The sequence below is a fragment of the Mesoplodon bidens genome, assembly GCF_964165515.1.
Source record: "Mesoplodon bidens genome assembly, chromosome: 17".
Taxonomy (NCBI): domain Eukaryota; kingdom Metazoa; phylum Chordata; class Mammalia; order Artiodactyla; family Ziphiidae; genus Mesoplodon; species Mesoplodon bidens.
Window position 1 is genome coordinate 13,760,626 of NC_138174.1, and position 288,358 is coordinate 14,048,983.

Genomic DNA, 288,358 nt, shown 5'->3' on the forward strand with positions numbered 1-288,358 from the left:
CAAGGGGCAAATGTTTCCACTGTCCTTTCTTCTAAGCACTCTCTGTTTTATCTGCCAACCACGCTTAGCAAAGAAAGGGGGCTGATTACAAAATCAGTTCCAAACGCTCTTCTTAGGATGAGAGGCTATATGAATCATTGAATTGAAGACCTGGGCAAGACCCCAGCTGCTTACAGGCAGTAACTCTTACAGTCGAGATAAAAAGAAAACTGACACAGAAAAACTTAGACGAAAGCAAATTTAAACTTTTCTTCTCTGGAAGTAATAACTGAGCCAATTTTGTCTTCACGTTAAAGCTGGGTGGGAAGTTTTTCTCCCAAAGAGAACAAATGGAAATATTTTTTTCATTGCAAGTATTAACTCTAGGTTTAAATTCTCACCTTCATAGGCAACTTATCTTTCTGGAAGGCTCTCAGAAAGAGCCTTCATCATTTGCTGGTGATTTTATATAAGAAACATTAAAGGGGATGCACTAACCGCCACCCCCATCCTTGCTCAAGGGGGCAGGGACTACAGGATGCGATGTTTTCATTCACAAAAATTCAGAGAACTAACTGTGTGTCCCACATATTTTAGGTTCTAGGGACAGAAAGATGAACAAGAGGGTCAAGAGAAACGGTTCTTCCCTTATTATCTGTAGGACTTTCAGGTCATCTCTCTCTATTTAAAAGTTTAGTTCCCACGCTGTGAGCCTTAAGAGGTACTTTCCCTACTCTGAAGATGTCTTTATTCTTCCAAAGAAATCCAGAATATACATTTTCCCACAGGGCACTGAGACAGAATCAACACTGTCGACAACAGGGGTGTTCCAGCCCTAAATGTGTGTGGAAGGTCGGGCTAGGAGTCAGGAGGAGGTGGGTGGGCATCCGTTTAGCTTTGGAAAAAATGCAAAACCTTTCCAATCACCAAAATAAAATATATTTCTGAGACACTATTGCCCTCCTGCCCAGATGAGTGCATGGTCTAAAGACGGGATAGAGGAGTAGGCCCGAATTCATCTCTTCTTCTCACACTTACCCCACACCCTTGGGTGTGACTGCCTTTCTAACACGTATTATTTCCCCTTATGTACCACACGTGCATATACTTGTTTGTTCTCATCTTATATTCCTTCTCTCTCTGAAAGAAATGCTGACATTCCTTACAACCCTGTAACACCCAGAAGACATAAATAGGAATAGGTTCTATTTTGGTACTATTCTGTTAAGGATGCTGTTTAGCTTCCCCCAAATATTAGAGTGTGATGGAATTATATTGGCCTTTCTCATTAACAATACCAATAAGGTTTTATTTTGTTTGTTAGTTTTATTAATTTGAGACATTAGAAAGTCAATAAAAGAATTTGTAGATAAAACTAAACCTAGTTTTTTAAATCAATACATATTTATTGAGCACCTATTATGTGCCAGCCACTTTCCTGGCACAAAGACAGACAAAAAATCTTCTCTCAGGGAGTTTAAATCTATGAATTGTATGAAATGTATTCAGTGCACACACACACACACACACACACACTAACATAACAGGTAGTGTGTGTCTTATGTAAACTAAATAGTATCTTAGAGAAGTCTTTAGCAAGAAAGTGGGAAAGACAAGTGATGATTAGCTAGTTTACATTCCATGTCAGATGCTATACTCATTACTTATTTAATTCTCCAAATCACCTAAGAGATCAATATTATGAGGAAATTGGGAATTTAAGAGAATACACTGTTCAGTGGTAGAATAGCAAAATTCTTTTATATCCACAGCTCCCTAATGCCTTCTATAAAAGAACATTGCTTGAAACGATCAAATTAGCCTTTGACATGTTAACTCTGGAAAAAAAACAGGAACATCATAGGAAAACTAAATGAATGTTGCTCAGTAAACGGAAGGGCCTTCCCTATCCTGCCACTCTCTGCTGTCTGTTCCTCTTTTCCTGTCAATGAAAATAGTACTGCCCTGTCCCCCAAAACCAAGCAAGAAACAGAATGATTGCTCACTTTTCTCAGTTCTTTAAATCGCACTATAATTCAGCTGCCCTATTACTCTCAAATCTTTTCACACAAATGCCTTTTCCTGAAATCTTTCTCTCATTTTTACCCTTACTTGACTCACCTGCAATTTTCCCCTAAAATATTGAAATCTCCTCACTGCATCCTTCTAGATCTTGCACAACACCCTCTAGCCACCAGTGTCAGAGTGGCTGCTCTATGTAGAGACTCCACTCCTTCTACAACGTTAGATACCAAATCAGCAGCAAATACAGCCCTATCTTTATTAATCAGATTAAAAATACATCGTGCAAAAAATGTTTCTTCTTCGTGCTTGGATTATGGAATCTGTCGTTAAATCTCTACGTCATTGCATTTCCACAGTATAACTGGGAAAATTTTTAGTAAATTCGTAAACATCATATGACTGGGGGTATCTTGAGTTTTTCTTTCATAATACTGATAAAACTTGCAATTTGCTTGTTTACCATTTGTCTTGTGCTAAGTTGTAAGGGCTCCTTACATTTGTTTAGCTTCCTTTGGTTTGGTTTGGTTTTAATTCAACAGTATAAGCTCAGAGCCTCACACACCTGAGTGAATGAATAACACAAAGTCAAGACTGGTGCCTGGAACCAAGGAGTGGCTTTGCAACCCAGCTAACTGGCTGCAAACTCACAGTTAATCAGTACAATTACTGCATTGTACACACTGTGCGTCCGGCGGTCTGCGTTTTGTCTGCCTCTAGAAACATGTATCTGCTTTTCAAGCTGTCATCACTGCTTTTCGTCAGCCTAACTAAGGTAGAAAGAGACATGCAGGGGTGGAGAGAAAATAACTGTGCTCTACATGTTCAAACTTGATGGTGTGTCGTTTTGTTGTTTGCATAATAAAAATATGCCTAAGACTGAATTATGTCAAATATGTACGAATGGTATTTTGCCTGCAGTAGTACCAGAAATCCTAGAGCCTTCAAACCTCTGCAAATCAAAGACAGACACACAGTGCCAGCTACCAGGTGATGTAAAGAAAAGGTTTTCCCATTTTGTGGGAAAGGCGACGGATCTCAAGTTAAGTAATTTGCCCACAGTCGTGAAGTAAATCAATGAAAACACCAAGGTTAACACAAGGTGGGCAACAAAAGGTAACACATTCCCTGTTAAAAAAGCTCATGTTGGGGCTTCCCTGGTGGCGCAGTGGTTGAGAGTCCGCCTGCCAATGCAGGGGATGTGGGTTCGTGCCCCGGTCTGGGAAGATCCCACGTGCCGTGGAGCGGCTGGGCCCGTGAGCCATGGCCGGTGAGCCTGCGCATCTGGAGCCTGTGCTCCGAAAATAAAAGCTCATGTTATTTCCACACAATATTTTTCTATTTTTCATTTCTACTTGAATGTCTGCATCAGTCACACTGAAGCTGAGTGACGGGGCAAACAGACATTGTGTGGAGTACACTTATAAAGAATCAAAGGTTATTTAGTAGGAATGTTCTGGTATCAGTCAACCTTAGTTTAAAATTCAGAAGCTTCTGGGAAGGAAAGGAAGGAGAGAGAATCAGAGGAAACCAACACACTGTGGGATGAATTTTATGATTCAACAGAGGGGTTAAATCTGAAAAGATTCTATGACTGGCCCCCCTATCATACCTCTCTATTTCCAGGCTCTATTCCATTTTAATGCCTATGTTGAAATTTTAGTCTTTAGCCTTCTGTCTGCTTCTTCTGTTGGTTTCCATAGAGCAGATGTTTTAAATCTAATATCCATGAACCCCTGGACTCCACGGATGAATTGGAGGCCCGGGAAGTTCCTGTTCATGAACTCCTTGAAACTGCAGGCAAACCTTTGTGTAAATGTGCAGATGTGCCTCTCACAGGCAAGGGATCAATAACCTCGATAAAATTGCCATGAGAGCTAATACTATGCAAAAATGAGTCGATTACTGCCATGAAAAATAAATAACAAGATCCACACAGCAAGTCCTATTCAGAAATCAAAAAATTGTTTTGTTTAGAAATACAAGGAAAGTATTAGCTGAAAAAAGTGTTGATAAGAAACATAGAACCCAATCCAAAAATGGGCAGAAGACTTAAATAGGCATTTCTCCAAAGAAGATATACAGACTGCCAACAAACACATGAAAGAATGCTCAACATCATTAATCATTAGAGAAATGCAAATCAAAACTACAATGAGATATCATCTCACACCAGTCAGAATGGCCATCATCAAGAAATCTAGAAACAATAAATGCTGGAGAGGGTGTGGAGAAAAGGGAACACTCTTGCACTGCTGGTGGGAATGTGAATTGGTACAGCCACTATGGAGAACGGTATGGAGGTTCCTTAAAAAACTACAAATAGAACTACCATATGACCCAGCAATCCCACTACTGGGCATATACCCTGAGAAAACCATAATTCAAAAAGAGACATGTACCAAAATGTTCATTGCAGCTCTATTCACAATAGCCCGGAGCTGGAAACAACCTAAGTGTCCATCATCGGATGAATGGATAAAGAAGATGTGGCACATATATACAATGGAATATTACTCAGCCATAAAAAGAAACGAAACTGAGCTATTTGTAATGAGCTGGATAGACCTAGAGTCTGTCATACAGAGTGAAGTTAGTCAGAAAGAGAAAGACAAATACCGTATGCTAACACATATATACGGAATTTAAAAAAAAAAATGTCATGAAGAACCTAGGGGCAAAACGGGAATAAAGACACAGACCTACTTGAGAATGGACTTGAGGATATGGGGAGGGGGAAGGGTAAGCTGTGACAAAGCGAAAGAGAGGCATGGACGTGTATACACTACCAAACGTAAGGTAGATAGATAGTGGGAAGCAGCCGCATAGCACAGGGAGATCAGCTCGGTGCTTTGTGACCGCCTGGAGGGGTGGGATGGGGAGGGTGGGAGGGAGGGAGATGCATGAGGGAAGGGATGTGGGAACAGATGTATATGTATGACTGATTCACTTTGTTATAAAGCAGAAACTAATTAAAAAAATAAATTAAAAAAATAAAAAAAAGAAACATAGAACTCTTAATTGTGCTACTGCTATGCTAGCTGATGAGGGTAAAGCAGAAGTACAGTAACAGTAACTTCTTCCCCCTACAAAGGGTCACCTTCCTAAACCTGCAGGAATCCTTCACTCAGCCCTGGCTTGTTATGACTCAGAGTGAGTCCCCTCTCAACAGTGATGGATGTTCTGATGCCCGCTGACCACTGATGTCTGTTCCTTCCCTTTTATCTCCAGATCTTTGGTTTTACTGAAGTTAAAGCTTCACTTCCAATCATTTCTAGAGTGCTTTTCTCTCAAAATATATTTATTTGTTTGTTTGTTTCTCTTTCTCCTGTAGTGCATCAAACAGTACATGATGTGACTTTCTGTGTGCTGTGACATCACAGATGTAGTCAAGTTTCTAGTATACATCTCACCTTCCATCCTGAATGGCAATAGTTAGTATTCAATGACGGGTTTAATATCTTAAGAGATGCCCAATTTTAGAAAAGATATTCATCTACAATCTACCTAAAATGTAACATTTTCAGATTGCTACATCCTTGTGCTAAAAATGGATGACTCTAGTCTAACAACTGACTTCTTGGGCTGATCATGGAAAGAGATTTTACAGTTAAGCAATCAAAAGGAAGTCCTGTTCTCAACTTTTTATGGTAATTCAACTTTACACTGTAACCAAGATATAGGAAACAGAAAAGCAAAGGGTTCAGTCCTCCTTGTTTTTCTAAATACTTAACTCACAAATGTACCGAAGACTGAAGCAATTTAGCAAAGATGTTTTTTTAATGTAAATATAAAAATAAAAGCACAGGATGTGTCCAGGCTAAGTTAAAAATATTCTGATGAAAGGGTGTCCTTAGTAATTCTAAAAGTTTTTCTGTCTCTACCTAGCACAAAACAAGTGTTTCCCAACAACTGAATTAAGAAATGTCTCTTCGTTCAATGGGACTATTTAAAGACAGTTAACTTTTATCCTTGATTGGTAAGACTTTTTAGCTGTAATTAATGGAAAGTCAACTCAAAATAGCCCAAGAAAAAAATGGGAGAGGGGGATTTATTGCCTTACATAATACACAAATATTCCTATTTCTCCTTCAGTTCTGAGTTCTAAGTATCACCTCCTCTGGAAAGTTTTCCTGAACCCCTGCAAATCCCAACTAGGTGATACCATCGGATGCTTTATAGATCCCATCTTGGGGTGAGTTTCATTTGAGACTTTTTTTTTCAATTCTATATTCCTAGGAAAAGACTAATAGTTTTATAGCCATGGTAATAAGTAGCCACCAGAACTTTAAAATCGGTTTCTTCCGTGACAACTTGCCTCAGGAAACATACTTTTGTAAGCCAGCCAATCAGTAGCAACTCCTTATCAATCAGGAATCAGCCAATCAGAAATAGACTCAGACTCAGTCCTCTAAACGCTCCTTTAAATGCCAAACAATCCACAGCAGTCTCATCAAAACATATTTCTACAGATGATGTTCAATTCATTTACATGCTTGAAATTTTGCCAAACTCTGAACTGCATTCTTTTTCTAAACCTTGTGTGAGATCAACAGCCTCCTCTGCTCAGAGAGACTGTGCCTGGCCAATGTAGTTTCCCCTTACTACATTAAACAATCCACTCATCTTTGTGTTTTTTTTTTTTTATATTGAGTAGTCATCTCATAATTCTTTGACAATCTATATTGCACTAGTCTGTTTTCTGATCAGTATCCACCACTGGACACTCTCATTAGGGCAAAGGCTGAATCTGTGTTTGTTGCAGTTGTACTTCCCTTGTCTGGCAAGGAAATATACACATGGCATTTGTTGATTAAATATGGGGATGTGTGTGAGGATGGATGGGTAGGTGGGTCAATGGATAGATGGATGAATGGATGCATCGGTAGATGGATGGTGATAGAGAGGCAAAATCATATTGTTACCTGGAAGGTTCTGGGAGATGGCCCTCTGGGCAAAAAACATCAGAGTCTCAGAGGGGACTCCAATAGTAAAGGTAATGAAAAGATCCTTCATAAAGAGATTGTGATTTTATGTGAGATACTGGCAGAAATTCTCAAAATAGGTAGGGGTAAATTTTAATGGGGTCCTTTTCTGGTTTTCTAGAGCAGGAGAAGGGGGTCCATGAGAGAGAAAATGATTCAGAGACAATAGTGTCTCAATGAATATATAATCTAACATTTATTCATCACCAGGTGGAATCAGAAGAAACTCAGATTACTAAATTACTCACCAAGCCACTTAGAGAGTTGAAAGTTTAGAACCCATACCTTAGCATTTGATTTTATCCAAATCACATTACCTTCGGTTGGGTTCTGTGGGGATGGAGCCTAAGATCGAGATTCTTGTTCAAGTGATTTTTGGAGGAAGAACTGTTGTGCAATTGGGAGCGACAGAAGCAGGACCATGCAGGGGAAACATCCAAGCAAGAATGTAACCTCAACTACAACCTGGCTTTGGTGTGATTCCTCAGGAAAGCTCTGAAGTATGAATTAGTCCACAGAGGTGGTCGCACTTGAGGCAACGGGGCTAGCCTTGTGAGCCACTGGCCTTGGTCTGATGCTGTCTGGGTAGAATAGAGCCTTAGTTTGTCCAGTGAAGTGGTTCCTGTTTGGCCAAGGGCAGTTCTCAGAGCAGGGAGAGGGCATGAGGAGTTATCAGCGGACCCCAAAGCAGCTGGCAGACAGATGCACCTTGGGGATCTGGGCAAAGTACCAACAGCATCCTGTACACAAGGCTAAAACAGGACTTCTCAATGGTGGTAGTATTGCCAATTGGGGCCAGAAAATTCTTTGTTGTACAAGGGATATCTTGTGCACTGTAGGATGCTTAGCAATATCTCCAGCCTGTACCCACTAGATACCAATAGCACTGCACCACTTTTTTCCCCAATTGTGAAAACCAAAAATGTCTCCCAACGTTGCCATACGTCCCCTGGGGGCAAAAATCACCCTGGTTGAGAATGCCTGTGTTAGCACAAGAAGTGAACGTGAAGGTTATTTAAGTAATTTTATCTTTTTTTGTTTTTTTAACCAGGGCCTGGGACTTTATTTATTTATTTTTAACATTTTTATTGGAGTACAATTGCTTTACAATGGTGTGTTAGTTTCTGCTTTATAACAAAGTGAATCAGCTATACATATACATATATCCCCATATCTCTTCCCTCTTGTGTCTCCCTCCCTCCCATCCTCCCTATCCCAGCCCTCTAGCTGGTCACAAAGCACCGAGCTGACCTACCTGTGCTATGCAGCTGCTTCCCACTAGCTATCTATTTTACATTTGGTAGTGTATATATGTCCATGCCACTTTGTTCCAGCTTACCCTTCCCCCTCCCCGTATCCTCAAGTCCATTCTCTAGTAGGTCTGTGTCTTTATTCCCGTCTTGCTCCTAGGTTCTTCATGACATTTTTTTTTTTAGATTCCATATATAAGGGTTAGTATATGGTATTTGTTTTTCTGACTTACTTCACTCTGTATGATAGACTCTAGGTCCATCCACCTCACTGCAAATAACTCAATTTCGTTTCTTTTTATGGCTGAGTAATATTCCATTGTATATATGTGCCACATCTTCTTTAACCATTCATCTGTCGATGGAGACTTAGTTTGCTTCCACGTCCTGGCTATTGTAAATAGAGCTGCAGTGAACATTGTGGTACATGACTCATTTTGAATTATGGTTTTCTCAGGATATATGCCCAGTAGTAGGATTGTTGGGTCATATGGTACTTCTATTTTTAGTTTTATAAGGAACCTCCATACTGTTCTCCATAGTGGCTGTATCAACTTACATTCCCACCAACAGTGCAAGAGCGTCCCCTTTTCTCCACACCCTCTCCAACATTTATTGTTTGTAGATTTTTTGATGATGGCCATTCTGACTGGTGTGAGGTGATACCTCATTGTAGTTTTGATTTTCAGTTCTCTGATTAATGATGTTGAGCATTCTTTCATGTGTTTGTTGGCAATCTGTATATCTTCTTTGGAGAAATGTCTATTTAGGTCTTCTGCCCATTTTTGGATTGGGTTGTTTGTTTCTTTGATATTGAGCTGCACGAGCTGCTTGTAAATTTGGGAGATTAATCCTTTGTCAGTAGTAGCTTTATCTTTTGTGGCACAACGCAGAAGAGGCTGTGACACAGAAGAATCACTAATCAGATATTTTGAACAATATTCCAAATTGTGAGGTAAGGAAAAGGGACTCTGAAAGAATTCACAATTGACTCTCCAGCAAAAATTATCTCAACAGTTTTGCTCTTTCCATGTACAGAAGTATGCACCTATTAATTGTTTTGAATGCATAGATAAATGCTTCTAACACAATGTAACACATTGCTCCCTAAGTAATGTGTTTTCTCAAGTCATGAGGCACCTGTCACCATGGGGTTTTCTGACAATGACAATTATCATACTCTCTCATTCTTAGAACCGGGCAAGTAAAACAAAATCCATTGTCAAAAATACGGCTCAGAGCAGGTGATCAAGCCAGACAGGATATGAGGAGGGTTAAGCAGAAACTTAGGGTACAGCAAATGAAGCTTAAAGCAAAACATCAGTACATGAGAAATGGAAAGAAGGCACCAGTTGTATAGACTCAAGTGGAAACTGAGAATGTAATCTAATGTATTTCTGCAATTGGTGGCTCAGCAGGACAGGTGTCAATAGTTCCAGCAGCAAGTACCTGAATCAGTCATGGAGGCATCAAATTCAGTGATGAGATGCCTCCCAGCTTGTCTATTTGATGGACGTGTACAAATCCCTTCCTGAAGACTCAGTTGAGTTTTCGTCTTCGCTGTGAAAACTTCCCACCCTGCTCTCCCCACAAACAGAGGTGAGGTTTCCCTCTACTCTTTTTCTATTCTATCCAGGGCATAGATCTATTAAAATATATACCCATTGTTTCATCACTGTTGGACTATTTGTCATTCCAACTTAAAAAAATTTTTTATTTTATATTGGACTATAGTTGATTTACAATGTTGTGTTAGTTTCAGGTGTACAGCAGAGTGATTCAGTTATACATATACATACATCTATTCTTTTTCAAATTATTTTCCCATTTAGGTTATTATAGAATATTGAGCAGAGTTCCCTGTGCTACACAGTAGGTCCTTGTTGGTTATCTGAGTTTGGGATTGACCTATACCTTCTCTCCAATTAAATGGTGAGCTTTCTAGAACAGGGTTTTGTTTTTATCTTCATGACTTAAACATCTAGAACATTTAAGCAATATTCATTCAACAGGCCTTCACTGAGTACTTGCTATGAACCAGCCACAGTCTGCCTCAACCCTATTCTGTCCTACAGATTCCCTATAATAAGGGAAGAACACCTCAACACCAAAAAAAGGAAGTATTATTTCTCATTGTCTTGAGAATGACATCACCCTGTTACCCTAAGAGTCTCTGTGCTTCTGTGATGGGCTTTGATTGCCATTCTCCATCCCAGGGAGAGCTGCACTGTGATGGATTCAGTGTCTCATGAAGTCCATGTGCGCTGGGCACTCCCTGTAATTTAACCTGTCCTATGAAGAGATAAACTGAGAACTCAGAACATTTGCCGCAGATGATTAGCATTATAATATGTGTAATATACGACTGTTGATGATGAATGCCCCTAGCAAAGTGGAATATTTGATATACCTCTCCGATTGCCTGATTTTTATTGCTACTTTTAAAGAACTCATATAAATCAGAGCCACCTCTTCTCATAAAATTGTTGAGATTTTTCTAATATTATTAAAATCTAATACGTCATTTCAATGATATTGGGAAAGAAATAAATTATATTGGAGAAGTCAAGTGGATTCTGATGTTCCAATAGTTGTTTTCCTTTATTCACATCACCAGCACTAGGGACATGCAACATATTCCAAAAAGAAGAAACCATTTTTAGAAGCTACTTTCATTTGGAGACATTAATGGGTTCTTTTAATAGCCTGATTTTCCCCTATCTAAGATTATCCAGAACACTTGTGAAATATTTTGATATTTATAGTTGTAATACACCAGTAATTTCAATCACTTAAACTCCCAGATGACATCATAGTAGTACTATCTCAAAATTAGGAATGTTTTACAAACTTTTTTTTTTTTTTTGCGGTACGCGGGGCCTCTCATTGTTGTGGCCTCTCCCGTTGCAGAGCACAGGCTCCGGACGCGCAGGCTCAGCGGCCATGGCTCACGGGCCCAGCCACTCCGCGGCACGTGGGATCCTCCCGGGCCGGGGCACGAACCCGCGTCCCCTGCATCGGCAGGCGGACTCTCAACCACTGTGCCACCAGGGAAGCCCTACAGACATTTTCTATTTCTATTATATATGTTTTTATCATATACATGTATGTATTTCTATTATTCCTTTAACAGCTGTTCCACAGTCGGGGCTAGCATAGCAAAATCAACACCTAAGGTGTTATTTTTAAGCACACACAGTAGCCTATCTGGAAACAACAGTATTATGAGTATTGTGAGTTACATTCTCTGGGGAACAAAGGCAATAAACAGAGTCAGAATTTCATCATGGCCTAACGTAAAAAAGATAATCTTCTGCTGTATCATATACCCATATCAACATGCCTATAAAAGCAACATGTTTCTAGATAAAACACAGAACCCAAAGATAAACATATATATTTTTCTGAGTTAAGACTCATCTAGCTTAGCTGCATATTTTTACAAAAACCATCCTCGCAACCTGGAAGGCTGTACTTAGGTACACAGTCAGACAGATATCAACATGCAGGGATCTTGAGGCATTAGGAAGAAAAAGTATGAAAATGCCAAAAAATATTATTTTGGCTACATAATTAAAAGAAGAAGATAGCTTCTAGAATTTAAGTGGCAAGTTACACATTTTAAAATATTGTAATTATATTATTTCAAAGTCTAAAATAATAGTGCAAGGAGCTGGAAGAAAAATGCTCACTGGAGTTTGAGACATTACAACTCTCCATAAGCAGAGCCCATTATGACTATCTTTGAGCGTAACAGTTTTACACCAGGAATAGATCAAAGTAATGTAACAGCCTTGTGTATATAATTACAACCTTCCATCCTTTGAAGACAGTATAGTAGATGTGGGTGTGTACATGTACATGGATGTAAAAAGGCATGCTCTTTTGGAAAAAAAATGGGGCCAAAATTCTCTTGCTTAGGTTGTGTTGAGTTCCAGTTCTTTGGGTCCATTTTCTCCCCACATGTTAGAGGTCTAACACTTCCATTCCTGCTCCTTGTGAAGTCAGTTCTCCACTCTTCCAGTTAGAAACCGTAAAGCTGTCTTTAATTCTTCCCTCTTCTTCACTCTCTATACTTCTATCCATTCTTAGCATAGTCCTTTGCATGCAGTAAGCATTCGACAATTATGTCTTCAAATTACTTGCTATGGACATATTTTTACTTCCAAGTGTTCTAGCCTTTCCTTTTGCTCCTTATTTCTGCAGCGACCCTACTCATTCCACCCTAGGCATTCCACTGTAGTCCTAGGCACTCTATTCTTATTTACCATACAGGGGACTAGCTGCCAGATTAATCTTCCTAAAGTATTCCTCTATTGATCACCTTGAAAATCTCCAATAACCACTGCTACTTTAGTTTTCAAATCCTAATGCTATTTCCTTTTTTAAAGTGACTTTCTAACCTGAATGACCACAGAGTACTCATCAATACTTTCATTTTATACCACTAAAAAACCTATTTTCACCATCATTATCCACTACTAAGGTGCAGGGTTTTGGGGGGTTTTGGAGGGTTTTTATGGGGGGGGGGGCGGTTTTGGCTGCGCAGCATGTCTTGTGGGATCTTAGTTCTCCGACCAGGGATTGAACCCAGGCTGTGAGAGCACAGAGTCCTAACCACTGGACGGCCAGGGAATTTCCTAAGGTGCAGTTTTAACCACACCCTTTGATGTCCTCCCTGATTTAGACTCTCCTCTCTTTATTCAGTTATTCAAATGCATCCTTCAATTTCCAACCCACACCTACATCCTTCATTAAACATTCCTAGTTTCTACTTCAAGTACTCCATTTTTTTCTGAACAATTGCAGTCTTTAGTCTACCTTGCAACGTTCATTATTTAATTATATATTATTCTTAATTCCCTTCTAATTTTCCCTTAATTTCCTTCTGATTATTCTGGTCTGGTCTATCCAATTTGGTGGTTCAATTTTTAAAGGTAGGACAGGTTTTAACCACCATCTCTGAGCTCAAAAATCATGAATAACAGGCATAGAACATATAGCTACTTATTTTATCAATGCTATATACTGATTTTGATGCACTAAGTCAGAAAACATCAGACAAAATAATTGAAAGGAAAGTAAAAACTACTTTTTCTTTCCAAGAAACCAGTGTCAATGATAAGCATCATATGTAAGCTATGGAAAACAGCAGGTGCATTAAGTTCAAATTCATCAATATGAATTTGAAAGCTCTTTAAGAAAATTCAGGAATTGCTTCAGGAGACTTTACTTTTCTTGTTCTTCCCGTCACCAATTATTCTAGTAAGCTTTCTTAAGATGTAAATCAAGGAAGGTGAGAAACCTGTATATTCCTATTAGTGGAAAATAATATGATTACATTTACAAGAAGACAAGCTAACAATTAGGAAAATTTGTTTCAATTAAGTTAGCTTTTTAAATGTATTCGATTTAGTATCAGGTTAAAATATCTCCATTTATTTAAAGTGAGATGGACACATTTTGTTTTCTGTAACTGACAATTTCATTATTGAGAAATGACCTCCTTCCTTTATCCACCCAAATCCCAACTGCTTAACCTTAGACATAGTAAGCACTCAAAAATTATCTCTTCAAATGATTTGCAATGAACACATTCTTACTCCCAAGTGTCTTTTCTCCTTATTCCTACAGCCACCCTAGTCATCCAGCCCTAGGACCCTTATTTAAAATATTATAAATAATAATAAGCACTTGTTAAGTAAACGTATTGATCTACAGTGATTTTCTGGTGTTGTTTTGTTTGCTTAGGACAAGGTAATAGGTACAGACAGAGCCATAGTCTGTGACTCAACAGCAACAGCTCATATATAAAATGGCAACATTTGCCAACCCTATTGTGTAATGTGACTCCTCAAGTGACTTCCCTGTTAATTTGCTAAATTTTCAATTTGCTAAATTTTAATTTATCTACCTATTTTCTTTTAGACAGTTTTTCTTTGTAACTTTTTTAAAGTCCATAATATTACCATCTTTGTTTGTATAGAACTCATTAGTTCCTAGGATAAATTCTTAAAATGGCAATAACTGTTTCAAAGGAATAAAACTATCATCTCCTCACTGGGGGCTAACTAATATACTACCCATAAACTAATTCCTTTCTGAAAGTGTGGTAACCGTGTATACATTTTCTATAACTTAGCATTCCTATTTTTTCCTTTTCCGTTTTAATGTCTGTTGCTGTTGGGTTAGGGTTAGGGCTTTGTTTCTCTGAGAATTTAAGAGGTTAAAATGGAGCTCGGGAACTTTTCAGCTAATTTATTTCTGCTGTTTCAAATTATGTTTAGCAGGGTAATGTAGCTTATTTTACTTTGAAATATCCTTGAACCACAAATAATGGAGGCACTGTGTTGGCAGACAAGATTGTCTGGAATAGAAGAACCCAGTCACCGGATCTATATTACCTGGGTTCAAAGCCCAGCTCAGCCACTTATCAGTCCTGCAATCCCAAGAAAGCTATTGTGCTTAGGTCTTGGTGCTACCTTTTAAAACAGACACTGCTAAACAGAGCAAACACAATGGCAAGGGGTCTGGAAAACGTGTCGCAGAAAACAGTGGAGCAAATCAGCAATATTTAGTCTGGAGAAAAGATAACATGGTGGGGACACGATTGCTGACCTCAAATACCTGGAGAGCTGTCATGTGGAAGAAGGAGTAGATAGAATCCATTTCATGCCAGAAAAGAGAATAAATGGAAACGACAAGGAGGCAGTGTTCAGCTTTATGGAAAGGTGGACTTTCTAATAATTACAGCTTTTCAGTGATAAACCCAACTGCCACCTGGAGCAGCAAGCTTTCTGTCATTGGAGGATTTGTAGCTGCAGCCAAATGACCATCCTAGATGGTGAAAGTTAAATGATGAAGTCTGGACAGGAAGGAAGGAGATGGGGAATGGAATTTGGGGGACCTGGCAAAAGATAACAGGGCTGGGCCAGGAGGGAGCAAATCAGGAACACTGCTTGAGATGCTAGGAGGTCACTGGCAGAAGCAAGGCTGGCATCTTTCTTGGTCGGGGCTAGAAAATTGTTGGAAAATGGGGTCTAGAGATTGATTCATAAACAAAAAACGAAAGAGAATATTTTTTGAAATATGTTAGTGACCTACCAATGAAATCAGTCTCGAGGACTAAGTCACCTTAAAAATAATTTCTGAAAATAAATCTGTAATTGTTTCCCTCTTATAACCTTATAATTCTGCTTTGAAGCTATCAAAATAAACGTGTTTTTTCCCCCTCTAGGAATGTGTGCACTGTTCATTTCATATTAAAGTTAGATTTTTTAATTTAATTTTTTATTTAAATTTATTTTTTTAATTTAACTTTTTACTTTTTTACTTAAATTTATCCCTTAGATTCCTCTGTCTCACAGAACTTAATTCGTGTGAGTAGATGGGAGAAAGCACTCTATTTCAAAGGGGCTTTTGTAAAACTTCACATGGTATATTTTTTAAGACACAGTGAGAACTTCATTGGAAGCCTACTAATAGGAGTTGAAAATAGAATTGCTGTAAGAAACCTACAGAAGTCATCCCATAAGATTTTGTTTTTAATTTAAATCCCAGTAAGGGAAGAGTTTTTCCCTTATTTGTTCTTTGTTTAATTCTGGGTTCAGCTGAATGGTGGCCTCTTGTTTCAACTGTGCTTAAATTCCACTTCGTTCTGAGTTTTGTTTGAAAACGTATGGGTGGAAAATCCACAGCTATTCATGCCCTAGGATCATTGGCTTTAAAAAAAGATCTTAACATGACGCAGCCAATTATTGGGGAAAACTGTTTTTAAGGGCGTCGAGTCAAGTCTTTTACACTGAACCTCAGGCCACACTGAGTTCTGATTGCTGGCTCAGCTCAGGCCCCTGCAAATCACGGTGACCTGGCCTCTCCTCTCTTCTCCCTCCTCCATCAGTTACTTTTCTCAACAAGAAGGATTTTCACAACTGTGTGGATTGAATACGTTTCCAAGTATGTAATCCAGTTATCCCCATTAGGAAAGCCCGTCAAAAGATAACGCTGTCATGGACCACTTTCCCCTCTCTGCGGTGCTCAGTAAGCCTTTCACTGAAGAAGAAAAACATACACGGGTTTTGCCAAATGTGCTTAAAAATTTTTTTAATGGCATACTTCAGAATGTAAAAGAAAGAACAAACTAGCAGTAGTCAGATGACTTGAATTGTAATTCATGGAATTTATTTTTCATTTCATCAAATTTATTCAATTCTAATGTCATTAATTGTGTGAACTTGAAAAAAAAAAAAAACCTCACTGAACCCAGCTATGTCTCAATTTTCTCAGTTACAAAATGGTACTATTGATACTTAACCTGCTACAATGTGCGGTGGTTGCTTCGCTCCCTGGAATTGGAGCTCCTTTCTTCTAAGTGAGAAATTCCCACAGTGTGAATCTTAGTGGTAACTAGAGCTACTCGACACCAGAGGCCAAAAAGCGCAGACACACGCTTTCCCCTTGCGCTTGGCAGCTAGAATGTGGGCCCGAGACTTAAGCTGGAAAACTCCATGCCTGCCTGGATGTTTGAATTTAAAGTGACAGAGAGAGAGAATTCATTTGGTCCGTGGCTGCCATGACCTCAAGTCCAAGAGCGGCAGAGGTGATGTTTACAGAGCTGCTGCCTAACACCCAGTGTTGGCCGTAGTGGGGGAGTCGCCTGCAGGGTCCACTGTCCAGCGGTGGCTGCAGTGCCATCCCCACAAGACCCTTGCCAAGCAGGACTTTGCTTCTGGTTGCCTAGGCTTTTCGGTTCACGTTCACTTTTCTGAGCCTTCTGCTATTGCCTTCCCAGGAATTATGAGAGCAATCCAATATCTTTTCATTTCTTTTTTGCTTACTTCTCTTTTGCTTGCTACTAAGAAAACTGAATGATATACCTGGCTACCTCCCAAAGGTGTTGTGAAATCTGGCTGAGTGGTTTCAAGTGAGATTGCTTGGAAAAGAATAAAATGTGATGTAAGTTCATGTAATAGGTATTTATTAATGTCTTTATGGAGGTAAAGGATGAGCAAGCACACATCAGGCTGTGGGCTCACGATGCTTTCAGAAATAGTGATGGGCACAAGAACACAATGACCATACCACAACTTACAGTAAAAGTGGCTTCAGGTGAGAAACACAAGCAAAGGCCTATGATGCAGGGGGAAGAGGATGGAGAAAGAGTCGAAGTTGCGGAGCATGTACTAAGTTGAGTAGATGGGCAAAGATTCCATGGGAGAGTGAATATTTGACATCAGCCTTAAAGGTTGCATTGGAGCTTCAAAAAGGATACAGACACTGGCTTTGCAGTTGGAGCTAGCACTCTTTTTCCTCTCCAGCTCTACACCCAGATCTCAACCTCCTTGGCTCAGTTTCCTCACCTACGACAGGAGGAAGTTATGGTATTATAAATGGTCTATAAGGTTCTTGTAGTTCTTAAATTTCTGATAGACTCCCATGGGCAGAGAAGGAGAACATTGCAGGTAGAAGGAGTATGGTGGGCTAAAAATTGAAGGTTAAAAAGGTGAGATGAGCAAAGATCTAGAAGGAAGACGGCAAGTTCAATCCCCAGACAATGTATAGTTTAGCATAAAATATAAAGATGAAGACAATGTGCTTTACTTGACAGGCAATGGGAAGCCAGAAGAGATTATAGCAAAATGCTACGATCAAAGACGAACTTCTGTTTTTTTCTGGAGCGATGCATAGAATGGCAGATGCAACAGTAAGGAGACTGGGATTTGAAGAAAGTTAAAAGAAAAATAATGTTGAACTGAACTAGGATGATGACAGACAGGATTGGGAAGAGAGGACGGTTGTGAATGACATTGTGGAGATAGATTCTCTTCAGCTTAATGTCTCCAGAGAATGAGGGAAGTCATGGTCAAGATAACTTGCAGGGCGAACGTCACCCGATAGAAGGTTTATAAATCTGTTTGGTAAGAAAGTTGAAATAGTAGATTCAGAAGATTCAAAAGATTCAGAAAGAGCGAGATGTGTGCATAGTTGGAGGGTGTATTGCTACTGAGGGAGATTGTTTTCTGCAAAATAGGAAAAATTAAGCAAGATTTTAACCAAAGATGAAACAGCTAGAAAGATTGGAAATCCAAGCAAGAGAGGAAAACTGATAGAACAATTAATAGATATAATTAGGATATATTATTTGTTATAATCACAATCAAATGTTTCACTTTCACTAATAAGAAACTAAGAAATAAATTCAGAAAATGAGATAAGAAGAACCAAAGAGAAGCTAAGAGTTTACCACCTTTACTTCATAAAAATCTGGAATATATCTCTGTCTATCTATCTATACCTACATATTTTTAGATATAGAAAGGTATTTGAAAACAAAGATCATTTTTCTTTATTTCAACTTTGCATATATGCATATACATAAATACATATATATTTTGTTATTTCATCTTTCCAATAGCTTCATGAGGAAAGTCAAGGCAGTATTTTCACCTTCCTTCTCTCCTCTCCAATCACATTTTTAGAAACGGAGACAGTGACTTGTCCACAGCTCCAAGCAAGTAAGTGGAAAAGCCAACTTCAAAGCAGGGTTTTCTGACTTCTAGTCCAGTGTTCTTTCTTTTTCCACATAGTAGACCCCCATCTGAACACAGCTTCGTCTGGAAAATCTGGGTATTTATGACACTATGTGTATCACCTTATGATAGATCCATCTTGAAAATTTACCTATCCTCATAATGAATTTTAATTTAGTTTTGTATTGCCAGATTTTAATTTTGATTTTCTTGTTGATTAAAAGATATAGCTACTTAATGATGTTTTTCTTGTTGATTAAAAGATATAGCTACTTAATGATGTTGTATGTAAACTGCCCATGTCAATGAACACAAACATTGTCACACAATCGAAAAAGGAACAATCAATTCATTGGCAAAGCGCACAAGCTATGAGTTCCAAGTTTTGTAACCTAGTAGTAGTGACTTATTTTTTATTAACAGAGTCAGTCTTTCTGGCAAGAATGAAAACTATTGCGTCTGAGCACAGAACATAAGGAAGGAAAATGGTGGGTCATCCATAAATTTGGTCTTATGGCACCAAATACCAAAACCCAAAGGGTTACCAAAGGGGAGTTTGTCCACAAAGACTGAGTCCCTTGTTTTATAGTTGAGGAGACTGTGGCTGCAAAACAAAGGGAACTGCTGCAAGTCACATAGTGGGTGTCAGAGCCAAGGCTGGAACCCAGCTCTTGGTCAATCAGTGCAGGGCTGTTTACCCCTTCAGCACTGCTCTGAAATCAGTTAAGTTTGGATTTATAGGAAGCCATGGTTTTGAAGCTATCAAAGAATAAAATTCTATTGAGAAAGATGACAGATTTTTGACATAAAGCTTCAATCACTCATCTGTAAGTACTTTTAAGGCGCCTGAGGCAATCTCTATTGGAGTCTTTTGAGCCAGTAGAGAAACATAACAGATGTGTAATAAACCCTGAAGTGACACTGTAACAATCAAAATGTAACCAGGTGTATCTTTAGCTCCAGTCTTACTTTAGAGTACCAAACCTGTTGTCCAGTTTCTACATGAATATCTTGCCTGCATCTTAAATTCATCGCATTACCTCTTTTATTTTAGGGCACAAATTCTCTGGTGCTTAACCTTAAGTCAGAACTCATTTGAGTTTTAACGATCAATAAATTTAGCTTTAAGTTGATTTGAGGAGACATTCTGGTGTGTTTTTCATAGAGTAAACAAATTTAAGAATTTATCATAGAGGATATTTTCCCCAGAATATATACAGCAATTGTCTAAAAGCTTAAAAAGGTAAGAACTGAAGAATTAAGCTCAGATTTTTAAAAATTACAAGTTTGTCAACTTATTTTATCTCTTGTAATATTGTGAATGTTGGCCATAAAATATCCTTGCTAATTTAAATATAGAAATAGTTTAACACTGAGCTCTTTATCTTAATGCGAGATCATTATCACCAATAATATTTGCTTTCAGACGAGAATTTAATATTTCACTATTATATCAACGATCATCAATGCAAAATATATTTAAGCAAATGACAGTATGTGTTACCTTCGATGTAATTTTAAAAACCCAAATAACTAAGACATTTACCAAAAAATAATAATAATTCCTAAGAATCATTCCATCACTTCAGTCAAGGCAGGCTAAATTAAAAAGTCAAAAAAGATTATAATTTACTGATTTCCTTAGGCTACTTGAAAATAAATGTGGACCTCTATTCTTCTTCCCATGAAACAAAATATTGAACTCTGCCCTTTGGGCATACTGCCATACCTCAGATGCTGATCTTATCATTGCTTGCAAGTCAAACAGAGTTGGACTTTAAAAGGAAGAAAGGAAATGCCTGGAGCCATTGGGAAGCATCAGGGGTCAGGATGATGGTCTCATTCTGGTCAGAACATACCCAGAGTCACAATGCCTGAATAAGGGTGACTTGGCTTCCAGCTGACATTTTTCAATCAAGACACATAACCAGAATTTGAAATACAATATATAAAGAACCATATTCTGAAATTGATGTCCTATTTCACTTGGCATCTTCCCATTTGTTTTATTTGTGAACAAGACATAATAGATGTTTTCCCTGTCACTACAATTTGAATTCTGTATGTCATAATAAATAAGCGTACTAAATTAGAAAATAATAATGTCCAAAGCAGATTGGAAATTGATGAAGAGTTGGTTGGGGATTTTCTCATACATTTAAAAGATTGGTCACATCCCTTCTGTGTTCCTGGATATTCGTTTTGTACTAAATTGTGAAATGTATGTATCAATTGTAAGCGGGAGTTCAAAGTTCCCTAAAAGTACAATTTGTATAGAATAAGCTGAAATATATTCAATTAACTAAATGCTATTTGTTCGGATAAGTGGCTCACTTAAAATTAGTCTCTCTCTCCCTCTCGACTCCCCGGGTCAGACACTGCCCAGCGGGCTTCCTGGAGCTGTCTCTGATTATCACTCAGCAATACTTATACACAGAGGTGATGCTGTGGCCTTGAAAATAGCTCTCAGTGCTTCAGGCAGGGATCAAAACCCTAAACTGGAGGAGCTCAGGAGAAAGACACAAAAGATTTGAAGGGATAAATGCTTCTCACTGCAATGTACCCGCATATGCATCTTATATCTTCAATTTGGACTGAAATGTAAAAGGGAATAACACTGTCTTACACTCCTTTTTTCCCCCCAAATCTAAAATACCTTTAAGCAGGAAAAGGGCAGGATGACCATTATTTCAATTTTATATTCCAATTAATTATCTGATTTGTATTATTGGAGAGAAAAGAACATGACCCAAAATAAAATTTTGCTCAGGATAACCAAGACTGCTTAAAGAACTAATCTAAAATGGTAGAGTTTTCATTGTGAGGGTTTGGGGGTGGGGGGAAGCAGTTAGAAAACCTTTCGGGAAGGGAATCTACACACTTCTGAAACCCGACAAACACAAGGGGGCAGGCAGAGCTCAAGTCTGACTTGGAAACCTGCTGACTGAGGGTTGCTGACCTGTTTTAGTTCGCCCTCCGGATATTTATCAATTCTCCTGGCAGGCCAAGAAATGTGATTCTGACACGCGGGTCTAGTTAATACTTGGTGTAATTACTGCGAAGAGAACAGGAACGTCTCTAATGACCACTACCTCAACAGCGACGGCTTTGGAAGAGCCAGGGGGCTACATACCCTGGAACGTATCCTCTGCTGCGACTCTCTCGATTCCGCTCTGATGGCATTTCTCACACATTCCAAGTGCCCCTTTTTCCTTTTACTCTGAAATCTGGTTGCAAAGGAGGGGCTTGTTAAAAATCTCACCAATCCGAGAACTGTAGTCATTGTAATTTACGAGGAGACGGCGGGGGGCGGGGGCGAGGGGAGGCGCACACTCCTCTAGAAGGTCTTTTAATTCCAGCTTTCCTTCTTATGAGCAAAGGCCCCAGAGTTTCTCCCTAAACTGTTCTGGGTTTTGATTCACACTCAAGCCACGTTGCGTCTAACTTTCCTCTCGGATTTGTTTGCAAGTTACAGTGAGAAATAAGCATTCCCTGCGCGGGATCCCATTGAATTGGGGGGATGGGAGCTAAAACGGGGGTATTGCTGGATCGCAGGCAGCTGGAAAAGGGAATCTAGCTCGGCGGCGTGTGCCGGCTCTGGGGCTGGAGAGCCGCAACCCTAGCAGCGCCGAGCGGAGCTAGCGCCCTCACTTCCAGGACAACGCGTCGGGCGTTCTATCTCCTCCCCTCCGCGCGGTTTCCCGGCCTCGGCCCCTAGGAGCTGATTGGCAGAAGTCGCTACCCAACCCTCGACTCGGGGCCTCCTCCCGGGACCGACGATTGGCCTCCTGGGAGGACTGGAGTAAGGGGGTGCGAGGGGAGGGATTTCCCTCAAAGCTCAGGGTCCCGGGACCCGGGAGGGAGGAGTGCAGGGACTCAGTTCTCCGCTCGACTGATCCGCGAGCCGCGGAGCTGGACCGGCCGGGACGGTTTAGCCTCCCCGGCAGCTCCGGGGACCGTGCCGAGCCTCTTTCCCATCCTTCTGGTCCAGCCTCGGCTACAGCAGGAACCTCCGGGCGCCGTGCGGAATTCCTGGCGCTTCCCGGAGGGCTCTCTTACCACCTGCCCCGGACTGGGACTGGCTGCGCTCTCAGGGCGACCCGTCCGAGCCCTAACATCCGGACCATGCACGCAGCCCGGACCCCCGGGATCACCGCCCGCGCGCGCCACGCAGCGAACCCCACCACCTCTCAGCTGTTGCCTCCGCCGCCGCCCCGGCGGGTGCTGCTGTTTTTGCTTCTCCTGTCACTGGTAAGCCGCGTCCGGGCACAGCCCCCTGACCCCGGCCGGGCGTTGCTGTCCCCGGATCTCGCGGGCGTTGCAGGGGTCCCCTCCGAAGAGGCCATAGTGCCGGCGAACCGCGGGCTCCGGGTGCCCTTCGGCCGTGAGGTCTGGCTGGATCCGTTGCAGGACCTGGTGCTGCAGGTGCAGCCGGGGGATCGCTGCGTGGTGACCGTGCTAGACAACGATGCGCTGGCCCAGCGGCCCGGCCGTCTGAGTCCCAAGCGCTTCCCGTGCGACTTCGGCCCTGGCGAGGTGCGCTACTCGCACCTGGGCGCGCGCAGCCCGTCGCGGGATCGGGTCCGGCTGCAGCTCCGCTACGACGCGCCGGGAGGGGCGGCAGTGCTACCCTTGGTGCTGGAGGTGGAGGTGGTCTTCACCCAACTGGAGGTTGTAACTCGGAACCTGCCCCTGGTCGTGGAGGAGCTGCTGGGCACCAGCAATGCCCTGGACGCTCGGACCTTGGAATTCGCCTACCAGCCCGAGGCTGAGGAGTGTCGCGTAGGCATCCTGTCTGGCTTGGGCGCGCTGCCTCGCTACGGGGAACTCCTTCACTACCCGCCAGTCCCGGGACGTGCCAGCGAGGCGGGCACCCAGGAGCCGCTCCTGATGGACTGCAAAGCTTTCCAGGAACTAGGCGTGCGCTACCGCCACACGGCCCCCAGTCGTTCTCCAAACAGGGACTGGGTGCCCATGGTGGTGGAGCTGCGCTCACGAGGGTCTCCTGTGGGCAGCCCTGCTTTGAAACGCGAGCACTTCCAAGTATTGGTGAGAATCCGAGGAGGGGCTGAGAACACTGCCCCCAAGCCCAGTTTTGTGGCCATGATGATGATGGAGGTGGACCAGTTTGTACTGACCGCCCTGACGCCAGACATGTTGGCAGCCGAGGATGCTGAGTCTACTCCCGACCTGTTGATCTTCAATCTCACCTCTCCTTTCCAGCCTGGCCAGGGCTACCTGGTGAGCACTGATGATCGCAGTCTGCCTCTCTCCTCCTTCACTCAGAGGGATTTGCACCTCCTCAAGATTGCCTATCAGCCCCCCTCTGAGGACTCCGACCAGGAGCGTCTCTTTGAACTGGAGCTGGAGGTAGTGGACCCAGAAGGAGCAGCTTCAGAGCCTTTTGCCTTCATGGTGGTGGTGAAGCCCATGAACACACTGGCTCCAGTGGTCACCCGGAACACTGGGCTCATTCTCTATGAGGGCCAGTCTCGGCCCCTCACTGGCCCTGCAGGCAGTGGACCACAGAACCTGGTCGTCAGTGATGAGGATGACCTAGAGGCGGTACAGTTGGAGGTGGTGGCTGGCCTCCGACATGGTCACCTTGTCCTTCTGGGTGCCTCAAGTGGCAACTCTGCCCCTAAGACATTTACGGTAGCCGAGCTGGCAGCCGGCCACGTGGTCTACCACCACGATGACAAAGATGGCTCCCTAAGTGACAACCTCGTGCTTCGAATGGCGGATGGAGGACGCAGACACCAGGTGCAATTCCTGTTCCCTATCACCTTAGTGCCCGTGGATGACCAGCCACCAGTCCTCAATGCCAACACGGGGCTGACACTGGCAGAGGGTGAAACCGTGCCCATCCTGCCCCAAGCTCTAAGTGCAGCTGACATGGACTCAGATGACTCTCTGCTTCTTTTTGTGCTAGAGTCGCCCTCCTCAACTACAGGGCATCTGCTTCTCCGTCAAACCCATCCTCCCCAGGAGGAAGAGATGCTGATCAGGGGCCCTTGGAGAAAACAGGGAGCATTCTATGAGAAAACAGTGACAGAGTGGAGGCAGCGAGACATAACGGAGGGGAGGCTTTTCTACAGGCACTCTGGGCCTCACAGTCCCGGGCCAGTAATGGACCAGTTCACATTTCAAGTCCAGGATAACCATGACCCCCCTAACAGGTCTGGGCTACAGAGGTTTGTGATACGCATTCATCCAGTGGATCGCCTCCCTCCGGAGTTGGGCAGCGGCTGTCCGCTTCGGATGGTGGTACAGGAATCCCAGCTCACGCCGCTGAGGAAGAAGTGGCTGCACTACACTGACCTGGACACAGACGACCGAGAACTGCGCTACACGGTGACACAGCCCCCAATGGACACAGATAAAAACCACTCACCAGCCCCACTGGGCACCTTGGTCCTGACTGACAACCCTTCAGTGGTGGTGGCCCATTTTACACAAGCCCAGGTCAACCACCATAAAATTGCTTACAGACCTCCAGATCAAGAACTGGGAGTGGCTGCCCGAGTGGCCCAGTTCCAATTCCAGGTGGAGGACCGAGCTGGGAATGTGGCTCCAGGCACTTTCACCCTTTACTTGCAGCCAGTGGACAACCAGCCACCTGAGATCCTCAACACTGGCTTCACTATTCAGGAAAAGGGCCACCACATCCTGAGTGAGTCTGAGTTGAGTGTGAATGATATAGACACTGATGTGGCCCACATCACTTTCACTCTCACACAGGCACCCAAACATGGCCACATGAGGATGTCCGGACAGATACTGAGTGTAGATGGGATTTTCCACTTAGAGGACATAAAACAGGGTCGGATTTCCTATGCGCATAATGGGGATGAATCTCTGACTGATAGTTGCTCCTTGGAGGTCAGCGACAGACACCATGTGGTGCCCATCACTCTCAGAGTGAATGTCCGGCCAGTGGATGATGAGGTGCCCATGCTGAGCCTTCCTGCGGGCACTCTGGGGTCCTATCTAGATGTTTTAGAAAATGGGGCTACTGAAATCACTGCCAGTGTTATCAAGGGGACCGATGAGGACACTGATGATTTGATGTTGACTTTCCTCTTGGAAGATCCACCCTTATGTGGAGAAATCCTGGTCAATGGAGTTCCAGCAGAGCAGTTTACCCAAAGGGACATCTTGGAGGGCTCAGTCGTTTACGCCCACACTAGCGGGGAGATAGGTCTATTGCCCAAGGAGGACTCTTTCAATCTGAGTCTGTCAGATATGTCTCAAGAATGGAGAATAGGTGGTAATACTATCCAAGGAGTTACCGTGTGGGTGACCATCCTCCCTGTTGACAGCCAGGCCCCAGAAATTTCTGTAGGTGAACGGTTTATAGTGATGGAAGGTGATAAAAGTGTTATAACCTCAATGCACATAAGTGCTGAAGATACTGATTCCCTCACTGATGACATCTTGTGCACCATAGTTATTCAGCCTACCTCAGGTTACGTGGAGAATATCTCTCCAGCCCCAGGCTCTGAAAAATCCAGAGCAGGAATTGCCATAAGTGCTTTCACTCTGAAAGATCTCAGGCAGGGTCATATAAACTACGTCCAGAGTGTCCACAAAGGAGTGGAACCGGTGGAAGACAGATTTATATTTCGTTGTTCTGATGGCATTAACTTTTCAGAGAGACATTTTTTCCCCATCATAATCATTCCCACCAATGATGAACAGCCAGAAATATTTATGAGAGAATTTATGGTGATGGAAGGCATGAGTCTGGTGGTCGATACGCCCATCCTCAATGCTGCTGATGCTGATCTTCCCCCAGATGATTTAACTTTCATTATTACCAGGTTTCCTACCCACGGTCACATCATGAACCAGCTGATAAATGGCACGGTTTTGGTTGAAAGCTTCACCTTGGACCAGATCATAGAGAGTTCCAGCATTATTTATGAGCATGATGACTCTGAGACTCAGGAAGACAGCTTCATGATTAAACTAACAGATGGTAAGCACTCTGTGGAAAAGATGGTCATCATTATGATTATCCCTGTTGATGATGAGACCCCCAGAATGGCCATCAATAATGGACTGGAAATAGAAATTGGGGAAACCAAAATTATCAACAACAAAATATTAATGGCAACTGATTTAGATTCTGAAGACGAATCCTTGGTTTATATTATTCGTTATGGGCCAGGACATGGCTTATTACAGAGACAAAAACCTACAGGTGTCTTTGAAAATATCACACTGGGCATGAATTTTACCCAGGATGAAGTGGACAGGAACTTAATTCAGTACGTCCATTTTGGGCAAGAGGGCATTCGGGATCTAATTAAATTTGATGTGACTGATGGAATAAATGCCCTTATAGATCGCTACTTTTATGTGTCTATTGGGAGTCTTGACATTGTCTTCCCTGATGTGATAAGTAAGGGAGTGTCTTTGAAAGAAGGTGGTAAGGTCACCCTCACAACAGACCTACTAAGCACTAGTGACTTGAACAGTCCTGATGAAAACTTAGTTTTTACCATCACCAGGGCTCCCATGAGAGGTCACTTAGAATGCACAGACCAACCTGGAGTATCCATCACATCTTTCACTCAGCTCCAACTGGCTGGCAACAAAATCTACTACATCCACACAGCTGATGATGAGGTGAAGATGGACAGCTTTGAGTTTCAAGTCACTGACGGACGTAACCCCGTCTTCCGGACATTCCGTATCTCCATCAGTGATGTGGACAACAAAAAGCCAGTGGTCACCATCCATAACCTGGTTGTCAGCGAAGGAGAAAACAAGCTGATTACTCCCTTTGAACTCACTGTGGAAGATAGAGATACTCCAGACAAACTCTTGAAATTCACTATCACCCAGGTGCCTGTTCATGGTCAACTCCTATTCAACAATACCAGACCCGCCATGATTTTTACCAAGCAAGACTTGAATGAAAACTTAATCAGCTACAGACATGATGGCACCGAGTCAAGTGAAGACAGCTTCTCCTTCATGGTGACTGATGGTTCCCATACAGAGTTCTACGTTTTCCCTGATACAGTATTTGAAACAAGAAGACCCCAAGTGATGAAGATCCAGGTCTTAGCTGTTGACAATAGTGTCCCCCAAATTGCAGTGAACAAAGGGGCTTCTACACTTCGCCCTCTGGCCACAGGCCACTTGGGGTTCATGATCACAAGTAAAGTATTGAAAGTGGAGGACAGAGACAGCTTACGTTTTTCTCTTAGGTTTATTGTGACGGAGGCCCCGCGACATGGATATCTCCTCAACCTGGGCCAAGGCAACCACAGTGTGACTCAGTTTACACAAGGTATGGTTCACTTTTCTTTCTTTAGGATCAAAGGGCACTCCAAGTCTTATTTCCTGAGATATGGCTGTCACTGAAAACTTCATAAATAGAGCATCAAATTAGACTCCAAGGGAAGGGGAGGGAAGAGGAGGGAAATGAAAGGGAGGTGAAAATACAGGGACTCTCTTTCCTGGGAGAACAGCTCCCTTCTTGCTATATGTCCTACTGCAGTGACTTTTATTAGAAGGAGTATCGTATTTTGAAAATACAAGCTAAATTGTCAAAGGAGGAGCTCGACTTTGGTGAATTAAATTTAAAGCAGGCGGGGCTTCCCTGGTGGCGCAGTGGTTGGGAGTCCGCCTGCCGATGCAAGGCACACAGGTTCGTGCCCTGGTGCGGGAGGATCCCACATGCCGCGGAGCGGCTGGGCCCCGTGAGCCATGGCCGCTGAGCCTGCGTGTCCGGAGCCTGTGCTACACAACGGGAGAGGCCACAACAGTGAGAGGCCCGCGTACCGCAAAAAAAAAAAAAAAAAAAATTTAAAGCAGGCTTTCCAGTTCGGCTCTGTTAGCCACGCCCGTCCTCTGAGCAGCCTGTTTTATATGCTGCAGACAGTTCATGTTAGCATCTTAGAGAAAGATGTGCTTTCTAAATTCTATACATCCACATTATTATTTATTATCATCACCCACCATTCACATAGAACCTTCAAATTTATATTATTTTGATTGCTTTTTTAGAGGATTTGTTCTAAGTCTGGTATAGTTGTTAGAAAATTTGTAACGAAAATAAAAAGGTGTATTTATATTTACTTTGTAGATTTCATAGTTTTTATAAGATTTTATGACTTAGGCTAACACCAGCCCAAAGATGTAAGAGGTAAACACCTATCTAGATTTAGAATGATTATATGTACAAGGCATGCTACGACAATCCACACAAGAAAAGAAAGTATACTTAATGATGTATAAGAAGACAGTAAGTCCACCACCAAACCATACATCCACTTCATTGTTAAGAACCTGAAGATATGTTAACAAGATTAGTAGTCGAAGGAAGAAATTATTTTCTCATTTCCAACCTCCTCTCTACCCTGTTTCAAACACAGTAACCAACACCGTTGCCTGAAGCATCTGCATCCTTGAGACTAAAGCATTTTTGTAACCTCAGTTTTCTTTGTGTGGGGACAGAATCTGAGACAGGAAGGGCAGGTGACCTGCAGAGTTACTCGGTGACTAAAGGGAGAAGCCCATTCAATCTGCTGGCTTGGGAGTTAGAGCTCTGTTTTCTAGAACGTGCGACTTTCATTACAAAGAGCTTTGGGTTGCTTTCATGAAAATCTCACCCTTGTCAGAATGGAAACCAGATGGAGTTAAACCCCAGGACTTCCCAGGGGGAGTGTTCTTTTCCTGCAGCAGTGTTGTGCTCTTAGATAACAAATGCTTTACTAAACATGGATGTTGCAAAGTGTAGTGTTAAAGTAAACTGCTTCTCTGTTTTAGATGCTGGCAAATAGCCCTACACTCCAACCTCCTGATTCTTGGGTGAAAGCCTGACTATATCTTAGGGCCTGCAGGGACAGGAAAACTTCAGAGTGCCAAGTGTCAGGCCAGACCAGCAGGAAACTTGTGTGAAGGCTTTCTGAAGGTAGAGATGCATGCAATCTTAGACTGGTTTATTTTCATGGAAAGTAAAGAGGATGAAAGGAATATGGAAAGGATATTCTTTACAGGATTGAAAATGTTACTTCAAACGACTCCTCTGATAAGAAAATATAACCTGATTTTAGAGATTTTTTTTAAAAAGAAGGAAAATAAGCAAATTATTTAATTTAACTTCTATGGACCAAGTCCAACAGCTCAAAATATTGGAATATTATTTCCTAAATATTGAGCCATAAAATTCTGCTATTTCATCACAGGCTGTTGCTCTATCTGTCACTGACTTGATGCACCATGATTACTTTTTATAGTCATTTGTAAATATAGAGTAGTTATGAGTTCATTATAAAAAGTGAAGATAAATTTTTAAGATTACATTTTAAAAGAAATCATCACGTTCCAGTAAGAAACCAAATATTGACTAGGAAAGCTGTTGGTATTTAATCACACAGGACTCATTACAACAAGTTGAGGCTGGAGTTTGGTTCATAGGAGTTGTTTATGGAGATTAGGTAAGTGAGTAAAAATGGAGAAACCTCCATTATAGAGCTACCATGGCTGCTCTTGCAGTAGAGAAAGTAAAAGTAGTGACTAAATTGAGGACTGTATTGTCTTTTTCTTTGTTTTTGTTTTATCATGAAGGGATGAGATGAACTATATTTTGATGGATTTTCAATGCACTGAATTAAGTCCACTTAGCACACATGGCTTGGGAAGGCTATTGCCAAATAAATTGACCAAATGGTCCCTAGGAGAAAAAAAAAATTATTTCTAAGACTTATTAAATTTCACTATTAGGAAAAGTAAACAAGGTAGAATTAGACAAATTAAGGAAATTATTTAGTTAGTTCAAACTTTGCTCTTTCTCAAGGTGCCCTTCCCTGCTCTCTTCACCCCACATCTAAATCACTTGTCTCAGGTACCTGGATTTTTTTCTCTACAATAAATACATAATAATATCTTGTGGGAGATAGTTTAGAAATCAATTTCATAAATTTCCCAAAGGTAGCCAGGGTGTGACTACCAGGAATGTTCATGAACTTAGAATTTAAAAAAAAAATAAAACATGGAATGATTATGTAGATAAACTGAAATAAATTTGATGCATGTTTAACAATGAGAAGAAAATCTAGTTAATTGTTAGATGTTTACTGAAAGAAAATAACATTTTGGCTCAGGTTTTAATCTTTCTAATACTTCTGTGCCTTAAGAAGCAAGTGTTTATATGTATATTTATAGTGTGTTTTGTTATTTTTAGAGCTACCTGTAGAATAACAGTGTTATGATCAAAGTCTTTACTCACTTGAGATTTTTTAAAAGCCCCCCTTTTGAACAATGCATTATTAACAGAATTATGAAAAGGATTGTAGTTTGTTTCATCTAATCAATAGCCTGGGCCTAACTTGGAGAGAAAATTTGACACCTGAATGTCTTATAATTGAATTCATGTTCTCATTACTTCAAAAAAGAAAAGTTCTTAAAAATCAGTCTTGAAGAGGTATTTTATTTCAATGAAACTATCTCCCAAGTACTATAGTTTCTGCTTAGAAAACATTGATACAGGGATTGGGTATTGTTGTTGTTGTTTTTCCTATAGTGGAGCCTTTAGATTTTCTTATAGAATTAAAGAAGAAATGGGAACATTGGACAAAGGTCTTCCCCACATGACCAGAGGATGTTGTCTTTATGCTAAGGACCTGTAGTCAGAGCAGAGTTCACTTCATTCCTAAACCGATAATTTAAAGGTTGTAAAAGTTAGGAGTTGTAAGAGAAAACAGGTAAAGAGCAGTGCAGGAGGCTTCACTCCTTACCCCCGGAGAGACATCATCCATTCGAAGGGAGAGATGCAGGTGTGGACCACCAGACCTCCGGGCTCTTTCATTTTAGATTAACAAACATTTGAGCCTTTACTGAATGTAAGATCCTGAGCAAAGGACTGTGGAAACAAAAAACAGATTGAAAAAAGAAATTTTTAATCTTCTACAAAAGGCAGCCATGCAGAAAGAGGCAGAATTTGGGGAGATTACAGTAGAGTTAGAAAAGAAATGCTAAGGGAGAACAACACATCTTGAACTTGCTTCACCTTTAGGTATCTCTATTAACAAGAAGGTACTATTAACTATTAAATCAGATTTTTCCCCTCCTCAAATGTTTGATTGTAAGCAAGTCACCTTCCAAAACTGTGTGAGCCAAGGTAGGTCATATGTTTCACATCTGTAAAGTGGAGCTATAGAAATTCATGGAGTAATTTGTTGATTCTAATACTTTGCATCACTTGATACTATTCTTTCATAAAATCATTTTCTTATATGTAATGCCTTTAAACTCCATAGCATGAACTTATGAGAGATCTTAGGAGATGAATAAACCATAGAGCACACACGAGACAAATAAATACCACATACTATTGTTGAAGCAATTTTTAGCTATGATCTTGGTTTTATGTAACCTTGGAAATAACTACTTGCTGATTGGCCCAGATCCAATAGAGGTCTACTGTGAGTATCACAGAACAAAATGATGTTTGTTTTATTATGTTGTCTGTGTGGCATCATTAAGGAGAAAAACTGATAAAATGGATGAATACATTTTCAAATTGTATTTTAGTCAACACTGAAAACAAACTGTGCCAGTGAATTTGATAGCTAGAATAGAAAGCATTAGAAAAAGCATTTCCGAGGCAGAATAACTTTTCACTCTGAATAAAGGTTTCACCTTTTACTCGATGTTTTCTAAGTTCTCTTTGGCATTGGGTCATGATAGTAATTTCAATCTGTGGGATTTTTTTAAAAAAGATTTTCTTCATTTTTCCTTTCAAAAATTTGGAGAGCTTAAACAGCCTACTGTACCGCAAGAGGTAAGAAAAGTTAGCCTGAGGTAGAGCCAAGGAACCTCTTTCCTCTTAGGGCCAGTCCTACAGGGAGGCAAAGGGTGTGATTTCAGTAGTGCCAGGAAATCTGCCAGGCCTCAAAATATCTCCCTGTCCACCTGTCATGGAGTCTGACATCCCGTATTTAGATAGTCACTCCTTTGGTGCATGAACATGCGAATACCATTGGGAAGGGCAACACCTTGCTATTATTATAACCTAGCTCTTGCATTCTATCTGTGTAAGGGATCAGATTTCCAAGGGACAGCTGAAATCAAGGGGCTTAGAGATATGAGAAATAGGATAGCACTCTTTCCCTTAGGAGAAGAAGGAGATCTAAACATGACTCAGAAAAGTAATAGCCAATAGGATTTACCATAAATGATGAGTCACCAGTTTTGCCCTAGTAATTAATCATCTTCTTATTTGGTTATTTTCTAGCTGACATTGATGATATGAAAATATGCTACGTCTTGAGAGAAGGGGCTAATGCCACAAGTGACATATTCCACTTTACAGTTGAAGATGGTGGTAAGTAGTCACTCTCCTGTTAGTATAAACAAGGAGACTGACTTTTATTCATTGCTCTGTTGACTACTTGATTACAGGGAATCGGTATCAAGTATCAGTTTATGCTCACCTGCATTTGTACTGAGTGAAGTTGGTACTTGCTCATGAAAATCTTACATTCTCAGTCTGACACAATACTACTCTGCAATGATTGTAAATACATGTTCTAGTTATATTATTCTTGTCTTATGATTTGTAAAGCACTAAAGAGAAAGATCTACGTAAATAGGATCCCCATGTCCAGTTGTTCAGATTATACTCTGCATAAAGCTGCCTGCTTGAGGCCACCAGAGGATGTTGGGACCAGCCCAGCCCCACTTGCAAACCATGTGTTCTACCTAGGTGTGTCTGTCCAAAGGGGGGGCCTTTTTCTAATTTTCTTGGGTGCTGTGTGGACTAATGCTGGTAGATAATACGTCACCTTCACCAAGAAATCAGTGCTAAATAAAGGTGTATCAGGCTCAGTATGTCTAATGATTTTCTTAGTTTTCTTAGTTTGGGGCATATTGTGACTTGGTCTAGCTCAGCTTTTCCTTGGTGAAGTCTGAATACTGCAGAGACTAGACTATGACCTGGGATCTAAGTCACCTCAGTAATTTATTGTCATCGCTCCCCCAGAGCCCTGACTGCCTCTCACACTCTTCAGCTCCCTTCCTCACCCTGCAGCCTAGGAGGAAAGCTGGCCACTTCTAGATTGATCATAAGGATGTTTGTGTTCTCACTTGCTCTCAGGAGAAGGAAAAGAACCTCAGAAAGAATGTGTGAACAGGACACAGGAATGAGAGGACCTGTGTGCGAGAGAAGAGAGGGGGAGAAATGATTCAGTCACCTGTTTCCTTACGATCTTTATAAAAACGCACACTATTCTGTCATCTATCTCAAAAAGATTCCATGTTTACCCTTCCTATTTTTTTGAAGCATTAAATAGCACTTGTTTAAAATGTTGTTGGATGTAACAGGATCACAGCTCTGAAAAATGACATCTGCTGGGTGTGTGACAGAGAGGAAAAAAAAAAGTGAGTTCACTTGGGTTCAACTGAATTTAATAAGTTTAATGCCTTTATTTTTTTTAGCAACCAAATCATACTTTAGTATTCTACATATTGATAAATGAATCTTAGTATGAAACCAAGTTCTGAGAAGGAAATCAACTTAGCAGAAAATAATCTGCTTGTTGAATCTTGCTGCCCAAATGGGAAATACTACTGCAAGTAAACTTTAGAGTGAGACTCTGAAATAATTCAAATTTGCCTTATATATATACATATATATACATATATTTTATATATATGTATATATATACATATATATTTCATATATATATATATATATATATATATATATATATATAAGTGTAAGGACTAAATCGTTGGTTCCAAACACCATGTATAGCCTTCCGAGTGACTGAATAAACCTCAATAGCAAAAGTATGATTTTCTTTAAAATTCCCCAAAAATGTTTGAAATCCAATGACTACAATTCCAAGACATTATAGCCTATACTTTTTTATACATTTTGCTTTTTCTTTCTTTTTATACATATATATTCTCTATTATTATGCACTTTTCTTTCCTTAGCTGAATGGAATGGTAGCAATTACTTTAAAATTTTGGTCTGTATTCAAACTTCGGAAAACATTATACTGTATCATATTTCAAAATATTAAGTGAGGAGTGACTAGTTGAAGAGACTGGGTTTATTTTTGGATTTGCTGAAAAAGTGGCTGAGCGTCTAAAGATGTGTTTATGGAAATAGGAACAAAATCATTTTGGGAGTTTTTTCAGCGCTAGAGTTTCATGTGAGAGAGAAAAATTCCAGAGATATTGTCCTTTACTCTTCTCCTCCCACTGACTTAGCATTACTTACGGGGCTCAGGCAGATTCTGGCAACTATCTGTGGAACAGAATTTATCTTAATTTCCCTGATGCAAGAAAAGTTCCCTTTGACAGAATAAATACAGAGACCTGCAAGATTAAAAAATAAAAAGTCATATATGTATTTCAAAATAGTTTCAATCTGATACTTATTTTTTTTAGGATTTTTGCACTGTCTCTTGTAACATATTCTAATATATCAATGAGAAGTGCAATACTATTTAAACTTACAGAGTATCTTGAATGAAATTCTCCTCTCTGGGAAGTGTGAGGTATTTTGTTAAACAGAAGTAAAAAAAATGTTTGCAATATTTGTGATAAAAGAAGAAATAAAGATATTCTTCCTCTCTACAAAAATATTATACTAAGAACTATGAATTTTTTCTGACCTAGCTATTATATCTTCTAGTAGTACAGTCAGTAATTTCATCAAAATATACTCTAGAAAAGACCTATTTTATAGACTGTAATATTAACATTTATTTTCAAAATCTTCAAATGTAGCAATGTAAATTTCATGAACTAGATGACATGTTTGTGAAGACACATTGTGATGTCATTTGACACTTCTCCAAGATATGTATACCTCAGGAATTATGTCAGGTAATACAAGGATTGAATCTTATGAACAAGGATTCTCCTTGTTTCTCAGTTGGAAGGATCTAGGTCTCAGAGTAGCCAGGTCACTTCCCCAAACACATCCATCCACCCATCCAGGAAGTAACAGAGCTCCCTCAAGGGTACTTACCCTTCCCATCCATTTGATGACAGACTTTTTGGACCAGAGGGTTTAGTTACTGGATTCAGCTGTAGTCATTTATTATCATTTACTTTATACAATTATAGTAAGCATATCCATACACCATCTCCATGAAATATATGAAATGCCTCAGTATTTCAGATCTGAGAAACAAGTCAAGGCACCATGGCATAAAATCAATCAACTCTCTACTGCCAATTCTCTCTCCAATTCACTAAAAATCACTTTCTTCAAGTCAACCAGATTGATTTTAGGACAGTGACTATCTAAGGAAATTACTGGAGCAAATATAATCCTCAAATAACATTAAAAATAAAACATAGCTTTTAATTTCAGGAGTCAAGAATGGGAGAGGAGGCTGAGGAGAACAGAAAACTAAAATCCCTTGTTTTCGATTTAATTATATTATCATAAGAACCTGGGGCTTCCCTGGTTGCACAGTGGTTGGGAGTCCGCCTGCCGATGCAGGGGACACGGGTTCGTGCCCCGGTCCGGGAAGATCCCACATGCCACGGAGCAGCTGGGCCCGTGAGCCATGGCCGCTGGGCCCGCGCGTCCGGAGCCTGTGCTCCGCAACGGGAGAGGCCACAACAGTGAGAGGCCTGCGTACTGCAAAAAAAAAAAAAAAAGAACCTGGCTAGCCACAGAATTCTCCTGTTATAATGTGCTAACCAGTTAAGACCACCCATGACTAATGGATTGGTGCTTAGGACAGAGTTACTACTTTTTAGTGTTTGGAGGGCTTTGGGGCAATTACCAAAAGACTGGACTAAAGAATACACTAATTGTACAGTACCAAACGTAAGGTAGATAGCTAGTGGGAAGCAGCCGCATAGCACAGGGAGATCAGCTCGGTGCTTTGTGACCACCTGGAGGGGTGGGATAGGGAGGGTGGGAGGGAGGGAGACGCAAGAGGGAAGGGATGTGGGAACAGATGTATATGTATGACTGATTCACTTTGTTATAAAGCAGAAACTAATTTAAAAAATAATTAAAAAAATAAAGAATACACTAATTGAAGAATAGATAACGTCAGGATTTTCACCTCGGAGTTCTACTGTGTTTGGACTTAATGAATGTTGGTTAATATAGCACATGTATACACACACACACACACACACATGCACACAGATCCTCATATGTCAGGGTTCTTTCCATTAGCTCTTTTATTAGAACTATCATTTATGCAATTTTGCCTTCATAGCTCCGAGCACAGTTAAAAATACGTATATGTGGCAGATGAGTAAACTGAGTCACAGATATAGGTAACTCCTTCAAGTTGTATAACCAGGCAGCTAGAAGCCCATTTGAATCCCAGATTCTTTCCTCAAACAGTAACTTCGACACTTATTCAGGATTGACATAAGAGGGAGGAATACTTGAATTCTTCTGGGTTCTCTAGACTGAGTTTTTAGGCATGTTTGATAGATGAGAATGAAGTCAGAGTAGGATCTGCTGAGAGACAAAAAGTTCTGCATCCTCTGGGGTGTACAGTTTTATTTTAGAATACTTTAAAGGTCACTGCATCCTAACACTTATAGTATTCTTTCCTGGTATCACACTGTAATTTTTCTACCTACATGTGGAAAAAAATCTATTCTTTCTAAAGTTGAAATAAACACAAATCAAATCAACCTTAAGGTGCCATTTTTTTAACGTTTTTATTGGAGTATAATTGCTTTACAATGGTGTGTTAGTTTCTGCTTTATAACAAAGTGAATCAGTTATACGTATACATATGTCCCCATATCTCTTCCCTCCTGCATCTCCCTCCCTCCCACCCTCCCTATCCCACCCTTCTAGCTGGTCACAAAGGTACCATTTTATAATTATTTTATCAATTAAATTACAAAGAAAGTTTTTAAAAATTCACTTCCGGGATTATGGTGAAACAGGTACACTTCCAAACTATTTGTGAGGTTGTAAACTGAGAAAATAAAGTTGAAGAAACATCTGTGAATATGGAGATGAAGTCAAGAAGGCTATAATATTCCACTTGAGACATGGCTCAACAGAAGCAAAATTTGTAGGCACATGTATGTCACCATGCGAAGAGTAGCAATCTGGAAATGACTAATGCCAATAAAAATAGAGCTTTTTAGTAATGGTATCTACATCAGAAAATGTTATGCAGCCCTTAAAATTCATAATTATAAATTGTCATATTGTAATTCTTCAAATGATCATTTAGTAATGAAATACATTTATTGGAATATTAGTGAAGAACCTGAGGAAATTCCCCGGTAGTCCATTGGTTAGGCCACTGCGCTCTCACTGCTGAGGGCCAAGGTTCAGTCCCTGATCAGGAAACTAAAATCCCACAAGCCGCGTGGCGCAGCCCAGAAAAAAAACCCATGAAAATATTGCAGCAAAATAGGTCATCCATCCAGTTTTCTGGGGCCAATCAACACATGCATTTTCATAGTTACAGTCTAAAAAGTCAAACTCTGAAATTAGGAAGCGTATTCCTGTTATCTGTGGCTTCATCCAAAGAGCTTTTGTATATAAGTGTGGGTAGCAATCACCTATGGATTTATCTAAACCATCTTCCATCTCTTTTGCTTTTATCCTTATGTCTTCTCAAGGGTAATTCAATGTAATAATAATAATACAGACTTGGAAAACACATCCTCCTTTGATAATTGCCTCTTTGAATTAAAATTCCAGATCTAGTGCTTTGAATTTTGTGGGAAGAAAAACAGCATGTATTCTTGTTTTGTTTTGTTTTGTTTTTCCTAAGCTAATAGAGGGAAGAAATTAGAAAACTAAGAATAATAAAATAAATCCAAAAGATAACAAGAAATGAGAGAAAACAGAACATAGAACAGAAGAAACAAAAAGAAAGCAAATATTATGATGATAGATATAAAGCAAAATATATCGATAATTATATTAAATGTAAGTGAACTAAATGTTCTAATTAGAATATAAAAGTTGTCAAACTGGGTAAGCAAACAAAACCCAATTACATGTTGCTTACAAGAAGCACATCCTTGAAAAAAACATGTATTCTTTTATCCCCTTCATAATAGAGCATATTTTACCTGATTTCTTCTCAGCCTTTAACTCTGTAATTTTCCTCTTCTAACATTATAAGTATTCTAACATGAAAGCGCTCCTGTCCCTTTTTAGTTTTGTCTCCAAGGAAATCGTCTAGCTCTTTATTATGATGTGAAATCCAGTCTCACGTAACTATTCCAGGTATGTCCCACCCTCAGCCCTGACGACCGCTAATCACTCCTCAACTTTCAACTCAGATGTCATTCCCTCTCCAAAGTTGCTCCCAATATCTTGATAACAAAATTAGCCATGCCCTTTTTTTTGTGCTTCTATCCCTGCCTTTCTTTAGAACAAGAATGTTGTTTTCTGATTAGTTGCTAATGTGAAGACCTCCATTAGTAGAGAAGAAACTTTTTCAAGTCAAAAAAAAGGTGTCGGGCTTCCCTGGTGGCGCAGTGGTTGAGAGTCCGCTTGCCGATGCAGGGGACACGGGTTCATGCCCCGGTCCGGGAAGATCCCCTATGCCGCGGAGCGGCTGGGCCCATGAGCCATGGCCGCTGAGCCTGCGCGTCCGGAGCCTGTGCTCCGCAACGGGAGAGGCCACAAGAGTGAGAGGCCCGTGTACGGCAAAAAAAAAAAAAAAAAAGGTGTCATTAATCTTTATACCACAAGGCCTATCCAGGGGTGAACACACAGTAAATATTAAACAAATATTAAAATAAATAAATTGACAAATGGCCAAAAGAAGCTCTATTTTATATAAGGATCAATTAAATAGTATTCTACAAAAAGCTCCTATAAACAGTTCCCAGGGGACCCTTTGCATTCCTTTAGAACATTCTCTTATCCTAGCATTGATTTAAATCCTTATGGCAGCAAAAAAGATTTTTAGTAAAGCTTTCACATTTTTAAATACATGAAACTAACTGCTGTAAAAATGCTTTTGAAACCTTCAGTGAAATATACTTAAGATTGAAGAGATTCACAGTAACCACCAGTTTAGAGCTCATGTTATTCTTAAAGAATTCTTTTCAGGAAAAAATAAGTTGTCAGTATGTTATATAAACAATTATACAATTTTAAAATTTAAAAAGGAATCAACATTTTCTATAAATCACTGAAATTTTTAAGACAGCACCACTGCCTTAAGTATTTTTAGTCACCCCAATCTTTTTTTGCCTCATGTGAGACAACTTTATGACAGGGAGAGAAGTAGAAAGCTATATTAGCATAAAGTATCCTCAGTTCTTATTAAAAAGCCATTATGTACATTTTTATGTTTCTTGTTTGTTTGCTTGTTTCAAGTCTCAAAGCCCGAGCATCAGATTCAAGAGACTTCTTTTTTTTCTGCAATATTTCTCTCTTTTTTTAATTTATATTTTATGTTGGAGTATAGTTGATTAACAATGTTGTGTTAGTTTCAGGTGCACAGCAAAATGATTCAGTTATACATGTACATGTATCTATTCTTTGTCAAATTCTTTCCCCATTGAGGTTATTACAGAATATTGAGCAGAGTTCCCTGTGCTATACAGTAGGTCGTTGTTGGTTATCTCTTTTACATATAGCAGTGTGTACATGTCAATCCCAAACTCTGACATAAATCAGGGTACTTCTTGATGGGCAGAAGAAAGAATCAGGATACGTGATCATCTGGCCCAGTATACTTAGTAGGAGGAGCCCTACTTTTTTCTCCATTATGAGAACTGGTTTGCCGCTTCCTCATTTGAGCTCTCATATGACATGGGCACACCGTCTATGAGAGCCTCTCTCTGGTTTTGGCGCTGAAACTGGACGTCAGACATGATATGCGTGTTGGCCATTATAATGTATCTGGTCCGTAGCCAGACATGTGTTGCCACTGTCTTCGATTGTGCCTTACGGTGCCCAGTTTTTCATCCGCTAAGATCCCTAATTCATATGCTATTGAAAGATATAAATAGCTTCTTGACATAGTAGAAAAAGCTGCAAAGTCATTTCTGTATATGGAATGTCAGTTAAGGATGAGGCTTTCAGAATTTTATTCCATACCTGATGGTTGAATACACAAGACACCAGGAGACTGGAAGCTCTTCTTGCTGGTTTAGAAGAAGCACAAGTTTTTGCTGGAAGGTGACCAGTAACTTCAAGGTTTAAAGCAAAGTCATTATTGATAATTAGCTTGAATTTAAAGCAAGGGCTGGAAAAATATAAATAAGTGCAGTAAGTCGGAAAATGAGGTCTGAGTACAAGCATTAAAAGATTTTACAGACATTCAGCTGAGAGGAAAAAAAAGCAAGCATTCTTGGCAATAAAGTTAATTACTAGTGACATGAGAACCAGAGGAAAGACACTAGTGCCTCAGGGGGTTATAATAAGATGGTGAAGTAATGTCAGGCACTGATACAAGTATTTTTAATCTGTAAGAGAGCACAGATCCACTAGAATACAGATCCTGGGAGGAGGTATTGGCGACTATGGCATAATGTTTGTAAGCCTTTCCTTTCTCATTGAACAGTTCAGAACAGTTCAAGTCATCAGGATCTTTCTATGCCAGATCCCTGCCTTTAAAAGCATGAATCTATAAAATACCTGTACTGTACTGTCCATGAAAGAATTTGTACCTTTTAAATAGAAAAATATAAACTAAATTTTATTAGTTATTATTCTTTAGGTTCATTCCAAAATTATATGTCATATAGCTGTACTGTTTTCATTAGCTTTAGTTTAGAGGAAACTTTTCTTAAATCATTAAATCTTCCCGTGAATATGAATCCTTATTAGACACATTTTTAGAGGTTTAGCATGGTTCTATATTTACTCTCAAAACAAATGATAATCACCTTTTAAAAACTAAGCAAGTCTTTCATAAGTGACTAAAATACCATAATCTCAAATCAAATATTTATTTGTGGTATATATTACATTACTCAGTAATATCCCACTCTGTTTTTTTAAATTTGCTCTGCGTGGCTGGGAGAAATAGACCGTGGTGTTCAATGACAGTTGCCATTAGTATGATTCTATATTTGCTAGAACCTGTAAGAATACAACAGAGAACCAGAATGCAATGGAAGAGAAGGTTCCGAGTTTCTATGGTGAAACTTAAAGAGTTTCCCTATTCACTTATTTATTGAATTATTCAACAAGTATTTTTGGTGCCCCAACTATATTTCAGGTGTCTATTGGGATCTTGGAAAATAATGACGATCATGGCAGTTATGACCTCTGACCTGAGGTTCTGATAGCTATGGATGATAAAACAGTAGACAAATACAACACATATACATTGTTTAAAGTATTATGGGGGTTGTAATTAAATCCAAGATAGAGATGCAGATGTCAGGAAAGGCCTCTGAAAGGTGTACTATTTAAGCTTAGACCTAGGATGAGAGGAAGCTGCATCAGGAAGAAGGGAGGAAGAAATGTTCCAGGTGGAGGGAAAAGCACGTGCGATGGCACTGAGCTTGGTGTGTTCAAGTGACCGGGAGAACATCAATGGACCTGGAGCTCAACTAACAAACCAGAGAGTGGGACAAAATGATGCTCGGGAGACAGACTGGGGCGAGAGCTTTATAAACCCAGGGCAGTAACTTAGACTTTGTTCTGAGGGAAAGAGAATCCCCCAAATCATCTTCTTTAACTTTTTATTTTATTTTGGAGTACAGTTGATTAACAATGTTGTGTTAGTTTCAGGTGCCCAGCAAAATGATTCAGTTATACATGTACATGTATCTATTCTTTTTCAAATTCTTTTCCCATTTAGGTTGTTACAGAATATTGAACAGAGTTTGGGATTGACATATACACACTGCTATATTTTAATTGGATAACCGACAAGGACCTTCTGTATAGCACAGGGAACCCAAATCATTTTAAAACAAGGGAGTAACACGTTCCAGTTTATGTTTTCAGATGATGATTCTTGTAGCTGTGGAGAGTCAAGGGGACGTGTCAAGGAGAAAGCAGGGGCTGATGCAGGAAGACCTCTGATACAGAGAGAAGAAGACAGGCTTGCGTAATTTCAGATCTCAATCTATAGTACTTACTGATGGATTGGATTATGGGGTCAGGAAAAAAGAGAATTAAGCATGATTCTGGATTTCTTGGCCAGCGGAGAATGGGGCTGCCGTTTGTTGAGATGGAAAAGACTAGCGGGGCATGGAAAAGGTTGAAGGGAAATTAAGAGGTCCTTTCCAACATATTAATTATGAGATGTCTTACTTCTTTGAAATGTGTACACAGGAAGGTCAACCTCTTGACCCTGCTTATCTTGTTTCCATCCAAGTGAGGGGCGCAGCCTCTGGAGTTAGAACTGGGACAAATACCAATTGGTGTTGTGACCCTGAGACAAGAGACTGAACCTTTCCAAGCCTCAGTTTCATTTGTAAAGTGGGACAATAATAGTACCTAGCTAATAGGGTTCTTTTGAAGATTTAAGTAAGATTATTCGCGGAAATAAGATAATTCATGCAGCACAGTTCCGGCGGCATAGTAAGAACTGTGCAGGTAGCTACTACTATGAGGGTTTCCAGAGCTTCTCTTTCTGTTTGTCTCCCTTTTTTTTTTCTCGCTTATTTTCCCTCTCTCACTCCTCCTGTCCTTTTCTTTCTTCCTTTCTTCCTTGTGCTTGCCTTTCTCAACTGTGTATAAAGTTTGACTGTCTGACTCTTTGTTTTTGGTGGAAAGATGGGATATACAGGGACAAAAGTGGAAGAATAATGAACACTTCTTCAGTGCTGAATCTAAAAGCTAAGAATGCTTCCAAAGTTATTGGACCACTAGTAAGTAGCTAAACTAAGATTTCCATTAATCTAATAATAATGAGTTTTCACTTTGGCCAAAGCATAGAAATACAAAACACTGTACTTCTTTTCACTCTACATGTTTTATTTCTCTTTTTTACTGACTGGAAATATAAATTTTATAGACTTGAAGGTTAAATATAGTAACATGCTTTTACCAAAATGTAGTACTCCAAAACATCTTGATTTAGCAATTGTGAGGTTTAAGGGACAGTTTTGATCGCAAGTCTAATACGCTGGGACGCAACCAGCTGAAGACAGTGATAAAATACCATGTTTGTTCAGGTCTTAGAATCTCCTAAATATATTTAGTATAGAATGCTGTACTAAACTATACTGTAGTATAGTTATGCAGCTGACAGATGTTCCATTTAGTCATTATCATAAAGAAAAAAACAAATAAAAGCATCTTTGAGAAAATTAGTAAATCTAAGTAATAAGAGCATATGTTTTGAAATTCTCCATTTCTGTCACTGGAAAATAAGTGCCGTGGATTTGTATATTACTCTTAACATGTTCCTTAAAAGCTGAATATTGCTTATGTGACTTATTTTCAGTAAACAGATACTTCTTTCTTTTTAATTAATTAATTTATTTGGTTGCTCCGGGTCTTAGTTGCGGCATGCATGTGGGATCTAGTTCCCTGTCCGGAGATCGAACCCCGGGCCCCCTGCATTGGGAGCGCAGTCTTAACCACTGTGGCACCAGGCAAGTCCCCAGTAAACAGATACTTCTTGATTCTGTGTAATAAAAATGTAAAATCTTATTTTCCTGTGATTTTACAGGAAAACTGCTTTTTAAAATCTCATCCTTCTAATATTCTTAAAAATAATGATTGGGTAATATGTAGATTTTATTTAACAGCTTTATTTATCTGTTTCTACCTGGTAAGTTTTACAGCCATGGATCTTTCTGCAATATTCCAGTGAAGTCAAAGGGAGAAATGTCATACCTGATCCCAGTTGCAAATAAGGAAAAATATGGTTTTTTAACATTGTGATAAAGTGAGGAATGTGTGAACCACACACACACACACAAAATATAGATGTTTTGGTTCTTGCTTCACAAATGTAGATTGATTTCATAATGTACATTTCCTAGGAGCAATAAAGTTTGTGTAAATGAGGGGGAAAAAGTTTTCCTGAACCTTTTCTTTTAGAACAGTTGGTGTAAATTTACTAAAATCATTAATTTATTGATCTGTTTCTGCCCCTAGGATAAAAAATCAATTGCCAAGTAGTGGTATCATTAGCGATTTTTCATTAGGGAATAAATATAAGGTTAAGAAAACAGTGTACCTTTAGGTGGTCCACATTTAGAATTCTCATATTGTTGTTATGGTAGAAGATTCCAGAATAAATGATTCAGTTATGGCTAAGTACCATTTCACATAAGACTCACTTTTTGCAGAGGCTATTAATTCGTATTCTTGGTACTAAGAAATTAAAAGAAAAGATTAAGGGAACACAATTATCTTGCTATGTTTGGTTTTCAATTTAGAACTACGTTTTATTCTTCTTGTTGATTTTGATTTACGCTTGGAAAATAGCACCTTCATAGTATTTTGATGAAGGAAGCCAGGACACAATTCTCCTCTTTTTGTTTCAAGAGAGCTCTGACTACTTTCCTCCAAACTGAGAGAGCAGAAGTGCCTGCTCTCTATTTCTTTGCTGGTTTCCTCTGTGCAGAAACAGCTAATCATTTCATCTTGGTAATGCCCCACCTGTTACCTTTAACTCCACTTACATAGTTATTAGAGGCATGATTTGAGAACACTGAAAACAGTGTTTTTAAGCATAGCTCAAGAGAGCCACTTCAGAAATTGAAAATAAAGTGGTAAAACTGGTTAGTAGACTTCAGACATCCAAGAGACAGAGAAGAACCATTTTGTGTTCCCATAATCCTTCTCTTGCTTTACTGTATTTTTATGCAGAAACAGCCCCAAATTAAATGCACGGCATCATTGCTATAGAATTAAGAAAAGTAGGCTACACTTAACCATTTAAGAAATTGTTATTAACCATTTAAGAAAAAGTTATTCTTACTACCTAAACCTGAAGAACCATTTTTTTCACCATGCATAGCCATCCAGTTACTAAACCAGTCAATGTTACCTGCTTCCTGAATTTCTTTCGAATCAGATTCCTTCACTAACTCTATGGCTACTGATCCCATTAGAACCACATCAGAGTGGTTTATCTTAAATGATTTATTAAAAGTAAACTGCTTAAAATAATGATTGGCAAAGAATAAGTGCTATATGAATGTTAGTCGTTTTCCCCAGCTGTAATATAGTAAGCTATCCGTAAGAACTATCTCTGTTTTTTACCCTTGTTTTTCATTGATGTATCCTCAGTGCCTGGAGCATATATGAGTGAATGAAGGACTTTTTTCTAATGTAATTCTCCTAATGGATCTCTTCATCTCTTGTCACTTTCCCCTCTGACCCAGATACACACTGTTTCTATAGTTACCTAAAAAAACAACTGTGGGTTTTTTTTTTTTTTTTGCAGTACGCGGGCCTCTCATTGTTGTGGCCTCTCCCGTTGCGGAGCACAGGCTCCAGACGCGCAGGCTCAGCAGCCATGGCTCACGGGCCCAGCCGCTCCGCGGCATGTGGGATCTTCCCGGACCGGGGCACGAACCCGTGTCCCCTGCATCGGCAGGCGGACTCCCAACCACTGCGCCACCAGGGAAGCCCAACAGTTGTGATTTTTTAAATTATCTTTAAAAAAAAACCCTTCTGTCCTTCCCTCTGCTGCCACAGTTCATTTTTACAGTGCAGACCTGATACCATTATTACTTTCCAACTCACAATGGTCTTTTGTTATGCACAGGATAAAATTCAGACTCTTCTTGGGAATTCCCTGGTGGTCCAGTGGTTAGGACTCCACACTTTCATGGCTGAGGGCCCGGGTTTGATGCCTGGTCAGGGAACTAAAATCCCACAAGGTGCACAGTGCAGCCAAAAAAAAAAAAAAAAAAAAATTCAGACTCTTCTTGATGTACAAGCTAGCCAAGTCTACTCTTTCCAGCCACACAGCCTTTTCAGGATTCCTGCACATGCCACATGCCTTTCCTTTCTTCTTTGGTATCCTTCCATTGTCTCTGCATGAGATTCACTCCAATAGTGTTTTTTCTCCCTGATTTCTTCTACCACTGTTATTAAGGTCAGACATCACTTCCTCTGTGTCCCCATAACTACTAATATTTGTATACAGGAACAATATTCAAAGTATTGATTTGTATATCCATATATTGATATAAATAATAATTTAAACCATTGTCAATTATAAAATTATATATATATATACATATGAATGTGTATATATACACATTCATATATCTATAATTACTTAGCAAGTGATATAAGTGGCAGCACAAATAATAATAGCATAATATAAGAAGGCTGTTAATATACTATGCAGTATATGTTACACATATATATGTTTTATAAAAGTGCTTACAAATATAAGGTTACAGTACAAATCACTCATCAAATCACTGATAATTTTAAAATGTTGTTTTGATGTCATCTTTTATGAAAGCAGCTTTCCCAAGCTAAAGCATACCTTCCCTGGGCCATGATTTGACATAGGATCAAACTCTTCCCTCAAATTGGTCATTATTAAGTGACTTGTAACACTGAATTGGTAGAAAATTTCTCTCAGCATCAACGATATTGTTCATGGTGTCTTTGTTGAACTAAATCAATTACATCCAAATTATTTCTAAGCCCTACAAAATATATGAGGTTCATATATTCAATGTCAATATATATATATTCAATATACATATATTTATGTATAGATAAAGTCACAAAAATATTCACCGGAATGCAAGGTTTAATTAGGTGGAACTTCAGGACCAGTGAGAGGCTGGGTATTATCTTGGTTAACAGTGTGAGCTCTTCCAGGCATTTTGGGCTTGAATTCTGACTCTGCAAGGTTTTCAATAATCTTTCCGTCTATCTGTTAATCAGTACAGATGCATTCGCCATTTTAACAATCAGTATACAAGCTCAGAACATACCACTGTGTACTGGAACACTTTACGTACATCTGGGTTTGTAAAGCTTCCCCTCTGCAGGAGCTGCTTTCTTCATAGTCCTGTCTCCTTGTCCAGGGCTTAGTCTCCACATGGCACTTAGTTGGAGGTCAATAAATATTTATGGAATGAAGTCATGAATAAATGCTGAAGGTAAATAACTAATGGTTTCTATTTTCTCTTAAAGTTGTATGTGGACTATCTTCAGAAGTCAAGAGAGGAATCTAAAGGAAAATAGAAAAGTCTTACCCGTGTAAAAGAATGTGAAATAAACAAAAGCTTGTCTTGTCTTGTCCTTTAGCTGTCTTCCAAACACACAGAGGTGTATATGAACATATACTTTCCCAATATTCTTTGCATAGAATTTATGGTGACATCCAACTCTTTGTCTTGCTTATTTTATAATGGAGTTCCTCTTCTTATGTGTATGCCTGAATATGTTTCCAGTTTAGAGACTTAGCTTTTAGACATTTAAGATTTTGTAAGTGCTGCAATTTCTTTGACTTAGTTATTATAATAAACGTGCTGAATCTTATTGATTTATGTTCTAGACACCACTGAGAATGGAATGAGTTTATACTCTTAATAAACTCACTTCACTCCCCTTTTCCTGCATCATTTTGACAAAGCTGAGAAAACTGCTAAGCCCTTCCCCTCCCCGTTCCCACCTCCACCTCCTGTACGTATGTGGTAAAAGTCAACATCCATAAGAAAAGGTACAGAGTCAATTAAATGTGACCTGATAATCGTTTCATTTAATTTGAGAGAACAGTAACACTGTAAGAGATAAAGTGAATTAGCAAAGCACTGGAGATTCTTCCAAATAAATGGTGTTGCTAAGTGATTTGATAAAGTAAATGTGTTTAGAAATAAGTCAGTCTTTACTTTTACCTGCCTGATTAAATATTCACTGTATGAATTTTTTAATAGATCTTTATGGGGAAAAACAATGTATGAATTTATATAGTGAAGGTGGTGAAGACCATGTTTACAGAGTCTTTAGAATTATAGATACAATATAGCATTTGATTTTGAGATTTCAAAGAAAGCCTTGTCTTTTAAAAAGAAGATTCCTAAAGTTTTACTGTGTTGATCAAGTCACTAGCTTACTTTATTCATGTAGAGGTGGTTTTTGGGTGTTGGTTGGTTGGTTTGTTTGGGCATGCCATGCGGCTTGTGGGATCTTAGTTCCCTGACCAGGGACTGAACCCAGGCCACCACAATGAAAGCGCCAAATCCTAACCACTGGACCACCAGGGAATTCCCTAGAGATGGTTTTTAAAAGTCTTATTACTTATTTAAAAGTTAAAAATAATTTTAGGATTTTAAAGCAATTTTTCCATTAAAACTACTGAAGAGAACTGAATCCATGTAATTATAAAAACATCAATTAAAAAGAGCATTTGGGGGTCTCCCTGGTGGCGCAGTGGTTGAGAGTCCGCCTGCCGATGCAGGGGATACGGGTTCGTGCCCCGGTCCGGGAGGATCCCATATGCTGCGGAGCGGCTGGGCCCGTGGGCCATGGCCGCTGAGCCTGCGCATCTGGAGCCTGTGCTCCGCAACGGGAGAGGCCACAACAGTGAGAGGCCCGCATACCGCAAAAAAAAAAAAAAAAAAAGAGCATTTGGGCTTCCCTGGTGGCGCAGTGGTTGAGAGTCCGCCTGCCGATGCAGGGGACACGGGTTCGTGCCCCGGTCCGGGAGGATCCCACATGCCGCGGAGCAGCTGGGCCTGTGAGCCATGGCCGCTGAGCCTGTGTGTCCGGAGCCTGTGCTCCACAACGGGAGAGGCCACAGCAGTGAGAGGCCCAGCGTACCGCAAAAAAAAAAAGAGCATTTGACACTTCGTTATTACTATCTTCAAATACCCACAGTGCACAAACAGTTTTAAATACAGTGGCTTATCTTGTAGATTCCAAGAGTTAAGGAATTAGATGCAAATAGGACAGACCGGAAACATAGGTGTGTAGACTGGTTGTGGTTAAGGGCTCTTCTGCAATTCTCTAGAAAAACATGATCCTGCTTTATTAGGTAGTTGCTTAATCCATGGTGATTGAGTTACTTGACCCAAGGTTTTTTTTATTGTTAATAATAGATACAACTGATTTCATGATTAAGGGTCATTTGAATCTACCAAGATAGCTTAATACAGGTTCTGCCATATTCTTATTTCTTCCTTAGGGATAATACATCCATATGGACCCCTTCTCGTATTTTAATAATCATTCAGTATCTTTATTAAGTAGAATTCAGAAAGCATTTTATACACATTTTCTGTTTTTATCTCATCAGTTACTTTGAGTCAGGACAGCACACACACACACAGATTTCTCCTGTGGGATCCTAGTATATCACCATTTGGCAAGCAGTTTTACACTTTAATGAGTTAATAACATTTTCCTGCTACCAGTTCCAAAACTGGCCTCTTAAGCAATAATATGAACAAAGACTGAAAAATATTTTTTTTTACATTCTGAGTTACTCCTGGATGGTAATTTGATTTGGCATTTAATTCTCACAGTTAGGTGGCTGTTATCAGACACGAGTCTTCTATCATCCCCATTTCTCTTAATGGTATGTCTATTCTCTCAACCATCTAAACATCTTTATAAAATATTTTTGGACCCATCTATATTCTCTCTTCCATGCTAAAGGTGGAATCAAGCTGTATTCTTGTTGCTTTTAAGAGTTGATGAGACCAAGACCCCCCCACCTCAGCATTCCTTTTCCCTTTTTAGTATTAATGGAAAGAAAGTATGGTTTATAATGATCTTTTGAACTTTGAATTCCTGGCATGCTTATTCAGAGCATCTACTAGCTCAGAAGTCATTTTACATCCCCAGCGATAAGCTATACATAAACAGAGTTTTTTTAGTATTTGCTAATAGCTCTTGTTCTACCAGTTTCTCTCTCTCTCTGTTCTTCACTATAGAAAGTTACACTAATATTGATACATTTAAGAGATAATTCTATTAAATCTATTAGACAATTATCTGTTAATTACATGCCCTCAGTTTTGAATGTAGCCATCATTGCAAGGTTTATGGTTGGTAGTGGGTCTGAAGATAGAAGAGATAGGAAACAGTGTGTACTGAATACTTCCTATGGAACCAGCCATTTACTCAAGTCAATTTATTGGATTATCAAAAGAGCAGTCAGTGATTTCTCTTATTGCCATTTTACCTAGGAAGAAAGTGAGGCTTAAATAATTAAAATAAATTTCTCAGAGTTACTGTATAATGTCCTCTCACTGCTGTAACAAATTATCACAAGCTCAGTGACTTAAAACAACACAGATTTTCTTATCTTACAGTGTGGAAATCCAAATTTTAAAATGAGTCTGACTGGGTTAAGATCAAGGCGTTGACAAGGCTGTGTTCCTCTGGAAGCTTTGGAGGGGAATCTGTTTCCCTGCCTTTTCCAGCTCTTAGAGGTTTGCCTGCATTCTTTGGCTAGTGGTCCCTTCTTCCATCTTCAAAGATGGCAGTGTAGCATCTTCAAATATCTCTCTGATGCTGACCTTCTGCTTCACTCTTCCACTTAAAAGACTCCTTGTGATTACATTTTGCTCATCCAGATAATCTAGGACAAACTCTCCATCTCACAGTCAGCTCATTAGCAACCTGAATTCAACAGACAATCTTAATTCCCCTTCGCCACGTAGACTAACAGACACACAGATTCCCCTGGGGGTTAGGGGGAGGACGTCTTTGGGGAGCCATTATTCTGCCTCCCAAAGTAATCCTGTTTGTAGGAAATAAACCAACTGATACGTCAAGCCCAGGTTTGTCCACATGTTGGTGGAATTCAAGGGGCACGAGACAGGTCCTCCTGTGCAAAAATATCTCACCCACTGCCTGCCATAATACCTGAAAATCCATCGTTAGAGTTAGTTTCTTTGATGTTCATATGTAAAAGTCACCAAGAATCCCCCAAGTAAAATTCAGATGTTACAGGTCCTCAGGAGGAGATTTGTCAACAGCTTATTGAATACAAGGGACATTTCAGGAGCAGGAAGTAAGGGAAAAGGGTAGCAAAGAAAGTCACTACAAGGGGAAGTGTAATGATACCAGTTTTCTTCCCAGCCTATTACATCATTTGGCCCAGAGCTAGTCTTAGTGGTAGGATTTCCCCCTTACTTAGGGATATGAGGCATGTACAAACAGGGTTGTAACTTTTCTTTGATGTATTTTCTGTATTCTTAATCCTTATTTACTACTCTCTTGTTGATACTTGACAATTTAACTCTAAAGAAAATCAATTGGCCCACTCTCAACTAGAATGGAGATGCACGTTTGTCTAGAGAGATTGACACTAAATGGACAAAATTTCATTGCCTTCTTGGTGTGTGCAAGCCACATTGCTTAAACATGTAAGGATTACATGCACTCTAGCAGATACTAATTGTGTCTCAATTTTGGGTAGATACTGACATACAAAAGCCTGGGTTTATAAATTCAGACCAGAATGATCTATGTGGATTAAAGAAAGCTACCTGAATCATACCCTATAAAATTAGGTATCTGCCATGTCCCATGTACCCAGGCAGGGGTTCTGAGCCTGAGCTGGATGAGGGTAAGGGTAGGTTCCCAGCGCATAGCCTAAGGGGCAGAAAGCTAAAGTTCTCAGTGCAAATGCATTGAATTGAATTGAAGATGCTGCATAGTGCTTTGCAAATACTTTATGAGGCACATGACAGACGCTGAAGAAACTGGGATCAAGCAACCCAGTTCAGAAGGGAGGGAGAAAGACTGAATCTAGACAGCATGGGGCCCCTTGACCTCCCTGGGGTGAGGAGGGAGATGCTGGGATGCCCAGAGGGCTGGGATCCAAAAGAAGGTGTCCTGTTTCTAAGATGTATGTATTATTACTCTCCTCAATATGGATCCTGTACTACCTAGGTATCCTCAAATGTGGAGGTAAACCAAGATATTTCTGACCATGACTTTAATGAAAAGCAGCACTGTAACTATTCCAGTAATTGTGTGTTTGGTAGGTGCAGAAGGAAAAAAAAAATCTTGTTGGCTGGCAGTGCATTGAAATGAACTCCAGATGTCTCTAAAACTTGAGGAAAATGAGATTAACTGACAAGACATCATAGGGAAGAGACTAATGGAGAACATAGGTAGGGACCAGGGAAGGTGAGCAAGAGCAATCCCAAAGAAAGGAGCAGCCTTGGATGAAGACAGCAGACCAGAAGGAGAGCAGGGATGGCAGAGGCAGCCATCTGGGGCAGGGAAGTAAAGCCAGCCACATAGCTTTATAGTCAGTGGGTACATTTCCTATGTACCCACAGTGGCAAATTGTCCCATCACCTGCACCAGAGCAAGGATGGAGGTATCAAAGATGACATCCACTGATGCTGATCCAAAAGACAACTTAATACCACATTTTATGAGAATAAGTAGTTGGCCAGGCTATGCATATTCAAGCAACAAAATTTCAACACACTGTGAAGCTGCAGGGGGGAAAAGTATTAAAATTTCATAACTCTTATTTCTGAGACTAGTCTAGCTCTTGATAACATTTTAGCACTGATGAAGCCATTTTGATGAAATCTGTCAAACTTTATTCCAAGGAACAGTAAATTGAGTAATAGTTACCCTTGCATTTTAGTGGAATAACTATAGGCTTGTTATCTCCTTGTGGTACCCAAAGCTACTAGTGCCAGAAAATAAAACCCTGAAAATACAAAGTTTAAAGATGATGATAGTTTCCATCCTTCCTGAATGAGAGAATGATTTCTCAACCATGGTCAGGCATCAAAATCACCTGAGGAGTTTTTAAAAATCTTGACGCCCAAGCCAGCCCCTGAAATTTGAATCTCTGGAGATGGGACACAAGCATTTGGTATATTTTTTAACTCCTCAAGTAATTTTAATATGCAGCCAAGATTGAGAAACACTGACTTAGAATAAGTTCTAAATCCTGCCTGGAATTCTGACCTCTTTTTTTAATTTAACACTGATTTAACTGACTAAGCTAAGTCTACATTGCTTGAGAAATGGCTCTCAAATTTTAGCATGTAGGACTTGTTAAAACACAGATGAAAAGGCCCTGCCCCTTGAGGATCTGATTCAGTAGGTCTGGGGTGGGGCTCCGGCACACTGGAAGCACATTTTGAGAACCTCTGTTCTAGCAAGATGATGTAAAGATAATCAAGCAGAGTTTGTATCTGGTAATATTTTTTCCATCCTACTGCCTATCCACTTGACCTCAGATTCAATCTATGACCCAGAGTTAATATCAAACATGAGATTTCAGATACTTTATATTACTCATCTCTGCCAGTTGAAGAAGTTTGCAAAAAGTTTTGCTGAATGTTGAAAATTTAAGCTTGGAGGTATTTAAAACCCAGCTGGAGGTGATCATGAGGGTGTGCTGCGGTCAATGTGTTTATTCATCTTAAATCTGTTAATATCTGTGTCTGGCACATAGTAAGCAAGTAGAGCTTGTTAACACATGCATGCATTTTTCATTTTGTCAAATATAAGAAGAAATTTTTGACAATATACTACTTATTTAGAGAAAATTTCCTTTGTATTTACCTATCCTCTGTTTGTTTTTCCCATGCTTATCAATGTTGCTGGGAGAAAAAGAAATATGTCCTGAAATAGACAAATTTTAAAAGTAAATTACACTTTTTTTTGAAATACACTTTGTAGGGAAGAAAAGAAAGAGATGAAGTCATAACTAGGACTTATGGGGAATTATACATAACCCCCGGCGTATTTTATATAAGCCACAACCAGTAATCTGGGTGTGTAAATGGAAGTGCAGACACACACATTCATTTATTATTCATTTATTCATTCATTAAGTGTTCCTTATCTAGCAATTTTGTGTCAAGTACAATACTAGGTGCAGGATTTAGAACAATGAAGAAAACATAAGGAATCCTTGCCTTTATAGTTCCTACAAGGAGGGGAAAAAGAAACAGTGGACAGGTAAACAGGGAAAATTTTTAAATGGTTATAGATCATGATGAGTGGTCTACAAATAAAAGGAAACAAATAGTGGGTGAGATGGAGAATAACGGAAAGATGGGGAAATGTAGGAGGTATTTAAACTTTCCTAGGTAAAGCCAAAGAAGGCCCTCAGTAAGCTGTATTCAAGTTGAGCCCTAATAGGTGAGAAAGATTTCGCCCAGGGAAGACTTGGGAGAAAGTGAGGCACTCAGTAGGAACAACGCAGGCCATTTCTGCAAAGGTCTGAGGTAGGAAAGAGCCTCGCTTCTTCAGAACTGAAAGAAGACCGGGGTAGCTGAAAGCACAGTGAAATAGAGGGAACGTGAGCAGAAGACAAATCATTCAGAGCTGTTTAAGGTCCATGGATTCCATCTAAAATACGGTGGGCGTCATGGAAGATGTCTAAGTAACTGTTAGAATTAATCTAATTCTATTCGTTAGAATTAATCTAGATCTAATTTTTGCAGATCTATAGAGAACTGATTTGGGGGGTTTTCAAGCTCAAGTAATTGGATAAGTAGCAAGGCTTTTTGCTGGTGTGGGGGGCTGTGATGTGGGGAAGATGAAAAGTTCTGCTTTAAGCACGTCAAGATTGAGAAGTCTCTGAATGAGGCAGCAAGCGTGCAATTTCACGTGGGACCAACAAATCACTGAAGTCCGGGCCTGTTTTGAAATGTAGGTTTCGTTAGTATTCAAATATGGTGAGGCCAACAGATTAGGATTCAATGCTATTGAAAAGATAGTTTGTTACTCACAGTTCCCAAGAGGAGGGGGTACATCATGTCACACGGGGCCACACAGGGAAGCACCGGGGTTGGTCAGGAGTCACAAGGGGCAAGGGGAAAGCATGGGTAGCAGCCTTTGCTGTGGTTCCCGTGGGCAAGGCAAGGAGGGTAAGCAGGCTTTAGGACTGGCTGGTTTGAAAAATGTCAGCAGTCTCTGGGGTATAGGCGCCGCCTCCAGTTGTCTGGTACCTGACCCGGGGTGGTTAGGGTAGAAGAGTGTTGCCTCCTGAAGGGTAAGAACCTGACACAGGAGTTGGCTCAGGGTACGGAGCTCTGGATTGGTTGGTTTGCATATGAGAAGCATGTTACTGGGAGCAAGACCCCAGACTCCAGAACATCAAGAATACAGAAAATAGGGCTTCCCTGGTGGCGCAGTGGTTGAGAGTCCGCCTGCCGATGCAGGGGACACGGGTTCGCGCCCCGGTCCGGGAAGATGCCACGTGCCATGGAGCGGCTGGGCCTGTGAGCCATGGCCGCTGAGCCTGCGCGTCCGGAATCTGTGCTCCGCAACGGGAGAGGCCACAACAGTGAGAGGCCCGCGTAACGCAAAAAAAAAGAATACAGAAAATAATAAATTGAGAGATCGGGATTGACATATACCTACTACTATATATAAAATAGATAAGGACCTACTGTACAGCACAGGGAACTCGTCTCAATACTCTGTAATGACCTATATGGGAAAAGAATCTAAAAAAGAGTGGCTATATGTACATGTATAACTGATTCACTTTGCTGTACAGCAGAAACGTAACACAACATTGTAAATCAACTATACTCCAATAATAATTTTTTTTATAAAAGGGCTACAGAGCAGCATCAAAAAAATACAGACAATAAGAAAATATAGTTAATACGGGATTGGAGGTATGAATTTGTAAATGGCATCTATTGCATGTATATGGAGGACAGGATGGTAAATAAAATCTGAGAACTACCCACCATTCCAGATACCTTTGGTAAATGCTGAAAAGTGTATCCAAAAGAGAGGTGGAAAAATATTCTTTAAAAAAAATTTTTTTCCCTCCACTAGTAAAGATTATGGCCATAGGGGGCCTAGACAAAGAAATTGCAGCTGCTTCCCCTACCCTAACCTGTTGCCCATGCTATTCTTACGTGATGTTTTAGCATAGATGTGTGATTGTGGGTGGAGGAAGTAAAAATATTTACCCAGCACGCATATAATGAACTTACAGCTGTTGCTGCACCTTAATTTGGAATCTGATAGCTGCTTCTAAAAGAGTTAAGTGGTGGTTCAGTTAATCGGTAAAACTTCTGCCAAGTTTCTAGGTATTTTAATTAAAATAGTTGAAATGAAAGGTGGTGATTGTCAGGCCTGACAAAGTAAGATTCTTTCCTGACTTTAATTAAGGTGCAAAGGAAGTATTGTTTTAATTCCCCAAAGCTTACTGGAGGTTGTTTTTATGCTTTGGGTACAATTTCAGCCATACTCAACAAGCAATTTTCCTCCATTGCACCAAAACCCCTCTAAATCGTGGGTATTTAAGTTTTAGATTTAAGTCTAAAGGATAGAAATCTTTACCATATCATTGATATAAGTAATTTTAAAAGAATCCCTCTGGGTAGTGTACTATTTTATTCATTTATGTAAAATGCTGTAAAAAATACAGATCAAACTTCTGCTCTTCAAATGCATTTGAAAACTTCTTTTATGGATAAAATGTTGTGGGCTGCCTGAAGGCAGGGACCACGTTTGTTCCCCATCTTATCTATCACCTAACAGCCCCTGGCACAGAGTAATTCATCAATAAAATCTAGTAAATAAATGCATGCACGGACACCAAGTAAATTACAACGGCAGCAATTATCATCTATGTAATAAGTGTTGCCATGTCCCTCATGCTTCTTACACTGCATAGCCTCTCAATATCTTTCTTTCTTCAGCCCTGTTTTGCTTCTGCCATAATATTTCATAATTTTATTATATAATTTTAGTGATGGGAAAAGTGGAACAATTCAGAACTATAAAATTAACTATATTTCTCTTTAATTATAATAACAAGTTAATCCAAGCTTGTTACATGAGCATGGCTTATGTGCAGATGGTTATACAACAGCAACATTGCCAAAAGGGTCAGCCGACTCAAGATTAACCTTATAAATGCTTATCGGACCTGGGGTTGGCCCATTTCTCAGATGAAGAAAATTAGGCAAGTAGAGGTTTAGGATATACTTAGATTCACACGGAGAGTTAATGGTACATTCAAGACTAGAATCCTCAGATAAACTTTGCTCTGGTGAGCACATGATATCATAAATAATGCAGAACATGGCATATTCTTTTCCTTTCTTTTTCTACCTGGTGGTTTTCTGAGTCTCTGATAAGGACCAGCTTACCTGTTATCATTGGCAGGGCTGCCAGTGTTAGCATTTTTCACCAAGCCAGATTAATACTACAGGAGTAAATATACAATAAGCGTGAGCTTTGGTTTTCTCCATTTGGGCTATTGAGAAGGTCAAATATCAAAGGCTTTGTGTTTGAGATGGAATGTTCACTAAGACTCCCCACCCTATCATTTCCATGAATATGTTTTATAAGACACCAAACTCATGAGATATCCCATGAAAAAAGTTTCATAGTAAACTCTGTTTGGGAACTACTGCCTACTTTATCCTCCTCCTAGAGAGTCATAATAGTTTAAGAGCTCTGAAGAAAAGAAACCTTTAACTCAGCATTTCCCATACTCATTTGATCACAGACATTTTCTTTTTCAAGTAACACCCATGAGTATACTATAGGCTTTGTCTTCCAAGAAACACAGTTTATTATGCACACTATGAAGGAGAATGATGAATTTTTGTGCATATGATACTTTCCTTCTGCATTATTTTATTTATGAGATAACAGCAAGATATGAACTTGTGTGTCATTCTTGAAGTGTATTGCTACATAGCTGTCCAAAAAGATAATGTAATTTTGTCATAGCCTCAGGAACATCTTAGCAGATAATTTCCATTATTGTGACATCACCAAGATTGTGAGTTTTTTTAATGTTATTTTAATAATTATCACTAAATTCTAGACCAAAGAGGAATTTGAGCTAATTTTATTTCTGGCATCTTCAATGTTTCTAAAGGACTTGGATTTGATTCTCACTCAACTTCCTTTGCCCATGAATACTTCTTTAAAGACCCTATACCTATTTGTGAGTGATGCATTAGGACAAATACAGTATTGTGATATACGGACTGAGGCTTTCTTTAGACCTTTGCACAAGTGTTAAATGTGGGCTCTCTCATACCTAGCAGTTTAATGTTTGTGGTCAAACTGTGGTCAATATGTTTCTTTCAAAGGTACATAATTATAGAGTATTTAAACTGCAGTTTCCTATGCTGAATTAGTAACACTGGGAGAAATGATAGTCTTATCTGTGGTCTGGCAGTAAACATAAAGTATCTTATGTTGGCTAACTATGTTTTATCCAGATTTGTTAAATGATAAAACACAGAGATAGCTGTCAGAATAAAGCTAAAATTGTATGAAGTAGGTAAATGAAGAGATCAAAAACATGAGGAGCAATTTCTCTTTTTTTCTTTTTTTTGGTACAATTACAGCACAGTTGTTTAGGAGTGATGAGGGGAGTGAACCCTGATGGCCGAGAATTTAGAAACAGTGTTAGAACAGTGCCTTTGGCTAATGTTAAATAAACCAAGAGTCCATTGTCATGCACCTCTCACGGTAGTCCTGGGTCTAGTTGCAGTGTGAAGAGGTCTTTGTTGTAACTGGAATTTTCTTATTTTCCGTTGGACTGTCCCAGTATGCTTATGGTGCATCTGTTTAAAAGCAAAAGTATGGGAGGAGTGGATTTTTATACATTTAACGTCTTTATGAATGATTTTTCTTTTTGTTTACAAAGTGATTCTCTCAACCATTGTTCAGTGGTAAAAATGCAGATGGAATCTAAGAACTTCATATATGGAATATGCACAGGGGAGGTGAACTTAGCACCTTGGCAATTAGTAAAGGCACTTAGGTGCTTGCTAGAGGGATTTCTGTGAGCTTTTGCATTTCTATCAGTGTGAATCAGTATCCCGTTCTGGGAGAAAGGAATGCTGCATTGCTGGAGATTCTCATTAAGACTTGGCACTTTCTTGGAAAGAGTTGCAAGAAGAAAGTAAAAGAATTATATTTGACCTATTCCTCAGGCAGCTCACCCTCACTCCCCATCCGCCCCAGACCTATTATTTGCACCTATGTGATTTGAGATGTGTTCATGGCTTATGCTTACAAGTTTAAAACACTTTTATTCAACCATGATTTGTCATCTAGATAAGGCTCCTTGCCTTCACTTTATAGGTGCAGATAAGATGAGAAAAATAGCCAGAAATATTATTGTTTGTATATTTAAGGAGGGAAAGATCAAAGACCTATTTTTCTTCAAGTTTCAAAAGTGTAAAACCTAGCCAAATACACCGAAATGACTAAAAAAGTATTTTTATGCAACTTAATTTTTTTTTAAGATGTTGGGGGTAGGAGTTTATTAATTAATTTATTTATTTTGCTGTGTTGGGTCTTCGTTTCTGCATGAGGGCTTTCTCTAGTTGTGGCAAGTGGGGGCCACTCTTCATCGCGGTGCGCAGGCCTCTCACTATCGTGGCCTCTCTTGTTGCGGAGCACAGGCTCCAGACGCGCAGGATCAGTAGTTGTGGCTCACGGGCCTAGTTGCTCCACGGCGTGTGGGATCCTCCCAGACCAGGGCTCGAACCCATGTCCCCCTCATTAGCAGGCAGATTCTCAGCCACTGCGCCACCAGGGAAGCCCGCAACTTAAATAAGTTTTTCTTCTTCAAAGTCCTCATCTATGCCTTTGCTGAGAAATGCTAGTGCCACTATGAATATTGTTTAAACTAAAAGATCCATAATTTTCTTTTTAGACTTAAATTCAAATGCAAAGCTTAATGTTTAGTGTTCCATTTCTGCCTACCACTTTTTAAGTAACAGTGCTCCATTCAAAATTTTATATCGGAGAACTCTCCATAAACGTGGCAAGAAAAAAAAACTAAAAAAGACTGATAAATCTATGTTAACTTCCAGAAAATGTAGCCACTGAGGAAATAATTTCTGCTTCACTGACTTTATTTTACTTAGTAACTAATTTAGATTTAAATCAAGAAAATTGTAATGACTGAAACATAAAAATTAAATGATTAAAATTATTCTCACATAAATGTCCTGAAAAACAGCATATGGATGTTACTGGGGGATGGGGGACGGGGGTGGACAGAAATTATAAGATGTCAGTGAGAAATAGCCAAGCAGCAAGTCCTCTGTTAGACAGATTAGCTTATCAAATGGGTCTTTTATGTCATCATCTATCTGAGGGAGTCAGGTGGGTGATATAACGTATTATCTAGCCAGAATACTTTTGAGGGAGAAAGGGGACACTAACCATACAGGACACCAAGACAACTGATATAAACAGTAATCGTCCTGGACAGATAGAAAAGAATGCTCAGCCTATAGATTAGGGATTCTCACGAGGGGAATAGAAAACCCCTCAATAATCATGCTTCATCATTATTTACTGTGTTCAAGGCGCTGGAAACAGCTCTGAAATGAGCAGATAGGCCCATCTTCCTGGAGCTGACTACTTATGTGATCAGCTGAAAAAATAAAATATTTGCCCAGGATAGAGTGATTTACAAATAGATGGCCTTAGTCTATATATAACTTTAAGTGCACTGTAGAAACGAAGCAAATAATGACAGTGGACTTAAAAAGAGATCCCATGAATTAACAGTATTTGATACCTGGTATAAAGCAGGTGCTTCTGAATTTCATTTTTAGATGTGTCATGTAGAGCCTTAAAAGGTTACACTAGTTCATAACACCAGTTACTTCATATTCAAGTTAAACTGGTGACTGCAAAAGATACGGGAAATATGTGCGTATCCCTTTTCATTTTTTTCTTTGCGATACGCGGGCCTCTCACTGTTGTGGCCTCTTCCGTTGCGGAGCGCAGGCTCCGGACGCACAGGCTCAGCAGCCATGGCTCACGAGCCCAGCTGCTCCACGGCATGTGGGATCTTCCCAGACCAGGGCATGAACCCACGTCCCCTGCATCGGCAGGTGGACTCTCAACCACTGCGCACCAGGGAAGCCCCCTTTTCATTTTAAAGCATGTAATATTAAAGGTGCTTAAACTCTAAGCTTGACTAAAATCCTCTTAAAAGAATTTAGCTAAGTTGGAAAAAATGTCATGTCTTCATAGTCCTTTAGAGTGGAAAAGTTGAATATCATTTGCTCTAAGATTTTTAATATTAAGACCACATATATGTCAGAACTTATAGATTCATGCTCTCTGTCAGATCTTGCCAAGTTCCTTACTGGGCTTTGCTAATCCATGGACGTTGCCAATTGAACAGAAATGATTGCTAATAATAAAACATATAATCATTAAAATGTATGCTTTGTTTCCACTTAATAAACTAGTGAAAACCATTATTTTCAATAATAAACTAGTGAAAACCACTATTTTCAAAGTGTGCTGTCTGTAAATTCAGTAAGTGTCTATTGAATTTGTGTTGTGTGTAAAGCTTTGTGCTAGGCTTTATATGGTGATTCAGAGAATCACCAAGACACAGCCCCTGGCAGGAAGAGGTGTAACAAGGAGGAAAGAACTGACATTGGTGTCAGACAGACGGGGTTCAAAGTCCATAATTTAAGTGCAGTGTCTCTACGGTTCAGTCCTTCTAAAATAGCACTAAAGCTCGCTGGAACTGAAAGAACTGATGGACATTCTGAAAGGAAAAAATCATCCTAGCAGGTGTAATAATGGAAGTTAAGAAGAAATTAATAAAATAATTGCCAAATAGTGAAGATTCAGTATGGACGTAATGGTGAATCTGTCGAGAATGCAATCAGACACGGTTTGGGGAACTGCCAGAAGAGCTTAGAATGCTGATTGGGAGGGGTCCCACTGGCTTGGGAAACAGTGAGAAATGTTATTGCATTATTGGGGTATTGTTTCAGTAATTGACAATGGTTAAAGAACTGTTAAGGGTGAAAGTGATGCCAGAAGAAGATCTTTGACAAGGACAGTATGATAGAGACTTCATTATGGAGTATTTGAGTTACCTACACAGAGGATGGCAACAGATGACAGAGAGAGGAAAACGATCAGGCACTGCTAGAGTCATCAAGTAAAGAGGAAGGGTGTCTCAAAGGTCTAGGCTGAAATATGGGATCCAAAGAGGGAACTGGTTTTCAAGGAATGGCAGTAGAACCGCCATTTCTAAGAAACACTGAGGAGTAAGGAATAGACCAGTACCTCCTCCTGAGTAATGAGGAGTGGATAGTAGGAAACACGTTCTCTTCTGTTGGAGAGAACTTTGGAGGCAATAGTTTTTCCCGAGGATGGACAGGTACAATGAAGGCAAAACAGTGGCGCACGATAGATAACCTCAAATGTGTAGAAATGTTTGCCTCTAATAGAACAGGGATACAAAGGGCACAGCCATTGTCCAGAAGCCATACTTACCCTTGCTATCTACAGGAAATGGGCATTTTCTAGTCTACTCCTTTTATTAAAACATTGGTTGCAACCCACCCACGAAAAGGATTCCACTAACCCTTGATGAAATGTATTACAGTAGAAGGTTTTTCATGTAATTAAAAAAAAGTTTTTAGGGAATTTCCAGGCGGTCCAGTGGTTAAGACTCCACGCTTCCACTGCCAAGGGCCCGGGTTCAATCCCTGGCTGGGGAACTAAGATCCCACAAGCCATGAGGCACGGCCAAAAAAAAAAAAAAAAGTTTTTAAAAATCTTTAATCCATATATATCTATAGCAAGTGATTAAAAGAGAGGTATAATGTCATTCTTCAGTTCAAATCCCTTTCCTTTGTTTTATTGTTTTTAAAAATTATTGGACAAAATACCTCTGATATTTATCTTATGGAAACATAAGCTGCCTGCATTTGACAAATAGCTTACATAGAACTGTATTTACTACCTATTAATGATGAAAAAAAATCTTCTAGTCTCAAGCCAGAAAAAAATAGCTCACCCAAACAAATGTTTAGGAAGCCTAGTGAACAGGTTGTATAAAGTAATGTAAGGAAAGCAACGTTTACACTAAAAACTAGACTTTATGGCTACCTGTTTATGTTCTTATAAAAAGCCATTGTCAAGTGAACAAACCAAGTAAAATGAACCCATTCTTAAGAAGTGTCAATTTGTAAAAAAATAGCATGTATTGCCTTATTTTTTTTCTTTAATCGTGTTTTCTGAACTTTACATGTTCAACATACATTTCGGAGCCTGGCAAGAGGCATAGGACAATATGAGAAAAGAGAAGCTCAGGTGGATTTGTGGGGCAAAAAGTATTTCTTTCTTTTGCACCTATGAAGTATTCTATCTATATAAACAGTTAAAAGATTTTCCTTGACCTTAGAGCCTTTGTGATTAAATAATTGTTTATGCATATTGTATAGCAGCAGTGCTCATAATTTTTTGGACTGAGAACTTCCTTTTAATCTTAAATAATTCTTGAGGACCTCAAAGAGACTTTAGGGGGAGATATATCTGTTGATATATGACGTACTTTAAACAGAAAATTTTTTAGTATTCATTATTAATTCATTTAAATATCATAATAATAAACCCATAATATATTTTTAAAATATTTTTATTAATAATAACTATATGTCCCTAAATAAAAATCTTAGTGAGAAGAGTGGCATTGCTGTACAGTTCTAGAAATCTCTTTAATGTTTGGCTTAATAAAAAGACAGTCTGCTTTTCATATCTGATACTGCATTCAATCTGCAGTGATATGTCATTTTGGCCAAAGTATATTAAGAAAACTCAGCCTCACTACTTTCCCTTTTATGGAGAATTCTAATATCTTCATACTATATATAATTATTAGACATTGAGACTCACACTTATGTATAAGATGTTAAAGTCATCTCAATTTATAAGTATTATAATCCAAAATATAAATATGCCCCTTAGTTTAGAAATTATGTGGTCAAATTTTGATAAGCAGAGACCTCTGACTGCAACATATATATCCAATAATGGCTATGTTTGAAAGTGAAATTCGCTAAGGGCAGGAATTATCTGCTCTCTTTGATGGTTCTTTCTTGATTATATCTGTGAAGAAGATAACCGCTCCTTTGTCATTCTATTTTCAGTTTTTATTCTTGGTAAAAAAAAAAAATGTCCATTGATCAAAATAGTAATTACTTGTCACCACAGCAGGAAATCATAGCACGAACTTTTGACAATGCTTACTCAGAAACTACTTAGGACCATTTAACTAGTTGTCGCTGGACAGCTTAGCACACAGTAGTGCAGAGTCCAAAAATGCTCTGGTTGGCCAGAGGATGAATGGAGTGGCTTTTAGGGTGGCCCCAGAAACTGAGCTTTCTGTTGTCAGAAACCTTGCTCCAGGCAGGTGAGCGTTTGCGGAAGCTGTGAGCACCGGCACAGTCAGGTAACACTGACCGCTTCTCTCTACCTCCCCATTCCCCCCCACAACCCCGCATCTCTCTATCTCACCCATCTTTCCAGGTGATGAAGCTAGGAGAAAGAGATTTAGTTCTCCTGACCCCCTCCAAGTCTCAGAGACGCTGTTGGTGTGAAAGTTGGAGTCCCCATTTCGCCAGGGAGCAGAGGGAAGCAGTCAGTGTCAGAATGGAGGGTGCAGAACATGTTCCCTTTGGCTGCACGAAGCCTCTTCAATGTATTCTAACCGCCCCCTCCCAACAAGCGCTGAGAACTAGACTAGATTGCACTGTTTACTCGATCAAGCTTTTCTTTGCCTCAGAGGTTCACTTAATGATACAAGATATCTCAAACCTTGAAAGATAATTTTTAACTAGAAAGTAACCTATTTGTAAGAATGGTTTTGAGCAAGCGGTTCTAACTGGCTTGTGTTTTCTGGCCTTAGGGTGCTACAAAATTGTTTCAAAAGGAAACAAATAGGGCTAAAAGCAGACGCTGGAAATAGAGATGGAGAGACTGATTTGTGAAGGGAACTGGTTTAGAAGTATTATGATTTTATTAACAGATACATCATCAAAACTGCTCTCTGTAACCAGGGAGCGGGCATTGTTTTTGAAAAGCAAAAGAAAAGGTACTCATAATTGATTGTAATATTTTATGTCATTTCAACATGTGAAACCTTTTTGATGGTTTACATTGAAATGGCTGCATTTTTACACTCTCCTCCCAAATGTTTATTTATGTATTACAATATGTTCTCTCTGTCCATTATTTGGTGTGCAACATAATATATAGCAAGACAGTTTTGAGCATGTGGCTTATAGGAGAAGCAGGTCCATAGATTCACGGTTAAACCTCAACCATGAGGAAGACAAAGCAAATAATGACTGGTTATTCCTAATTTAAGTAAACAATGGAAAACCATTATGGAAAGAAATTTATACTGATGCTAAAAACCAACACATTTCCCTTTGATGAAAATTCCATTAACCAATAGATAGTGTTGACTTTTAGCAGAAGATACACAGTCAGGTGACTCACACATAAATGGTTTACTTTTGTTCCTGCTTCCATAATTATTTTTATTCATTTTCTCTCTTACAGCTTACTTTTAGTGGCCTCTGCATTTGGTAGTCTCTCTGGCTCCAATACCCTTATTCCCTTCTTTATTTAAACAAAGTGCTCTTTGTCTGTGAAGATTCAGCTTCAGCACGGTTTCCTCTTGGAAACCGTTAGTGACTAAGGTGAAGTAGCTCTGTGCACCTCACCCACAAGGGTCCTGTGCGTGTGTGCATCGTGTGTGGGCGTTTCCGTAGTTGGTACTCTTGTCCATCTCCCCTTGGGGGCTGTCTCTCCTTCATCTTGGGATCATCTACCCCTAAAACAGCCCCTTGCACGTCACACATTTTCAAGGTTTGTTGAATAAATAAATAAAATATTGAATTAGATTTAACTTTTGAACAATTAGGAATCCAAGGAGGTCCCATAAAAATGATTATTTTAATGCTAGGTGTGTGGAATGTACATGTTTTTGCTATTTAGATTTTTAAACTTAAAAACAGCATCCAAGACAAATCTGAAGAAAAAAAAAATACAACAGTGCTCACATTTCTTTTCAGTATCTATGGCAAAATGCAAGCTTAAAAGCTGCCCAATGGATTTGACTACTAAGATTTGGTTGGTGATCTTACTAAACACGGTTTTCCTGGGACCAGAAGACCTATTGCAATATAGATCAAGTGTTAATGGAAGGTGAAGAAACTGGTATTCATTATGATGAGTCCTCTTTAGACTTTTATGGGAAGGAGAAAAATAGGGCAGCTTTTAGGTGTAGCCCTGTCAGCATGGCACTCCTGACCTGTTCAACCTGGCCCTTCATAAAATCCAATGGTTCCACCTACAGCTGCCTTCCTTTTCTCATACTGTTTCCTTCCTGGAAACCAGAGCCTGCTCTCATCATCCTTCTCTGTAGGACTCAGCCAAGCCCCCGACTTCTCTACTCTCTACTCTCATCTCCCCTTTCACTGGCTCTCCTGTGTTCCCTGCTTTAGAACGTATCCCCTGCAGCAACCCCACAGCACCTAATATAGATCACCTTAATGCTATTGTCTATTTCCCAAAGAGATTCTACCCAGTGCCTCTAAGGACAGGGATTTGGAGTCTTATTTGGTTATGCAATGCCTAGCTGGAACTTGTTTTATTGATAATGATAACGTAACTGGAATATATTGAGATGTAATTTGAAGTGGCTTTCTAAAAATTAGCTGTGATATTGGTATCAGAACCTCAGAATCACATACACAGTTAAAGTCTGAGGGCATTCAGAGAAAGATATTATCGCCCGCTGATACCAGCATAATTTTATCCCTTTATTTATTTATTTTATCCCTTTATTTTATCCGTTTATTTATATATCAAATGAATCAAATTTATTTGATTCTTTATGGCAGTTCAAAGCCAAATAATATACTTACTTTTACCAAAACTCGTAATTGTGTTTTCATAAACTCTAAGAAAACTTTTGGTTGTGAGTTATAATAATCTATTTTAATACATCTTCAATATGTTTTTATATAAACAAGTAATTAATTGACACATAAGTTGGAGAATAAGTTTGCTCATTTAACAAGCCATAGAGAAAAAAAAAGATTTTAAAATGACATTTTTATTACATACTGCAGTTTTACATTATAGAAATATAGTCTTTGCATTTATAAACAGTACAGAATTATAGCAAAGTAAGAGATGAGAATGAGAGTAAACTGAGATTTTAAACATGCACAATTGGCAATAGGGCTTTACCAATATGTGCGCTATTAGGAGCTATGGCTTCTGAAATGAACCTGAAAATACATGAATTGTTGATCTGATTCATTGGCACCAATAGGTGAATCTAATGATCATGTTGCTCTGTGTGCTTTATTCTTTACAAAAGAAGCAAAGAAAATTACAGTACCCTATTTGCAAGCATTATTCGCCATAAGGAAACAAATCGATCATTCAGTATTTGGTCCTCCGATTTCGTTACAGCACCTGTCATGATGAAAAATTTAGTAGAGTGTTATTGGCTCTGTGGGTGTCAGTAAATATTGATGATAATTAAAATTTTAGTTGCAAAAAGAAATGCAGTTGTATGTGGTCAATAAAAAAAAATTGGGTTCTTGTATGTTACGGTTTTAGGAAACTTTTACACAAGGCATGCATTTAGAAGCTTGCCCCATTGTTAATGGTTAGTGTCAGAAGATAGAAATGAGACTGGACTTGCAATTCTTGACTGTTTCCTGCCTTAATAGTGATGAGAAGGACAGTTTCTCTAGAAAGTGAAATTAAGTTTTACTCTTCAACAATACAACCCTCTTATGTACCTACAGGTCACCCACACATACAAAAAAAAAATGCTTCCATAATAATATTAAAGACGGAGCTTCCCTGGTGGTCCAGTGGTAAAGAATCCGCCTTCCAATGCAGGGGACGCGGGTTCGATCCCTGGTCGGGGAAATAAGATCCCACATGCCGCGGGGCAACTAAGCCCGCGTGCTGCAACCACACAGCTCACGCACCCTTGGAGCCTGCGCGCCACGACTAGAGAGAGAAAAGCCACATGCCACAACTAGAAAGAAGCCCGTGTCACAACGAAGAGCCTGCGCTGCAATGAAACATCCCGCATGCCATAACTAAGACCTGACACAGCCAAAAATATATATATATATATTTTAAAAATAATAATATTAAAGAATATATACTTTTGCTTTATACTCATTGACTCCAGATCCTTCCCCTACAAGGCGTTTAGCCCATTGTTACAAGGTAGGAAACTGAGGCACAGAAAGATTAAATAAGAGATCTCAAGGCCCATGGAGTAATTGGAAAAGCTGGGATTCAGACCCTAGCTATCTATCTAAAAGAGGGCAGTTAGGCCACAAAAGAGACAAGCAGGACTCATGCCTGATGCAGGAGGGGCAAGTGGGTGAAGCCTTGCTAGACGTTAAGAAATAGAAAGATGAGTAAGTGACAGACGTATTTTGTGCTCTGTGAACACATTTTAAAACATAGAAGAAATATTATGGATACTGTTACAAATAAGCAGAATTTCTCCCTAATGAAGACCTTCTTTTGTGCCCTGAAATTAGCCACTAACTTACCACCAATTTGGAGCTCAGTAAATTTTTCTGAATAATCAATATACAAGCGCTATTGAAATCAGCTCTTGAGGACATAAAGTGAAGTATGTGGCAAACAAAAGCGTGGACCACTGTTATCCCAGGCGAGTCACTATCAGCAGTGCATTAAGGTATTAAGGATCCTGGCTTTTACTTTTTCCTAGGGAACATCACAAAGCTCAGAGAGTTATTACCTTAATAGCAGTTCACTGAATGGGTTCCCTGACTCTTAACCTTTAGAAAGGATTGTTTTCATTCCCTTACTTGAGTTGAAGCAACTGTCTTCATCGGTCATGGAGGGTGATTACATGGATGGTCATGCAGCCACTGCTCTCAGCATGCATTTTTCTGAGGATGTGAAATTGGGAATTATTTCATCAAAATACCGGGGTAAAAGTTTCCAAAGCCGACATGTGTAAATCTAGGGCTGAAGTCTGATATGTTTGTAAGGAGATAGAGGATATACTGAGGATTCTTTGATTTTTTTTTCTCTCTTGCTCATCTAATAAATACTCATAGTGAAAAAAAATGCATGTTGGTCAAAGGCTGGACATATTCTATGAATAAACTACTAAAAATATATTTTTGAATTATTGACCTAAAATCAGGCAAACTAGCACTTTATTTACAATAACAATTAGATAGGCATTTACCCATCTGTCATCATTTCTTCTGTACAGTGTTCTCAACTGTTCAGGTTTTAAGTGTCTCTACCAGTGATGGAGCCTACGTTTAGAGTTCTTACTCAGTGTAAGTGTTTTAAAGGCCCATTTAGGATAGATGAATAGAGATGGATGTAAGTATAAGAGTTCTACAAAAATATGCACGTGTGGGCTTCCCTGGTGGCGCAGTGGTTGAGAGTCCACCTGCCGATGCAGGGGACACGGGTTCGTGCCCCGGTCCAGGAAGATCCCACATGCCATGGAGTGGCTGGGCCCGTGAGCCATGGCCGCTGAGCCTGCGCGTCCAGAGCCTGTGCTCTGCAATGGGAGAGGCCACAACAGTGAGAGGCCCGCATACCGCAAAAAAAAAAAAAAAATATATATATATATATATATATATATATATATATATATATATATATATATATATATGCATGTGCATATCTAATAATGAGTATTTCCACTACGTTCCATGAGGCAGGATTCCCTAATTTATATAGCACAGAGATCATGAAAGTGAGAAATGGGATCAGATTCCTCATATAGAGAAATTATATGGACTAGGAAGGGTATCAGAACGTGAATCTAGCACAGGGGACAAAACAGAGGCTAGCTGTGAGGCGCTGCCTGGTACCATCAATTTCTGAACCTACTTTTTAGGTCCTTAGATACAAATTAAGTCTCTGGGCTTTTCCCAATACTGACTTCATTTTTCACTTTCTCTGATCTTCTAAGTCTGTTACACTTGTCCATCTGCTTTCCAGATTTCAACTGTTATTGCTTCTACATTCTTTCCTGTTCTCTTTGTTCTTGGGAAATTATGCCATTTTATCGTTTACTGGATGATAATTTTTGTGAGGCTTCCAAAGAGGGTAGAAATATATCTGTGTGGAATCTGTGTGGAATCTTCTAACCGTGAGCCTCCACCCTTGTTCTTTACTGCATGACAATAGTTCTTCCAATGAGTTTTGAGTTTAGGACTTCAATGAGGATTTAGCTTGGTCTCCATCTACTATATTGGCAAGAACCAACACTTGTAAATTACTGCAACTGTTAAATGGTCGTCAGGGCGATGGCGACCATATTGTTGGTGGAAATGGCCCAGTTGTAAAGTCTGAACTGGGTTTTGTAGGGTGACTTAGACATTGAACTAGGACCACAAATACTGGAACATTTCACATGTGTAACCCTCAACGTACTTGGCAAACTTATCTATATGGAGCACCGATCAAGAGGAACAAGTAGGGGCTTCCCTGGTGGTGCAGTGGTTGAGAGTCTGCCTGCCAATGCAGGGGACACAGGTTCAAGCCCTGGTCTGGGAAGATCCCACATGCTGCGGAGCAACTAGGCCCGTGAGCCACAACTACTGAGCCTGTGCGTCTGGAGCCTGTGCTCCGCAACAAGAGACGCCGTGATAGTGAGAGGCCCGCGCACCGCGATGAAGAGGGGCCCCCGCTCGCCGCAGCTAGAGAAAGCCCCAACACAGCCAAACATAAATAAATTAATTTTTTTAAAAAAAAGAAGTGCTGCCCAAACCACTGGGGCTCTTCTTCCTGTTATCAAAAAAAAAGAGGAGCAAGTAAAGCAACTGATGAACAAAATTGATGCCACTAAGTACATTCCCCATTTGATTCACCTTCTTCCCAGATATGTCTCTGTGCTGGGGCGTGGGGGGTTTCCTCTTGTCCAAATCTACACTTAAGATATATGATCCAGGGAGGCTGCAGCTAACTTTATATTTGGCATACTTGTGTCAGTTTTCCACCTAAGTTTCTGTCACTCTGGATAGTATGTTCTTTACCATTATGCTATTCCTCCCCCCTAAAACTTTGTGTGCCAAGGTTTCTCCTCTTTGGTTCACTCAGAGTCTGTGGAGTTCAGTTTGTCTCATTATTCCAGGCCCCCAGCAGATTTCAAGGATAATATTAGGATGGGTGCAGAGAATCTACTTAAAAGAGGGGAGCGTTAATAACATAAGTGATGGTGAACAATTTACAATAATGGAAGAAAGGGAAAATCTATTTTAAAACAAGCCCAGAAACTCGAAGGGCACAATGGGGGCTATTTAGTGTAAGTACAGAAAGTCTTGTGCTTCTCAATAAGCCATGAAGCATCGCTTTATCACAGGGTAGTGTAATAACAGCTGTTCATAACTGTGTTCCAGAGTCTCTAAGCCAACCATGATAACACCTTTTGCTTTCTAATATCTCAATACTTCACAAACAGAACAATAAAGATATCTTTCTATGTCTTTTCCCTTCTTACATCACAAGCTGACTTTTTACATCCATGGCCCTGGCACCTAGCACAGTGCCTAGTTCATGGTAGCCACTTGTAATTACTTGTACAGTAAATGGCTTAACAAAATGGTTAGCAATGTGGATAGATAGATAGATAGAAACAAAGATAAGTATTGCTGAAGACCAGTGAAATACTTTTGAAACAAAACATATAGAGACAAATTTTAATTCTTACAGAAATGGAAGGGGAGAGGTGGAAAAAAGATAAAGTGAAGAGAGTCAACAAAGATTTTTTGCATTTAAAGAGTGTCAGCTAATACTATAAACTACTAACATCTGTGAAGTCAGAAGAAAAGCATCTAAAACATTTTGTTGTTATAACTCTAGTTTACAGATTAGTGGCAAACCTTAGTTTTTCTTTGAATGACTCTAACTTGTTTCTGAACTTAAAATAATACCAAAAAAAAATCTATAGAAAAGAAGCCAACTCTTCAATTAAAAGGGATGCCGCCTTCCTTATCCAGATAACTAAGCAGATTTTCTTTCTTTCTTTTTTTAAAAAATTTTATTTTATTCATTTATCTTTGGCTGCTTTGGGTCTTCATTGCTGCAAGCAGGCTTTTCTCTAGTTACCTCAAGTGGGAGCTACTCTTCGTTCCGGAGCGCAGGCTTCTCATTGTGGTGGCTTCTCTTGTTACAGAGCACGGGCTCTAGGCACACGGGCTCAGTAGTTGTGGCACGCGGGCTTAGCTGCTCCACGGCATGTGGGACCTTCCCAGACCAGGTCTCGAAACCGTGTCCCCTGCGTTGGCAGGCGGACACTCAACCACTGCACCACCAGGGAAGCCCCCCAGATTTTTAACAGTACTTTTACTCATAGAGACCATGTGATAATAAATAATCACAGTCATTATTTATTTAATTTTATATAAACTAACATGACATGGGAGTTCACTGAATCATCTGTTTCTCATTAGAAGTCAAACTGTATACATTCGGATTATAACTTGTTTTTCTCTAAGGCAAACAACGTCATAGCCATTAAAATATTAGTTAGGATGAATGGCCCAATAATCCTCAAATATGAAGGTAATGCCTGCATGGAAAATAGAACTATCTTAGAAAATACAGAAAATAGAAATTGAGGAGCACATAAGTAGCATATAGAATCCAAATGATTGAGGGTAAATATTCATAAATTAAGCAGGCTTTAATCTGATTCAATTATTTTAAATTCTGTTGAAGTATGTTTTTAATAGTATAATAATAAAAAGAAAAACTTTGCTGAGTGTGCTATTCATCTTTTGTGATACATGTTAATAAGAAAAAGTTCCAATCTGGGCAACAAAACCAATCCTGAAACACACCTCATTTAAACAAAGTTATTTGAACTTCCATCCCATACTTGGTAAAAACTATGAGTATAGTCCCTGACATTTCATAATAGCATTCTTTATATTTCATTCTGGGTACAATTGCTTATAAAAGTCAACAGGTAGTGAGTGCTTAATCACCTCCCTGGAAACACCAAGCTGGCTGTCTTTCCTGTGTGGTTTTCACATATTTTGTCCCATCTTAAAAATATTTTGGGGGCTTCCCTGGTGGCGCAGTGGTTAAGAGTCCGCCTGCCGATGCAGGGGACACGGGTTCGTGCCCTGGTCCGGGAAGATACCACATGCCGCAGAGAGGCTGGGCCCGTGAGCCATGGCCGCTGAGCCTGCGCGTCCGGAGCCTGTGCTCCGCAACGGGAGAGGCCACAACGGTGAGAGGCCCGCGTACCGCAAAAAATATATATATATTTTTCTGAAGAAACAAAATGTAAATTTTAAAAATATTTCTCATATTTTGCTCCCTTCTTCTCCTCTATTGACCTAAGAAGTCTAGGTTGTCATGCTAACCCATTCACTTTTTTTTCCTCCAACATATTATGGGTGTAGATCAAAACCAGGAAGCTGACTAGGTCACTGCTAGGGGATTATCCATATTCTTAGAAGAGATGTGGGGGCAAAAATAGGGATTTTCTGCCTGCATGTGTTTGCCTACCTCATTTCTCCATCTTTCTTTGCCGACTCCTCACAAGCTGGCCTCTGTGTCAAATTCACATTCAGGGGTGATGTACCCTTTCTAGTCCTCATAATTCCTCTATATGAAGAATCTGATGCCATTTCTCACGTTCATGATTCCTGTACCACACAATCTAGGGAAGCTTGCCTCACAATACAGTTGAAATACTCATTATTAGATGGACAAGTGTATTTTTTGTAGAACCCTTATAACTGCATCCATCTCTACTCATCTGTCCTAACTTGGTCTTTAAACCACTTATGTTAACTAGAAGCTCTAACATAGGCTCAATAACTATGTACTCTTTTTTTCTTCATGTCAGCCTCTCAAGCCTATTTAATTTTTGGTAAGGCTTATAAACAAGTTCATAAGTAGAGAAACGTATGCACTTAGAAGCTACCATAAGTCTTCAGACTGTTCCCATTGGAAGATGTGTAATGCTGTCTAAGTGTGTTGAGCATGAAGGGTGATAAAGTTCTGATCCTGACTTTGCCATAGCACATAAAAATGTCCACATTCATATTCCCAATACCCAGATTACTTTTCTAACCAAAACTCTCTCCCTAGCAATGGTAGGGGTGAGGGATGTGGGCTGGCCAGTGGGTGGTGTCAGGAAAATGAAGTGAACCAACCACGTAATCTTATGAATTTACTCCCTGTCAGATTAGCTAAAAATAATGGTCTAGAGTAGGAAACAGTTATTAGAATACATGCTTTCAAATATCTCCACTACGAGAAAGATATTTGCTGTCAAGAAGGCCCTCATTTATAAAAAATTAAAAAAAAAATCTTGAAAAGTTAAAGTTATGCATATTTTAGGCTGAATTAATTAAGAGAAGTTTTCTAACCCCTGACAGTTTTTAGGTAAAGAGGATTAAAACTGAGGTTAGGAAGAAAGAAGGGAAATTGCAGAGCTGGAGGGCTGGCATGAAAGGAGTAAGAGCTTTAAATGACCAAAGGTGATTGATTCCTCCAGAGAACAAAGGTGCCGAAGAGATACACAGAGACAAACTTTGCCTACCTGGCAGCATTGCCTGGGTCCTTGATGGAGCCAGAGCAGCGTTCCAAACACTGGCTAGGTGTAGCCTTCCAAACTAGTCCAGACATCTTAATTCAGACCTTGATCACAAAGTAGGGCAGTTTGGTCCAGTTCCCTTTGTTCAAATTCACTTAGTCCAGCATCTAAAATTTCTATCATGTATTTCCTGGTTTGAGTCCTATCCCTCACCTCTCCTGAGCTTCTCATTTTGAGAAAAGAGAAACAAGATAGCCAAAAAGAAAAGAAATGTAAGTGTTCCTCACCACTTCACTCACTTTGTAATCAGTAAGGTACTAAAAGATACAAGATTTTCAACTCTTAAGAAAGCATCCTGAGAGTCTTCTATATTCCTAAAAGATAGTTTTCCCATTATTATTCTTTAAAAGGTACTCATGATCTGGTTTTCTGTTTGTGTGCATTTTCTCTTGTAAAGATTTTCAGTTTCAGTTTCTTGAATATATGTATGTATATGTTGGTGTATATACTCTTCTATACATATATACCCCAATAGTGGAGTTAATGAACAATTTGCATTTGCATTTGTTTCTTCAGTGGATAAAAGATATTTTCCAGTAGAGCTGGCTAATATCATTAACAGCAGTCAGTTGAGGTGTGAATCAGTGACTCAAAGATGTTTTTCTGCTTCCTTCTAAAATTAATGAGTACAGAGCTGCTGTATTTATTCATATTCTCATGGGAAGTAATTACTGATCAGGGTGAGGAAGAAGTACAGACTAGGGAACAATGTGCTTTCAGATTTTTTAAAATCTGTTTATCAGCCTTAAAGTCTTTGTTGCAGCATTATCCTCTTTCCAAAACCCAGCTAAGTCCATCCTTCCCGAGCCTGTTGTTTTAATAGCTTCAGAAGCATTCTTCTTAGTAAGCCTTTAAATCCCTTATCAGAGTTGGGCAGAGCATAGGGTTCAAATAGCCACAGGGAGTAAGATCCAACTGCAAATGGGAGGCTGACATGGCTCTTTGTACGCTGTTGGTGATTTTAGCTGTATGTTTTTGGAACTGGCCAAAATCCTAATCTTTGTCTCTTCTGACATCTGAGCCCGCATTTGACTAATTAAAAAACAGAGCTGAGGCACTATAGTGTTATGCCACAAAAATGGCAAAGCATGTGTCTCGAACAATAAATGTGACCTCTGGGGAACAAGTATACCAGTAATCAGTCGTATTTATTTGAACTTAGTTTATTTTTCTTGGCATTCTACAAGCTAACGCATTTACTTTTCCATTCGGATTAGGAAATGGAAGTGCCTTGAACCAGAATTTATATAGCTGATAGAAGGAAATCCCTTAATTTTGTTGGTTTTTGCTCCTCAAGATTATGAAGTACAATTCCAACTTTTGAAGATTATGAAGTACAATTCCAACTTTTGGTGTCAAATGTGAACAGTTGAAAATTATGTTACTTGGATGTGATCGACACTACACAAGGCTCTCTGCTCATATCTAGATTTTAAGTGCTTTATACTTGAAGCCAACTTATCCCAAAGTACATTCTATAGCACGGAGTCTCACAGGCTAGCTTCAGGAATGGGTTCCCTGGTGAAATGAGACTGAGAAATGTAACACACTTTATCCCTTCCTTGTACATGCTCAGTGACATTCGTATATTAAAGCCCCTAAGAATTGCAGCAGTGAAGAATTCTGTTTATATAGCTTAATCCCGGGATATTTCTCTCCTAGTTGACTCAGAGTGATTTTTTTAAACACAATACCTATTAACAGACAGGAAAAATAAGGTTTGAATAAACGATTTCAGGGAAATCCTTCTCTAATTTGTTCAGTGGAAGACCATTAAAGGACTGTGTATTCTATACTTTTGGAAAATGATTTGGACAGTGTTTTCATTCTTTGTAAAAGCAAAAGAAAGGGGGGTGTGTATGTGCGCACGTGTACATGCCAGCACACGTGCATTTGAATAGGTAGTATTTCTCCTTTCAACTACAAAAAAACATGGAAAGCTGGATGATCCGTGTCCAGTTTTGTCCTAAAATGACCAGCTCACACTCCTAAAATGACCTTAGGAAGCCCTTCTACTTCGTATTCTCAACTCTCAGGTGTTCTGGTGAAGCCTAATCTCCTGAAAACCTCTAGAAGGGAAATCATTGCCCACATGTTTGATTTCATACTAAAATCCAAGTCATGCATACACTGTCCCTTTGGCATAGTTTGTGCATTTCTCAATATCCTCACTCCTAACTTCCCTGAGGATTAGCCATAAATTTTGACTGTGTAGGAAAACTACTGGCTCAACTATTTCCGGCAACAAGAGAATAAACTCTTCGTACTGGAAACTTTCCACATCAATGATGGTTTTGAAAATCTCTGCATATTTATGTAAAAAGAGAAGGCAGGTTTATCATTTGACCACATGTATTATCAGTTCATAAGAAAACATGGAATTTATGGAGAAAAGGCAAATAATATGTTTATGTTAGGTTGTATATGTTGATATGTCAGAATATAGTAAGTTTTAAATGATTGACATTTGGGGTCAGATAATTCTAATTCTTTTTTTTTTTTTTTTTTGCGGTACGCGGGCCTCTCACTGTTGTGGCCTCTCCCATTGCGGAGCACAGGCTCCAGACGCGCAGGCTCAGCGGCCATGGCTCACGAACCCAACCGCTCCGCAGCATGTGGGATCTTCCCAGACCGGGGCACGAACCCGTGTCCCCTGCATCGGCAGGCGGACTCTCAACCACTGCGCCACCAGGGAAGCCCAATTCTAATTCTTTATGCACAGTCAAATCTTGACTGTCCTGTACATTGTAGGGTCCCTAGCCTCCCTGGCCTCTACCCGCTAGACACCAGTAACATTCCCCTCTCTCTCCCCCATTGTGACAACCAGCAATGTCTCCCAACATTGACAAGTGTCTCCACAAAGGCAAAATCATTAACCCTCTGCCCACCGCCGGGAACTACCCATTTAGACTAGGTTATGAGCTGCAAAGTCAATGTATGGCTTTCCAAGTGTGCCTCTGAAGAGTTTTCTGCAACCCATGAATTCTTTGCGGTAATCATTGTCTCAAATCTTCAGAATATTCAAATCATGCCACCAGCATTGCATATTAACCAAGTGAAGAAAAATGTGGTTTATCTTGGCCTGAAAGCGAATTTTGTCATACTGAGTCACATTTTATTTTAAGCTGAGAGAGATAGGAGTCAGAGAGAGAAACTTACCTGTGGCAGTTTCGGCAAAAGTTTGTTTTCAGTCTGCCGGTTCAAGTATTCATGATATTGACTGTTTATGGTGGGCATTTTGGTTAGCCATTTTATTTATTCTTGGGTAAATTTGAATATCCTAACTATTCCTATTTTATTGTGGACAAAACTTTTATTTTCTTACAGCAATATTCATAGACTCATTTGTCTATGAATATTGCTATATTCACAGCAGTATTCCATAGCCAGTGTAAGACTCATTTATCTTCCACTGGCAAAAACCTAATTTGGGGAATTCCCTGGCAGACCAGTGGTTAGGGCTCCTGGTCTCATAGCGAGGGCCCCCGGGTTCCATCCCTCGTCAGGGAACTAATGTTCCACAAGCCGGCAGCGGCCAAAAATAAATAATAAATAAATAACATTATTTTTAAAAAAAGAAAACTAATCTGGGGGGGTACTTGTGAATGATACCTTTGATTCCTAATCCAACTTTATTCTAATGAGTCCTTGAATAATTCTACCAAACTAATATTTCTTAAAGTAGAATTCAGATTCTTTCTCTACCCCAAATTTCCTCCATCCACCCCCTGACTACGCCCCAGCTTACCTCCTCCTTCTTCGCTGTGCTTCCGCAAACCCTGCAAAGCTTGACTATTCTACTGATGAGCACACCAAGCTGTCTTCCTGCACCTGTTTTCCTGTGATTTCTTCCCCTCCGAGTGGCACTGTCCTTCCTCCCCCGCCCTATGGCACCTCTTGTGTCAAGCTTCTGTGGTCCCAGTTGAATGTCCTCCCATCCCTCCTCTGAGCCCCACGTACTGTAGGTTCACCCTTTCACCTTACATGTTGCATTATAATTGACATATGAGTTTTGGTTTACCCTCCTTACTAGAGTCTGTCTTACAGAAGGGACTATACGTGAACCATTCTTATTCTTTATAACACGTGTGTTTGCACAGAGCTCTGTTTAAACAAACACGTTGCTGTATGTTGTCTAAATTATTTCCCTGCAAGGTCTGGTGCTCTAAGACCATACCAACTTGTCTTTATACTTATTGTGTCTTTTTTCTTTCTCTTTTGGCAGCTATATATGACAGTAAAATCACCAAGAGTGGCTGTATTTGTAGCTCTGGCATAATTTTAAGGGGATCAGAGCAGTCACCAAAGAGTCTGACTAATTAAATAATGCACAAGTTGAGCACAAAAGCTAGCTTTGAGAAACTAATCTGAAATAAATGAAAAGAAAATGTGAGAACAGGACATTGATGGTTTTCTACCCCGTTCTCTCTCTCTCTCCCCTCTCCCTCTCTCCCTTTCTCTTTCCTTCCCTCCTCCTTCCGTCCTTCCTTGCTTCCCTCTCTCCTACCTTTCTTGACAGACATCAATGACATGGCTTTTTTAGTTTGTCACAGGAGCGATAGCCAGGTAACCAGATGTGACATGATTCCATAAATTTCTTTTTAATTTTAAATCTAAAATTTCCAAATCTTGATTTTACTTCTGAGAACAAATACACCTAAGAACATGTTACTGACTCAGATTTGAAAACAGTGACAACAGATTAACCTAAAACTTGAATTTAGCACTAGCATCCTAGGACTCTAAGTCAAAATTCACTCACAGTATTTTAATTATAGAATGGCTTTTGTGCTGCCATACCACACTGATCCTTCCATCCTAGCCATCAAATTTAAATTGTGGTAAAAATGTAAACAAGTTAGGTTAAAGAAGGTTTCTTTGTTTAACAGCCAGATTAAGGCACTTCTGGATGTCCCCCCCCCTTTTATATATTTGTCTCAAGGTGAATATAACACATTTTCAAAAAACAATCCAAAATAGAGCTCAAACTATAAACCTTGTTAGTTGTAATGGTTGTGTCTTCTAGTAATGTGCATGGTGCTCTTATACAAATAGGAAGCAACCTCCCTTCTCAGGGAATTAACTAAATGGTGCTAAACTGGTTACTCAGAGAGGTACAGGAGAAGGAACCATTGCTTTCATTTCCCTGCAGAGTCTCCTTGGGGTGAGGGGAGATGTCTGGCGCCACAAAAGGAATTAGGCTCTGGTTTGAACAGAAACCTGAAGGCTATTAAGTTTATTTTAAGAATGTGTTGCCAGGGATCTAATAAATTTATATGTTGCCTCAGGCAGTGCATACATGAAATCTTGCTGCACCAGGTGTTTTGGTTTGCATTTTTTCCTTTCCCCAGAGGCAGGAGAGGGTGTGGTTCTTCTTGACAGACTTAACTCACTTTTGATAAAGTAGTTATTGTTTCTATGAAAGTATGGCAGTTTTTAAATTTTACTGCTATACGTAAATGGGGGGAAATGATAGAAAATTATTTGGGGGCTGCTTTACAAAGAAATGGTAAGTCCTCCCACATTTATTTATATATATTATATATATATGTATTATAATTTCGTATCATCTTAAACACAATTTTTATGATCTTATGCTTCAGCACAGTATTTGAGATCACAGTCTGTTAAGTGGAAAGACCAGTAGCTTAGGAGTGAAAACCCCTGGGGATTTATTTCTCTTCTGCAAATAGCTGCTTTGTAATCTTATTCAAATCACAGCCTTTCTGGATCTTGGGCAAATGGAGCAGGGAGAAAAGATGCAATCTAGAGTTCATTCTTGCTCTAAAATGCTTGGGGTTTATACTTGTCTTGTTCAGCAGATAATTATTTCTTGAATTAGTTGGTGTTCTTGTTTAGAATACAGAATCCCACTTTCATTTTCAGAGAATAAGTTTCCTTAGTTACTCATATTACTGCATTAAAATGACTGCGCTAGCTTTTAATTTAGACTGCCTGTGATCATCTCGGAACACGCATGTTGTAAATGAGAGTTCACCTTGAAATTATACGTTTGCGTTGTCCTTTGTCCTCTCTAAAGGTACATCTGAATTCCTTATCCTAGGCGTGCATACCAACAGTGAACGCATTCATTTCACCGGGTTTAAACTCCTAATTAAGAAAGCCAAGTATTGCACAATTAAATCAGGTTTGTTTAAGGAAATATGTTTAAGCCCTAAATTAGGAGATATAAACTCTTGGCTCTCCCCTTATTTTTTTTTCATTTTTTACAGGGGCTGCAAATACGCACATTCCTTTTTTTTTTTGCTAGGGATGGAGTTGGGGGAAGGGACCATGCTTAGAGAATTGTGGAGGATCCCTGCAGGCTGGGGCTTGCCGACTCTGACCCAGCTGTGGCCCTGATGGAGCACATCATTCAACCTGGAAGAAGCGTTTTCCTCCCAGTGTCCCTTGCTTTTGGCTATGGCCTCAAATTCATTCAAAAAATAAGAGGGTCATACCCTTAACTTAGGTTAATTTTTCTGATTCAGTCTCAACTATTTCAAAACTGACTTTCATATCCGTTTTTTCCCATTTACTTCTTACCATTTGTCAGCCTTGCTATGAATTAACACAAGAGGGCTTGCTGATGGTAGAGGGAAACACACTCAGATCATCAGTTTTGCTTCTATCCAATGGCACTCTTTAGAAATTAAGTTAAAGCAAATTAAAATTAAGTTAGCGTCACCTGTAAATAGAATATTGACCTAAAGGAAGTGATCTGATTACTCAGAAGAAGTGTAAAAACAATATTAGCAGGTTGAATTTGAACCCTGAGTCGATCACATACTTTATCTATAGAATTTAAAGTGAGTAATTTAACCTGACACTTAACGTCATCCATAGAATGTGGAGATGCCTAACCTGCAGGGCTATTGTGAGATGCATTGAGATAACATACAAAACAAAATCACCCTGACCATGGCCCCCACTGTGCCCAGTCCTCCTCTCCAAGCATATTCAGGGTCCCCAAGGCTGAATTAACATTCAGCCAGTTTACACCTGCACTCAGGTGAGTTTTGGTTCTTTTGAGCCATTGCCTTTTATGACTGGCCGGTGCCTGTATTGTGCCAATCTTGTTGGTCAAAGGCTTCTGCCCATGACTAGGTGTCCTCTGCACTCAGCCCAGGGCCATCACCACTCTGCCAGGAGTACCAGTGGCCATGTTCAGCCCCCAATAACAGGGACCTGCCTGTGGCCCCAAGGCCCCCAAAGAGTGGGTGCCAGAGCTGTGGGGTGATTTTTTCTGTTCTATTGAAGGGAAAGGATGTTTAAAAGAGTGCTGCTTGGAGCCTGGTATAAAAAATAGATTAATTAAGCATCTCTTTACATTTCCAGTTATGGTTTTCTCTCTTCCGGGACCCATTCATCCAGGAACCTGGGCTCTAGTTTGAGATGAGTAGTACCCTCTTACTGCACTCTGAATCCCTACTTTGCGCTGATGTTTAAGACTTTTACAGAGAGGCTACAATATTGTGCCTGGCACATCCATTTTTATAACCGTGAGTTCTCTGTTTAGAGGTTCCTTAGAGTCCAAGAAAATCAGTTTCCGTAGGGTCTGTTACTCCAGTTTTCCAAACAAGCAGAAAAAAGCATGAATCCCCATTCTTGGCTGTTGCTTAAATTGAGATTCTAGAACAGAGTATCCTAAGATTCTCTAGGGTTAGGAGTTATTCTGCATCAGAATTCATTCCATGTATATTATTTTCTAAGAGGTTAAAAAGATAACCCTATAAGTTACCTAAATTCTCATAATATTTCCAAATTATAACAGGTGGCCATGCAGGGGAACCCGTCCACCCTTTACCCGTGAGCCATGACTGTGTCTGAAGCCTAGTGCTATTCTGACTAGGGACAGATCTTGGAGGGAGGCCAGGGCTGCCGATCCGAGAATGCAGTAAGGATTCATTTCAGCTCACACTCCTGGGCATGAGCCAGGGGAAGGATTGATTAAAGGAAGGCCAAATGTGTGTGGAGGAAGAACACTTCCACTCCCCGCGCCCCATTGTGCCCTGTCCCAGAAGACTAACCTCTTGTGATTTGTATTGAGCAAACACAATTGATTCTTGTTCTTCGTGGTAATGTTCTATAAAATCACTGTGAATACTAAATGATAGCTCCCAGGGGAAATACAGAGTTAGATTCCCTGCAAGCCTCTGGTCATACATTTCATCAACCGATCAATACACAACCTTGTTTTCCATGTGTTTCTGTTTAAAGACACCTTATTTGATATATATGTTGTTGATCCATTAACATTGAACTTGTGGTCACCAGACTGTAACTCGTGCCTGAATGAAGCTTATGGAACATGTGTATTTTCTCCGTAAGGGGACATCGAAGCCTTCTTGTGCTCAGGAACACTGGACAGCACTTCAGCACTATGATTGGGGGCTATTTAAATAGAGAAATCACTAAATGAAAAGCACAAAAATGTGGAAAATGTGGCACTCAATGGACGGTGGAAAGGACACTTGTTTACAGTACGGGAGCTGAAACAAGAACACTGAGGGTCAGATGATGCAAATTTCTCAAAACTGCTCTGCAAGTGTCCAGCAAGCCCACAAAATAAATGTTATCGAGTGGATGAATTCTTAACTATGGACTCCCAGAATAATTAGAATTGTCTGTGTATTAACCTCTCGTAGAGTAGATGAATGGGAATTCAAGTCTTTGGAACCTTGTGTATGAATACCCATTATTTACACATTACGGGTATATGTGTGATCAAATCATGTCCCTAAGGAATGAAACTACACGTATTAAAGCAGACTGTGATGCTCTTACTTCTAGATGAACATTGGTATATTTGTCAGCCCCATATCCACCTCCGTATCACTTGGTAACTTCTTATCTTTAGAGCCTACCAAAGAATAGAAGGTAGAGTGTAAACTAATCCAGGCTTGAGCTAATTTTATGTAACTTGTATGACAACGACCAAGTCATCACAGCTCCACGTCTGCTTTTTTATTAGGAAGGGTGTGCTTATAAGTGCCTTGCCTGAGAATAGCCTAAGAGACCTCTACATGAGTGTGTATATCCATAGAGGTCAACGTGTGCTGTGCCTATTTCTCTCCACCTCTGGGGCTTTGTCACGCTACTTGTCTTTCTATACATTTCTATGTATATTCTTTATGTGTCTTTGTGGATCTGACCCCCTGTGCTATGCTGCCGCTTTTTCAGAATGTGTATAGCAGTGGGAATGGCATGGGTAGGTGTGTACAAAATGGAGGAAGAAAATAACATCCCAATTATTGAAAGTTGTCTTGCAGCAATTTTGGAAAAGATTATTGGACTAAATCCTTGGAGTTATTAAATAGTCAGCAAAATTATAAAATCTCTTGACAATTTTTCTGGATCTGTCTGCCAGTTCTTCTGGAGTTCTGTCAGTCATACTAAGGCACAGCTGCCCTCAGATCATGGCTCTTCATCTCTGGGGGTCTGGGTCAGGATTAGCACCACTACCACCCCTTCCCAGGGCAGATTTTGAATGCATCTTGACCACTCTCTCTTAGTCTTTAATATCCAATTACTTAAATAGGAAAAGGAGAAGGAAATAAATATTGAGTAAATGTCCTGAGCTCCTATCAAATTCTTTGAAGTTCCCTTTCTACAGGATTTCTTATCTCTGTTCTTATACTTAATCTTCCGGGAGCACTTCCCCTCCCCCCGTCCCCATCCAGCTTTTAAAAATAGCTGTATATTTGATTTCCAGGTCAGCTTCCAGGCTGAACTTCAGGCAAATGGAATTGTAGCAAGATAGAAAATCTTAGCAGGTTGGAAAAATATTACCAACGGATCATTTTCTATTAGTAGCTAACTTTTCTTCAAGAAAAAAAAATTGTCAAAGCTAAACGGACACCCAGAAATGATCCTTATTTAAGCACAAGTCAAAGTCGTGACACTAGTTTCATATTGAAAAAAGTATGTTCTGTCTTTACAGAAATCAGGCAGCCCTAAGTTCCTAGGGAGGGCTAATTGAAGCTTGCGACTCTTTGTTATTCTAAAAAAACTTGTGTTCCCATTGAAAAAGAAGATGAAGACGACTAAAGACCAGCTGGAAAAGTTCAAAAGAGGTCTTTTCATCAAAACCTTAATGGCTGTGGTGTCAGGGTTTGGGGACAAAGCATTTGGGAGTGTAGTTATCAGCTGTCAAGCACCTGTTGTATGGATTTATGACACAAGTTACAGACTTTAATTTGCTTCCAATGAGACGTTGAGACTAGCTCCTTGAGCATCATAGATGACAGAACCCATTTTAGAAAAGCAAAGAATCACATTGAAGTGAAACTTTGCTGGTTTTTAAGTTGTTTAATTTCTTCTGAAATTTCACATTCAGTAAGCTGTGGCTATTGTTATTAAAAGTGCCAACAGTGATTATTCCCACTTTGAGGTTTTAGAAGAATTTACTTGGTAGGTAATTAACGAATAAGTAACATGGCTTTCCATTCTTTAGATAAAATATGGAGCTCCATTATGCAAGGCAATTGTTATAATGAGAGTCACAATAAACTTCAGCTTAGTTCCTCAGATCCTTATATTACTCCTGCATAATAAGTAGCGCCTAAGATTTTACAGATTCTGAAATGCAATATGATTTTCGTATGTAGAACTCAAAAGAGTTAGGTAGTATTTAATCCCATCCAGAGTTAAGCTTTATACATTTAACTTTGTAGTCTCTAGCAAAATCTCTACTTAAAAATCCCCGATGTAGAGTGAATGCTGAACCTTTAAAACAATTGCCTGGAGCATGTCACTGTCTTGCAAAGCAAAGTTTCTCAGTATTGTTTTTGAATTTTATTTCAAATAACATCTGAAAGTGGTCGACATATAAAATCCTTAGAAACTTGTTCAGCTGTGTGTCACTTGAAACCCCTGATTAACCAGTAACCAGGCACCCTCTTCCTTCCAGTACATAAGCACCAACTGGAAAATAAGTCTTATAATTTATAATCTGTAAGAGATGAAATTAGCTATCCTTAAGACCATCTTCATGACAGAATGGAAGGATTAAACAGACCTTTTGTCATCAATAAACCCTGGAGGTATGATCTAGACAAACACAAACTCCAATAATTCACATTCATAGGTAATCATTTAAAATCTTTACATAGTGTTCATAGAATAGAAGTATGCAAGACATTTTAGAAAGAGTGTCATTAAAAATAATTTTCGGGCTTCCCTGGTGGCACATGGTTAAGAATCCACCTGCCAATGCAGGGGACACGGGTTCGAGCCCTGGTCCAGGAAGATCCCACATGCCACAGAGCAACTAAGCCCATGCACCACAACTACCGGAGCCCGTGCGCCACAACTACTGAAGCCTGTGCGCCTAGAGCCTGTGCTCCGCAGCAAGAGAAGCCACCGCAATGAGAAGCCTGTGCACCGCAATGATGGGTAGCCCCGGCTCGCCGCAACTAGAGAAAGCTCACGCAGCAACGAAGACCCAGTGCAGCCAAAAATAAATAAATTAAATAAATTAATTTTAAAAATAATTTTATTTAGGGAATTCCCTGGCGGTCCAGTGGTTAAGACTCAGTGCTCTCACTGCCAGGGCCTAGATTCAATCCCTGGTTGGGGAACTAAGATCCCACAAGCCATGCAGCGCGGCCAAATTTTTTTTTTTTAATTTAAAAATTTAAAAATTAAAGAAATTAAAAATAAAAGTAAAAATTAAAAAATAATAATTTTATTAAGAGAAAATGACTCAGTGCTAAAAGGGATATGTTACATTTATATAGGATATTTATATTGCCCATTAAATGAAGCACTACAGAACTTCTTTCAACCAAGACATTAGAGTGTCTAATTTATTAAATTGGCATTTTTCTAACAGTAAGCAAAATGAACTCCCTGCCCTCCTGGATCATGGGTGACAATAGGAGGAGACAGAGTGAACAAACAAAAAAGAAAGCATAAATGGGATATGAGGTTATGGAAAGCACTGGAGGGAAAAATTGCCCAGAATAAAGGAGCTAGAGAATTCTGGGGTTTCCACTGGTGTTTGTTGTGTCGTATTAAGTGTCAAGGAAAGGCCTCATTGACTCAAGATTCTTAACACATGCAATATTTAGAAAAAGGGTAATATCAAATCCTAAAATTAGCTAAAAATTGTTAAAGGAATAGAGAAATGGTATGCTTAGTGATCTCATTCTTAGACACAGGGGAAAGAAATAGGAAGAAAGTATACAGAATTATAATAAAATTCATTTGTTAAACACAAGAGTTACCAAATAAGTCAGAGGTTATTAATCACAAGTCAAGTAAAACTGTAGTATGTGCTTTGTTTTTGTAAGCTGAGAGCTGTTATGAAATAAGGAATAAAATAAGAGTCACAAAGTAGCCATTTTATTACCAAAAATCATACTTATCCATAGGCTTTCTAGTCAGGGAAGAAGTCTTTAGACCTCATTGTGTTCCAGGCACTATGTTCGATTTGGATGCTAGAAGGATGAATTTGACCAGTACTTGTCCTGGGGAAGTGCGCTCAGGCAGTTAGTGGCAGAATACACATGAAGATAAAAGAATTACAATTACTCTGGTTGGAGATACAGAAGAAGTATACACTGCATGATAAGCCAGGCTTCCTGAGCTTTAGGTGAGTTGGACCTAAACAAATTGCAAGGAGGAGTAGGAAGCTAAAGATATTCTGGGCAGAAGACTTCCCACATGCTTTTGCATGTGGGAAGAAAACAGTGAGAAGCTAGATATGACCAGCTGTTTCTCTCCGTGGAGAAGTGATAGGATGTGAAGCTGTAGGTATTTGGATGGACAGGAGTGGCTTGGTATAGCATGACAAGAAGTTTGGAATAAAATCTAGGACTTGATGGAGCCACAATCTAATTGAGAGAGAAGTGTGGCATAAGGTTGTTTTCAAGTAATGATTAGTTGAGAAATCAGAAAGCTTTTATGTATTCACTTAATTGATTAAATGTTATTCTATTCTTGTTGTTTGTCTATGACTTCCTAGAGGAAATGTTCCCAGTAATAGAACATAAACACAGTAATGTAAAAAAGTATTTTTAAAGACAATAAGACCAAGTGTTGGCACGGTAAAAGAATGCATGCCAGTCAATCTCTGACAAAAATGAGTACAATTAGTAAGTGTGTACAATTAAACAATATGAGAGGATATCTGCTAAAGCACAAAACTGCACAAAATAATCAATAGGTGAAAAACTGCAGAATCACAGAGATGAGAGGGCTGGGGTCGCTGCAGGATGCTTCATGAAGGGGATGGTAAAGGGAGCCTTCGAGGAGCAGAAAGTGTAAGCAGAAGAATGATGGGGGTTAGCACCGTAGGAAGAAAGACAGAAGTAACAGGAAGAATGAGGGTGGGAAATCCATGGAGCAGCAAGACTCTTGGATGGACCTCAGAGTGAGCAGATTAGAGACAGTGGGAAGAAGACAGGGCAGGGCAGGGGAAACCAGAAATCTGCAAAGATAGCCTGATGGCTTGATGTGTGCAGCAGCTGTAGGGAGACGGGGCAAAGGAGGACTGAGTGCAGTTGGATTTAAGGCAGGTTAATAGTCTGGCAGTGGGTGTGCAGGGTGGACCTGAGCATGCGTGGGGTGAGCGGGGAGGAGTAAGGTGACTTTTGTTGAAGGATGCTACGTAGGTACCGCACTGTACTGCATGGATATATGGGTTATCTCACTCGATCCTCACAGCAGACACGGGCATTAATTAATATGACCCTCATTTGATTCTCTAGATGAGGAAACAGAGGTCTAGGGAAGAAACTTGCTCAAAGTTAGACAGCAGATAAGAATGAAGTGGGCTGTGGGCTATGGGCTCCAGTTCTGGGGAGCCCCCAGCCCGTGGCCCCTCCTCTCCAGAACAGTACCCAGTGTCTAAAACATGGCAGGCATAAGTTCTTAAGGACAAAATGTGGAATGAACTTCCTGTTCTCCAATCTATTTATATCTTAGATTTTTAAAATTAACAAAAATGACAGGTCCGTAATCCCATCAATTTAAAACACCAAGCAGCTCCATATTTGTAATGTTTCATGTTACTACGTCACTGCATGCACAGTATCAATACCATTCGTTTCTGTATTTTGTGTTTTAAGTATTTCAACAAAAAATTCTTTTTTGTTGTTGTTTAATGACTGAATCGTATTTCATTGATTTGATGTACCATAAATAGAGTAAACTCTAAGATTTTTGGTTTGAGGGCTATTATAGAAAATATTGCAATGAATAGTCCCTTACAAATAGATTTTTGCTTCTCGCACAGAAGGACTTACAAGATCAAATGGTATGAACATCTTTTTGTCTCTTGCACACATTGCCATGTAGCTGTCTAAATGGCTCGGTGCTAATTTACAATTTAAACAGTAATAAATAAGAAAACCAATTTCCCTAAATAATCTCGGCTGTATTGGGTATTCATTTTAATCTTTAGTACATGTCAATTCATAACTCAAAGATGCTGCAATTTTTTTTAAATTTCTAGCAAAGATGAACATTTTTTTCATGTGTTTGTTAATTATGTTTTCTTTCCCACGTGAGGATTTTTTGCTCACAGGTCTGTTAAAGCCTTGATGTTTTCCTGTCTCATTTCTTTTTCTCTAGTGTAACCCTGTGTGAACTCAGAAGAGAAGAAACTGGAGTTAAAATTGTGTCTCTGGCTGTGTTTATTATTTGGGCTTTTTCCCCCCTTTTACAGAAATACTTAAAGGAAATTATTGATGCCTTTGTGTATAAACCTCACCTTACTCTGAAATAATTGGTGTAGATCAAAGGAAGTAGAGGGATACATGCATAGTAATCAGCTGATAACCATTTCTCTTTTCTTTCACCTAGCAGAGCAGCTTTCACATTAGAGATCACACACATTTTCTCCTGATAGGCAGCCAGCTCCATTTTGGTGGGAAGGTGGGAGGAGAAAGCCTTATCTTCAGAGTAGAATGGAATCAATGAAAAGACCTGTCTGTTTGCTTTAAGGAATGGAGTGGAATCTAGTGGGGAAGGGAGGTGGAGAAGGGATATTTGTTTTTCCTTAAGTGGTTATAATTAAAGCCTTCCACCCAATTGCTCAGTGAACCAGAAAAAGGTATTTGTGAAGTTGTGTGTGTGTGTTTAACATCACAAAAGAGCCCTGCGGCTTTCTTTATAGAAAAACTTGCTCTCCAGCGGCACCTTGTGGGAAATGAGTCATCCTGCAATTTGGATACTTGACTTTATGGTTTAACAAAATTGCTTCTGGTAGTTCTGTGTTCCTTCCCTCTGACCCATTTCCCCTGCTAAAGATCAAGGGAGTTTGCAAAGAATTATGTCAGTTGTATTTCTGCATAACAGTCAGTGAACAGTAAGCTGTATCTCCATGTATGTATCCTAGATTGTGAATCAAACCAAGTAGCTCGAGTGATTCGTCATGTTGCATCATTAAAGTCGTCTTTGGAATATCTAAGGTTAGTCATTCAAGAAACCACTAATTCGAGGCTTAAAATTTTTGTTTTCCAGGTGGAAATAAGTTAATCAAGCAACATTTTCGTCTGAATTGGGCATGGATCTCCTTTGAAAAGGAATATTACTTGATCAATGAGGACTCCAAATTTCTAGATGTCGTGCTTAAACGTAGAGGTTATTTGGGAGAGACTTCCTTTATAAGTAAGTTTAATTTACACTTCTGTCTCAAAATCCCATTTTTCTAGCAAAAGTTCATAATTTTACTATGATTAAAAATGTTGGGCTTTCCTGGTGGCGCAGTGGTTGAGAGTCCGCCTGCCGATGCAGGGGACACGGGTTCGTGCCCCGGTCCGGGAAGATCCCACATGCCGCGGAGCGGCTGGGCCCGTGAGCCATGGCTGCTGAGCCTGCGCTCCAGAGCCTGTGCTACGCAACGGGAGAGGCCACAACAGTGAGAGGTCCGCGTGCCGCAAAAAAAAAAAAAAAAAAAAAAAGTTTAGTTTTCTGCTCTAGTTTTAAAGCTTAGGGAGATACTGACAATTAAAGGTTCTTTACTAAAGAAACATGCCAAAAGTTTTGTGCTGAGGCTAAATCAAAGAGACAAAGGCTGAAAAAATAAGAAGTATGTAATCAAAATATATACCTCTTCAAATCTTCTACCTACATATGATGTTTCTCTGATATAAAATAACTTCACAAAATGACAGTAATAGCTCATAAATTAAAATAACTTAAATGTCACTAGATCTTAGAATAGGCTTAGGCAAATCTGTAATTTATAAGATAAAATCCTGCTGAAATATAAATTTATGAAGGCTACTTTAATACTAAGTAAACAAAAAACTGTTCAGTGACCTATTAGACATTGAAGTGTAATTTACTATCTGTTTGCTTCATTTGAATGCTCTGGTAGGTCACTAAAAGTTTCAAAAACCCTAACACTACATAAGAGCACTACATAAAAGATAAATGTTGTGGCTTTTCTTCCCAACAGTAAGGTGTTAAATACTGATCCTTTTCTGCTGCCTTACCCTTTTAAATATAATCAACAAGGACCTACTGAATAGCACAGGGAACTCTATATGGGAAAAGAATCTGAAAAAGATTGGATATGTGTACATGTATAACTGAATCACTTTGCTGTACACCTGAAACTAACACAACATTATAAATCAACTATACTCCAATATAAAATAATTTTTTTTAAAAAAGAGTCAAAAGCAAATGAGTAAACCTTTTTTCATCTCCAAGCTCACATTCAATTTCATGTAAGCATAAAATAGAGAAAAGTAGGTATATTAGTCATTTTAAACAGTAATATAATCAGCACAAAATATTTGGCATGGTGATGAAAAATAATAGCACCCCAGGTAATTATATTATTTTTATACCATGTGTTATATAGACATCTAGGCTGATAGAATTTTCATGCGGTGAAAGAGCTTTCATTGTGAGTATCAACTAAGGTAGGAATCTAGGAAAATGTCGGCAAAATAAAAAGTTGATAACCCTGTGTTTGTTTCCAAAATGATTATTTGAAATTTTACTGGTCCATGAAATTCAAAAGCCTTAAACAGTAGATCTCTATCAACACACACACACACACGCACATGCACACACACACACACGCATATTCTACACACCATAATTTGCCATGAACTCTATCCCCACCCACCTGCCATGATTTCCACTGATGCTGGGATGCTGGATATTAATTATCCCTTATTTCAAAAATGCTTTTTGTTTTTTAACTTTAGATGAGGGGTTTTCACATTATGCTTTACTGACCCCTCAAGGCTATTCTAGCTTCAGGAGTGCTGGTCCACCTGCAGACCCATCTGGCAGCTCTGCTTTTATCATCTTTATTTGCCTGTGCCTCTTTGTAGGTGGTCATTTACAATCTGTGTTTAACCTTCTAGAGCACAGTGAATGCTCTTATTGCCCTCAAAGAGGCATGTTCTTTCTGCGCACACACGTGTGCCCTTCAGATCAGGAATTTGATTCTGTCTTACATATTGTCAGTCAGAGATGCACCTTAACTGTGCTTTGTGCTTGAAAATGTAGCAGATAATTCACAGGGAAAGTAATAACTAAAAGACAGAGCACCTTAGCAATTCTTAAGGATGCTTTCATCTATTTGGGTTTTACCTAAATTCCCACTCCTAGTGAGTATATTTAGTTATTCACTCACATACGGCCCCTTGATAGCAATGGGAAAGTTAATGGTTGAAAAATATTTTTAAAATTATCTTTTCAGATTTTTCTCTCTGTTGCCCTTTTTTTAAGCTGAATGCTAAAATATTGAACGAGCCTCTTTTTTTCTCCTGAAGTTATTTTTTCAATGAACTATTATTTCCTTCAGGTGTGGAGATCATTCATAATCCTAAAAAGGCTCTATAGCTCTACTTGGTTAACCTCACAAGGTTACTTAGTAACCCAGGGTGATAGAAAGTTGGAAAGACTTCTGTGTGTGGCCCATACCCATCAATCATTGAAGATGGTAATAGAATTCATGCTAGGACTGGGAATGGAAAAGTCAGGTTAAAGCAAAGGGTAGCCCTGTAGAAGTTCTGCAAGGGACATGTTTTGTATTACTGTCCCCCTACAACCTCCAATTTCATGTATGGAGGTTTAGAATTAGATAGTTTGTATTATAGCTAAAGACAGAATATCATTTACCTTCAGGCACACAGTTAATAAATCATGTATTTTGTATATGTATTTTCTCAGAGATAATTGTTGATGTTATAACCATTATAACCCATTAATAAATTAAATATGTATTTGCATCTCACAAATTTCACTTGCAAAGATCTTGTTGCTCCCAGTTACTGAACACGCATTAAACGCAAGATATTCCACTAAGCACGTTAAGTATTTTACCCATCTCTTTTACTCTTTACAATATTTTTTATTTTTTTAATAAATTTATTTATTTATTTTCGGCTGAGTTGGAACTTTTTTGCTGCACACAGGCTTTCTCTAGTTGCGACGAGCAGGGGCTACTCTTCGTTGCAGTGCGCTGGCTTCTCATTGTGGTGGCTTCTCTAGTTGCGGAGCACAGGCTCTAGGCGTGCAGGCTTCAGTAGTTGTGGCTCGCGGGCTCAGTAGTTGTGGCTCGCAGTCTCTAGAGCACAGGCTCAGTAGTTGTGGTGCACGGGCTTAGTTGCTCCGCGGCATGTGAGATCTTCCCGAACCAGGGCTCGAACCTGTGTCCCCTGCACTGGCAGGTGGGTTCTTAACCACTGCGCCAACAGGGAAGCCCTCTTTACAATCTTTTATTCACTAACTCAACTAGTATTTTCTTGAGTGCTTGTTACGTGCCAGACACTGTGTTAGGTAATGGACTGTGAGGTGATAATAATGATAGCTAATTTATTGAGTTATTATTACAGGCCAGCCCTGGTTCTCAACACCTTACATAGTCAACCCCAAGAAAAGTGGGTCATTATATCCCCCCTTATACAGGTAAGGAAACAGAAAGTTTGTCATATCCCCAAAGTTACATAGCTACTAAGGCCAGAAGTGAGATTTGGCTCCAGGGCAGATTCTCTTAACTACCACCCCACAGTGCTTCTTAAATCCTCTGCAACCGAGGAAGTTAACTTGCCTATGATTTCATAGCCGCTATGTGGCAGAGGTAGGATTGAAGTCTAACCTCTCATTCCAAAGTACCTTGCTTAACCCCCATACCATTCTTCCATGCCACAGGAAAAGATGCAATTGTAGTTTCATTTAGTAAATCAGAGTAATATGTTTTGTTTAATAATATCTTTGAAAAAAGAAGCATAAATTTAAGCCCAGTTTATAAGGCTTTTCATTTCCAGAATTCTTTTTCCCCAATATAATAATATTTTTGTAATATGTATGGTTTACTAGCTGAATATTTGTATCTCCAAGTAAGAGCAAAATTTTCGAACACTGAGTGTGTGACTGTCTTGTCTACTACATTAAAGTATGAACTAATCTGTCTCCTTCACAACCTATACACCATTTCTTCATCCTTTATTAAAATTGGGCACGTATGTAAGAGTGCCTCATGGAAGTATGATGTATTTAGTATGTATCTACCCACCCTCAGATCTTAATGCACATAAGACTTACATGGGGATCTTGCTAAAATGTTGGTTCTGATTGAATAGGTCTGGGGTAGGGTTTGAAATTCTGCATTTCTAACAAACGTCCAGATCTGGTCCATGCTGCTGGCCCATGGACCACACTTTTAGTAACAAGGTAGACTAGCCCTGCACTTAGAATAGGTACTATGTGTTAATTATGAAAAGGGAATCTTTATTTCTGACCCCAAGTAAATTTAATATTCCATCATGGTCTTATTGTACCTTTTAAAAAGGATGACATGCCCTTCCTTGTTTTCTCATGTTTGAGAAACATACCAAACCATTTAAGACAGCACTCTTTTTCATAAAATAGAAGTCCATTCCTCTTCACCTGACTAATCAATGGTATTGTCTATTTATACTTCACATTCAGTTGGGAATCTCTTTCAAAATCCACCACAAAATTACAGAAACAACTGAGATTTGGCTTTGCAACTTATTTTTTATTTAGGTTGGATGATCTGATTATCAGTTAGAAGTATGACTAGTGGGAACTAGTGGACATTCCTTGTATTATACGGAGTCCTTTTGGCTTTTCACTGCCTTTTGAATCTCCAGGAAAATAATGCATTGTTGATGAAACAAAACAAATCAGAAAAGTGAGCAGTAGCTATCAGAGGCCAAATAATAGATGCTTTTGCTGGTCGTACCACTGGGGATAAATGGTCAATGGGCCGCGTGTGTACTGGAACCTCAGAGAGAATGATTCCTTTCATCATCACCTTGGCAGTGAATCGTGGTGGATCCAAGAGGTGTTGACAGCCACTCTGTGAGCATTAGGAACCAGAGAGCTAACAGGAAGTCTGCAATGCTCAACAAGATACGTAGTGCTGAAATTCCTGGTTCTGTGCCCTTTTTTCTCTTGCCATTCAGTAAATTATGCCTCACCTCCTATTGAAAAAATGGAATATTTCTGAGATCTATAAGACAGAAATAGTTTAGTGAAATATTTACCTTCACCTTCATTTTAAGATGAAATAGTCAGTGATATATTCAGATGAAGAAATAAATATTCAAATTAATCTTGCAGGGTGGGATGAATTGGGAGATTGGGATTGACGTATATACACTGTTGATTCTAGGTATAAAATAGATAACTAATGAGAACCTGAGAAAAAAAACAAATTACTCTTGCATAAGCACCACAGGACAGAGGTTTTATCTGTTCTGTCTGGCTTATAGTAGGCACCCAATGAACATTTGTGGTTGAATGGATCTTACTTGGTCCAGTTTCATTTCTAGTTTGAAGAACAAAAGGGCATTTTCTGAAAATAAGATAATTTTTTTCAGTTAAGTGAGAAATGGTACAAAGAATTTATTTTCAGACTTTTTAATTCTAATAGGCACGAGATTTTACTTTTCTCTTTTTAAATCTGTCTTTGTACCAAACTTCTCTGAAAATGCCAATGTTGAAAGGAATATATTTGAAAATTATTCCATTAACTTGTATCATTAAGAGGTTCTGATCAGTACTTGAAAATATACTAGAACAAGTACTAACTGCAATTTTGTAATTTTTCTATGATGTTGAATTTCTTGACTCTTACTCATTGCTTTATAGATAATATATCTTATGATTTGAGTATGTGGCATAGTAATGGCAAATAAAGATGCTCTTGAAATGTACTTAGAGACTCAGGGATCCTTTAACCTTCCCGGCTAACTGAAATGGACCTTGAGTGAACCAACAGAGTACGGCTCATAATAACCATACATATTTAGCTCTCCAATTCTCTTCACATGGCTTCGTGGAATTCTGGAGTGCTCCACAAAGAGAAACCTGGCAATAGTCATGTTGACAAACACTGAATTAGATTTTTTAAGGGTCCTAGTTCTGTTAAATGAGAGTATTATAATTTTTTATTATTATGCTTGGCCATTTACAGCTTAGATTATCAAAGAATTCTTTGACTCACAGAGTCTCTTGCTGGCTTATATTTTCTAGTTAGAGAATTTTTCTTAAGTTTTTAAAATATAACACATGCAATACAACCCATGCAAAAAAGTAAATGTGAAGAGTTTTTAGATTGTACGAATTTGTGGGTGTGAGACTATTTCAGAATGTGAGCATCAATTTCCTCGGTCCTGTTTTACAAGTGGTTCTAACACAAACTTAACTCAAAGAATATATAGCAAAACAATAATGGGGCAAGAGTAGAACAGAATCATGGACTGCTCAGCACCTACAGTAGAACACTTTTATTGTAAGACCCATACCCAATTATCCATTTCATGGAATCAAAGCAGGATTTACTTTGCACTGCAGGATACAGTGACACACAAAAAGTTAACAACAGGAAAGACTTAATAACCTAGTTGAAAATGAAACAAAGGAAATGATATTGTGTTTCTGTGAAGGTATTGGCTCAAGAGATGGGACTGCAAAAAAAGACAAAGACTTCAAGGGCAAAGCACAGAAACAAGTGCAGTTCAACCCAGGCCAGACCCGGGCCACGTGGAGAGTGCGGATCCTGAGTGATGGGGAACATGAGCAGTCTGAGACCTTCCAGGTGGTTCTCTCAGAGCCCGTGCTGGCTGCCCTGGAATTCCCTGCAGTGACCACAGTGGAGGTCGTGGACCCAGGAGATGGTAAGAGCTACCATCAACTCACTGGTGTTGTCACTGTTGGGTTTTTATGACAAAACACCTTATAAAGGAGGTTTAAATTCAATGTTTGGATTTTCCATAGAGAGAACTTTCTAGATGAATGGTTCAGTATTCTCAGATATGCTGGTGGGAGAGAGAACCCAAAAATTAATGAAAGGAAGCTATATTTTTTCAAGTCAATGAACTACAAATACACATAGGATTATCAATATGTTCTTTCTCTTATTATAATTTTATCCTTTAGAACCAACGTTGCTCATCTCATTTTTCTAGAATTATTTCATGACTTTTTAAAGTATTTTAAATGTGTTTTAAAATGTCCTTTAAACAAATGCTTTAAGAATTAGACCATTTGGGGATTAATTTGTTCTCCATATAACACTTTATTCAAATTTCTTCATATATTCACCAGCCAAAACTTTTCGTTCTGCCATATGTTTCCACATTTGTTACATAATACCCACCAACCTACCCCCTCTCCTTGTTGAAAAATATCTTGCATCATTGCTCTTAATTTCTATTAGATGATGTTTTCTTGTCAATGCACACCCTTGGCTGATGTCGGTTAAAATGAACCTCACTGATCTGAGTGTAAATTGACCTTTCCCTCCCCTGCCATACTCCTCCAGTCCTGACTTGTCTCAATGCAGCCAGGAAAAAAAAAAAAGGTTGAATTGGGCTTTTGAGGGCTGGCATTTATACAAAGCTTGGTGAGCCTCCTCTAAAGCTGAAATCCTGTCAGAAGACAGACGTGACTTTCTTTTAAGCCGCTAGCCTATTTATTTTGTTAGTCAGAAAACTCTTATATGTTCTGTGAAGGCACAGTCTACTGAGTACGTGAAACGGAGACATATGTGGAAATCTCTGGGTTTAACACTGAGCATAATTAAGGAAAGAGGATAAGAGAACCGGAGCTCCGGCTCTGTTTAACTACCATCTCTGCCTTTAGTTGAAAATGAACTTCAGTTATGTTTATCATTTCCGTTAAAGAACAGAACGGAAATGTTAATTAGCATTTAATTACATTTAATTTTATCTGCATTATCTAGGAATAAACAATTAAATTTTCTTCTAGTCCTGAGTTTGGGGTAAGTGCTAGCATAAGAAAGCTTTTCTCTCTTTTGAACAAGCCCATGACAGCTTTAATACATATAAACTGGCCCATTAGTTACAGTTTGTTTGAAGCCATTTCTTGATGTTTTATTTGCCCATTGGTATAATTGCCATACTTGACCTCAGGAATAGGACACTTGAACTCATTTGTGCCTTCTTATTTATAAGCCCAGAGTGACACACAATACTCCCTACCCGTAATAAGTCTGAGAACTGGGATTTTAAAAACAAATACACATATTATACACACACACACACACACACACACACACACACACACACTCCTTATATAATCTATACTCTTGAAGGCTACCAAATTAAAATTTGCCACAATTTTACTTTATGTAATGGTCACCTGAGTTGTCTTGGCATTTTCTAGATGAAGTTCAGCCCTATTCATTCCAGGCCATGATCATCCCTGTGATGGCTGACAAGTGTGCTGGTACAGCAAATGGCTGGTATAGTCCATGTCTTGTTGAAGATCAGTGGTCTTGAAATGACAAGACATGGGTTTGTTTCCCAGCTCTACAATTTATAGTTGTATGAGATCTAACATCGAATCAAATGGCTTTTATGAAGATTTAGTTTCCTAATGCACACAATAAGGAAAATTAATTATTCTCATGTTGCAGCATTCTTATGAAAGAGTTCCATACAACATAAAGCAAAATACAAATATTGTTGTTATTTCTAATAGCATAAATACAGTGTTAGATTTCATATTAAGAGATTAAATAACTGTTTTTCTTTCCACAAAGGATCACTTTCCCAACCATTTCAAAATTGTGATTATTTTTTTCTGCACTCGCTTGTAACTCTTCACGTGTGAATTCACTAGTCTAGGAACCATTGTGCCTTTAATCTCTCCCTCGGCTGCATATTAACTCTAGGATATGTTATGAGATTTTTTTGCATGTATTAAAAATGTATCCAGCTCTCACTTCTGCTGGAGACAGCACTATGTATTGGGGATGCAAAGATAATGGGATACAGTCCCTTCTATCAAAGAGCATATGGTCTAACGGGAAACAGAGCCCTGTAAATAAGTTATGGTGGCAGACTGTGATGTAGTATCAACACAACAAAGAATGAACAGAGTGTTACGGGAACAAGAGGGGGAATAATCAACTCTGCTTTATCTTAGGCTGGGAACTGCTTTTACTTATGAGCCAGTTTATATAAACACATGCAAGTACACACTTTTGCCAGTACTTTACTTACCAGTAACTGGTACTGATAACGATAATAATTGAAATTCATTGAGCACCTGCCGTGTGCCAGACAGTGTACTTAACACATTATATACATTCTTTCATTCACTCCTTTACCTCACTACCTTTCAGTCATACGTTTAACTTGATGTTTATAGGGTGTTTATCGGATGCCCTCAATTTCACATGAGACAGATTTTAGAACATTTGTTCCCAAATTTTACGACAAAAAAACTTACAAACATAAACTTTCTACACACACACACATATACATACATACATACATCATGGATTCTCACATGTTCATAATTATACTCTTATCATACTCTTCCTCGATTTATGTTTTTAAATTACATAGTCATAGTCAGGTAGAGCTTTTTAATGACTATGACTTTATTCAATAAATGAGTATCTACGTCTACTGCAAAAATAACAAACACCCTTAGGTGCTTATTTATTTAACTCGAATCAATACTCAGTGCCCATATGGACACTCTGTAATGCTTGACATGCCTCCAGATGTTTGTGACTCTCTGATTGGGCACCATGGCTCTATCTATAATCAATAAAGTTGACTCCTCTCTAAAGATTGGTGCAGTCGTTGTGTTTTCCTGCATCATCTGTGCAAGAGTGCAGCCTGACTTGAGGGGCAGACGCCAGTGAGAGCCTGGTGCAAGTGCACCCCCTCCCCCTCCCTCACAGCCCTGGACTGGCCATGGGTAGAATGGAACCAAAGCTCCCAAATGGCCACACACAGATCTCACAGCCATGCTGGGACCTGCCCCTGCCCATCCGGGAGGGGCCACCCGAGTGCAGTTCAACTATCAGATGGGGCTTCAGAAGCCCACATTTTTGTCCAGAACAGACTTACTTTGTTGCATAAAAGTGGAGACTGAAAAGGAGCTTTTGGTACTATCCAACAAAATGCTGTTGGAGCACGAAGAGGGAATACAGCGTTCTGCCACGATTATGGAAATCAATAACTTCCTAGGCAAATGGGTTTAGTCATTTATTAAGTAAATCAATAAATTCAATTTCCTCATCAATTGAAGCCTGGGGTACAAAGAGAAAAACTAAAATAAGCAGAGAACAGACTGCGGAGCAGAGAGGCCAGCCTCTCTGTGTCACACCCCCTGCGCCTCCAGGTGTTTCTGCAGCCTCGGGGTGCACCCCCGTGGGAAACCTGCTACTGTTACGATTGTCACCCCTCTCCTTCATCCTCCTCTGTCACTTTGCTGTCCTCCCTTGTTTCACTTTGATTCCACAATCTCCATCTTTTGCATATGCCCATAGAAAGTTCCAGGTGGGCGGGGTTTTTAAGGGCATGAAATGTTTAACTCCTTTTCTGGATGAGGAACCCAAGAAGTAGGGCCACCTTTTAGCCTCTGCCTAAGTCAACCACTTGAAAGCTGTTTTATTTGGTTTTCTTTTAGTATCGACAGAGATGGGTGAAATTACGTTTCATTTCAGGGGATGGGCACTCCTCTGCGAAATTCCATTGAATGGTAACAGTTGTCTTCTGTTAAAAGATCCGCTGCCACTAGGCTGGATTGTGATCAAAAGCAGGCAGCGGATTTCCATAAGACAAGAAGGGCTTTGAGGAAATTTCAGGTCACTGTTATTCCTCCTGCCCTGTTTTCTTTTCTTTTTTTATTAGTTTCTGCTTTATAACAAAGTGAATCAGTTATACATATACATCTGTTCCCATATCCCTTCCCTCTTGCGTCTCCCTCCCTCCCACCCTCCCTATCCCACCCCTCTAGGCAGTCACAAAGCACCGAGCTGATCTCCCTATGCTATGCGGCTGCTTCCCACTATCTATCTACCTTACGCTTGGTAGTGTATATATGTCCATGCCTCTCTCTCGCTTTGTCATCTAAGCCAGCTCAGAGAAGTCCGAAAGGATTATTCCTTAGGCAAAGGGTTTGATAATAATCATCATACCAATCTCTCCCATACTGGAGTGCCTGCTGTGAGCCAGACCCTGCATTAGGACCTTTACAACTATATCTCATTCCAACCTTATGTTTACAACTCTACATTTTATATATCAATTTCCAAATGAAATCTCTGAGGCTCAAAGAATTCATTTTCCTAAAGTCCCCCAGCTAATAAGTGCCAGAGCCAGTGTTTGAACAGACAAATATACATATATATATATATGTGTATATATATATATATATATATATATATATATATACACACACATACATTTCCTCCAAAGCTCTTCTCTTTCCTGAGTTATACAGTTGCCTGTCATTTCACATGAAGAAATAATGAAATAATATCCAAAATCATAATTAAACAGTATATTTTGCCATAGCAGCATTGTTTCACCTATTCTTCTATATAAAAAAAGAAAAAGTAATTCCTTTTATTCTTATTCTATTATCTTTTGTCTTTATACATCAAGCCTCAAATATATGAGTATAGGTGAATAAAAGCAAGTGTTCTAGGAAAATAATCAAGACCACTTTAGCCCTTGCATGATGTATCTGTGTGTTCAACAAATGTTTATTGAGCATCTGCTATATGCCAGGAATTCTGCTATGAGCTAGGGATATATGCCCAAGTGAAGAAGGTACACTGACCCTGAAGCATCATATCACTCGGTGATTACATTCCACTAAATTGTTACATTTAACAATACAGATGCTATGTGTTATGATAAGGGGAGCTATCACAGTGTCCACAGAAGTATCTAACCTGGGATGAAGATTCTTAACTTTCTGTATACTAGGTTCCCTAACCGTGAGAAATTACACCATCTTTCCTCACTCTTAGAAGCATATAGGTATTAATTAATATAAAACACTTTAATTTCTGGGAAAAGGAAAATATGAAGAACTAAAACTTTTGATTTCATATAAAGATCCCTTTCCGTTTTTACTGTGTGTCATTTCTAACCAGTAAAATGACTTTTATGTACTTTATTAGGAGAACACAACCTTAAATATAGGTATCTGAGTACAGATACCTAGCATAGATATCTGAAGCCTATAAGTATTTTATTCAATTGTTTAGTTTGTACACTTGAAGTATCTGCAAACTTCTGATTGAAATGGGCTCATTCTGATATTTTAATGATGTCAAAACATAGCCATGAACTAGTGGATTAAAATATATGATATCTGATCATTTTTGGCGGGACCAGTTTAGGTTAATACTATATAATATATAGTAGAGAATAAACATACTATCCTAGAGGAAAGTAGAGCTTATATCTCAAGAACCCTGATCTTATCGGAGACAAAGAAAAGGCAAACTTTTGTGTGCTGTGTGAACCAAACCCATTTCATGAGGTAGAATTCAGATGACATAGGCTGACTACTATATGAAATTCAAATATTATTACTTGTAAAATTTTGTACCATCGGAAATGTTGACATAAAGAGATCACTGGTTAGCTGATATTTTGACATGAGTGTGCTAAAACAGAAGGTCCAGAATTAATGAAATGATAGTCAGTTGCAGCTGATGTCACCAAAATGATAAAGCATGCAAGAGCTTCAACTTCAGTGAGTGTCAAAGCTTTCTTCTTTTTGAACTCTATTGCTGTGCAGCATGGGTCATTGTCTTAAGAGAAAGAAAAAAATATTAAACACTTGTTCAAAGGACAAGCACACATTTGTACATTTTTGGCCCCAAAAAGGTAGATAAGGAAAAAGGTGGTGCAAAGTAAAACTATTTCAGTGATGGAAAACTTTCCAAAATTTTCTACATTCACAAAATAAAAACATTTAATGATATGAACAAAGATTACTCAGAGATTCACTCTAACCAAAGTATTAGCATAGTGCTTCAGAATAATTTTTGGACCTCGTGGTATGCTGATGTGAACTTGTAACACTTATTGTCATGTGACTTAGATATGTTTTCATTATTCTGTTCTTTTAAGTTCCTGTTCAACAGAACTGATCTCCCTGTGCTATGTGGCTGCTTCCCACTAGCTATCTATTTTACATTTGGTAGTGTATATATGTCCATGCCACTCTCTCACTTAGCCCCAGCTTACCCTTCCCCCCCACCCCGCCGTGTCCTCAAGTCCATTCTCTACGTTATTCTTGTCCTGCCCCTAGGTTCATCAGAACCATTTTTTTCTTAGATTCCATATATATGTGTTAGCATACGGTATTTGTTTTTCTCTTTCTGACTTACTTCACTCTGTATGACAGTCTCTAGGTCCATCCACCTCACTACAAATAACTCAATTTTGTTTCCTTTTATGGCTGAGTAATAATGCATTGTACGTACTTTTAATCATTAATCATTCAAAAGGAACACGCTTGGGGTAAAAAAATAATAATAATAGAGTGGACATTACAAGATCTGAGTTGTAGTCCTGCCTCGACCAGTAAGAGTCCTTGACAAATAATTTCAACTCTGTGGGTCCAAGTTTCCTCATCAGAGTCAGAGGTGAGACAAGATGACTTCTGAGGCCTCTTCTAAGTCTAAAAGTCAACTACTCCAACAGAAGGTGGAGATCTTCCCTGAGAGAACAAAGTTAGATTTAAAGGAAGTGTGTCAGCAGCACTTATTAATTGAGAAAAAAAAAAGCAATTACTGGAGATAAAAGCAATGTTGGGGTTTATTTCTAGGTTAAGAATTCACTAGACTGGAGCCTACACACTCTATACCTGCTTCATCTCCCCTGTCTTCCCCCCTTCCCCTCACACTGCGCTATTCTAACAGAATATGCCAGGGGAAAATATCAATCATGAGAGCAATTAATTTGCACAGGATTATGTCATATGTAAGTTGCTCAGACAAAAACAATTCTGTTTTCTCCTTAGAATCAACTGTATTCATCCCCCAGTCTGAATACTCCATCGAGGAGGACATTGGTGAACTGCTCATTCCCATCAGGAGAAGTGGAGATGTGAGCCGGGAGTTGATGGTGATCTGTTATACGCGGCAAGGTAGCTCAATTTGCCAATGAACTGAAATGTCCCTGCAAAGATATAGATAAGCCTCTTTTACATGTTGGAGGCATAACATTATGCCACGAAGGTTATACTTTACTAGTCCAGTTTTCAAATAGGGAAAAAGCATGCATGCGGACGTCTTCCTTCACTATGGCACCTTTGAGGACCTGGCAGGACTCTGCTGCTTATTGAAAACATTTCTGATTCATTTGGTCACTTTAATACTCAAGGCCTTTGGGGTTGTAAGAAGTTGAAGCTCCCCTCTCCCGCTCAAGCCTGCTCAAGTAGAAGGGGGTTATTGTTAAAAACAACAACCAAAAAAGAGGCAAAGAAATGCATACCCAAGGAAAAGAAACTAATATCAAACTGGTCTGAAACTCGTAGCAACCAAATTTCAAAACATTTGTTTTGCTCATTGAGTAAGCACCCTCCGAAATGTGATTTTATGCAATACAAAATTAAAATTAATACATAATACTCATTAATATACCAAACACCTTTCTAGGAAACAGGTAGACTTTTCTTTTTTTTTTTTTTTGACTTTTCTAAGAATGTAAAAGAAAAGGTCATAAATGCAGTTGACACTGCAGACTTTCATTAAAATTTTCATTAACGTATGTGAGTTGAAAGGCAGTAAAGAATAGCAGTCAAAATGCAAGTTTCAGGATCAACCTTGAGCTCTGGGTCCCAGAACAAGTGGTTAGACTTCTGTAAACCTCAGTTACCAAACGTGTAAAGCCCAACAGAGTGGTTAAGAGGATTACGGAAGCAATGCATGTAGAGCGCTTGGCACTTTGCCTGCACACAGTAAGCATTTGAAAACTAAGCTATTATTCAGTATTATTGTGTTGTTTTAAAAGACCTCTGGCAGGAAGCAGAGGAGAAAACACTTGAAATGTACTCTTTGTCAGATGCTGGAGACCATTATAAAGGTGACCCATGATGCTAGCAGGGTGTGGAGGAGTTATTGCAGTTTCCAGGGGTGTTCATAGATATGATGGACCATGAAGATGCTGCATATGAAAATAATCGTCTCTGGAGGTACCCTGGTAGTATGTTCTACATAAACCCCTTTTGGATTCTCTCTGTTTCCAGGAACGGCAAGAGGAACTGTGCCAACATCAGTGCTGTCCTATTCTGATTACATATCCCGGCCCGAGGACCACACCAGTGTTATCCACTTTGACAAAGACGAGCGGGAAAAAATGTGCCGGGTCGTTATAATTGACGACTCCTTGTATGAGGAGAAGGAAACATTCCACGTTCTCCTGAGCATGCCGATGGGTGGGAGAATTGGATCAGAGTTCCCAGGGGCTCAGGTTACAATCATCCCTGACAAAGACGATGGTAAGTACTAATTTACCCCCAAATTATTCCTCCTACCAGGCGCACCAACCTCAGGCACAACCTTCTAAACAGAAAGATAAGAGTGCAAAAGAATTTTCACATGCACATTTATCTTATGCTTGATTTTATAGTGCGATTAAGATTCTAAGTTGGCTGCATCCATCGATTTGTCTTTCATGATTTAGTATTTTCAAAGGGCAAAGTCACACCTATGTGTTTTCACCTGTGTACAGTTTCTTTTACAGCACCATTTATCATTAGGTGATTAAACTTTAAAAATTTCCTGGTGAAGAATTGAAGCAATTTTAATACACAATTTATCTTTTTGTGTGTTTGTTTTGCTTTGATTGCAAAAGCTTCTGTTTTGTAACTTTAATCTCTATGTCTGAACTCGTTTAACAAAGAAACCCATCAGACGAGGCTATTAAACGAACGAGGAAGGTAATAAATATATGGAAAATTGAGTCCAACAGGCTTCCAAAAAGGGGGAGGGTTTATCCTGGACTACTCTTCCTGAGGGAAACCTAATGACCATAAAATAATCCCCTTTCTGAGCAGAAAAAGGAGCAAAAGGGTCTTAATCATCACAGTTCAAAAAACAGTTTGTGCTTTCTTGTGAGAAAAGAGAACAAGAGGAAAGACTGTGAGTAATCTTGTAATGAAAGTGAGAGCGGTAAACTGAGAGATAGGACCCCAGGACTTGAATATTTTTCTGTCCCTCTTGAATTTTCCTCATGGTAGATAAAAAGAGGAACAAACTTGGTGGATGAATCTTTTGGTTCACAAACTGGAGGAGAGTCAGAAGACTGTCATTCAAAATATCTGAAAACTCAGGAAGTTAAAAATTACCTACCCGGGAAGTGCTTTGATGATTAAGTGATAGTTAAGTTAAAAAGGCTTTAACATGTCTTGTGAGCTTATACTCTGTTCCAAGCCCAGCGCTGGGTCCTTTGTACAGTATCCTCCTAACAATCCTGTGAAATATATAATAATGTCTGTTTTTTACTGAAAAGTAATGAAAATTAGAAATGATTTTATCAAGAGAGATTTGAAGAAAGTCTTACTTCTACCTTAAACTTAGATAATGTCCGGTAGCTTTAGTTGACTGGTTTAATAGGAAATTCTATTTTGTATTTAAATATACAGACATTTTATTTTAACTTCAGTTGATCTCAGAGAAAAAGCCAATATTTTGAATGTCAGCCAGAACATAATTAATAGTCCACCCTAAACACCTATCTGCTATCTAGATATCTCTCTGTTTTTATTAATATAGATAGAGCTTTAATTTTAAAATAGAAAATACATTTAATGATTACTTTGGTTCAGTTTGTTTTGTTGGCAAAAGAATTTTTTCCATATGGATTGTTACAAGATGCACATGGGAAAAAAATAAAGGTTCAGAAAGAAACTATTATTTATTAAGTGCCAGGCATTTTCACTTGTACATTGCTAGCTCTTTTCAAGAGTAAAGGGTGATGTCATTTCTTTACATATGACAAGGCTGAGAGAGGCCAAGTGATTGACTTGAATTTACAAAGCCAGTATGTGGCAAAGTTAGTATTATCGGAGCCCCATATATGACCTTTCCATACTGTTCCTCTACCTCTAGAACAAGTGCCTAGTGGTGACAAGTTTGTGGAACCATAGGTACAATATCTACTACTACATAATATTTGTTAAATGCTTTATTAGTATCAGTGTTTCATTTGAGCATTACAATTCCCTGGTGTAGACAGCTAAAGAGGTATTAGGAGTGGGGTAGCCAAAACTCTTAGAAGCTTTTCACCCCAGAAGAGGACTGGGGAATTTGGACGCCACAGACTTTGATTTTAAGGCATTAGAGTACCATGCAAACACTGGACCAGGAGTTTGTCAGGAGTGTTACCAGCGATCACCCAGCCCCCGTTTAATAGATCAGAAGTCCTGTGTACACCTCTCTGTTTTCTCCCATTTGTCCTTTCCCTTCCACTTCTTTTTATTTTATTTTTTAATCACTCAGGTCTCACTAACGTCTTACATTGTGGGAAGCACCACAAGTTTTCTAAGGATAAAATAAAACAAAGCACATAAATAATCCCTACCCTCAGAAAACTTTCGTTGTAATGAAGGGAACAAGGCAAATGTACACTGAACAGACTCACAAACATAAAACTTCACCAGAAAGTACACAATTAACTATAAGTAAATACAGTGGTATCCTCTACTTTCAATAAATTCACAATGTAAAATTTTAACTTCATAAAGTACAGCACAAATTTAGCTTTGGAAGAAGGAACTTGCCACTTTAAAGATCCCCTAGTGGAGTAAATCAAGAGATGGAATCTCTGGATAGTGTCACATTGCAGTTTAATAAATATTTATTCCTCTCTTCAGCACATATTTTTTAAGAATCAAAACTTCACTCATTCATACATCTATTCATTAAAAATACGAGTTAAGCACCTCTGTACTCACCTATTTCTCAGTGCAATAGCAACAAGGGGACACGAACTCTGAACCCATGGACTTTTCAGGCTCTGGGGGTACACAGATAAGTGAACATGCAAGCATAAAATAAATGTAGTAAGCGCTCTGCTGAGGAGAGAACATCTTTCTCTTTCAGGAAGAGCTTCTTTGAAATCATGGTTTCCTAGCTGAAATTTGAGGACAATATCAGAGTAACCCGGCAAAGAGAGAAGGGAAGTGTGTTCACAAGTGCAAAGGCTGAACGCATGTGATGCTTTCAGGGAACTGAAAGCTTGGATATAGCACAAATCAACAGCTCAAAGGAGTGAATAACAAAGAAGAAGTTGGCTGGGCAAGGAGTAATCTGATAGGATTGGGTAGCCATGTAAAGAAGCTGTGTTTTATTATTGAAATAGAAATCAGAAACTCTAACAGGTTATAAAGAGAGTGACAAAATCAGATTTGCATTTTTGAGATATTACTCTGCCATGGCTAAAATGCAGAGGCTAGATTGAACTGCTCTGAAGGCTGTTGGAGAAATATGGGTGCTAGGAGATGGCGGCTTGAACAGGGTGGTTGTATGAGGATGAAGAGACCAGGGAGCATCCAAGAGATAGTGCTGAGGAAGAATGGACAAGACATGGCAATTGACTGGACGTGAAAGGCTAGAGGACAGGAAAGTCCAAAGAATGATACCTTGGTTTCCAACAGGGCAGTTGGGTTAAGAGTGGTGCCGTTCACTGAGACAGACAAAACAGGAGTAGAACTGGTGTAGGGACAAAACAATGGGTTCACTTAGGACGTGTTAGTTTGAAAAGGCTGCATGACTTCAAAGTGCTGGATATGGAGGAGGCAAATGGAGATACAGGTCTGGAGATTAAGACAGAGTTATGCACTAGAGACATCAAATTTCACGTTATCTCTATTGATAATAATAAAAGTCATACAAGAGGATAAGATGGCTTCAAAGGACATGCAAAAATGGCCCTCATATGACTTATGATATGGACAGATTTTACTTGATTTTCATATTTTTTTTAAAAGGAGCCCATTTCACGAATGTTAAGCAGAGATGGGAAAGAGTGAAGAGAAAGGTAGTTAGTATAAGGGTAGGACAATCCAGCAAAGAAATGCTAAAAAGAATCTAAGGATCAAACATGTTTCAGGGTCTAAGTGCTGTCAAACATTTTTTTTTTTTTTAAAGAAGATGTTGGGGGTAGGAGTTTATTAATTAATTTATTTATTTTTGCTGTGTTGGGTCTTCGTTTCTGTGCGAGGGCTTTCTCTAGCTGTGGCAAGCGGGGGCCACTCTTCATCGCGGTGCGCAGGCCTCTCACTATCGCGGCCTCTCTTGCTGCGGAACACAAGCTCCAGACGCGCAGGCTTAGTAGTTGTGGCTCACGGGCTTAATTGCTCTGCGGCATGTGGGATCTTCCCAGACCAGGGCTCGAACCCGTGTCCCCTGCATTGGCAGGCAGATTCTCAACCACTGTGCGACCAGGGAAGCCCTGTCAAACATTTTTAATCTGTAATGTCTAACATGCAGCAAGCTAGGACATTATCTTAATTCCTCTTGCTATTCCAAGCTTTGGGGGATTTTTTTTTCAACATGCAACTATTTCACTTGTTTTTTAAATAATAGGAAAGATAAACGTAAAACTTATTTTAGAGAAATTTGCTTTGTGATCATCTTTGCTGGAATACTTCATATCTTATGAGCTTTGGGGTCAATTTTTATTAATGTCTCTGAACCTCAGTTTCCAGGAGTAAAATGAAGAGTTTACCTGTATTACCTATATTTTACTAATTTTTCCTACATTTTTTCATTTTAGAAGTTGAAATCTTACGATGTACATAGTTTATAAGCAAAAACAATACTGCTACACATAAAGTACTGTCTATGCAGACTTGCACCAGTTCATCATGGAAAGAAAGAATGCCCAGGTTAATGGGGAGAAAGTCCAATTTCATTCAGGTGCCATAATACAGTTACTAACAGTTGTCACATTTGAACACTTACTACGTACAAAGGACTTTACATGACTTATCCAGTTAAATCTCAAAATAAGGTATCTTCTCCATTTGATTGATGGAAAAATGAGACTTACAGAGGCTAAGAAAATTGCTTAATGTCACACAGACACAAAGTGTTGGATATATGTCCTAAATTTAGGTCTATTTAAGATTTGATGTGCTTCTCCACTAGGCTATAATGAATCCTGAAATTCATCAAAGGGATTAAAATACGTCATACCTAATGACATAACTGTAGGGATACGATGGTCATAGAATCTAGAAAAGAATAATCCAAATATAGGTCAACATTGGTCAAGGGAGGGGTGTTGTTTCTGAAGGTGGCCAATTGCTCCATCACTAAAATTTTATGTAATTGGAGTACGGAAAATATTTAAGCCTGCTACACAATCTGAGTGAAATATCCTTCATGACTTTCCAACACTTTTTGCTCTGATGGCTGTCTCCGTTTCTGTGGTAATGGGCATACCAGATGACGAGTCCACCGACCAATGTTCCCGGACTAAAAAGAAACAAATCCTTTATAACTTTGTAACTCAAAGCAATCTGAATTTTTAAAAAAGGAATTGATTCTCCAAAGCTAGATTATTCCTCAGTGAAATTATAGGATACCATGTCTGTGGCTGCAGAGTGAAGGACCAACACCTGGATGGAAAGTCACGTTTCTTAGGTGCAAACGTTTGAAAATCTCAGCTGGGACCAAAGGTTTTCTCTGTACTCTTAACTATATGAGGGTAGAGCAGGGGCTCAAAGGACAGAAATAGGTCCTGATTAAACCTGTCTTGCATCTTTAAGAAACCGCTAAACTCTTCACTGTGTTTGGAAGAGACTTACACATGAACAGGCTGGCACAAGAGCAGTGGTCTCATTCTGTGCAGATATCCTGAACATCAATGGCTTCAGTCCTCACTACTTCAGTAAAGGTTACAATTTAATACTACAGCATTTGTTCCTTAGGAAGAGTATCAAGTCAGTGCTAACAGTATTTCACTAATCTTTGCTGTCAGTCTTTGGAAGTTAATTAAGGAACCCTTAAGCTGAATCCATTTTCAGCTTTTGTGTGCCCACCCACAGGGGTTTTCACTAAAGTGGCTGCCTTCCTCGACGCCCCTAGAAAAATGATCATGCTAGTAGGTATAAACCAGAGACATGTAAAAGGCAGCATAGCATGGTGAGCCCTGTAGTAAATGTAGCTCAATTCAGTGCCATTCAAAAGCTTCCAGACATCAGAAAAGCTTTCTCAACAGCAGGAGTACCATAGAGAAGAAAGCATTTCTGGTGCTAGAAAAATACATCATGGTATGGTGTGTAGGTGAAATAGGTTTTATGCATTTGTACTGAGCTGAAAGGCTTGGTTACCATCCTTTTTATTCTTGAATACTATTATTTGCATTTGTGTAAACTCCAATTAAATAATGCCAGGCCAGTCTTTGTAAGGAATGGCCGAACTCAGTTCAACTAACAACGTGACAAAACAAAGTTACGTTCTGCATTTGGTATGCTTGGGTTAGAAAAATATTAAAAAATCAAGAAATGGAAAAATGAGGTTCTGACTGCTCAGAATATTAATGCACTGAAGCCCTTAACAGACTATCTAATGTAGTTGATAATGCTAAGGATTCAGGGACAGCTAATGGATGTTTAATGAGTTTCTGGTCTGTGGGGAGGCTTTGCAAGAATTCGCTGAATATAATAAAGATTATATCCATTTTTCCACATTGGAAGAATACTAGTTGAATGATGTAGATATTACACCCTTTGAAAACGAAAATAAGGTAAAGGAAAACATATGAAATGTCTTGCATTAAAAAAAATTTTAATCTCACATACCACACACAGAGCAAATATTTATTGTGCACTTACTAAGTGTAACAGGTGGGGACTATAAAGACATGTAAGACATAGGCCGGGATCTCAGAAAGCTTAAAATCTATTTGGGGAAAAAAAAAAACCTAAGTAAGTAAAAGGTTAAAGTAGAATAATTTATTTCGGGAATAATTTGAAACACCACAAAGCAGACAGAAGAAGGCAGAGTGTGATTAAAAGCAATTGTGTGACCACTCTGTGAGTCAAGAGGAGGAACAGATAAAGGCTTTAACACATGGAAAGGGTTTAGGTGAATGGAGAATAAGGCAAAGTATTCCAAGATCGCATGCGTGAAAGCAGGAGGGAGAGAAAGACATGGGAGCAGAGGGCAATCCAATTTGGCCACATTGCCTTTTCTGAGAAAGGCTCACTGCCCGGCTTCCAGGATTAGGTGTTAGGAGATCTGGGCTGTGGACGCATTTTTGCTGCTTTCTAGTCAAGGAATCTTCACCAATCCACTTGTCTCCTTGTACCTGTTTTCCTCATTTGACTGTATTATCACCTGAATTTCTTATTTTACAGGATCTTCATGAGGACCAAATAGCATCTGTATGAGAGCACTTTAAAAACTAGCTCAACTAGGGCTTCCCTGGTGGTGCAGTGGTTGAGAGTCCGCCTGCCGATGCAGGGGACAGGGGTTCGTGCCCCGGTCCGGGAAGATCCCTCATGCTGCGGAGTGGCTGGGCCTGTGAGCCATGGCCGCTGAGCCTGCGCATCCGGAGCCTGTGCTCCGCAGCGGGAGAGGCCACAACAGTGAGAGGCCTGTGTACCACAGAAAAAAAAAAAAAAAAAAGAGTGCAATAATCAGAGCAATGTTTGGAGGTTATTAATTCGATAGCAGTGTAAGTGAACAGAATAGGAACCAAAAAGTGGACCTGTAGGGTCCTGTAGGGACGTTGGGACTGGAAAGGAAACAACCTACCGCTGAGAATCAAACCTGCTAAGACTTGGACCTCATGTAAGGAGGGAAATTTAAAAATATGTATCTAAAAACGTGTGTGCTTGACAGGTTCAAAGAATGGAGGAACCATTCATTAACAGGAAGTTAAGAGAGAGAACCAGTCTAGGGAAAGGAAGCTGAGAGAAGATGAGACATTCTGTTCAAATATGCCGAGTTCAGTAATGAAAGGTTATTAGAGTATATTTCTACTAAATGTTAATGTGCAGGTTGTTTTGGCTCTTAGTTGCAAATAGGAATTGTGTCACTTGTTACATTACAAGAAAATTGTGGAAATGTACAAAGTGAAGTATATTATTGGAGTTGTCAGGTAACAAGTGCACCTTTAGGTCTTTAAAACAAACGGATTTTAAAAATAACTTAAAACTAAAATAGTGTGGTTTAGTTCCCTCGTTCTGTACCTCCATTGGGTTAAACATAAACCATTTTGTGAGATAGAGTCACTTCACATCATTTTTTTTTTTAATTGTAATGGTTTCAGGAGAGGGCTTTCGAAATTACAAGATTAATTCTTTTTTTGTTTGTTTGGTTTTTTTGCGGTACGCGGGCCTCTCACTGTTGTGGCTTCTCCCGTTGCGGCTCCGGACGCGCAGGCTCAGCGGCCATGGCTCACGGACCCAGCCGCTCCGCGGCATGTGGGATCCTCCCGGACCAGGGCACGAACCCGTGTCCCCTGCATCAGCAGGCGGACTCCCAACCACTGAGCCACCAGGGAAGCCCACGATTAATTCATTTTTAACAAACTCGTGAAGGGGAGAGGGCAGGAAGAAAAAGAGCGTTGGTGAATGTGAATGAGTGAGTCGTTCACTAAATATGAATTGGAGGGGAGAGAGAAGGGAGACTTCCCAGGCTTGGCCTTGGGAGGACCCACAGGGTCCCAACCCCCAGTCCTGTCTTCTTAATTCTGGACCTGGCTGAACTCACAGCCCAGCAGGCCAGCTGTTAATAGGGAACGGCTCCACGTGGGGCTTGGGTACAGGGACACAAATTAAAATAAAGGCAAGTAAGCAAGGGTCCGAGGCTGCTGGAGTGGGTTCATTAGCAATGGGGTACGTTTGACTCAGCCTGTTATGGTCACCGGCTCTAAAGGAACTTGCTGCTCTGCTGTTGTGAACTGATCTTTCTGAAACTGTTGATACAGTATACTGCTCACAGCAGGAAAGGCATTCGGAGCTTTGTTCCTCTGCACACACACGAGCTTGGCAAGCAGCCACTTGAATCTCTGCTGCCAGTCGCATGAAAACACTCACCGCTATTACCAGAAAAGGCAAAGGCTCCAGAGTTCTTTATGAGAACAGCTCGCCGTTTTGTATAACTTACATTGAAGAATGACCTTATGGCTCCCCAGAAGTGAGCACAGGGAACTGTGCCAGGACATAGGGACAGTTCACCCAGCAATAAGCTCTCAAGTTCATGGAATGTAAACTTGCAGATATGTTGTCTGCTAGGGTAGTTCTAAGATATTAAGGTTACAACATTGAATAGGATCATACTGTTTGCAGTATTAAACTAACTCATGTCTCTATTTTTCAGGGCTCCATAGATATCATATATGTCATGTAATAATAAGTATAATATATAGTTATTGTAACTATAACTATATATTATAACTATTATATATATAACAATAGCAGGTGTGCTAAGCCTCTTACTTGAATGATTTCATTTAACACACACACTATAAGACACACACAGACTATGAGCCTGGTTGTGTTATGCCTCAGTTTTATTGTCTTTGAGCAGTTAGGTAACCTGCTCAAGGTCAAACAGTTGAGAAGCATTTAGCCAGGCTGACCACAGAGTCCATGGCACCAACCGCTATGCTGCCCACTTCATACTGTACTGGCAGCATGTATATTTAATAGATATTCTACAGTGTATATTCTACACTGTAATACTCAAAAATAGCATGAGGCATGCTAATAGAAATGAAACAAACTGTATCCTTTTCTGTGCATGCAGACTTGAGGACCCTAGAATACTTAAAATGTTAGCAGTTATAGACGTAAGGCTAACTTATACATGAATTATTTTGGTTCACATTTTACCAATTATAGCTCCTCCAGGATCATTAAGAGAACATGTGATGGAGTCTGGTAGTTCACTTGCACAAGGAAAAGCATTGCTTTTCCACATCATTTAGCAAGTTGTCCAGTGGAAGGGTTTCCCTTCTGAAGGACTGGGTTTGGGCTGTCTTGTCAAGTCCTTATGGATAAATGCTGTCTTGTGTTTGTTTTGTCTTTTTCATGGTAACACTATCTGCCTGATTCCCATCTTTTCCACACAGGAGAGTGAACGCTGGCCATATAATACCATCTTGTAGACATCAAAGGATAAATATTGCTGATTTATTATCACTCAAACCCTGGAAGCAGACCACTACACATGTTATAGGAACCTCAAGATCTCAGTCACAGGTGAATTCCATGTTAGTGCTAAACATCACATAAATCTGAGAAGCAACTTCTCAGATACTAGACTTCAGAGTTTGTAAGCTTAAAATTATTAAAAGAGATACTATAATCAAAAACAATAAAATTCATAAGAGATTGAATAATTAGAGAAGATCTCTTAGTAAATGTTAGCAATAGCATCGGAAATTCCAAATTGTTCACCAACAACAGAGGTCTAGTGTATTCTTTTGTTGAAATTATAAAGCACAGAGAAAATGCCAATAAACCAAAACTGCAACTTGGCTGAAAGCAGAACACTTACAGTCTTGACCTGCATGCTCCATAGTGTAAAGAGAGGCCAAAGTCTGTGAAATACTGCAGTGAAATCACAGAGGTCTGTGTATTTATTTAGTAAGTCCAGACAATGCACTATGTACTTATGGTCTGTTGTTGAGAACATATACTTCATAAAAATCCATTACTAAATAGACAACAGCATCTCCTTTATTGTATTAGAATGAAAAATTAAGAAAAACATTTTGGAATGTATGTACTATTTTCTGACACTGTTGGCGTGTCAGTTGGTCACTGTAGAAATGTGAAACTTGTTAGTTTGCTTCCCTAAGAAACTTGTCACTAACCGGAAACAGTTCTTCTCGAATTAGAGATCTTGAATGGGCCTCCCTGTTCTCTGTATACCTTACTTCCTCTGCACAGGTAGATGTTACCTTTCACAGGAGGCTGACAGGCTTTATGATCTCCCTAAGAAGCAGGTTTTGTTCTGCCTTACTGAAGCAGACACTTGAATCTCTTTTTCTCTCCCTTTATTCTTAGTTTAGAAGGCATATACATACCTTTTTTTTTTTTTTGTCATTGGCCTTAAATCTTCTTTTAATAGATGTCAAGAAACTTGCTACTGACCTCAAGAGATACAAGATTACCCTGTAAAGTATACGGGTAATATCATTTGTTAAAACCAGTGGACTACATCATGCTACAAATAATCACAATAATAATCTATATTAGGATTATAAGATGTAGCTAAAACTAAAACCACCTCTTTTCTTTAGGCCATTTGTAACAATTTGAAGCACTTAAAATTATGGATAAAACTTTCCCTTCGCACTTCTAGAGACATAAAGCATCGCTGCATCCTTTCTCTAAGACACAGGTCTTCATTCTGCCGTAGTTAAACAGACAACTGAAATAATATATATTCAGACATTTATTTATTTAAAATGTTTGCTGAGCATCTCTAATGCACCAGATGCTGTGCCAGGGGAAAAGAGATGGAGGATTTGTCCTGCCCTCACTCCATATGTATATACATCAGCACCGTATAGCACTTAGTAGCCCCCCTTCTGAGTAGTGGGCATCCCCCAAAGCACCAAGGACACTGTGATGAACAAGACAGGCCCAATCCATAGAGGATTCCAACAAGGAAGTAGGCAAACAGATACAAAAATGGCAGCTGACCAAACCAGGCTCCACATGCAATGGGTGCTTTCAAAGGGGCATCCAGTGGGACCTGAGGTTCTGGGAAAGGCACACAAAGAATCAAAAAGACTTGAGTCATGGCATTTGGCAGCCCAGAAATTGATGTGCATTGTCACATGTCCCCTCGGGCTGTGACAGTCTCATCATTGTAAGGACAACTGCACTGTCCGGTGAGCCAAATCACAGTACAAGTCAGCAGTCCCTGAGTTAAACACAGTCCTGGGCAAAGAAATTAAATGGTTGGTAGAGCTTTATTAGCCAGTACTTCATAATAAAAGAGTCAGGAAAGTCAGAATATTGACATTGTGAGAGAAAAAAGCTTTCTCTTTACACTTCATAGGGCTGAAATGTATCTCAGCTTCAACTTCCCTGAGGGTGTTTCACAAACAATCTGTTTCACTGTCTCAGGAAGGATGCCACAAAGCTGAAATTCTGGTCAAAATGCCAACAAGAAGCTCATTCTTCTTTTTTTTGTTGTTCAAGAATCACACTTCTTCAAAGGGATAATTTTCAGGACCACACTCACTGCCAGGGAAAGCTTTAAAAAGCCAAAGCCATAGGGTCCTTCACAATCTCAGTGCTGCAAGGTGATACTCTAAGTACAAAATAAAATTATAAATAGTATAGATGCTGCTTTTACACTTGTGAATCTGTGGTGCGTGGTCTCCAGCTCAGTAAACTGGTAAAATACTATCTACACTACACAACAGGGTTGAAAGAAGTACAGAGATTTATACCCACTTTCCAGGGGATCGTTATCCTCCCAATGCATCTAGCTTGCATGTCTTAACTGACATTGGTCCAGAACACATATTTTGAAGTTTTTTAAAATGTCAGTACATCTTAATAGCACTATGTACTGAACCTACTTCAGGATACTGAGAGGACAAATAAACTGTTAGCAGGAGATGTTTGATTAATTCTCTGAGGACAACTTCATTACCTTGTTCAAAACATGATATCCCTTGACATTTCTGTGAATAGGGAAACTCCATTAAACCCTTGTGTTATAATTATGGGAGACCCAATAATTAAGTTATGTGTGGAATTCATTTCTTTTCTTCTTTTTCTTTTGAAACAGTGAAAGTAATATAAGCATACAAGTAACCATGGCCCTAGTGCCTTAGCTTCTGAAAGAAATCAAAGCAAATCAAAGAAAAAAATAAAGAGCAGCAGTAGTTCTTGCTCTAACCTGGTTTTCCTCCTGTATTCTTTTTCTTTTTCTTCTGTTTTAATTTTTGGCTGTGTTGGGTCTTCGTTGCTGTGCGGGCTTTCTCCAGTTGCGGCGAGCAGGGGCTACTCTTTGCGGTGCATGGGCTTCTCATCGCGGTGGCTTCTCTTGTTGTGGAGCACAGGCTCTAGGTACGCGGGCTTCAGTAGTTGTGGCACGTGGGCTCAGTAATTGTGGCTCGCAGACTCTAGAGTGCAGGCTCAGTTGCTGTGGCGCATGGGCTTAGTTGCTCCACGGCATGTGGGATCTTCCCGGACTAGGGCTCGAACCCGTGTCCCCTGCATTGGCTGGCAGATTCTTAACCACAGGGCCACCTGGGAAGTCCCCGAGCTACTTTTAACCACTTAGTTCACACAACTCAGCCCTAACTCAGGGCTGCTCCTTTTGTTTTTGCGGTACGCGGGCCTCTCACTGCTGTGGCCTCTCCCGTTGTGGAGCACAGGCTCCGAACACGCAGGCTCAGCGGCCGTGGCTCACGGGCCCAGCCGCTCCGCCGCATGTGGGATCTTCCCGGACCGGGGCACGAACCCGCGTCCCCTGCATCGGCAGGCGGACTCTCAACCACTGCGCCACCAGGGAAGCCCAGGGCTGCTCCTTTTATCCCAGGAGGTTATATGGCTCTATTGTTTTTAATTTCACTTTTTTAAAATATTAGACAGATTTCATCCTCTATAAATGAACACAAATCTAAAGGATTAAACATGATGTTCTCTTAGGACCCATGTATATTACTGAGTACATTTTATCTGAATATGAGAAGTCACATGAAAATCATAATGCCTACACTTTTATCATCTGGGTTTATGGTTTCTCTTTAGTGTGCAAACCATTTATGAGAAAGAATGGTTTTTTAACTCTTATTTTTCCTTGAGAGGAAGCAACTGTTTTCTTTTCAATAAAAAATAAAGACAGCATAGATAAAATGTTGAATGAGAGAAATAGCTGCAAGCTAGTATCATTATCCACGAGAAAACCACCAATCCGAGAAGACTAGGAAGAAGGTGCACAGACCCGAAAGCTTTGTGATCTGACTTCGCACAGCTAAACTGGGTTTCCTCCATTTGCAGACCGGGAATCCAAGAACCATTCCTCTGTCGATGGACATTTAGGTTGCTTCCATGTCCTGACTATTGTAAATAGTGCTGCTATGAACATTGGGGTGCATTAATAGGAGGGAAGTCCCAAAGGGAGGGGATATCTGTATGTGTATGGCTGATTCATTTTGTTGTGCAGCGGATGCTAACACAACATGGTAAAGCAACCATACGCCAATAAAAATTTTAAAAAAAGAAATCCAAGAACCAAACAGGTTGACTTCCCCAATGTCAGGCATTTCAGAAGTGACTGAAAGGGGACTTGCCCTCATGGCTAGTAGGACAGTTTCCTGTGCTTTTTCCCCATCAAACTGCAAGAGGATGGAAGACTTCTGGGACCACTTTTCAGGTTGTAGCTAAGAAGCAATGGAGCAGAGTTGGCCACTGCTTCTGAGTAATACTCACAAGGAAGAACAGGGAAGGAGGATTCTTACAAAAAAGGAACACACTCCCTCAGCTTGAAGTGGAACAGCTTTGGCTATTTATTCTGGAGGCACTTCCTTTGCCACCTGCAGGCATGTTTCAAGTGTCGGTTATTGAAGAGTCTGTGGTCAAGGTTATTTATTTTTTGAGTGTCAACCACATGCTTTTATTCCTGAGACTTCACACAGGTTGTGTTTGACACCATGTTGGCTGTAATCTTTCTTCGTTCAGCTGTTGGGATTCCCACATAAATCACCCCGATGTCAAAGTCTCTGCAGACTCTGAAATTTTATGAAATTCACTTTAGTCTGCAGGAATAAAAATATACATGCATGCCTTCTGATTGGTGATTTGGGGAGCAGTAACAATTTTAAATGAATGGAGAATTTAAGAATAAGGTGGCATCTTAATTTTCTTTCCCTCTTCCTGTAATGGTGCGCTCTTGTTTTTTTAATGAAGAAATTTACCTTCACAACTGAGGAATACTGATCTATAACATATTCTAATTTTTCTCTTACATGGAATATTGTGCCTCTGTCTTTACAGACTCTCATTACACTTCTTTAAAGAAAAATATTCTAAAAATGCTCACTTTTCCATTTTTTAATCATTTTCAGAGAAAGTACTACATAATGAAAAAAGCACAGATTTTGCAGTCTTAGAAACTTACATTTGAATCCTGCCTCCACTATATATGAGCTATGTGACCTTGAGATAATTATTTAATCTCTCTAAGTTTCAATTTCATTTTTGTAAACAGCAGATAAAAATAATGACATTATAAGTCTGTTGGGAGCACTATAGGTAATATAACAAAGATTCTAGAGATTGTGATGTGACCTGCAGAGGCAGACACTCAGTAAAAGTAGATATTACATCATAGTATTACTCTTGCACTAGCTTTAATATTAATTGGTGTGTTTTCACAAGATGAGCTTTAGAGCCATAATGATGATTACTTTGGACTAGAGACTGGAAGCAGTATCAGTCTTAGCTTATGTCTCCACACATTATTTTATGACCTCGTATGTCAGGCTCCACGCTTCTCAATGGAGTTTATGGATGAACAGTAGTACTTGATTTCTGCCTTTAGGGAGGTCTCTGTCTGATGAGGGAGATGAGTGAGTGAATGAGTCATGTGAATACAGCGTGAAAAGCGCCATGTGAGAAGAATGAGCTGCAGGACTTGCTTGACAGCTGTCGACTGGGAGGAGGTTAGATGTGAAAATGGAAAGACACACTTTGCAGGACCTTGCAGAGTCTTAGATAATGATTTTTTGGAAAATGCAATAACTTCTCAGTTCCCTAGAGAGGATACTCATCCACACCACTGAGAAATACTGCAGCAAGTTGGTAAAGATGCCAGAATCTGTTAAGAGTAAAAAATTTTTTTAAAGATTTTAACAAGAGAGAACAGACTTTCCACTCTGTAATAAATATTTTTCTTAAATCTAATATTTTGAGGTTATGTTTAATGGAGGTGTGTTATGCAGATTAGTTCTTGCTTAGTATTAATACTTTCATTACAAAACTATTACATGAGCACCATAGAGAAGTACGTAAACTAAATGGCAGTAGTCTTATCTTATCTCCCTCTTCAGGCCCACACCTCTCCCTTGAGGTCACTTAAGTACAATGTGTGGCTTTTCTGTACACACAATTACATGCACACATTTTCTTTTACTTTCATTAGAAGTAATTATTGCTATAGTGAAGAGACAACGAGCACATATTCTAGAGGGAGGCAGTCTGACTTCCTTTCCACTTATTGGCTATTGATCTGGAACTCCTGGACTTCAGTTTCCTTATCTGTATAGTGGAGATGATAATAATACCTACCTCAAAGGGTTATGAGCACTTAGAACAATTCAGGCATACTGAAAATACTCAATTAATGTTTGTTATTCTACTTGATTATTGTATGCATATTATTTTATGTTATAATTATTTCACATAACAATGTATGACACAAAAAGCTTTTTGTGTCATAAACCTACTGGTTCTTTTTACTGGCTACGTAGTATTCCACAGTGTGGCTGTAACGTATGTTAAAAATTCCATATTGATGAGCTTTTAAGTTGTTTTCAGATCTTTTTCTATCCCACTCATGAGATAATAAATATCTTTTTCACATATGCAAGATATCTCTTACTTGCCTAGTACTTATCATTACATTCAGTTTTAGATGCTACAAAGAGTACTGTTTAGGAAATTGTAAATTGAATCCATTGAGTTGAGAAATCAGTTAGAGAATTATAACCAGTTTTCCTTCCTCTCCCTTGTTTATATGATGTGATATCATATAGGATAGAAACAAAAAAGAGTTTTAAAAGCACTCTGCTAGAGATGGGTTCTCAGAAATATTTGTTGAATAAAGAATATTCAGGAAGCCTTCTTCAAATGCTACTGGATGGTGGAAAACTCTGATGACCTTAACATTTAAATTTTATTTTAAACTTGTATCGACCCTGAAAAAGGCAAAATCAGAGTTTTGGAGTGAAACTAGATTGACAGTAGAATCTCTGATTATAGTATCTTTTTTGGGAAAGGCTCACCACGTATTCTCAGCTGAAATCTTGGGAAGATTCAGTCCTTAAGTTATAAGCATTTTAGACATGTCCTGACTTTTCTTTATTCTTTCTGAGAAAATTATAGTTGGCAAGGAAAAGAAATGTCAAAACATGCCTTTAAACTGATATATACTCAAACATATATTTGACCTTTTTTTTTTCAACAAGAATTTTGAAAGTGCTTTTTAGAGACTAAATATTAGGTCTTTCTTAAGAATGTGTGTTTACATATTTTTTGAAAGAAAGGTAGGGAAAGGCCCAGTCAAAATTATTTAAAACTAATTTTTTACAAGATGTTATTTATAGAAGGAAGTTAATCTAATTTTTTTCTTCCTATTTAGAAACGTAATAGATGCTACTTGGGGGAAAAAAATTAAAATATATAGCAAATTAGTGTGTGGAAGAAATGTGCAGCAAAGGAGGTAAAATTTCCTCATAATCCCATCTCTAAGAAATAACCAGTTAGCAATTTGATATATATTCTTTCTTACTTTTCTGTGCATCAATAATATGTGTATGAACAACATGAATTATTTTATGCATACCATTCTATAGCTACCATGTAAAAATTTTTTTCTTTACAGAAATGTACAAAAATAATACAGCATAATGTGTGCTCTATCTAAAATTAACCAGTGTTCTATTTTTCATAGTTGCTTCAGGTCCTTTAAAGGAATCAAACATTAGACATAAAACATAAGTTTCCTTCTAGTACCATTCAACTACCATGGTCCTCCAAAGTAGCAATGATCGTAAATGGGATAAATATCTATTTCAACTTGCTTTTTTTAAAAAAATCAGCATCGTGTTTTCAAGATCTGGTTATTTTGATGAATTTAGATGAGTGTTAATCATCCATTCCCCTACTGCCCTACTGACATTGGATTTTGTATGTATACATAATGTTGCACTGAACATATTTGTAAATATTCCTGAATATACATGTATGGAACTTTTCTAGGGTGTATACCTAAAGATAGAATTGATGGGTCATGCTGGATGTGCAAGTTCAATTCTACCAGATATTGCTAAATCTCTCCAAAGTGACTGAATCAATTGCCTTTCTACCAGCAGCATCTGAGAATGTCTGTTTCCACACACCGTTGAACTATTTGGGTTTTGCTAATCTTATGAATATTAAATAATATCTCATTTTAAGATTATTTACATATAACAGTGAAAGTTTTCTCTCCTGAGATTTGAATGTTTATATAATTTTTCAATTTTTCCATTTGCTGTTAAAATTTTTGTTGTAGATTTATAAAAGTTTTAATTTATTTTGGATACCAATCTTTTGTTTTGGGGGTCAGGGATACATACATGCTATAGACAAAGGTTATGTTGAGATTTTTTTTAATATTCCTACTAAATTATTTTGCCTCATCTGTCATTTTCTGAGCATTGTAAGATTTTAAAAACCCACTAAAATCATAGATTAATCAATATTTTCCTATAATCGTCAATTTTTGCTTTATATATTTCAATACAAATTCAAGAATGTCAGATAATCTTGGTTGGCAGTTGTTTTGTATTATGTAGAATTCCTCTGTATTAATGAATTTGCTCTAAATTGTATTTGGACTTTTGTTAATGTTGCTACACTGCCTTGCTTTTCTCCTGTTGGCTTAACGTAGCCTTCTTACATCCTTATAGTTTTCATATTTTCCTCGAATTTTGTTTACAGCTACTTTTTTATGTCTGTTTGTCTTTTTGTTTTTTAATCCAGCCCATCTGTTTTAAATAAGAAAAGATAAGCAGTTTGCCTTATTCTAGGTATGGCAATATATTTGGGCTTTTTATTTGGGGTTTCTGCATGTGGATTTTTCCTTTATTTTTTTTCCCTCCTTTACAGCTTCTTTTTTTTTTTTTTTTTTTTTCTTTTTGCGGTACGCGGGCCTCTCACTGCTGGGGCCCCTCCCGTTGTGGAGCGCAGGCTCGGGACGCGCAGGCTCAGCGGCCATGGCTCATTGGCCCAGCCGCTTCGCGGCATGTGGTATCTTCCCAGACCGGGGCCCGAACTCGTGTCCCCTGCATTGGCAGGCGGACTCTCAACCACTGCGCCACCAGGGAAGCCCTACAGCTTCTTGTTATGCCAAGAAAGTTTTCCGTATCCTTTGTGATTTTTATTTTCTACTGGTTTCTGTCTTTTGGTGGCAACTCATAATTTTAATGAAGATACTTTACTATCTGCCTAACAAAGTTTACTCTCTTGAAAAAGACAAGGACATGGAATAGTTTAGACACACACTGAATTTGTCTGTTTATAACTTCCTCTCTGTTGTTCCAAGTTTCAGTTTCAGCATTAAGTTGAAAATATCAGTTAAGATGATTATTTATGCTTGCAATCAATAGTTGGATTTACCAGCATATTTTATTGATTGCTCAGCAAAGTGTCTTGCATCCAGTTCCTCCATTTGATTTTACTTTTCTTCTGTGTTTTTAGCAATTTCTCAGTGTGCATCTCTAGGTAAGAAAACCTCTTCATCTTTAAGGGCTGAAAATATGTTGATTTTGCCCTCACTCTTGAGTTCCGTTTTCCTTTGGTTTCTATGACTCCAGTGTTGATTCACAGCCTTTGTGCAGACTTAAGAGGCCAGCAGAACCATTTGCTTTGGGCTCCACTCACCACTATGATGTCCTGTTGTTCTGTTACGTTTTTAGTTCACAGAGATGCTTATCTTGTTTTGATCATAGCTTTCCCTTTCCTTATCAAGTATAATAATGATACAGGGAAAGTCTTCAAAGCTACCAAAAAGAAACGGCATGCTATCTTTAATTTTTAATCTATCATTGCTGCTGACAAAGCCAAATAGAGGGTGTAAAATCACAAAACTGTCTTTAACCAGGCGTCAGTGTCTTCACTAGCTTTTCTACCCTAAAAAAAGGAAAGAAAAAAAATCAACTTCATAGCCTGGTGTTTCATTTTCTGAATGAACTGTAATTCAACCAGTCCCCCTCTGAGGGATTTTGGGCTTGTTTTCCATTGTGCCTGAGTACAAATGAAGTACAACATACTTGTGTATGTATCTTTGTACTCTTATGTTAGCATTTCTATATGATAAACCTCCATACATTGAATTCAGGGTAAAAATTATGTTCATTAAAATTTTGTGACAACCTTTAGTATTATGGTTGCCTTAGTTAAGGTTAGTTAGCTTAGTTAAGGGCACACATTTTATCTAGGCGTGGATCCTAATCCACCATTTCCTTGATGTGTGACTTTGGGCAAATCTCTTAATCTCCCTAATCCTTAGTTTCATTATCTGTGAAAAGAGGACTAATATAGTACGTACCTCATAGGGTGGCTGTAAGGATGAAGTAAGATACTGAAATCAAAACAATTAGTGTGGTATCTATCCATTACTTATTATTTGCTAAAGACACTGACATGAGCTAAAACAACCTGAAGGTTGCTGAGACCTGTAGAGGTTTTCAAAAGCACTGGTGAGATACATGGGTGGGGCTGGGAGTATATGGTAGATCTCTGTACCTTCTGCTCAGTTTTGCTCTGAAAACAATTCTGAACTGAAAACTACTCTAAAAAATATAGTCAACTTAAAAAAAGAAAGAAAGGAAGGAAGGAAGGAAGAAAGGAAAGAAAGAAAGAAAGAAAGAAAGAAAGAAAGAAAGAAAGAAAGAAAGAAAGAAAGAAAGAAAGAAAGAAAGAAGGAAGGAAGGAAAAAGAGAAAACACTGGTGCCTGGGGGAACCCATTGGAAATTATGATTCGATAAATTGGAGGTGAGAACAAGCATCTGTATCTTTAAATCTCCTTGGCTGATTCTAATGCACACCCAACTTGGAAATGCCTGGAGGCAAAGTATTTAAAAAGTGAAAGTAAAAAAAAAACGCTTCTCTTGGAGTTCATTGTGGTGGGCTTCCTTGCCCCTGTGGACCTGCTCCAGATTCAGTGAGTAAAGGAGGCTTAATTCCTCCCCTTAGAGAGCTCAGAGACAGTGAGGGATACAAGCCTGAGGTGACTGGGGAGGGGCGCGGGGTTGACGAGGGAAGACAGGGTGCTCCCCAGCACAAGTGACTTCTACTGAAACCCGAATTGCCTGGCGTCCAGTGGTTTAGGACTCCGCGCTTCCATTGCAGGGAGTCTGGGTTCGATCCCTGGTCAGGGAACTAAGATCCCACAAGCTGTGTGGTGCGTCCAAAAAATAAAAAGAAATCTGAAAGGAGCCGGAGTTATCCTGTGCGGAGGAGGGAAGAGTGTTCAAAGCAATGGCAGTGGTATAGCAGAGACAGGGAGTGCCACATTTAAGACATTCAAGACATTGGATTTGGGGGTAGAAAGGCGGCCAAAATGAGATTTAAAAGGCAAACTGAGACCAAATGTTTAGTGTTTTACAAACCAGTGTTTTTAACCAATGTTTAAAAGTCTGTTAGCAACCCTAAGAGTGCTGAAACATTGAAAGGCTTTCAGCAAAGGGATTGCCATGATGAGATTTGCTTTGGAGGATGGCCTCTGGTTAAGAGCCTAGCTAAGTTGCTGTTGGGAGAGTTCAATGGCTGGTGATGCTGGCTGCATCTAAGGTAGTGGCAGTGACATAGAGAGAAACCAGGGGGTGGGCAGTGGTGGTGACTCTGCCTCTGTTTGAGAGTTTACCTTGAGGTGCCCACGGCATGGGGTTGTGTAGGCAGCCAGTTATCAAGGTCCAAAACTCAGAAGAGAGATCTGAATTGGAAATCATTTAGGGAGGTTCCTTTGTATGATTTTCAGCACTGAACCAAAAGATGGCGGGCGTAGAAGGTTTTTTTTTTTTTTTTAATTCAATGCTAAGCAAACATCTTAGAGCTACAAAGCCTACTTGACCAATGTTCCAGGTACACGTGAGTAAATAAGATTTGGCTCCAGATAGCAATTACTACGGGCACCTCTTCCTTTCATCTCATGAGACACACAGTAATGGTAAACATCAATCTAGACACCACAGACTCAGCAAAGGAAAAAAGTTCACTTTTTCCCTGTGGGGAAAAACTTAAATGATTTTCCCTTTGTCTTCATTGCAGGTGTGTGTGTCCTACGGCTTGCCAAGCCTCCTCATCAACTATGTGTGCAAGAAATAGACATGATCCTATCTGTGTTGTTTGTATTGAAAGTATTCCCAACCTTGAAAAGCATATTAATGTTTAATGAACTAAAACAGACTCTTCGGTAGGCAATGCCTTGATCTGTGCCCTTTCTTTAAAAGTATTAACACCACAAAGGATACAGAGAGAGAGTTTGGCTTCCCTTAAGAAATTCACACTATTTCACGTGGCCAATTTAAAAACCTCCCTTGTGCTTCCCTCACACTATTTGTATATCACTTTTCTTTTCTCTGCTGGGGGAATAAACGTGCATTCTGCCGTGTCACCTGTGGTTGGTGGAGTGGTGACGAATGACTGTTGTATGGTATCTTGTGGGTGTGGGCTACATGACTTTATTTGATATTGTCTCATTCCAGGTAGTAATACCAGCCACTGACTGTTTTCTCTATTAAGATTGTGAACTTACAAGGCACGGTGTGTATTTAAGATCTGATTACACAATTAAATAGTTTTTTTCTTTCTGATCTACTTGAAGTTGTAATATGGATATTTACAAAACTAATAGACAAAGGTCTACCGTTTACTTAACTTTTAAGAGAAACCAAGCTCCTAGATAAAAACAAACAAATAAGCATCTTACCAAAGAGAGGTGAGTTAAAATCTTATTCATAAATGATAATAATTTGCAAGAACAAGCAATTCTTCTGAATCTCGCATAGGTATCCTTTAACTGTTGACAGTTTCATCCATTTATCTTTCTCTTCCTTTCACTAGTTTATTACCTACACATTACAATCGTCAAGGAAACTCTTGCCAATTATCTTGAGCAATTATCTATAACTCGACTCACTGCTTGAAGGATTTTTAAATCATTCACATTGCATAAAATTCTGTACAAATGGTAACAATTATAAATAATATTTAAGTTTTAGAGACGTATGACAAGGTATTGAGAAATTGAAATAACAATAATGATTATTCTTTTCAGTTCTCATTCAACCACACTGAAAAGATACAGAGGTGCTAATGCCACACCATTTCTTTTTATTCATGATGTAAGAAACTAGGCAGTTAACGAGAATGAATAAAAACTATTAAAATGTGTTTTAATTTCATCAGAGTCACTTTATACTTTAATTGCAGTGACTGCAAGTGATTAATAGACTAATTTTCCAGTGATCATGAATAGAGCATAGACAGGGAGAGAAAGTACATAAATAACTTAAATCTACAGATAGGCAAAAAATCAATCTTAAGGAGAGAAATATCTTTCCTAATGCGTTCTATTAGCTGCAGTGGTAAAATTGAGAGGTTTAGGATTAAAACCCTTTTTGCATTCCCCCTCTTTCTTTCTGCTGGAGGTAACCACACACTCTACAATGGCGATATGATATATTGTTTGCATAATTCACATAAATCTTATTATTTATTGCATTGTTACATTGCTGTGACCTCCCGCCTCTGTCTCTCTCTCCCTCCCTCTCTCGTTCTCTCTCTCTCACACACACATGCATAAAGCACATATGTCAGACACATAATAAATGTTCTACACGTGGTAACTATTATCTTCACTCTTTTTTTAATTTTTTTTTAAATTATTTTTTTATCTTTTTTTAATTTTATTTTTTATTTTTTTTTATTTTTATTATTTTTTTATTTTTTTTCTCTTCACTCTTAATGACAACTTGGATAAAAATTTTCAGAGTACTATTGAATACACAGAACTCTTTTTTTTCTTATATGAACTGCACATTAAGCTATAACATCAAAACACTTGATCTACAGTTGATGGAGTCAGTCTGAACACACACATGCAGAACCAGATTTGGTCTCTGTGTAGCCCATTTGGTGATTAATGGTCGTATTCACTCACATGATTTTAGTCTATTCCACCTCTAGTATGTATCTGGGAGGAGTAGAGAGACAGGAATATGGGAGGTGTCCTTATTAAATAGGGGGTCTCCCTACTGTATTTCACAGATATCTTCCATAACTCAAATCTAATCTGTACAGTGATGTGTTTTGCCAGGAATGTGAAGAGGCTTAGATCACTCACTGGATGCAGATGATCAGGCCTCTGCAATCATTACAAAAGCCTTTTAAAAGACACACAGATGTGCTTGGTGTGGCCGCCTGGTCAAAATAAGCATTTTCAGGGTTTTGTCTTCACCTCTGCCCCCTACTCAGCGTGAGAAATGTAAGGAATTCATTGGTTTGTATTTGAGGTCCACCTTGGCTGAGGTTAATAAGATAATACCTTCATCTGTATACATCCACTCACAGGCCCTAGCACCGTCCAGGCTGAAGGGATGAGAAGGAGGTGAAAGTATGCTGTAGGCAGATGTATCACCCCGTGAACCAACCAAAATATGCAGGCAAAATCTCCAAGGTTGGTCTTGTATTATTCAAGAGTTCAGGTAGCTCTGTGCTTCTTATCACGCTCGCATGTGAAGGAACAAAGAAAACACAATTTTCCAGTTTCAATAAAGATAGTTTATTTGGGGGAAGGAAAATAAAGAATCCTTACTCAACTTGAGCAGTGCACAAAATGGGTTTCCTGTGGTTGTGAGCCATAATTGTAGGGTTTTGCTTCATTTTTGTGTTTGGTAATTCAGTTAAATGCTCTGAAATGTGATAGTCATCTCTTGAATGACCTGGTGTTTTAGGGAACATCGATGTGAGTTGCATGACCTTTTAGACTTAGATCTTTGGAGTCTTATAAAACCACACACAGATGACTAAAGTGTCTCAAGTCAAAGGACTATTTGTCTTATCACATGAATATACTCAATTAATTTATCTTTGTTGATAAGCTCACAATAGGTAAAGTATATACTCCATTTACTATTTCTGCCATTTCCCACAAGCCTATAAATATTTCAGAATAAGTTTCGAGGAATTTTTTAAAAGCTCAAAAATCATCTCCCAGCTTTCTTCATTAGTCAGCTAACTGCTATCCCTCAGACTCTGGCAGCTGTCTCACAGGGTAAACTGCTGGTCACGGGTGGAATCAGACACGGAATGATGGTTAGATCAATTCATCGTCAATACTGGAGAAAAATACAAAGCCTCCAAAGTATGTGTCCTGGTTTAATGGCCTAAGTTACATGATTTTCATATACGTTTAAAACAAATGTAAGGGCTTCCCTGGTGGCGCAGTGGTTGAGAGTCCGCCTGTCGATGCAGGGGACACGGGTTCATGCCCCGGTCCGGGAAGATCCCACATGCCACGGAGCGGCTGGGCCCGTGAGCCGTGGCCGCTGAGCCTGCGCGTCCGGAGCCTGTGCTCCACAACGGGAGGGGCCCCAGCAGTGAGAGGCCCGCGTACCGCAAAAAAAAAAAAACACACAAATGTAAGCCCCTTGGTATGAGATTATTTCTCTAGTGGAACCTCAGTTAGTATAGAGTACCCCCAAAACCCTATAGGTAACCTACTATCATGTCCTAAAGTCTTCAGGACTCATAATCATATATATTCTAGCTATGCCAGTAGGGACTAACTCTCTAGGGGTTATAAGAGACCCAAAGACAGTGGACTGATGGACTAGAAGATGCCATTATGCAAAGAGTCTCCAGAGTGATGACCCGGTAGGAGACAGTAAAATGAGCCGTCGGGCCAAATTCATAAAATTTCAGCTTTATGTGTTTTGTTTCATTTTGCTGCTATTTTACCAGCTAAACTTTTAGGAAGTACATTTAGAAGCCATTTATAACCCCACATACAGGGGAAAGAGTAACTCATATGCCTCAAGATAAGGATGCTCCATTAGAGGGAATTCCCTGGTGGTCCACTCGGTGCTTCCGCTGCCGTGGCATGGGTTCAGTCCCTTTTCGGGGAACTAAGATACCACAAGCCATGCAGCGCCACCAAAACAAAACACAGCAAAACAACAACAACAACAACAAAAATAAGCAATAAAAAAAAGTTCCATTAGACACTTTACCATATGTATTTTTGTTTTTCAACAGAGACATTTTGATCTGAAAACTGTGTAAGTCTAGAGATTAAAGAGATGTTATCTTGCTAAAAGGAAAAAAAATGATGGTATAAGGAAGTCGATAAGATGAAGCGAACTGATCTTTGGAATTTCATCGTACAGTTTGATGTGGAAAAGTAAACGTAACAGAAATGGTTTCTGTTTCCTTCTTAACAGAACCCATCCTCTACTTTGGTGACGTCGAGTACCCTGTGGACGAGAGCATAGGCTCTGTGGACGTGCGGGTGTGGAGAACTGGCACTGACCTGTCCCAGACTTCTAGCGTCACCGTGAGATCTCAGAAAACAGACCCTCCCTCTGCCGATGGTGAGCAGTTTCCTACAGCAACTCTCTTGAGTATTCTACAATTTTCAACTTACCCTGATGAAATACCTTAAAGCCCAAATACTTCACTTCTGTTTAAGCAGTCTGGTTGAATGTAATTTTTTCTGAAATTATTACTGTATAGTCAGTAAATCTAGGCTCTATTTACTATTGTGAGAAAATACATCTAAAGGGCCACAAATCAAAAGCTGAGTTATAAACATATAAGTCAAAGACTCTACATTTGAATGCCTTTATTTGCATGAATTGGTTCTCTATACTTGGGAAATCTACCATCGTTGAATATTATGACATCATATGCACAACTAGAATAATCGTGAAGGCCACCCTCAGAGAAATCTAGTGGCATTTAAGTATCATGCAGGTATGCATCTCCAGCTTGGCTCCTTCCTCATTTTAAACAAATGTCCCCATAAATACTTGGGACCCAGAGACTTTGCCTACACTTCATTATACAATCTGTCCTAGCCGACACATGCTTGCCTTTTATTCTGGAATCTACATCTGCTAAAAGTTTATCATAAAGCTAGGACAAGCATAAGTTAAGAAATTTCCTTTTTTTGTCCCATCTAAATGACCAACAGTACAAACTATCTCTTACACATGCCCACACACGTACGTCATACACACATCACACATTCATCACATATATCATTCATCCCATTTTATAAGTCACCCTTAAGTTTTCACTTTTTAAATGTTGTAGAACCAGCATAGTGTTTTGCATGTAGCCGGTGTCCAATAAACATTTGTTTAGCCAAATTAGTCATTTCTATAGAGAAAATTCAAATCAAAGAAAGAGATGAGAATAAAGGTGAAGAAGAAGAGGAAAAGAAAAACACGGAAGGAACCACAGTGAGATTCAGATACAGAGACTTTTAAAAACGAATTAAAGACACATACTCAAATATAGTTGCATATTCAGAGGTAAACAGATACAAAATGAGAGTTAGAAGAGCAGAAGGTATGAAAACAAGGAAGAAATAATATTGAACACTCTCCCCTATTCCCCGTCTTTTTGGATGTAGTGCCTAAAGATTAAGAGAAAGTTTTGTTTTTTTAACTACTTTAGAACATAAATGGAGATGTCAACACTAGTACGTGCCCCACAGTCTGAAAAATAATAAGCCAAAAACCAAATATGTCTCTGGGGCAGGTGTGGGTGAAGCATGTCAGACAAAAGCTTGTATCTGAAATGTGTTGTTTTAACCAGCAGGCAGTCACACACCTAAAGTTCTGTAGTAGCTTCTGAAAATAGACTTGGATATTTAACTAATGATAACAAAATTTCAATATTTATACTTCATATACAATGTATGATAATCAAACACTTGATTGATATGCTGGTTATTTTTAGACCTGATTTTTATTAGTTCTACTTGAGAATTCCAAAATAGATTAAAAACAAACTATAAGACAGAAAGCTAAAATAACTAAAGGTAAAATAACTTGTTAGACACAGATAAGGCAAAGTTCAGAACCTGATCTTTGATCTACCATCTCCATAACCAAAAGGTTAGACACTAATCTTTTGCATTCCATTAAATGTGTTTTCTGTAACGGTATGCTAGTCTATATATTTTAAAAAGGATTATAAATATATCTACACAGTTTGCTTCTCATAATTTTGTTTAAATTGAGTTAGTCCCCAACTGAAAAATTCTTCTGTTACTGTCATAGCTGGAACAGACTATGTGGGAATCAGTCGTCATTTAGATTTTGCACCTGGAGTCAACATGCAGACTGTTCGTGTTATCATTCTGGATGATCTTGGACAACCGGTGCTGGAGGGAATCGAGAAATTTGAACTTGTGCTTCGAATGCCTATGAATGCTGCCCTTGGTGATCTCAGCAAAGCCACCGTGGCCATAAATGATTCTGTCTCAGATTGTGAGTGTTTATTAATTTATGATGATAAGTAAAATGATAAGCTAGAGTTTATATAACTGTTAAGTAAAATGATAAACTAGGGTTTATATACCTGTATTAGTTTGCTAGGGCTACCATAACAAAGTACTACAGACTCAGAAATTTCTTGTCTGACAGTTCTGGAGGTTAGGAGTCCAAGATCAAGGTATCAGCAGAATTACTTCCTTCTAAGGGATGCAAGAGAAGAATCTGTTCCAGCCCTCTCTCTTGTCTTGTAGATGGCCATCTTTTCCCTATGTGTCTTTACATCAGCTTCTATGTGTGTCTCTGTGTCCAAATTTCCCTTTTATATAAGGACACCAGTCATATTGAATTAGGGCCCACCCTAATGACCTCATTTTTACTTGATTAGCTCTGTAAAGACCCTATCTCCACATAAGGTCACATTCCGAGGTACTGGGTTTTAGGACTTCAACCTGTGAATTGGGAGACACAGTTCAACCCATAATAATACCTTAGCTGACCAAGTCTTACTTTCTCATCCTGATTATTTTGATAGAATTAAATGGTCTCAGAAGAAAACTTTCAGTCTTCCTCGCAAATTTAAAAAACTGAGATTGTTATCAATATCTTGATTGTGTGTCAAGAACTCTCTCCCACAGATGGGTGGAACCACATGGGGTTGCACAAACCCCTGAGTATTAATGGTCTTTTTCCATTTCTCAACACAAGACACTTTCTGTTATCTCCTTACTCCCAGACACTCCTGAAATTCCCCTAATGATGTGCCAAAAACACTGTTCTGAAGCAATAAGCTTCTGGACACATGGCAGGGCTCTCTGACACCTCATCACAAGAAAATTCTGAATAATCTTCTACCATGATGATCTTGACATTGCTTGGAGGAGTCTAACCTATTGTCAATGAGACCTATAGTTAATTGACCGAGTATAGGTGTCACTTTCTATTATATAATATATATAATATTATAGCCATTGTCAACTTTTCCAACACGGTCCAGGTAAACTATGCATTGATTATGTGCACAATATTTAATATTATTCATATCAAGAAATTCTAAAAACTGGTGATAAAGCAACATATATAGATACAGACATCTTAAAATCTCTGGTTTTATCTACTTTTTCACATTTCATTGCATCTTCCTACTCCACAAAATAGGCAGAGCAAAATTACAAGGACAAGGAAATCAAAATACTGAGTTAAGTGATTTGCTCAAGTCCAAAACACTGGCAAGTGACTGAGTGGAGAGTTGGATCCAGTTCTTCTCATTTCTGTTCAATTATTCTTCCCACAAAACCATGTTTTCTGAAATGCCGTTTTCCTTACATTTCTGTTCACTTTGATCCATATGTTTATTTTCTTGTATTTTTTTGCAGTGCCTAAGATGCAATTCAAAGAACGAGTATATACTGGCAATGAAAATGATGGGCAGATAGTTGCCATGATCCACAGGAGTGGAGATATCCAGTACAGGTCTTCGGTGAGATGCTACACGCGACAGGGGTCTGCCCAAGTGATGATGGACTTTGAAGAACGCCCAAACACTGATATCTCCACCGTCACCTTCCTCCCTGGTAAGTTTTGGCTTGAATTTTTTATTTGGAATTTGTGGAAGCGAAGTTTTGGGTGTGAAATGTCTATCAAGGAAATACAAGTTCTTGATTTCAACAAGCTTATGACATGGTTTAATGTGCACTAAATGATAACAAAGTGAGGTAGATTTTAACAGGGTGAATGAATGTTCTTTTGGTTTCCGTATCAACTTATTGATTAGTTTCTAGTGATGTGCTATATTGTTTATTCAAACTTTATTCAGCAGATCATGGCATATCAAATGTGTAGATTTCACAGTACTGGGAAAGACTTAATGTTCAAATGACAGAAATGAAAGGAAATAGATGTCCCATTTTTAATATGTATCCAATGTCATAAAATATTTGATCACTTTGATCCAATAATTGTACAAGATACATGTACTGTGGCCAAATGAACAATGACCTACCAGTACAAAGTTGCCAAATTTGCCTCCTGATCATAATGTTAGAACTTTGTAAATAAAATTGGCATTTCCTCTTTTCCCCTTGTTTTCAGACATAAGTGACAGAACTTAAGACAGGCATTAAAGAACTCCCTGTACAAATAGGGCCTGTCATTGCATATGTTCAAACCTCATCATTCATTCAGCAAATATTAATCAGAGTCTTATTACATGCCAGACACTGTTCTTTGCACTGTTGATACAGCAGGGAAAAGAGCAACATCCTTGCCCTCATGGGGCTTACCTTCTGGTTGCAGATGCTTCCCTTATGGCCTATGGGATGTGATGGTCCTGCTGTCATTATTATTGTTCCAGGTGAGACTGAAAAGCCTTGTATCCTTGAGCTGATGGATGACGTACTATACGAAGAGGTCGAGGAGCTCCGTCTGGTTCTTGGCACTCCACAAAGCAACTCCCCTTTCGGAGCTGTGGTTGGTGAACAAAATGAAACTCTGATAAGGATCAGAGATGATGCGGATAGTAAGAAGCTGTTTCTTGTGTTCAACTGTAAATTAGGAACTGAAATCCATCTGTATTAAAGTTTTAGGTGGCTCAGAAAATAACCGCCTCTTTCTGACTTGGCTTTTAAAGTAATTGAGAAATAGGAAAAAGACTAAGATAAGTGGAGAACGAAACCAACCATTTAAACTGAAAGTTATGTTGAAGAATATGGTTTATACCTAAATGCTAAATCCCAAGCATACATACCTCCCTGCTCTTCCTCACGTACCCTTGGGTGCAGGTTGTCCTGGGTCAACAATTTCCTCCTTCCCTTCCCACGGTCAGTGGCCCACTCCTGTAAAATTTTTGGCGCATAAAGACAGCCCACAGCACGTGATTTCTGGGGGCTGGCTAATTGCTAAGGAAGGAGCTGCATGTTCAGTTTCTCATGACACACCAGTGATACTGAGCAAGGGGACAGAGGGAAGGCAAGAGAATAATATAATTCAGCTCCTCCCACATGGGAAACAGAGAAAAAATGTTAGAAATGGAGAAAAAAAGCATTCCCTTTACAATGTAATTTGCCCGTGTCTCCCACTGTTTTAGAGACAATTATTAAATTTGGAGAAACCAAATTTAGCGTCAGTGAACCCAAAGAACCAGGACAGTCGGTGGTTGTAAAAATTCCAGTGATTCGCCAAGGAGACACTTCAAAGGTTTCCGTTGTGAGGGTTCACACCAAGGACGGTTCAGCCACATCTGGAGAGGACTACCACCCTGTGTCGGAAGGTATGGGGGCCCCCAGGGCCTGTGTCCAGATGGGTTGTGCTCACACTATGTTAGTGCTGGTGCCCTTGAGAACAAAGAAGAGAAATATCCATCCAACTGAAATACAAATACATGTACTCCTTTCAATTAATCTCCTTCAGGAAAACAAAGTCAATGGAATTTATTTCCAGGGTTTCCCTTTTTGACTGCTGGGTACATGGATTAGGGAAATTTTGAGTTAGTGTGCTAGATGATCTTCTGTTTTGAGTCTACAGTCCTTTAATTTTCAGTGGGTTTTACCTGCATTATGGCAATCCGATATTAAATAATAATTTTCCTGAATATTCTATTGCATTGAAAATGTGCAGATAGCCAAGAAGATAGTCATAGAACAACAACAATCCAAAACTTCAAGCTAGAAAGTTTAGTGTTAATGAAGGACAGTAAAAGGGGGACGGATTACCAACCACAGGGACCAGGAATTCTCTGGGCCTTAGGAACTCATAATGAATACATTTCATCCATCCCTCTCCTTCTTCAAACTTTCGGATCATTTCACCCCTTACGTTTATGAGTATGAAACAAGTCAGTTCTTCTCTCTCTCTCTGTGGGTTGTTTACTGGCAAAATAGAGACTGCCAACAGTTTTTGATGATCATAGACTACAGGCATTCATCTTGATCTGCTCACTTGAGAACAAAGTTTAGGAAGTGACAGAATCAGTAATAGAATTAATGAAACAGTTGGAAAAACTAGCATCTTCTACAAAGGAACATTTATTTTCTTTGCACGTATGGTAAAAGTTTGATGAACTACTATAGAGCTTCAAAGTTATCCTCATACTATTTTCTATGTAAAGAATGATAATATATTGGAAATATATGCATAAAACCCAAAAAGAGAGGAAAAAACTGATCAGCTGCTACATTATATAATCTAAAATAAGTATTTCTAAAATGAGCGTGTTTTACATGAAGAAAACACCTTCTAAATGTGGATGACATGACCTTTAACAGAAGATGCTTTTCTTATAAAGAAAACAATTCTTTTTGCTAAGACAGAAACAAAATTATATGTATATAGTAAATTGACAAATGAAATCAGAGAAAACTTAAATAACAGTAAATCAACCTGTGTCTCTTTTATCCTATAAATGTCAACATGTGTTTATAAATATTTATAATAAAAATTTAATAATCTTTCCTGAAATATATTTTCATTTCTCCTTTTATGGTCCAAATTGAGGTAGTCATTTACAATAAACAAAAAATTAAATATAGAATAAACGTTGAAATATTTTTGTGTTAAAAATGTCTAGGGGCTTCCCTGGTGGTGCAGGAGTTAAGAATCCACCTGCCAATGCAGGGGACATGGATTCGAACCCTGGTCCAGGAAGATCCCATGTGCTGCCGAGCAACTAAGGCCATGTGCCACAACTACTGAGCCTGTGCTCTAGAGCCTGCGAGCGACAACGACTGAGCCCGTGCACCTAGAGCCCATGCTCTGCAACAAGAGAAGCCACTGCTCGCCACAACTAGAGAAAGCCCGCCCGCAGCAACGAAGACCCAACACAGACAAAAAATAAATAGCTAAATTTATTTAAAAAAAAAAAAAGTCTAAAGTGGCTGAGGAAACAACTATCACCTAGCATGTATAGTGTAAGAAAACAATTAATTTAAGCATTTAAAATAAATACTTAAGTTTTCAACTTCTCAGAAACTAGGTTTATATAATTCAGAGGGTTACAAAACTCAAATGTTTGCAAGGCCAAGACAAGCAATGAAAATGAGGGAAGCAAGGAAAGTGTGAGGGAAAGATGGAGTGATGGAAATGTTCTTCAACCAGAAAGTCCATTCCATGCTGAGAAAGACCTGTACTGTCATTGTCATAGCCAGATGACTGTTGCCAGGCAGAAAAGTGCAAAAGATCTAAAAAATCTGTATTTTTCTATGAAATCCCCAGATGTTGAAGGGTTAGAAAATAAATTTTCATTGCACCTTCACACAGGTCAAATCAAACAAATTGGTGACCCAGAAGTGATCAGCTATTTTCATCCTCTGGAAAGAGGATGGTACACCCTCTTGGGGTATGAGAAATCTAAGGCTAATGGTATCAAAGAATTGGCTAAGGCCAGTGTGGAAATTTGCTGTACCCAGAAACAGAACTAATTTTAAAGATGAGTCTGGCTTACAAACACAATTTTAAAGAAAAAGATCCTTTTCATAATTGATGGAAATAGGAGAAGAAAAATACGTTGGAAACACATTTTCTTCTGCCACATTTTAAAGGATTTCTTAACTTAGAATTATAATGATTGAATACCGCCATTACATGAGAAAGCAGCATCTGTTATCATCTCTGATTGGAATGATTATGCATTACATTCTTTATTTTCTCCTCTGAACCAGTTTTTCACAAGGCATTGTAAAACCAACAAAATTGTTTATACAAGTTTGGTCAGCTGCTTATTCTTGAGTTCAATAGAATCAATTAATTTTTTAACATTTAAAGAATCTCAGAATGAATGGTTAAAAAAGGATTACCATTATTGGGTTTAATTTTCATGACAATGAAGCAATTATTTTTAGCGAGGAGCGACGGGGTGAGAGAAAAAACACCATTAACATTTTTCTTAAAAAAAATTGCTGAATTTCCAAGATTAACATTAACCACCAAAAGAAGTCTTTTTAAAGTATAATTTGATGTGATATTAAAATTTTCAACAATTTTATGTCCAGCTTTTCTAGATATATGCATAATGAAAATACTATTCACACTCAATAATGCCTGTGATTGTATATTTGACTTATGTCCTATTGGTTTAGAAATTCTGGGAAATGAGAGGTGAGTTTGTCTGATTGTGCCGATATCAGAATTGTTGATTGTCTATTCCATAACTCTGCATTTTTTCAAACTGTGGGTCAAAAAATCAATTTAGTAGCTTATGATTAGAATTTTCTTCTGGAAAAAAATGGAATAGAATAGAAAATATTAGAGTGCAATGCATATCGTAAGAATAGGTGATGTTTTTAAAACTTTTAATTCCATTTTATCCACACATGTGCACACAAACATATACATGTAAGTATACTGGGCCACAATATAAAATATATTTCTCATTGTGGGTCACTGTCAAAGAAGCTTAAGAAAAACTTTGCATATTCCTATGTAAAATATTTAAACCTGTGATTTTGCATTTGTAGAAATTGAGTTTAAGGAGGGAGAAATCCAGCATGTTGTTGAAATTGAAGTAATATTCGATGGGGTAAGAGAGATGAGAGAGGCCTTCACTGTCCACCTAAAACCCGATGAAAATATGATAGCAGAGACACAGGTAAGTAATTTATGGATATAAATTTGTGGCCAGCATTTTATCATGAAAAATGCATGTAAGCATCACGTAGTGTACAGTTAAGTAATCAACTTTATACAACCCTTGTATAAAGACAATGCACATAATCTCTTTTCACCTCCTAAATAAATTTTGTTTCCATTCGAAAACAAGAATCAAGAAAGTCCTAAATTCCCTGGCGGTCCAATGGTCAGGACTCCATGCTTTCACTGCCAAGGGCATACGTTCGATCCCTGGTCAGGGAACTAAGATCCTGCAAGCCTCGTGGTGCAGCCAAAATAAAAAATTCCTGTCTCTTTCTTGAAAAATCATGTTTGTAGAAACTCAAGGACTAGAGCCTCCGAGTCCCACATCAGCCCAGTTACCCTTCCTATTTTAGTCAATAACGACTGAATCTGGGATTAACCTCCAGAGAGAAAGCATATTCTCAGCACAAAGATGAGGCTATTAATTTAGTGCCACAACTCATTAAAACACACATTTCAACCCACCAAACAGTTTGCTAACCCTCAAAATTCCCACCTGCTCATCGTAACTTTATTAAATTGATGTCCAGAGCCTCAATGACCCAAATGTTACTGTCCTAAGACTTCTTTCCTGTGTTTATTTAATTTATATTGTTTCATCAACCAGATATTCTTCAAGATAAATGTAATTTCCATAGAATTTTGACCTTTAAGCCTAATTTTTAAAGCTAAATGATTTAATGAATAGACCAATGTTTACAGTATCTGTGCTTACATTTACTCTATTTCTTTCACTATTTGTTTCACTGTTAGCATGAGATCAACTTGGGGAGACTTTTTTTTCCCTTAAGTACAGGTATTTTTAATATTTTATAATTTTTACTACTTGATGGTATTTACAGTGCCTTGGGCTTTTTTTTAAGTCATATTTAAAATTCAAGAAGTAGGGGCGGAAAATCTTTTTCAAATATATTTTGTAAGTCTTGATCACATAAGAAGTGAGTCTTTAGTTTTTATGGAGCATCATATTAAACTCTTTGGAGTAAGAGGAACAGAGATTCACTCAAATCACTTCAAGTGATCAAAGCCCCTTTTAAGAAGACACACGTAAATATAGGCTTGGAAACTGCGATGTATCGTTGGATACTGGAAGATGATTCGGGAGCAAAAGGCAAATGTATCAGCGGGGTTTCCTTGTCATTCTACCCCCAGTAGATGTTCACAGGTTCCTCTTCTGTCTGGGACTCAGCTTCTCCCTCTGCCTGTGCGTCTGTCCTCTGCTCCTCTGAAGCTTCACTTTTCACCTGACTTCCGCTTCAGCAGGGTCCATGCTGTCACATGACCTCTAGGATCTGCCTTCTCCCTGGTCTCTTTCAGCTTTCCTCCCACTATTAACTAATTGACTTTTTCATGGATCTTCCACTTTACCACCCCGAGACAGACTTAACTACTATCATCACAATGTGGAGAAAAAAATTCAAGCCCAAATACTTTGTGGGCCACTGGCCAACCCAGGACTCAGGTACCCTCCCCTGCAGCATAAGATATGGCACAGGTGCCAGGGTCATGAGGAACAAAGCACATAGAGCCTGTCACACTGCAGAGCCTTTGGGTTTGACAATTTTTACTATAATGAAGCCATGGACTTGCCAAGAATTGTGAGTACTGTTCTGCACAATAGAAGCACCAGGAGTCTAATATTTCAATAATCATGGAGAATTATCTTTTCCTTCTAGGCCACCAAAGCCATTGTGTACATAGAAGAATTGAGCAGCATGGCAGATGTCACTTTTCCTTCTGTCCCTCAAATTGTGTCCTTACTGATGTATGATGACACTTCCAGAGCCAGAGAGGGTGCTGGACCTGTGTCTGGTTATCCTGTTGTCTGTATCACGGTGAGTAGGAAGTTGAGGAAAATTGTAAAATAGTTAAAATAATTATGAACATTAACCAACATAGTATGGGCTTTGTCATGATGAAATAAAAGTAGGGAAAAACGGCAGGATTTAATCTTTGAACTCTGGAAAGGAAACGGTTGATCAAGTAAAGGTCCTATTTTTCTTCCTTCTTGCAACAATGGTTTACTAACTGATGTACACATAGTGTGTTATCTCATATTATCTCAGGGTTTGTCACTGAGAGAAAAATAAATAAGATATGAACTCTACACTCAAGGAATTTAAACATAAGGGAGAGAAAAATATATAAGAATCAGTCACTCTACTATAAGGCATGATGTGATCATTATACAAACTAGGAGATAGAACACCAGCTCCACCTGTGAGGGAAGGTTTGGGATCGTCCGATGAAAATGTCAATAGTTTAAGAGTCACATAAGGGGGAATCCCCATAAGGTTAACAGCTGATCTTTCAGCAGAAGCTCTGCAAGCCAGAAGGGAGTGGCAGGATATATTTAAAGTGATGAAGGAGAAAAACCTACAGCCAAGATTACTCTACCCAGCAAGGATCTCATTCAGATTTGATGGAGAAATTAAAACCTTTACAGACAAGCAAAAGCTGAGAGAGTTCAGCACCACCAAACCAGTTTTACAACAAATGCTAAAGGAACTTCTCTAGGCAAGAAACACAAAAGAAAGAAAAGACCTACAATAACAAACCCAAAACAATTAAGAAAATGGGAATAGGAACATACATATCGATAATTACCTTAAATATAAATGGATTAAATGCTACAACCAAAAGACACAGACTGGCTGAATGGATACAAAAACAAGACCCGTATATATTCTGTCTACAAGAGACCCACTTCAGACCTAGGGACACATACAGACTGAAAGTGAGGGGATGGAAAAAGATATTCCATGCAAATGGAAATCAAAAGAAAGCTGGAGTAGCAGTTCTCATATCAGACAAATAGACTTTAAAATAAACACTATTACAATAGACAAAGAAGGACACTACATAATGATCAAGGGATCGATCCAAGAAGAAGATATAACAATTGTAAATATTTATGCACCCAACATAGGAGCACCTCAATACATAAGGCAAATACCAACAGCCATAAAAGGGGAAATAGACAGTAACACAATCATAGTAGGGGACTTTAACACCCCACTTTCACCAATGGACAGATCATCCAAAATGAAAATAAATAAGGAAACACAAGCTTTAAATGATACATTAAACAAGAAGGACTTAATTGATATTTATAGGACATTCCATCCCAAAACAACAGAATACACTTTCTTCACGAGTGCTCATGGAACATTCTCCAGGATAGATCATATCTTGGGTCACAAATCAAGCCTTGGTAAATTTAAGAAACTTGAAATCGTATCAAGTATCTTTTCCGACCACAACGCTATGAGACTAGATATCAATTACAGGAAAAGATCTGTAAAAAAATACAAACACATGGAGGTTAAACAATACACTACTTAATAACGAAGTGATCACTGAAGAAATCAAAGAGGAAATCAAAAAATACCTAGAAACAAATGACAATGGAGACACGACGACCCAAAACCTATGGGATGCAGCAAAAGCAGTTCTAAGAGGGAAGTTTATAGCAATACAATCCTACCTTAAGAAACAGGAAACATCTCAAATAAACAACCTAACCTTGCACCTAAAGCAATTAGAGAAAGAAGAACAAAAAACCCCAAAGTTAGCGGAAGGAAAGAAATCATAAAGATCAGATCCGAAATAAATGAAAAAGAAATGAAGGAAATGATAGCAAAGATCAATACAACTAAAAGCTGGTTCTTTGAGAAGATAAACAAAATTGATAAACCATTAGCCAGGCTCATCAATAAAAAAAGGGAGAAGACTCAAATCAATAGAGTTAGAAATTGAAAAGGAGAAGTAACAACTGACACTGCAGAAATACAAAAGATCATGAGAGATTACTGCAAGCAACTCTATGCCAATAAAATGGACAACCTGGAAGAAATGGACAAATTCTTAGAAATGCACAACCTGCCGAGACTGAATGAGGAAGAAATAGAAAATATGAACAGACCAATCACAAGCACTGAAATTGAAACTGTGATTAAAAATCTTCCAACAAACAAAAGCCCAGGACCAGATGGCTTCACAGGCGAATTCTATCAAACATGTAGAGAAGAGCTAACACCTATCCTTCTCAAACTCTTCCAAAATATAGCAGAGGGAGGAACATTCCCAAACTCATTCCATGAGGCCACCATCACCCTGATACCAAAACCAGACAAAGATGTCACAAAGAAAGAAAACTACAGGCCAATGTCACTGATGAACATAGATGCAAAAATCCTCAACAAAATACTAGCAAACAGAATCCAACAGCACATTAAAAGGATCATACACCATGATCAAGTGGGGTTTATTCCAGGAATGCAAGGATTCTTCAAAATACACAAATCAATCAATGTGATACACCATATTAACAAATTGAAGGAGAAAAATCATATGATCATCTCAATAGATGCAGAGAAAGCTTTCAACACAATTCAACACCCATTTATGATAAAAACCCTGCAGAAAGTAGGCATAGAGGGAACTTTCCTCAACATAATAAAGGCCATATATGACAAACCCACAGCCAACATCATCCTCAATGGTGAGAAACTGAAACCATTTCCACTACGACCAGGAACAAGGCAAGGTTGCCCACTCTCACCACTATTATTCAACACAGTTTGGAAGTTTTAGCCACAGCAATCAGAGAAGAAAAAGAAATAAAAGGAATCCAAATTGGAAAAGAAGTAAACCTGTCCCTGTTTGCAGATGACATGATACTATACATAGAGACTCCTAAACATGTTACCAGAAAACTACTAGAGCTAATCAATGAATTTGGTAAAGTAGCAGGATACAAAATTAATGCACAGAAATCTCTGGCACTCCTAACACTAATGATGAAAAATCTGAAAGTGAAATTAAGAAAACACTCCCATTTACCATTGCAACAAAAAGAATAAAATATCTAGGAATAAACCTACCTAAGGAGACAAAAGACCTGTATGCAGAAAATTATAAGACACTGATGAAAGAAATTAAAGATGATACAAATAGATGGAGAGATATACCATGTTCCTGGATTGGAAGAATCAACATTGTGAAAATGACTCTACTACCCAAAGCAATCTACAGAGTCAATGCAATCCCTATCTAACTACCACTGGCATTTTTCACAGAACTAGAACAAAAAATTTCACAATTTGTATGGAAACAGAAAAGACCCTGAATAGCCAAAGCAATCTTGAGAACGAAAAACGGAGCTGGAGGAATCAGGTTCCCTGACTTCAGACTATACTACAAATCTACAGTAATCAGGACAGTACAGTACTGGCACAAAAGCAGAAATATAGATCAATGGAACAGGATAGAAAGCCCAGAGATAAGCCCACACACATATGGTCACCTTATCTTTGATAAAGGAGGCAAGAATATACAATGGAGAAAAGACAGCCTCTTCAATAAGTGGTGCTGGGTAAACTGGACAGGTACATGTAAAAGTATGAAATTAGAACACTCCCTAACACCATACACAAAAATAAACTCAGAATGGATTAAAGACCTAAATGTAAGGCCAGACACTATCAAACTCTAAGGGGAAAACATAGGCAGAACACTCTATGACATAAATCACAGCAAGATCCTTTTTGACCCACCTCCTAGAGAAATGGAAATAAAAGCAAAAATAAACAAATGGGACCTAATGAAACTTCAAAGCTTTTGCACAGCAAAGGAAACCATAAACAAGACCAAAAGACAACCCTCAGAATGGGAGAAAATATTTGCAAATGAAGCAACTGACAAAGGATTAATCTCCAAGATCAGCTCGGTGATTTGTGACCACCTAGAGGGGTGGGATAGGGAGGATGGGAGGGAGACGCAAGAGGGAGGGGATATGGGGATGTAAGTATATGTATAGCTGATTCACTTTGTTATAAAGCAGAAACTAACACACCATTGTGGAGCAATTATACTCCAATAAAGATGTTAAAAAAATAAAGAGTCACATAAGGAAATGTCATTCCTGGATGAAGTGGTTGCCTTACAAATGGCATATTATAGTTACTTTTTCAATTGCCTTCTCTTAGCTATGAATTATAAGCTCCTTATGAGCAAAAACTGGGACGCATTTATTCTTACTTTGCAATACCCCTGGTGTAATGACCTACGTATAATAGGTATACAACAAATGTTTATTGGATTAGCAAGGCAGAAATAATAATGTGGTGCAAGTTACAGAGGTCTTGAAATGTTATATTAAGGAACGTGCACTTCATTTGTTGGGTAGCAGGGAGCTCTTGCACAGAAGAATGACATGAGACGAGGGGTTGTATTGGAGTGTTACCATGGCAACAGTGGTCACCTGACGAGAAAGGCCCTGAATTAGATAGAAAGGTGCTGCTTGGAATGGGAAGGAAAAGACCAACTTAAGAGACATCCTACAAAAAGAATCAACCAAGTTCACTGACCCATTGGATGTCGGGGGCAAGATGAGAGGGAGAAGAGAGGGAGAGAGAAAAGAACAAGGACGATTCGACAACTCTGAGGATTCGAGAGATGATGAAATGAGTATCGCTTTTACTCATATCAGGTTAAAGGTGGAAAAGGCTAATAAGCTGTTTGAAATGCAAGATTAGAGTTCATAAAAGCTAGCATCGCTAGGACTAGGAATTTGAAAGTTGCATGAATAACATGTAGAAATGGGAAAAAAGTAGCAGTGAAAACACTAAGGGAGAGAGAACTTAAGAGGAGTAATTTCCACCTTGTTCTAAACTGTGGCCCTAACATAGTTATTTGTTTCCCATAGGCTTGCAACCCTAAATATTCAGACTATGACAAAACAGGATCCATTTGTGCAAGTGAGAACATCAATGACACTTTGACCCGGTACCGATGGCTAATCAGCGCACCCGCGGGCCCCGACGGAGTGACCAGCCCCATGAGAGAAGTGGACTTTGACACCTTTTTCACTTCATCCAAGATGATCAGTTTAGACTCCATATACTTCCAGCCTGGCTCCAGAGTGCAGTGTGCGGCTCGGGCTGTGAATGCCGATGGCAATGAAGGCTTGGAGCTGATGAGCCCTACGGTAACCATCGGCAGAGAAGAAGGTAGTGCATGGCCGTTTTCACATAAAGGTCGCTGGAATACCATGGAATGTTGTATATGCCTAATTTCCAGTTATTCAGTCCTCCAAATGCCCCATGTATTCCGTAATACTCTATAAGGGGTTTTTTGGGTTTTTTGTTTTTTGGGGTTTTTGGGGTTTTTTGTGGTACGCGGGCCTCTCACTATTGTGGCCTCTCCCGTTGCGGAGCTCCGGATGCGCAGGCTCAGCGGCCATGGCTCACGGGCCCAGCCGCTCCGCGGCATGTGGGATCTTCCCGGACCGGGGCACGAACCCATGTCCCCTGAATCGGCAGGCGGACTCTCAACCACTGCGCCACCAGGGGAGCCCTCTATAAGTATTTTTAAATAATAATCTATTTTCGCAAAAATATTCATTAGAAAACGAATATTTATTCATTTTGCATTTTTCGATCACTGAGCATATGTCAGGCTTTTGGCCGTCATATGAAAAATAAGGCAGGATTCCTGCCTTCCAGGAGTCCATACTCAAACTGAAGACACAGACAAATTTTAGTCTGGACAGGACACAGAAATGCAAAAGTAGTAGTGATGGGTTCTAGCCTGAGTGGATCTGGAAAGGTTTCATCAAAGAGGAGATGCTTAAGCTGAGTCTTGAAAACAGTAGGGGAAAACAAGCATGAGCAATGACTCAAAGAAGCATGAAAAAACATGGAGTATTCTGGGAACTACAAGCAGAGAAATGGGGCAGGATGAAAGGGAGAGGAAGGGAGATCAGGAGATGAAGCAGTTGGTACGCAAGGGTCAGATCTGGACAAGGCAGCTCATATGTGATGCCACATCACTCCCAGCTGGTGGCTGGCTGAACAGGAGTTTGCTGGGGCAGGAGGGGAAGGACAGTCCAGGTAGAGAGGTGTGTACTAGTGTCCATACTTGGTTATTAGAGGGGAGGTTGAGGTCAGGGCTAGAACCCGAACACAGTGGAGGTGGAAAATACATGTGGCCGGAGACAACACTGACGAGACAAGAAATCCACTTTATAAACTAATCCTTTACTCTGCAGAAGAATGTTTAAATCAGAGTTTTAAAATAACAGTCTTTTTATAAGATTCTCTTTCTAAAAATTCCATTTGTGTACAACACTTCAGATGTACATATGTTGCAGGAAGAAAAGTTATATGTACCACCTCCCACCATTATATATTCAGGATCAATATTTATTGATAACATGTAGAGTAACCATGTTCTTTTATTAGGATTCGAATGTATGGTTTTTAAATTTCTCTTAAAACCAAACTATTGTGTTGGTACCAAAAATAAATTAAACAATGCCTTAAAATGAGTCGCCCCCAATTAATAAAGCAGACATCCCAGATGCTAGGGCCTGATTCTGATCTGTTTTCTACAAACAGAAAAGAAATTATATATTGCCTAGTTCTCTGGAAACTGTGATCCAGTATCGGGCAGTCTCTTCCATGGTATTAAAATGAAGACATTACAGTGCTTTCAAAGCAAACATACGAAGAAGATTTTCATGTTAAAATTCTAGATAAATAGATTAGACAATGAGTTATAATTTATAATACACATACTGTAAGAAATTACATATAGAGAGAAAACTATATATTTTGCTCTCTATTCTAAGAAGGCTAGTTTTTGTTTTTTAGAATGAGTGCATTTTTAGTTTTATTATAAATAATGTAAATTTTATGACTAGTCTTAAGGATTTAATTCTAAGGTAACCATCTCATTCATTTAATTAAACTACACTTACTTTTTTCCTGTTGTTTTTCGATCATTTTTACTATGCCTGTTTATACTTTATGTTAAGACGATTTTGTGAATATGACCATAACAGGTGTCCAGCATAAATTAAATCACATTGAATAATATTTATGTTTTCTCAAACTTTATAAAATACCTCAAATGTTAAGAAGAAGCCATTGAACTGTCTGCTGGGATTACTTCTCCCATCGTGGTCTTTTGTTCCCTCATAATATCAACTCTCAGCAGTGCCTTAGTTCTCAGAGAATTTTAAAGTACACAGAAAAATAATAGTGCCAATTTAAAAATATCTCCTTTAAGTGTTGTCTATTATCTTCTTTTAGCATAAATGTCTTCATTTTGCCTCGAGGTCTTTGTCAGCCCCGGGTGCCAGGGATAGTGGGAGCAGAACCCTTCTCAGCTAAATTGCGCTACACGGGTCCCGAGGACCCAGAGTACACAAACCTCATCAAGCTCACTGTCACCATGCCCCACATAGACGGTAGGTGACTTGGGTAAGCAAATCCATGGAAGTGGTTTGGGCTTCTCTTTACCTGCTTTATTTTACTGAATACAGGCAGACCTCATTTTATTGCACTTCACAGATACTGCGTTTTTTAAAAATTGAAGGTTGGTGGCAACCCTGCTTCCAGCAGGTCTAACAGCGCCATTTTTCCAACACCACCTGCTCACTTCATGTCTCTGTGTCACATTTGGGTAATTCTCTCAATATTTCAAACCCTCCATCAACAAAGACTCCCTCAGAGGACAGTTAGCATTTTTTAGCAACAAAGTATTTTTTAATGAAGGTGTGTACATTGCTTTTCAGACATACGCTATTGCACACTTTATAGACTACAGTATAGTTTGTTTTTAATTTTTTATTGAAGTATAATTGACTTACAATGTTGTGTTCATTTCAGGTGTACAGAAAGGTGAATCAGTTATACATATGTATATAGTTTCCATTCTTTTTCAGATTCTTCCCCATATAGGTTATTACAGAAAACTGAGTAGAGTTCCCTGTGCTATACAGTAGGTCCTTGTTAGTTATCTATTTTATACATAGTAGTGTGTATATGTCAATCCCAAGCCAATCTCCTAATTTGTCACTTCCTCCCACGTTTCCCCTTTGGTAACCATAAATTTGATTTCGAGCTCTGTGAGTCTGATTCTGTTTTGTAAGTAAGTTCATTCGTATCATTTTTTAAATCAGATTCCACATATAAGTGATATTTGTCTTTGTCTGACTTACTTCACTTAGTATGGTAATCTCTAGGTCCATCTAAAGTTTCTGCAAATGGCATTATTTCACTCTTTTTTATGGCTGAGTAATATTCCATTGTGTATATGTACCACATCTTCTTTGTCCTAGTAAATTTTAACATAACTTTTATACACACTGGGAAACAAAAAATTCATGTGACTCACTTGATTTCGATATTTGCTTCATTGCGTTGGTCTGGAACCAAACCTGCAATATCTCTGAGGTCTGCCTGTACTCTGAATAACCAAGCATACAATAAATGCTCAATTTGCAACTTAAGCTTCAAGTCCTGCTTCTTTTGAGTGTTTCTGCTTTCTTTCTGCCCAGTTTTTTTTTCAAGTCTGACAATTTCGGCATTCTTTAAAATTAGATAAATTTCACACATGTCACAACACAATGAAACAAAGCTATGGTTAATGTGCTTGCTCTCTTTTATGAAATGGCACAGTGTGCCTTCAAAACTCTTGAGCTTGGATTTACAGTAAAGCAACTTGGAATCTCAATCCCTGCCTTCAACACCTATTTGCTTTTTCATATCTGGAGTATCATAAATCTTTCCCAGTATTTATTGCAACAACTAAGACATTTCCTAGGCATTAAAATAAGGTTTAAAAATGCAATTAACAATGTTAATTTTTCTCTGGATAGGGAAGTGTGGCCAGAATTTCTGAGTCAGTAACTTTACCCACATTTTATGAACATTTCCTCAGGTACAGAAGACATTTTCAAGTTCTATTCCTCTTAATTTGCTTTATTCCTGAAGTATATTAATATTAATTTTATTACTTAGTATGTTAGTTATATTTTAAGTACCTAAAGGAGAGGAAGCATTAGGCAATATTAGGAACTACAAGGTAGAATTTACCTGCCTTATGAAAAGGACATAATTCTGCTTCGTCTGCTTATTACAAACCCACGTTTATGCTGGTGGGCATAGGTGTACAGGAATCTGCACCTCCTTACTTTACAGTGTAATGTTGGGTCCATGTTTGACCACCCTACCTTTAGACCCATATGGGAGGTGTGATTCAGATGTGCAGAGGGCAGAAGGGACCATCAGGGAGGGGTAGACCTATAATAGTTCTTCCTGATAGAAAGATTGGTCCCTTGTGCTTCTCCTAGAGCTTGACTTAGCATTTTCTGAAACATTCGATAGCCGTAGCTCCGCAGAAGCTGACCAGCTCTTTTGCGGGGCCAGAGAATCTAAGAGGGAGAGGTGGAAAAGGTGCCCAGAGAAGAGCTCTTTCACAGTCCTTTTTGCTGCATTGCTTATGCCAGAGCTCAACCAACTGTGTCCCATGGACTGGATCTAGCCTTCTACCTGTTTTTGTATGGTCTGCAAGCTAAAAAATGGTTTTCACATTTTTTTTAATGTTTGGAAGAAACCAAACATTCTTCTTCTTCTTTGAAAGTAGAATATTTCATGACACAGGAAAATTATATAAAATTCTAATCCATTGGCCATGATAAAGTCTTCTTGCACACAGTTATGTGAATTCCTTTACAAATCATCTATGGCAGCTCTGGCTCTGCAATGGCACCTTTGAGCAGTTGCAACAGAGACCTTGTGGCCCACAAATCCTAAAATATTTACAGTTTGGCTCCTTACAGAAGAAGTTTGCCAACTCTTATCCTATATCGTATAGTGGTAGTTTTCAAAATTTTGGTCTGAGGACACCCTCAAAATTATTTATGGCCACAAAGACCTTTTGTTTTGTGGGTTATAGCTATAAATATTTACTGGATTTAAAATGGAGGAATTGTTAAATATGTATTTATTCATTAATTTTAAAATAAGAATAAATCTATTACGTGTTAACACGAAAAACATACTTTTAAGAAAAAGAACTACAATTTATAAAGCAAAACAAAAGAGTGGCATAGTTTCACATTTTTGAAAATATCTTTAGTGTCTGGCTTAATAAAAGACAGCTGGATTCTTATGTCTGCTTCTGCATTCAATCTATTGCAATATATGATTTATTTTAGCCTCTGAAAAACTCCACTGTACACTACTGAGAAAATAAGCGTGGAAAAGTCAAATAACACCTTAGAATCGTGAAAATAGCTTTAATGTTATAGATCTCCTGAAATATTCTCCGGATCCTCCGGGGTCCTAAGATACCACTTTTATAATCACTGCTCTGCAGTATTTTATAACACTTGTCTTCTCAAGAGATAAAGAGATTATAAAGTGTTCAAAGCCCTTTGCTGTTGGTAAAAATGGTAACAGTGATTTACAAAAATCCCTTGTAGGCATGCTCCCTGTGATTTCCACCAAGGAGCTCTCCAACTTTGAGCTCACCCTCAGCCCTGATGGCACACGAGTTGGAAACCACAAATGCTCCAACCTCCTGGATTATACTGAAGTAAAGACCCACCACGGGTTCTTGACTGATGCTACCAAAAATCCAGAAATAATTGGAGAGACGTATCCTTACCAGTACAGCTCATCTATCAGGGGTTCCAATACCTTACGCTTCTACCGAAATCTGAACCTGGAAGCCTGCTTATGGGAGTTCGTTAGCTACTATGACATGTCAGAGCTGCTCACGGACTGTGGAGGCACCATTGGAACCGATGGACAGGTATGGATGTTTAGCCTCTGAGCTTTGGTCACTGGACAAACCAGTTGCTTTTGTTCAGTTACGTAGACTTGGAATAAATCTCAGCTCCAGTCTTCCATCCTGGTGATGTAGGTTATTAGGCACAAGAAAGAGCAGGGGGCTTCCCTGGTGGTGCAGTGGTTGAGAGTCCGCCTGCCGATGCAGGGGACACGGGTTCGTGCCCCGGTCTGGGAAGATCCCACATGCCGCGGAGCGGCTGGGCCCGTGAGCCATGGCCGCTGAGCCTGCGCGTCCGGAGCCTGTGCTCCGCAACGGGAGAGGCCGCAACAGTGAGAGGCTCGCGTACCGCAAAAAAAAAAAAAGAGCAGGTAATTGGCATGTGTGGTATGGAAATCCATGTCTATTTCCAGAACAATGTGTCAAAATCTATGTATTTTTTAGCAATGGGTCAGTAACATTATCTTTGTATTGAAAGGACACCGTATAGTTATGCTGTAAGCTCCAATTCTACTCTGATGTTAGTAAACTCCAAGTACGAATTTCTCTTCGAAGTATACATTTTCATTTCTTGTGTTATGTACAGATGGCTGTGATGCATCATGAACGATCTCAAATGAGGGTCCTCAGGGTCAGCGTAGTTTTTCTCCCTTCTTACTCTCTTTCTTCTTTCCCCACCTTCTATCTTTCTCTCCTTCTACTCCCATTTCTCCTCCTTTTTCTTTCTAGTTTTCTCCCCATTTCCTCCCTATCTGGTCCATTTCTCCATCACTAACATAGTCAAAAGTACTTTCATTTAAAGCTTACTGTTATTTCTACTCTACAATTACTGATTCCTCTTCATACTACACAGGCAGACATTTACACATAAAATACACACACATACACACACACACACAATCCCCCCCCATCACCACCATCATCATTATTGTTAAAATGATGGTGAAGCAAGGTCTTCATTAGCAGTTATAGTAGAGAATCTAAAATATGTAGGGTGTAGCTTAGATTTGTGATGAGTATTTGAATTAAAAGCCATGCTTTGTCAAACTGGACTAAAACAAAGAGCTTATTTACGTAACTTATACATTAAGACGTTGAATGGTACCCAGATATGTCTTATCTTTCAAGATTTAGCTGAGGTGAGGCTGGATTTTTTTTTCTGTGCTATATTCCTGTGATGTTAAACTATAAAACAAGTAGTAACAAGAGAAAAGTAGACAGTAACTATAAGTTTAATTCCAGAGCAGAGCTGTAAATCTTGACCAGTTCTGCTGGTGTTGATGTCTAATGGCCACATATTATGTCTGGGAACTGTTGGGCTCCAAGGTAGTGAGACTTTTTGTCTCTATCTCCTCTAAAAGCAACAAAATATCCAGAAACTTGCATGAATTACTAAAAGTCCCCAGCAAAAACACCAACAGGAAGACAGTGTAGCACAGTGGAAAGAGCCTGCATATTGGAATCAAGCAAATGTGGACTTATATTTGGGTCTGACATTCTCTAGCTACTTCTTCTTGGGCAGGTTACTTAAACCCTCATAAGTGTTACCTCTTCAAGTCCCTCTTTCCCCCCCCCGCCGTCTTTGCCACCTGGAAGAAACGTGAAAGAAAAAAGGTCCTATTCCCAGAATAAAGACTCATATTAACACATCTACTTCAGCCTCTTCCTTTATAGGTCAAATATCTCCATTCCTTTGGCCATTCTTCCCAGAGCCTGTTTTCAATCCATTAGTAAATCATTCCTGTTTTCTTTCTGGATGCTCTTCTCTCAGGATCTTGCTGAAGTCACAGGCTCTATTGGCATAAGCAAAATGGGACACAGTAATAGGATTATATTGTAGTTCTGGGTCTTCTTTGTTAAAAAGCACTTCATGCCATGAAGCTTCTCTGTGGGTGTCGTCTAGTCTGTGGTCACTTTTTAGCCTCAAGAATGTTTTCTATCTTCTCTGCAAATGGCAGTAATTTTCTGTCTCTCATACGTGCAACCCAGACAGGCTTCCCTAGTGAAAACCCTGCACTTATCCTACTTAAACCTTATCCTACTTAAGCCTATATCTGTCCACTTTTCTGGTGTATCAAGGGCATTTTGAATGCAAATCCGTCTCTCCAGCCAATCCTCACTATAAAATGCTCAGCTAAATTAATTTTACTTCTCTGGAGTTTTAAAATCACTGTTCCTCTATTTAGTTAAGTTCAGGGTTTTTTTTCCCATTACAACTGCTAACTAGAGAAGTTATTACCCTGCTTCCGTAGTTGAGCTATCGACTGTTTTACTCCACTAGGTGAAAACTGGCAACTGCCGGGTTCAGTGAAGTTTTACCTGCCTGAACGCTTTGTGTTACCTTCTACTTAGGGAGAAGAGAGAGTGCAGTATAAGAATTATTGAACCATCCAGTTCCCAACTGGCTTGTGTTACCTTGAGGAGTAAGATGGCCAGCTGGTTATATGAGTTTCTTCTGAAAGGATTTTTCTGGTTTCACAGTGTTGAAAATAAATGTAGTAACATAAGCATGATGATCAGCATAAGAGAGGTGACCAGATTCAGTGTAAATCATTGAAATTTCAGGTTCTTGTGACAAAATTCTTAAAGCCTCAGTGTAAATGGAATTGCAATACCATCTAATAAAGCGTATTGCTCACTCTCTTAGAGTGAAGCTCAGAGATGGCTATCTCATTTTCCCCTACTTTCTTGGGTTTGAACTTCTACTTCTCTAGTTATTGAGATATTCTCCTATATCCTCACCTCCCCTGACACGTAACATTATTTAAATGTAGGTGAGGGAGAAGAAAATACATATTAAAGTAAAGGAAAAATAACTCTTTGAGATATTTTCTTAATTTTCCTCACAAGATTTAGGTTCTAGAGAAGAGAAAATATCTAATAATATTACTACTACTACTAATAGTAATAGCTAACATTTATTTAATATTTACTATATGCCTGTCATCGTGTGTAAGTACTTTACATATTTCCACTAATTCTGTCCTCAATACAACACTATGAGACAAATATGAATTTTTTCTCCATTTTTGGAGATGCTGAAGCAAAGAGAATTCAAATAACATGTCCCAATTCAATTCGTTTGTAAGCCTATGCTCTTAACCACATCATGATACTTATCTGGACATTTAATTGAGTGAATTAAATGTCATTTAGTAGGGCGAATGTGAGGAATGGTTATGGTCACAGATGAAATTGCAAGAAAGGCAAATAAACTTTTTCCTCTGTTCTTTGTACAAGAACAGAAATAACCCCAGGTCTATTTGTCCTCTGCCAATTCCATACCGCCCTGGCCAAGCAGCTAATAGATGTGTCTTTCCCTGTTCTGGTCCGTTTCTAGACGTGCCACCTTAGATCAAGGTAATCACTATGCAAACAGATTTTTCTAACTGGTAATTGCTTCTGCCAGGAACAACATGATGACAAACCGATTTTTATCTTTAGTGTTCTTAGTAGCTAAAGCTACTGCCTGGAAATATTGCCAGGTCCCTGCATTTTATTTTGTGATTAAAAAGAGGTTTCTAACACCCTCTTAAAGATTTCTGCCTTCTCTAACCTCCCATATTCAAATTATTTCACTTATAACAGAGAGTTACCAAACTGAAGGGATCACCTGAAATATCCAAGATAATTATCTGTTAACAGCAGATAAGTGAAGTTAATAAATGAAGTTTTATTAAGTTTTATGCAGTTTGACTGCAACTAGCTTTAGCTGATATTAAGATCAGTTCTGCTTTTTCCATCTTGTTCGTTGCCCATTCATTCATTAAAGAAATAATCAATGAACACCTACTCGGTGCCAGGGACCAAATGGATACCCGGTGAGGACACCAGACACAAACCTTAAACTCCTTCCAAGTCGAGTTATAGGAGTTGAATACTTGCTCTTATAAAAGTTAACAATTTTACTTGCCAAGAAAAAGAAACTTGGAGTTTCTCTAATGATATTCGCCACTAAAATCACTCCTAATAGTTACTTTCTAAAATGTAAAGACAGATATAGCAGGAAAAGAAAAATAGAGATAAATAAAATAAATTGTTCTGCTCCACCTTTTTGTGTGACCTGTATTTTATAAATAAAATTTTAAATTGTTTGGGTACACAATGAAAAACACTTGTGATGCACAATAGTCATTAATGTTAAACTAAGTTTTTAAACTATTGGATATTTTTGGTGATTTTTCTCTTGAAAACAACTTCTCTTAAAACTAAAGAACTTCAGTTCATTTCATCTTTCATCAGCCTGACTATTGATGTTAAAAAGTCAGAATCTTAACTCTCACCTTGTTAGGTAAACAGCAACTGATAACATCATTCAAGGAGCGTGACTAAGTTACAAAAATTCAACTCCAATCATATGAAATTGTAATTTACTCATGAGAAGACATAGCATGATTTGGGGAAAGTATACATATTTTTTCTTAGTTCCTTGGTTAGTGGAATAATTTTCCTTTTTAAAAAAAAACTATGTGTTTGATTTAGAAACATAGACCTTTGGGGCTAGAGTATACCTTAGAAGTCATCTCTTTCCATTCCATTATTTTCTACTGAGTACACTGATTTACTCTTTTTTTTTTTTTTAAGATGTAAGCCACTCTTAATCATTCTGCAAGAAATGGCAAGAAGAATCCAAAATGTATAACTTTCATGAAGTATGTTGCTTCCTATTTTGTCAATTAATATTTTTAATGGTGTAGGTTTTTTGTTTAATGAAAGTAAAGATATTACCATGGAAAGCTGGGAAACTAAAAAAGTATAAAAAAGAATTCACTCATTATCCCACTATCACTCTACACAGACATATTTTCTAGTCTCTTTTCAATATACATACACATTTTTAATAGTAGAAGCAAAATATTATCCAGTCTCTTTTCAATATACGTACACATTTTTAATAGTAGCAGCATAATATTATCCATACCATTTTGTATACTGCTTTTTAACTTAACATATTGTGATCCTTTTCCCATGACAAGGAAAATTCTTCACATAAATGATTTTTGATTACTACGTATTTCACCTTGTTTCTGTGCCATCATAATTATTTAAATATTCTTCTATGACTGGTCATTTAGATTGTTTATAATTCTATACTGTAAATATCCGATAGAGTTGTCCTTAATCCTAAAGAATTTGTGGACCAGTATTGACCCTCCCTCATTCCAAGGTCCCTTGTGCATCTCTGATATCACAGTCCTTCAGAAAGGCTTGTAACTGGAAAGAAGCCAGTTTCCTTCCAAATGTTCCTGGATGTGTAGACTGCTATTACTCAGAGACCTTGGCTAAGAATTCTAACTTGTTAAAACAATGTCTTCCACTGAGTTGCTAAGTACACACTTTAATGAAACTTCAAGCTATTGAGATCTATGAGCCTTCTTTACACATTCACAAACACTGCTGTCTTGATGATATAGACATACATCTGGCAACAAAAGTAGCAACAGAAAGAAATTCTAACCAATGGGAAATCCCCACCAGTGGTTGTCCTCAGCTAAGGTTCTAATGGCTCTGGCTCAGTTTTCAATCTCTGAAGTAAGCACAAATCACTTGTCCTGCGTAAAGTAGGGTAGATGCATGACTATCAAATATTTTGAAAAGACTGTTGTTTTCAAGATGTGTGGTCTAATTGAAAGACCTTAGGTAAAAGAGTCTAATCTGTGCTGTCCAATATGGTAGCCATTAGCCATGTGTAGCCATTGAGCATTCAAAATGGGACTAGTCCGAATTGGGATATGCTGTGCATGTTAAATACATACCGGATTTCAAAGACTTAGTACAAAAAAAAAAAAAAGAACGTAAAATATTACATTAAAGTTATTTTGTATTGATGGCATATTAAAATGCAATAGGTTTGACATATTGGGTTAAGTAAACTATTGTCAAAATTGGTTTCACATGCTTCTCTTTACTTTTTGAAATAAGGCTACTGGAAGATTTAAAATTACATGTGTGGCTCACGTTATGATCCCTTTGAACAGTGCTGGTCTAGATACTTGAGTGTTAGTCCTGAATGTACTGAATAATCTTGGGCAAGCCAATTACCTTCTCTGTGGCTTAAGTTCAACACGTGTAAAATAGTGCCTTGCTCAAGTGAAAGCTGCAAAGGAACAAAGTAAATCTGGATTAGTTTTTATTAGTTACATACCTATATTGCTTACTTCTATAAGAATGTTTAAATATCTATAAGATAATATGTAAATTGAATAGCTTCAGCTACAAGTCCAAAACAAGTGAAGAATTAAAACTACTTGCAATTTGGATTTCCCTGGTGGCGCAACGGTTAAGAACCTGCCTGCCAATGCAGGGGACACGGGTTTGAGCCCTGGCCCTGGAAGATCCCATATGCCACGGAGCAACTAAGCCCGTGCGCCACAACTACCGACCCTGTGCTCTAGAATCCGTGAGCCACAACTACTGAAGCCCGCGTGCCTAGAGCCCGTGCTCCGCAACAAGAGAAGCCACTGCAATGAGAAGCCCGTGCACGGCAAAGAAGAGTAGCCCCCGTTCGTCACAACTAGAGAAAGCCCGCGCGCAACAACAAAGACCCAAATGCAGCCAAAAATAAAATTAAAACAAAAAACGACCTCAATTTTCCTCAACAATAGTTTCCACCTTGGGCAGCGTTGTAAATGTAATTTTTCTCTTGGGGTACTCTTCTTTTTCCCCATTCTTCCCCTTTTCTACTATCTGCCACAGATCAGCAGACTTTCTCTCGTCCCTTCCACGGGCAATATCTCCCCAAATATAAACCTGTTGCCCATGATTAGTCACTTACTAGTAGTGGTAGAAATTTATATCAGTATGGTACCTTTCACAGGTCATTTGCACTTTGCACTTTCCCTTTAGATATGGAATTTAAACTACTGTTTGCCTTTGTTGAAGAAACAAATCAGTAAGGACGTGTAAACTCACTCATCATGTCACAGTTTCTTTAAGAGCAAGCAGTATACCAGATTTAACATACATTTCTTTCAGTATAAACAAATACTTTAAAAAGTCCTGTGGAATAGGCTGAAAGAAAATGAAGGGTTCATTAAGATGGCATGTAAAGCAGGGGTCCCCCACCCCCGGGCCGCGGACCGGTACCGTTAGGACCCCGGCCACACAGCAGGAGGTGAGCGGCGGAGTGAGCGAGTGAAGCTTCATCTCCTCCCCACCGCTCCCCACCACTCGCATTACCGCCCGAGCCATCCCCCCGCGCCCCCCCTTCCGAGGAAAAATTGTCTTCCACGAAACAGGTCCCTGGTGCCAAAAAGGTTAAGGACCGCTGTAGGGGTTACATTGATTGCACTGTGTTCTTCAATTTTACAGGAACGAACAGGTAAGTGACCTGGGTGATCTACCTAGTCCCATTTAGGTTCCAATTCCTTTAGACAGATTCTAAGCAGACAAAAAGACCTGGCTGTGGTGAACAAGAAAATGCAGTAAGATGCCGATTCCATGTGCAGAAATGATCAAACTCTAGGTTAGCAGGAGGATCAAATGAAATCAAGTAAGAATTAGGGAGCCAAGTAACTTGTTCCCAGGATGTGAATGTTAATAGTTCTCTCCAAGATAGCACACTCAGTAACATCTGATGGATAGAATGTAACGTTGGCAAACTTATTTTTAGCACCTAGAAAGTGTAATTGGAAATCCATGTCTACAGCCTATTGTTTAATGAGTGTTTATTAAAATCACAGGATGAAATAGTCATCTTAATTACCAGTGGCATATGGATTGACAGTTACTCTCCATTACACTGTCAGGGTGTTAAAACTGCACTTCAAGATCAATTTCTCAGTGACTGCAGGAATAGCTACCCTTAGAAACTGCTATCTCAAAGGACTTCAGTGCAAAGGCACCTCTCCTGCTGACCACGTTAGGAGATAATGAGTGTTAGCTACTACACAGCTGAGAATCCAATAATTTGCTTGGGGGATGGTTTTCTTTCGATATATTTTTGGTGGTGATTCAGGTTGTCATTTTGTGATTTGAGGAGTTTGCTTTTAACCCCATGACAAAATGGTAAATAAGAGCTATCATGTTTTAAACTATTCAGTAACTCACATGTGTGATTCCTGTGGCCGCCTCAGGGTGGAAGGAGAAAGAGACCTATCAGAAAACCTGACTCAAACTTGTAAGCAGTATGATCTGACCTCAGCCCGTCTCCTCTTGTGTAAAAGAAGATAGTTGTATTTTCCCTGCTATTCTGCAGAGCTATTCTGTGAATTAAGGATGATAACCTTTGTTAGGTGATCTTAAGACCACCCTCAGCTTTGTTTGGAATATGATAAAGTGTGAAAGAGTAGAAAAAGCATGGGCTGGGCTTCCCTGGTGGCGCAGTGGTTGAGAGTCCGCCTGCCGATGCAGGGGACACGGGTTCGTGCCCCGGTCCGGGAAGATCCCACATGCCGCGGAGCGGCTGGGCCCGTGAGCCATGGCCGCTGAGCCTGCGCGTCCGGAGCCTGTGCTCCGCAACGGGAGAGGCCACAACAGTGAGAGGCCCGCGTACCGCAAAAAAGAAAAAAAAAGGAAAAAAAAGAAAAAGCATGGGCCGAAGGCTGGGGTCTATTATTGGCAGGGCTACTCCAGAAGGAAGTGGGAAATTTCTGTGGGAAATTTGCTTTATTTCTTTGAGTCTTAACTTTCCTCTCTCTCTCTTTCTATCCTTCATCTCTCTATCCATTCATTCAATCATCCACACATACATATAAATATAACTGGGGAAGAATGAAAATATTGAGTAGCTTTATTTGTGAACTTAACACGATGTCTGAAAAGTGGTAGATGCTCAATAAATAATTATTAGTTTATCCTCCATGACCCCAATCCACCTGCAAAATACAAAAGAAGAAAGTATAACTTGTAAGAAGACACTTCAACTAATTATTTTTGAGGCATCTTAAATAGTACATGTAATCTTAAATGTTACATGTCACTACTAAATATGTTTGCTTCCAGGTCTTTCCTGCTTTATTTCCTCTTCTTCCTCTATATAATAATTTAAAAGTAACTTACAGCACTGTTATTCATAATAGGCAAAAGCTGGAAATACCCCCAAATGTTCATCAACTGATGAATGGATAAATAAAATGTGGTATATGCATACACTGGGATGCTATTCAGTAATAAAAGTATTGAAACATGCTACACTATGGATGAACCTTGAAAACATTATGCTAAGTGAAGGAAGTCTGTCACAAAAGACCATATGTTGTATGATTCCATTTATATAAAATGTTGAGAATAGGCAAATGCCTAGAGACAAAGTAGGCTAGTGATTGCCAGGGACTGGGGAGAGAGGATGGAATAAGGGGATGACTGCTAATGGATATGGAATTTCTCTTGGAAGTGATGAAAATGTCCTAAAAGTGATTGCGGTGAAAGTTGCACAACTCCCTGAATATATTAAATAACATTGATTTGTCCACTTGAAATAGGTGAGTTACATGGTATATGAACTATATCTTAATAAAGCTGCTACCAAAAAAAAAGCACTGTTTTAGTATGCTCAAAATAATGTACTTTAGCTTAAAGATTTCTGCTGCCTATCCTTTGCTGCAAAGGAAAGTAGTAGAGTAATAACTATTTAATTACTCCAAAATTAAGTGAGGGGGACAGTAGTGTTATAAATTCTGTCGTTTCCTTTCCTCAGTGGTTAACTCAAAGCCTTCAGATAAGTGAAAGGAGAAAATGGCTTGCACAAAATTAAGCTGGTTTAATTAGCAGCACTGAATCGTGTTGATAGATATAATTTTATCGTTTTAGGTCCTAAACCTAGTGCAGTCCTATGTGACTCTTCGAGTCCCTCTGTATGTTTCCTACGTGTTCCATTCCCCCGTTGGGGTAGGAGGCTGGCAGCATTTTGACTTGAAGTCAGAGCTTCGTCTAACTTTCGTGTACGACACTGCCATCTTGTGGACTGATGGAATTGTCAGCCCCCCAGAAGCTGAACTCCAAGGTGAGTTAACAGAGACTTGGAAAGCTAGTTTTCTTACCTATTTGAATGACTTAAGAGAAATTTTTACTGCAGCTAAAAATAATAGAAGCACCTTTCAATGTATTTTATTTTTAGAGTCAATATTTTAAAATAATTTCATTTCTCTCATGGAAAAACTTCTTTAAGTTATATCAATGCATCCAATTTTATAATACGTGACTGTTAAATATAGAGTCCATTTTAGGTGATTAATCATTCATGTGTTACTCAACACAATCTCTCTCTCTCTCTAGATTTTAGAAAATGGATAGGGAAAGTTCCAATTGAAAGTAAGGAATGAACCCAAGAGAAAAAGTTACACATTTTTGTTTCTGAAAATGGGAGATGCATTTTAAAGCCCAGTATAAATTGTGTCCTGGATTCTAGTTCTGGGTCTATAGCTAACTAACTGGGTGATCTCAAACATATTGCTTGACCTTTGGCAGTCAATTTCTTATGAAAGATAGACTAGACTTCTAATATTCTTTCAGTTTTAAAATTCTATTATTCTATAATACTTTAGCTGAATGTCTTGGAACAGTGGTGGTGTGTGCCACTACAATTTGGGCCCCCAAATCACCTGCATAACTTTGTTTCAGTCTTGATGTCAGAATCATAATTAAAAGTCCACAAGCATGAAGCTAATTAATCCATTAGTAGAATTAGTGCTGTTTCTTTTCAGGCACATACTGCTGTTCAGGTTCCATGCATGTCTAACCATCATGACTTCTTATGAGCCAGAGGGAAAATACTGTTGATAGGACATCTCAAAGTGTGTTGTCTTGAACAGATTAAAATTACCTTAAAGCTATGTGAAAGGTAATATGATCACCCTAAATAATCATTCTAGATCATTTCAAATGTTTTAATTCCATATCTTGCCTTAAGAAATGTATATTAAGTGAATCTTAACACAGATCCATCTCTTGGTTCTCAACTTCTACCTAAGGATCTCATGTTCCCTTCTTCTATCTGTAGCCAACTTTGGTCAACTTGCTAAATTTCTTGGGGAAGTTTTGGAGTTTTCATTAAGCCTATAACATTTGGGATTACTCTGGAGAGCACAAACCTGTTTCCACCTACATGTCCAAATCTTCAAAATTTGACCAGTTCATCTTGTCTCTCAATTTACAGCTTAATTTCTATAGACTAAAGCTTTAAGAAATACCTTGGCCTATTGTAATCACTCTGTATATTTCATATGGACCTCATTCATGTGACCTAATTCTATTCTGCCTGCCTTCTAGACAGCTTTTCCTGTCAGAAAACAAAACAAAACAAAATAAGAATATTTCTGCCTCTCTGATCACTCAGAATTTTTCTGGTAATACCTTTTGGCTAGAATGCTTAAAAGATGAGAGGAACCTGAATGAAGAAGAAAGAAAGAAGAAACCCCAGACATTAGGAGTCCTTGGTCACCAATATTCCCACTCTTGTGTCCCATCCCATCATAGGTTCTCTCTACCCAACTAGCATGCGCATTGGTGAAGAGGGGCGTTTGGTCGTGAACTTCAAGACAGAGGCTCAGTTCCATGGCTTGTTTGTGCCCTCACATCCCGGTAAGCCCCATTACCCTTAAATAGCTGCTCCCCACACAACAAGGATATAGTTGTTCCAGATTTGCACATGTTTCAGCATGCTTCCTTATGAGCTTTGAAGCCCTTAGTTTCAAACGAACCATGTATGTACAAATATCTACATGAGGGCTTGATCATTGCTCAGCTACGTCTTATAAGCTACAAAATCATCACTGTAGAATTTTAGAGAAAATACCAAATGGTTAAAGTAAATTTAAAAGAAAACTCTACTTGGAGTTCCCTGGTGGCCTAGTGGTTAGGATTCTGAGCTTTCACTGCCGTGACCTGGGATCAGTCCCTGGTCGGGCAACTCAGATCCTGCAAGCCGCACAGCGTGGCCAAAAAAAGAAAGAAAGAAAAGAAAACTCTACTGAGTTAATTTGAAGAGTTTTCCTTTAGATCGAGAACATAGCCACAACATTTCCATTCTCTACTTCAAATGTGTTGCCCCAAAATTTGAATTTTGGGTCATTTGTTCAGCGATCACAACTCTTTTCTAGGTACTGTAAGAAACCTTTATAATGGAGACAGAAGTGCCACTTCACTATTACAATTGTTTCAGACAGGTTAACTAATTACCTTAAGTATTAGCTATGTAATTTTACTAATTTGATGGATTGTGCTGGAATATCAATAATGTGGCAGTCACTAATGTCCCGTGTCTAAGCTTTTATAAAAAATTTCATGTCATTAGAAATAATTTTTTTTGACTTCGCATTACTAAACTGGTTTGCACATTTTACTGATGTGCCAACTCATGTCAGATTGGAAGAGGGAAATAATTCACACACTGTCTCCTGTGTCCTTCTTTTTTCTGGGTCGGACGGAGAGAATAAGGCTGAAAATTCAGGAAGAGAAAGACAGTTTGCTGTATTTTTGTGAGTCTGAGCTCTGAAATACAGAACCAAAGAGATTCATTTTGCTTTATTGTAATTGACTGTTCCGGAAAATGAGGATTTCCTGGTCTTTACAGTTCCCTTCCACGTGTCTACCTTTCTATTAAACTGAATCTTTGTTTAGGTATAATTGAGGCAATCTAATTAAAATTAGACTCCATTCATAAATTGGGTGTGCCTGGCTCTGTGGATGCAAATAGTCTGAGGTTCTGTTCATAGCTTCCGTGCATAATGAGTGCATTCATATCAGCCTTTATTGAATGGCCATGCCTCCCTGGAAAGTAGCCCTAAACCATTTGAGCATTTCTATACAATTATTTTTTGGCAGCATTATATAGAGTGGAAAAAGCACTGCATTAGGAATCAGAAGGCACACATCCCAGCTGTGTGATCCCGGAAGAGTCACACAATCACTCTCAGTCCAGTTTCTTTAACTGCGAAATGAGGATTATTATACCAACCCTGCTACTTTGCAGGCTTATTATAAGAATAAATGCAAATAAGGGATCATAAGGCACTTTGAAAACTCCAAACTGTTATGCACTCTTTTAACCACTAGACCATTACTGTTCTTGGCATTTTTCTAGCGGCCTTCACCAGCTCCATGATCATGTCAGTTGATCACCCAGGTCTAATGTTTTCCCTGCGTCTCATAAGGAGTGAACCAACCTATAACCAGCCAGTCCAGCAATGGAGCTTTGTATCTGACTTTGCAGTAAGTGACTAAGGCTTTTAATTTTCCCTTGCTGCTGCCTTTGACTACATCTCAGATTTTTAAATGAAAAACACGAATGTCCTCTCTGCTCCTTAAAGGTACGTGACTACTCGGGGACCTATACCGTAAAACTGCTGCCGTGCACCACTCCATCACACCAGGAGTACCGCCTGCCAGTCAGCTGCAACCCCAGAGAGCCTATCACTTTTGACCTTGACATCCGATTCCAACAGGTGTGTCTCCTAGACTTTTCCCATGGAGAAGCCCACTTTGTTAAAGTCATAGTTTACTTTTATCCGTAAAAAAAAAATTTTTTTCTCACCCAATGACTTCAATTCTTACATGCTGAGAAAAAAAGGAAGTGAGGTAGGAAGGGAACAAGGGAGGAAGGAAAGAAGAAAGAATTGCCCTTTATCCGTTGCGGGTTCGGTTTATAAAATCCACAGGTTAAGAGTATGCAAGGGTTATTTTTTTTCTTATGGGATCTGATCTCCTCCTGGAGTTTGCTGCCTTGGAGATTTGAGAATTTTCCCCAGAGTTCTGTACTTCTTCATCTTGTTCTTGATCATCAAGGAGAATAAATATCCTATAGTTCATGCCACCTTAGAGTGCCTCATTGCCAATATGTATTAAAAGAAATGTGATGGCATCTTTTGCCCCAGAACCCTTACTAAATGTTGGCCTTCCACTGTTTACAAGTCCCTTATACATTCCAGTAAACCAGGGGAAATGAGCTCAAGCAATGCTAGTTAGTCCCATTCGAAAAATGATTTAACCTTGACAGTTTTGTCTTCTTAAGAAGGACAAAGGGTTTCCCTGGTGGCGCAGTGGTTGAGAGGCCGCCTGCCGATGCAGGGGACACGGGTTCGTGCCCCGGTCTGGGAGGATCCCACATGCTGCGGAGCGGCTGGGCCCGTGAGCCATGGCCGCTGAGCCTGCGCATCCGGAGCCTGTGCTCCGCAACGGGAGAGGCCACAACAGTGAGAGGCCTGCGTACCGCAAAAAAAAAAAAAAAAAAGAAGGACAAAGTCAGTGTTACAATTCCCTAAGAAGTTGGTCTGGCTGGACATGACAATTTTAGTGCAGTGTTTACCATTCTTTATGTCAGCGTACAATGCACGTGTGTATCTGCAAATAATGTGTCTGTGCACCACCAGAACCATCGACAGCACATAAAAGGGCCTTTCCACTTGGTTTTAGGTCAGTGATCCAGTGGCAGCTGAGTTTAGCTTGAACACCCAAATGTACCTACTCTCCAAGAAGAGTCTCTGGTTGTCTGATGGATCCATGGGATTTGGACAAGAGAGTGATGTTGCCTTTGCAGAAGGTATCACTTTACAGATGAGAGGCCTGCTCATCTGTTGGCCATTATATCTGTTGTCCTTTATTGGGATTGTGTTTGAGGGGGACCATTATAACCTCCTTTATGGTTTTGAGGTTATAACTGGGTCTTTATCATTTTGGCAGGGAGGGGTCACTGAAATTGGATATATGTTACAGGATGGTTTTTATTTTGGGGAAGTTAACCTCTATTTCCCTTATCTAAATGACTTTTGAAACAAGTCTGGATTTTTTTCCTTGAATGTTTTTTTTTTCAATTTGCATACACACCAATACTGCAGGTACATGAGAATATATAGTTCATGGGCAAGGGTTGGTGCCTGTCTTGTTTAGTGGTATATTCCCAGAACCTAACAAAATACCTAGTACACATGGTAGGTGTTCAGTAGTAGCTGTGAAAGAGATGATGAAATACCAGGGAGTTTCCTTAAACCCTCTTTCAAAATCAAATAAAGCTGGGCTTGGAGAGGGAAGGATTAAGTGTTTGGGATTAGCAGATGCAAACTAGTATATACAGAATGGATAAACAACAAGATCCTACTGTATAGCACAGGGAGCTATATTCAGTATCCTGTGATAAACCATAATGGAAAAGAATATGAAAAAGAATATATATATATGTATAACTGAGTCACTTTGCTGTACAGCAGAAATTAACACAACATTGTAAATCAACTATACTTCAGTAAAATTTTTTTTAATTTAAAAAATGTTTAAAAGTCAAATAAAGCTAATTCAACTTTTTATTGATGTTTTCCTTTTTAGTGTTATTCTATAATGATTTGCCTATACCTTGCCAACTAATATACTTATATAAACTGTACTTTAACCACAATGGGATGTTATGAATGTTAAATTATAGGCCAAGCCTTCAGGTATTCCCACTACAGGCTGAGCATGTGAGGGTCAATAAATCTCCAGTACTTGTGGTCGTCTGCAAAGTGGTCTCATCTGAGGCTTGGGAGTGGACCAGATCCTGAAGCTAACGCAAAAAGGTCTTCAACACTTGATGCCAGATTAGGAAGAGAAGGAAATGCTTTCTAGTGTCATTATTGTCAGGAACTGTTTGCAGTGTCACATAGACATACCTTATCACTTAACAGAAATAACATTTCCACGTCTCTGTTTCAGGCGATACAATTTATGGTCGAGTCATGGTGGATCCTGTCCAGAATCTAGGTGATTCCTTTTACTGCAGCATTGAGAAGGTGTTCCTGTGCACCGGAGCTGACGGCTACGTTCCCAAGTATAATCCAAAGAATGCAGAATATGGTTGCTTGGCTGACTCTCCTTCACTCTTATATAGATTTAAAATTGTGGTAAGTGCTTTGGCCCAAACAATGAACTGGGTAGATACTCAAAGCTAATTGTTTTTGTCTTCTGTTTTAAAACAATAGCATCTTTTTAAATGAAACCAAATGGTGGCATTTTATGGTACAGTAAGTCCCCTACATATGAATGAGTTCTGTTCCAAAAGCGTGTTCGTAAGTCCAATTTGTTCATAAGTCCAACAAAGTTAGCCTAGTTACCCAACTTACACAATCAGCTATACTGTAGCAGCTACGTCACTGCTGTTTTTATGCTTGTTTCTGGACATCCTGGGCTTGAAATAAAGATACTGTACTACTGTACTCTATACAGTACTGTACAGTAAAGTACACAAAAGCACAACCACTTGTAGAGGATGCACGCACATGACAATGTACCCCAGAAACGTGAACTAATTTACGTGATTGGACACGCGAATACACGTTCGCAACTCGAAGCTTCATATGTAGGGGACTTACTGTAATTGGTACTTGCACAAAACTAATAGGAAAACTTTCTGCATTTGCAAAAGTTGGCATTATCTACAGCAAGCCTCATTTTCCTTACTGCCTAAAGGACAAAGCTCAGCCAGAGACACAAGCCACCAGTTTCGGAAATGTCCTGTTTAATGCTAAGCTGGCAGTGGATGACCCTGAAGCTATCTTGTTAGTGAATCAGCCTGGATCCGATGGATTTAAAGTCGACTCAACACCACTCTTTCAGGTGGGCCAATAAAAAGGTCACTTACAATAGGTGTGTAACCACATGCAAGTTACTTAACATCTGAACACCTCAGATGTCTCCCATGTAGAAGGCAGTAATTGTCATATTTCATACAGTTAATGTGAACTTTGAGTAAAATAACGCTTGTGAACCACACCAGACCCTCCTGGGCTCAGACTGAACATTCCATAAATGTTAGCTATTATTATGTTTATTAATGTATTCATGTTATTTTAAGTCTACGTGTAATGAAGACCCTTATTCAGTCCAGAATATAAATCTAAATGTGATGGTTGGGAACTCTGCTCTTATTGTTCGAAACATCCTTTCGGTTGACTTTTTTTTTTTTTTTTTGCGGTACGCAGGCCTCTCACTGTTGTGGCCTCTCCCGTTGCGGAGCACAGGCTCCGGACGCGCAGGCTCAGCGGCCATGGCTCACGGGCCCAGCCGCTCCGCGGCATGTGGGATCCTCCCGGACCGGGGCACGAACCCGTGTCTCCTGCATCGGCAGGCAGACTCTCAACCACTGCGCCACCAGGGAAGCCCCTTCTTTTTTTTTTTTTTTTTTTTTGTGGTACGCGGGCCTCTCACTGTTGTGGCCTCTCCCATTGTGGAGCACAGGCTCTGGACGCACAGATTCAGCGGCCATGGCTCACGGGCCCAGCCGCTCCGCAGGGAGCAAGTGCATCTTTTAGGATGTTTACTGAAAATTGTCCAGACAGGATGGGCTGGAGAAATATGTTATCTTTATTCTTCGTAAAGAAGGATGCTTGAGAAAGCATGTCTGTTCTTCTGAATCTTTTCAAACAGGAAGTTAAGTTAAAGTATGATTTGTTTTGTTTTGTTTTTGTTTTTAATGTTAACTCTGAAGGCACTTGACCTCTTCTAAATCCTGAAGGCTTCAAAGAGCCATCAGAAAATGCCTTCTTTTCACAAACCCTGGAAAAGCAGAAAAACTGACCTTTTCTATGGCCTTATGTGTAAAATACACAGCAAGACATACTGGAAAAGAGTCTTGAGGTTCAGAAGGTCTGACTGTAGTCCTGCCTCTGATACTAGCTTAGACTTGACATTTGGCAAGTCACTTAACTGCTATGTATTCTCATTTACTCATTTTTTATTATTTAATCTGTATACAATTTTTAAAAGGTTACACTCCATTTACAGTTATTACAAAATATTGGCTCTATTCCCCATGTTGTACAATACATCCTTGTAACCTGTCTTACACCCAATAGTTTGCACTCCCACTCCTCTACCCTTATATTGCCCCTCCCTCCCTTCCCACTGGTAACCACTAGTTTATGCTCTATATCTGTGTCATTCACTCATCTTTTAAATGAGTAAGTTAGACTGTGTGATCCGGAGTTCTCTGCAGCTCTGACAAGTTATAACTTACCAAATATTTACCACCACGCGCTCCCTTAAGAGTTGCACAGCATATTTTATAGTGCTTTACACAAAGCCTTGCGCATCCTACACGTGTAAAAATATTAAGGATATGAATTCTGCAGACTAAGTTAAATGATTATTGTCTCTGCCATGAGTTTCTCTTGCAAAGAGTCGTGGATTTTTAGGTTGGCATAGGCTTTAATTTTCTAATGAATAGAGTTGTGTTTCCTAGGTCTCTCTGGGTCGAGAATGGTACATACACACCATCTACACAGTAAGATCAAAAGACAACGCCAATCGAGGCCTTGGCAAACGAAGCGTGGAGTACCAATACCACTCTTTGGTGAGTAAAGGGAAGCCCCAGGCAACTACCAAGAGCCGGAAGAAGAGGGAAATCAGGAGCACAGCCCCGCTGGTGTGGGAAATCGGGGCTGAAAACAACCGAGGAACAAACATCCAGCACATCGCCCTGGACCGCAGCAGCAGGAAGCAGATCCCCCAGGGGAGGGTTCCTCCTGACGGCGTCTTCCCCCGGGAGCTCAACCGTCCCACCTCTGAGGTCAGCCTGGTCATGGTGGTGGGAGGCGTCGCGGTGGGGCTCCTCGCACTCTGCCTCACGGCCATCGCAGTGATGGTGCGCCAGGGCAAGAAGAGCACCAGGAGGAAGGGCTCCCCCAAGGGCTCCGGCAGCACCGAGCCCATGATGCCCCCGCGGGGCCACCACAGCGACAGCTCAGAGGTTTGATGGCCACAGGTGGAATTCAGCTTTTCCTCAAGTGCACAGGAAAAGACAATAGAAACCCAATGCTTCTGTCAACAGCAGAGAATTGGGGACTTCTGTGACAAAGCTGCTCAGAGGACCTGGCTGTACTAGTGAACTTTGATTTGCATGCTGTCCAATCGATCAGGCGTCAAAGGACAAATTCAGACCATAGACCACATCTTTCCTCTTGCCCAGAAGGCATCAAGTATGTATCCAGATGTACACAGAGCCATAGATGGACGGGGAGGAATGTATTTCTCATCTTAGGCATTTTCTCTACACAGTAGAGATGAACCTATTCAACGGTGCTAACAGACTCCTTCAGAAGTTTAAGAGGAGTCTATTGTTGCTATATTAGTATGTCTTGAAGGTGCAATTATCACATTGTTTATTCATTGTATAACAGTTTATTACTAAAAAGGTTTTAATTGGTAGTCTCGAAGAATGATGAATACACTGTTTATTGTGACAAGTTTTCTAATAGGCGAAGACAGCATGGAATTACGACCGAGGGTAGCTCAGCCCACACATCACATTTTTTCCTACTTGAGAGAGAGTGGAAGGCAAGACAGAGGGACAGTAACTCACTCACTTCAGTTTGGATTGTTTCTCATCTTCGTCGGACCCTTCTTGTTTCATATGCTTATTTAATTTTAAATTAAACCAAAGAATATGTTAAGTCTGGACAAGATTGTTGAAGGGTGACTGCTCTGTTCGGGTACCTGGTCAGAAACAGAATTCTTGCATGATAATACGGTATTGGTGCTCATTTGAGAGGGTTGGTGACATTTGGATGATGAAGAAATGCCATAGAGTTAGATTCACATTTACAAGACAATGTTCTTTAAGAACTGAGCCTAGATGTTTGCAGTATTGAACCCATAAGTGATCAGGACAAATATCATTCTGATGGTGAAGGGAGAAAGTGGTATTTATTAATATAATATGTTTAACCAAAGTGCCTCTTACCTATACTTTATAGAATAAAAGAACATTTTAACAACGACACATGAATTTAACCCTCACGACAGCATCACACAGCAAGGTCCAAAACTCAAATTGTCCAGAAGACATTTTATTAGCTTTCTAATAGACACCTGGTCCAAACGATGGGAATCCCTTCAACCGTCATTCCAGAGGTGATCTTCTAGGTGGCCAGCATCACTGATCCTATTCTTTTTTTTTTTGGCCATGCCACGCAGCATGCAGGATCTTAGTTCTTCCATCAGGAATAGAACCTATGCCCCCTGCAGTGGAAGCGCAGAGTCCTAACCACTGGACCACCAGGGAAGTCCCGATCATATTCTTTTTTGATCAAAGAAGAAAACTTCACTCTCTGGCATCTTCAGTTCAGTGAACTGATGCAGTGTGGCCCATCTCAGTACCTAAAAATATAACTTGTAATACTGCTTGCAGTGTTAAAAACCAAGGAACTTGAGTGAGCTTGCTCGGCAAGCTTCTCATTGTCTTTCTAAGAAATGTGCTTTCATCAAATAGCAGAATTTTCGATTGGAAAGGGAAAATGTCAGTAGTTTAGTGACCAATCTTCCAAAAGCTAGTAAATGTATTTCAAACGAAAATAAGGTCAGGAGAAAAAGAACCTGACCTAAAGACTAACCCTCAAGTGCCGCCTAGGGTCCTCTTTCATTTCTAGTTATAACCTGGCCAAGCTGGACATCCTGGTGGAATGGAGATTTTTAGAAGGCTAACCTCTCCTCAGATCATACAGTCATTTCCAGCCTGATGTCTGTGAGCACCAACCATCTCTTGATTGAAAAAAGGAAGTGACACTGGTGCTGGGAGAGAGGCCAAATGTATCCAGTACTTGCCTCTCTTCTTTGGGGCAGCTCTGCACTTGACATTCAAAGTCTTTTAAAGGATAGAGTAGACCGTAGTCTCCTTCCATTGGGGAATATACAAATGTCACCTACAACTCAAAGGTCTCCCAAAGGACTTATATAAAGAGAAAGTACTGTATAACCCAGGAGATCACTTATCAAATAAACATTAATACTTCCTTAATGATCCCCTTTTCTTTTGCTTTGCCCTCTGGTAGATGCTTAGCTACTTCTTTGGCTACCTCGTAACTTGTATAGGAATGAGCGTGACTTAAGCAACTTCAAATAGTGTGTGGACTTTTTACTACTTAGCATTGGATTCAGTGTGTGTAGACTGTTAGAACCTAAGTACTCTCAGTTGACTTTATGTTACGTTAGTAGTTAAGATGCTTCTGAGCCTGATTGTCATACAGCCTTAGGGGTCGCTGTGATTAAATATGCTATCAATGAAGCATCATTACAAGAAGTCTATTTTGAGCCTTTGAGCCAGGCTGGTTTTTTACCAAATCTCTCTCTACAGTGAGTTGTTCTAATGAGACGACTTGGGATGAATTGAAGTGCTTATATAATACAGAACACATCCTTTCCTAACAGAGAAAAATCTCTCCCTCTCTGCCCATCTCCTTATCTCTTTCTCTCCCTCTTCTCTTCTTCCTTCCTTTCCTCCCAGTGAAAAAAAGAGAGTCTGTGGGAAATAAGCAGAATTTCTTAAGTGTCAACTTGGATTTCTGCATCATTTTCTTAATATTTATGTACTTAATATGTGACTTAATAGACATTTAATCAAAAACTCTTTTTAGTGGAAAAAAGAATCAGACACAATGCTTTGTTGTGCAATAAAACAGATCCTTAGTTTCAATATTTTGTTTGTAGAGAATTATTCTGGTACAATCAGAATAAATACATAAAATAGCTTCCATAGAGGACAGGATATAAGCAGTAATAGCTCCTTAGATACTCATAGCTTCTGACTCCAATGAAAACAAGGTCTTGTTGACATTATATAGTAAACACAAAACACAAAGCAATATTAAGCTTTAGTGGCTCACCTGGTATATGAACCATGACACATGAAAACCTCTAAGTGTGTTTTAACAATGGTTTTATTTATTTCAGTTAATTCCCTCAGTTAATGTTTACCAAATGCTCCTCTAGGATTGAGAGATTACGTGGAAACCAAGCTACTCTCCCTGCCCTCGGGCAGGTTGCCGTCAAATGTGGCTCTTTCTTTGGACTAAAGGGATCAAGATTTGTATTAGTTTCTCTCCCGGACAAAGAACACACCAGGCCCATCTGTGAACTATAATTTAGAAATCTCTCTAGAGTACCAGCAGTAGAGCCTACTCTTCTCCATCTAAAGAACCCCACATGTTATGGATCATTCTGAACACAACTCTAATACAAAAGATTTCAAATCAGTAATTTAATGGAATCATCCTTTGCAAACCCACTCAGAGAAAGTACATTGCAGAGTTGTAGGTGGCCCTGCCTATTCTTTTCCTCTTGATGGAAGACAGACCCCCTTTATTCCAAGAATGGGATATAACACCTAAACTCTTCTTCTAGTTCTGTAACATCATCAGCACCTCCCGAAGTCCACTCTTTCACAAGCATCACAATGTGTGAACAATATGTGGAAAGGTCAGCTGGAATTCTGCAGCCATACTACTGCAGAGCATTTGTGACAAGAGGACCAACTCTTGTGAAGGGATTCAGCTCTGGAAGCAACAAAAGAGCCTCTTTATCAAGTCATCTTACCTCTAATTAGTTTCCAAGGTACCAACACCAAAGTCAATTTTAAAAATGAAAACTGAACTGTGTAAAACCCACAGAGAGCCTTTCCTCATACAAATCAGTGCTAAAGGGTAAAGCAGCCCCCAACTGAGAAATATTAGAGTAACATTAACAGAGTGAAATGTAATGACATTTAGATTTTAAAAGTTGGAAATTTTTTTTTTTTTTTTGCGGTACGCGGGCCTCTCACTGTTGTGGCCTCTCCCGTTGCAGAGCACAGGCTCCCGACACACAGGCTCAGCGGCCATGGCTCACGGGCCCAGCCGCTCCACGGCATGTGGGATCCTCCCGGACCGGGTCACGAACCCATGTCCCCTACATCGGCAGGCGGACTCTTAACCACTGCACCACCAGGGAAGCCCAAAAGTTGGAAATTTGATTTCAGCTACTGCTTTGAAAATATCTATTTAGTATCAACTTAAAAACCAACTTAGTCTTTTAATAGGAAAAAAAAAAATTTTAAGGTGCAAATGGTTTACAAATTAGAAATTTACATAATTGTATTAATTTGAAAACAAGCACATTATGGTTCTTTGAAACTTTCATTTTTTTCTAGCCACGATAGCAATAATAAAAGGATGAAAACAGGTGTCTTCACTCACCATACGGCAAATGAATGGGACTCAAAGATTCCACATTCCAACTTGTCAAGGCTTAGAAATGTATGATTTGGCCAGAAACTATAAATACTACTGTTATCTCTCTCTCTCTCACACACACACACGCACACACACACACACACACACACACGTGCATTAAAAAACAGCCAAACAACTCATTTCTAGAAAAAAATGACCCAAAAAACATAGTTCTACCCGAAAATGCCCATTTTGAAGATTTTCAAGGTCAACGCAATTGTCATTTGTAAAAACAGACTATAGTGGGAGTTTCTTTGACATTAATTCAAAGGTTAATATGTTTCCTTAAGATTTTTCTCCTAGAATTGATCCCAGTATTACATGGTAATGACACAAGAATTCTTAAAAAATGTCTTCCATAGGTTCAAAATATTCTTCACTGTTTATTTCTCTTTGTTTCCATATCCTTGGATGTTAAGAACATAATACTTTGAGATGTTGGTAGTTTTTATTTTGTTAAGAGATTTTAAAACAAGTGCATGGTATTTTCCTACAGTTTTTACTAGAAAGATTACACAGAAACATTTTAAATAGGGAAAGAAAGCCGATTCTGTCTTTAGAAATAAAGTTGATAAAACAAAATAGACTAATGAGAGACTCTTTTAATTTTATTGGGAGAAAAATGAGAATGTTGACTTTACAAACTTTTAAACAGTTTTGCTTTCTTCCCTATCTTTCAAGTGCATTTATTTTCTTTTCCCTGATATTTGCGTGCATTTTTTTCAGTATTGTGTTTTGCTAAAGTACAAATACAACAACATCAAAAACAACTGCTGTAGCAACAACATCTACTTTTACTTTGTTTTCTTTCCTTTTTCCTTCCTTTCTTCCTTTCTTTTCTTCTTTCTTTCATGGGCTTTGTTTTTTTCACTCTCTGAGATTTGTCATTCTTCCAGTAATGTTTCCCTTTTAGTTTTGAAACCATTACCATTTTCACTAAATCATTAGCATTCTCATTCATCTGAAAGCTGGCAAGTGAGCACAGGGTTTTCGCAGTATCCCTTCTTTAGAAAATGTTCAGGCTTTTGGATGAAGGAAAAAAAAGAACTTCCTGCAAAAGATCAAAAGCATCATGTTGAATAATGTGATGACAATCTGTGCCTTGCTTTTCTCTCAGTGGAAGTTCAGCATTGACATTTAAGATGTAAAAAAGAAAAATCCCTGTAAGACTTTAATTGAGTAAGAATAAAAGGTCAAAGTTCACAGAGATGAAGTTGTTTTGGATGACTGAATACTTTGCGATGAAATAAATGGCCAAAAAATTATTAAAATGTTAACAGCGTTGAAGTATTGATATTTAAAATTATAATCATCAGATGCACAAGACTTATACTACTACCCAGACGTGGCCTCCACTGATTACATGATTCCTTAAACACTCTAAGTGAATTTCTACTACAGATATTTATTTTTTCTGATGTTTGGCCCTGTAACATAGGAAATGTCAGGGTTGTACCTTAAAAAAGAAGAAAGAAAAGAGAAATGTAAACTTTAAAAACTAACATTAAAAATCAAGTCCATTACAATAAAAATCACTTAAAATATAGAAAGGCAATTACTGGTAACTAAGAAAATTTCTGTAGGGGCCCACATTAAGCAGATTACAAAAAGTAGTACAAAGCAGAGTCTTTCTCAGTGGCCTCAGGAATTCAAGCTTTTGGCAAGATATTTTAAGCCCATTTGTCTATACAAAAAAACTTTATCCTGGACAAGGAATTGTATGTTTTATAATCATTTTAAGTGCCTGCTTCTGTACCAAGCGCCCTCCAAAACACTCAGCAAATTTATATTTATCTAGCCACTGAGTGACATAACTGTGTGTAATAGAATTATTCACAGAACTTAATAGCCCTTGTGATTTTCCCATGGGAATTCTTCAAAAGCATTCAGGGTCTAGTTTTTTTTCATCTGTTTACTAGGGCACTGCGTATTTGCTGGATATTGAAGTTTATCCCTGGGAATTCAATTATGCAAATAATTTGGAGCCATTCAGTCTTAAATCCATGTCTAAAATAATTCTTGCTACCACTTGCACCTGTTTTCCTTCAAAATATATCACATGTTGAATATAAATAAAGCCCATATAAGTATAAAAGTGTTAAAATGGCCAAGTTATAGTGGTGCATTTTATAACTTTCATTCACACTAAAATCACAGAATCCCCATGGTCTGCAATGAGTGGCAGTTATTTCCATTCTGGTTCTAGAGACTTGAGGTTCCGCAGGCTTTCACCCTGGGACCTGTGCTCCCACTACCTCCTTAGTGCTGGTGGTAAAATGTTGCTGCTCCTCTGGGTCCTAGTGTCTGCCTACCCATTGTAGACAGGGGCAATGTAGAGTTAGAGGCAACAACATATTTAGGTGACTAACATTTTGTCCCAGGGAGCAGGGTGATAAGACCTTGCTAAGCTATGAAACTCTGCCCAGCTACACTGGTGAGGATGAATCAACTGATCTGATCTATTGCTGGGTGTCTTTACTGCCAAGGAGACTAGTCACTTTTATGCAAAGTTAACCTAACTCAATCATTACTTGATTTATTTTTAATATCATTTGACTAATTTTAAATTAATCATTTATTAATTTTAAATTAATTAGTATTTTAATTTAACACCAGAAGGAAATGCAAAGACAGCCCCTTATAACTGTTGAAGACAAATCCCCCCAAAGGGGCAAAATACACAAAAGAAGGCGGAGTCGGGGGAAAAGAACTCCTGTGTCAAAGCTCTTCCAGCACTTCCAAGGCTCAGGGGAGAAATGGTCATGTTTTAGCAAAAATGTTGTGATCAGCAACAGAAATGTGTGGCTCCATCAGTCCTCACCATAGGAGAAAAAGAAGGTGTGTGTGGTAGGGAAATTTCCAAGCTGCGTGGGACAAAGCCTGACCTTCAGGATGTTGGGGAAGGGTACCAAGGAAAGGAAGATTCATGATCCAGCCCCACCAGAATAGTGATGGTGGAAGGTAGGATCTCCCTGCCAGAAAGTCACAACCACCACACAGGCACCCAGTTTAAAGGAAAAGCCCCCAAACCAGATTTAGTCAAAGCAGACCTGACTAGAAAAAAAGTAACCAGGAGCAGCGTCGGGCCCCTTTGAGACTACCTTCTACTTCCTCCCTAACCGCCCCCCAAGCCAGGAAACTGCCCCAAAGGACGTTTGATAGGAATCTTTGAAAATCCTCTTCCCAACAGCTCCCAAAGCATTTCAGGATGTTAAGATCTCATCCTAGAAATTTAAATGTGACTAATCGCAAAGTGACAAAAGGTAGTAGAGAAGGTTACTGAACAGAATAAGATTATAGCCAAAGGAAATTGGGGCAGCTCAGAGATGCATGCAGGGTACTCACGGGGGGAAGGATATTTGGAGAAGGGTGTAGGCAAAAAGAGGTCAAAACATTTCCCCAGACCTTCCTCAGAGTTGAAATCGTTCAGAAGACAATGAGTCAGAAACACATAGGCTGCATGAGAACACATGGGAGCTGAGGCCTGAGGGCGTTCTGCCACTTCTGATGAGGACAGGACGGACCCCCATCCCCTTCCACAGCACTGCCACCATTTGGCTTGAATTCTAGAGAGACCGCTAAGTCAAGAGGCACTGCTGATACCCAAGTGGCAGAAGAGAAGGCCTCAAAGGCAGTGGCCTGAATCAAAGAAGCTTTGTTTATAATTTACAGATGGATGATTTTCTGTTGGAACGATCTACACAGCATATTATTTCCAGGGGCATTTCCTGTACATTAAAACAGGGATCTGCTCTGTGTAGATGAATCCTCTAATTCATCTCCTTGGAGATGAGCCCTACTTCTATGGAGATGAGGACCCCAGGCTCATGACTTGCTGTTTTTTTGTTTTGGGGTTTTTTTTTTGCGGTACACGGGCCTCTCACTGTTGTGGCCTCTCCCGTTGCGGAGCACAGGCTCCGGACGCGCAGGCTCAGCGGCCATGGCTCACGGGCCCAGCGGCTCCGCGGCATGTGGGATCTTCCCGGACCGGGGCACAAACCTGTGTCCCCTGCATCAGCAGGCGGACTCTCAACCACTGCGCCACCAGGGAGGCCCATGACTTGGTGTTTTTAAACCTAAGTTTTGTTATAATTCAGGTACGACACGGCCAACAGGTCAAGAGACAACTGCCATTGAAAAGATAGCTTAACTATACTCACAGATCCCAAGAGGAGCTGGCACACTGCATGCACCACCAGGACACTAGGGGAGCAACAGTGTCCATCAGGACGCAAGAGACTTCCCTGCTGGTGCAGTGGTTGGGAATCTGCCTGCCAGTGCAGGGGGCACAGGTTCGATCCCTGGTCCGGGAGGATCCCACATGCCGCGGAGCAGCTGGGCCCGTGTGCCACAACTGCTGAGCCTGCGCTCTAGAGTCCGCGCCACAGCTGCTGAGGCCTGTGCGCCTAGAGCCCATGCTCCGCAATGGCGGAGGCCACAGCGGTGAGAAGACTGCGCACCGCAGCGAGAGATGGCCCACACTCGCGCAGCAAGGAAGACCCAACACAGCCAAAAATAAATTAATTAATTAAAAAAGAAATCAGGAGGCAAAAGGAGCAAAGGGAAAGTGCAGGCAAGAGCCTTTATCGTGGTTTCCATGGGAAGGAATGGGTGAGGCAGGTAAACGGTTTAGGATTTGCTGGTTTGAATCATTTCACTGGGCCCTAGGACACTGAGCTGTCCCTAATTATCTGGTACCTGGCGCTGGGGTGATTAGGGCAGATGGTATGGCCCAGGGTGTGAGGGCCGGATAAAGAAGGCGGTGGGGTTAGGAGCTCTGAATTGTTTGGTTTGCATAGGAAAGGCACAAATGTCTAGGAATTGATTAGCCCTCTGACTCTGTCGTAAGGGCAGAGTTAAGTAGACTCTAGAAGAAGGACCAGGATCTTTTCATCTCAACTCCCAAGATATTCAATTATACTCCAAACCAGAGCAATAAGCACAAAGACCTTCAAAACCAAAGTCAAACTGATAAAAATTTGAGACTATTTCTTTCCTCCTCGCAAATAGCACTCAAATCCCTCAGCAAAAGGTAAAAGAAGGAAAAGCAACGTTTGTGAGAAGCGATGAGGAGTCTTCTGTCCTAGTTGTGTCCAGTCCCCCAGGCCCTCAGTCCAGCCACGGCAAGTTCCTAGGAGTTGTGAGCAGAGAAACAAGACGCGGCAGGGAGCAGGTGGCTGGATGGGCCTTTTTTAATGTTTCAGAGGAAATCTGAAACGAGTGAATTTTTGGCCAGTGAACAGGGGAGGCCCTTTTGCCAAACTTACTAATTAATAAATCAGTTGTTTTTATAAGGCAATGAATACAATGTCCAAATAGCCAAGAAACAGTCATAGGGGATTTTCAACTCAGTTTGAATTTCTACCCAAAGTAACATTAATTACTAATCATATTTCCTGGAATTGCTGTTTTCCCCACAATCTGCTAGTGAATTGAATTTCTTCTTTAACTTAAAGGTCAAAAAAAAAAAAATTGGAGATACTCCCCATGCCCCATCCTGCCCCTGCCACTACATGGAAGAACAGACAACTATTAACACAGGGTCAAGGTCCTCAAATGTACTGTGGCCTGTGCTTCTCTCTCTAAAGGTGTCTTGCCTCCCTCTTTTATACCTAAGATAATTGACAGGGATGTCATCCAATTCACATTTTTCCTTTGTGATTTAGAGCACTGAGGAGGGATTTCTCCCTTTTCTAACAGATACTACAAAGTTACAAGCAAGCAAAAATTATGTTGACAGAGGAATTTCTATCTTGGCTGATTAAAAGAAAAAAACGATGAAACAACTTCTGGAAATATTTAATAGTTGTGTTCTCTCCCCTGGACTTAGTCTTGAGCGCCCTGCCTTTCTGCAGTGGATTAACAAGCCCATAAGTTCAGAGATGAAGGCTGAGGTAGAGTTCCACCCCTGCAGGAAGGAGGGCGAGTTTATGATTCTCTGTAACACCAGTTAATGGAGCATCTGGAGTCTTATCTCGTGTTTTCCCAGATTCCAGATTTCCCAACATCAGTCAAGCAGTCCTGACTTTTATTGAAGAGACAATCTGTCTAGAGATATTACTGTTTCCTTAAGCAACTCAATAAAAAGACAAAACAAAGAAAAGGCCACAGGGTTAGTTCAACTGTTTTGTAAGCTGACTTCAGAAAGAAAATTTTATTTCTATTTCTTAGGTATATCACACATATTACAAAGAGGGGATAAATGGCATTATATGATATTTGATCAGAAAATGGATTCCATTTTGACAGAATCCTGGAGAAGACCAAGACATTCTGGCCTATAGAAATTTACCATAATTTTATTGACTGCATAAAATCCAGGGATATACACTGAGATCAGTGTGGACTCTGGATTAGGCTGGATTCAAGGAAATAAATTTTCACAAAAATTCTCCTGATGAAATACTACATTATCTTCAAATCTCCACTCAGTTACATTTCTTCCTATTGCTACAAACTGCACTTCTCTTTAAAAAGAAAAAGCTGTGAGGGGTTCCTTCCATTGTCTGCCTTCCTAGGACCTCATTGTCTTTCTGATATTTCATGTTATTTATCAGCACCATTTGGATTCCACATGTTGACAACCTACCATATGGATTCTATACCGAATTAGAAGATTCATGTTATCTAAATTTTACATATCAGGGAGGGATATGTTATTGTTAAATGAGTAAGACTGAGTCCACTAAGAGGCCTCAAGGAGCTTGGGGTCCAATTGAGGAAGCAAGACTTAGCATATGAAAAGCTCTAGAAGATCTCCAGTGATGAGTATCAGTTAAATACATCTGTGTGAGATGTCAGTAAATAACCAGAACATGTATGTGCCATGGAAGACAGGGCATGGGTCTGCAGGTGTACCGAGCAAGACTTCAAGGGAGAATTGAGACTAATGGATGGGTTGGGTTTGGACTAAGAGAACCCAGAGGCAGGCTTAATGTATAAGCGGTCTGATCAGTTTTGAGCAACTTATCGATTAGATGTTTAATTAGAGACAAGGGATGAGACAGATAGGAAGTTTGTGGCTGGACCATGAAGAACTTTGAGGTCACAGGTTAAGATGAAAGAGTAAGGTCAATATAAAAAATTGGTTTTTGCACTTAATAGTGACCAGGCGTATGGTAGATTCTCAAGTTTTTGTTGAATAACCATATACTCAATGAAAGAAGTTTCTTCCTTATAAGAGACTTTCAGGAGAAGATCTGAGAAAGACTGAATTAGAAAAAATACCATTTGCAACTCAATGAGAATAATGTAACTGGGCAAAATAGATGCTAAGAATGTTATGAGAAATATTGATCAGGGGCTTCCCTGGTGGCACAGTGGTTAAGAATCCGCCTGCCAATGCAGGGGACATGGGTTCGATTCCTGGTCCGGGAAGATGTCACATGCTGCAGAGCAACTAAGCCCGTGCACCACAACTACTGAGCCTGTGCTCTAGAGCCTGTGAGCCACGAGCCACGACTACTGAGCCCGTGTGCCACAATTACTTAAGCCCGCGTGCCTAGAGCCCACACTCCGCAACAAGAGAAGCCACTGCAATGAGAAGCCCATGCACCACAACGAAAGGTAGCCCCCGCCCGCCGCAACTAGAGAAAAGCCCACGTGCAGCAACGGAGACCCCACGCAGCCAAAAATAAAATTAAATTAAAGAAAAAAAAAACAAGAAGTATTGATGGGGAACTGAACAGCTGGTGACTCAGTCAGCATCACCAAGTGAGACAGCCAGATGCTGAGTGTGTCCTGATGGGATCCAGGAGGACGTGCTGGGCTTACACATGCACTTGCCAAAAACTGGTCCTGAATGGAATCACGCTTCCAGATCTAATTAACCAGTTGACTGGAAACGATGCTAAACAACATCAAGAAAATTCAGAACGAGGAAATTCTAGAGGACGAACCACCCAGTTTCTCCAGCGAACAAAGGGCACAGAAAGAAACAGGGGATGTGAACATGTAGATTAAGTGAAATTAAGAGGCCAATGAAACACAGAAAGAAACAGGGGGTGTGAACATGTAGATTAAGTGAAATTAAGAGGCCAATGGAACAAAAGCCCTCTTTGTGAGAACTTAGGACTCTTAACTCAAGCAATCTATAGGTAAAAAGATATTTTTAAGAAGATTGGAGACCTTTTAACATGAACTGAGTATTAGATGATATTATATAACACATAGTTCTTGCTGATGACACTTACATACTGGTTTACATGATACAGTGTCTGAAACTCTCCAGAGATGAAGAAGTGACCACCAAAATTATTGGCTGCAGAACCACGCTGCGCTGCTAGATCATCACCAGCAAAATGCGTGTCACGTGCCCCTGCCTCTCTCCCATTTAATTCTATTCCAAACTCAGGCCACACACCTGTGCATTTCATTGGATAAATCTAATAAACATCTGTAATGGTAGCTTTATTTCACCCTTTAGGACATTAAAGGCCAGGCTTTGCTGGCTAGACCACAGAGTTTTGTGTAAGAGACATCCAGACGGGAAGAGAAAGGGGTGGGAACTTAACCTGTTCTAGTATCAGAGGACAGTGGGAAAAGGGGGTTAAGAGAGAGAGAGACAGAGAGATGGTGGAGGGGAAGGAGGGAAGGAGGGAGTGACTGGGAGGCTGATTAGGTAAGTGAGGATCACAGCAAAGGCAAGCGAGATCTTGCCCCTCCCCCTACCATTTCCCATTTAAGACTCTGGAAAGAGATCACCTCTCCAGGGGTCCCTGTTCCAAGGTTGCGCACAGCCAAATACACTAGCGAACAGTGCCTGCGATGTCCACAGCCGCTAGAAATTGTATTGGCACAGCAACTAAGGGGCAACGCCTGGGGCCACAAAGGGGGACTTCGGACTCTGCCGCAGCCCTATGGTCAGTGTCACGCTTTGCCTGTCGCTAAAACAGGAAAACCACCTGAAGGGGTTTCTCTGCACTGGCTTAAATGGGGTGGTGCTGGGACTGCATCTCAAGAAGTTTGGACACTTCCTTCTCTCCAAAGAAGTTGTCAGTTATCTCTCCCTCCTAACTCTGCCTTCCCTTCCAGCTTCCCTCGCCCAGAAGAAAAACACTTTAGCCTTATTCTGGGGGCGAGTGTGACTGTACTTTGAATATCATCCTTGACGCTCACACTCCAGGAGAGCTCTGACCTTTCCAGATTCTTCTACAGTCTTTTGCCCCCAGATATACTTACTTTCAAAGGAGCCTTCTTTAATCAGCCTTTAGTAACTAATATAGTAAATGACCTATGGGAATGCTAAAGAATTCATGAAGCTGAATGCTGGAAGGCGGAGAGCAATTTGAATCTTCTGGAGAGTTTTCAAACCACACCAGCCGCGGCCCCGGAGATTCTGCTAGAGCTCTCACACCCCCATTCCCACCCCATGGGATGTGGGCAGGCTGGTTGTTTTGAAAAAGAGTTTCCAGTGAGTGAGAGAATGATGACCTTCAGGGGGAACCACTAGTTTAGAGTCTGCCGTATGCTGACAGGAAAGCTGTGCATTTTCAGTGCCGTCACAGAAACCCAAAGAAGGGATAACTGAAGATTGCTGGAACTGGCTAGGAAGAGATTTGGGCAGCAAAATGTCCTTGTATGAGTAGGGTCTCCCTGCTCAGGGGGTCCTCAATGCCACAGCTGCCCTGGCCTGTGGTGAGTCTCTGCACCACTGTCCATGAGACGTAGGGTCACTGGTGAAGTGTCTATCTGGTGTGACTTCCTGATACTGGCTGGCGTGGATGAACTATGCTAGATTTTTGTCTGTTAAAATGCAAATATTTGCCCTATAAGAAAAAAATCTGAACGTCAGTGAGTTTAAAAATGAGTACTAGACGGGCTTCCCTGGTGGTGCAGTGGTTGAGAGTCCGCCTGCCGATGCAAGGGACACGGGTTCGTGCCCCGGTCCGGGAAGATCCCACATGCCATGGAGCGGCTGGGCCCGTGAGCCATGGCCGCTGAGCCTGCGCGTCCGGAGCCTGTGCTCCACAACGGGACAGGCCACAGCAGTGAGAGGCCTACGTACCGCAAAAAAAATAAATAAATAAATAAAGAGTACTAGAGTCAGTAGAATCTACTGAAAAATTCATAAGCTGTGAATTGAACACAAATCCTATCAAGTCTGATAGGGTTTCATGGGAAAAATAGGTTACAAAACCAAAGGTGGAGTGGGATCCCCATTTTGCATTTATATGAAGATAGTACCTGTATGTTGAGGGAAGCACGTGGAGGGGATGTGAGTGGAGACGGGGGTAGATGGAGGGGGAGGGATGTGAGGGGAGGGGTGATGCGACGAGTGTGTGAGGGGTGTGGAAGGGAGTGTGAGTGTGTCGGGATTCGTGCGCACACGTGTGTGCATGCTCTCACAGGCCTAAACACAGTGAAAACTATAGTGGGCACCCAAACTTCTAAAACCTTGAAGGTTGGTACTGAAGGCAAAAAAGCGGTGCAAGGGTTCTGTCACTCCTCCACCCACAGCTCCCCTGGTAAAACTCAACGATGTTTAAAAGCAAGAACTTTGGAGTCAGACCTGGTTTTCAATCCTAACCCGACGCTCACTAGCTGAGGGACCCTGGACAAGTTATTCAGCCTCTTGACATCATTCTCTCATCTGTAAAACAAGGATATTTCTTAGCATCCCTATGGGACTGAGCACAATGTCACACATGGCAGACATTCAATAACTTGTAACTTTAAAAATTCTAGCCCACTGCTCAAAATGGATCCCGAAAGAAAACTGCACCATGGCAACAAAATAATCTCCAAGAGAGCAATTTTGAAAATATATGCACATTCTATGACTTCTTTATTTTTAAGAGGTTTTTTGGTTTTTGGTTTTTAGAGAGGAAGAATAGAGTTTGCAAACTCTTCTTGATGACTTGTGGCTCTTGGGACTAATGATAGAGTGAAAACATGAAGTCCACAGGCTAATGTTCCCCAGGGATTTCTACCAACCAAAGCTTTTACAAGCATTCTCACTTGTAAGCAAATAAACTGACTGGAGCTTGCAGCCGCCTTACGCCTTGTCTCACCCTCTGACAAAGGTGCTGGGAGGCTGAGATTGGCCACCAGTCCCAGCAGGATGACACACAACCAGAGTTCAATGCAATCTGCCTAGAGGAGGTGGTGATAAATTTGCAGCCGGAAGGCTCATGCCTCTTTAGTCTTTTGTTTTTTCTTCAGGTGGAATAATCTTTATTTTTACTAAATGATTAGTCTTCTAAATAATTAGAAAGCTTCTATAAAATTAGTATTTTTAGGTGATTTCTGTATTATATATTACTTCTATTTTTCTCTTTTTTTTTTACTAGAGTATAATTGCTTTACAACGTTGTGTTATTTTCTGCTGTACAACGAAGTGCATCACCTATGCGTATACATATATCCCCTCCCTCCTGGACCTCTCTCCTACCCATCCCACCCATCTAGGTCATCACAGAGCACCGAGCTGAGCCCCCCATGCTATACCGCAGGTTCCCACTAGCTATCTATTTTACACATGAGAGTGAGTTTAACATCAAAATCAATCACAATTTTAAGCATTGTGGGGTTCTGCTGTAACGATTGGAAATTTAGCCAATAATAAATTTAGACAACTTTGGAATTAGGAAGCAAATAGCTAAGTATTGGAAATTTAGCCAATCATCACTTTGGAATTATACAGCAAATAGCTCATAGAAATATGTGTTACTTTGCAGATTATCTAGAGAGCTTCTTAAATGCATTAAAAAGTAATTCTGGGGTTTCCTTGGTGGCGCAGTGGTTAAGAATCCACCTGCCGATGCAGGGGACACGGGTTCAAGCCCTGGTCCGGGAAGATCCCACATGCCGTGGAGCAACGAAGCCCATGCGCCACAACTACTGAGCCTGCGCTCTAGAGCCCGTGAGCCACAACTACTGAGCCCCCGTGCCACAACTACAGAAGCCCACATGCCTAGAGCTCGTGCTCCGCAACAAAGAGTAGCCCCCGCTCGCCACAACTAGAGAAAGCCCGCGCGCAGCAACAAAGACCTGATGCAGCCAAAAATAAATAAATAAAATTAATAAAATTAAAAAAAAATTTTTTTAAGTAATTCTGAAATCTTAGTCACAATCACCCAAAGATTTCCCTCAGCTACTACAAGAAAGTTCTTGCTCTAAGTCAGGGACACCTACTCATTGATTATCATAAGAATAATGCAAAGTATTTTTATGTTCTTAACAATAAAAGTAGTATACGGCCTTTCTTTTTTCTTTTTCTTTTTTTATAGCCTCTATAGCATCTCCCTGCTAATGCTGCTCCAGCTGTAGAGTTACTCTGCTTAAATAGTGTTGAAATTCTCAACACTTCTAACTGCTGGTCTCCATAGGAACAGATATGCCTCCCTAAGCAATGGCTGGCTGCAGCAGGAGGGTCTCAGGTTCTGTTAGGGACCTTCTTGTGGTTATTGTAGCTGATGTCACCAATGCCCTCTAGTACATTCATGGGCAGAGGAAACACAATGGTGGAATTCTTCTCTGTGGCAACGGTGGTTAAGGTCTGCAGGTAATGCAGCTGGAGGGCTATGGGGGACTCAGCCAGCACCATGGAGGCTGACTTCAGGGCTTTAGAAGCATTCATTTCTCCTTCTGCTATAAGGACCTAAATCGACAGAAATAACAGCCTTTAGACATACAAGTTTACAGCTGTCACTAGTGCTTTCTTTTCCTGGGTCTGCCCTGATACTTCTCTCCCAGCCCCTACTTAGCCACCCATGTTTCATCTGCTTACTTCTTTGGCAAGGATTAGAGTTTCACATCCTAATGTGATGAGAGAAATTTGAGAAGGCTGCAGGAAGCAGGGAGCGAGTTTACAAATTATGAGCCCCTAGATGTCATTCTCAAACAAAATAAAAGCGCTGCCTTTAACCCAAACAAATACAGGTCCATCTACCCTAGTGATGCCCTTGAATCACCTTGGAGGCTCACCATTGGCTGCTTTTGTTTTCAGAGAAGTTTGAAATTCAAGGCCTCTGACTGGCTTTTCTTCTGTCTTTTTTACTTATCATAGATGGTTTTTTTTAACTTCATTCTGTTGCCAATTTTGTCTCATTCTTACAATGGAAGGATTGTTTCGAGTTCTCCCTGCTCTTGATTGCCAGCAGCAGCAAGTGCCAGTCTGCCAACCCTCACTGGAACTCTCCTAAGCGCCCTGTTCCTCCTCTGGTTCTCAGACTGCCCAAGAATGACTGGAACTCAGCTGCCCCTCCGTGGGCACTCACTGCCCTCGTGCAAAAGCGACTCCCAAGTCAACTGCTTAGAAGCTGCTGGAGCTTAGCAGAGAAACCAGAGATAAAGTAGAGGGAAACCTCCCTCGAGTCCCAAGTAAGATTCCAAAGGGGGTACTTGGAGGCTTCTAATCTTAATTGGCTTCTGATCCTTCAGGAAACCCATCCACACAGATACGAGGGCCATGGATCCAACAGATTCAAGAACGCTCCAGACCAAGCTGCACTCACATTTTGCAATTCTAACCTGGATTGTAGTCATCCCCCTCCTTTTTTTTTTTTTTTAGCTCTCACTGTTGTGGCCTCTCCCGTTGCGGAGCACAGGCCCCGGACACGCAGGTTCAGCGGCCATGGCTCACGGGCCCAGCCGCTCTGCGGCACGTGGGATCTTCCCGGAACGGGGCACAAACCCGTGTCCCCTGCATCGGCAGGCGGACTCTCAACCACTGCGCCACCAAGGAAGCCCCATCCCCCTCCTTTTAATTCATTTCACTTAACACACTAGAAGGAAGATGCTCCAAAGACAGGCACCAAGTGGCTACCTCAGAATCATCAGCTTTATAAAAATGCAGGTTCCTGGGCCCACCAGAGACTCTACTTCACTGAGTCTGAGGTGAGGCCTGGGAATGGGTGTTTGCTTTGCTCATTTCTCTCTAGGAGGCTCTGCTGTGTGGCCAGAGCGGGGACCCACCTGGCTAAGTCACTGTATGCTGCAGAGCGCCCTTGACCCAAGACCTAATACCAAGCTTCCTCAAGGTGCATTAAGCTGCCTATGAGCTTTTAACTCAAGGGGAAATTCTCAGTAAAAACTGTGAAAAAGAAACCCTCTTCTTATTGAAATCATTGAGGGGACCTGAGCGTCCTTTCAAGCTCCATCCTTGTTGGCTCCAAGGCTGGGAAGCTCGCCCTCCAGGGCAGATGGAGTCACCCTTACCCTGGCCCTGGGCTCCCGGGTGGCCTCGGCCTCAGCAGGCATGGACCTCTGCAACTGCCTGGGAATCCGGACGTCTTTGATTTCCACTTGGGCCACCTGGATCCCCCGCAGCTTGGTGGCATCATCAAGTAAAGTCTATCTCCAAGTCAAAAGAAAGGTCGTTGATCAGAAGACAGGTGTGCAATCGAAGTTTCTGGTATATGTTATATATGCAAGAAAACTCCTCTTCTTTTTCTCCTTCTGTATTTACAGCATTTGGAATGAGACAGTTTGGAAAGGGGATAGGAGTTCTTATCGCCCACTTCCTGACATTGAAGTGAATCCTGGGAAGGATTCAGAAGCAAAACTTGATAGGTCTTTTAATAGGTGGTCTCTCAGCAGGTCCACCCCAAACCATTCCTAATGAAGTATATACGATCCAGCGAGATTTGAGCAAATACCCCACATTTTCTTGTCACTGACACCAAACTGGCAGCAATGGTTTTTGTCCTGATTCTGCTATTTGCAGCTGTGAATCATTGGGCCCATTACTTAACCTTTCTGCTTCTCAGTTTTCATACTATAAAAGGTTTTCTTTCAGGATTGTCATGAGTTTTGGAGATAACACATGTTAAACTATCTATCGGTGCCCAGCAATAACTCAGTACATATTATCACTGGGTACTTTTTGAGATATTCTTTGTCTTGCTGTTTAACCTCTGACCTGTGGCTCAGTTTTAAACAGGTAGTAAGGCATCTATTTTTTAGAGCAGAAGAAGCCTAAAATCAAAGACATCCTCATCTTTTGTTAAAGCTTAAGACCACTGAAGATATCTTGCTGGTTATCCTGGAGGGGAAGGGATGAGAAAGAATGCCTTGAGAAATAGTGAGACCAGATAGGTAGTTCCCTCAAAGGGGAAAGGGCAGAGATCTATGTGGTACCAAATAGCAAGTGAGCCCTAGCTTTTCCGTGATCCCTGCAGAGAGCTGGGAGATGGGGAGACCTCACAAGAAGCCAGTGACCTGACTGTGATGGGGAAACATCTGAGTCGTTGAACTTGTGTGGCTCTTAAAATGACGTGGAGAGTTATCATGCAGAACTGATATTATCTTATAAAACCTTGGGGACTTTGCACTACCTTAGGGGCTGGGGGAGATGCCAAGAAGGGCCAATGTTGAATTTCCCTCTTAACTTACAGAAGGCAGGCCCAGAATCAAAATGTATTTGATTCAAAAAAACACAGAAATGTGATAGTCTATAATCTAGGGTGTATGAGAGGTGAGATGCATACCTGTTACATCCTCATCAATATTATAATTATGATTACTATTCATATCATTATTGATATTAGTACATGAAGTCGGATTTCCCAGGGATAGCAGTTCTGTGCTGTCTCAACCAAACCTCCTTCTAACGTTCACATTCCACTGAAATGCAAGAATAGACGGGCTGCCTGAGAAATGGCAGCGCTTCCTTTGGAGTAATCTAAACTAAAAATAACTCTGATCTCTAAGCTCTTCAAAAAAGGCTAAAGTGTACAATGGTAATTCATAATTTTGAATTCCACACACACTCCAACAGCTCCCCACTCCCACTCAGATTTTTAAATCTGGACCTCATGATTATAAAAAAAAAAAAAGTGAAATCCCAAACTGAAGCCCATCTGTTTAGAGCAGTTGTGTATATGTGTGTATGTGTGTGTGTGCGTACACATGGAGAGGGTTGCTCTGAAGTGCTGATATTTGATCATCACTTAATTAAAACGAGTGAATTAAAGATGTAGGCTATTGGTCCTTGATGTCTTTACCTGGATGCTATGGGCAATCTCTTCTCGGCCAGCTAAGATTTGGGACAAGGTCTGTGTCCCTAAGACATTTCTCAGAGTGGTCTGAGCCAGCAGAAATGTGGCTTGGTGGACATCGTTGACATTAGCCACTGCCGACACGGCACTATAGATTCTGTAATAGACCACTCCATCCACTTGAGTGGTCACAGAGTCTCTGGTGAGGATCTGGAGAGCAAGAACACAGAATATCACATGCTTATGACTTTCGCAATGATTGATCAACAAAGGGTCAGCCGGTCCCCGGGCCCTCTCCACAGGAGGAGAGCTTTAATGACAACTCGTGCCAGCATCACCAAACATCTGTCCTGGCTTGAATATACTATCATCCTTGTTGATAGCAAAATTCCTACACAGGTGTGATCTGTACCTGTCCCTGTAACTTCATCTTAGAGAAGTCAGAAGTGAAATAGGTATTTCCATTTTTAAATGTAATAGTAGAACTATGCTGGAATTCTACCATCTAAACAGTGGTAGAACACCTGTTTCCCTGATACCTGAAATCTTTTTGGTTCTCAGTTTCATCAGGCTTGAGGAATAGCAGTGCTTCTTAGAAAACATAGATGGCACCAGAGACCGTGTTCTGTATTCAAATAAAGAAAAATCAATTTATAGAGGCTCTGCATTAATTGTTCTGAATTAACATGACAAGGTACTTTGGAGCAAATGAGCTTTCTGTGGGTACCACGAAAGCAGGACCTAGAACTCCCTTCTCCCGTCTAGAACTGTTTACTATGGAGCCAGAAAAGGCCCATGATAGTCCCTAAACATCCTAAGCTCTCTTATGATTAGGGCTGAATTCCAAAGTAAGGACTCTGCAGTTCCCACCAATGGCATGAAGTCATCATTGTTGAGTCTCGGTTGAGTTTTCTGGACCAGAGTGAGGAAGATTAACATTTCCTCGTAAGTGTTGATTTTCTCACTTCTCATCCCCTTTGCCCTCCCACACATTTTCTTTTCCTGGATCATTTTGTTTATCACAAATTGGCATGATTATTAGCAATTCTGTTTCTCTTCCTTATCACCCACTTACTGGGTCTGGTCATTTAGTTGCTGTACTTTAAGAATTGAAAAGAACTATTTGAAATCCAGTTACAGGTGAGCCCTGTACAGTGTCTGCTCCTTTCCCATGCACACCCCACTTTGTTGCATCCAAAACACTCAAAAAATTTAGTGCAGTACACATGGCTATATTTAAAATGGATAACCAACAAGGACCTACTGTATAGCACAGGGAACTCTGCTCAGTATTCTGTAACAACCTAAATGGGAAAAGAATTCGAAAAAGAATAGATATATGTATACGTATAACTGAATCACTTTGCTGTACACCTGAAAGTAACACAACACTGTTAATCAACTATGCTCCAATATAAAATAAAAAGTTAAAAACCTTTAATGCAGAGGTGAGTGATATCGATATTACTAAAACATTTCCGGGGACGGTGATGGAAAGGATAAAGTCCTAACCAGCCACCAAATCAGTTTCAGCCCCCCCCCAACCTCGTACAATGATTTATCAGATTCTTCCAGGGATCGGCTTGTCATTCTCCATCCCAGATTTCTCTGCCGTCTGTATCCCTTCTCTCTCTTCTCTCAGACTTTCTCCCACCCAGTCATTGCAGGTCTTCTAGCAATTCAGCCCTTGCCCTTGGCTTCATTCTTATTTGGCGAAACAAAGACCCATAGTCTCAGGAGCCACCTAGGACTCCCCAGGTAGATCTCTAAGAATTCAGTTCATCCTCCCCTTTATAGTTGGAAAACATATGATACAGTCTCAATTGTCCCTGTAACAGGGAAGATATTGGTTTTATTTCTAGAAACATAGCTTTAATCAGCCTTACATCCTGTGGAGAGATGTTGCACGTCACGGTCCGGAGATCAACTTTGACAAACACGTCTATGCAAGGCAGGACCAGGATCAAACCTATGCAAAAGAAAATATGGTTTAGAGTTTCACCTGACTGAAAATAACTGCAACAAATTGTCTGCTAGCTAGACAGTACATTATTTGCATAGGACTATAAATACTTCTCAGATGATCTTCCATACGTACACCTATAACTTTGGGGAAATTATTTCCTGCTATGAGTCAATGACTAAAGAAAAGTGATTCCCTAGAAATTAAAATCTTTTGGTAAAAACCTGAAGATCCTTGACAATTAATTTTTAGATTTTCTTTTGTAAAACATTCAACTTACTTCTATCCAAGTGTTGAGTGTGACATTTATTTAAAAGGATATTTTATGTTAAAGGTATCTGTATAAAAGATTAATCAATAGACTTTAGACCTTGAATATCAGTGACTGTCAACATTCTCATTTATCTTCGTTAATACTGAAGGAATGATAGAATTGAAATCTTCCCAGGATTTCAGTGTCCCCAAAACCAGTGTATTACAAAATTTGTAGTTTCTCTGTAGCTGTGTTCTAGTTTATATACAATGACATTCCTCAGTTGTAAATACTTTTACTTATCTCTTGTGAAGATTTGGATTGAGGTAGGGATAGGGCTAAGGAAACTCATTTGAGGATTCTACGACTCTTTAACACTGCCCTGGGGAAGGTTCTCTACAGCAAGAGTTATAAAGATTAGAACCACAAGTCATGTCAGCAAGATGGGGACACCAATCCATTTTCATTTACCAGAAAGATCCTGTGCTATTGTTTTTGTTTTCAAAGAAGAAACAAGTTTCTACACTGAGTATCATGAAAAGGACTGGTAGCATCAACAGAAAACACTGCTAAGGTGCTTTCTTTCTTTTGGTGTCTAAACCTTTCTGGGGTAAGGATTACTTCCTAATTTACTTTTTTTTTTTTTTTGGTGCTAAGTCACCAGTTAAGATCATGGCCCTTAGAACTAGAGAGAGTTAAGTTCCAGCCCGACCACTTACCAGCTTGTGACCTGGGAACATTTATCTAATTTTTCTGAGCTTTAGTCACCTAATATCTATAAGATGGCGGTGAAGATTAAGCATGTGTCAACATGATAATGAAATAAAATACTAAACATAGTGCCAGGCATGTATTCAGTGCTCAAAAGTAGCAGATCCTGTTATGAATACTTTTATTATTAAAGAATAATTTACTATTTACAGAAGTGGAGATGTTTTCCATTAGCAATTTGGCCTGTTTCCCTCCAGTTCTTATGACATTCTGAGGTAACTCCTTAGCCCCAGAGACATGTATGGCGAGATTAGTTATTCTGGGAGATTTAGTGGTGAACTCTTCCGGGAAAATTCATTTAAAGGAGACTTTTCTCTAGAGTCCTGCAAGTTATAGCTATTTGACCTCTCTCAAATCCAATTTTATTCTAATTTATAATCTTGGCATCACCAGGTGAAACAGGACCAGGAAGGGGTTAACTTTGTTATGGTATTTCTCACTTGGATAATTCTAACACCTCTATTTGGACAAACTCATAAAAATATCCATAATAAGCAATTTTTGCCCTCTTTCTCTTAGGTTCCTTATTAGACAAGTAGGATTGTATCAATACTACTTGAAATGGCCAAGTCTCCGTAACAAGCTTCCCCTTTGGAAGTTTCTCATATGTTTAAAAATGTACCAGATACCTGAGTGCCTACCGTAGTACATGGCCAAGTGCAAAGCGCACAGAGTGAATAAGGAAGTTCCTTCCCCCCAGAGATCCTACAGTGCAGCTGAAGGGAGAATGATTTACTTAAATAAATCACATTAGGGGGAAGAAAGCAAATGCTATTAGAGAAGTATAGCAAATAACCATTCTCTTCCATGTGCCTTCCAAGATGCTGTTTGGAGAGCCTCCCCTGTCAAGCATATTAGAATCTATCGTATGAAATTGCCTTTTTGGTGGATCGAAACCAAACATTAGCAATTTCATAGGGTCCAACAAAATATACACAAGAGAAGTCATGAGTATTAAATCAGTGTCTTACTCCTGAGGACTTTTAGTAACGATACTCCTGGATCCCACAAAAGAAAATCCCATCCTTTTATGATATGAAGAGTTTGGGACATTTTTTTATTCTGAGGCTGTAGAGAAAGGATGGAAGTAAAGACCACATTGCACGAAAGGAATTGTCACATGGCTTCCAGCTCTATGTTGCTCTTCATCTACTTGTCAAGAGAGGACATTACCTTTGCCTTTTCCATTGGCTCCTTCAAAGAGTGAGAATCAAACACCAGCTCCCGGAATACTCTCCCTGAGTAACTGAATTGTCTCCCTTGGCCATTTACTCCCTCCCTTCAGTCTTCTTTCATTCTCTTAGTGGCCCTGGTAATAAGGGACACCCAGCTCATGTAACCGGAGCCCCTCTTTGTTCACAGTCACTGAAACTCTCAGAGGAAGTGTTAGAACACTGATCCAGACTCCAAACCTCTCCAGCTGATGGTCTAGTGATCACTCCTGTTAACTTAAGTAAGAGGACAAGATCCTTCAATTGTACAGAAAGGCAAGGGCTCCAGCTTCCTGTGATTTTTTTTTCAATAAATTGTTGCCAGAGAAAATTTTTGGCGACAGTAGTAGCAGTAATAGGTGCCCGTGATCCTCATCATGAGCAGCTGCAGTGTCATACCTGGCCCTTTGGCTTTGTCAGCTTGGATGCGTCCCAGTCGGAATACAGCAGCACGTTCGTACTCCTTAATGATCTAAGAGATAAAGGGAGAGCATTTAATCTTAATGATTCATCAGCTCATAGAGAGAGCCCAGTTTATTTCCCAGGGTGTTACCTTCAAGCACATCCATATGGAGATAGGGAAGGTGATGATCATCAACACGAAAGAAAACAGGATCCAGCCACATACACCAAGCCCTTTGCTCTTGACGCCTAGGAAATGAGGAGGCAGCTCTGTAACTGACATGGTTCTTAGGAGAGCGATTCAGATGCGTGGATGAGGAAACCATCCAGAGGGCTGGCCAAGCCAGAGTGGGGCTGAGGAAGCAACCTGAATCCACACACACGCATGATTGCAGTAAACACCACACACACGCGCACACACACACACACGGAAAATATTCCTTCAGGTTTTTAGATGAAAACTGACCTGTCCCTTCCAAGAAAAGTCTCATAGCAATCAATAACAGTAATTACCATTACATTTACTTAGGGCTGCCATGGTTTATTATTCTCAAACCGCATAAAACTACCCGCCTCAGGATCATCAGGGTGTCATTTGAAAAGACAGATTTCTGGGCCCCCAGAATTCTACAGGGGAAGTCAAGGCAACCTCTGGGGCAGATAGGTAGGTACTCTTATCTCCAAACAAGTCAATAGAGCACAAGGAAAAACATTTTCCAGAGTGCTTACATTTGAGTTTCTATGAGAATCTTTTTTTTTTTTTTTTTTTTTTTGTGGTACGCGGGCCTGTCACTGTTGTGGCCTCTCCCGTTGTGGAGCACAGGTTCCGGACGCGCAGGCTCAGCAGCCATGGCTCACGGGCCCAGCCGCTCCACAGCATGTGGGATCTTCCCAGACCGGGGCACGAACCCGTGTCCCCTGCATCGGCAGGCGGACTCTCAACCACTGCGCCACCAGGGAAGCCCAGCGCTTTTTAAAATGATTAGTAATAACACAGCTTGTATATACGTTCTCACTGTTAAAAGAAAAAAATCCAAGAAATACAGATAAAACTAAATTCCCCCCGATCATCCTCTCCTCAGTCCACTTTTATCTAGAATGTTTCCATAGTTATCAACTTGGGGTATGTCCTTATAGACCCATTCCTATGTATTTACATACATGTATCTACAATTAGAAAACACTTGGTTTCGATTTGTAGATTTTGTGAGAAAAGACATCACACTGTAAGTTTCTACTTTTTTATTTTATTTATTTATTTATTTATTAAATTTATTTATTTATTTAGTTATGGCTGTGTTAGGTCTTCGTTTCTGTGCGAAGGCTTTCTCTAGTTGTGGCAAGCGGGGTCCACTCTTCATTGCCGTGCGCGGGCCTCTCACTATCGCAGCCTGTCTTGTTGCAGAGCACAGGCTCCAGACGCGCAGGCTCAGTAATTGTGGCTCACGAGCCTAGTTGCTCCGCGGCATGTGGGATCTTCCTGGACCAGGGCTCGAACCCGTGTCCCCTGCATCGGCAGGCATATTCTCAACCACTGCGCCACCAGGGAAGCCCAAGTTTCTACTTTTTTAAACTGAATACGTTTGGGAGATATTTCCATGTCATTACTTCTGGATCTACCTCATTCTTCTTCATTGTTGCCTCCTATCCTAAATTTGTGACTCAGTTTATTTAACCATTCTCCTATTGATGGATATTATGGTTACTTGCAATTTTGCCTTTACAAACAAGGCTGCAATAACTGTGCTTGTACACGCCTCTCCCAGACAATCTCTGGTGTGTTCCCTCCCTGCTGACACTGCCATATTTGGTATTCAGGAACTTTGGGGTGTTGGGGGCTGTGACATTAGCAGTGCTGCACACACAGGCAGCTGGGACTCCAACAAGGACATCAGCTATGCTTTATGCCCTGAGCAAGCCCTAGCCATGTCCAGACTAGCTACAGCCTTAACACCAAGGTGCAAAAGCAAGTGCTTGTCACAGAGAAAACTGCCCTGGCCTCCGGGAGCTCCTCTGCAGTCCCACCCAGCCCTATAGCATCATTACCTGAGGCTCTGTTAAGTACAAAATGTGCAGAGAGAGACCAGGGATGAGGACACGATAAATCTTCCAAGATTTATACCTGAGCATTAGAATTACCCAGGTGGCTGCTGCTGGGAAGATTGGTGGAGCCTGGGGGTGTCATTAGCTGCCTTGAAAGTGGGACTGTTGACTTCCCTGCAGGGTTGGGCAGCTCAGCTTTGTGAGCACAAAGCGCTGCTTTTGCAGCTTCCTGAAGAGCAGATCTTTCAGCCAGCCTTGCCCCTCCCCACCTTTCCCACAGTTAAAACTGTGGATGCTGTGCTGAGAATTGGATTTGAGAATTCTAATTCCAGTTCAAAGGAAGTACTGGGATTGTATGACAAAGACTCTTCAGAAATCTCCCTTTACCTCAACCTACACAAGGATTCTTCCAGAGCCTTCCCTGAGCCATTCCCTTGAGGGGATGATGGAAGGAAAATGGGCCACACACCCTCTCTGTTAGCCATGAAGCCCTGAGCTCATCTGATCATCTCCTGCTTTATCCAAATCCATGGGTGGGTGTTTTCTATGGGTAATTGTCACCATACCACAAAGCCATCATCATATTACTTCCTGGTAGAGAACTGGACTTTGTCACCCCTGGAAAATTGCCCGCCGGTTTCTCCATTCATCCATTTCACAGATATTTTACCAGTTATATGCCAGGCACACTGTGCTAGAGCTGCAGATACAAAAGAGAATAAGATGGGGAACTTTCCAACAGGAGTTGGAACAGGGCTTCCCTGGTGGTGCAGTGGTTGAGAATCTGCCTGCCAATGCAGGGAACACGGGTTCGAGCCCATCTGGGAAGATCCCACATGCCGCGGAGCGACTAGGCCCGTGAGCCACAACTACTGAGCCTGCGCGTCTGGAGCCTGTGCTCCGCAACAAGAGAGGCCACGACAGTGAGAGGCCCGCGCACCACGATGAAGAGTGGTCCCCGCTGGCCGCAGCTAGAGAAAGCCCTCGCACAGAAACGAAGACCCAACACAGCCATAAATAAATAAATAAGTAGATAGATAGATAGATAGATAGATACATAGATAGATAAGAAAGAAAGAAAGAAAGAAAGAAAGAAAGAAAGAAAGAAAGAAAGAAAGAAAGAAAGAAAGAAAGAAAGAAAGAAAGAAAGAAAGAGTTGGAACATCTTTCCTTCAATTTGCAAAATGAAAGGTAAGCCATAAAGCACAGAACCTGAGGCCCAGCACTGCTGACACAGGGGAGGACTCTGGGACTTCAGTGGGAAGGACTTTAAAGATAACTGAGGTCAACCCTGCACTTTGCAGCCAGAAAACTTCCTGGTGAGTGTTGTCACCATCATCTCAACCTCTCTTTAGGTAAAGTGGTACCCACAAGTTCCACAGTCTTAGGCAGTGAGGCAAAGCTAAGCTTCATTTGTCGAGGCACGCCTCTGGGGCTCTGTTCCTGGAGCTTAGATGCAGCCCATAGCACCAGAGGAGACTTAAATACCCTCTAGGACTAGGGATGAACACTCAAGGCAAGATTTGTAACACATGTGAGGCTGGGAAATAAGGAAGAATATTCTAGATCACTAACTCCACTTAGATAGCTTTAGAAGTGGAAATGAATTTCAGGAAATAAAACAGACTAGGTGACTTGGTGGCTTATTTCCCAACTTTGGCTTGATCGACAGTATTTAAATATTAGGTCAATTCTATATGCAATCCATGCCCACAGATCTGTGTTACTGTAAATAGCCATTTCCTCTCGGAGCAGAAATAGCCATTTAGGTAACAGGACAGTGTTTAAAATACCAAAACCGAATGATGTACATTACACATCAGGGAAATGAAAATGAAAACCACAATGAGATAAAAACGCACAGCTTCCAGAATGGCAAATGCTAAAGACTGACAATGCCACATTTTAGCGAGCAATGGGAATTCTCATGTTCGCGAATTGATACAATTACCTTGAAAAACTATTTGGAAGTGTCTGTTAAAGCCAAATGCACACTTACTTTATGACTCAGTATTCAATTTCTAAGTAATATCTCAGAGAAATGAGTGCTGATTACAGTGAAAAACATACTCAGGAATGTTTATTGCAATTTTATTCGTAAAATCCAAGAAATGAAGAACCACCCAAACCCACCAACAGTAGAATGAATAAATAAAGTTGTGGTATGTTCATAGAAAAGATTACTCGGGAAGAAAAAAGACAAGGTTACTGCTATACAGTATTCAAAATATGGATGAATCTCACAGACAAAATATTGGGCAAAATAAGCCAGACACAAGATACACACTTTTTGATTCCACGCATAAGAGTACATACTGTACGACCTCGTATTGTATCATTTCGTTCAGGAAGAGGCAAAATTAATCTATTATGTTTAAAGTCAGAGGAGTACTGTCTCTAGGTAGTGAGTGGAGTTTTGTCAATTGGGTATTATCTGGGAAGAGATAAGGAAGCTTTTTAGGGTGCTGGAAATGTTCCATATCTTGATCTGGGTGGTGATTGCATAGACTTACACATATTGAGCCTGTGGAAATAAAGACCAGCCAGCTAGAAAAGCAAAGTGTATTTATTCAGGCTCTCACAAAGAGTCAGCCTCTATCACTTGTGTTCTGGCAGAGACTCAAAGGCAGGCAGAGTGGGAAAGCTTTATGGTGGAAAAAGGGGGAAGGCTTCAGGTGTGCCCTGATTGGAGGCTGTTGGCCTAGGGAAGCTGTAGGCGGACAAAACAGAAGCAGAGCATCCTACGTGACTGGTGTAGGGGTACCTGCTTGGTTTTCTTTTGTTGGACCTGAATTGGAATTGGGACAAAAAGCAGGGGAGCTGTCAGTTAATCATCAAGTCCTGGCCATTTGGGGCTGAATGTTACAGAAGTAATTATGTAGCTTCTGATAACAGTGTGGTTTCCTGAGAATCTGACATCAAGCAGGCTGGCTTCCTGGGCTGATTATTGTAGATAAAAGGTTGGTTTTCTGGGCTGCTTGCTGCAGGTTGGTGGTCAGAATTCTATTTTTAGATATGGTCCAGCCTCTGTCTGTTGTGTATTCAGTCTGTCAAGCCAAGCACTTAAGACTTGCACACTTTATTGTATGTATCTCATACCTCAGTAAATGATTCACACAGAGACCAGAGGATACCTACGGGCAGGCTAGCATTGAAGATGGGGAACTCACTGCTTGTTCTGAATTCTCAGAAAGAAGAGGATAGAGAGGAGGGAAGAGCTTTAGCACAGCCAGCCTAGGGACAGACAGGCGACAATGCCTCACAGGGATGGAAGGTGCAGGTCCTGGGTCAGGGGACCCTGCGTCCTAATTGAGACACCGCCGTTTGAAAGCTAGATGACATCTCACGAGTCACTCAACCTGCTGAGGTCTTATTTTCCTTCTGTTGACCCAATAATAACTAGTTGTGAGAGTTAAATAACTTACATGTAAAGGAATTATTAGCCATATCAGGAGGTCTTCTAGTCAGCCAGGCCACTGATTAGGATTTTCCTAGAGGTCTTAACATTTCCTTCAGCTTGCCTCGCCATTAAAGAAATTTCCGTTTTCCTTGAGCATTTCCTTTAGAACACTTAACTTTGTAAATCCCTTCTCTGCCCCTTTGAGATGTAAGTCTTTTTAAAAGCCTCTTGTGGGCTTCCCCGGTGGCACAGTGGTTGAGAATCCGCCCGCCAATGCACGGGACACGGGTTCGATCCCTGGTCCGGGAAGATCCCACATGCCGCGGAGCAACTAAGCTCGTGTGCCACAACTACTGAGCCTGTGCTCTAGAGCCCGTGAGCCACAACTACTGAGCCCACATGCCGCAACTACTGAAGCCTGCGCACCTAGAACCCGTGCTCCACAATGAGAGAAGCCACTGCAATGAGAAGCCCGCACACTGCAACGAAGAGTAGCCCCTGCTCGCCGCAACTAAAGAAAGCCCGCGTGCAGCAACGAAGACCCAACACAGCCAAAAATAAATAAATAAATAAAATTTAAAAAATAAAAATAAAAAATAAAAAAAATAAAAGCCTCTTGTTAGTTTTACAATCTGGGACTATCTTTCTCAAGGACCTGGGAGCCGTTCTCTTGAAATGTAATCATCAGGTAGATAGCATCCCTGACTCCCAGTCTCTGTGGGCCAGTAGGAGCCTAACTTCAGTAGGTACTGTGCTCCCAGTTGTAAAAACACAGCCTGTCATAAAGATGTGAGAATGGTATTAGCAAACCAAACCCAGACGGCCTATGAGCACCCCGCAAAGCCCTTCATACTTTCTCACTAGCGCACTCCAGTCTTTAAAAACGCCACACCCTGGGGAAGTCCCTGCCGGTCCAGTGGTTAGGACTCAGCAATTTCTCTGCTGGGACCCGGGTTCAATCCCTGGTGGAGGAACTAAGATCCCGAAAGCTTTGTGACGTGGCCAAAAACAACAACAACAATAACAAAACCCCCCAAAACTCCACACCCCTTTGTTTCAGTGGTGTTGGTTCAGATTGAGGTTTGGCTTCTCTCCTATGGCAGTAAGCTTGTCTAAGGTTTTGCTTTCTTGCCTGTTTAATTTTGTCTGGTTCAATTTTGCTTTGACAACTGATATTTTTTAAATTTTCATTCATTTATTTATTTATTTATTATTCCAGATGGAATTCTAAATATCACTTGTGGATGTTCTGCTCCGTCCAGATGATGGCCCCTCTCTATGTGCAAGAACTGCATTTTCCATAAAACCCTAACCCCTGCAGGTTTCTACTTCCTAAAGCGATCTGGTCACTGACTGTATAAGTTCTTTCAGATAACTTTTAGAACCTTAAAAAAGATAGAGGGAGAGAGAGAGATACAAGATTTTTGGTGCAGAACTACCAAATCAGAGCTAGATGATGATTTTATCATCCTTGTACTCCTAGGACTACAAAATTCCATAATCCCAAGAGTTTTCTAAACTGTCAGATTTACATCTCAACTACAGAAGGACGATCTGAGCTTAGTAGTTACATGAACTTCAGACACGGTTATACTAAGTTTCTTTTTTACTATTTGGTCTTTTTAAGAAAGAGTTAAGATATATTTTGAAATGGAATGTTCAAAAAGGTGTAAAAATAATGTTTTTCATACCTTATATACCCCCTTTCAGCTAAAGAATTTAAGCATTGCCAACACAATTAAAGCCCCCTCGTGTGCCCCGCTTCGTGACCTTCCCCCTCCGCCAGAGGCAGCTTGCCCGGCAGCCTCCTCATAGTAAATCCAGTGGGGCTCCATCCCCATCAGTCAAGTGCAGCAGCAACTCCCAAACCTGCCATTCAAAGACCAGGCTTGGGCTTCCCTGGTGGCACAGTGGTTGAGAGTCCACCTGCCAATGCAGGGGACACGGGTTCGTGCCCCGGTCCGGGAAGATCCCACATGCCTTGGAGAGGCTGGGCCCGTGAGCCATGGCCGCTGAGCCTGCGCATCCGGAGCCTGTGCTCCGCAACGGGAGAGGCCACAACAGTGAGAGGCCCGCGTACCGCAAAAAAAAAAAAAAAAAAAAAAAAATTAACCAAAATATTAACAGGGATTAATTCTGAGTGATGGAAGTATGACTGGTTTATACTTCTCAGAGTCTTCTTATTTTTTGCTACCTTTATAATTTTAAAAAGAAAACTAATCATGTCAAGTAAACTTTAAAAAATACTCTGTGTTTTCAGAGCAGAAAAGACCAGATGCTTCTCAGGGGAAAAATGAAAGGTGTGCAGAATAAGAACAATCACCTTCCCTGGACCTGGGGAGATAGATAGTATTACAAATTCTTCCCTCTTTTCTGTTCACTTCCGATCCTGTGGAGATACAGTCAGTAAAATAGTCTCAGCAACTTCCTGGTCCTTTCTCCAGTAAATCAAGGATTTTAAGCACCGAACATAAAATCTAAAGTGAAACCCAATGGGTAAACACTATCTTTTCATCACCTGTAAATTATCTATCCTCCTGCCTTTTTCTCTGAAATATGCACATGGCTTGCGTCAATAACTTTTTTTTAGGAAAAATGCAGCATTGCTGAAAAGAAATACCATGCGACTCAAAGTGTGGTCTCCGTCTGGCAACCTCATGAGCTTAGGAATTTACTTGTAGGCAAACTCTCAAGTCCATCCTAGACCTAAGGAGGAGAACTTCTGGAGGTGAGGACAGATCTGAGCTTTAAAAAACTCTCCAGGAAAATTCTTTTGCACATTGACATTGAGATGATTTCTAAGATTGAGAGGATCAAGATTCCAATTAACTTCACTTTAACTCTTAAAGAAAAAAAAAGAAAGAAGAAAAGAAAGGGGTAGGACTTTATGTCCGAGGCTAATGAGTAGTGGTGTACTAATAGCAGTGAGGACACTGGGGGAAAAGCCCTAACTTAGAGCGTTCTGTACATTCTGATCTACCCTTGTGATGTCACTGAACTTGGAGTCCGGAAGAGATGCACCCTAATGGCTTTCGAAAGCTGGGACAAACGTGGGGGTGATAACTAGGACTCATTTATTCATTTAATTCTCGCAACATTATGAGTGGACATTTCTGTACAGCTTGAAGAACCAAATGATGTTGTCTTGTTAATGTGTCCAAGAAGGAGGAAGGCAAGGGCAAACTTATCCCTCAAATCTCAGAGAAGGACTGATATTGCATCTCATAAACTGCCTAAAGCATATGAAATCAGAAGTTGTAACGTAATAAGCCCCATTTCGGTTTGTTCTGTGTTACTGCGGGATTTTCATTATAGTCAAAAACCAACACCAAGTAAACCCATGAGCACTTTAAAATATTTCGCTGGTGATACAGCTTCAGTCGTGCCATTTATCCAGTTGATGTCTCAACCTGTTAAACGGAAACTAAAAAGCCTCATGAAACTTCTTGTTTAAAAAGATAATCAAGGGTACCCTTGAAGAGACCCCCACTTGCACCTTCCATATGATGTTCACTGCCTCCGATATATCCATGTTACTAGGTCAACTTCACGAGCAAATTTCTTTTTCAATCCAGGTAGATACCTCTCAATGTATACTTTCTTTTACAAGCTAATAATGCCAAATGCGTTCTCTATTTCTAACCTGCACTATGACTTCTTTAGCAACATAAAGTATAGAGCACGGGTTAGGACACACACACACTCACCACCACCACCACCACCACCATCATCATCACTTTCAGCAAGTTTTTAAGCTCTCCAAGACTCAATTTTCTCCACCATAAAATAAGGTGATAGAAAAATCTACCTCAGAATTATTGTAGCATTTAAAAATATAACGTGAGAAAAATTCTTTACAATACAGAAGAGCCATTAACATTCACGGAGGCAGTTGGTAATTACAGGCTAAGTTTTATTTTCTTCAACTTCTCTCCATGTATCAAACATGGTGTACCTCAAACCAACTTTTCTATTTAATCATAGCATCATCAGATGATATTTGAAACTGGGTAAATTTTAGATTGTTCAGTATGTCTTTGCTAGTTAATGCCAAAAATATGAATACAAAGATAAACACAAATTCTATCTAACACTTAAGAAAAAGGGCATGTCATAGACTGCTCTTCAAGAAGCAGATAAAACCATGATAAGCAATGAATCCCAAATCCTGGGCTCTAAATGAGGTTGAAGCCAATCTCAATAATGTATTAACCCACCTCGTGCTCACTCAGTCTCTATAATGATACAACTCTCACTTTGCTTAATATACATAAAACAAACTTAAGGCAGGACAAAAGGAACTTACCCACTAAATTCTCTTTATCCTGTTTCTCTGGGGAGGATGCCCCAGGATCCATCTCATTCTTGAGAAGCTTTTATACTTGGCAAATATTCATAGGTTGGGAGCCAGACCTGGGCTCCAGACAGCACCCAGATGTGCTTCAGAGAAGGCAGAGCAGAGAGACGGGATGAGAGTGAGAGAAGTTCCTCCTCTTTCGGGAGCACCCAAAGGAGTAGTTACCCTGGTGAAGGAAGCCTGTTAACATAAACAAAATGACCTCTTTCATGAGTTCAGGCTGCCATTGTCCATAGAGAGAACTCAAAACTACGTATATGAACTTCTGACTGTGTTGCTTCTTGGAAAACATTACTATGTAGTTTTCTATATAATTTATAAAACATTTCTACGCAATGTGTGTAACTTGTTTATCATTATGAACTGTCCGATACACATGGCACATATCTCCATCCTTATGTTTCAGATGAGAAAATTTCATCCAATGCATTTTACACATGGCAGTGAGTGATCTTTTTGTGTGTGTGTGTATGTGAGTGATCTTTTGAAACTCAAATCTGATCATATCTCCATCCTGCTTAAAATAATCCAATGACTGCCAATTATTAATATGTAAAGATGAGAATCCTAAGTATCCTAAAGGACCTGCTAGTCTCTCTCTCTTTCCCTTTCCAGCCACACTCACATGATACTCCCCTCACGCACTTACCAAGAGCCCCATTGGCCTTCTGTCAATCCCGCTAACCTATATGTGTCTTCTGTGCCACAGGGCCTTTGCACGTTACCATATGCATAATTCTTTGGTTCATGTTTGTTTCTTCCTCTAGACAGGGGTTGGGTAACTATAGCCTGCTGGGCAAATTTGCTCTCCCACCAATTTTTGTAAATAAAACGTTATTGGAACAAGGCCACGTCTGTTTGTTTCTATATTGTCTTTGGTCACTTTTGCACTATACCTACCTATTGAGTAGTTGCTATAGAGACTGTATAGCCTGCAAAACCTAACATATTTACTATCTTTCCCTTTACAGAAAATGTTTGCTGACTCCTACCCTACATTATAACTTCCATGAGGGGAGTGGCTGTCTAGGTCTGTTATTTTTTTTTAACACAGCACCTGCAGCATTTAGAACAATGCAGGCACATAACTGTCATCCAACAGTCAATTGCTGAAGGCATGAATAAGTAATTTATCAAAGATAACAGCTCACAAATGGCAAAGTTCTTTCTCGAATCCAGATCCCTGGGCTCCTGTCCCAGGAGTCTTTCTTTCATCCTATTACTCAGAAACAAGGGCAATATTGCACTCATTCCAATACCAAAAGCACCAATCTTCTCATTTTCTCATGTTCATCTTTCTCATATCAATATTCCAAATAATATTTTGTTTGTGGAAACAAAACAACACAAGACAACCTCTGATATTTCCCAGCTCATCTTATCTTTTCTAGTCTTTTCTTTTCTCCCAACCAGGTAGTTATTTTCTTCTTAGCAACTTCATCTGAAAAAGCCTCCCAGATTGTGGGTTACTTTTGCCAACTACTTGATAATCATAACTGCCTTCTCCACAAACTCAAATTATAGTAATAACAGGCAGGGTTGTCATGCACAGTTGGTAATTATAAGAATTAATATGGGATATTAGAACTTGGGGAAAGGAGGCTGGGGACCAGAAACAGATTAAAACAGACACACGTGCACGCACAGAGTCAGAGACTTTCAGCTTTAGAATACTTTCCTCTGCTTTCTCCTCATACATCCTTGGTTACGGCTTGATGTGGAAATGATACTACAGGCATAGTGGTTAAGAAGTAGACTCTGGGCTCATGCTGCCTGGATTTAAAGAAATCCTGGCTCTACCATGAACTAGCTGTGTGACACTGGGTAACTTAACCTCTTCATGTTTCATTTTTTTCTTTTCATCTGTAAAATGGGCATGATGGTGGTCTTTACTAGAGTTGTCTGTGTGACAAATATATGAAACAGTGCATGTAAAATCCTCAGAATAGGGACTTCCCTGGTGGTCCAGTGGTTAAGACTCCACACTTCTACTGCAGGGGACACGGATTCAATCCCTGGTTGGGGAGCTAAGATCCCACATGCCACCCGGCACCGCCAAAAAAAAAATACTGAAAATAACAACTGGCATTAATACATCATAACTATTATTCCCATGAATGGAAGCTGAGCTGTATTTCTCAGGACTCAGCTGTCTTCTTTCTAAAAATGGGAATGCTGGGTTAATTTTCACAATATCGTCTTTTCCCCTTGTTTCAGCTGAGTAGAAGACTGCTTAGTGATTGGATGTGTTCAAACATTCATCATGTCCCTTCTCTCCCTTGTCTAATGCTTCTCCAGTTTGCTGCAAATTTGAAAACTCGAGGCCCGTTCCTGGTTCTGTACTGTCAACCCATAGGTTCCACTGTTTCCTCCTGGCGTCTGCTTGGTCACCATGTCACCTCCGCTTTGGGACTAACCTCTGCTGGAAAGAGCAACAGGAAAACTTCCTGTTTCCATCATTTCTTTTTTTTTTTTTTGGTACGTGGGCCTCTCACTGTTGTGGCCTCTCCCGTTGCGGAGCACAGGCTCCGGATGCGCAGGCTCAGCGGCCATGGCTCACGGGCCCAGCCGCTCCGCGGCATGTGGGATCTTCCCGGACCGGGGCATGAACCCGCGTCCCCTGCATCGGCAGGTGGACTCTCAACCACTGCGCCACCAGGGAAGCCCTCCATCATTTCTTGAGACTAGATCGTAGACAGTCTTTCCCCGGAACAGGAAGCTGCTTTCCCTCCGAATCAGATGCTTTCCCTCCAAAGTCATGAAAACAACGTGCTTTGGAAGTGCCGGTTTAGTTCATTTCTAAATCCATTTCCCCTTAATATTGGCCAGACACCACTTACGCCAGCACCGCCAGTCACTGAGGTGCAAGGTTCAAAACAACAGTAACAATAATTGTTCCCTGGTGGTGGCTAGAAAGCGTCTCCAGAGCACTTACAACAAACACATCCCCTTGGAAGATGACTAAACAACTGTTTTTCTTCTTCCTGCAAACTGTTCCAAATATCTCAGCCTAGAAAGCAAGAATGATTTCAACAACTAAGGAACACCTAGGACAAGCTGAGTCCCTAGCCAGGAGCCTCAGGAAACGAATGAAACATAAACCCATTGGCAATGTTTCCTCTTCCTTTGCTAATGATATTAAACCATACATGGGCCAGTTAATGGAGTTTTCTCCCCTTGGTCAAGGGGGAGTGGGAGGTAGGGATAAAGCAGATTGAGAATTGCCGGAATGCACTTCTGAGGAAGATTTTTCTGTGTGTTTCTCAACCTTCATTCTGTCAGTTCCTCAACTAGGCAAAGTCCTGAAATGAGAACAGATATTCTTTTTCATTTAAAAATTTTTAATTTTTAAAGGTTACTTTCCATTTACAGTTATTTCAAAATATTGGCACTATTCCCAGAGTAGGACAGCTATGTTTTTAAAAGCCTTAATTCTGTTCCTACTCTTGACAGGCAGGATGCCATCCCTGAAGATGGACATTTTACTTTCCCTGAACGTTCATCTTGGAGCACAAAGGGATCTTGAAACCATCCACTCGAGCGGCAGGCCTCTCTCCTTTCCGAAGCTTCTGGTTTCAGTAACACTCTTCCGCCAGATGCATCCACCACCATCTCTTAAGATGCACACATCTGTTCCAGGACTTTTGATGGTCCCTTAGGAAAATGTTCCTTGTTCTTTAAATGATGAAGTTCTCTGATTTCATTAACTTTTCATCAACATACACCATCCGTTCTTATTCATTCTCATTCATCCAATTCTTGAATTTATACATCTTTAAATAAAAAATTTGTCCACAGATATGTAAGGATATTTGTAGTGTAACTCCCCAAACGGAAAATCTGGGCTAGACCTCTCTCCAGCATAATGAATATGTATTTTCAACTATCAGCCAACTAAACATCTCTTCCTGAATGTTCACCCCACAATTAAATGGTCTACCCATTAGAAAGTATTCTACTGAATAGACATGTTAATTATGGAAATTTTTATGATACATGTGAAATAATATATACAATATTATTACAATAATACATACAATTATATATATCAGGTGTGTATGTGTGTGTATTTATTGAATGAAGTGAACAACAATGAATATACTACCCAACCTCAGAACTAGAACATTACCAACACCATAAGCTATTTGAGTATTCTTCCCTAAATCTCATCCCCACCTCCCCATAGCTGCAATCCATAATTGTGTTGATTATTCTCCTGCTTTTAAGGTTTTTTAAATCATATATGTATATACCTCTGAACATATATTACTTAACTTTATTTGCTTTGGACCTAGGTAAAACTACTTATGTAGTCTCCTGGGATTGGTTTTATGGCTCCATGTTATGTTTTTCCCCATTGGGGAAAGGTTCATCCCCATTGTTGCATGAAGCTATTGTTAATTTCCAGTGCTACTTAATACATGATTGTATAAATAGCCCACAATTCACTTATTAGGAACACTTTAATGTTTTTATTATTATAAATACTGCTACCATGAGTATTTTTGTGTTTATCTCCTGGTGAATGTATATGCAAGAATTTCTTTAGGCCCTAAAATCAAGGTGTACATATCCAGAAATGGAATTGCTAGATTTTTTTTTTTTTTTTTTTTTTTTGCGGTACGCGGGCCTCTCACTGTTGTGGCCTCTCCCATTGCGGAGCACAGGCTCCGGACGCGCAGGCTCAGCGGCCATGGCTCACGGGCCCAGCCGCTCTGCGGCATGTGGGATCTTCCCGGACATGGGCACGAACCCGTGTCCCCTGCATCGGTAGGTGGACTCTCAACCACTGCGCCACCAGGGAAGCCCGGAATTGCTAGATTTTATGCTCAACTTTATAAGACTGTTACTCATTCAATAACTTTTTTCTAAATGAACGGTCAACATATATAAGCAATGTATGTACAATATACAATATAATCTTTAAAATATGAATGTAGACTAAAAAAGAACAAATGACAACTTCTAAGAAGTGGCATAAGATTAACTATGAGGTTATATTCTGTGTTCAAAGACAATTAAAGGCATAAATAGTCTGTGTCAAGTGTTGCTTATAATATAACTTTCACATGAGATATTATTTAAAGGAATGAGCATCAGTAGTAGATATTGACTTTCAACTAAATTCAGACAAAAATGTTCTATATATTAGCTCCAGCACAAAAAACACTTATCCAAGCATTGAATAAAACACATAAAATATGTCGAATCCATAAGGTTTATTTTAAAAAATTGTTAAAAACTAACCATACAGGAATATTAATATACTTAAAAAGTTTCCCCAGGTTGAAGGAAAATACATTAGCAACATCTTCTAGACACCATCTTTATAAAAGTAAAACTTCTAGATGATGAAATGTACTACAGTAGATTCTATGGTTTATACTTTTAATCACAGGATTGGAACTCATTCTCCCTACTGCCCTGTCCCCCAAATGTGGCAGTTATTACACTTAATGACATTCAATCGTGTTATACTAGCACAGAACCTTAAATAGAGTACACACTGCATATTGACTAACAGAGCAAGTCTTTCTATCTGTTGTCACATAATTATTCTAGGTAGGCATGTGATTCTAAGTACAAATAGAAATACTATATCCCATGATTGTAAACATTCACCAAGAGCTTCCAGAGTACAATGAGTAATAGAGGTGGCCCGAGGGTCAGTCAAATGGTCCTCACTCATTTGGATACTGCTGAGATTAAGAAATAAGTTTTGAAGGCAAATTATCACAAGCCTTACTTGTATTTCTATAAGAAAGTAGTTCTGGATATATATGTTTTTAGTTGAAAACACCTGAAAGTCATTCTAAAGAGTCTATTAAGCACCATTTTCACTTACCTGAAATACACTGAGTTAAATTCAGCAGTACATGTATGATCATTAACGTCAGAAGTTAAAAATAACGGTGGGTCTCAAGTTCCCTTTTGTGGATACACATGGAGCACGGGTACTGAGTTCCAGCGATGCTAACAGGAAGCACTCTTGCATACCAAGGGCAGCAACTCCCCCAAGGCCACATGCAGCCCGTAAGTCTGAGGCACGACTATTACTTCTGTCAGTGGATGCTGTACAAGCAGATTTAAGGCTGTATTCGGCTATAAAGAGTTCAACCTCCTCTTTAGTATTCTTCTTATATAGATCATATACACGATTCAAAATTTCATAGGGTGGGAGGTGAAAAGTCCCCAAATACTTTTTAAAATACTATTCTCCATACAATTTATTGTCAGCATATTTACATAGGGGAATGTTCATACTTAAAACCATTTTTAAAAAATGCAACCATGCTTTTTAAGCTCTTTTCCCAATTTCCCCAGGATTATCCTCATCCTCATTTCCTGACTTTTGGCCAACTGCACATTTGTCAGATTGTTCACTGCAGTCCTCAGGCGATTCTGATGTTGCTCTGGAGGAGAATATGCATTTAAATGTATTCACTGCCACCCACTCTGGGACAGGCCTGGCTGCAAAGAAAACGGTGTTCCTGGTGTTGAAGGATAGCTGGGAAACCCGTCCGGCTGAGCTGGGTAGCTTTCCAGAGCTGCAGCTGAGTGCACCTGATGCAGAGATGAACACACAGGTTAGCACAGTGCCAGATTCAACCAGGCCTGTACTTGCTTTGGCCTGTCCCACACTACAGATATTTAAACCAGGAAAGAAAGAAAAAATGTTGGGGCAAGGGAAGTCTGTTCAGTCTCCTGAAATTTGTAAGAAACATTCAAACTTCTTCAGATGTAGAGGTGCGCGGAAATGTCTTTAAAATGTTTAATATCCTTTAAAAAAAAATCAGCAGGTTTTCTAGAGAAAATTCGCCTTAATGGTCCATTACTTTAGCTTAAACTGTAGAAGCCCAGCTAAAATTTCACTGTCACGTCTAAAGATTCCATCTGTACAATCTCCAAACTGAGATTTAAAAGTCTGTAAGCAGGAAAAACAATTCTTACAGATGAAGATATTCTACCACCTTTGTTACCCTTCTGAAGGAAAACAAGAATAATTTGCAGATTCTGGAAGAATTAATCATCAAACCTCCAGATGTTCTGCTAAGAGCCATTTTTTTGGCCAGTGCTGAAATATCACTATTTATCTGTATTGCAAGGTTATCACTACCGAAGCTATGTTACACGTTACCGTTCTATTTCCACCAGGCATTGCCTACTTACCTGCTGTAACAATGCTGACTGTGCGGCTGCATTATGCTGTAATTCCTGCAAGGATGATTGTGAAGGATTCTGGGAAAACCCGGGGATACCGGGGAGGGACAAGAGGCCTGGAAAAACAGAACTGCCTGCAGCTTGAAGTCCAGATGATAAGCTAAAACGATAGAAGAACAGGTCAAAACGCAAATAAGGGGACTTCCCTGGTGGCCCATGGTTAAGAATCCACCTGCCAATGCAGGGGACACGGGTTCGAGCCCTGGTCCAGGACGACCCCACACGCCTCACAGCAACTAAGCCCGTGAGCAACAGCTGCTGGGCCTGCACTCTAGAGCCCGCGAGCCACAACTACTGAAGCCCGCGCGCCTAGAGCCCGTGCTCAACGAGAAGCCACCGCAATGAGAAGCCCGTGCACGGCAAGGAAGAGTAGCCTCCGCTCGCCAGAATTAGAGAAAGCCCGCGTGCAGCAACAAAGACCCAATACAGTCAAATAAAGAAAGAAAGAAAGAAAAAATGCAGATAAGACATAAAAGCTAGTGCTTCTATATTTGTCAAATACTATCTTAAGATGTTAAAAAAAAAAATCTGTTCCCTGTTGGAACCATAAAAGCCAGCCACTCACTGATATAACACTTTCCATTATAAAGTGTATTATTCTGAATCCAGTGAGTTTATGTTTGCTGTTTTAAAATCAAGATAAGTTACCAAATACAGATCCTAAAACTATCTAAGCAGGCATTGTTATTTTATATATTTATCTTAACATAAAACATTTTTCGAGCACCTAAGTGCCGACCCAGAAAAACAGAATTTCGCGCCACCCAACAACTGGATGCCGATTTTCATCTGAACGACTTCAAAACAAGAGCATGAACGAGTTAGGTGAAGGATGCTTTCCCCTCCAGACCATCTACCTACCCGGCTTGCGCAACCAGAGCGGAGTTGAAACTGGAACTAAAGGCGGAGGCGAACCCGGGGAGGACGGGAGCGGGCGACGGGGCGGTGGCGGCGCCGGTGGCGGGCGGCTGCAGCCCCGGGAACGAGGGCAGCGCGGGGGGCGCCCCGGAGACGGAGAAGCCGGGGTAGGAGGGAGCCGAGGCCGGCAGAGGTCCCTGCGCCACGGAGAAAAGCGAGGGCACAGCGGCGGGCAGGCTGAGCGGGAAGGCCGCCGCCGAAGCGGGCGCCGAGGGGCCGGGGGCGCAGGTAGGGGCGGACGAGGCGGGGGCGCCGAGGGGCGGGTGGGCAGCCTGGGCGAAGCCGCTGCTCAGCGAAGTGAAAGGAGGCAGGGCGCTGAAGACGGGGGCGATGGGCGCGGAGGAGCCGTGCGCGGGCAGCGGGAGGGAGGGCAGGGGGCTCGAGCCGCTCGGGGGCGCACTCAGGCCCGGGAGGCCCGGAAGCGCAGGGGCGAGGCAGGACGGTAAACTGACGGGCACCGAGGCCGCCGTGTACGCCCGCCCCAGCGCCCCCGGCAGGCCCAGCGCGCCCGGAGCGGGGGCGGGGGGTGGCGGGGGCGCCGGGCCCCTGAAGGCGGAAGGAGTGGGGCTCGCGGGCTCGGTCTTGATCACCACGGGCAGGCTGGTGGCGGCGGGCGTCGACGAACCGGGCGCGTCTGCGTGACTCGCGAGCGGGCCGTGCAGCAGGGCGGCCGAGGAGCCGCAGCCAGCGGGCCCCGAGGCGACGGCGGCGGCGGGCGCAGGCAGAGCCGGGGGCGTGGAAGCCGCGTTGGCGACCGGCGAGGGCAGGCCCGGGAACAGGGCCAGTCCGGGCGTGGAGGCCCGCTGCGGGCCGTAGCACTTGTTAGGGGCGGCCGCCGCAGGGTCGGAGCTCTGGTTAGTGAGGGAGGCGAGGGACGCCAGCCCACTAGTAACGGCGCAGGGTAACGTGGAAGAGTTGATCAGGTTGGTATCGTTTGATGTCAGAAAGCCTTTTAGAGCAGACAGAAGGGGATTATTTACACCCAGTGGACAGGCAACAGTGGGAGCAGGACCGCAGGCGATTACAGAAGGAGTCGGGTTGGACACACCTTGGGAGGTCGGTGTTAAGGTCAAGGGGAGACCGGCAAACACCGACGCCAGGGAGGAGGAATCGAGGTTGTTGGCAGAAGCGGCAGTAGAGGCGGCGGCAAAGGGGAGGCTGGTGAAAGGGGCCGAAGTAGAAGCAAACGTTTCGCTGGAAGCAGGGGTGGCCCGAGGTGTAGATGCGGCCTGAGGGGCTGGCGCAGGGGTGGCAGAAGGACCTGGCAGTGGAACGTGGCCAGAAAAAACGGAAGGAACGGGAGCAGATGTGGTGCTGTGAACAGAAGTCACCGGTGCAGCCAGCAAGGAAAGGGTTCTGATAACTGTTGGACTGGGCGTCGTTGGCTGAGGTGCGTGAACAGCTGAGACCTGCCCCGGGAGCACAGGGAGCACAGCGTTGAGCAGGTTCATCCCAGAGAGGGCGGCAGTGGCCGGTGCCGGCGGAGGATGAGTTCCCGCCTTGACCGGGGAAGCAGCAGGAACAGGAGTTGCCGCAGGTGTCGAAGGGTTAGACCCACGAGGAGAAAAGAGCTGACTCGCGGGCGCAGAAAACGCTGCGGCGGGAGAGAGAGGCAAGAATGTACCATCACGCTGAAATGGCAACTTTCAACTCAAAAGAAACGAATGAAAATTTTTGTAATATTTAACAAATGTCAGAGAACATCAATGACAGGTATACTAGGCTACTGCAATGTCTACACTGCTGGATTCCATCACCCTGATTTTCACCAGGGAGCCTCAGTTAGATCCAGCTGGGTTCTAGACTCTGCTCAGAAAAGCCTTCCAATTCACAGTGAGGAAGCCTTGACAAGTGAGCAAATAAACTTTCCTTTCATAGTTTCCCATTTTTCTTTAAAAAATTCAAAGAATTTACTTTGTGATTAGCGTTGGTGTACTTTTAATTCTCTCAAACCACTTGTCTAGAGTAATAATACAAATCATTTCCCCTCTTAAGAGCTTTCAGGACATCATTTCATCATTTTTAGAGGCATACAAGGCCATCTAGGATTCAGGCCATCTCTCCAGTATGCTTGGTTGCCACTCTGTGAGCTGAATTTAATATTCCAGATTATCGATCTATCCAGTTTTTCCCCCAAGCATTCTCTCATATTGACTCCTCTACATATCTTAACCTCTAACTTTACTTGGCTGGTCCTAGGAGCTCCTTTAGCAGCAAAGGCCTTGTCTAATTCATCTTTAGAGTCTTCACGCCTAGCCCAGTGCATGGCATCTGTGTGTTTAATAAGTGTTTGCTGCACTAGATATATCATGATTACCTCAACTACAGTCCTCAAACCCACCCAAAGACTTATTCTCAAGACTTCTAGAGTTTGCTACAATACTTTCATTCTGATAAACTCTACAAATCATACAAGCATTTTGGGGATGATCTGGGTTTGCTCCCTGAATCAGTTTAATAAAAGCGTTGGCCTCTGATGATCTTGTTGGTGCCAAATGGAATGCTATACTGCTATACTCACATCGGAGTCTGTTCAGCTGTAAACAGAGAATATTCCTTTTGCAGGGATAATCAACTGAAAGACATTTTCATGGACTAAGACTTAAATTTTTAAATCTATGCAAAATAAAGACTCTGGACATAAGGAAGCTGACATGGTCAATGAAGTAGTTCACTGTGTTAATCGTAGGTGGAGAAGGGACCATAGGAAAAGAACAGAGGAAACCTGCGTCTACATAATTCATTTGTACTAAGTGATGGCCAAAGGGTGCCGCCCTGGGCTCAACAACTTTTACAGCTGTTTTAGAAAATAAATATGATAGGAGAACTGACAAATAGTAATATATAAATATATAAACGTCAAACCCAAAAGATCTGTAGTTCATACCACAGTCATGTCATAAGCAGTTAATTTAGTATCAAGAAAGACAGCGATCAATTTAGAGTATATATGAAAATGGACTTGTATCTTTGTTTGTATTCAATTTGTTTTCCAAGAATTAGAAGCACAAGGAATATATGCCCAGTTTTGTGTGTGTAAATAATGTATCAAAAAATTATTTAGGTTAACACTGGTTGGGAAACATTCGGTTGGGAAACATTTGAGAATTCACTGTCTTATTTAACTTCATGCTGAGGACCATGTAGTTAATGACAGATGGCAAGGTAAAACCAAGCTGTCCCACAGTGTTCTTCATAGCGGCCTCTGTTGGAGATCTTTTCATGTAATAACACAAAAGCAATGTACTATTAATCACAGTGCCTGCAGTTACAATGGAACACAACAAAAATGATCCTGAAAACCATACCAGGAGAAATATCACTTTCCTGTCATCTAATTTGGTTGTTAGCCATAAAACACTATGTGTTAGGTCCTGTGCTAAGTACTTTACACCTGTCATTTCATTTGTCCTCACGTAACCGTCCCCCCTGGGATAGGCACTAACGCCCCCATTTTATAGATGGGCAATCTCAGCCTTGATGTGATTAAGCAACCTGTTAAAAGATCACGCAGCTATTAAGTGGTGTTCAAAGGATATAAAGTTTCAGTTATGCAAGATGAATAAGTTCTAGAGATCAGCTATACAACATTGTGCCTACAGTTAACAATACTGTATTATGTACATAACAATTTGTTAAGAGGGTAGATCTCATTAAGTGAGACCTTATCACAGTAATGATGATGATGATGATGATGATAAAAAGGTCATGCAGCTAACCAAGATTTGAACCCAGGTCTATGAGACCTTCGCACTTAAGCATTATACTAGTTTGTATTTATTTTTGTTTCTTAATATGGTTCAAGAAGGAAAAAAAAAATCTTAATCATGCTAACGTAACATAGCAAAGGAAAACAAGTGTGCTATTCCTAACAAAGGAATGACAAAGGAATAACTTATGACACTTAATCTACTGCTTCTCCTCAGAAACAAATCTTTTAATGAAGCTGAGCATAAAGGCTGAAGTTTCCTTAATCTCTTTTTCATAGAAGCCACATAAGCTGCTCAAGGTTACAAAGCTGGGTGGTGCCAGAGCCAGGATCAAAAACTATATGTCCTGACATCTCAGTGTCCTTGCCACCCTGCTATGCTACCTCCTTAGAATCTACCAGCTAAAAAGCACTGCTTCGGCACATTCTTAGGGAATGGAATTCTCCCACCGAGACTCCTACCCATGCACCATAACGATTAGATTCATGTGCTACTTTGCTACACAAGAACTGGTCCAGGTTTTGCCTCACACCAGAGCATCTCTTTCCTGACCGACCACGCGAAGCTTCAACTAGGGGAGAAGAGACGGTTACAGCGTTGCTGCCACCTGCAGGCACCATGGGCCACGTCTCGCCTTCCTCTTCCAATTCCACTGTCTGCTCTGGTGCCCTGTCTTCTTTTCTTAAATTAAATCTTTTCTTCTTCTATTAAATTACACCACCCCAGGGCTTCCCTGGTGGCGCAGTGGTTGAGAGTCTGCCTGCCGATGCAGGGGACACGGGTTCATGCCCTGGTCCGGGAGGATCCCACATGCCGCGGAGCGGCTGGGCCCGTGAGCCATGGCCGCTGAGCCTGCGCGTCCGGAGCCTGTGCTCCGCAACGAGAGAGGCCACAGCAGTGAGAGGCCCGCGTACCACCAAAAAAAAAAAAAAACACACACAAAAAAAAATAAATTACACTACCCCAAATACTTATTGAAATAATCAAGTCTAAAAGGTATATCTGACATAGCGTTTGTCAAAAAAAGGGTTTTTATCAAAAAGAAATTGTTTATATATTTTAAAAAATGAGGCTTCAAATATCACATAATATAAAGTGAATGCAGATATAATGCCACCTAGCACTTTGATTGCTTGAAAGTTTTACAAACAGGATACAAAGGCATATGGTTATTTTAAAATCCAGTTAGTATGTGCATTACATGTTGTATGTATAAAATGTACCGCTATTAAGCCACTTTCAGCAACTATCGATTACTTAAGTTTTTTAACCAGGAACTTTCCCTAAAGCATAAAGATTACAAATACACTCAACTCAAACTGATCTCAGTGATAACAGAGCAGGCAGCCAGGACAGACATCAGTTATCTCTGGATCAAATCTGGTACTTACCTGGATTCTGTGTAGGTTTTGACTGATTGGAAAGGTCTTCATTCTCTATGTGAAAATAAATAAATAAATAAAAGTTGATTTCAAGCTTTAAACAAATTATTCACCATCATAATAATCAGAGACTGGGGTCAAAAAAAGAAAAATCCAGGATATGTATGTATACTGTGTTAGGAAAACAACATATGCCTATAGAAAAAGAAAGGAAATAAACAAAAATCATAGTACTAACTATATGAAGATTGCTAGGATGATGAGCAACTGATTCCCACCATTTCTCCTTAACTTAGCAGTCTTGAAGCAAACACTGTTATTTTATAGGTATATTTAAGAAAGCTTTTGGGAAAGATGACGGCCTGAGTGTGCCATCTAGGAGAAAGTGCAGCAAGAGGGCAGTGAGGAACCACTATCACTGGCTAGGCTGACAGCCACTGCTGGGCACCAGTGCCTACAACAGGGAGGCCTGCAAGTGGAAGGTGGATGCTGAGGGCAGAATCTACTGCCGTCTGAGGAGCCCACCTCACGAGCCATGTGGACCACAAAGCAAACTGAAAGGAAGTGGCTCTGCCTATTTGCTGTACTCAGTTCTGGAAAAGACCCTACGCTAGGAGGTGTCAGGGAGAACTACCCTAGCTGAGGCTGACTTGAATCCTGTGAGACCGACAACCTAAGGCACACTCTTCCCCACCCCCATGGGAAAGGATCTGTCTAACCGAACAGGTCAAAGATACCAATGGAAAAAAATGACCCCGCATGGCTTGACAATAACTGCCCAAGAAACCAACAGTGTGACAGGCATAAGGTGCAAAGGGAACCCCCAAGCCCTGACATGGTGAGCAAAAATGATCACAGCTTGTTTAAGGGACTTAGTATAAATAAATGACTGAACAGATGGTGTCTATCAATGGAGAGTCCATGAAAGAAAGAAAAAGAACTTTAAAATCCTGTAATGCAGATTAAGAACATATATACACAAACTACTGCAAGAAAATACTGCAAGCAGAGAAGATGAAGACTTTAGGTATAAAAATCTAACTCCAAATTAATAAATGCAAAGAATGATGAAGATTAGAAATAACATTGCTGAAAGCTAAATTACTTAGTTGAAAATAAACAAAAATTCCATTTAAAATGGCAAAAATACAAAAAAAAGGGTATCATAAATGAATAGCTGAGAGACTTAAAATAAAATAAATACAGTGCAAAAGAAGAGTATTAGGAGGAAAAAAACATGAAAAAGCATTAATTAAAGAAATATAAGAACAAAATTTTCCTAAGCTTTAAAGACTTGAGTTTTCATATCCACAGGGCTTAAAGAGCTCCAGGAAAGATCAACGATAAGATCCGCACCTAGACATCCTGGCGAAATATCTGAACTCCAAGATTAAAGACATTTATGAACTCTGAAGATAAGGAATATTTTCTTTGTAAAGCTTATATAGAGAGACTACGGTTCTAATAAAAGAAAATGGGAATTGGTTTTCTCATCTACAACCCTACACATGCACCCTTTTTGAAAAAGCTACTTGGAGAAATTTTCTACTAGATGAAAATTAGAATGAGTATATGAGGACAGGGCATCATAGAAGAAACAGTTAAGAAGCCATGAGTTCAGAGGCACAGAAAGAAAAATGTATAGTAGTCCATCAAAATACACAAATTGATGAAAAAGGAGAGGGAGTAAGGAAGTCAATGGTGGAACGTAGGACAGCTGTTTTTAACTTCTGTACACTGACAACCATTAAGAATATGAAGGCAGTCACTAGTGATATTAAAGACAGAAATTCTAAGCTTGGGTAGGGGCAAGGAAACAAAAGTTGTTAAAAAATTAAAAAGCAATTTAATCCATGTAAACAAAAAAAGAAAAAAAAACTAGGATAAAAGAATAATAATGAGTACAAAAATAAAATGGAAGGACTAAGAACAAATATGTGATTTTTATGATTATCAGAAATTCCTATTAAGTCTCTTCCCCACTGGTTTAAAAACTCAGATTCAAACTATATATAATTTACAAAACAACTAAACAAACAAAATCAAATAAACAAAACCCTAAAAAAAAAGAAATTTGAAAATATACAGGCAAAACACTTTTGAAAAATGAAAACGAAAAGGAGTGAGGACCCAATAAGGGTCAATACCCAATAAGGCCAGAGGGAAAAAAGTTACAGTAAAGTGTAAGTCAGCTGACATCTTATATCCAGAAAATTCAAGAGACTTTCAAGAAAAAAAAAACTACAACAGGGAATCAGTAGTAAGTACCTAGAAATGAAATATCCATTTATAATTGTAACAAAAAACAAAACAAACAAACAAAAACAAACCCTCTAAAATCCCGAGACATAATCCTAGGGCAAAGAACCTGTATGAAGAAAACAAAATCTTCTTGAAAGAAGCAGAAATTAACACAACATTGTAAATCAACTATAACTCAATTAAAAAGCAAAAACAAAAAAACTTCTTACAAGGCCTGGGGGAAAAACACTACCATTTGACAGGATTTAAAGACATACATATGATTGAATGGTAAAACTTAATATCGTAAAAATGTCAAGTATCCCCAGATTACTATGTAACTATAAATACATAAATTCAACTCTTTTTAACTGTATAAAATGACCTTAAAGTTCAGATGGAAGAATCAATTTCCAAAAATGGATAAGAAAAGTATGAAAATATAGTGAGAGAAAGCTAGCCTTATCAGATGTCAGAATATACTATAAATCTGCTAATCAAATCAATATGGTACCATCACAACATAAAGTCACTAGATTGGAACAGAATAAAGAACCCAGAATAGGGCTTCCCTGGTGGCGCAGCAGTTGAGAGTCCGCCTGCCGATGCAGGGGACACGGGTTCATGTCCCGGTCCGGGAAGATCCCACATGCCGCGGAGCGGCTGGGCCCGTGAGCAGTGGCCGCTGAGCTAAAGAACCCAGAATAGAGCCATGTGTGTAAATGAAAACTTAAGATAAATGTATTATTTCAAATCACCAGGGAAAACAGATTAGTTAATAAAGACTGCTGGCATGAATGGACTGACTACCATCTGCAAAAAAAATTAAGATGAACCTCTATTTCACCCCTATGTGAAAATAAATTCCAGAGGGAGTAGGAATCTTACAAGGCCTAAATTACCTGGACTACCTAGGGTTAAGAATTTCTAAACTAAGGTAACTTGGTTCCAGCTTTTCTTTCACAGCCTCTATCTGTCTATGCAAAAATGTAAAACCCTAAGGGCAAGAGGTACCAAAAACAAGGGCAAGAAATAAAATGACAAATACTGGAAAAAATGTTTTGCAACTTTAGTCAGAGTACTCAGCTGCAAACAACGGAGCCACTCTGGCTAGAAAAAAAGAATTTATTAAACACTAGGAAGTAACTCTGAGTCTCTGGGAAGGGCAGAATTCAATTAAGACAGAACTTACTTTAAGTTCTATCCCTACGCTACACATATACAGAAATAAATGGCAAGTGAATGAAAAGCTCTACATTTAAAAAGAATCACTACAATAGTAATTAGGGAATGTAGCTGTCACAATGTTGAAATGGGAGAGGGTTTCCTAAACAAGACATAAAATTCAGGAGAGTCAAATAAACAATAGCTGATCGAAAGAAAAATTAAACTTTTGTAAAAGACAGACAAAAGGAGAAAGCAGCTAAATCAGCCTTATCAGATTGGCAAGAGTAAAAAAGAAAAAAAAAAAAGCCCCAAACTGATAATATCCCATTTTGAATGGGTGTGAAGAAACCCTATGCTCACATACCCTCACTGGCAGGTATAAACAGGTGCAGTCTTTTTGGAAAACAATTTGACAAGATAGAGAAAAATATTTACACTTCATATCCCGTATTCCCAATGGGCCCAAAGAAAAAGGCTGAACTGGAATATGCTGGGGAGGTTCAGCCCTTCTGAGCACCTTCTTACAAGCCTTTCCTCCCCACGGCAGACAGAATGTGTTCAAACGGCGACACGCATTAAGTCGGTGATGCTTTTCCACAGCCTGTCAGTTTCCTGCTCATGAAGAATGGTTCTTGTTTCTACAACCTGCTTGTGTTCACACATGTGGGCCGAGGCTGCTCTAGTGGAACCTGTATGTCGCACTCAGATCCAACATCACGCTCCGGGACCGTGCTCCCTGTTAGGACACCACCACATCCCACAACCACCCCCTCCAAGTGTACCACGTACAAGTTATTCACTTTTAATACCCCATAACATGATTTTACCTGCTGCTACTGGATTAGGAGTATATGGAGGTGGTGGGGGCACACCTGGAGCTATGACATTGGCTAATGGTACCAGACCTGCATTGTTATAAGCACCTAAAATAAAAAGATAACAGAAAAAAATATATAAAATTTAGCATCATTCTGAGCTCAAACTGTATTGACGCAGCTATCTAATTTATTTCTAAAACTGTTATATAGTACAGTTGCATTTTACACAGAGGTTTGGGTCTACGGTTGAGTGAAAAGTGAGATCAAATGAGACAACCAGAGACTTCTATTTCCCACTGCAGGCTCACTCCAGACATAACTCACTGAAGGGCATGGTGAGCAGAGCTGGCCAGATTTAAATTATCTGCCTTTTCTGTCAAGCACACACACTCGGCCTTTTTAAGTTAAATGCATTAATGATGCCTTTGAATACCAACTATCAAAAAGGGATTCAAGATGATTTACCCATAAGCAAAAACCCATAAAAATAATTAATGATGAGAAGTAATATACAATTAATTTATCAAAAGGAAAATATCCTAAATAAACTCTGTCTTCTCCACTGTTGTAGACCAAGACACACGGCAAAATAAAGCTCATGACAGCATATTTCATAAGTGCTCCAGATTTCCAAAGTACATATATCAACATTTACTTTCAACTTAATAAAGAGCAAAAAGAAAAAAATGTAAAATCTGAAAGAGCGCCTTACTTGGTGCAATAGTTGCATGTGGCCGGCATGGAGGTATCGGATAAGGAACGGGTTTATGTGGATTGTATGTTGAAGGAGGCTAAATGAGGGGGAAAGTACAGCAGTTAGGAGAAAATCAAGTAAGCCGTCTCCTGGCAAAACAAACTACAACTTGTCTTTCAAAACATTTAGGCCTAAGAGGCCAAAAATGCCCCAGCATATCAAATGCCACTGCACTAATACATGGTACAAATGAGGAAAATGGCTTAATAAATGCGGTTCCTATTAAATTCCAAAGATAGATCCTGCCAAAGACTGCTGTGGAGGTGTTTATTTTTTAATTTCAGCTGTAAAACATCTCCAGTGAAGGGCCAAACCTTATCCTCAACAGCAGATTCTTCTCTGACCCAGTCTAAATTAATCCAAGAATTCCTATCTCCTCCTATGGAACAGCTACTCAAGAACTTCCAACATCCTCCTGAGAATTCATCTTATCATTCTTACCCTCTTTTCTCCTTTTGGAAGAAAAAAGCACTATTTCCTTTAGCATCTGGCGTTCTGACAACTCTAGTAGAACGTAGACTGGAATTATGAATTCAGTAACTTAGTCTTTTTGCCTTTTGAAATCCACAAATCTTTCATTTTAGAGTTGATAGAACTTATGTAAGTAACAAGGAACATTCAAAGGGTTGATCTCCAGAGAACCGGAGGTATCCAAAGATAGGCCACATGCTGTACTTTTAACTACAGAGAGAGAGAGAGAGAAAGACAGAGACAGAGAGAGAGGATGCTAGAGCACGCACACCCACTCGAGGGGGCTGGCACTCACGCTCCTGCAGCAGAGGGGATCCACTGGTGGTTAGGGACCCAGACTCTCTCTAGTGCTCATAACGGCAGCCCTGGATGATGTACTAGTCCTGCCCGAGGACTATGATCTGTGACTAGCTTGCTATAAACAACTGCCACTAGAGTTCTTGTCAGGTGGGCAGGCAGGACTGCAGAGTGGCTGTGTGGAGGCCTCCAGTATGTCAACTCCAACAATCTTTCAACCCACGGGCCTGTCTTCTCCTGTTCAGTTCATATTCCAATCAATCATTCTAATCACTCCCTTGAAAATACTCTCCACCTCCTAGCTCCATTCTTACTTCACTAACACTAATGCTAATTCAGCCACCAAACCACAACCTTTGTTAAAGTGAACTCTCCGCACTTCACATCTCCAAGCAAACAGCTGAATGTGGCTGCAGAAAAAAGTAAAAACAGTTCATCTGGTCTACCTTTAAAATAAGACATTAAACCTCAATAGGGCCCTTAACACTGTTAACTAAGTATACTATATTTCCCTAGGCCATTCACTTTCCTACAGTTTCTAGTATACTTTAAGCTTCACAACACAAAAATGAAACTTATGCCTTGAATAGACAGAAAACTAAATGTAAGAGTTAAGACTTGTTCCATCATTTATTTTCTAAACATACTGGTTTGGATGGTCCGAGAATCCGTGCAGCTATTCCTTTGCCTTCGTTGGTACACTCTTCACCATCTTTCTTCAAAGGGGTTCCCTATTAAAAAAAAGGAAAAGGAAAGATAATTGACACTTAAAAAAAACCCAAACAGGGCTTCCCTGGTGGCGCAGTGGTTGAGAGTCCGCCTGCCGATGCAGGGGACACGGGTTCGTGCCCCGGTCCGGGAAGATCCCACATACTGCGGAGCGGCTGGGCCCGTGAGCCATGGCCGCTGAACCTGCGCGTCCGGAGCCTGTGCTCCGCAACGGGAGAGGCCACAACAGTGAGAGGCCTGCGTACCGCAAAAAAAAAAAAAAAAAAAAAAAAACAAGAAAAAACAAAAGCAAAAACAGAACAAAACAAGACATCCACTGTATTACACAGAAAAGGATGTAACTTGGTAGGAGATTAAGGACTTGGACAGCAAACCCAATCCTGCCCTGGCTGCCTGATGCTGACAAAGTGCTCGACCATCCTCTGCCACAGAACCCTCATTAACATGTACAGAGGTAGAAGGAAACACACAATACACATGGAGATGACAGAAGAGGATAAAGTATGTTCTAATTTTTGGGGGTTTCCCTGGGGGTTTCCCTGGTGGCGCAGTGGTTAAGAATCTGCCTGCCAATGCAGGGGACACGGGTTCGAGCCCTGGTCCGGGAAGATCCCACATGCTGCGGAGCAACTAAGCCCACGAGCCACAACTACTGAGCCTGCGCTCTAGAGCCCGTGAGCCACAACTACTGAGCTCACATGCCACAACTACTGAAGCCCGCGCGCCTAGAGCCCATGCTCCACAGCAAAGAGAAGCCACCACAATGAGACGCCTGTGCACCACAACGAAGTGTAGCCCCTGCTCGCCGCAACTAGAGAAAGCCCACGTGCAGCAATGAAGACCCAACACAGCCAAAAATAAATAAATAAAAATAAATAATTTTATTTAAAAAAAAAAGTACGTTCTAATTTTTTCTCTGCGCAACAAGGCCAGAGACAGACCTCCAGTGTTACAGTGTATAACGCTCAAAGAATCAAAGAGTTCTTGTATTAGTTGAAAATAGGTAATAAAAAATGGTGTTTTCTACAAGCAGTAAGTGTGATAGCTTACACTGACCTCATTCAAGACTGCTATAATTAACAGATCAAAATAAGTTGACACCCTATTACAACGGGTCTCCCTGATAGCATGTGTTCTAAATGGTACATACTAGTATGGAAGCCAGCTTCCAAGGTGGCCCCCAGTGACCCTCAGCTCTTACTGCCCTTGTGCAGCCCTCCAAATGAATAGGACTGACCTGTCTAACAAATAGGATATTCCAGAAATCATGGCCGTTGACTCCCAAGTCTCAGTGATAAGAGAAAACACAGCTTCTGCTGGCCTTCTCCGGGACTATCTGCTCTGGTGGAAGTCAGCTACCATGTCAGGAGGTACTCAAGCAGCACTAAGGAAAAGTCCTTATGGCAAGGAACAAAGACCCCCTGCCAACAACAACACTAATTTGCCAGGCATGTAAGTGAGCCACCTCGGAAGCTAGGCTTGTGTTTCAATCAAGCCATCAGATGACTACAGCCTCATGAGAAACCCTGAGCCAGAACCAAGCTAAGCCTTTCCTAGATTCCTGATACATAGAAACTGCATGAGATACTAAATGTTTACTGTTTCAATCCACTAAGTTTTAAGGTTATTTGTCACACTGCAATAAAAATATACCATTTTATGAAAAAATTATTTCACAAAGAATTCTGAGGAACACTGGGTGATACAAAAACAAGTGTGTTTCTCACGGGACTTCTCAGAGCCTTTATTATGCAACATGATTCTCCAGGAAGGAGACGCTGCATTCAGAGTTTCCCAAACACACTTAACTGTGAAACTGTCTGCAGAATACCAAGAATTTGAGAAATACTCCTTTACTACATGTAAATCAGTGCTTCTAAAATACTTGGAAAAATAAAACCAAATCATCCTCTTTTCCATTTGGCTTGTTCTCCTCTACATTTTACACAAATAGTTTAATACAGCTTACGTATGAACTTTCATTCAGCAGTGAATCTATGAATTACATTGCTGACATAGCAAAATCCCTTTCCTTTGTAGACACATCATCAACTGGCATTTTCTTTAAATAACATTAACTATGCTCAATTTCATATGAAGAAGTTGCATATATAGCCACAAAAGTGTACTTACTGGGAAAATTCCATTTATGCGACTAGGTTTTCCTTTGGGATATGGATTTCCTGGGATTGTTCCACAAGAAGATATCATAGCATGAGGAGCTTTGCAGCCCGCCTTGAAAGCCTGTAAAATAACAAAGAAGAGGGTGGTTAAAAAAAAAAAATTAAATAGACTCACAAATTAAGTATTCTGGATGTTGGGAAGCCCTGCTAAATAACGTGAATTAAGGAACAGCATCACATTCAATCTGTTCATACATCAATCAGCACTTCCACTGGTGAACATGACCAAAATTAATAAGTAAAATCACTTCATTTAATGGAATTATTTAAATGGTAATAATGTTTTTAATGTCACAGATAATAGACTCCTATACAAAGATATCTTCACAATGGATTTTGTAAATTGTGTGCAAAGAAGTCCATTTACTATCTGATATATCTCATTGCTCCAACAACCAAGAAATAACACTGTCCAACTCAATAAACACCAAGCTCACATTACAGGTAAAGCAAAGAGAGCACAGCCATGAAAGAGACATGGTCTCCACTCTGAAGAAGTTTACGTAACTTAGTGGATAAAACACAAACAACAACATGGGACATTGGGTGTCCAAAGAGCTATACTGATGAAAAAGTAAGAGTTCTCTGGGTACCAGTGTTCAACACAATGTTACATAATCATGAGATACACTGAAGGAGGAGATCTTGGTCTATAGCTTATTTATTATTGTGTCCCCAGCTTCTGAAATGGTGCCTAACACATACTGAATTAGTGAAAAGCACTGTAATAGGTGACATATATTCTAATGGATCTATACTGTATAAGAATATCAAGTTAAACATATATATGCTGTATTTTATAGGTATATATGATATTATTAGCTATATAATCCAGCCCCGTACTAAACATGCCAACCCTAAAAATCGTCTCAATTTTTGGCTATTATAAATAGTACCTGGGTGAGTGCCCTTATATATGCATGTGTGTGTTTCTATTCATTTCTTTAGTATAAATTCCTAGAAATAGAATTTTTGGGTCAAAAGGTATGAACATTTTAAAGGCTCTTCAAGTTTGCCTTTCAGAAAAGTTGTACTAATTTACATTGATTAAAGGACCTATTCCACAGAAGACTCAGGCCCAGATTATTTCTGAGATGGGAAAGTCACATGATTAGAATGCTTCATAAGGAAGAAAACTACAGTAGTAAATGCCTAATGCCTTGAAGAATTTAGTCAAAAAACTCGATGAAGTTATTAAAGTAAAGAAACGTGGGCTCAGATCTTGCTTTTGCTACAATAACTTATGCCTAAGGCAAGTTCTCCACTCTCCTGAACTTGGTGGAGGGCGTGAGGATTAAATACGATTGAGCTGCAGCTCCTAGGGGAGCAGTCGATGCCTTCCTCAAGCAGCTTTCTAATCACTAATTCAGTTTCCAACCATCACAATCCTAAGAAATAACTACCTTAAAGGACGAATCAAGTTTTCTAGGCTTGGACAAGTACTACTTCCCCGACTCTTACAGATTTTAAATTAAAAAACTACAATCTTGCTTTATTACTCATCTTTTATGAATTTGATGAAAATAAGCCCGATGACAAGGCAAATTTAAACAGTCAAGTTCTTAAATACATAAAATGAAAGACAAAAGCTTGGAGCCATGGCAGAGCTACCAAAGGACCGAGAATAAACACCCCATGAGGCTCACGCTGAGGGCTGGCTTCTCACTCTCAGGCCGTCTCTTCATTCACCAGTGTCCCCCTCTCCAAAGACTGCTGGGGTGTCATTCTTAACCCATCACATAACAGCAGTCAGGTTATTCAACAAAGTTAACATAGGAATAAGACTGTACTGTTTTCTTCATCAGCATTCAGAAAAACCAACGTACCATTTATATAGCAACCTTAAGGAAATTACCTGTTCAAGCACTCTCTTGCACCGTTTCTTCTCAGACATATTTATCCTGAACAGATCTTCAATGGGACGAGAATTCTGTGCATCAACAATGTTTCTACCAAGCAAATACAATTTAGCTTTTCATTTAAGAAGCTGGACACACATATTTAATACACAGATATATCTGAGTAAGCTTTCCCCATGACATAATGACAAAAGTATGATTATTAGTTTTAATTGGTGAATGTAAATAACATGTTTATATGAAGATGGTAAATATAATAACTGAACTGACATTTATCTGGCTACCTGAAAGTAACAAAGTAATACTTCAAATAAAAATCACTATTTTGAGATTCTTGCAAAAATACCCTCTCAATGAGTGTCAGGAGAGCTACTGGCAAAAGAACAAACCCATGTGCTAAATGCCTAAAAATCATGGTTGATCTAAAAATGAAGTTTAACCTTATGCTTCATTTTAATTTTGTGCTTTTTGTGGTCATTTACAAATATATAAGGGACTTAAAAATGCATATGCTGTAAATAAACAGCAACTTCTAGACTCTTACATTATAGGAGAGTAGGTTCCTTTTCTCTTACATTCATCACAACCTTTTCTCAAATGTCGTGCTGGGTGCTTTCACACATCTTACAGTATTTAAAGTTCACATCCCTACTAAGTAGATGAGATCCTTATTTTCACAATTGAGGAAAATAAGATCCAGAAAGAGTAAGTATATATTAAGTCAAAAAGATACACGTTGTCAGAACGTGGAAGAACCCATCTGACTATAAGTCCTCTGGCTTTATCACCAAGCCTTTCACGTTATTCAGAGTGGGAATGCAAAGCAAGTCACCGAAATGCAGACAAACTGAAATAATTAAACTCGATAAGCCCCACTATTTTATAAGTTACAACCATGTGTAATAAGCACACTAGATACTTAGATATAAGAATTCAGCTCTATGCTTGCATAGATTTCATTAGAGTTCCATTTACTAATATAATTCTGACACATTAACATACACTAATGAGTTAAAAAGCATTTAAAAAGTATTCCAAATTTTTCTCCAATGAAGTAAAAAGAAAGAAATACTTACGAAGCTAACAGTTCAAGAGCAACTAGTTTGTCTTTACTGAAGGTGAAACAGTTGAGTATATTGACCACTTCTGCTGGGTGAACAGCCACCATTTTCTATTAATATAAAAAATAATGAGAAATTTTTTCAACATGAGAAATTTTCATGCAAGAAATTGCCTTTTGGGGGGAGTGTAATTAAATGTTCTTAATATAAATATCTGAGATGAAAACTGCTTAATCAAAAGTAAGTCCTGGGCTTCCCCGGTGGCGCAGTGGTTGAGAGTCCGCCTGCCGATGCAGGGGACGCGGGTTCGTGCCCCGGTCCGGGAAGATCACACATGCCGCGGAGCGGCTGGGCCCCTGAGTCATGGCCGCTGAGCCTGCGCGTCCGGAGCCTGTGCTCCGCGACGGGAGAGGCCACAGCAGTGAGAGGCCCGCGTACCGCAAAAAAAAAAAAAAAAGTAAGTCCTAACAACTGTGTGAATTAAAATTAGGCTTTTCAATGTAACTATTTTAATTGAAGAGCTAAGTTCTCAATATGTTCATCTATGGAAAAAAAATTTACATGTTCTACTTTCCTCAGAAAGGCTATATAAAAAGGGATATTTACAAATATGGGAGATACACTGCTCAAGAAGTTAGAAAAAATTATAATCCTCAGTTAGAGTGCTAGATACGCCACAATCAGAACTTCCTAGTGAAGTCCATGGCACTGAATAGTGTTATTAAAGAAAGGTACTCCAGTCACATCATTAGAGGAAAGATGGGTTAAACAGGTCTCTTTACTGAACTTTCTTAAGAGCCTTGTTAACGTGCACTGTGACAATCCAAGATTGTGTGGACTGTTACATAATTTATTTGCCTAGGATACCTACATCTTTGAAAAGCAGGTCAATTTATAAATGTATGTTAACAGTGCAGGAAATTCAAAAGCAAAGTCAGGATAAGAAGACCAGTTAGAATCAACTGATCAACAAAAGTGGTTTTCAAACACTTTAACTCCTGTACCACCAAAAGAACTAGTAAAACCATATACCCCATTGCGTGTTTTTAAATTGACATCTAAAAATTTTGCCGGAAGTTTTACATATCTGCAAAAGATAGATCTCCTTATATGTAAGTTTATTACATATTTCTGAAAACCTTGGAACTACTGATCTAGTTCATTTACTTTATGAAAATGTCCATAACAGAACCTGTCAGTCAGTCTTCAGTAGGAAAACAGTCAAATCAGACTTACTTTGTCTATAAGTGCACTATGGTGTGCCTGTGCAGCCTTCTCACCTCTGATTTTTAATTCTAAGGTAGGTGGATAGGCAAGCCAGCCTAAGAGCTTTGTCATGAGTTTGTTGTTCTGATAAAATAAGGCAAGGTTTGTTATCAGTTTGTTTTCTGTTTGTTGTCCTGATAAAATAAGGCAAGGTCTCCATCAGTATTTCTTACGGAAGCTCTGTTTTGCTCTCCCTCTCAGGATAGTGCACTGTCTCTTTGGTTCTTAGAGAAAGATTTTCACCCCCAGCTGATGGGTGAGAAAGAGAAGAAGCACTAACAGACCCAGCACTTTCTTAGGCAAATTAGTTTAGGAAGCTAAGGATTGTAGATTTCCTTAAAGCTATCAATGCCTGATACTCCCAGGAAAATCTTCCTGTACAGCCAGATCCTGTTTGACTTTGATGCCTCTGTTAATCTAGGCTCTAGAGCTGTGCTATCCATACAATAAGTCGCCACTAGACACGTGTGCCTGTTTAAATTGAAATTAAATAATACCTTAAAAATACCCTTTCTCAGACAGATGACATGTTTTAAGTGCACAAAAGCCACATGTAGCCAGTGGTTACCATAGTGGATAGAGCCGATATAAAACATTTCCATCATCGCTGAAAGTTAATTTGGACAGTGTTGGTCTAAAAAATGTAAGTATAAACCAGTCTGACTATTCTTCTAAGACTAAATACAAGAGGGTGAAGATATACAAAAATAAAAGTAAATAAAAATACTTAAGAATTCAAATCCTATGTTTTGCTTGCCTATAAATATTTTCTACTCCAATCTGCCAATTAGGACCCTGTACAATTTAATAGTACAGTACATACGATTTAAATTTACAAGTTTTAATTTTTTAACATAGTTATTTTGAATAATCAAAGTATAACGAAATTTAGCGCCAGTATCTAATGCAAACAAATTACAACTTGAGATGAATTAGAGAAAACTAGGGGGGAATTCAAAATACTTAAATTCTATATTCTAAGGAAAAATACTTACATGCTGTAATGCTTTCATTGCCTTCAACTGAGGCTCAGCCCAGGAGAAATATCTCAGTAAATCAACCACCTAAAAGCAAAGAACTAATTTAGCTCTAATGACAGTGTGTTCGCAAACATTTCTCCAAGATTTATTTCAGTACTCTGAATTACTATTCAAAGTGTGCTGCCTGGGCCCCGGTGATGAGGCATAAGCATGACACCAGAGTTCAGACTGGGATGATGGAGTAGCCAAGTGTAGCTACTGAAATTTAAATCAACTGAAATCAAATCAAATAAAAAACTCAGTTCCTTACTGGCACAAGCCACATTTTAAGGGCTCAACAGCCATATGAAGCTGGTAGCTACCATGATGGTTACTGCAGAGAGAGAGAGAGAGAGAGCATTTCCACCATCACAGAAAGTCTTGGACAGCATTGGTCTAGAATAAAGGAAAGTATAAGGTACAGGAAGAAGAAAGTACCTGAAGAAAAGGAAAGCTGGAAAAGTACTAGATGGAGATAAAAACATGGCGTAGGAATATAGAGATATAGTATGAATGGAAAGTTTCAAAACATTTAGTGGAGAATAACAGTTTTAATCAATCACAAAAGGGTGTTCAGTGGTGTGGTTTAGTGTAGGTCCACTAACTTCTACTCTTTAACTCACATCTGGAGGGCATACTACTCTTACTTAGACCACAGATCTACTCCCTAAAAATGTAAGAATCACCCTGAATCACGCCAGCAGCTTCTAAATGGGAAGTCATTTTGAGAGCACAGGCAGCCAGGCTCTCTCCCACTACCACCAGCGAAGTTCAAGTGAACGAGGGAGATACTGTGCAACAGCCAGGAAGAGGTGAGCAGACACCACGATCACAACACTGAAGTCTCTTTGTGGTCACCACCACCTGGGTTCACTGCCTCCAAGGACACCCCAAAAGGGGAAAAAAAGACTCAAGACGAGAGGGTAATAAACTCTGGGTTAATGAATTATTTTACTGTGAGCTCCTAAAAACGTGTTAAGGCTTCAATTATTCCACAAAGCGAGGCTAATGTTAGGAACTGGTGTGGTCTGTGAAGAAGAGTAAAAATACTTTTCACTCCTTAATGAGAGATACATAAATAGCAAACAAGTATTGTGGGTACTTCCTATACAATTTTCTAAGAGTGTATGCCCTTACTTTTATGAGAATAATGTTTTTACTATATATAGTAAATGGCTACCTGGGACTTTACCAACCATAAAACTTTATAAATTATCATGTATGATTATTATATTATAATAATCAATATAATAAGCTTAGAAGGTCACACTTAGAAAGTAGCATGATAAAATGTTTAATAACTTTAGCAAAGTAATTAAATTTTTAGCAAAGTCATTAAATTTCCACAATAGGAAGTTATCTACAAAATTTCACATATATACACAGAAACACAAGAGAAGGAAAGAAAAGCTATCAGCTATGGGAAATTATAAATCTTTCTCTGAAACATTTAAATTTAAAAAAAAAGCATAAGGCAGTTTTGAAAAGTAATGGGATAGCTGAAAAACCCTCATTAAATAGGCAGCAACATGTGCAAGTCACAAAGTAGCTTTGAGGAATTTAGTAGGCAGAACTACAGGCTTAAAGTTATTCAAGTTTTGAAAGTCTTGAGAAACAGATGAAAAGTTGGAGCATTTACTAACTCCATCTATAGATTCATCCACTGTCTACCCTACTCACGTTCCCAACCTTTTCTGTTCTTCAGATGTACATTTCCATTTCTGGTCTATTTCTCTATCAAGTATTTTCCAAGTATCTCTTGGAAATCCAGCTTTCTCTGCATATGTGTGTGTGTATATGCATGCAAACCTGTTTTTCAAAATCAGCAAACTCCCCCTAAAGTTGGGTGAAAGTCCCCACTAAACTACCACACTGAAAGTATTAGTCTTCTGGCAGTTACAGAAACTACTTATTAGACACTATTTTTTTTCTTATTTGCTAAAATTTTTACTTAGTGGCTTCATGTAAGAACATATATCACCATTTGTTCAAGTTTTATAAAATGTAGTGAATTTTGCAATTACTGACTCATAAATACTGTACAATTTTGGGCATGTTTACCATTAGAAGTTTACAACATATGATACTGTGCCCAGAATATAAACACTTTGAACTGCTTTCTTCAGACACTGCATTTAAAAATCATGTTAGCATATGATATCATGGTGAAAGTGGGTATGTTTATAAACTACCCCAACTATAAATCATGTAAAGTTTTCTGCTAAAACTGAAAGCTTCTCAAGTTCCTAAATAAACACAGCAACAAAGTAAAAGCAATTCTGAACTTGACCAGCAGGTAAATAAAGACATTAAAACAGAACATCAGTGTAAAAAAAAAAAAAGAAAAAAAAATGCTGTTACTTAAACAAATAAAGGAATACCTGTTCACTGGAGAAATATCCGTGCACATATTCAATTGCTTTTAATTTGTACTCTGTCAAAACAGCCTAAAAAACATAGAAGAACAGAATGAATATATGTAATCATATGCATATATCAAAACTGCCTAAGCAACTCAAACAGCCCTGGCACAAGGAGGCCGATAAAGTCACCATGGTGATGTGACATTCTACCTTCCCAAGTTCCATGCTGTAAGGGATACACTGAGACAGCCGGAGAAGCCCCTGGGCCTCCCTACTCATGCCTACAAAGGAAGGGAACAGAATTTTAAGAGATATGATTCGACATTAATAGAAATTAAGTATTCCTGGAAAAGTAACCGCAGTTTTAAAGCATCTAAAATTCAACAAGCCGTCATTTTTAAGGTTAAACGTACTACCCGTTACACATTCATCAGATAATTATTTATTGCACACCTGTATGTGCTAAGTGATGGAGAAACATGGATAAGACATGGTCTAGTCCAGGCTCTCAGTATTTCTACAGGGATGTGAACCCAGGAGCCAATCTGTGCGCCTGACACTAACTGGCAGTGAGGCCTCTGAAAGGCATTTTAATTGCCCTGAGAGCCGCCTCACCAATCACTACCCACCTCAGTTACTGTGAGGATTAAAACAGTCAAGAGTAGATGTGACACATAATAGGGAAGTTCAGAGAGAAGTCGATGGCCTTGACCCAGCACTATCTAGAGCCGAATGAAATCATGTATGATCTCCTTGCAACTATATGCTAAGCTTACAGATGGAAACACCAGACTATCAAAATTTGGTAACAACTACTCATTAAAAATCCACTAATGCCCTTTGTATGGTGACAGATGGTAACTAGACATATTGTAGTGGTCATTTTCTAGTATACAGAAACATGGACAGTGTTGTAAGTCAGTTACACTCCATAAAAAGAAAAATCAACTAACCCCTTTGCATTCACTACAAAACAATCATATGTGTACTTTTCACATGCATCATTCTGCTAAGAGAAAATACTATGACCAGTCAACAGAGAAACACATCCAGGGAGCTCAGTAGCTGAATTTTCACTGAAAAGGGGGAGGGAATGGAATTCTGGATAATGTACTCTTGGGAGTTTGAGTATTATTGCCATTATTGGACACAATCAAAAGCAAGTTTCTGGCCCAAATCCTGGATTGTGTTGATGCCAAGCCATGTCTTAATTCTTTGATCAGCACCTGAGAGGCCCAGCTGTACCCCCAGGCACAACACCATGGCACTCAGGAGTCAGACTACCCAACTCTGGACAGTGCTCTCGTCCCTCACCAGGGGGGTAACTTTGAGCTGGCTGGTTAACTTACAGATGCTAGACCTGCCCTCTGTAAAATGAGGGTTGTTAGGAGGATCTCATCAAATAACGCATGGAGAAAGTGCTTAGAACAGACACACTCAGTTAAGTGCTCAATAATAAATGACTATTATTATTATTACCCCCTTCTTAAAAAGCAAATTAAATATTGCTTTTTCCCCTCCTTTCTTCTCCCCTCCTATTTCTTTTTCTAGTGTCTTCTTACATGGCTTTGTTTTAAATGACAGTAGTGACAGCCAGTATTACCCACAGACGTAACGGTGACATTCAAGAAAATATTACCTGGTTTAAACTGACTTATATTTGCAAAGTCTGAGAGCAATTTTTAAAAAGCCAACAGTAATTCACACACTTAGATATGCTTGTATATTCATCCCATTTTAATAGCCTAATACTATGTTGATGTATCTAATTATTTGGCATAGACAGCAAAAGATGTATTTTGATTTCAGACCAGAAATAAGGACTTAAGTTGCTATGTATTTGGTTTTAATCTCTGGAAAGTTTCCTATTCCCCTCATTAGTAATTACTATGTCATCTTCCCAGAGTTTAGAAGGGAGAGAATATGCAAACCAACACTCTATAGCTTCCAAAGGTAGAAATCAACTGGTCTACCCGAACAAATTATCTTCTCATAAACCGTAGTTTAACATCAGCTCACGAACAAATTGTGGCAAATTCTAAGTATATAATTATCAAGCTAATGTTTTATTGCAAATTTTCATTGGACAAATTGGGTTTGCAAAAGCAGAAATTTCATTCAAAAAAAGAACACTCAATATCCTTACAAATGTAAATTTAACCTAAAGGAAAACAACATTTTGCTTTACAGAGAATGAAGAAAAACAGCATGTCCACAAGCAATTTTATTAATAACTTCGTAAGCTGAAATAAATAATAATCACCAGAGCACAAGGTAACAAGTCTTTTCGCGTCAACAAGGGTCTTAAAGATATGAAAATGGCGACATAATTGCCCGGAAATTCTAAGCAAAGGACTCTGTATTAGCATAAGAATGGTTAGTCAGTCCTTCCGGGTTTAACTTTGTAAACTCTTTTTGCGCTTGAAATAGTGTTAGGCTCAAGGGTACAAGCCAAATTTTTTGCTGTCTGTGGGAGGTAGGCTATGCATAATAGCCTCAAAATGAAGCAAAAACTTGAAAGCAGGAGAAAAAAGTTTTGAAATGCGAGTGTTTGAAGCCCATTCCTAAGAATGACTTTAAACTTAGTGCCACACTTATTAGGACACTAATTTTGTCCGGCACAGGCAACAAATACAGTCCGCTTATACTCAGATTTTAAAAACCTGTAATAATAACTACCGTTAAAGAAACTCCCTACGCTATTACCTCTAGTTTTCACTCACTCTTACATTACTGAAAGATGAGGAAATCGGTTCAGAAATATTAAAATCACTTATCCGAAACTACAGAGCTATTAAAGATTTGTAGCGGGTTTCGGAACCAGGGGCTCTGAATATAATATCCGCAACACCGCACTGATTCTCAAGAAGTTTAGCGTTAACATAATTTCTATCGTGAAATATATCAAGATATAAACTCCTACTCTATACGTTAAAATTCCAACCAGTTTTGCAGTCCTTAAACCCGTATTTTACACCATCTGCACGCAGTCCCTCAAAGAGAATAAATCACGAGAATTCGTAGTTCACAGATTTAAGGAATTAAATGCAATTACCTTTCTAATTTCATCCAGCACCGTTTCAAAGGACTTTTTGTCCATCTTGACTACTATCTCGACGAGAAGAGTTACAGTTTCAATTACAAAACGTTCATCCCTGGTCCGCTCCGATAATAAAAACGTTTACAGCTGAGAAGAAAAAAGATTCAAGGAGCAGGAGAAAGGATGCAAAGAGGTAGAGTACTTCAAACTCTGCAAAAATTTCTAAAAATGGAGACTTATAAAAACTTTTTATTAAAAACAAAACCCGTCAGGCTTCCCCAGCTTCTTTACACAAAGCTTCAGGACCCCCTCGGGGAAGAGAAACCCGAGGTTCGGTAGCCGGAGGCAGAGCGTCGGTCCCCGCAGCTCAAAGGCAGGCGCCGCCGGAGGAAGGTCCGGAAGCCGCCTTCCCGAGTGGAGCGGCCCGGAGAGCAGAGGCACCCGCGCCCCGAATCCCGCAGGAGGCGAGGAGGGAAGCACCGGCTTCTCGGCCCGCACTTGCACCTCGGCCGCCGCCGGCCGCCCCTCACCGCCGCGAACCTAGTCTCATGGCCCGCCTCGCGCTCACTCCCAGAAGCTCCGCCGGACTCCTGGGTCCCGTAGCCCGGGCAGCAGCGGCCTGGCAGCTCTTTGTTACCAGCTGCCACCGCTTCCGGGAGCGGGCCGGCGGCCGGCGAGCACCGGGAGCCGGGCGAAGGGGGCACAGTCTCAGGTAGGGGGACTCCCGAAGACCGCAGCGCCAACGGCGCCAAGAGCCCTTCCTGGTTACCCCCAGAGCTTCCCCTGGCTCGTGGGGGCCTTCAACGGAGCCCGTCGCGCCAGAGTAAAGTCAACTCTGCGCCGCCAGCTGAAGCCACTCTTCGCGGAGAGCCTGTGGAGGGGGTCCTGGTGTGGGAATGTAGGTGTCCATAGAGGATGCCTGGATGTCTCGGAATTGGATGAAGTTGAAGTCTTTCCCAGAGCCTGAAAGTTATTAATCAAACCTTAATTCTAAGGTTTGATTGTGCTAATTATTGGTTGTTAAGTCTGAATTTAAAAGAAAGAACGTCGAGTGGTTAAGGCATATCTACGGGCGCCCCGATTTTGGCTGACTGGAGAGGTGCACAGCATGGACAGTCCGAAGGGTGGTCACGGGGTAAACCCGGGGCATGTGACAAGGGGATGGGGAGGAGGGAGGGGCAGGGGGAGGCGGGCGGCGGGAACGCGCTGAAAATCCGGAACCCCGGTTCTGATTTTCTTTCGCCCTGGTCTTTGCTGCCTTCTGGTTCTCTCCTAGGCGCGTTGGAGCTAGGAGCTCAGTGCAGCGACGAACCGCGTGGACCTGAGGCTGTCCGGGCGGCCCCCAGCCGCCTGCCTATCTTTCTCCCTCGCCAGGATTCCTGTCTAGTCATGACGAGATTCTGGGTCTGCGTAGCCGGCGCTGGCTTCTTTCTTGCGTTTCTGGTTTTCCATTCTCGATTTTGTGCCTCTCGGGTGAGTTGGATAGTGAGGAAATGGCTGTCGGGTGTGTGGATAGCACTGTGGGGAGACGGTCTTGGGATGGAGATGGCGTTGGTTCTCTTACTAGTTCATCTCAGAACCTGCACCGGGGGCCGAACCGCCGACGCGTTGCCTGTTTCTTAGCGTTAAAACGTGTGTAATATGGTACATCGCCATTTTCCTTATTTTCTCTTCTTTCCCAGCTCCCGTTACCTCTTCACTTTGCTTTTAAAATTTCCTGGAGAGCTGAGGAAGCCCTTTACCGGCTGGATGTGGATTGGCCTAAGTATTCAGAATACTTTACTGGAGCAACATTTGGTGTTGCAGTTGACTCCCTCGACGGATTGGTTTACGTAGCCCAAGTAAGTAAAATGGGGATTTAAAAAAAATTTTTTTTAGCTTATGAATACAAAGAAAACAGTTTTCCTGTCTCACCGAACTCAGTAACTGTATACGTTTATATTACGCCAATTGTGGAATTAGTTTTTTGAGTTACAGTTAATACTTTGGTTTTGAACGCGATAGAGATTAATATTGTAAGGTTTTGTAGATGGTTTTTTAAACGTTACTAAGTTCCTCGGTTAACCTATAATTTTTGTTTCTCTCTGCCAAAATAAAGATTGCTTCCTTAAAAGTGATCCTATCTAAGCAGTTATTTTTGTATACCTTCAGAGAGGGGATAACATCCCAAAGGTATTAGTATTCACAGAGGATGGATATTTCCTACGAGCCTGGAATTATACAGTTGACACACCTCATGGTATATGTGCAGCCAGTACACCACATGAACAATCCGTCTGGATCACGGATGTAGGAAGTGGTATGTGTAGTAATACCTATTAAATTATCTTGCTAGAAATCACATCTTTGCCCATGTTCTTGCTTGTCTATTTTAAAATCAGAGTGGCCGCATCTAATTGTAATTCCTTTAATCATTCGTGAAATGGCTTGTTTCTAAACCTTTATATTGTACTTCTGTAGAATCAAGACATTTAACAAGGAGGCTATAATTATTATGATCTTTCCTTTAAGTTGTCACAGGGCTTTTGCTTTTTAAAATATCAGTTGCTCTTCCTAGATTAGATCATTCTGAACTTCTTCTGTGAAGCAAAATAAGATGGAGATCTCTAAAAGCTAATGAATGGAGTCCTTGCTTTTCGTTTTCCTTTACCACTTCTCTTTCGAAAGAAATTATGCTGATAACAGAAGTTATAATAGGCTAAATGCCTAATAGTTTTAAACAGATCTCATGTGACAATATAATGAAAAATCTTTGACTTCAATTCTTGCTATGGAACCACATACTTTAAAAAGTGAAAAAAAAATTATTCCAGGTGAAACAAAAGAGAGAGAGTGAGATTATGCTGAGAAACCAGAACTGTTTTCTTGCCCAAAGTAGAAGATCTGCACAAACTGCTGGTAATGTTTCTGAAATCCCACTGACTTCAGCATGTCTGAAACCTTCTTCTGTCGAATATTTTTAGTAGAATGTGCTGCAAAGTAAGCAGAGTTGAACTTAAAATTGTGAGATACGTTTTCAGAGATAACTGTTTGCTTGTGCTTGTGGCTTAAGATGGTATAAGAGATAACCTGGTATCATCTTAGGATCTCAGGAAGGAAAGAGATATTAAAATATTTCTAGTCTTACTTGTCCCAGTTATGTTCATGGCTTGAAGGTCCTTCTGTTTCCCCACTTCTGGCTAATTCAGATACTATTTTGGAATTAAAGAGGTCTCAGTTTTTGTAAGAAGTGCCCTTACCACATCTGTTCTCAGAACCCAAAAGATTTCTGAGCCTCAGCCCCATGACCCATTTATTTAAAGCTGTGTTTTGGATGGTAAGATTTTGGTTAACCCCCAAAATCTAAGTTATCTCTGAGTTCATTGTTAGACCCTATGAAATTTGATTATTTTCACTTTTTTTTCCTTTTGGGATTCACTGTTAGAAGAGGCCATTACTTTTTAATTTGTTCCATTCATGTGATCCTTTTTTATAAAATACTTCATTGGTTCCCAGAAATAAAAAGAACACGCATGATCTCTTCATTCTTTCCATTATAGGTTGTTTTTCCACACACAGATCTGAAGACAGTTTTTCTATTCCTTCCTATATTTCGAAGAATAAATTCTCTTCAGTAAAAACATGGCTGCATATCATAGCCATTAAAAAAATTATTTACTGGTATTCTATTTCTTTTCCAATTCCTTAGAGACTTTGTAGTTTGCTTTCTTTAATGTTTTGTTCTCTTATTATTGCTACAGACTTTAGCTCAAGTCTCCAAAACAAGTATAATAATAAATACAATTGTCAAGATAGGATTGTAATGCAAGCTGATTCACTTTATTTCCAGAGAGCCCATTGTTTCCAATTTATCATTTGAATGCCTACCTGTTAGTTGGTCTTGGTATGCCTTCAAGTTGGTTTCTGGTAACTGCTTTATAGTTTTTCCCTATTTGTTAATATTCCACTTTATACTTTTGCTTGTAAGATAATTTTAACTCAAAGAAGTTTCAGTGTGAGAAGATCAGATACTGGTGATTTGGAAAGATCTATTCCTTTCTTAGGAAAGAAAAGCTAATGGGTTGAATTTTGTATTTGTTTCCACTAGGAGAAAATGTAGCTTTAAAAAGTCAGTATTGTTATAAACCAGTGTTACCGCAATAAAAAAAAAAACTTTAAAAAATTAACAAAGAATAGATATAAATGACTTTTATAAACAAATAAACAGAAGTTTGTATTATAATGAACTTTTTCAGTCACCCACTGAAATTGGAGATCTGCCCATGAATGACTGGAATAACAGTTTTCAAATATAAGTTGTTCGTTTTCCAGATCCTTCTTAATTTCCTTATACAAGGTGATAAGATTAAAAAAAGAAAATGGTGTACCAGTACTTTTACATCATGAGCCTTCTGTTTAAGGAGTCCAATTTTTTTTTTTTCCAGTTTTCTTTATTTGGATTTAGAATCTTACTTTGGAGTACCTGAGGTTTTAATTCATGAACAGATTTGGCTATAACTAATGAAGCTCTATTGCTTGTCAAATATAACATTTAATTATCTGAGCCTTTTAACTTTTTGTTGCTATTCTGTTAAATTTTTGCTCTCAGCTCACTTGAAAAATGTGAATGTTTGCACAATGGTTATATTTTTGAAATGTGCATGTCTATCTTTATAGGACTCTACGGTCATACTATTAAAAAATACAATTCCTTTGGTGATCTTGTTCAAGTTTTGGGTACCCCAGGCAAAAAAGGCACTGGTTTAAACCCCCTGCAGTTTGATAACCCTGCAGAATTATATGTAGAAGACACAGGGGATATTTACATTGTGGATGGAGATGGAGGACTGAATAACAGGTTGATCAAATTGTCCCAAGGTACGTGGCTTAGTTTTGTATGGTATTATTGCAATACTTTAAAACTGAAGGAACTTTTTGGCCAATCCAATATAAGAATGTTACTTAATAAGTTGGATTTAATTTGTCTGATACTCAGTATAACTTCAGCCTTTGCCTCTATCTTCACATTTCCTTCTTCTCTGTGTGTCTCTTTGTCTCAAATCTCCTCTCCTTTCTCTTATAAGGGCACTAGCCATTGGATTCAGGGTCTGCTCTAAATCCAGAACCACCTTATCTCAATATCCCTAACTTATTGTAAATAGGGCCTTTGCAGATACAATTAAGGTCACATTCACAGCTCTGGAGATTGAGACTTGGACATATCTTTTTTTTTTGGTGGGGCTGGGGAGAGGGACACCTTCAACTCAGTACAGGGGAATTAAATAAGACGACCTATAGAAACATAATTTTTAAGCTCAGGGGAATGGTAATACCAAATAACAGGTTGGTTTTAAGGGGAACCAGTTTTCAGGACGAGCTTGACATGAACCCTGAACAGTGGTTTTGAGTTATGAAAAATTCAGGTGGAAACAGTCATTAAAGAAGCAGATTAATTGCTTGAAACAGGGAAAGAATTTTTTTAAGCATACAAATTAGTCAAATGGATGTATAAACAGAAAGCCAGGAAAACATAATCAGCTGGGGGTATAACTGAACGGTTTGTAACTTATGACATAAAATATAACATGTAAATGCATAAGGTATTCTGTATGTTGTTCTGACCATATATGTGTACCATTTATAGATTTCATGATCCTTTGGCTACATGGAGAAAATGGGACAGGGCCTGCTAAGTTCAGCATTCCTCACAGTGTTACAGTTGATTCTGATAGTCGGGTAAATATACGGCGTCGCTGTGGACCGTCTGAATATATGGGGGTGGTGCCGAGCATGGATATCTGGGCACATGGGATATATAGGCTTCGGGTTAAGACGGATGGCCGTACATGGCTCTCTCGCTTATTGTAAGCTCTACTTAAAACAAAGTATTTAACTTTTCTGCATTTGAGTTTCTTACCTGAAAATGGGGTTTTTAATATTCTCTTCTTTGAGGTCCTCTAAGTCCTCAATGGGAGTGTTTATGAAACTAATGAAAATAAACATTCATTCTCTCCCCCTCGTCTTTTTCCTTTCTTTGGGTTCCCAGGTGTGGGTGGCGGACCGAGGCAATAAAAGAATTCAGGTGTTTGATAAAGACACGGGGGAGTGGCTAGGAGCTTGGAATAATTGTTTCTCCGAAGAGGGACCTTCTGCAGTCAGGTAATCGTTTCTTTTTGTTTTAAAATGCTTGTTTGATTTGGTTTACGTTAAGTTTCTCTGAAGAGCTAGCTGAAAGTTTGAAACATTTACTGTTAATTTTTATCAGGGAAAAAGGAGAAGGAAAGGAGTTTTCAGAGAACATGTAATCATATTTCAAATCCCAGGCAGTGTGAATGCAGTTAAGCTCCCAGCACGCTGTGGGATCCAAGTATCAGAGATAATAAAGGCTGGACCTTCCTACATCCTCTGCCCTTGAGATGCAGTTTATTTTTAAACAGAGAATGAACATAAAAATCTTGAGTCTATAGTTTCAGACCCAGCCTGACACCGATTCTCCATTAGTTTCATCTCTGTGTAATATTCCAATATTGTTCATTTTAAAAACGTAAACTAATCTTTGGTTAAGTCTGTCATCACAAATCTCTTGTTCCCTGCGAAGCAGAATCAGATCAATTTTCAAGCCCCCTTAAAAGAAGCCTTCAGCAAGCAGGTCCTTACTGTTGTGTAGCACTGTAGGGGATACACATGTTGAAAAAATAGACATTTATGTTAACTTTGCCCCGGTTGATTATGTGACATGTCTTCCTCCTTAGATTTACTCCAGACGGGAAGCACTTGATTGTAGCCCAGCTGAATCTGAGCCGCCTCTTACTCGTGGCGGCGCCCCCGGTAGGAAGCATTGGCGACTGTTCGGTGATCAGCACGATCCAGCTGGCGGATCAGGTCTCACCTCATCTCTTAGACGTCAGTGGGAAGACTGGAGCAATCTATGTAGCAGAAATTGGAGCAAAACAAGTACAAAAATACGTCCCTGTGAATAGCTATTTCTCTTCATTCGATTCGTAACTGTTTCTTTCCCTGAAGGTCTTTCAAGTGGAAGTTCAGATTCTCAACTTTGGGGCATTCTTGTGACTTTGTTTCACACATGAGTGCATAAGGATACTTTCATGAAAGAAATGTAACTCTAATGAAAAATGGGATGGGAAAGCGGGACTAAGGTGGTAACCCAGTAATTTGCCCTATAGACTCATTCTCCCTGGGGGGCGGGAAACACAGGAATAAAAATGGGTTTGCAGGATAATTTATTGAATTTCACATAAACAACACAAACCTTCACTTTATTCACTTAGTAAAAAATGAACTGCTTGAGGGATGGGGTCAGATGGGGTCTTGATTAACGAGAACCCACAGAGTGCCAGGTCCTGAAGATTCAGGAATGAGGAGGCAGGGTTGTCTGTGTGCCTCTGAGTAGCTTACAGTCCACAAAACACGGCAGCAGCAACGCACCAGGGAAGTAGAACTTGCAGAAGGAGCGGTGTTATGTCTGAATCCTGGAGACTTTGCAGGGGAGTCCGGTTGAGCTCTGACTTGAAAAACAGGAGGAGAGACCGACATCCAGGTACAGATGTTAAGAGAAGTGCTCGCTTGCTGTGAACCTTGGTAGACTTTATTTTACAGGCCCAACTTGGCTTTGGTCCTTTAGCTGTAGGGTACGTAGTTTCATCCTTTAAGTGTAGGAATAAAATGGCTAGCGTCAAGCACTTTACCGAAAGGGGTTTTTACAAATAACTGGAATGGTTTTTAAAGGTAGCGTTAAAAATAGTTCCCCTCAGAGCCGCCCCCTCCCTCCCTCCCTTCCTTCCTTCCTTCCTTCCATCCATCCATCCGTCTCTTTTTTACATGAACTCTGTCCATTTCTAACATTTGTCTACCTCAAGGAAGTTTTAGAATTATTTACGGGAGAATGTGTGCCAAACACTTGGAGCTATTAAGAGGAAGAATTTCCTACCTTTCTATGTCTATGTCTCTTTTTTACCCCTTTGAATATTGGCCTCCCAATGAAGACCATTTGTTCAGTTTGTTCTAGTTCATTCTAGGTTTGGAAGGAACCTTGCCGTATTACAATCTTTCAAATCATTCTTCGCCTTTTCTCGTATCAGCCTCCGTCTTTATCTCAGTGTTTTACTGTAAATTGTACGGCAAGTGAGAGATCTTGAGCTGACTGCCTTCATTACCTGTTACGACTGGAGTCTGTTTTCCAGACCTCGAGGAACTTACACTTTTGTCATATCTTGATGCAGTTAGGAAGGTAAATCTACCAACAGGAAACTCTCTCCTGTGTTCCAAGGCCATTGCTGTGTGTTTGTGCCACTGGTCAAGCTGTGTGATCTAAGTGAGCTGCCTTAGTTTTCTCTTCAGTGAAATGGGAACATCATTGCCTTTCCTCCTTCAGGAAGGCTGTGAGGATCACATGTGCAATAAGTACAAATGTGCCCTTTGAAATCTGTAGCTCCAAGTACATTAAAGTCATCTTATTAGCAAGGGTCCTACTAAATGTGCTATTTACCTGTGATACCAGCTATCAGTTTTGCCTTAATTTTGCATTTCTTGCTTTTTTTCAAAACGTATCCTCACAAATTTTATGCAGTTTAGCCAAATCGACTTGGATGAAAGGAAATAATTTAAGGTTTTACTTGTTTTGTTTCCATGCCAGGACAAGAAGTGCAAATAAATGTCTCTTTGAAAGAATATAGGTTAGACTTTGTCATTTCAAAAATGTTGTATTTAACTTTGTTTTATACCAGATTTTTATAAAACTTGCTGAAAGTATTGTTTCCATGTGTCCTGCTAAAAGTGTTTATTTTATTAGCATACTTGTAATCATGGTATCTCATTTTTTCCTTTGGATTAATTGGTTAAATTAATTGAATGAGAAATATGTTGTATTTTCTATTAAAAAATAAAAATAAAAGTTTTGGAAAGAATGCAATATTGTCTGATTTTCCAATTAAAGCTTGATTTTATTGTTATAAAAGCAGTCTATAATTTCTTATTCCATTGAAGGATTTCAGCAGTCGTGAAATCACAGGTTGAGAGTGTATCCTCTTCATTCACAGTTGAAGTGAGGGCTGAAGTGTGTAAATATTGCTAGAGGTTGCTTAGAAGACTTAATGTGGCTTTTTTTTGGCGGGGGGGGGGGCGCTCCATTGGGTCTTCGTTGCTGTGCATGGGCTTTCTCTAGTTGCGGCGAGCAGGGGCTACTCGGACCCCTCTCTGCAGTGGCCTCTCTTGCTGCGGAGCACAGGCTGTAGAGCGCAGGCTCAGCAGTTGTGGCGCACGGGCTTAGTTGCTCCGCTGCATGTGGGATCTTCCCAGACCAGGGCTCGAACCCATGTCCCCTGTTTTGGCAGGCGGATTCCCAACCACTGTGCCACCAGGGAAGCCCCCTTAATGTGGCGTTTAAGATGGTGGGTGGGTACAAATGATAGTAATAACTAGCTAACTATATTTTTGCATTAGAAATGGAATCTCTTTACACCTCTACTTTCTAGATTTATTCTGGGGGGAAAGGGGTAGGGTGTTCTAAGTTAGAAAACCAAAGGCTATAGGTATGTTTCTTAACCTCCACTACACCATTGGGTCTTTAAAATGGAACATTTGTCCATCAAAGAAACCATGTATGCAGTGTGACGATAAGCGAAGGAGACCTCTATACTTTGTGCTCACGTCATATAACAGATTAAAAGACAACTTCAAACAATGTGGCTGTTAAGCTAAAAGCAATCAAGGCCTAACTTTTGTTTTGCTTTCGTTGGTTTTAAAACATTGGATTTTAAAGCAGGATAGATTGGATAGTCAACATTGGAAAGGAACTCTTTTTGACTTACTTCACTCTGTATGACAGACTCGAGGACCATCCAAGGACAGGAATAAAGACACAGACATAGTGAATGGACCTGAAGACAGGGGGAGGGAGAAGGGTAAGCTGGGACGAAGTGAGAGAGTGGCATGGACATATATACACTACCAAAGGTAAAATGGATAGCTAGCGGGAAGTAGCCGCATAGCACAGGGAGATCAGCTCGGTGCTTTGTGACCACCTAGAGGGGTGGGACACGGAGGGTGGGAGGGAGATGCAAGAGGGAGGGGATATGGGGATATATGCAAACATATAGCTGATTCACTTTGTTATACAGCAGAAACTAACACACCACTGTAAAGCAATTCTACTCCATAAAGATGTAAAAATAAGTAAATAAAACTGGAAACTCAGATTTTTGCTCCTCAGACGCACCAAAGTAAATCAGAATCGATGAAGTCTTTTTTAAAAAGTCAGAATAAATCACATGTATTTATACAACAAAAATGTACGAAACAACAAATGTATGAAGACAATTAGGCAAGCGTCTTCTGCCCTAGCAGTTCACTATCTAGGTGGGAAAACGAGCCACACAAACCCCCTTTACTTTTCAGGCTCTTTGTGGAAGTGCCCTTTGGTACTTGTGTTACATTCATGATACAAAAGAGGGCAGCAGAGTCCAGCTTATGGTAAGTGTTTCTTGGAATCAAATGTGGACATCTGTTGACTTTATACTTTGCTTAAAATCTGAGGCTGTAGTGTTAACCACACATAATTTTTCTTCTTTTTCTTCAGTTTGCTTACATCTTGAGGAAATTGGTTTATAGGTGACATATTTTCCAAGGGTTGTTGGAACTTTCTACTGTTTTCATTGAACATTGCCATGTTTAAGAAAAAAAAAAGGTGAAATCTTTTCAGTAGTTCAAACTGACAGCCAGAAGTGAATAACCCTTTTTAAACATTTAAAACTGTAACCTGAAAGGTATATTTAGTGCAATAGAAAATATATTTGTGTTAGCAGGGAATTATTCCTTTTCTCCCTACTAGCTTTTTGTTGTTTTAACAATTTTGCTCTGTGGCTGTTGACTCTTTTACAGATGAGCAAAATGGATTATTTACAAAGAGACCAAGTCATTTCTCTACCACGCACTTACCCATAGAATCCCTGAATTTATTAAGTAAATTAATCCTCTGAACATTTAATGACATGTAGATACTCTTTGTATATAAGAACTGAGTGGAATTTGAACAATGAAAAACAGCACTCTTTGAAACTTTTGTTTCTTCCATTGTAAACAATGAAATTATATTGTCATGATTTAATTCTGCTTTAATGCAATTTGTAAAGAAAAGACACCATGTCATTCATGAAACAAGCATGCTTTGAAATGAGCATGTTTTAGGTAAGTTGAGTCTTTTTTTTTTTTTTTTTTTTTAAAGAAGATGTTGGGGGTAGGAGTTTAGTAATTTATTTATTTATTTTTGCTGTTAGGTCTTCGTTTCTGTGCAAGGGCTTTCTCTAGTTGTGGCAAGCGGGGGCCACTCTTCATGGCGGTGCGCGGGCCTCTCACTATCGCAGCCTCTCTTGTTGCGGAGCACAGGGTCCAGACGCGCAGGCTCAGTAGTTGTGGCTCACGGGCCTAGTTGCTCCGCGGCATGCGGGATCCTCCCAGACCAGGGCTCGAACCCGTGTCCCCTGCATTAGCAGGCAGATTCTCAACCACTGCACCACCAGGGAAGCCCAGTACGTTGAGTCTTTTGAATAAAATCTTTTAAAAGGTAGATCAAATTGTCTGTGTCACAACAGGTTCATATCCTAAACTGGCTTCTCAGTTTTCAGCCACTTCATTCTCAAGAAAGAAAATGTTAGTAGCATGGTGCATATCTCAGATTTATTCTTTACCAGAATTGATTACTATAATGTGTTATGCAAATTTTTTTCCCATAGGACTTTTATGTATTACAAGTGGTCACAATCACCAAATTTTTATAACATTTTTTTTCATAGTATGTGTACAGGAATATTTTAATGTTTTGATGTTTACTGTGTTTAACTAAATACTAATTTTTACTTAACTAAAGGGATTTAGGAACTAATTATGTATACATTTGTTTTTAATCAACGCTAATTTTAAAAATTTATCCAGTTTTTTTTCTTTGTGGGGTGTGTGTGTGTGCGTGTTTAAGTGTCTGTGTAAAGGGCATTATGCCCAAATAGTTAAGAACAACTGTATCAAAAGACTTAACTGCAACTTACCATGGCTAAATGTAAATTATATGCATTGAAAGAGTCATGGAAAAAACCTGATTTGGCAACAAATTGTCTGAAAAAGATTTAGAAAGTTTGTTGACCAAAAATATTACAGCTATGTTAAGAAAAACTTGTTGCGGGCTTCCCTGGTGGCACAGTGGCTGAGAGTCCGCCTGCCAATGCAGGGGACGTGGGTTCATGCCCCGGTCCAGGAAGATCCCACATGCCGCGGAGCGGCTGGGCCCGTGAGCCATGGCCGCTGAGCCTGCGCGTTCGGAGCCTGGGCATCCGGAGCCTGTGCTCCGCAATGGGAGAGGCCACAACAGTGAGAGGCCCGCGTACCGCAAAAAAAAAAAAAAAAAAAAAAAAAAAAGAGAAAGAAAAACTTGTTGCAATCTCAGGTAACATTGATGTAAATATAATGGCAAGTTTATAGATAGGATAGTCTGTGATCCTCGTAAGCAGAGCTGAGATCTTGAAGTTTCCTTTGGGATGCAGCATTTTAAGGGAGAATGCCACAAATAGACTCTAATCCCAAAGCAGGGGACCAAACTAACATGGTGTTTGGAAATAATTCTGAGACCCTGACAGGGTGATCATGTAGGAGTAGAGTGAGCTTTCCTCTAGAATTAAGACAATGAGCAGAAATAACAGAGGGGCCAATTGGCTCAGCCCAGTGGAAAAACCTTCCAGTGGAATGGATTGTGTTAATGATGGGAGTGGTAAAGCTCAGTGGTTCAGGACTTGAAACCTGGAGTTAGGTCGACCTGGGTTCTGATCCAGGCCCTGCCACTTAACTTTCTGTATTGTTTTGAGATTCTCTGCTTCATTTTTCTCATTCGTGAAATGGAAATAATAGTATTTTCCTCATAGGATTCTTGTGAATACAAATAAGATCATGCATGAAGAGCATTACACCCATTCTCTGACACACGGGAAGCACTCACTAAACCTTAAGAGATTCACTTGCAGTATTTAAGCCACAGATGGGCAGCCATGCCACCTTTGGGCAGAGATTCTTACACTGGGAAGATGGTGAGGCCAGATGACCTTCCCTATTGTATGATTCTGTATTTAGTCGCAGTATTGAAAACTGAAGGTGGGCTTCCCTGGTGGCGTGGTGGTTGAGAGTCCGCCTGCCGATGCAGGGGACATGGGTTCGTGCCCCGGTCCGGGAGGATCCCACATGCCACGGAGCGGCTGGGCCCGTGAGCCATGGCCGCTGAGCCTGTGCGTCCGGAGCCTGTGCTCCGCAACGGGAGAGGCCACAACAGTGAGAGGCCAGCGTACCGCCAAAAAAAAAAAAATACAATAACAAACAAACAAAAAAAAAACTGAAGGTATAGTTGTAAAAAGCTAAGTTATCTGTCATTTAGAAATGGCCATTTTTTAAAGACAGATTTTTCACTTTGCATTAAAGCTATTTATCCATCCAACAGGTACCTACATGCCAGGTACCAGGAATACAGTGATGAACAAGGTAAATTTTCTGGAATTTACATTCTACATGGGGAGACAGAAGAGTTTGAATGGGAAAATTCTGGTTAGAATGTGTGGTACATATGAACCCTTGACTGGCTAAATAAACACCCATTCCTTCCAATTTTCTTCTATGCTGTGAAATATTTCAACAATTGTCAACCAATAAACCGTGTCATTCTATTGATACCCCTGCATACTTACCCCTGCCCATTGGCTACTTTGCATTGTCTCCAACATCATATTATTTCATCTTTAAATATTGGAGCATGTTTTCTAAAGGGTAACAGTTATTTTTTTTGAAACAACGCTACTGACTTCAAAATTTAGTTCCTTAATATTAGTAAATATTGTCAGTGTTCTAATTTTGCCTCATCTTATAGATTTTTTAAATTGTTTGCCAGGGTTGAAATAAATTCTATATATTGATTTGTTTCTTACATTTTCTTTAATTTGTAGCTTCTTCCTCTTTCTCCTCTTTTTCTTGCTCTGTCCAGTTCCAGCTCTGAATCTCACTTTGTTTTACCTTATATGTATTTGTTGAAAGAAGTGAGCCTCTGTTTCATAGTGTTCTAGAGTCTGGATTTTGTAGATTTTATCTGCACTTGTTTAACATGTTACATTGTCTCCTATAGTTCCTGTAAATTGGTAGTTAGTGCTGAGGCTTCATCAGATTAAGATTTTATTTTATTTTTTTATTTTTGGCAAAATTACTCTAGGTGGTGGTATGTACTTTTGTTTGTTTGAATTGTCAAAGAAGCTTAAAAAATATTCTGTAACCTACATCACATTTTACACAGATATCTCCGACTTGCTTTCCTATTGTTTCTCTCCATAAATACAATTTTTTCACAAAGGCTGAATTTTGTGTGTCCAGCTGACATTCAGTGAGGCCAGGATGACAGCAACCATTTCATTTGAAGAAAATAAGGAGGTGGTTGTGGTAGTTTGAATAATGTCTCCGTCCAAATATATTTGGGTCCTGGTTTCCAAAACCCGTGAATGTTACCTTATGTTAAAAAAGATGTTGCAGATGTGACTACAGTAAGGATTTTGAGAGGAGATTATCCTGGATTATCTGGGTGGACCTAATACAATCTCATGTGTCCTTGTAAGAGGGAGGCAGGAGGATATTTGATGCACAGAAGAAAGTATGTCAATGTGACCATAAAGGCAGAGATTGGAGTGATGTAGCCACAAGCCAAGGAATGCCAACAGACACCAGAAGCTGGGAGAGGCAAATGGATTCTTTTCTAGCACATCCAGAGGGGACGTGGCCCTGCCTGGGCCTCAACTGTGGCCCAGTGCTACTGATTTTGGATTTTTTGGCCCTGAGTATTGTGAAAGAATAAATTTCTGTTGTATAAGCCTCTAAGTTTTTGATGCAGTTGCTGCAGGAAACTAATACAGATTTGCTACCTGGAAGTGGAGTACTGCTGTAACATATACCTAAAAATGTGTAAGGATCTTTGGAATTGGATGATAGGCAGAGACTGGAAAATTTTTGAAGAGCATGATAATAATAATTTTTTAAAACCCTTAGATTGTCTTAGACTGTTGGTAGAAGTATGACATTAAAGGCACAAATGGTGAGGGCCCAGAAGTAAGTGAGCACAGTGTGAAAGCCTATATCATCTTAGAGAATATATGTATCATTATAAACAGATTGTTAGTAAAAATTTGAATTTTAAAGGTGATGCTAGTAAGAGCTCAGAAGGAAAAGAGGAAAGTGTTTTTGAAAACTGGAGAAAATGGGATAGTTATTATGTAGTGGGAACAAATATAAGAATGACTGCAAATCATCAGACAATGGAATGACTTTAAATTGCTGAAAAAAAAGGTCACTTTAGAATTCTATATCCAATGAATGTTTCTTTGAAAAGTGAGGAAAAATAAAGACATTTCAAGCCAGTAGTGAAAATGCTCATTGCCATCAAATCTGTACTATAAGAAATGTTAAATTAAGATCTATAGTGTGAAAGAAAAGGATACCAGTTGGAAACTTGGATCTACACAAATGAATAAAAAGGGCCTGAAATGGCAAATCTGTGGCTAAACATAAAAGACACTTTTTTAAAATTTCTATTAAAAGATAAAGGACTGTTTAGAAATATAGATCAATGGAACAGGATAGAAAGCCCAGAGATAAACCCATGCACATATGGTCACCTTATTTTTGATAAAGGAGGCAAGAATATACAATGGAGAAAAGACAGCCCCTTCAATAAGTGGTGCTAGGAAAACTGGACAGCTACATGTAAAAGAATGAAATTAGAACACTCCCTAACACCATACAGAAAAATAAACTCAAAATGGATTAAAGACCTAAATGTAAGGCCAGACACTATCAAACTCTTAGAGGAAAACATAGGCAGAACACTCTATGACATAAATCACAGCAAGATCCTTTTTGACCCACCTCCTAGAGAAATGGAAATAAAAACGAAAATAAACAAATGGGACATAATGAACCTTAAAAGCTTTTGCACAGCAAAGGAAACCATAAACAAGACAAAAAGACAACCCTCAGAATGGGAGAAAGTATTTGCAAATGAAGCAACTGACAAAGGATTAATCTCCAAAACATACAAGCATATCATGCAGCTCAATATCAAAAAAACAAACAACCCAATCCAAAAATGGGCAGAAGACCTAAATAGACATTTCTCCAAAGAAGATATACAGATTGCCAACAAATACATGAAAGGATGCTCAACATCATTAATCATTAGAGAAATGCAAATCAAAACTACAATGAGGTATCACCTCACACCAGTCAGAATGGCCATCATCAAAAATCTACAAACAATAAATGCTGGAGAGGGTGTGGAGAAAAAGGAACCCTCTTGCACTGTTGGTGTGAATGGAAATCGATGCAGCCACTATGGAGAACAGTATGGAGGTTCCTTAAAAAACTAAAAGCAGAACTAACATATGACCTAGCAATTCTACTTCTGGGCATATACCCTGAGAAAACCATAATTCAAAAAGAGTCATGTACCACAATGTTCATTGCAGCTCTATTTACAAAAGCCAGGACATGGAAGCAACCTAAGTATCCATCGACAGATGAATGGATAAAGAAGATGTGGCACATATATACAATGGAATATTACTCAGCCATAAAAATAAATGAGGGCTTCCCTGGTGGCGCAGTGGTTGAGAGTCCGCCTGCCGATGCAGGGGACACGGGTTCGTGCCCCTATCCCGGAAGATCCCACATGCCGCGCAGCGGCTGGGCCCGCGAGCCATGGCCGCGGAGCCTGTGTGTCCGGAGCCTGTGCTCCGCAACGGGAGAGGCCACAGCAGTGAGAGGCCCGCGTACAGCAAAAAAAAAAATAAAATAAATAAATGAAATTGAGTTATCTGTAGTGAGGTGGATGGACCTCGAGTCTGTTATACAGACTGAAGTAAGTCAGAAAGAGAAAAACAAATACCGTATGCTAACACATATATATATGGAATCTAAAAAAAAAAAAAAGGTTCTGAAGAACCCAGGGGCAAGACAGGAGTAAAGACGCAGATGTAGAGAATGGACTTCAGGACATGGGAAGGGGGAAGGGTAAGCTGGGACGAAGTGAGAGAGTGACATGGCCATATGTACACTACCAAATGTAAAACAGATAGCTAGTGGGAAGCAGGCACGTAGCACAGGGAGATCAGCTCGGTACTTTGTGATCACCTAGAGGGGTGGGATAGGGAGGGTGGGAGGGAGGAAGACTCAAGAGGGAGGAGATATGGGGATATATGTATATGTATAGCTGATTCACTTTGTTATAAAGCAGAAACTAACACATCATTGTAATGCAATTATACTCCAATACAGATGTTAAAAATAAATAAAAATAAAAAATAAAAGATACATGACTGTTTAAAGCAAAACTAGTAATAATATATTGATGTGTTAATATAACATGTAGAAGTAAGTATGACAGAAATATCACCAAGGATGATATAGGAGAAATGAAAATATACTGTTGTAAGAACATGAGAAGTGATATAATATCATTGGAAAGTAGACTCTGATAACTTAAAAAGGAATATTGTAAATTCTAGTGTAACCAAAAATGAAACAAAATGTATAGGTAATAAACCAATAGAAGAAGGTAAAATGCTGTACAAATAGTTCCAAAAGAAGCCTGGAAAAGAGGGAAAAAGAACAAAGAAAAGGACAAATAGAAAATGGCATGACCGTACACTTAAACCCAGTCCTATTAAATATTACATTATACGTAAATGATTTAAATAGCCCAGTTAAAATTCAGTGAGCATCAGACTGGATAAAAAAGATATACAAGAGATGAACTTTGTATATAAAGACAGGATAGTTTAAAGTGAAAGGATGAAAAAAGATATTCCATTACAAACAGTAATTATAAGAAAGCTGAAGTAGCTATGTTCCTGTCAATCAAAGTATACTTCAGAGCAAGAAATATTACAAGGGATAAAGAGAGAAAGCTTATAATGATGAAAGGTTCAATATATCAGAAAGAGCTAAAAATCAAAATGAATATAAGATTAATAGCAGTTTAGAAATACATCAAAGGAAAAATTGACAATAAAAGAAAAATAAATCCACAATCAGAGTTGGAAATTTTAACACTTATCTCTCAGCAAATAATAGCACACACACAAAAAAAAATCAGTAAAATTGTAGGTTATCTGAATAATGCTCTCAACTTTGACCACATGGATAAGATGTTATGGAAAAACCCAAATGAACTTTTTGGCCCACCCAATAGAACACTATGTACAGCTGTTGGATACACATTCTTTCTAAGTGCACAAGGAACAGTCACTAAGTTAAACCACATGTTATGCCATAGATCAGTCAGTCAATTTTGAAGATTTGGACTTGTACAGAATATCTTTTTTCTGACCACATTAGAATTAAATTAGAAATCAAAAACTACATAATATCTGAAAAATCCCCAAATATTTAGAAATTAAATATTACATTTGTAAATAACGTGTCACAGGAAAAAAAAATCACAGCAGGATTAGGAAAATATTGTGAAGTAAATGAAAATACAAGTCAAAATATGGGAAATGCATTTAAAGCAGTGCTTAGAAAGATATTTATAGCTGTAAATATGTAGGAAAGAAGAAAATCTAAAATCAATGGTCTATGATTTCACCTTAAAAAGGCACAGAGGGGCTTCCCTGGTGGCGCAGTAGTTGAGAGTCCACCTGCCAATGCAGGGGACACGGGTTTGTGCCCCGGTCCGGGAAGATCCCACATGCCGCGGAGCGGCTGGGCCCGTGAGCCATGGCCTCTGAGCCTGCACGTCCGGAGCCTGTGTTCCACAATGGGAGAGGCCACAACGGGAGAGTCCACAACAGTGAGAGGCCCTTGTACTGCAAAAAAAAAAAAAAAAAAAAACAGGCACAGAGGAGCAAATTAACCCAAAGATTATGAAGAAAATAAGAAATAAATGGGAGTCAAGTAGAAAACAGACAAAGTAATGAAAAAAAAGCTAGGTGTTAGAAAAGATCAATGAAATTTATAAACCTCTTAGCTGTACCAATCAAGAAAAAAGCAAAATTACCAATATCGGGAATGAAAGTAGTTTTATGACTACAGTTACTACAGACATCAAAAGAATAAAGAAATACGAAATCTTTATACCATAAAATTTGACCTCTTAGGTCAGAAGTTGGCAACCTTTTTCTGTGAAGGGCCAGATAGTAAATATCTTAGGCTTTTTGGGCCATGCGACCTGTCCCTACTACTCAGCTCTGCCGCTGGAGCGTGAAAGCAAGCATACACAATGTGTAAATGAAAGGGTGTGGGTGTGATCAAACAAAAGTTTACTTAGAAATATAACTGACACATCCATGGATGTGGGTGAATCTCAAACATATGATGCTGAGCTCAAGAAGCCAGAAATAAAAGAATACAGACCGTATGGCTTCATTTACATGAAATCCTAGAAAAGGCAAAAGAAATCTATAGTGACAGAAAACACATCACTGTTTCGAGCCATGAGGGGTGGGGGTGACTAACTGTGAATACTAATAGGGCAACTTTTTTCACATTATGGAAAAACTCTATATCTTCTTTTGGGTGGTAGTTTCCTGGATATATACATCTGTCAAAGCTCATCAAACTGTACACATAAAGTGGGGTGTGTTTTGTTGTATGCAAATTAACCTCAATAGATTTTATTTTAAAATGAAACAGAAGATTGGAGAACAGACAAACCAGAAGATTGGAAAATGGAGAATGAAAACAACAACAAAAAAAGACTTTCAGGTGGAGAACACTTTCTTGATAATCTCGACCTGCACCTACATCTGGTGAGTGAGAGAAAGTGGTTGAGTGTAAAAAGAAAGTCAAGACAGTTTGGACAGCTGTTGTAGAGCAGATGCTAGGAAACACAAAAGGAATGAATGCCTTGCCAACTGAAATCAGGGAGCAAGAATATGGAATGTGTCAAGTGTTCTCATTTCCTTTACCTTCCTTAGCCATGATTTGTAGCCCAGAGAAAGCAGTGAGTAAGCATGACTAAGGGTTAGGGACTAGAGAGCACTTATGGCTGGTGAGAAATGTATAGTGTTAGGAAAAGCAATGCAGATGTGGCTGAACAGTTTGAACAGCAAAGTTAGTGGGTGGGAAGGGGTCGAAGTGGTAAACCTTGGTTAGAGTGAAGAAGAGTTGAGCATGCATGAAAGAGAAAAGGGGGCTTCCCTGGTGGCGCAGTGGTTGAGAGTCCGCCTGCCGATGCAGGGGACACCGGTTCGTGCCCCGGTCCGGGAAGATCCCACATGACGCAGAGAGGCTGGGCCCGTGAGCCATGGCCGCTGAGCCGGCGTGTCTGGAGCCTGTGCTCCGCAACGGGAGAGGCCACAACAGTGAGAGGCCCGTGTACCGCAAAAAAAAAAAAAAAGAGGAAAGGTGATGAGAAAGAATGATTTGGACTAAGAAAAATTACTTTCTATGATCAGTTGACATATTACACAACATGAATTTACCAAATTAGTATAGTAATGGCAGGCAGATAAGGCCGAAAATCTAAAACACTTCCATCAGGCACAGACTTAGAAATCTAAGTCCCTCTCCTTTCTGTAGGGCAGCGGTTCCCAACGTTTTTGGCACCAGGGACGAGTTTCGTGGAAGACAATTTTTTTTCCACGGATGTGGGGGGACGGTTTGGGGATGATTCAAGCACATTACGTTTATTGTGCACTTTATTTCTTTTTTTTTAAATTAATTAATTTATTTTTGGCTGTGTTGGGTCTTCGTTGCTGCGTGCGGGCTTTCTCTAGTTGTGACGAGCGGGGGCTACCCTTCCTTGCGGTGCGCGGGCTTCTCATTGCGGTGGCTTCTCTTGTTGCGGAGCACGGGCTCTAGGCGCACGGGCTTCAGCAGTTCTGGCACGCGGGCTCAGTAGTTGTGGCTCCCGGGCTCTAGAGCACACACTCAGTAGTTGTGGCACAGGGGTTTAGTTGCTCCGCAGCATGTGGGATCTTCCCGGATCAGGGCTCGAACCCATGTCCCCTGCATTGGCAGGCGGATTCTTAACCGCTGCGCCACCAGAGAAGTCCTATTTCTATTATTATTACATTGTAATATATAATGAAATAGTTATACAACTCCCCATAATGCTGACAGGAGGCGGAGCTCAGGCGGTAATGCGAGTGATGCAGAGCGGCTGTAAATACAGATGAAGCTTCGCTCGCTCGCCCACTGCTCACTTCCCGCTGTGCGGCCCGGTTCCTAACAGGCCACGGACTGGTACCAGTCTGTGGCCCAGGGGTTGGGCACCCCTGCTCTAGGGGATGCTCTCAATAGACATCAACCTTATCAACTTGTAGCTCTGACAGTAAAGTATGTCACATCCTCCTTAATTTATGGCTCTCAATGACATCATTTCTTCAAGAGTCACTTTGTGTCCAGTCTCCCAATTCGTTTGGGCCTTACAGTCTGTAATGCAGAGAATACTCTAGGGCATAACTCTAGAGGTAGAAGACAAGTTCAACGCAGACAAAAAATGGACTAAAATGTCTTCAGCCTCTCAGCTCTTAATAGGGCTGATGATGGATGATTCTACCTGAGAAAAAGAGGACAGAGATTTCCCCCCATCCATAAAGTGTCTGACTCCTCAAGAAATGGCTGGAGATTAAATTTAAAGTCAATCTCAAGTTAATTTTTTAAATACACATAAAGATTATTACCTACACTAATTGGATATGTCAGACCAACACCATCTATGTAGAAACAAGTTTATAGCTGATATAGAAGAAAAAGATCACTACTTTTCCTGTTTAGGAGCATGTGAAAGGCAAGTTTTAAACAAAAGTGTTACTGGGACATTGGATATGACATCAACTATCAAGACCATGACTGAATTTTTAATAGCTTTTGAAATCTTTCTTGAAGACTCCCCTCTTGTACTGACCTCTCCCCTTTCTCAATTCTTATTTATTGTTTATTTCTCAGATTTGCACATAATTATAGGTCTTATTCTCTATCAACTTCCAAAATAATAGAGAATAAAATGTCGATATCTTCCAAATGCCTCACCCAGTGTGAGGCACATAATAAATGTTCAATCAGGACGATCACACCTAGATTCCAAAATCCTTCAATGGTGTAGAATAGGAGAGCCATAGAGCAGGATTTCTCATCTTTTCAGAGCTGAGTCAAGAGCAGCAATGATGTATCAAGGGGGAGCCTCTCACAAGTGGCTGGTGCAAGCACAGGAAAAAGGAGTCCAAGTAGCCACTTGTTCAGACCCAAAGGAGCCCTCTGTTGCTGAGTCAGAGACAAAGCCTTAACAGGTTAATTTTTCCCCAAGTTAACATATAAGGATAAATAGACTTAGCCTCTCTCATCAGAAGATTACAAGGGGACACAGAGGTCTGCTAATAGCATGAGCTACCCGGACCACCTGTGTTCTCTCCTTCCCCATGAATGGACTTCCCAAACCTGGAAGGCCACCATCGAGTAGCATGACTAGCCAGGGGATTCAGGCATCAGGTGAAGAACTGGTGGAAAGTCTCCCCAAGTGGAGGGTCCTACTGGGTCTGTCATCTGCCTCCATCAGAGTTGCACTTCCTCTGTACATTTTGATACATAATGTCATATGTCGTATGTCAATGCCTGTGAAATAAATTGCCAGCCTACACGCAGGCAGAGAGCAGGAAATGGCCCAAGGCACTTTCATTTCAACTGTGTCCATCCACAGAATAGTCGAAAGATCTCTGTGTAGGGATTAGCAACATGGTCTCATGGAGTCCTTCACTTGAAAAGGAAAGAATTTGGAGCAGCAGTGAGTGGTGGCCCTCTCTCCACCTCCACTGGCAGTGTGATCTCGGGCAAGTCACCAAAGTTCGCCGGACTTACTTTCTCCTCTGTAAAATGTGATCATAACACAGGTGCCTAGTCCCTAAGATTGCTGCGCAGATTCAGAGAAATACTGCTCTTAAGGAGCTTGGAACAGCGTGCGGCCCATAGAGATAGCTCCATAAACCTTAGCTATTATTATTGTATTGAAAAGAGTTAAGCAGGTACGGCGATCAGGACAGCGGGAATTTTGTAGGACTCACAAACTTCCTAACTTTTCGAATTCAGGGCCATTTTAAGACCTTCATGGAACATGGGTCTCTTATGTGGAAGACCTGCCACACATCATTTCAAACAACATAAAATACAGTCTTATCCTCAAACAAATAGTATTGTTGTTATAACATTTTTGCAAATATGTATAATTTTATTTCTAACATCTTTTCTCATTTTGAAATTTTTTTAGGCGAAATAGTTTTCAAATGATATCATTGCTACCGTGCATTGAGTACTTAATATCCATCAGACACCATCCTAGATGCACCATATGCATGAACTTATTTAATCCTCCCAATAACTTTTATAGTCCCCATTTTACAGGTGGGAAAGCACAGAGAGTTTAGGTAACTTCCCAAGATGGCACAGCTAGGTGGAACTCAAGTAAAGTCCTGACATGGCACACTAGTAATGAGTAGAGCTTAAGTAATTTCCCAAGATAGCACAACTAGTCAGGGCAAAGCTCAAATTACTTGACAGAGATGACAAACCAATAAGGAGCAGTACAAAAGGCACAGGTTTAATATGGCATAACTGGTAAGTGGCAGATCTCAAACCACTTCCCAAGATGCCATAGCTAGTAAGGGGTAGAGTTTAAACAAGTTGCCTAAAATGACAAAACTAGTAAAGGGCGAGCAGATGTAACTGGCGCAGGATGGCACAAGCAGTAAGGGGGGCAGGGCTTAAGTACCTGCCCTAGGTCACTCAGCCCATGCAGGTCGGAGTTGGTAGGTGGTCCAGCACCAGCGCTTACTCTCTCCTCTAGTACCTGCTGCGGTCTGTGCAGGAGCTCCCAACAGATTACATGGTCTTCTTTGCTCGTCTTATTGCTCATTTCTTCAAAGTGGTTCATGAGACAAGAAGAGCCTTTACTTTTGCCTTTGGAAGCATCAGAGAAGGGGAGCCCCTGAGTGTCTGCCCCTCATTGCACCACCCGTCTACGGGGGAGGAACCCTAAGGCTAGAAACTCTGCTTCCAGGAGGACCGGAAAGGCTGCTCAGACCTGGGGCCAGGAAGAAAGAAGAAGAGGGTCAGGGTTACGAGGAGGGGCAGGAGCTGTTTGGCTTGGGTGTAAAATTTAACGTTCACCAAAACGCTCAGTAATCAAGATAAATGAGACTTGAAAGCAATTTTTTTTTTTTTTTCCGTACGCGGGCTTCTCACTGTTGTGGTCTCTCCCGTTGCGGAGCACAGGCTCCGGACACGCAGGTCAGCCGCTCCGTGGCATGTGGGATCCTCCTGGACTGGGGCACGAACCCGTGTCCCCTGCATTGGCAGGCAGACTCTCAACCACTGCCCCACCAGGGAAGCCCCGAATGCAATATTTTTAAAAATCAAAATTAATGCCAAAAATCTCTGATGAAGAAAATATCAAACTTTTAAATAAAGAGAGGCTCTGACAAGGTCTGTACGAGGTTGAGGCAATGGAGGCCACGTTGTACAAGTGGAGGGTTGGATCCTACTTTATTTTTATATTTTAGTTTTGGCTGCTCCATGCTGGGTGCGGGATCCCAGTTCCCCAACCAGGGATCGAACTCGTGCCCTCAGCAGTGAAAGCACAGAGTCCCGACCACTGGACCTCCAGGGAAGTCCCTAGATCCTACTTTAATTGAAAATGTTGATATTGTCTTCATCATTTTTTGCATTAATTTTAAATTTTATAAATAGTGTATTAAAATACTATTTACCTTGATTACTGTGTCTTGGGCACCCCCTTAAACTTTGTGCCCAAGCAGAGGGCTTCACTCACCTCACCCTAATCTGGATTTTGGGAAGAAGGAGACCGGGAAGCCAGTTGGGGCCTGAGGAATAGTCCTGGGGGCCTCACAAAAGAACAGAGAGGGGCAGGAAGCCTCACTAAGAACATCCCAGACCAGGCTCCTTTTCATACATTATTTCCTCTGCTCTTGACAGCTACTCCTCAAGGCAGCTATCAGCACAATTGTTTACCTAAGGAAAGGAGGAAATGAGTGCCAGTGTAAAAGAGTAGAAAGCAACCGAGCCTGGTTTCTGCCAAGGTCTATCTGCCTCGAGAGCCTGGCTATTCCCACTACTGGCTGGTACTTGCCTAATAGTTAATAAGCAGAATTCTTGACATTTTCTCCATCTTTCAGGTCAGAAGCTCTACCGCATGAAGACAGAAATCACAGTGAGACATTTCACTTGAAGCTGCCGGCAATTTTAAACCCTAGCTTTCCTTTCCTGACACTGTTGAAAAAATTACTATTCTTCCTGAGTTACTCATATGTTACGTCAAGTCAGAAGCTTCCAACAATGAGTGTTGATGGAATGCACCATTTTTATATTGGTACACCATTTTCTGGGCCACAGCGTATTTGGAACAGAAAAAATCAGTCAGTTAAAGTGAATTCAGTGACAATTTACACTTGTATTATAAATCCAGTCAAGTACTTACGGTAATTCCATATTGGGTGTAGTGAAAAAATGTTGGGCTTGGAGTCAGAAATTAGGTTGACTGCCAATATATGACTTTGAATCACTTGTTAATTTCTCTAGGGTTTCCGTTTCCTTTTGTATAAAATAATAAGTTTTCTTTTTTTCATGAAACTATGGTTGTGTGACACCCTGCCTCCTTTTAAGTCCACATGGACCCAGTGATGAAGAGAAAGTACATTGTGATTTCAACCTTCACATCAGGAATCCAGGCTCAGTCAATACTTCCACCAATTCCCAAATGTAAATAAGGCGTGTGCCCCTTCTTGATCTAAAAAATGACTAAACCTATAGATACATGACTATGTATAGGTCTGACTCCAGCGAGTACTTCATCACTGCTTTCTGAGGTAGCCCCTGTGGGATCTATCACAGCTTGGGTTCCTGTCCATAAATAGAGGACAGCTGTGAATAAATACATTGTTGTCATCTTGTTTGTGCAAGTTCTTTTGTGAATGATAACCATTTATTATCTAAGAAATTACCTTTTGGTTGCCAAAAACTAACATTCTTATGAATCAGACTGGACATAGTCTTTCAGGCAGAATGAATCAAATAACTGTTAGGCAAGTACCAGCCAGTAGTGGGAATAGCCAGGCTCTCGAGGCAGATAGACCTTGGCAGAAACCAAGCTCGGTTGCTTTCTACTCTTTTACACTGGCACTCATTTCCTCCTTTCCTTAGGTAAACAATTGTGCTGATAGCTGCCTTGAGGAGTAGCTGTCAAGAGCAGAGGAAATAATGTATGAAAAGGAGCCTTAAGAGATAGGGCACAATTCCATTGTATTTCTTTCACCTTTGTCTGCCAAAGCCAGAAACTATGCCTGGCTGATACTAAGTTCCTCTGTAGACAAGAGTTGATCCTTGATGGATATCGCTTATGTAGTTCTTTTTCTTTGTTTGTTTTATCCTTGGAAAAATAAACACTGTAAACATTAGGCTCACAAGAGTCTCACCCAGATAAATATCTATACCCTTTGGCAAATGATGCTTAAAATAGAACATCAGATTGAAGAGGAAAGATTAGGAACTAGAAAAACTGGTGGTTGATCCTAATCAAGTTTTGCCTTATTGGAACAAATTTAGATCAAAGACCAATCCTTGCCATTTAGCTCCATTTTCTAACATTTAAGCATTTAATCTTTTGGGAAGATCTTCTTTGGAGGAATTGGTTCATTCAACAAATATATTGTTTCTCATATACCAGGGACTCAAAAGTGTTGAAGATATTCTCTCTCTCTCTTTAAGGATATCACAGGATAATGGGTAATAGAGACATGCAAGGAAAGAGTTAAATGCAGTTACATGCAATAGTAGGAACATATCCAAGGCAGGATATGGGCATAAATTGGAAATGTTTGGCTCTGATTTCCTGAGTCTAGGAGTATTTAGCAAAGAAGAAGCTTGAAAGTAGTCAAAAGAATGAGTAGGAGTTTTCCAGGTAGAAAAAGAAGAGAACGACATTCCAGAACCAGGGAAAAGAATCTTCAAAAATATATAGGTATAACATAGCATAACAAGCTTAGAGAGTTATAAATAGCTTAGTATGGCTGGAACGAAGGATTTTTGGAGAGGGTGGAGGATTGCACAGGAATTGTCAGGGGCCAGGTTATAGGGAAATTTGTATCTGCTGAGTGTTGACTGGATCCTCTTTTTTTTTTTTTTTTTTTGCGGTACGCGGGCCTCTCACTGTTGTGGCCTCTCCCGTTGCGGAGCACAGGCTCTGGACGCGCAGGCTCAGCGGCCATGGCTCACGGGCCCAGCCGCTCCGCGGCACGTGGGATCTTCCCGGACCGGGGCACGAACCCGCGTCCCCTGCAACGGCAGGCGGACTCTCAACCACTGCGCCACCAGGGAAGCCCTGACTGGATCCTCTTAATCAGACGCTCTTCACAGTCCTGAGAGATACAGGGTACCACTGGGGGCACATTCCTATTAGTATGAGTGGCTACTACAGAGTGATTAATCTCCTTTCACCCACAGATTTTGGTTTGGCTCCTTCCTCTAAGAATTTCAAACTTGGCTGTGCATTAGAATCCTCTAGTAGTAGCTTTTAAAAAATACATATTTCTCTTTCTCTCCCGTGCCATCCCTCAAATCAACTTACTGAACAGAGCCCAATAGCAATCCCTGAACTCATGTTTGGGGGCTACCAAAGTGGGGAAACATTGACAAGAGTGAAACAGAGGGATAATATCAAGGTAATATTTACTATTTGGGGAAGGTCATATTGTCACCGTAGGGAGGATATTTGGGAAGGAAGATAAAGGGCACAAATGACCAATAGCAGGGATTCTCCAAATCATTGAAGTAGTTTAGGCCAGATATAAAGAGGATCTGAACTAAGGCAGTCAGGTATAAGGGAAAGTAGAAATAAGTAATCTTATAACTTTAGAATCTATGGCACTTGGATTCCATAGACCTGGATGAGGAAAGAGAGAGACAGTAAGGGGTTAAGAATGACTCCAGATTTCCAGCTTGAGTTTTATGGAAAAGGAAATGGAAGACTCTTAACAGGTTTGGAGAAGAAGGCAATGAACTTAATTTGGGACATTGTTCCAACTTGAGATGCTTGTGGTATATTTAACAGCAGATGTCTTACAGACAGTTGGATATCCCAGGCTGGAGTTCCAGAGAGAGGTCTGGGCTGAGAAAAGGGATTTGGGGGATATCTTTGCTTAGGTAGAAGTGGAAGCAAATCCAGTAGGTGAAATCACTCAGAGTGGAAAGAGTAACAGAAGACCGAGAACAAAAGTCTAAGAGCACTAACTATCTACCTTACGTTCGGTAGTGTATATATGCAGCCGCATAGCACAGGGAGATCAGCTCGGTGCTTTGTGACCGCCTGGAGGGGTGGGATAGGGAGGGTGGGAGGGAGGGAGACGCAAGAGGGAAGAGATATGTATATGTATAACTGATTCACTTTGTTATACAGCAGAAACTAACACACCATTGTAAAGCAATTACACTCCAATAAAGATGTAAAAAAATAAAAAAATAAAACACACACACACACAGAAGCTGTAAAAAAATTAATAAATCTGACCACAAATAAATGAATGAAAAGCAAATAAGTCAAAAGACGATCTGGGTCACTTTGTTATAAAGCAGAAACTAATTTAAAAAAAAGATGATCTGGGGAAAAATTCTTGCATAACTGAAAAAGACTAATTTTCTTTATAGTTAAAAAGTCCTTGGATGAACAACAAAGTCCTACTGTATAGCACAGGGAACTGTATCTAATCTCCTGGGATAAAGCATAATAAAATATTTATTTAAAAATGTCTAAGAGCAACAAGTTTCAAGAGGAAAGTAAGAGAAGAGTTAACAAAGGACACTGAAAAAGATCAGACAGACAGATTGGTGGAAATCCAGGAGAGAATAACATGACCGAAGTTACAGCAGCCAGAAGAATAATTTCAAGAAGAGGATGTACTCAGCACTTAAACATGTTTAAGACAGGTCACATGAAATGACCATTTGCTTGAGCCAAGAGAAGGTTCTTGGCAACTTCGGTAACAACGATTTCAGTTAAACAATTAGGAAAAACTGGAGCCAGTTTGCTGTGGGTTGAGAAATCCACTGGAGGAGAGGAAGGATAGATAAGGAAAGAGTGCTTAAGTTTTTAAGAAGCTTGTTTAAGAAGAGAAGAGAAATAAAGTGGTAGCTAGCTAGAAAGGATACAGTGTTGAATGCATGTCTGTGTCTTTTTAGGACTGGAGAGAACTGTAAATATTTGCTGAGAGGAAGATAGAGTTTAAAATTTTTAGTGAAAGGATAGTTGATACAGGAAGAGATGGGAGTTTACAGAATGGGGAGTGGGGCTTGCCCTAGTTTTCTTTATGCTTTAAGCTCCTTCCACTGATTTGGGAAAATAAGAGAACGTACCATAGAGGAAAGGGAAATATTTTTTTCTTCCTGTCTCCCCACCTGTACCTTGCCACCGTATTCTCTACAACGACTTCATCCCACTTGCACTACCTTAAGACTTTGAAGACAAATACATTTATGGGCACAGAGATTTTTGTGGCATTTTATGTGGTAGTTTGATGAAAATATCATAAATAAAAATATGGTGATGCTTAGTATCAATTTCTCATTCAAACCACACTAAACTGCATTGACTTGACCTCAGAAACAAGGTAGAATTGAAGTTACTGTTAATTCAGTGAACTTAAAGTGCACCTTTATACTTTTTGCTGCCTTACAGAAATTGACAGTCATCGTTCCCAGACATACTTTTTCCTGTTATCCTGGAGACTATTAATTGAGGTACTTCCGAAGGGGGTAAAGTCTGTCTCTGTACTATTTCAGGCTGAAAGGGTTAATACTTGGTCCAATTCTCCATCTTTCTCTCATTTTTCAAGTTGAAGAGACACATCACTATGGAGAAAATGTGCTCTCACTGTGCAGTTTACTCTCTGTGTCTGCAGAGCCTGATGAAGGCACTGTGCATTTAGGGTTTCATAAGAAAAATAAACCCCCTTCCTTGGTGTAAAATTATTCAGAGACACCTCTGTTGGTATCATTTTGGAAGTTGTAATGGCAGTCATACAAAGCAAGGAAAACAGAAATAGCGCATAAAAATAGAAACGATGCATCACAGGAAATCAATATTTTACTCTCAAAGGAAGTAACAGAAAAAGAGACAGTATATGAACCCAACAGACCTAGACTGAGATTGCAACTCTGATGTCTACTAACTGTGTCCCTTATCTCTGTAAAACCCCCTGTAAAATGTGGTAGGCTCCTTCATTTGGATAGGAATTTCTGCAGAAACTATTTCGGTTTGCTTTTTTTTTAAATTTTTGGTTGCGTTGGGTCTTTGTTGCAGTGTGTGGGCTTCTCACTGTGGTGGCTTCTCTTGTTGCAGAGCACGGGCTCTAGGTGCGTGGGCTTCAGTAGTTGCAGCACACGGGCTCAGTAGTTGTGGCACACAGGCTTAGTTGCTCCACGGCATGTGGGATCTTCCCAGACCAGGGCTCGAGCCCGTGTCCCCTGCATTGGCAGGCAGATTCTTAACCCCTGCGCCACCAGGGAATTCCCACTATGTCGTTTTATAGTTTTATAGCTACAGCTCCTGTGCTCTCATCAGAACTCCAGAGTGAAAGAAAAATCTATTTTCCCCAGTTTCTCCCAAACTGCCCAAATTAAGTCGTCTGTTATTTGTACCCTAGAAATAAGTACAGAGATAGACTTGGAAAAAAGTAACTTGTAACTGACCATAAGAGTATGAAGAGGCTCAGGAGTGGAAAAGGGGGAAGGAATACTGCCTGTCTAGTTATTCACTGTGCTTGGGTGAGTTTTCTTTCCTCTGAGCTTCTGTGGTTGAATACTTGTCTTTCTTTTTCTGCAACCCTGTTGGCTAAAGAGGTGTACAGATCCCACAAGCACGAGCCTCTATAGACTAGAAGGTGAGCTTATACCGAAAAAAATGGAATATTCAGCTTTGAAGAGCAAAATATCAAATAAAGTAAAACAAAAAAGATTCAGCCAGTGAAGAAAAGCCAAAGCCCAGAGAGTCTAAATAGGGGCTTCCTAATATCCTTGCAACCTCCAACATGTGTTCCATTATTCTTTCTGTAACATCTGTTACACTATATTCATGTTCTCTTTTCATTCCTAATCTTGCTTATTTGCAATCTCCTTCTTAAAAAAATCAATACGGCTAGAGCTATATTTTTCTCTCCAAAGAACCAATGTTAGTCTTTGTTCATTCTTTCTATAATACCTTGGTTTTCCTATTTTGGCCCTTATTCTTTCTTTCTATTCTCTTTGGGTTTATTCTGTTCTTTTTCTAACTTCTTAAGTGCACGCTTAGCTCATTCTTTTAAAATTCTTCTTTTATTGCAGAATGCCATGAACTTCCATCCAAATTTTCATAGGTAGTATCTATAATTCATTTCCAAATACTTTATTTCCATAATGATTCTTCTTTGAAGTCTGTTTTTAAGCTTACAGTTATGAGGAACTTTATCCTTGTGTTTTTTATTTCTAATTTAATTGTATAATCGGTAGAGAAAGTAATATGTTTGGTACAGACTATCTGGTATATTTAGACATGATTTTTAACTTCGTATATGGTCAATTTTGTTAAGCTCCATTTATGCTTCTAAAGAATGAGAATTCTCTAACTGTTCTCATTAGATAAAACTTGCTAATTGTACTATTTGAATTTTCTTTAAAAATCTTTCATCTCCTTGAGCTATTAGTGGGAGAAATATGGATTCTCTCATTTTCTTTGGATTTTTATCAAATTTTGCTTTATATTTTCTTATATTCTTTCTGGAATATAAGAGAAAAAACCCTCAGGAGTATTAAAGAACGTACAACCTGGAGTAATAGATTTCCACTGATTGAATGTATCATTAGTTGGATTTGATTAATTTGAATTTTTCCCCCACTTCCACTTTTCCAGGCTTTTTAGTCTGAGGCTCGTTTAATGCCTTGTTATTTTTATGGTTCCATTACAGTCACCGTGCCCAGAGCAGAGCTTTGTTAAAAGAGATAGGAGCTGCTTCCAGGAGATTTCAAGCCACCTGGAACCTGATGGTGCCTACTTGTCTGATGGCTTCCTTTGGAGGTTTGCATTTCCATTAGTAGGGGTTTGTCACTTGCTGGTGACTCCAGCAAGTGGGAAGGAGTGAATGGGCGCTGTGTCTGCACACCTTCTTACACAATCTGTCATAGTTGAAGAAGGAGAAAAAGAGGCCCTGCCAGTCCATCATATGAGTCGAATTTAATAAATTCTCCTAGTCATGATTTAATGGTCTTCTTTTCCCATTTCATCTTCCTTGTTTCATTTTTTTCTCTTGATCCCCTTTATAACCACAAGGAGGACATTGGGTCACTGGTATCTATTTTTTTCTTTTTTAACAGTAAATTTTTTGGAGATAATTTTAGCTTTAAAGAATTGCAAAAACAATATGGAGTTCTTACACACCCTTCATCTTTACGTGAACATCTTCTATAACCATATACAATTTTGTCCTATGTGAACATATTCCATGAACACAGTACATTTATCAAAAGAGAGAAATTAAGCTTGTTACAGTCCTATTAACTGAAATTAATAAAATAAATAAGATAAACACAGATTTCACCAGGTTTTCAATTAATGTCTTTTTTTCTGTTCTAGGATACGATGCAGGATCTCACATTACATTTTTTAAAAAATATATTTTATTTATTTATTTATTTATTTTTGGCTGCATTGGGTCTTCATTGCTGTGCGTGGGCTTTCTCTAGTTACAGCGAGTGGGGGCTACTCTTCGTTCTGATGCGCAGTCTTCTTATTGTGGTGGCTTCTCTTGTTGCGGAGCACAGGCTCTAGGCGTGCAGGCTTCAGTAGTTGTGGCACACGGGCTTAGTTGCTTCGCGGCATGTAGGATCTTACCAGACCAGGGTTTGAACCCTTATCCCCTGCATTGGCAGGCAGATTCTCAACCACTGCACCACCAGAGAAGCCCCTCACATTACATTTAGTGGTTGCATCTCCTCCATCTCCTCTGATCTGTGACGGTGCCTCTTTCTTCCCTTGTCTTTCATGACCTTGGTACTTTCTGTGCTCGGTTATTTTGTGGAATATCCCTCACTTTGGGTTTGGTCCATGTTTTCTCATGATTATGCTGAAGTCCTGCATCATTGGGAAGGACACGACAGAAGCGATGTGCCTCCCTCAATGCACCCTATCAGGGGGTACCTGACGTCAGTATAGAGGTATCATCATGTTAACCATGATCACTTGGCTAAGGTAGTGTCTGCCAGGAAGCTCCTCTGTAAATTTATTATTTTCCCTTTGTAAATTACTACATATTGCGGGGGAGACACTTTGAGACTATGCAAATACCCTATTAGGACGTGAACTTTTTGCGCCAGGTTACCCAAGGTCTAGTCCTCTGTGGGCATAAAATAGAAGTCCATAGGCTACTGAAACTTCCTCCTTCCTTCAAACAGGAGTCTTTCACCAGGTCAGCTTACAAGCTTACCTTGCAGGTTTGCAGTTTCCTTTTCATTTTGTTACCAAAGGAATTGCTTCTTACTGTCTAACAAGCTCAGTTAATACACTTGAAAGAATACTTGTATTTTATCCAACATTTCTCTGTGTTTTGTAATGAAAGACTTTTTTTTCAGATGATGTCAACATGTTGCTGAAATTGATCATTGCTTCACCCACACACGTGCATTGACACCATTATTCTCAAGGCCATCATTATGATGGCTGTATTTTCTGAGTCCAAAATCAAGATTCCTCTTCTGAAAAAAGGACTTTTCTTGATTTGTGAATTTTTTTTTTTGTGAAAAGACTTACAATTGTGTAAACATTAAATTATCTTATACATTTAGTCAATCTTTCAGTCTTTTTTTTGAAAAAATAAGATTACCTAAAATGTAGAAAATCACAGAAATTACTGGACATATATTGTCTGCACCTATAGCTCACTAATCATGTTGCTCAACTTCTCTGTTTCTGTTCTGGGCACGTGATCTCCTACAACACAGCTGCGCCTATGGAACCCTGAGCTCCGTTGTTTTTCTGTTTGATGAAGGTGATGATATGAGCAAATGACTATTGTTTCTAAATAGCAGATAAATATACAGTATACTTAACAAAATAGTTCTTCTTAACAATTCTTAAAAATTGTTTCGATCATCTCTCATTGCTATTTTACTATGTCATCCATGTCTGACTTCTATACTGATACCACTGAGACCCTTCCAGGCTGCTTCTTTCTATGTAGCTTTTTTTTTTTTTTTTTGACTGGTACCATCTGTCATTATAACTCATCTTCCATGCTGAGTGGATTTTCACGTGGTGATTACTGGTTTCCTAGCCACTCGGACCTCACAGTTCTCCAAGAAAGAGGAGGCCCTCAGTCTGGCTGTATTCAGATACCTAACTCATCTGAACTTCCTGCTGAGATGAAAACCTGAAATGGAAAGTCCATCAAGTGTTTTCTGTTTAGGCTGGGGTGGAGGTTGGCTGTGTGTGTGTGTGTGTGTGTGTGTGTACATGCAAGTGTGCTCATTTGGAGAGTGAAGCTAAGTCTCATTGCTCAGTAAAGCAAGGAACAGATGGCACTGTCAGTTCCAGGCACAGCACAATCACACACCATATGAGCATTCCAAAACAGTGCTGCATATGCAAACCCAAGCTGCCGGCAATCCCTCTGATACTTAAATCCCCAGAGCTCCAAGAGAGCATATTGCACTGCATTCCTGTGAACAGTAAAAATTGCTTGACTTTCTGCCTTCCCTCTACATTCTTTCCCACACCCTGCTCCCTGGGGCTAGTTGGAGATGAGCTTCAAATTAAAATTTTATGAAATCAAGTCTTTAGCCATTTGTTCTCTAAGGCAAAGAGACACTGACACACCTGACACACGGTGATGCTAGAAATAAATGAGTGGGACTCATCATAATAAATGTGGAAATTATTTATTCACTGAACAAATATATGAAAATCTCCCTTTATGAGCAAAAGCCTATGTGGAATAGACAATAACATATATTTTTAAAAAGTACAATCCCTGCCCTCAAGCCTGTAATAAATCACAGGTGATAAGATACACAATGTAATCAAAATATGAGCTGGAGTATAAACAGCATAAAGTGAAAAAGAGTTTAAATGAATGACATCATTGCTAATTGAGAAGATAAACCTTATGGAAACAGTGGCATTTGAATTGGACTTTGAGAAAGTCAGTGTTTAGTTATAAGACAAGGGGGTTGTAGTTTACTAATGAATTAATAAAAATTATCTACGTAGTAGTAGAATAATTTCTATTTTTATCCCTAGTCATTTAGCCCACAGAAAATTAGAATGAGAAAAAAGTATTACATTAACTAGTCTGGGGATTTGAGTGTATTTGAGTGAGTTTCTTCTCAATGAAGAAATTCCTTTGCAACATTTTCTCCTCTGCTTGAAAACTTTTAATCCAACTGGAACTCATACATTGCTGCTTGAGTGTAAACTGGTATTACCATTTGGGAAAAGTAAAACTAAATACAAGCATATCTTATGATCCAATAAGTCCACTCCTGTATTTAGTCACCAAAAGGCACCATCTAGAATATTAACAGCAGCATTATGTAGCCCCAAACTGGAAGCTACCCAAATGCCCATTGACTTTAAAAATTGATGACAATATCATGGAATATTCACTTAATGGAATACCATACAGAGATAAATGAATGATATATACATATCTACACACATATGGATGAATCTCTTAGACATAAAATTGAGCATAGAAGACAGATACAAAAGAGTAGATAATGTATGATTATGATATATAAAATACATAAACTGGCTAAAGTAATCTGAGCTGTTAGAAGTCAGAGTAATTGTTACCTCGAGGGGTAGTTAGTGGATGGGACCACAAGAAGGGGTTTCTGAGGTGTCAGTAAATGTACAATTTCTTTTTCTGGGTTCGGGTTAAGTGAGTATGTTTAGTTTATAAAAAATTACCAAATTTTATTTTTATAATATGTACACTTTTCTGTAATATATTTTGATTAAAAGCCTTAAAATATTTTCTCAAATTAAGATAGCCTAGGGCTTCCCTGGTGGCGCAGTGGTTGAGAGTCCGCCTGCCGATGCAGGGGACTCGGGTTCGTGCCCCGGTCCGGGAAGATCCCACATGCAGCGGAGCGGCTGGGCCCGTGAGCCATGGCCGCTGAGCCTGCGCGTCCAGAGCCTGTGCTCCGCAACGGGAGAGGCCACAACAGTGAGAGGCCCGTGTACCACAAAAAAAAAAAAAAAAAAAAAAAAGAATAATTGCTAAAAGGATAAGAACACAGATGAGTTGGGAGTGCATTTATAAGTCTCTTGTGCTAACTGCTATGAACTGAATTGTGTTCCCCTAATCTTCATATGTTGAAGCCCTAACCTTCAATTTGATGCTATTAGGAGATGAGGCCTTTGGGAGTTAATCAGGTTTAGATGAGGTCATGGGGTGGGGGGCGGTCCTCATACAAAGAGACACCAGATTCTCTCTCTCTCTTTTCTATGTGTGAACACAGCTAGAATCAGCTGTCTTAATACCAGGAAGAGTGATCTCATCACAACTTGATCATCCTGGGACCCTGATCTTGGACTTCCCAGCCTCTAGAAACATGAGAAAATAAATTTCTATTGTCGGAGTCAACCAGTCTATGGTATTTTGTTACGGCAACCTGAGCAGATGAATACACATTCCATCTAAATTAGCTACTTCTGGCTATTGTTGACGACAATGACTGAGAACCTCCTTGAAAATACACGTAACACTTTCTCTGCAAATTACTTCCTTGTCTTGACTGTACGTTTCAACTGGTTAGTATATGGCACGAATAAGGCCAAGATCAATAAGCCTGTCATAGTACAAAGTCACAAATTACATTCTTAGCCACAACCTGTCATCTGAGGAAAAGTGAAACTGAATAACCCCACCGCTAAGAAATCAATCCAAAACCCATTTCCTCCTAAGCAGATGTTTATAAATGCCATGTTTATAAACTAAGAACAGAATATTGTTACCATATACTTTCAGTTACTTTCCTGTAATTGACTATTACCATTGGCCACTAATTTTTTTCCTCTTTGCTTGACTCACAAGATAATGAATAGCTCTTCATTTATGTCACCACAGTTACTTAATTTTTATATGGAATTAGGTTTTCAAGAATCTGTTTACTTTGTGTGTTTTATTATTTTTTTTGAAGATGTTGGGGGTAGGAGTTTATTAATTAATTAATTTATTTTTGCTGTGTTGCGTCTTCATTTCTGTGTGAGGGCTTTCTCTAGTTGTGGCAAGCAGGGGCCACTCTTCATCGCGGTGTGTGGGCCTCTCACTATCGTGGCCTCTCTTGTTGCGGAGCACAGGCTCCAGACACGCAGGCTCAGTAGTTGTGGCTCACGGGCCTAGTTGCTCTGCAGCATGTGGGATCCTCCCAGAACAGGGCTCGAACACTTGTCCCCTGCATTAGCAGGCAGATTCTCAACCACTGCGCCACCAGGGAAGCCCTGTTTACTTTGTGTGTTTTTAGAAGGAATATTTCCTTCCTCCACTTTACAATTTCTCTCCAGAGAGAACTCACTTGCATCAGTTGATACCCATGGAAGAACAACAGGTGTATTTAGAGCTTTGGGTTAATATTTTTAAGTCCAGCATATGTCCATGGCAGAGACACCGGGCAGCTGCATTCACAGCGCCAGTTTTCTTGGACTGTTGCCGATGGACAGGTTGCAGTAAACTGTAAATGTGAAACCAGAAAGGCCCAAGTCAAGTGGTAACCCCCTAATTGATTGTCTGATTCTTTTAATTTGGAGACTCAATTTAATATTCAGAAAGGAGAAGACTGAAGACCGACTTAGACCAGGGAGGGAATGACTGTCTAACACTTCCCCACTGAGTTGCTTAAAGGGAAGGGCACACCAATTCTGTGTGTCTTGCTTTCTTAGTTTCTGCACTAGTTTATTCCTAAATAAAGAATAAGGAAGAGAACAGTATGTTAATGGTCGTGGCCCATGCTGTCAAAACATAGCTGTGGCGTGGTTATAGGATGGTGAGGGTTCTTCTTAAAAACAAAAGCGGGGACTTCCCTGGTGGTCCAGTGGTTAAGACTACGCTTCTATTGCAGGGTGGGAGTGCAGGTTTGATCCCTGATCAGGGAACTCCTGCGGCCAAATAAAACAAAAAAAAAACCAAAAAAGCAAACAACAGGAAACTCAAAATAGAAAAGGTTAATTCCACTGATTTCAGAGTTATGCCATCTGACACTATTACAATGAAACAGAGCAAAACTCATACCAGGGTGCAGGCTCCCAAAACAGTGTTCTACCTTTACGCTCTCACTGTTTCACGCCTCCCCTATGAGCTTCCTCTACTGCTTTCCTGGACCTTCTCAGCTCTTGCCTTTAGAAGCTATTTTTTACTTGGGGGATGGGGAGTATTAGTCTAGGGTTAGTTGGTGAGGCACCAGCTGTCCCATTACCAGAGTGATCAAATATTTACTGCATCAAACTGACAAGGTCACAAGTTTTCTCTAAGCAAGTTCCCTTCAGGCTCCTCAGCAAGAAAGAAAATCACAAAGTTCAATGTGCCACTCCAGCAGTAGTACATCATGAATGGGACCCATCAAAATAGTAACTGGGGCATTTCGCCCCAACTCTTCTGGGAGGGAAACAGCCTCTCTGATGGAAAGTCTGAAAGAAACTGATGGTTTGGTTGTGCTTGGGCAAGTACTTGCTAGGAGGCCAAGCACACTGGCAAGAGAGAGCCAATAGCATCCAAAGCTCGTGGGCTTAAATTTTCAGCACAAATGCAGGCCGATGATGGTTCCCTTTGGCTCTCATATCCTGCCACTTCTTCTTTCAGGCAAATCATCTCACCAGCTTTGCTGGTCCAGCACTGTAGGACCAACCAAGCAAGGAGGCGAAGCTGACTGCTGCCGAAGCTCGACTCTCAGCAGACCTCTACAAACCCTTTTCTTCCCACTTTGCACTGCATGCGATCCTTACGACATTAATCTAAAAACCCATCAACAAAAGAGACTATATCCAGTCTTCAGGATCCTCAATCCAGACAATGGTCTTCTTTTTTTTTTTTTTTACATCTTTATTGGAGTATAATTGCTTTACAATGGTGTGTTAGTTTCTGCTTTATAACAAAGTGAATCAGTTATACATATACATATGTTCCCATATCCCCTCCCTCTTGTGTCTCTCTCCCTCCCACCCTCCCTATCCCACCCCTCTAGGTGGTCACAAAGCACCGAGCTGATCTCCCTGTGCTACAGTGGTCTTTATCTTGACCCGAAGTTAGCATCCGTTAAGAGTTAAGATTTGTTTTGAATTTTGTGATATGTAGCATGATTTCCAGCTAAAGTCCACTGATGATCAAAATATTGTGCTCAATTAAAAAGAAGAATGTGCATAAGTCCAAAATTCAAACAAAATTTAATTTTGTTGGTGAAAGAAAATGGCTGTAAATTTCCTTGAAGAGGGTGGTCAGGACAGGCCCAAGGTGCTGACTGATGACTGTCAGTCATTAGCAAGAGTTTCAGAGCAAGAAAACCCTGGCACTGCATTTCGTTGCCATCTCCTCTTGGATTTCTCTAATTTTCTTCCAAAAGAGGTCTTTTTAATGCATGAAAACTCATACACCCAAATCAAATGTAATAGAGGCAGGCTGAGCATCCATAGTTCTCCTTAGACTCTCTGTAATTATATTCCTCCAAAGAAGGGTACCATTGAGGAGACATCTGATTATCTATCACGAGACACAACAGGAAGACCAAGGAAAGTCAGGTTCAAATTGCCTGATGTAGTTACTGATGCATTTAATTAGATCATGTACAAAGGCATTAAATATTTCAGCAAAGTCTGTTTTAAGTTGTTTCACCTCTTGAAAGACACTAATATGAAATGATTTTCTCAGGTAAATGAGATTTAGCTGTGTTGGTGGGTAGAGCAGACACAGCAGCTGCAGGTTTAATTAAACGTTTGCCTAACCATGTAAAAAGACAGTGATATATCTTCATAGCATCTGGCAGCTTCACCATCCCTCCCGTCATTCTTTAATTAGCATGCTGGTGAATTTAACAGAAAATGTCTTTAACTCAGGAGCAGATGGCTTTCCTGAGTGACAAGGGGAATGACAATTTCTGTCATGTTTACTTGGTATGTAGCTTTTCTAGTGGGAAAGATCCCTTCGAACACAGGCCTGATGAAATCAGGGGTCGGGTTTAATATCTTCTGAAAACAACCACTTCTGAATCTTATTCAATTAAAAAAGTCTGACTTGTGAGCTTCCAGAGATAGTTTTCCTTTGTCTCTCTGTGTTCATTTTTCAAATTTTATGACAAGACTAGTCTTTCAGTTGTTGCGTTTTACATAAATTTATATAATTTCTCCAAGGTAGATAAAACTGTCTGTTGGACCTAAAACAGTCTCTGAAATAATCATCATCAGAGGTTTAAAGTTTAGGAAACATGAACCCCATCTCCTCCTAGCTGGCAATTGGCTCGAGAGAAGAAGGGAAAAAATATCTCTACTTTTCATAGATGTTGCTTTTGAAATTAAAGAAACAGGTAGGAAATTCTAAGGATTAAGAAAAATAAAAATTCATAAGTGTTGGTGTGCTTTGGTTCTTACGGGTCTATATTTAGAAGCTTCTTTCATACGTAAATGCTTTTCCTGTGGGTCTCTGGTCCCTGTGTGCACACTTGTGAGATAGCCATGCTGCACCTAGGAGATTTTAAACAATGAGTTTAGTTCACTTTACATGGTTCAGATTGACCGGGTCAAAAATGGACAATTTATCTGTTTGGATTAAGAGTATTATTTCTCCATTTCTCCATTTCTTCTCAGGTTTTCAGGTATGAATTGCAGACAAACTAGTCCAAACCAGTCATGTGCATGCACATGTGCTAATAATTACCACTTGAAATATTAGGTACTTTATTTAAATTATCTCATTTAGTTCTCATAATAAGGACGTAAGCCTGTAACCCTTTATTACAAATGAAGAGGCAGCTTATAAAGGTTACATGAGTGTCTGGACTGGTTTTGGATATAGGTCTATCAGATAGCAGTATCATTCTCTCTTCTAGGTGTTACACTGTTTAGAGACCATTCATTGCTCATGCCTGGAGACACATGTATCACATCTAATCATGTGCCAGACAGGTACTGGGGATCCAAAGACCCACAGCCCCTTGGCCTTGCTCTTGAGGAGCTCTCATCTCAAGGGGAAGAGAGATGTATGGTCATAAACACAATTAATGTGGTAAGAAATAGAGTAAAGACGCAGGCAACTACTTTGTGAGCCCAGAGGCAGAAGCAGATTATTTCCAGGTATCACACAGAAATTGACATTGAATTTGGTCTCTATTTTATCCCAGTTTGATTTGAGGTATAATTGACAAATAAAAATTGTGTATATTTATGGTGTACAACGTGATGTTTTGATATATATGTAAATCATGAAATGATTACCCAAATCAAGTTAATTAACATTTTCATCACTTCACAGAGTTAACATTTGTGTGTGTGTGTGTATAGGGGGAGATGGGTGTGTGTGTAGGTGGGTGGTGAGAATACTTAAGATCTACTCGCTTGGCAAATTACAAGTATACAATACAGTATTATTAACTAGAGTCACCATGGTGTACCTTAAATCTACAGAACTTACTCATCCTGCATAATTAAGTCTGTACCCTTTGACCAACATCTCCCCATTTATCCCACCCTCAGCCCCTGGCAACCACCTTTCTTTGTGTGTGTGTGTTTTAATTATTTTTAAAATTTTTATTGGAGTATAGTTGATTTACAATGTTGTGTTAGTTTCTGCTGTACAGTAAAGTGAATCAATTATACATTTATATATACCCACTCTTTTCTAGATTCTTTTCCCATATAGGTCATTACAGTATATTGAGTAGAGTTCCTTGTGCTATACAGTAGGTCCTCATTAGTTATCTTTTTTTTTTTTTTTTTTGCGGTACGCGGGCCTCTCACTGTTGTGGCCTCTCCCGTTGCGGAGCACAGGCTCCAGACACGCAGGCTCAGCGGCCATGGCTCACGGGCCCAGCCGCTCCGCGGCATGTGGGATCTTCCCGGGCTGGGGCACGAACCCGTGTCCCCTGCATCAGCAGGCGGACCCTCAACCACTGCACCACCAGGGAAGCCCAGATTAGTTGGTTTTTAATCTTAGACCTACAATTTTCTGAATCACTGAACTTCTCGAAGACATAATTTTTGCTTCTGTAAGATGATTCTAAATACTCTCTACCTGGTGCCGCTTATAGGAATGTGTAAATTCACAGGAGAAAATAAACCTCAATTATCCCACCGTTTCACTATTAAACATGTAACTGGTATGGGTTTTCAGGATACTAACTCAAAAGTATCAAATAAATATATATATTTATTTCAAGCCCACATTCTTTATATAGAGAAAACTTTATCTAGTTAATTGTAAGCAAATACCATCATTTTGAGGGTTAAATTCAATCAATAAAAATCCCCTCTCCCTCCATCTTTTCTCCATGAGAGCATGAAATATCCAAGAGGCTTTTTATTTCATTTTAGAATTTTATTTTGATTTATCTATAGTGTCTTTGAGCATACTTTGAGTATGTTGTGTGTGTGTGTGTGTGTGTGTGCATGTGTGCATTTGTTTATCTTATCAGTGGTTAAATGATGACTGGTATTGTCATTTAACTGTTCGAGTGAAGTGTAAGACCTTATCTCCCTTTATATCCCTTCACTTTCCCCCATTTATAATACAGTTGCTTAAACATTTCCTCTACATAAATGCATAACCACACGAGACCAGTGTTGTAATAAGTAAATGTTGGCAGTGGCAGATAAAATAGTTATACTCTGTTCTGTAGATCTATGTCCTCAAGCAGACCCTAAGAAATACCATATAGTCCATGGATCAGGCATCCCTGCTGGAGAAACTGGCCGAATGGAGCAGAACTGCTTTGTGTGTAAGTTCACGGAGATTTCCACAGTGGGTCTCAGCCAAGGTTGACCTAAGCATGAACAGTTTATCTTCCTGTGATTTGAGTGGCACCAGGAAGTTTCATCTGCTTCCAAATACTCACCCAGCCAAGAGCTTGAAATTCCTCTGCTAGAGAATAGTGTACCCTGGGTTAAGTATGAGGCAATAATAGAGCGCTTAGTATCTAGCAGGCATTCACTGCATCACTGCCACTGTTCTTTCTATTATAAGTATGATCTTCTCAGGTCGTGGATCTTAACTGAGAGTATTTTTAGATGTGTGGGAGCACTTTTTGGCTATCATGGTGCTGGAGGACGGGGATTGGAAAGGCAGAAATGAAGCAGGCAGGGTGGCTAAATTTCCTGTCGAGGGGAGGACTGTCTTATATAGGGGTGACTTGTTCTGCTGCAATCACCAGGTTTTTCTTTTACCATGTATTATAGGAAGAAAAAAAATCTGATTTATTACTCTCTCCTTAGTGTGCCTTTATTTATCTGATTTATTTTCTTTTTAACCTAAGAAACCTATGTACCGTGCAAAACCTATGTGCCTGTGGAGATGGGGAAGCACCAAAACCCAAGCTGGCCTGATTTATAAACACAAACCTGCTAGGGGCAGGAAGGGGCTTAGGAGGGAACGGAATTAAATCAGTAAGTCTTTTGGAAATCAGCCTGTTTCTTTTTTGCACCCACAGCCCCTCACACGTTTATGTGTAGATACAACTTCAGAATATTGGAAGAAACAAGAAATGTAGAAGGTGGATGATCCATAAAAGAGGACAGCATAACCCTGGGAGATTTTAGGTTGACTCTGACTTAGCCACGGGAATGGGAAAGGTGGAAGGTGGCCCACTCGATGACATAGGCATTTCAGGATGTAAGAACCAGGTGGAGTTTATCTTGCCCCGTCACTCAACTCATTTCAGCAGCCACAATAGTGCGCATTGAACCCATTTCGGACAATAGCATTGATCTTGTTCTGCCTAGTGGGCTGTGATGAAGCCCACGTGCCTCCCAGACAAAGCTTCACTTCCTGTGCGTGCAGTTTTCAGAGGAGTGTGGAGAATGCTCCCTTTGTTCTCCTCCAGGTTTTTTATTAGCACCTGCCAGGGTCTATGCCTCTCCCTGCACCTGCTGAGTTAGCAATCTTTCAGCGGAAGTCCTGTCCGCTGGGATTGCCCTGGCAGAGATCTCACGCACCGCAGCCTTCCCCTGGAGCTCTGGCAATGAGAGATTTTGAAAACTCACCTGCCTACTCTCTTCTCAAAGACCACTTGGGGATCATGCAAACATAAACATGTGGACTTTTTTAATATATGGAAAAATAAGATCCTAAAATGATTTGATGTGTCTGGGAAATAAGTTTAGCAGCCTCTTTACAAAGAACATGCTAAAGTTAGCCTTAAGCAAATGCAAGTGTGTGTTATCAGGAATTTGAAGATATTTAAAATAGGTCTTAGAGTCAAGATCGTAGGGAATCAATAAGTGTTTTCCAAACGTTTAGGAGTGAAGTTCTGTTTCAATGTGATGTCTGAGCTTAGATCCAGAATGGGCTATCAATAGAATAATGTGATAATTGTCTCATAATTCCTACAAAACAAGCTTACCCTCTGATTGTAATTGTCAAAATGTGAGGTCTGAACTCTGTACTGATAACACTCTAGAAACAAACTATAAATTATAGCCCTCACTTAAAAGGTAAAAGAATTCTGATTGTGGAGATTACAAACAAAACTTTCCATGCAGCCCTGGTCTCCGGTTCTTACTCTTCCCATACAAGCCCCATCATTTCCTCCATCTCTGTCTCACTGCCACACACACACACACACACACACACACGAGATTCATTCTGATAAAAGGAAAAGGCGAGGGGGACCGATTTCTCCAGCGACTGTTCCACGTGAGGACCCTGGGGGAGAAAGAGATATCAAGGCACAGATTTTAACTGGGAGGGGTTGTGCTTCTGAGCACAAGGTCTCCTAGGGATGCGGTCTTTACAGCAAGAAGTCTGAGGCCCCTTCACAGTAAAAACTCAGTCCTGGCCACAGTGATAGCCCTGTGGCCACCACTGCAGACCACCCAACAGGGAAGATCATTGTTCAGTAGCAGGGCAATCATGGTATTTATTCTTACAGCTAAATAAGACGCATTCCTCCCTCCTTCTCACCTCTCTTTATTTTTTAAAATATACATTTAAAGTGCTAAGCATTGTACTAGACTCTAGAAATGCGAGACTGAGAAAGACACAGTTCCAGCAAACAGAATAGTTTGTCTGTCAGGAACCATAAACATGTACAGAAATGACCATACTATGGGAAGATTTAGGAAACTGTGTGTGTCCCTGCCACTCTCTCACTTTATTGACAGGAGGCCCTAGTTCCTCCTCACATGGTCCTCTCCACAGGCTGCTTGAGCATCCTCACAGTGTGGCCGCTGGCTCCCCCTACAGCAAGTGATCCAGGAGAGGAAGAGCCATGCAGAAGCGAACCATTTTGTGACCTAGCCTCAGAAGTCGCTAGCATCACTTTGTGCCACATTCTATTCATTAGAAGGGGAAGGGGCTTCCCCGGTGGCGCAGTGGTTGAGAGTCCGCCTGCCGATGCAGGGGACACGGGTTCGTTCCCCGGTCCAGGAAGATCCCACATGCCGCAGAGCGGCTGGGCCCGTGAGCCATGGCCACTGAGCCTGCGCGTCTGGAGGCTGTGCTCCGCAACAGGAGAGGCCACAACAGTGAGAGGCCCACGTACCACACACACACACAAAAAAAAGCTACAGTAATCAAGACAGTATGGTACTGGCACAAAAACAGAAATATAGATCAAAGGAAGAGGATAGAAAGCCCAGAGATAAACCCATGCACATATGGTCACCTTATCTTTGATAAAGGAGGCAAGAATATACAATGGAGAAAAGACAGCCTCTTCAATAAGTGGTGCTGGGAAAACTGGACAGCTACATGTAAAAGAATGAAATTAGAACACTCCCTAACACCATACACAAAAATAAGCTCAAAATGGATTAAAGACCTAAATGTAAGGCCAGACACTATAAAAGTCTTAGAGGAAAACCTAGGCAGAACACTCCATGACATAAATCACAGCAAGATCCTTTTTGACCTACCTCCTAGGGAAATGGAAATAAAAACAAAAATGAACAAATGAGACCTAATGAAACTTAAATGTTTTGCACAGCAAAGGAAACCATAAACAAGATGAAAAGACAACCCTCAGAATGGGAGAAAATATTTGCAAACGAAGCAACTGGCAAAGGATTAATCTCCAAAACATACAAGCATATCATGCAGCTCAATATCAAAAAAACAAACAACCCAATCCAAAAATGGGCAGAAGACCTAAATAGACATTTCACCAAAGAAGATATACAGATTGCCAACAAACACATGGAAGGATGCTCAACATCATTAATCATTAGAGAAATGCAAATCAAAACTACAATGAGATATCATCTCACACCAGTCAGAATGGCCATCATCAAAAAATCTACAAACAATAAATGCTGGAGAGGGTGTGGAGAAAAGGGAACCCTCTTGCACTGTTAGTGGGAATGTAAGTTGATACAGCCACTATGGAGAACAGTATGGAGGTTCCTTAAAAAACTAAACATAGAACTACCATATGACCCAGCAATCCCATTACTGGGCATATATCCTGAGAAAACCATAATTCAAAAAGAGTCATGTACTAAAATGTTCATTGCAGCACTATTTACAATAGCCAGGACATGGAAGCAACCTGAGTGTCTATCAGCAGATGAATGGATAAAGAAGATGTGGCACATATATACAATGGAATATTACTCAGCCATAAAAAGAAACGAAATTGAGTGATTTGTAGTGAGGTGGATGGACCTAGAGACTGTCATACAAAGTGAAGTAAGTCAGAAAGAGAAAAACAAATACCACATGCTAACACATATATATGGAATCTAAAAAAAACAAAAAAGGTTCTGAAGAACCTAGGGGCAGGACAGGAATAAAGACGCAGACATAGCGAATGCACTTGAGGACACGGGGAGGGGGAAGGGTAAGCTGGGACGAAGTGAGAGAATGGCATGGACATATATACACTACCAAATGTAAAATAGATAGCTAGTGGGAAGCAGCTTCATAGCACAGGGAGATCAGCTCGGTGCTTTGTGTCCACCTAGAGGGGTGGGGTAGGGAGGGTGGGAGGGAGACGCAACAGGGAGGGGATATGGGGATGTATGTATATGTATAGCTGATTCACTTTGTTATACAGCAGAAACTAACACACCATTGTAAAGCAATTATACTCCAATAAGATGTTTAAAAAAAATCCTCTAAAGAAGAATCCAACAAAATTACCATAAATTGTCAGAGAAACCCATTGATTTCTTTTTAAAAGTAGAATTATTATTTTTTTAGAAGATTTGTAGAGCTCAAAAGGAGAAAATAGACCACCTAATTATACATCTTTATTTTATAAATGAGGACACTGGTCTCCTAAGAGGTTTTGGATAGTCATTCATTTATTTAACAAATTTACTTACTGTCTCCTCTTTGCCAGGTATTACCAAAATGCTTGTGCTTAAAGCTAATGAGGTAATCTTTGCCCTTCACAAAATATATCTTCTCGTGAAGCTGACTGTCACATAAAGAGGCTATCACAATATAGCGTGATCAGAAAGTTCGTGCTTGAACCCAGCCTAAGGGCCTGGATTCCTTAGGAACCCAGGGCTTGCCCCCAGTCAACTTGCTGTGATGACTAGAAAGGCATTTCAGAACTGACTCTTTATTGGTAAGGCCTTTGAAAGTCAGGGCTTACTATTCAAGAGGACTTGGATGTATTAATCTCAACTGCAGTCTCTGTCACTTGTCTTTGACATATGAGTTACATGGAAGAATTATAACCTTTGAATGATTTACAACTATTGAGAAGCAGCATAAGTTTACTTTAAACTAAAATTAAAGCACCCTTTGATAAACTTCTTTAAATCATTGCAGAGTGTATCAGCTAGAAAAATTCCTGAATCCTTTTGACCTTTAAAAATACCTACAGCAGGATGCTGACTTTACAGATTACTATCACTTTCCCTTTTGCAGATAAAAAAGAGATATGTAAATGTTAAGAGGAAATTATTTCTGAAAACTGGGCACTTTGTAAAAAAATGTATATGCCAAAAGAGGTCACCTCTTGGAAATTTTGAAGAGGGGTCCCAAAATGTGAAAGCTAATTTTTGTATCCAAATTAGTAATTTTGATAACTCTTCACTTCAAGCTAGCACGTCTTTTTATTTGTTTGGAATTTCCAATTAAGAAAAATTCACCTTTATTCCAGGACTTAAAATCATTCTCAGCCAGCATCAGAGAGAAAAGTCTAAAAGTCTATAAGTTTGAAAAAAGTGCTAGTATAGATGAAGTGGTTACCTGAGATTCTGAAACCATATTCTATTTGAGATACATTTTGAACTTTTTGGTTAAGACAAATCACCAGATTTCTACAAAATATTATTATTTATTAAGGTTTCTGGGAAGAACTTTGTAAAAGTGTCTGTTTCCCTTAGTGTTGTTAATATTAATTGAAACTCATTTCAGTGAAGTGCACTTTATGATTATGTGTGAGATGAACATGTATAAATAACACTTTATAAATAAACTGTGAAAATGTGATCATTTCCAGAGGCAGTAAAATCTCATTAGGCCTTTTTTTTTTCTTATTGGATATGTGGGTAACAAAATTTTCAAAATTCTTAAAGGTTAAATTTGTGACTTCGGCAGATTTATTAGAGATGGAAATCTCTCCTCAGGAGGGGTAGGTGAAAATAAAAAGAGGCAAAGGCATAATAATTAATGGTCTCTCTGGGGAGATCATTTCATGACATAGCTTACTGCTTTCTATACCAGTGGTGCCAAGTCTGTAATGCCTTTGTGCCTTCTCTGTTTTCCACTGAAACTACACCCTGTTTAGAAAAAAATTTAGAGGAATTAGATAAAAGGATACTGAATCGAGATTGGTTTTATTATAAAACCAAGGGTCAATCCAGTGTTGACTGGCCAAAGATGAAAATAAATGCAAAGGAAGCCCGTTGCTGTGGAGTTAGGAAAGACGACAGGTACCCTGTGGCATTAACTGGGCACCTGCATTGCACAAAAGATTACCAACTGCAGGGGACTGAGCTGAGGTCACAGGCGGGGAGAGGAAGCAGCGTGGTTCACATGCCTCCCATACTTCAACCGTCATCCATGGCTGCAGAATCGGCAGTTCTGAGACACAAAACCCTCAACTTGCCCATGCTGATCTTAGCAATAAAAATCCTTATTTGTTTAAAAGTACACTTTGCACTTCTATTTTCCTCTGAGGATTCCAAATAGCTTTCTGGGGAGAGAGGCACAATTCATTCCACTTTACATGATTGGGTCAAGGTCTTAACCAGAAGCCATGGTTGCCCTACACATTTCCAAGTTCAGTTTTGCTGCACAGAGAGATACATGTTGGAGAGAATTTTTCTTTAATGAGAATACTAAGAATGAATACCCAGAATCCTTTCTCTGCTTTTTCCCTGTTGAAGTTAGATTCATTCAGTAGGACAAGTATAAATACTGTACAGTTATGTCAACTGAACTTAGTCTGAAAATGCACTTTGTCATTTCTTCCCTGCCATGGATGTTTAATAAAATAGAGAATTCTGGGCTGGTTCTCCACAACATATACTGACTTGATAAATAGGATGGTACTTCCTCTTTCTTTATCAAAAGAGACTTATTTCAGCTAGCCAGCAGGAAAAAACCTAAATGTATAGATGCAGCATAACCCACATTTG

At 39.9% G+C, this 288,358-nt stretch overlaps 4 protein-coding genes across 4 annotated transcripts; 2 read left to right on the forward strand and 2 right to left on the reverse strand.

The window, feature by feature from the left end:
• Positions 1-22,890: 22,890 nt before the first annotated feature.
• On the forward strand, positions 22,891-171,737 carry FREM2 (FRAS1 related extracellular matrix 2; the record flags this gene model as incomplete). Its single annotated transcript, XM_081215111.1, has 24 exons — positions 22,891-28,069; positions 33,020-33,109; positions 90,510-90,656; positions 96,932-97,162; positions 104,298-104,423; positions 105,525-105,776; positions 131,481-131,630; positions 133,329-133,538; positions 134,918-135,115; positions 135,895-136,059; positions 136,627-136,809; positions 139,991-140,121; positions 141,842-142,000; positions 146,875-147,178; positions 149,290-149,421; positions 152,443-152,774; positions 162,501-162,693; positions 164,166-164,270; positions 165,772-165,899; positions 165,998-166,132; positions 167,100-167,226; positions 168,372-168,559; positions 169,125-169,271; positions 170,896-171,737. The coding sequence occupies 24 exons, from the start codon at positions 22,891-22,893 to the stop codon at positions 171,406-171,408; spliced, it is 9,525 nt and encodes a 3,174-aa protein (XP_081071237.1). The 3' UTR covers positions 171,409-171,737.
• A 16,335-nt stretch (positions 171,738-188,072) lies between these two features.
• STOML3 (stomatin like 3) lies at positions 188,073-206,038 on the reverse strand (the record flags this gene model as incomplete). The annotated part of the gene is made up of 7 exons (XM_081214687.1): positions 188,073-188,297; positions 189,857-189,991; positions 191,644-191,847; positions 193,524-193,606; positions 196,235-196,307; positions 196,389-196,486; positions 205,987-206,038. The coding sequence occupies 7 exons, from the start codon at positions 206,036-206,038 to the stop codon at positions 188,073-188,075; spliced, it is 870 nt and encodes a 289-aa protein (XP_081070813.1).
• Positions 206,039-212,246: 6,208 nt separating this feature from the next.
• On the reverse strand, positions 212,247-239,631 carry PROSER1 (proline and serine rich 1). Its single transcript, XM_081214564.1, has 13 exons — positions 238,552-239,631; positions 235,515-235,580; positions 233,110-233,178; positions 230,864-230,958; positions 229,784-229,877; positions 227,879-227,989; positions 225,664-225,747; positions 224,207-224,285; positions 223,504-223,599; positions 219,278-219,322; positions 214,120-215,770; positions 213,208-213,358; positions 212,247-212,601 (listed from the first exon to the last, which is right to left on the reverse strand). The coding sequence occupies exons 1-13, from the start codon at positions 238,594-238,596 to the stop codon at positions 212,479-212,481; spliced, it is 2,709 nt and encodes a 902-aa protein (XP_081070690.1). The 5' UTR covers positions 238,597-239,631; the 3' UTR covers positions 212,247-212,478.
• A 92-nt stretch (positions 239,632-239,723) lies between these two features.
• NHLRC3 (NHL repeat containing 3) lies at positions 239,724-247,415 on the forward strand. The gene is made up of 7 exons (XM_081214619.1): positions 239,724-240,009; positions 240,219-240,377; positions 240,688-240,835; positions 243,193-243,393; positions 244,160-244,251; positions 244,562-244,674; positions 245,268-247,415. The coding sequence occupies exons 1-7, from the start codon at positions 239,926-239,928 to the stop codon at positions 245,518-245,520; spliced, it is 1,050 nt and encodes a 349-aa protein (XP_081070745.1). The 5' UTR covers positions 239,724-239,925; the 3' UTR covers positions 245,521-247,415.
• The last annotated feature ends 40,943 nt before the right edge of the window (positions 247,416-288,358 follow it).

What these genes read in the sequence shown, in the direction of transcription:
- PROSER1 (XM_081214564.1), bottom strand. Translation starts at nt 238,596, where the DNA reads ATGGACAAAAAGTCCTTTGAAACGGTGCTGGATGAAATTAGAAAG. An exon ending in GCTCTTGAACTGTTAGCTTC is followed by an intron (nt 229,878 to 230,863) that starts GTAAGTATTTCT and finishes TTTGCTTGGTAG; the next exon opens with AAACATTGTTGATGCACAGA. An exon ending in GCAAGAGAGTGCTTGAACAG is followed by an intron (nt 227,990 to 229,783) that starts GTAATTTCCTTA and finishes GTTATTTTACAG; the next exon opens with GCTTTCAAGGCGGGCTGCAA.
- NHLRC3 (XM_081214619.1), top strand. Translation starts at nt 239,926, where the DNA reads ATGACGAGATTCTGGGTCTGCGTAGCCGGCGCTGGCTTCTTTCTTGCG. An exon ending in GATTGGTTTACGTAGCCCAA is followed by an intron (nt 240,378 to 240,687) that starts GTAAGTAAAATG and finishes GTATACCTTCAG; the next exon opens with AGAGGGGATAACATCCCAAA. An exon ending in GAGGGACCTTCTGCAGTCAG is followed by an intron (nt 244,675 to 245,267) that starts GTAATCGTTTCT and finishes CTTCCTCCTTAG; the next exon opens with ATTTACTCCAGACGGGAAGC.